General features: G+C 38.2%; 4 protein-coding genes across 4 annotated transcripts; all 4 read right to left on the bottom strand.

Annotated features, from left to right (window-relative positions):
• Nucleotides 1-33,718: 33,718 nt before the first annotated feature.
• On the bottom strand, nucleotides 33,719-38,947 carry LOC149241204 (18.1 kDa class I heat shock protein-like). The gene is made up of 2 exons (XM_089373913.1): nucleotides 38,669-38,947; nucleotides 33,719-34,583 (listed from the first exon to the last, which is right to left on the bottom strand). Exons 1-2 carry the CDS (start codon nucleotides 38,772-38,774, stop codon nucleotides 34,183-34,185), a joined length of 507 nt encoding a protein of 168 aa, XP_089230039.1. The 5' UTR covers nucleotides 38,775-38,947; the 3' UTR covers nucleotides 33,719-34,182.
• On the bottom strand, nucleotides 33,719-212,449 carry LOC149241203 (17.8 kDa class I heat shock protein-like). The gene is made up of 2 exons (XM_089373912.1): nucleotides 211,416-212,449; nucleotides 33,719-33,862 (listed from the first exon to the last, which is right to left on the bottom strand). The coding sequence occupies exon 1, from the start codon at nucleotides 212,211-212,213 to the stop codon at nucleotides 211,737-211,739; it is 477 nt and encodes a 158-aa protein (XP_089230038.1). The 5' UTR covers nucleotides 212,214-212,449; the 3' UTR covers nucleotides 33,719-33,862; nucleotides 211,416-211,736.
• Nucleotides 125,728-126,537, bottom strand: LOC149241205 (17.8 kDa class I heat shock protein-like). The gene has a single exon (XM_089373911.1). It carries the CDS (start codon nucleotides 126,427-126,429, stop codon nucleotides 125,953-125,955), a length of 477 nt encoding a protein of 158 aa, XP_089230037.1. The 5' UTR covers nucleotides 126,430-126,537; the 3' UTR covers nucleotides 125,728-125,952.
• Nucleotides 212,450-237,983: 25,534 nt separating the features above from the next.
• On the bottom strand, nucleotides 237,984-238,748 carry LOC149241206 (uncharacterized). The gene has a single exon (XM_089370468.1). The coding sequence runs from the start codon at nucleotides 238,746-238,748 to the stop codon at nucleotides 237,984-237,986; it is 765 nt and encodes a 254-aa protein (XP_089226594.1).
• Between the last annotated feature and the right edge of the window lie 49,610 nt (nucleotides 238,749-288,358).

Genomic DNA, 288,358 nt, shown 5'->3' on the forward strand with positions numbered 1-288,358 from the left:
CAAATGCAGCTTGGAATCCTTGATAGCCAACTTTGAGCGAAGGGTATGAAAAATATTTGTGAACTTCAACACATCTTGGTCCTTTCCCTACCGCAGCGTGGTCCACTTTACGTATTTGTCCTCATAGCTTTTGACCGGGTAGTACTGCTCATTAATGGCATCCCGGAACAAATTCCAAGTAGGTGTAGTTAAAAACAATGAGTTCGTACTTTCATCCTTCTGCTCGAAGTAGGTTTCCCACCAATCCTTGACGTGGGGGGCAACTTTGAGAAGAGCGAAAGTAATCTTTTCCTGGCTAGAAAAATTATGAACAGAAAAATACACTTCTAGCATATTTAACCATTTATCTATGGCATCTACGTCTATCTGACCCTCGAATATGGGGATTTCAAAGTTAACTTGTAACTTAAATGGTGCGGCGTTTCCAGCATAGCTGTTGGAAGCAGATGCGTCGCCCCTGGGTAGCCGCTAAAGAATCTGGGCAAAGTTTTCCATCATTGGGTTCTTTTGTCGCTCGAGGGATTTTTCGAGCAAGATTTTGATAGGATCTCCTGCCCCCTCGTCTTTCTTTTCATCCGCCATGGGAGGTCGTCGGGATTTGCAAGGCTAGTCTTGCAAAGGTTCAACCAGTTCAAGCCCTAACTCCTTATACCTCGATCTCGTTGGGGACATGCAAAGAAAAACAAAGAAAGAGCAGACCGCTCTAATACCATTGATCCAGATTTAAACAAGAATGCAACAAATTACAGAGATAACCATAAATACAGAGATGCAGTAGAAATAATACTTCATTCCATTAATGTAAAATACTGAAATATGCCTACAAACAGAAATGGAGATAAACCAGCTAGGGCGATGGTAGCTTATCTCTGAGAAGAGATGTGGCGGCTACATGCCTATGAACTGTCTTACAATGAGGCTCGAAGGTATATTTATTGTTGAGAAATAATGGAAAACTCTAAACATCCAAAAACCTAATCCTAAGAGATGAAGCACCAAACTATGGGCCCCGTTTGGGTAAATTGGTACATCAACTTCACGAGGTCATAACTTTGGCATACGATCTTCGTTTGATGTGCACAGTACCTCGTTAGAAAGATCAATCCGAGGAATACAACTTTAGGTTGAGAAACATAGCTGTATGAACCTAGGTTGCTCCCATTTTTCCAAAAAGACTTCGTTTAGGGCCTCAACATGGCTCTGGAAGTTCAGGACCCCAAAAACTACTAAAAATAGTAAATTGTGCTACAATTAAGGAAATTGAAAAACTGAAAGAGACAGTTGTGGGGGTCCAAGTGGGATAGGTGGGTGGCCACCAACATCCACCTGGATCATTCCTCCCCCCTTAGGAAGCAATGGTCCCCATCGCGTTGAGTTCCTCCATGAGATGAGGAAACTTCTGCTGAACTTGGTCCCCAGTGAGCTGTTCTGCAACCTTTGATGTGTCCAGTAATGGTGGTAAGCTTGGTCGAGGGCAGTCCACATTGAAATCTCGGTGCAAGTCAAGGGATGGGGGAATGCTGTGCTCCAAAGCATTGTTTCCCACAACCTTGGTAATGGTGTACGGACCATATCGGAGTGGTATGAGCTTCCGATGGGCTCTTGTAAGGCATTATTTCTACAGGTGCATCCAGACTCTGTCGCCCACCTGAAACTTGTGTGGCAGCCGATGTTGATCATGTCGGTGCTTGTAATTGAAATTTTCCACAATAGAGAGGTGATAGTTCGGCCCATTGGGTAGAGGTGCTCCAGAAGTCAGATCGGATGAATGCTTGACCTGACAATGCAATGGTACCCTTGTGGGTGAGGAGATGTCCATGTCTACTTTCATGATCATATCCACCTGCTTCAGCTGCATGGAGGAACTCTTCCCTAGGGCCATGGATGTGGCTATGATTTTCCCCTTACTTTGATGGTGAACCAAATAGAAAATGAATTTCCTAGTCTGAAAGATGATCTTACTGCCATTCTTAGCAGAGATCAAAGAAGTAGCTGTAGGTGGGGCTACCTTTGCTATCCTATATAATGTATTACATAAAGAATAATAACATCATGAGGCCTTGATTCATACACAGGATGTTGCTTCCACAAGTATGGTTGGCCTGATAATACATCACAAACATCAAGATGTGCAACATCACACAATACCTCATCTTTGTAGGGCTTGATGTTGTAGGGAAGGTGGCATCGCTGGCGGACTTGGAGATCACACCCTTGGTGAGGCCACCTGATGTTGTATGGCTGCAGGTGCGATGTGGTCGGTAGGCCCTACCGCTTCACAACCTCTGCTGAAATGAGGTTCTTTTGGCTCCCACTATCAACAATGAATTGCAGCGGTGAACCCTTCATTCCCCTTGTCGAGTTCTGACTCAGGGTCGGAACATGCATCTGATTCTAAAGCCTTCAACCTAGCCACTAGTGACTGCTTGGTCCAACACTCACTTGCGTTATGAGTGGGGCTCTTATGGAACTCACACCACTTTCCTGTGTCCTTTTATGACATCGTGGTGCTATTATTTTCTTGCGAATTCGACGAGTTGTCTGTGGTCACCCCGCCTTGGCTTTGTCCTTTTTTGTTCGGATTCGTAGATCCAAAGTCTCGCTTCTTTTGTTTAAACTTATACTCGATCTTGACAACATATCGGTATGTTGTACTGAGCAAGGAGCTGTTCAGGAACTCCATCTCGTTCTGGATGTACCTGAGTAGGCAAGCACGGTATTTGAGTACCAAATGCAACTCAGAATCTTTGATACCCAACTTTCTGTGAAGGGTATGAAAAATATTTGTGAACTTTTTGCACATCTTGGTCCCTTCCCTACCGCAGCATGGTCCACTTTATGTATTTGTCCTCATAGCTTTTGATAGCGTAGTATTTCTCCTTAATGGCATCCCCGAATGAATTCCAAGTGGGTGCAGCTGAAAATAGTAATTTCATACTTCCATCCTTCTGCTTGTAGTAGGTTTCCCACCAATCCTTGACGTGGGGGGAAACTTTGAGAAGAATGAAAGTAATATTTTCTTGGTTGGAAAAATCAAGAATAGAAAAATACCCTTCTAGCACATTTAACCATTTATCTACAACATCTGTGTCTATCTGACCCTCGAATATGGGGATTTCAAAGTTAACTTGTACCTTAAAGGGTGCGACATTTCCAATGTAGCTATTGGAAGCAGATGCATCGCCCCTGGGTAGTCGTTGAAGGATCTGGGCAAAGTTTTCCATCATCATGTTCCTTTTTCACTCGAGGGCTTCTTCAAGCAAGAGTTTGATAGGATCTCCTAACCCCTCATCTTTCTTTTTATCCTCCATGGGAGGCCATTGGGATTTGTGAGGCTGGTCTTGCAAAGGTTCGACCAGTGCAAGTCCTAACTCCTTATATCCCGACCTCGTTGGGGACATGCAAATAAAAACAAAGAAAGAGAAGACCGCTCTTATACCACTGATCTAGATTTAAATTGGAATGAAACACATTACACAGATAACAATAAATATAGAGATGCAACAGAAATAATACTTCATTTCATTAATGTAGAATGCTGAAATATGCTTACAAACAGAAATGTAAATAAACCAGCGAGGGCGATGGTAGCTTATCTTTGAGAAGAGATGTGGTGGCTACATGCCTCTGAATTGTCTTACAATGAGGCTCTAAGGCCTATTTATTGTTGAGAAACAATGGAAAATCCTAAGCATCCAAAAACATAACCCTAGGAGATGAAGCGCCAAACTATAAGCCCCGTTTTGGTAAATTGGTACATCAACTTCTTAGGGTCGTAACTTTGGCATACATCTCTGTTTGACACGCACAATACCTCATTAGAAATATCTATCCGAGGACTACAACTTTGTGATGAGAAATATCGATCCATGGATCCATGTTACTCCTAGCTCTCCCAAAAAATATCATTTAGAGCCTCAACACGGCTCCGAAAGTTCAGGACTCAGAAAAAATGCTAAAAATAGTAAACTGTGCTACAATTAAGGAAACTGAAAAACTGAAAGAGACAGTTGTGGGGGTCCAGGTGGGATAGGTGGGTGGCCACCAACATCCACCTGGACCATTCCTTCCCCCTTCTGAAGGAATGGTCCCCATTGCGTTGAGTTCCTCCATGAGATGAGGAAACTTCTGTTGAACTTGGTCCCTGGTGAGCTGTTCTGCAACCTCTGATGTGTTCAGTAATGGTGGGAAGCTTGGTCGAGGGTGGTCCACATTAAACACTCGTTTCAAGCCACGGGATGGGGGAATGTTTTGCTCTAAAGCATTGTCTCTCACAACCTTGGTAATGGTGTACGAGCCATATCGGAGTGGTATGAGCTTCCAATGGGCTCTTGTAAGGTGTTCTTTCTGTAGGTGCAACCAGACTCTGTCGTCCACCTAAAACTTGTGTGGCACCCGATGTTGATCATGTGGTTGCTTGTACTTGGAATTTTCCACATTGGAGTGGTGATAGATCGACTCGTTGGGTAGAGGTGCTCCAGAAGTCAGATCAGACGAATGCTTGACCTGACAGTGCAACGATACCCCTGTGGGTGAGGAGAAGATGTCCATGTCTTCTTTCATGACCGTATCCACCTGCTTCTGCTACGTGGAGGAACCCTTCCTGGGGGCCATGGATGTAGCTACGATCTTCCCCTTATTTTGAGGTCAAACCAGACAGAAAATAAATTTCCTAGTCTGGGAGATGATCTTAGTGCCTTTCTTAGTAGAGATCAAAGAAGTGGCGGTAGGTGGAGCTACCTCCGGTATCTTATATAATGTATTACACAAAGAAATAATAATAGAGTGAGGCCTTGATTCATACACAACATGTCACTTCCACAAGTATGGTTGGCCTAATAATACATCACAAACATCAAGAGGTGCAACATCACACAATACCTCATCTGTGAAGGGCTTGATGCTAGAGGGAAGGCAACACTAGTGGTGGACTCGGAGATCTCGCCCTTAGTGAAGCCACCCGATATTGTACAGCTACGGGTGTGCTGTGGTTGCTAGGCCCAACCGCTTCACAACCTCTACTAAAATGAGGTTCTTTTGGCTCCCACTGTCAACAATGAATTGCAGCAGCAAACCCTTCACACACATCTGTGAGTGGAAAATACGCTCCCCCTCCTCTGGATCTTCTAGCTCATTCTTCTGGACCTTGGCAGTGGAAATAGTGGCGTTGGGCTGTGCATCAATGATTTGATTCTCTTTTTCATTCCCCTTGTCGGGTTCTGACTCAAGGTCGGAACATGCATCTGATTCTGAAGCCTTCAACTCTGCCACCAATGACTGCTTGGTCTGACACTCACTTGTGCTCTGAGTAGGGCCCTTATGGAACTCACGCCACTTTCCTCTGTCCTTTAACTTCGTGGTGTTTTTCTTTTCTTGCGGCTTCGACGGGTTGTCTTGGGTCACCCTGCCTTGGCTTTGTTCTTTTTTCTTTGGATTCACAGATCCAAAGTCTCGCTTCATTTGTTTAAACTTCTACTCGATCTATACAACATATCGGTATGTCGTGCCGAGCGAGGAGATGTTCAGAAAATCCATTTCATCCTAGATGTACCTATGTAGGAAGCCACGGTATTTGAGTACCAAATGTAGCTCAAAATCCTTGATACCCAACTTTGTGCAAAGGTTATGAAAAATGTTTGTGAACTTTGGCACATCCTAGTCCCCTCCTTGCCACAGTGTGATCCACTTTATGTATTTGTCCTCATATCTTTTGACAGGGTAGTATTTCTCATTAATGGTATCCTGGAACGAATTCCAAGTGGGTGCAACTGAAAACAATGAGTTCGTACTTTCATCCTTCTGCTCGTAGTTGGTTTCCCACCAATCCTTAACGTGGGGGGCATCTTTGAGAAGAGCGAACGTAATCTTTTCTCTGTTGGAAAAACCATGAATAGAAAAATACCCTTCTAGCAGATTTAACCTGCATTTATCTGACCCTCGAATATGGGGATTTCAAAGTTAACTTGTACCTTAAAGGGTGCGGTGTTTCTATCGTAGCTGTTGGAAGCAGATGCGTCAACCCCAGGTAGCCGCTGAAGGATCTGGGCAAAATTTTCCATCATCGAGTTCCTTTGTCGCTCGAGGGCTTCTTCGAACAAGATTTTGATAAGATCTCCTGCCCCCTCATCTTTATTTTCATTTGCCATGCGAGGCCATTGGGATTTGCGAGGCTGGTCTTGTAAAGGTTCGACTAGTTCAAGCACTAACTCCTTATATCCTGACCTTGTTAGGGACATGCAAAGAAAAACAAAGAAAGAGTAGATTGCTCTGATACCACTGTTCCAAATTTAAACAGGAACACAACAAGTTACAAATATAACCATAAATATAGAGACGCAACATAAATAATACTTCATTTCATTAACATAAAATACTGAAAATATGCTTACAAACAGAAATGGAAATAAACCATCTAGGGTGATGGTAGCTTATCTCTGAGAAGAAATGTGGCGGCTACATGCCTCTGAACTGTCTTACAATGACGCTCGAAGACCTATTTATTATTGAGAAACAATGGAAAACCCTAAACATCCAAAAGCCTAAACCTAGGAGATGAAGTGCCAAACTATGGGCCCCGTTTGGGTAAATTGGTACATCAACTTCCCAGGGTCGTAACTTTGGCATACGATCTTCGTTTGATGCGCACAATACCTAGTTAAAAAGATATATCCAAGGACTACAACTTTGGGATGAGCAAGGTCCATGGATGGATGTTGCCCCCATTTTTCCCAAAAAACTTCGTTTAGGGCCTCAACACGGCTCTGGAAGTTCAAGACCCGAAAATCTGCTAAAAATAGTAAATTGTGCTACAATTAAAGAAACTGAAAAACTGAAAGAGAAAATTGTGGGAATCCAAGTGGGATAGTTGGGTGGCCACCAACATCTACCTAGATCATCTCCCTATTTTCATCACCTTCATGCTTAATCCTGTAAACCCATTTGTTTTGTAGAGCCTTTCTACTATTTGGTAGGTTTATAAATTCCCAAGTTTTATTTTCCAGTAAAGAGTTCATTTCTTCTTCAATTCCTTTCTTCCATTCTTTACTTTGTTCAACTTTACAAGCTTCTTGAAAACTATTAGGCTCACCTTCATCAGTTAACAAAACATAGTTTGAAGGAGGATTCCTTTGTGAAGGCTTATGAGGCGTAGAAGATCTGTGAACCAACTGTGGTGGTGCATTATCAGGTTGAATCTCCTGTAAAGGTTCCTGCAAGATTCCTTCTTCTTGGAGTTCATCATTTTCCACTTGTTGTTATTCGTGCTCCCGAATTCATTGTCAATTTTCTTGCATTGGTGGGATGTCTTCATGCTGCTCTTCGAACTTGTCAATAAATTTCTTGACCTCTAACCCACCTACAATCCTCTTAAACATTTCTAACTCATTAAATATAACATCCCTGCTTCTAATAATTTTATGTTTGATTGGATCCCATAGACGATAACCAAATTCTTCATCCACATATCCTAGAAAAATGCATTTCAAAGATTTATCATCTAGCTTAGTTCTATTTTCTTTGGGAATATGTACAAATGCTTCACATCCAAATATTTTCAAGTGATAATAATTCAACTTCTTACCAGTGAAAACTTCTTCAGGGATACCGCCATCCAAGGCTATAGTTGGGGATCTATTTATAAAGTAGCAAGCGGTTATGACTGTTTCAGCCCAAAAATTCTTCTCCAAACCAGAATTGGACAACATACTTCACACCTTTTCCATAATGGTGCAATTCATCCTTTCTGCTACACCATTCTGTTGAGGAGTACCAGGCAGGGTTTTCCATAATGAAAGCATATGATCTTTCCCCTCCTTGATTTTGACCGGCCTTTTGATCTTGATCACCCTTGTCAACGTCGATCAATTCTCCTATCATGATCAGCTAGAGCTAGAGCTTCTCCTTCTCCTCCCTGTTTTTCCACTATTGGCTTGTGTCGCAACTCCTCATTCATTAAACTACTGCTGACATCATCAAACTTCAAGGTCCCTACAGTTGCTGAAGTGCTCATAGCTACAATTAAATTTTCCCAGTTGTCTGCATAGAACACATTAACAAAATAACTCTAATCTCATAATCTAGAATGATTTTAAGAAAGGCAAGCTTATTATTAATAATATTAAATTCATTCAAGTGCTCAACAACCAAAGCACCCTCCTTCATCTTGAGATTATGAAGCTTCTTCATCAAGAACACTTTGTTCGATGTCATGTTCTTCTCATATAGATCATGGAGCTTCTTCCATAATCCCTCTGTCGTCTTTTCTCTTGACATATTGAAATACATATTCTTTACTAGATATTGGTGAATTATTATAATCATCTTTCTATCTAGCTTGTTCCACTCTTCATGTGTCATCAATGAGGGTTTCTTTGTGCCCTCAATCGATAAATACCGATCCTTTAAAATCAGTATATCCTCCATCTGTGATTTCCATAGATCAAAATTAGCCCCACTCAACAACTTCATATCTATAACTGTTGGCTCCATTCTCAATAAAATTCACGCCCACAAAAATCAAAACACTACTTTTTAATTATTACCACGATTTAAAATAAAAAATAAAAAATAATCTAATTTATATTGACTTTTTAGTTCTTCCCAAATAAAAATATCACCCATTTTTTTCTTCTTTAAAATTCCAGACATATAAGTTTCCACAAAACATATGTAGCTATATATACTTTTCACCATAATAAAACACTCCAAACATATATGTTTTAACATATGTTTCTATATAAATGTTTACCCATAATAAAACACTCAAAACATATTATGATGAAATAATCCATTCCTGACATTTACGTACTAGTGCAATGTGTCCTCCCCAAAGCATACATAGAGGCCAATGGTGGCACCATGGGGAAACCTTGTCGAGGCTTGCGTCCTCCCCAAAGCGCATAGAGGCCAATGGTGGCACGAGGTGGAAACCTTGTCGAGGCCAGAGAAGATAGCAAACAGGCCAGAGAAGGCAGCAAACAATGATGCTAGCAGTGGCGTTGAAATTATAAACTCCTCCTTCTGCTTGCTAGAGATCGATAACAAGCCACTTGCATTTGTTTTGAGGAGCCACCACTCTTCCCTTGCAAACAATTTTCCACTCACGGGAAGCAATGCACCAGTGAAAAAATGCTTTGTTCTTCAAAAAGATTATCTCTCCGAGCAACCGCTAATTTCAGCTCATTTGTGGCAGCGTATGGGAAGAGTGGACTTTGCTACCGAGGGTGATGGTGGATGATTGGAGTCTACATAGGCTCTGATACCAATTGTTAATACAAAGCACACGTCAGATTCATCTTCAGATGGCAACAACAGAGCATAATCACACATACAAGCAAATGGAGACACAAAAGAAGAACACAAATACATTACTAATGGAGAATGAAATCACTTCACAAACCTTGGCCCTTGGCTTTCATTGCTTAGGCTAAAAAACTACAAATTTATAGAAAAAAGAAAAAGCATCTAGAATTAATGGCAAGTCGAGGTGGGTGTGGTGGTGACAGCAGATTGTCTAGGAGTGGTTGCCGATATCTTTATTACAGCTTCACTTTTAACAATTTTTCTGATCCAACAAAGGACAAGGAGTATCTTAAACTTTTCATCTCTCATTGTCATGTTTTTTTGTAGGGCCGGTGACATATTTCTGAAATTTTTTTATCAGTGGTTGCATCTTCAACAAATCATTTATTCTTTCGATAACGCATCAGGTTTGATTATTATAAACAAACAAAAATCAAACATCTTTCACTCTGCGGTTTAGGATGCGTAGGTGGAGGAGATTGCACACATCTTCGGGGTTTCACATGCTCCCATGGATTCCCGCCTCACTTATTTGGGTTTTCGCATGAATCCAAATAAAAGTTTAAATTTTCACTAGAAATGGCTCATCAACATCTTCGGCAGGAAAATAAATAATTGGATTGACAAGTGGTTGTCCCTTGGAGGCAAGGTTGTTTTGGTAAAATATGTACTACGTAACATTCCTGTTAACTAGATGCATCTCTTCAAACTTCCAAAGAGATCATCTTTGACATTGATGTCATCATCGCAAAATTTATATGCTTAGGTGCTATGAAAGGTAAGAAAATATATTTTTGTTAAAATGGATACTTTATCCAAGAAGATAAAATTTGGAGGATGGGGTATCAAAAAGATTAAATTATTTGATTGGGCTCTACTGTCCATGAGCTTATGATGGGCTATCTCTGGATTTGGAATGACATCATTAGGGGTAAATACCTTGAAAACAAAGACCTTATGGATTCGATCAAACAAGGTGAAAAAAGCACAAAATTAGCATCATACATTTGGAGAAGTCTATTAATGACTAGGAAGTGGTCCATTGAGAACCTTTGTTGGTTCATTGGCTCAGGTAGGACGTCATTGATTGGAAGGGGTAGGGTTTATGGAATTGTTGGAGATAAACACCTCTGCAAAGGTAATACTGAACATTTAAACTCTATAAATATATATTGTTTCTTGCAGATCATGAAGGGTTGGGACCCCCTCGAACTTTTACCAATTTGGATTCTGGATCTCCGTGGTGGTTAGGCAGAAATATGGGATAGATACATGTTCCACTTATCCTAGGTTGGCATCACATTTAATGAAGAAGTAGATGGTTTTCTGGTATGACACCCCTACAAATGGTCATATTTCTGTTAAGGAAATTTTCAATAATATTTACACATCTTGTAGGACTATGAGGACAAATGTTGGGTTTCAAAAGAAATGAAATGACATTTACCACAAAAGATTTTTCTATTCATATGGTTTGTCCAGAGAAACAGAATTTTGACATGGGACAATCTATGTAAATGGGGATTGCAAGGTCTACTCGAAATGACATTTACCACAAAAGATTTTTCTATTTGGATGGTTTGTTCAGAGAAATAGAATTTTGACATGGGACAATCTCTGCAGATGGGGATTGTAGGGTCCGAGTAGATGCTCTTTATGCCATGAAATGGAAGAGAGTGCTCTACACCTTTTCATTGATTGTCTCGTTTCAAAAAGAACCTGGATATATGTTCTACAAATGCGGGAGATACATGAGAATCAAACATATAATTCAATTGAAACATGTTTCAGATTTTGGTTCAATGGGTATATAGAAAACAAAACTATCCCTTTTCATTTTTGTTGGGGATTGTGAAAGGGTCATAGTGAAATTTTTTTTAGGACAAACCATTCAGCCATGTTCAGATTGGTTCATACATTTGTGCCTACTTCTTAGAGTACAAGAAAATTCCACAGAAGCCAAAGAAACCTATTGTTAACATGGATAACACACACCACAAACTAGTTCTGGAAATTTCAAAAACATGGATAACACACTCCACAAACTAGTTCTAGAAATTTTGCTGGAATGTTGGTGTAGGTACAAATAACAAGGCAAAGATCATAAGCCTTTGGGGGCCTCTACTGCGCCAGATGGTTGAACCTGGAGAGAAATATATATATGTGTGAAATATATATATGTGTGTGTGGCAACTCACAAGTCACTATAAACTAGATCAACAAAGGAACAAAATTCACTCCTCCGCTTATGGGTCACTGGATGCAGTGGATACACAAGTTTAAATGTCTCTTTCGAGCAACGGATACACAAGTTAAAAGGCCTCTTTTGAGCGGTTTCCTTCTCACATATTCCTCAAGAACATAACCTTTCGGCTGATGGCTTGTCAAAAGAAGGCCTACACAAGGGTTCGAGGCACATATGGTTCTAGTCTTTCCGAGCAAGTCCTCATGACAGATTCCATGGGGGTGAGGTTGCTTCGCATTATATGGTTTGGTATGGTGTACAAATCCCTGTTTATGTCTACATGCTATATATTTTCTTTGATGTCTCGTGGAATGTTTCGACATGCCGGACTTTCAACACTTTTTTTGAATATGTTATTGAAAATCTCTTTTTATATTTGTTGTTGTATCTCTTTTAAGACTAGCCCTCCTCTCCAGATATATCCACTATTTTGTTGTTGTATCTCTTCTTTTAAGACTAGCACTGGTCCCCAGATATATGCTCTATTGATCCTTGTGGGATGATTTATTGCCAATCTAGCGATAGGTGATTTTTGACTTTTGATGAACTTAGCAGATTTCTCAGATGTAAACTTGATTTCCATATAAATCAATGTCCAATATTTTCTTGTGAAAAAACAAATAAACATTCCAAGAGGATATATCGACTAATAAAAACATTTCCAAAGGATATATCAGTGAAGCAATGGGAATTAAATAAAAATTTCAAAATAAAATAGATTTAGGTAAATATAAGAGATTTGTTGATTCCAGTTTAATTATTAATAATTAATTAATAATTAATAATTATAATTAATAATTTTTTTATTTCATTTTTATGTAATTTGATCTAGTCAAAATAAATTAATAATTATAATAAATTAATAATTATAACTATTAATTTTATATTTTAATTAATAAGTATAAATATTAATTTTGAAGAAAGCCTTTCGAATTAATCACATTGATAGGATTTGGTCGATGTTTCGAACCAATTAATGTGGTTCATCCTCAAGACTAGGTGAGAAATCCATCGATCATAAGGAATAAATAGTAAGGATGCAACATTGCCTAGAAATAGCCGTTAAAAACTAGATGTTGGTGAATTAGTTAAAATGTAAAGAAATTAATTATTAGGGAGTTAGTGGTAAAGACTTATTCCATTAGAATATTCTATTTTTAGTTAAAAATAGTTGTTAAGGAATAATTAAAAATAATCAAAAATAAAATATTGAATTTTAATAATGAAAAGAAGTTATTTATTAATAAATTATATCATTTTATTGTTAGAGGTTGACCAATTAGAAAACTAGTTGTTAGGAAATTAGAAACTTTATCCCAAAAAAAAAAAATTATTAAAATTAAGTTTATATTATTCAAATTAAAGGATAAAGAGAAAAATAATACAAAAAATGGTTATTAAAATTAAGTTTATATTATTCAAATTAAAGGATAAAGAGAAAAAAAATATTAGGAAAAAAAAATAGTGAAAAAAAGAAGAAGATTAGGGCATAAAACAAAAAAAAAAAGCCGAGGAGGAGAGGGGAAAGGAAGGGAATGATGACTTACGATGAGATAGCTGAAATCCAGCTCTTACTCAATTTCCAACCATCATACCTATTAAGATTTTTGGCATGTCTTTCTATCTCAATCGCCTCTCTAAGCTTCCTATGGTGGAAGTGGTCGACCTTAGCGATTACTTTGGATTATTCAATGCAAATATGGAGCTTGGATTTTTCTGCATGCTCGGCTAACACTGATGAGCGAGAGCGATTGTGCCTATGTCTACAGCATGCTCATTGATCCTCTGCTTAATAGATCTGCCTGTTTCTCCAATGTAGGGATCCCACAGGAGCAAGGAACAAGGTAGACCCCTTTTGAGTCATAAGGATCAATAGGGTCTTTAACAAATCTAAGAGAATTCTTAATTGTATTGAGAGGTTTGAATGAAGAAGCGACATTAATCTTCTTAAGGATATGGGCAATCCTATCTGTGGTTCCTTGGATATATGGGAGATGAACCTTAGAGATAGGATCATCACGAGCAAGTTTAACTTTAGGATCTTTGCAGGCTTTGTGAAAGGCCTTGAGGCTTTGAGATTTGCTATACCCATTATTTCTAAACACTTCAAGAAGATGGGATTTCTCCTTTTGAAGGTGGCTATCATCAGAGATTCTTAGAGCACGGGTAGCCAGAGTGCTAAGAACCCCGAATTTCTGAGCTGGGAAATGATGAGAACTGGCATGGAGATACTGTTCCGTGTGAGTCTTTTTCCAATAGAATTGGTGACAAATCGAACCGTCACTCGTCCTTGAAAGGAGAATGTCGAGAAAGGGAAGGCGACCATCCATCTCTACTTCCATCGCGAACTTGATGGAGTCAGATTGAGAGTTAAGGTGGTTAAGAAATAGGTCGAGTTTCTCCCTACCATGAGGCCAGATGACACAGGTATCATCAACAAATCTCTTCCATTTTTAGGGCGAAATTGAGCAGTGGCTAAGGCCTTGGTCTCAAATCTTCCATAAACAGGTTGGCGACAATAGGGGAAAGAGGGGAGAGAATCGCAACACCGCAATTTTGTTCATAGAACTCACCTTGGAAACTGAAGAAGGTTGAGGTGAGGCAGAGGCCAACTAACTTATCACTGTCTTTGTCAATGATGCGATTTATTATATCAATGGCTTCCTAGATGGGGATTTTGGTGTACAAGGAGACAACGTCAAAACTAACCAGCAAATCACCCAGTTCCAATTTGATATCTCTCCACTTTTGAATAAAGGATGCAGAGTCTTTAACGAAAGAATCAGTGCACCCAACAAGAGTCTTAAGCTTTTGAGCAAAGAATTAAGCAAGAAGATAGGTGGGACCACCTATTGTGTTAACAATAGGTCTTAGGGGGGCCCCGGATTTATGAATCTTCGAGAGGCCATAGATCCTAGGGGTGAGGGGATTGCTCTCAATGAGTTTACATGAAAGAGGATTAAGACACGGATCCGACTTAATAGCGTCTGTTATCTCCTTAGAGACAAACTTAAGGGGATTCTTCTTAAGTTTGATATAACTCCCACTGTTAGATAGATGGTCTAACATTTTGTGGACATAATCAGACCTATCAAAAATGACAACAGCTCCACCTTTGTCTGCTTTAAGGACCACAATATCATGGTCATCCCTTAGGGATTTAAGGGCAAGAAACTCAACCTTGTTGAGCTTTTTCTTAGAAGGTTTAGCCTTCCTAAGAACAACAACACAATATTGCCTGACAACTTCCTTAACATTATCCAGAAGGTCTTTAATACCATACTCAATGCTACAAATAATGTCATCAGTAGGAATTTTGTTCGGGGCAAGGGAAAAATTGAGACCTTTATAAAGAAGACTAAAGATAGAAGGATCAAAGATCTTGCTCGAAAGATTAATAACATTCTTAAAACCTAAAAAAGAATTATTATTAACTTGCTACTGTGTTTGCATTAAACCAGCATGTCACCCCTAGCTTCAGCTCATCTACCTTTCCCCTCGACCTCCGTGACTCTTCGCCCTCCTCTCAGCTCCCCTCCTCCCGCGTATCACATCTGTTCACTTCAGCTCCTTCCACATTGTTCCCTCTCCCTGTTTCAGGTATGGCACCCTCCCCTCTCTTACCCATTCAGAACCCGTCCTTCTCTTCCACTACCACACCCCCTCCCCATTCCAACTCCCCCCTCCCTTCGATATCCATTTCCCACTCACGCTCTGACTCCGTTGGCCTTCATAACCTGTTCTTCTCTTCCACTATCACACCTCCTCCCAATTCCATCTCCCTACCCCCTTCGAATTTCGTTTCCCAGTCACGCTATGACTCCATCAACGTTTTTGGTTTTAATAGCACTCCTAGTTTTAGGCCTAATAATATAGCTATTAACATCCATAATATTAAAAACGATGTCATTTTTAATAAATCCATTCATGAAATAAATAATGGACATTATAACAAAAATAAATTTAATAATAAAGTTAATGGATATTCTTTTGACTTGTTTAAATCTAAGAAGAAGAACTTCATTAATAATAGAAATAACATAGCTCCATTTTATAATAATAATAAAAGATCTATCTTGGAATTTAATAATAATAATAAAAACAACATTGATAATAATAATAATAAGAAGAAGAATTCTCTTTTAGGTTTTAAGAATGTTATTAATATTTTGAGCAAGATCTTTGATCCTTCTATCTTTTTTAATAAAGGTCTCAATTTTTCCCTTGCCCCGAATAAAATTCCTACTCATGACATTATTTGTAGCATTAAGTATGGTATTAAAGACCTTCCGGATAATGTTAAGGAAGCTGCCAGGCAAGATTGTGCTGTTGTTCTTAGGAAGGCTAAACCTCCTAAGAAAAACCTCAGCAAGGTTGAGTTTCTTGCCCTTAAATCCCTAAGGGATGACCCTGATATTGTGGTCCTTAAAGCAGACAAAGGCGGCGCTATTGTCATTCTTGATAGGTCTGATTATGTCCACAAAATGTTAGACCATATATCTAACAATGGAGTTACATTAAACTTAAGAAGAATCCCCTTAAGTCTGTCTCTAAGGAGATAGCAGCCGCTATTAAGTCGGATCTGTCTCTTAATCCTCTTTCTCATAAGCTCATTGAGAGAAATCCCCTCACCCCTAGGATCTATGGCCTCCCGAAGATTCATAAATCCAGGGCACCCCTAAGACCTATTGTTAACACAATAGGTGGTCCCACCTATCTTCTTGCTAAATTCTTAGCTCAGAAGCTTAAGCCTCTTGTTGGGTACACTGAATCTTTCATTAAAGACTCTGCATCCTTTATGAAAGAGTGGAGAGATATCAAATTGGAATCGGGTGATTTGCTGGTTAGTTTTGACGTTGTCTCCTTGTACACCAAAATCCCCATCCAGGAAGCCATTAATATCATAAATCGAATCATTGACAAAGACACTGCCAAGTTAGTTGGCCTCTGCCTCACCTCGACCTTCTTCAGTTTCCAAGGTGAGTTCTATGAACAAACCTGCGGTGTTGCGATGCTCTCCCTCTCTCCCCTATTGTCGCCAACCTGTTTATGGAAGATTTTGAGACCAAGTCCTTAACCACTACTCAATTTCGCCCTAAAAAATGGAAGAGGTTTGTTGATGATACCTGTGTCATCTGGCCTCATGGTAGCGAGAAACTCGACCTATTTCTTAACCACCTTAACTCTCAATCTAACTCCATTAAGTTCACGATGGAAGTAGAGATGGATGGTCGCCTTCTCTTTCTCGACATTCTCCTTTCAAGGACGAGTGATGGTTCGATTTGTCACCAAGTCTATCGGAAAAAGACTCACACGGAACAATATCTCCATGCTAGTTCTCATCATTTCCCGACTCAAAAATGCAGGGTTCTTAACACTCTGGCTACCCGTGCTCTAAGAATCTCTAATGATAACCACCTTGAAAAGGAGAAATCCCATATCCTTGAAGTGTTTAGAAATAATGGGTATAGCAGATCTCAAAGCCTCAAGGCCTTTCACAAAGCCTGCAAAGATCCTAAAGTTAAACCTGCTCGTGATGATCCTATCTCTAAGGTTCATCTCCCATATATCCAAGGAACCACAGATAGGATTGCCCATATCCTCAAGAAGATTAATGTCGCTTCTTCATTCAAACCTCTCAATACAATTAGGAATTCTCTTAGATCTGTTAAAGACCCTATTGATCCTTATGACTCAAAAGGGGTCTACCTTGTTCCCTACTCCTGTGGGATCCCCTACATTGGGGAAACAAGCAGATCTATTAAGTAGAGGATCAATGAGCATGCTGCATGCATTAGACACAATTTCTCCTGCTCATCAGTGTTATTTGAGCATGCAAAAAAATCCAAGCACCATGTTTGCATTGAAAAATCCAAAGTCATCGCTAAGGTCGACCACTTCCACCATAGGAAGCATAGAGAGGCGATTGAGATAAAAAGGCATGCCAAAAATCTTAATAGGGATGATGGTTGAAAAATGAGTAAGTGTTGGATTTCCAGCTCTCTCATCGTAAGTCATCATTCCCTTCCTTTCCCCTCTCCTCCTCGGCTTTTTCTCTTTTGTTTTATGCCCTGATCTTTTTTCTTTCTTTTTTTCCCTAGTATTATTTTTCTCTTTATCCTTTAATTTGAATAATATAAACTTAATTTTAATAATTTATTTATTTTTTAATTTTTTTTTGTATTATTTTTATCTTTATCCTTTAATTTTAATAATATAAACTTAATTTTAATAATTTATTTACTTATTTATTTTTTGGATAAAGTTTCTAGTTTCCTAACAACTAGTTTTCTAATTGGTCAACCTCTAACAATAAAATGATATAATTTATTAATAAATAACTTCTTTTCGTTATTAAAATTCAATATTTTATTTTTGATTATTTTTAATTATTCCTTAAGAGCTATTTTTTTTTTTAATAAATGAAACGGGTATGTTTTTTATTTATTTGAAGGTAGATGGTTGGGCCAAAGCCTAAACAACCAAGAGTACAGTTCTCCTTATCCTCTTTCTTATGCTAGGATGGATTACAATTCTGTCAAGAGAAGCAAGACTTGTATGATATCTCGTCATTAATGTTGAGTTGTCCCTTCTGAAAAGCGCACCCTTTATTTTCCATGAGGTCTGCTTCACTGTTTGAATTCCTTAGAATGTGGTAGAATTTGTAGGTGTCGAATTCAAGGAGGGTTCTCTTTAATCTGTTGAGAATTTTGTTGAGGCTTGCATTATTGAACAATTCCTCCGTGTTGAGTTTTTTGATTAGTATTTCTGAGTCTCCAAATGCTTGAAATTCTTTGATGCCTCTTTCCCTTGCAATTTGGCATGCTTTGAGGAGAGCTAGAATCTCTACTTGATTGTTGGTTTTTTGCCCAATACCCCAGCAAAAGCAATCCCTTCTTGAGTCATCCGGAGAGTACATAATACCCCCTGCTCCAGCAGTACCGAGGTTCCCTTTGAAAGCCCCATCAAAGAAAATTGAGGTTAGATGTTGTTGCCTCCACCAATCTTGGAAAGTGATGTCAGAATCTCTTTTTCGCCATTCAGGGTTTGCAATGGGGGGGACCAAGGGGAGCTTTCGAGGCAAAGGGGAAAGGGAATCCAACCATCTCTTTTCTTCAGGAAGGAGAGTGAGGTCTTCTTTAAAGTAAGATTGCTGGACTGCTTCTAAAAGGAGGGATTTTTCTTTGATTGCTACTTTCAAGGGAGTTTAAGAGATTTCTTTTAAAATATGTTCATTCCGGGTCAACCAAATTTTCCAACATACGTATTTGGGGATGGCGATCCAAATTATGTTCCATAGAGATTTAGTGGGAATATTGTGGGATATAGGTGGCTCCATGAGGCAAATAACTCTGCTATAGAATCATGGCCCGGGGGGGCAATCTGGAGTTCATGGAGAATGTAGCCCCATACTTCTTTAGCAAAATAGCAGTCAATAAAAAGGTGTTTAGTTGTTTCAGTATTGCTTCTGCAGAGGGCACATATATGCGGTCCTGTGTAGCTTCTCTTGGCCAGATTTTCTCCTGTTAGGACTCTCTTATGCACCAAAATCCAAAAGTTAAAAAAAAAAAAAAAATCACTTTGGGAAGACCTCAAGGATCCCATACTTTTTTCCATAAACTGGGCGAATGAGCGCTGATTTTTGTTGACTGAAGGGCGTTGTAACCAGCAATTGTGGTATACCTTCTTGAGTGTCCCCATCCCCATGCGTCCTTCATGCTTCGATGAACTGGTGCTGCCTCTTCAAGCAATTCAATGAGCCAATTTTGTTGCTGCAAGAGTCTAACAGGTATGCCGTGGAAGTCTTAGCAGCACCAATTGCCTTTGCTATCCCACCTAGAAAGATCGTAGATGCTATTGATGCCAGCGCGTTGGAGCCACTCCTTTATATCTGCGATGTCTTCAGACTCAGATAGTGGAGCACAATCCATAATGCGATCATCCCACAGAGAGGTTTTCTTTCTGTTTCCGGGCACGCGATACACCTTCTCTCTAAAGAAGTGTAGACTTTTTCGGCATAAATTCTAGGTTTGGGAGCAGTTAGCTGAGATGCAGGCTTGCAGATTCTATAGCACAGGACCATCTACGTACTTGTGCAAGAGTGATTGACTGACCGGGTGCTGTGGATCACAATGCAATTCCCATAGGATTTTGCCACCAAGCACAAGGTTAACCATCGCAGGATCGCAAATCTGTAAACCGCCCTCTGTGATGTCTCTTTTGACTATGTCCTAGCTGATTAGGTGATTTTTTTCCCAATTCCCTTTCCCCCCTTGGCATAGAAAATCCCTCAGGAGTTTAGATATTTGATCCATCACATTTTTAGGAGCAAGAAGAAAGTCAGCTTGGTAAATTGGCAACGCAAACAACAGAGTTTTAATAAGAATTACTTTTCCTCCTTTTGTTAACCAGTAGCCTCCCCAAGATGAGATCTTTGTTTTGATTTTGCTAATAATGTCGCTCCACAGATCCCTTTTGTTAATTCCATTTGTAATGGGCAAACCCAAGTATTTGATCTTGTCCTATTTTGCATAGGCTTTAAAGCCCAGGATCTGAGATATGCTCATGAGCTCTTGCTGTTCCATATTCCAGCCATAAATTTCAGTGTTTCTTTCACTCACTAAGGCTCCTGTTACCCTGCAATAGCATTTGAGGACTGAGTCAAATGCCATTGCAATTCTGAGAGAGGTTCCTCCGAGAAGAATAGAGTCATCCACAAACAGGGCATGGTTTAAGGGATCTATACCATGGGAAATTTTGAGGCCAGGTAGTGACCCAATGTCTCTCTCAGCAGTGAGATTTATGCTCAGAGATTTAGCCAGCATAATGTACAGAAAAGGAGAGAAGGGGCAGCCCTACCTAAGGCCTCTCTGGGCATGAAAGAAGCAAGTAGGGCGCCCATTAACCAGAGGGGGAAATCCAGGGATTGTCAATACATGCTTTTATAAGATTCACAAACCAGTTTGAGAACCCGAAGGAGTGTAAGACTTTGATGAGGAAGGTGTGATTAACCCTATGAAAAGCATTCGCCATGTCTAGTTTTATCAACATTCCTTTTTCTTTTCGCTATTTACTTGAGTGAATTGTCTCCTGCACTTGGATAATATTATCCAAGATGTGTTTACCTTCAACAAATCCTCCTTGGGAGGAGGAGATGAACCTTTTGAGTAATGGTTTAATTCTGTTTGCCAGCAGCTTGGCCAAAATTTTGTAGGAGGTGTTACATAGAGATATGGGTATAAATCTGGCAAAGGTTTCTGGGTTGGCCTCTTTTGGAATTAGTGCAAGGTAGGTGGAATTGGTTCCTCCTCCTATCTTAGCTTTCTTCTGGAACCCTCTTATCATTTTCTGGAGATAATATTTAATGGTATCCCAGCAGATCTTGTAGTAGTGAATGGTGAACCCTTCAGGCCTAGGAGCCTTATCAGGTTCCATAGACCAAATAACATTAATTATTTCTTCCTCCATGAAGGGTTTGATGAGAGCGTGATTGTCTTCTGAGCTGACAAGGAAAGGGATGTTTGAGAGGAGTTCCGTTGAGTCTTCCTCACTGCCTTGTGTCCTTGCAGTAAAAAACTTTTTGAAGTGACTTTCTGCTGCCTCTTTTATTTGTGCAAACCCTTGACAGATCTGCCCTTCTACAGTTGTGATTTCCTAAATATGATTACGTGAGAGTCTAGCTCTATATTGGCGATGAAAGAAAGAGGTGTTTCGATCCCCAGCCTTCAACCACAGGTTACGGGATTTGATTCTCCAGTACTCTTCTTCCATTCTAAAGGAGCGGAAGGAAGAGCGTTGGGCTTCTACCTCTTTGCCTATCATCTCTAAGGTGATATCCTTGTGTTCCATTTCAACTTGTATGTCCTCCAGAGTCTGCACTATTTCTTTCATTTGGCTGGTTGGATTTGAAGCCGGTTTTTTATCCATTCTTTCAAGGCTTGTTTTGCTGCCTTGAGCTTTTTCTCCCAAACATAACATGGTGATCCTGAGATTGATTTGGCCTAAGATTCTTTCACTGTTTCCATGAAACCATCCCTTTCAATCCAGAGGGGGCTGAAGCGAAAAGGAAGAGGAGCCAAGTCTTCTTCATCAGTGAACTGAGATGCAGGCTTGCAGATTCCGTAGTCCAAGACCATTCCGGGTCAACCAAATTTGCCAACATACGTATTTGGGGATGGCGATCCAAATTCTGTTCCATAGAGATTTAGTGGGAATATTGTGGGGATATAGGTGGCTCCATGAGGCAAATAACTCTGCTACAGAATCATGGCCCAGGGGGGTCAATCTGGATTTCATGGAGAATGTAGCCCCATACTTCGTTAGCAAAATAGCAGTCAATAAAGAGGTGTTTAGTTGTTTCAGTACTACTTCTATAGAGGGCACATCTATGCGGTCCTGTGTAGCTCCTCTTGGCCAGATTTTTTCATGTTAGGACTCTATTATGCACCAAAATCCAAAAGTTATAAAAAAAAAAAAAAAAAGACTTTGGGAAGACCTCAAGGATCCCATACTTTTTTCCATAAACCGGGCGGATGATTTCTGATTTTTGTTGGCTGAAGGGCGCTGTAACCAGCAGCTGTGGTATACGTTCCCGAGTGTCCCCATCCCCATGTGTCCTTCATGCTTCGATGAACTGGTGCTGCCTTTTCAAGCAATTCGATGAGCCGATTTTGTTGCTGCAAGAGTCTAACAGGGATGCCGTGGAAGTCTCAGCAGCACCAATTGCCTTTGTTGTCCCACCTAGAAAGATCGTAGATGCTATTGATGCCAGCGCGTTGGAGCCACTCCTTTATATCTGCGATGTCTTCAGACTCGGATAGCGGAGCACGATCCATAATGCGATCGTCCCACAGAGAGGTTTTCTTTCTGTTTCCGGGCATGCGATACACCTTCTCTATAAAGAAGTGTAGACTTTTTCGGCATAAATTCTAGGTTTGGGAGCAGTGAACTGAGATGCAGGCTTGCAGATTCCGTAGTGCAAGACCATCTGCGTACTTGTGCAAGAGTGGTTGACTGACCGGGTGCTGTGGATCACAATGCAATTTCCACAGGATTTTGCCACCAAGCACAAGGTTAACCATCGCAGGATCGTGAATCTGTAAACCGCCCTCTGTGATGTCTCTTTTGACTATGTCCCAGCTGATCAGGTGATTTTTTTCCTGATTCCCTTTCCCCCCTTGCCATAGAAAATCCCTCAGGAGTTTAGATATTTGATCCATCACATTTTTAGGAGCAAGAAGAAAATCAGCTTAGTAGATTGGCAACGCAAAAAACAGATTTTTAATAAGAATTACTTTTCCTCCTTTTGTTAACCAGTGGCCTCCCCAAGATGAGATCTTTGTTTTGATTTTGTTGATAATGTCGCTCCGCAGATCCCTTTTGTTAATTTCAGATTTACGGTTAATTTCAGATTTAAGGAGAATGTCGAGAAAGGGAAGGCGACCATCCATCTCTACTTCCATCGTGAACTTGATGGAGTCAGATTGAGAGTTAAGGTGGTTAAGAAATAGGCCGAGTTTCTCCCTACCATGAGGCCAGATGACATAGGTATCATCAACAAACGTCTTCCATTTTTAGGGCGAAATTGAGTAGTGGCTAAGGCCTTGGTCTCAAAATCTTCCATAAATAGGTTGGTGACAATAGGGGAAAGAGGGGAGAGCATCGCAACACCACAGGTTTGTTCATAAAACTCACCTTGGAAACTGAAGAAGGTTGAGGTGAGGCAGAGGCCAACTAACTTGGCACTGTCTTTGTCAATGATGTGATTTATGATATCAATGGCTTCCTGGATGGGGATTTTGGTGTACAAGGAGACAACGTCAAAACTAACCAGCAAATCACCCAGTTCCAATTTGATATCTCTCCCCTCTTGAATAAAGGATGCAGAGTCTTTAATGAAAGAATCAGTGCACCCAACAAGAGGCTTAAGCTTCTGAGCAAAGAATTAAGCAAGAAGATAGGTGGGACCACCTATTGTGTTAACAATAGGTCTTAGGGGGGCCCCGGATTTATGAATCTTTGGGAGGCCATAGATCCTATGGGTGAGGGGATTGTTCTCAATGAGTTTACATGAAAGGAGATTAAGAGACGGATCCGACTTAATAGCGACTGCTATCTCCTTAGAGACAGACTTAAGGGGATTCTTCTTAAGTTTGATATAACTCCCACTGTTAGATAGATGGTCTAACATTTTGTGGACATAATCAGACCTATCAAAAATGACAACAACTCCACCTTTGTCTGCTTTAAGGACCACAATATCAGGGTCATCCCTTAGGGATTTAAGGGCAAGAAACTCAACCTTGCTGAGGTTTTTATTAGAAGGTTTAGCCTTCCTAAGAACAACAACACAATCTTTCCTGACAACTTCCTTAACATTATCCAGAAGGTCTTTAATACCATACTCAATGCTACAAATAATGTCATCAGTAGGAATTTTGTTCGAGGCAAGGGAAAAATTGAGACCTTTATTAAGAAGACTAAAGATAGAAGGATCAAATATCTTGCTCGAAAGATTAATAACATTCTTAAAACCTAAAAAAGAATTATTATTATTATTATTATTAACTTGCTATTGTGTTCGCATTAAACCAGCATGTCACCCCTGGCTTCAGATCATCTACCTTTCCCCTCGACCTCCGTGACTCTTTGCCCTCCTCTCAGCTCCCCTCCTCCCACGTATCACATACGTTCACTTCAACTCCTTCCACGTTGTTCCCTCTCCCTGTTTCAGGTATGGCGCCCTCCCCTCTCTTACCCATTCGGAACCCATCCTTCTGTTCCACTACCGCACCCCCTCCCCATTCCAACTCCCCCCTCCCTTCGATATCCATTTCCCACTCACGCTCTGACTCCGTTGGCCTTCATAACCTGTTATCCTCTTCCACTATCGCACCTCCTCCCAATTCCATCTCCCTACCCCCTTCGAATTCCGTTTCCCAATCACGCTATGACTCCATCGGCCTTTTTGGTTTTAATAGCACTCCTAGTCTTAGGCCTAATAATATAGCTATTAACATCCATAATATTAAAAACGATGTCATTTTTAATAAATCCATTCATGAAATAAATAATGGACATTATAACAAAAATAAATTTAATAATAAAGTTAATGGATATTCTTTTGACTTGTTTAAATCTAAGAAGAAGAACTTTATTAAAAATAGAAATAACATAGCTCCATTTTATAATAATAATAAAAGATCTATCTTGGAATTTAATAATAATAATAAAAACAACATTGATAATAATAATAATAAGAATTCTCTTTTAAGTTTTAAGAATGTTATTAATCTTTCGAGCAAGATCTTTGATCCTTCTATCTTAATTAGTCTTTTTAATAAAGGTCTCAATTTTGCCCTTGCCCCGAATAAAATTCCTACTCATGACATTATTTGTAGCATTAAGTATGGTATTAAAGACCTTCCGGATAATGTTAAGGAAGCTGCCAGGCAAGATTGTGCTGTTGTTCTTAGGAAGGCTAAACCTCCTAAGAAAAACCTCAGCAAGGTTGAGTTTCTTGCCCTTAAATCCCTAAGGGATGACCCTGACATTGTGGTCCTTAAAGCAGACAAAGGCGACGCTGTTGTCATTCTTGATAGGTCTGATTATGTCCACAAAATGTTAGACCATCTATCTAACAGTGGGAGTTATATCAAACTTAAGAAGAATCCCCTTAAGTCTGTCTCTAAGGAGATAGCAGTCGCTATTAAGTCGGATCCGTCTCTTAATCCTCTTTCCCATAAGCTCATTGAGAGAAATCCCCTCACCCCTAGGATCTATGGCCTCCCAAAGATTCATAAATCTAGGGCACCCCTAAGACCTATTGTTAACACAATAGGTGGTCCCACCTATCTTCTTGCTAAATTCTTAGCTCAGAAGCTTAAGCCTCTTGTTGGGTGCATTGATTCTTTCGTTAAAGACTCTACATCCTTTATTCAAGAGTGGAGAGATATAAAATTGGAACCAGGTGATTTGCTGGTTAGTTTTGACGTTGTCTCCTTGTACACCAAAATCCCCATCCAGGAAGCCATTAATATTATAAATCGCATCATTGACAAAGACACTGCCAAGTTAGTTGGCCTCTGCCTCACCTCAACCTTCTTCAGTTTCTAAGGTGAGTTCTATGAACAAACCTACAGTGTTGCGATGCTCTCCCTCTTTCCCCTATTGTCGCCAACCTGTTTATGGAAGATTTTGAGACCAAGGCCTTAACCACTGCTCAATTTCGACCTAGAAAATGGAAGAGGTTTGTTGATGATACCTGTGTCATCTGGCCTCATGGTAGGGAGAAACTCGACCTATTTCTTAACCACCTTAACTCTCAATCTGACTCCATTAAGTTCACGATGGAAGTAGAGATGGATGGTTGCCTTCCCTTTCTCGACATTCTCCTTTCAAGGACGAGTGATGGTTCGATTTGTCACCAAGTCTATCGAAAAAAGACTCACATGGAACAGTATCTCCATGCTAGTTCTCATCATTTCCCGACTCAGAAATGTGGGGTTCTTAACACTCTGGCTACCCATGCTCTAAGAATCTCTGATGATAGCCACCTTGAAAAGGAGAAATCCCATATCCTTTAAGTGTTTAGAAATAATGGGTATAGCAGATCTCAAATCCTCAAGGCCTTTCACAAAGCCTGCAAAGATCCTAAAGTTAAACCTGCTCGTGATGATCCTATCTCTAAGGTTCATCTCCCGTATATCCAAGGAACCACAGATAGGATTGCCCATATCCTCAAGAAGATTAATGTCGCTTCTTCATTCAAACCTCTCAATACAATTAGGAATTCTCTTAGATCTGTTAAAGACCCTATTGATCCTTATGACTCAAAAGGGGTCTACCTTGTTCCCTATTCCTGTGGGATCCCCTACATTGGAGAAACAAGCAGATCTATTAAGTAGAGGATCAATGAACATGTTGCAGGCATTAGACACAATCGCTCATGCTCATCAGTGTTAGTTGAGCATGCAGAAAAATCCAAGCACCATGTCTGCATTGAAGAATCCAAAGTCATCGCTAAGGTCGACCACGTCCACCATAGGAAGCTTAGATATGCGATTGAGATAGAAAGGCATGCCAAAAATCTTAATAGGGATGATGGTTGAAAAATGAGTAAGCACTGGATTTCCAGCTCTCTCATCGTAAGTCGTCATTCTCTTCCTTTCCCCTCTCCTCCTCGGAGTTTTCTCTTTTTTTTTATGCCCTGATATTTTTTCTTTTTTTTCCCTAGTATTATTTTTCTCTTTATCCTTTAATTTGAATAATATAAACTTAATTTTAATAATTTATTTATTTGGATAAAGTTTCTAGTTTCCTAACAACTAATTTTCTAATTGGTCAACCTCTAACAATAAAATGATATAATTTATTAATATATAACTTCTTTTCGTTATTAAAATTAAATATTTTATTTTTAATTATTCCTTAAGAGCTCTTTTTTTTTAAATAAATGAAATGGGTATGTTTTTTATTTATTTGAAGGTAGATGGTTGGGCCAAAGCCTAAACAACCAAGAGTACAGTTCTCCTTATCCTCTTTCTTATGCTAGGATGGATTACAATTCTGTCAAGAGAAGCAAGACTTGTATGATATCTCGTCATTAATGTTGAGTTGTCCCTTCTGAAGAGCACACCCTTTATTTGCCATGAGGTCTGCTTCACTGTTCAAATTCCTTAGAATGTGGTAGAATTTGTAGGTGTCGAATTCAAGGAGGGTTCTCTTTAATCTGTTGAGAATTTTGTTGAGGCTTGCATTATTGAACAATTCCTCCATGTTGAGTTTTTTTATTAGTATTTCTGAGTCTCCAAATGCTTGAAAGTCTTTGATGCCTCTTTCCCTTGCAATTTGGCATGCTTTGAGGAGAGCTAGAATCTCTTCTTGATTGTTGGTTTTTTGCCCAATACCCCAGCAAAAGCAATCCCTTCTTGAGCCATCCGAAGAGTACATAATACCCCCTGCTCCAGCAGTACCGAGGTTCCCTTTGGAAGCCCCATCAAAGAAAATTGAGGTTAGATGTTGTTGCCTCCACCAATCTTGGAAAGTGATGTCAGAATCTCTTTTTCACCATTCAGGGTTTGCAATGGGGGGGAGCAAGGGGGAGCTTTCGAGGCAAAGGGGAAAGAGAATCCAACCATCTCTTTTCTTCAGGAAGGAGAGTGAGGTCTTCTTTAAAGTAAGATTGCTGGACTGCTTCTAAAAGGAGGGATTTTGCTTTGATTGCTACTTTCAAGGGAGTTTAAGAAATTTCTTTTAAAATATGTTCATTCCGGGTCAACCAAATTTGCCAACATACGTATTTGGGGATGGCGATCCAAATTCTGTTCCATAGATATTTAGTGGGAATATTGTGGGGATATAGGTGGCTCCATGAGGCAAATAACTCTGCTACAGAATCATGGCCCAGGGGGGTCAATCTGGATTCCATGGAGAATGTAGCCCCATACTTCGTTAGCAAAATAGCAGTCAATAAAGAGGTGTTTAGTTGTTTCAGTACTGCTTCTACAGAGGGCACATCTATGCGGTCCTGTGTAGCTTCTCTTGGCCAGATTTTCTCATGTTAGGACTCTATTATGCACCAAAATCCAAAAGTTTAAAAAAAAAAAAAAAAAAAAAAAGACTTTGGGAAGACCTCAAGGATCCCATACTTTTTTCCATAAACCGGGCGGAAGATTGCTGATTTTTGTTGGCTGAAGGGCGCTGTAACCAGCAGCTGTGGTATACGTTCCTGAGTGTCCCCATCCCCATGCGTCCTTCATGCTTCGATGAACTGGTGCTGCCTTTTCAAGCAATTCGATGAGCCGATTTTGTTGCTGCAAGAGTCTAACAGGGATGTCGTGGAAGTCTCAGCAGCACCAATTGCCTTTGTTGTCCCACCTAGAAAGATCGTAGATGCTATTGATGCCAGCGCGTTGGAGCCACTCCTTTATATCTGCGATGTCTTCAGACTCAGATAGCGGAGCACGATCCATAATGCGATTGTCCCACAGAGAGGTTTTCTTTATGTTTCCGGGCATGCGATACACCTTCTCTATAAAGAAGTGTAGACTTTTTCGGCATAAATTCTAGGTTTGGGAGCAGTTAACTGAGATGCAGGCTTGCAGATTCCGTAGCGCAGGACCATCTGCGTACTTGTGCAAGAGTGATTGACTGACCGGGTGCTGTGGATCACAATGCAATTTCCACAGGATTTTGCCACCAAGCACAAGGTTAACCATCGCAGGATCGTGAATCTGTAAACCGCCCTCTGTGATGTCTCTTTTGACTATGTCCCAGCTGATCAGGTGATTTTTTTCCTGATTCCCTTTCCCCCCTTGCCATAGAAAATCCCTCAGGAGTTTAGATATTTGATCCATCACATTTTTAGGAGCAAGAAGAAAATCAGCTTAGTAGATTGGCAACGCAAAAAACAGAGTTTTAATAAGAATTACTTTTCCTCCTTTTGTTAACCAGTGGCCTCCCCAAGATGAGATCTTTGTTTTGATTTTGTTGATAATTTCGCTCCGCAGATCCATTTTGTTAATTCCATTTGTAATGGGCAAACCCAAGTATTTGATCTTGTCCTATTTTGCATAGGCTTTAAAGCCCAAGCTCTGAGATATGCTCATGAGCTCTTGCTGTTCCATATTCCAGCCATAAATTTCACTCTTTCTTTCACTCACTAAGGCTCCTGTTACCCTACAATAGCATTTGAGGACTGAGTCAAACGCCATTGCAATTCTGAGAGAGGCTCCTCCGAGAAGAATAGAGTCATCCACAAACAGGGCATGGTTTAAGGGATCTATGCCATGGGAAATTCTGAGGCCAAGTAGTGACCCAACGTCTCTCTCAACAGTGAGATTTCTGCTCAGAGATTTAGCCAGCATAATGTACAGAAAAGGAGAGAAGGGGCAGCCCTGCCTAAGGCCTCTCTGGGATGAAAGAAGCCAGTAGGGCGCCCATTAACCAGGGGGGCAATCCAAGGATTGTCAATACAAGCTTTTATAAGATTCACAAACTAGTTCGAGAACCCGAAGGAGCGTAAGACTTTGACGAGGAAGGTGTGATTAACCCTATCAAAAGCATTTGCCATGTCTAGTTTTATCAACATTCCTTTTTCTTTTCGCTGTTTACTGGAGTGAATTGTCTCCTGCACTTGGATAACATTATCCAAGATGTGTTTACCTTGAGTAATGGTTTAATTCTGTTTGCCAGCAGCTTGGCCAAAATTTTGTAGGAGGCGTTACATAGAGATATGGCTCTGAATCTGGCAAAGGTTTTTGGGTTGGCCTCTTTTGGAATTAGTGCGAGGTAGGTGGAATTGGTTCCTCCTCCTATCTTAGCTTTCTTCTGGAACCCTCTTATCATTTTCTGGAGGTAATATTTAATGGTGTCCCAGTAGATCTTATAGAAGTGAATGGTGAACCCGTCAAGCCCAGGAGCCTTATCAGGTTCCATAGACCAAATAACATTAATTATTTCTTCCTCCATGAAGGGTTTGATGAGAGCGTTATTATCTTCTAAGCTGACAAGGAAAGGGATGTTTGAGAGGAGCTCCGCTGAGTCTTCCTCACTGCCTTGTGTCCTTGCAGTAAAAAACTTTTTGAAGTGACTTTTTGCTGCCTCTTTTATTTGTGCAAACCCTTTACAGATCTGCCCTTCTTCAGTTGTGATTTCCTAAATATGATTACGTGAGAGTCTAGCTCTATATTGGCGATGAAAGAAAGAGGTGTTTCGATCCCCAGCCTTCAACCACAGGTTACGGGATTTGATTCTCCAGTACTCTTCTTCCATTCTAAAGGAGCGGAAGGAAGAGCGTTGGGCTTCTACCTCTTTGCCTATCATCTCTAAGGTGATATCCTTGTGTTCCATTTCAACTTGTATGTCCTCCAGAGTCTGCACTATTTCTTTCATTTGGCTGGTTGGATTTGAAGCCGGTTTTTTATCCATTCTTTCAAGGCTTGTTTTGCTGCCTTGAGCTTTTGCTCCCAAACATAACATGGTGATCCTGAGATTGATTTGGCCTAAGATTCTTTCACTGTTTCCATGAAACCATCCCTTTCAATCCAGAGGGGGCTGAAGCGAAAAGGAAGAGGAGCCAAGTCTTCTTCATCCTCCAAGAGCCGCTGAATGGGCTTATGGTTTGAAGTTAGTTTGGGGAGGATTTTTGTATTGATTATCTTGTTGTTCATCATCAGCGAGCTTTGAACTAAGAATTTGTCCAGACGAGCAGATATGTGTTCCTCCCCTGTCCTGTTATTTGTCCATGTATAGAGACCTCTTATTGGGCTAAAATCAAGGAGGTCCCATTGCTGGATGAGATCTTCCACAAAAGGCAGCAAATGGTCTCTACTGCTGTTGCCCCCTCTCTTTTCTTTGGGCTTCAGAACTATGTTCAGATCTCCAGCAAGGATTTTATGTTATTGGGATTATGTTGCTCTAAGAATGCTAGTACGGAATTCCAACATTCTCTTTTTTGAGAGTTAAGAACTGAAACATAAAGATTGAAGAGTGAGATAGTCAACTTACTTGCATAATGCTTTAATTCTATGAAGATCCAGTGCTGAGTTTCGAAGGAGTTGTTCAAGTGGAAGAGATCTTTTGTCCATAGGGTAGCCAACCCCCCTGAAGAGCCCCTTAAGCTTACTGCTTTGCCTGCGTTTTTCTTCCACTTCACCTCACTGATGTTGAGGAGGGCTTTCCCTTCGATTTTTGTCTCTCGGAGCATGAGAATATCTGGTGGTTCAATTTTCAATAGATCCTTGACTGCTTCTATTTTCATGTGGGTCATCAGACCTTTATAGTTCCAAGAGACAAAACACATTATTTAGCAGATGGGGGGAGGGATCCTCCCTTAGGAGGCCTTGTTCTGGTATTTCTCCCAATAGACATCTCTATTGTGGGATGGTTGCCTTGAGTTTTAAGTCTTTCAGCCTCCACCTCCCTTGCTTCTTTATGGGATTTCCTTCCGGCTCTTTTTGATGGATGCTCGTAGATCTCGTCCTTCAATGATCTTGAGCTATCTGTTGGCTTTTTCCTTGTGACTTTTGCATACGAGGGATTGGAGGGGCTGCCTTTGGAAGCCTCTGGGTGGCCTGCTTCTTCGTCTTCTTTGTTGGAGTTGGATGTTCCTTCCTAGTCTACATTTTCTGGGATTATTTCTAAGGGTTGGGCCTAACTGCTTTCTTTTTCATTTGGGTTTGGACCCCTTTCTTCGGTGGGTTTGGAGCTGTTGGGGGCCTTCTTCTGAATGACTCCCCCTACCTTTCTTTTGCTCCGATGCTTTCTAGACTAGGGTCCATTACGCACCATTGTGCATCTCTGCTTGTTCCTCAGCCTTTTTCTTGCAATGTTTTGTGAAATGGCCGTGACCATGGCAGTGTCTACATTTAAAAGGGAGCTGTTCGTAATCCAATTCTTGAACATGCATCCATCCGACGACTATTAGCTTGATTTCTTTTGGCAGTCCCTCCTCCAGATCGACTTCGACACATATGCAGGCACACGAATACTGATCTTTTTTTACTGCTTGGTTTATGTATTTTCCTAAAGCATTGTTGATTAGCTGAAGAGACTTTTGGTTCCAATAGTGAAGGGGAAGATGGGGCAAACGCACCCAGATGGGAACAATTGATGGAACATCCTGAACAGGGTCAAAATCGAGCGACCATTTGTTCAAATATAATCCTTGTGGACCCATAAAATATGATCCATTCCTGAAGATTAAGCTTCTATTATTTGTACTTTCAAAGATGAAAACGAAGTAGCCCTTACCCACAAAGTAGCTTTTTATGGCCTCTTTGGTTAACGGGATCCAGTTTCTCTGAACCCACTCTTCAATAGATTTTGGTGAAGGCCAGAGGCCAGTGTATTGGCCTATGAGGCCTCTCTCTACAAGATTCAAAGCTAATTTGCACATTTCTTCTTCCAGGAGTGTAACAGAGGGTACGCTGTCCATTTTCTTCATGAATTTCTGTTGCATGGCGGAAGGGGTTCTCTTAATGCAAGCTATTATCATCGTTTTGAAAGCCAGAACCTCTGGGGGGTGAGGGGGGGAAGACGAACCCCTGCTGAAGTACATTGGAGAGCCGAGGGGCTCAAGAGCTGGTGTGCACAGCAGCCACAAGGGGCGCGCAGAGCAAAGGCAATAGATCTAGTTTGCAACAGTGAGACAACGCGCGCAACTGTCTTTGGAAATTAGGTTTTTAACTCCTTAAGAGCTATTTTTAACTAAACATAGAATATTTTAATGGAATAAGTCCTTACCACTAACTCCCTAATAATTAATTTCTTTACATTTTATCTAATTCACCAACCGCTAGTTTTTAACAACTATTTTTGGACAATGTCGCATCCTTACTATTTATTCCTTATGATCGATGGATTTCTCACCTAGTCCTGAGGATGAACCATATCAGCTAGCTCGAAACGTCCACCAAATCCTATCAATATGATTAATCCTAAAGACTTTCCTCAACATTATGGATCATAAAAATCTTGAATCTAACAATTATTAATTTTATTTTTTTATTTTATTTATTAATTTTATTTTTATTTTTTATTTTTTTTTATTTTTTAATTATTATATAATTTGATCAAATTAAAATATTTATAATTATAATCTTACATCTCTTCCAACCTACAACATCAACAAACAAAATACAACATCAACAAAAACAAACCACAAACACACAAACATATAAGAATTTTTATATGGGCTTCTTAAAGTGAGGATAAACTTTTTAAGTGAAATATTTTTTATGAAGATAAACTCCTTAAGTGAAATATGTTTTTATCATAAACTAATGAGAGCATATATATAAAACGCTCATATAGTTAAAACACAAACAGAAGATAAATATTGAAAAAAGAAAAGAACACACAAATATATAATATAGAAAAAAAACATATAAGAATTTCATATGTGCTTCTTAAACATACCAAACTTAAAATTGAGTATTAACTTTAAGTGAAATCTGTTTTTATTCTAAACTATAAGTGAAATATGTTTTTATTCTAAACTATAGAGGGTGTATATTTTAAATTATATATATTTGGAAAAACAAAATTTAGATTGATTTAAATATAAAGAGTATTTATAAAAATGTTACCAAATTCCTTATAGTCATGTAAGGAATACATTATGAAACATGAGTTCTTGTCATTAGCCATCACTCTAAATTGAGAAGCCCGTGGAAAAATGAAAATTTACAAACTCTATTAACATGTAATCAAACTGGGAGTGCTTTATGGTCCATATTGTTTGATATCACTGGAACATGTCAGTTTATAAACAAAAATGAAAAAACTTTTACAGAGCACATCAGAAGCCTGAACCTGCGTCTCCTTTTATTATATTATTGAAAAACATACAACACATACTACATACATACAAGCACAATGTAATCGATTGAATAACTGGGAAGTAACTGGATATGTTTATTCTATCAACTGGAGAACCGCTTCCTACACACATCTACACATTATGTAACCTTCCTCTACGGCCACAGCAGGTCTAATATGACATCCTCATACCGCGTGAGAGATCAGCCAGAGATCTCGATGGATTTGGGTTGCGGAGGTTGGGGTTCAGGCTGCTTCGGCACTGTCACGGTCAGCACCCCGTCTTCCATGACATCTTCATACCGCGTGAGAGGTCAACCAGAGATCTCGATGGATTTGGGTTGCGGAGGTTGGGGTTCAGGCTGCTTCGGCACTGTCACGGTCAGCACCCCGTTTTCCATGCTCGCCTTTATCTCTTCCACCTTCACATTCTCCGGCAGCCGGAAACGCCGAAGGAATTTTCCACGGGATCGCTCAATGCGGTGCCATTTGTCGTTCTTGTGCTCTTCTTCTTTGCTGCGCTCCCCGCTTATCTGCAGAACTCTTTGGCCCTCTTCCAACTCTATTTTCACCTCCTCTTTCTTCAAACCTGGAAGATCAGCTTTGAAAATGTGTGCCTCTGGCGTTTCCTTCCAGTCGATCTGGGTATTGGCTACCGCAGAAGCTTCCCTTACAAATTGCCCAGATGGTCCCCCGCTGGCCAGATCTGTGAATGCTTGGAAACAGGGTTGGAATTTGGATTTCTCTTTACCCATCATATAATTTTTTTTTGACGTTTTGGGTTCTTATGCTCCCCGTCAAGAAACGTTATGTTTAAAATTTTACCCTTCAAGAGTAATGTTCTTACAATAAATTAACCTTTCACCAATAAATGTTTGATTATAAAATTACTTTTCAATCACATAATTATGTTAAATTTTCACATATTTATCATAAGGAAAAAAACAAAATGACCATAACACACAAATGACTTATTAAATCTTGAATCTTGGTTTGAAATTGCATGGAAACTTCACAATAAAGTCTTTGGAACTTGAAATCAATTGTCCTTGCCCCAGACATGCCATAGAGTTTGCATATATGAGATATAACTAAGGATATATTATAGGACATATAAGATGACCAACATAGTAAAATTATTGAATGTTATCAATAACTCAAAAGTAGATTAATTAATATGGTTTATGTTATTATTTAGCATTTTTTTGGATAATGAGATATACACTAATGTTAACAACAATTAATGTATAGTATTTGAACCTTTTAAAAATTAGAAGAAAAAAATTATAATAAATGGACATTGTAGATCTCATAACATCATGTTATAGGATTATGTTATGATTTCCTCCACTATTACATTCTTAAAGAACAAACACTTATAATATTAAATGTGGTAAAAGCATGCTCTCATCAAATCCTTCCTTCTATTTATCATCAAATTGTAGTAAAATCAATATATATAAACAAAAAACCATTGTGTATTAAAGTAACATTAAATAAAATCATAAAAAACTCACTTTAACTAACTAGTTAGTTTACTTTTTAGACAAAATAATTTATTTGAAAATTTAAAATAATTTTCATCTTGGTGTATTATTTAGAGACTATACTCTTTAATATAACTTATAGACATATCAACTAAAAATTAAATATATTTAAATTATAATACTTTGACAACTACAATTATGGAGATTTCAACAAAAAAATATTGAACATTTGAAACATGTTCATTTTTCTTATTGAAAGTATATAATAAATCCTAGGTAGAGTACTTGATTGTTATCCATTGCATATATGTCAAGTGTCATTTAAAGACAACAATTTATATTATACCACCAAAAAGTTTTGATTCCCAATAAGACTAAGTTCCATGCAAATTAGGAGATACTTTTTTACATTATCTAATATAATATTTGATACAAAACATAAATATATGACATCCTAAAAGGGCACAAGAACATACCACCAACGTCCAGTTTTCATATCCATCTAATAAGAGAAATTCATTTTACAAAAAATTATTAGTTGTTTCAAAGTGATGTTACAACTTACAAGTTTCCAAATTTCATTTCTCCAATGATAATGTAAACAAAGAAATGTGTCAAGTTGCATGGAAGCTATTCATTAAATCCAAATATAGATGGAGATTGGATATATTTGCAAAAGAATCTCCTCATATTTAAATGCATCTTGAGAAACATAAAGGGAAAGATGCTATGCCATAGTAGAATAATGCTCCAATCTAAATGTCTCACATCTTTTACTGCATTTTTAAAAATGTTGGGAAGATGTGGGACACCTAGGTATATGAAATACAAATAGACAAAAAATATAATAAACATCTCATTCTCCAATATGTAGTGTAGTGGGGCCTTCAATATTATAGAACTTTATTCTTTTAAGATTAATTTGACATACAAATGCAATACTTTGACCTTAATTATACTGGATAGAAATATATCATGTTGGAGTTCAATTTTGTTTTTTCATAAACATGTTTATGCTTTGGATTCTTTATATTTTTAATTCTTATCTATGTTTAATAGGTTTGGGATTAAAATACATATTTACTTTAAAAATAAATATATCGAAATAATAAGTAATTATTGTTTTTATAATTGAATGATCTTCCTTTCAAATATTTTAGTAAGGGATTTTTAAGATTTGATCTTTCTAGGCACTTGGTAGATCCACATTTAAGATGGACCTAAGTTGGTTTAATTATTAATTATAATTATAATTATCATTACAATTATCATTATAATTATTAACTTTGTTTTTTGATTTTTGATTTTTAATTTAATGTATTTATTTTTCTAATTTTATTTTGACGGAGTCAAATGTTATAAAAGAAATTACAACATCTCTACCATATTGGAGAGCAGTTTGCTCACAAATATTTTAGAATAGAAAGAAATCCTCATTGTCTTAAAATATACATTGTAACAAAAAAATAGTATTTACATCAAAACAAATTTATTAAATGAAAAAATCATTACTCAAATACAATATTAGAAAAATATCCCATTTCATTGATGTATGTTTTTTATTGATTATTCAATTTAGGGAAATATATCTAAATATGTTAGGATGATTATGATTACTAATTGAATTATTTCTTATCCATGAAATGACTTTTTTTTAATGGTTTTTTGGGTTAATTTTAATCAAAATATGGCAGAGATTTTTAATTTTTAGAGTGTTAAATCTACTAATGAATTCAAAATTTATTTTAAATAACAAAAAATCATAATCTTGCTTGATATTGTATGACATGGTGAAAAACACTATTTTATATATAAATTAAAATGCTTTTTTTATCTTTAGTTTAAAAAAATTAATTTCTCTTATATTAAATTCAATTAAAATCATAATTTTTTAATATAAATATTAAAATTTTCAAATTAAAACAAATAAACCTTATAATATTAATTAAAAACACTAATTCTCATCATTATTTGTATAAATATTTTAGTTTAAATGTATTAAAAATTGACTTTATGCTCCAAATTTTCCCTAACAACACAAGCATGAAAATCTTGCTTCAATGCATCTCCATACAATCAATTATTCATTACTACTTGCAAATACCAATGTTCAAATAAATCGCATTCATCTTAAACCCAAGATACACCATTTAAAAAAAAACCAATTAATTTTTTCTTTCAATGAATTGCTCAGGTGAATTGTTTACATGGGCCAGTGTAAAGTTGTATTTATCTGGTGAATATATATACATATATATAAATAATATGTGTGAGTCTTCCGGTTTAGGCACGACATTTTTTTTAAGCCACTAAAACTTATTGTAATTAATCACAGGGATGTTAACTCAGACCATAACCTTTTTATCTAGTCAGAGTTACTCTTACATTTTTCCCTCGAGTTTTTGTCGTTGGCCTTCCAATGGATGTAACAGGTTCTATTCCCACGACTTGAAAAAGTCTGACCACTCTAGTAAAGGCCGACATGCCTGAGATGTAACGACTTTGGGATTACTCTCCTTCCTCCTCTGAACCTCAATGCATTTCGCAATGACATCTTGAAAATTATCCCCTGGTCTCCTGAAGCAGTGCTCGTGGGAAGCCCCCGTTCTTTACAACAGAGGAAAGATTTCTTCAAACCCGTCACTGGTGCTGTTGGTAGTGCATTGCCTCTTGGAATTCACTTCCCATAAAATTGAAGATGAATCCAAAGGGTGGTTACTTCCGGCTATCTCCACAAAACAGACCAATATAATCCCTTTAAATTTGCAATTGATCCACTAAATTAACCTACGACGGCAAATCATTTATTTGGTTCAACTCGGACTTTACACGCTCAAAAATGGCAGAGAATCTGCAACCAAACATCCACCAAAAGTCCGTTCTTCGATTTGGCTAACAAAATAATGCGCAGAATCAAAGATAAAAGCAAGGCTGGATTTACTTTAGGTTTTCCTCAATGCCTTTCCCAGGAGGTCAAAATTTCATTGTTGTGAACTTAATTTGAAGCATGGGGTGGATGTAAAATTATCCACACATAAGAATTATCACTTACAATAGTACTATGACAAAAACATACCAACGTTCCTAGAGACAGGATGGCTTGCTGGAGGCCGGACAAGTGGCCATATCGTGGAGAACAAGCGCCTGGCAACTTAGTCTACTACCTTCCTTTCTACTTTCTTGAACGGGTATTAATGACGTTTTCAGCAAAATATTAACCGTCAAAAATACGTTTTGAACAGTTCCAAACACGTCTTAAGAAACGGTCTTCAAAATTTTCTAACCATCAAATACGTTCGAAAGGCCTTATGACGGGCAAAATGCCCGTCAAATTCCATCCCTGCTTGGAAAGGATCCCATACTTCCAAGGAGAAGGGATCCACTGACCTCCTGCCGAAAAAGCTGGGAATTATCGACATTTTCAACTAGTAATGAATTACTGCAATATATGCGATTGGAATGAATAGAGAAAAACAACACTCTAATCTCTCAGTGTTTGGATTTCAAGATCGATCTCCCACTACATCAGGAGAGATGTTAGTTTCTATTTTTATAAGACGAGGAACCGTCTAGTCGACTCTATAACGCAAGAGGTTCGAGATGATTCTGAAATGCTGGCAAGAGGATACAGCTGTAAGCTCCAGACCATTCTTACAGCAACATGTGAATTTTCACTTTGCCGTATTATTGTTATTCGACCCTATCCATCCAGAAGCATCCAATGTAATTGTTTCTCCAGAACCATCTAGCCTCTCACACTGTTCAGGAAGTATGGCCTGCGGTCACATGGCGGTCATATGGTATATGCTACATAATCGAGAAGAAACGATGTGGATGTCCGAATTGATGTTAGATATGCAGAGGTGTAGCCTGCCACATAGGGACGCGGGATCTGACGCCTAATTCTTTCTCATTCAGTATTGTTTCTCTAGAACCATCTAGCGTCTCACATTGTTCAAGAAGTATGGCCTACGGTCATATGGTGGTCATATGGTATATGCTACATACTCGAGAAGAAACGACGTGGATGTCCGAATTGATGTTCAATGACGCTAAGGTGTAGCTCCTAGGCGATTCCTATTTCCGCCACAATTTTTTAATTAATGCCCCCTTACATGCAGGGGCATTAAGGAAATATAACGCGAGCTGTTTTTTTTTCACCTCCAGTTTTTTCAGCTCGCGTTATATTTCCCTAATGCCCCCGCATGTCAGGGGGCATTAATTAAAGAATTGTGGCGGAAATAGGAATCGCCGTAGCTCCTACCATGAAGGGACGCGTGACGCGACGGCATCTCATTTTTCATGGAGTGTTTTCGAGGAAAAAAAAAAACTCATTTTAACTAATAAATAAAAATGGTTTTTTTAAATAAAATTTATTTAAAAATAGGGTAGATGTGTACGCATAAAAAGGTTAAAAGCAGTAATGAGAAAATAATCAATTTGTTATATTGTTTTATAATTTAGTATAGCCTAGATGGGTAGGCTATGTCATTTAATATAAATATTTATAATTCTGTTTAATTAAAAATTTAATTTGTTATTTTGTAATTTTTTAGTAGGGAGTTTATTCTTCAATTTCAAATTAAAAATTAAGTCATATAAATAATTATGAGTTATATTGGTCAATGGTAAATAAATAATGGTTGATAGACAAATCAACATATAGTCTTGCTTTGGTAGTAACTAAGGAGATGTGATTTGAAGTCTATCATCCTATAGTCTTGCTTTGGTAGTAACTAATGAGATGTGATCTGAAGTGGATAAGTAAACTGCTTACTCAAACAGAGGAATTTGCATAAATTTTTGTGTGTAGTATCCACTAGTAAGTCTACACATTTACAATTTTTCTATTGCATAACGTAAATAATGGTGGGAAGTAACTTATGTACATATATTTTTTGCATCTTATTCCTATCTATTTTTATGCAAATACTTGTTTAAATTATGGTGGGAAGTAATTAATGGTAGATATGTTATTTAATTGAGTATAAGTTATTTTCAAGTGTTTTATTTTTGCATGTTTTCTAACTTAAGAATAAAAAATCACTACACAAATATCAAAAAACCATGCATGAATATTGCAACCATATACATAAATTATGGCATAAAATATGTAAGGCAGTGTACATGGCATTATATTGTGCAAAGGTTGCAACAACACGTTCAAGCTATGGGAGAGAGAGAGGGAGAGAGTAGAGCGGGAGGAAAGATGGATCCAGCCTAGATATCTTATGTGTGTATATATAAACTTGCAGAGATCCATCTTAATCCCAAATCTATCAAATGCCAAAAGGTCTCAAATCTTTTAAAGTGCAAATTTTTTCTCAAATTTTACACTCACCTCAAGAGATTTGATCCTTCTCAATACTTTATAAATTCAAAGTTAAAATAAATCTATATTAATTCAAGAATAATAAATGTAAAATTATTTAATTTAAATAATTTCAAATTTTCATTTATTTAGGTAAATTAAATAACAAAAAAAATTAAATGTGTACTCCAAAATTTATTATCAAAATTATATATATATTATTTAAATATAAGCCATGCTTTATTTACGTTTAAATCCACTTTATATTAAGCAACGCGATCAACCAGCGCTGGGTTTCGCATTTCTTTGAAAATTATACATGCCACGGTTATGGTTGTTTTATTTGTGGAGATTGATTCGTAGATACACATTAAATAAGAGAATTTTATATAACATGGTATAAATGTAAATATATATTTATATTCATTTTAAAAATTTTGAATATTATAATAAATTTGCGAATAAAAAATGATAATATATATATATATTTTTAAATAGGTTTGTATATATTTTAATTAATTAATTAATTTTTATTATTTTTTAGTAGAAGGTATATTTGGAATTATGTTTGAGATGGGGTGTTTTTTTTTTTTAAGTAATGGGATTGGAGGATGAATTCACTACTTTATAGTAGAGAGGATATTAAATATTGGGGATAATGTGACTATCTCTATGCACGCATAAGCATGTGATTAGTAATGAAGACATGCTATATGGGTTATGGTGAGAAGGTGACTTCAAGCTAGTTTGTCCATCTATCGTGTTGGACAGAAAGGAATAAGCCAAGTCCTTTGCTGTAGGAGTATTGGCTTGTGGAAAGTTGAGGAGTATTGGCTTGTGGAAAGTTGAAGTGTTGGGAGGACTATCAATATCATTTTATAGCTAATTCTAGGTATCCATGTCGTGTTTAATGGACTGAATTTGGAAGGAAAATTTATCATCCTGGCTCTGTATTCCATCCGTTGGGGGGTATGCATTATGCTGGAGAGGAGGGCTCCTAGTTATTGGACAATAGCAGAGAGAGGAGGCATTATCATAGTCGCAGGATGCAACTCCTCAGGCATCCCTCGTTCCTTCAGTGCTCCTCACTCTATATCCTTCCTCGAGTCCCTATGTTCAACATTTGTCGTGTTCTTCTGGGTAACTCTTTATTTTATACAAAACTTTATCAATTTCTATCTTGGGTTTCTATCTAAATTCTATTGCGGGCTTAGATGCGTTTATGTTTATTTTGGGTTGTAAATTTGTTCTTTCAATTGCACATGTGGTATGGCATCCCTCTACCACGATGATCCTATTACTTTGAAACCCTCAATCCGCTCCATTCATTGCCACCCTTCTTCCTGTAGTTTGTTTCTCCTAGCCCTATGGTTAACTATGAACCTTTTGTTTTCTTAGCTCCTTAACCTACATCTAGCTAGGACATTGCAATGTAGTCACTTTCAAGCCTCTGTCATGAACTATCCCTTGTAGACTACAAGTCCAAACTATCTTAGTTACATATGCAGTGACAAATAATACAGAGTAGTCGCAGCGAGGGAGGATGTGGACTCCAGGGACATAATTGGGTCCAACAACAAGCCTAAGAGGCTCCTACAAACTACCACTCAGGTGTACCCCCTTTAAACTTGAAATTAGATTCACCAACTGGAATCCATAACAACTAGAGAAATATAATCTTTCTTGGACTCTTAAATCATTAAAAATGTTTCCACCTGGGTTCTCGAACCTAGACACACCAAGGGAAGAACGAAACAATACTTTCATGCCTTATTAATGTATTGTCAAATGAAGACCTTGTTGGGAAGGGTATTGAAGGATAGACAAGAATAAAGATATAATATATTTTCCAGTCTAGAGGATGTCAAACAAGTTAAGAGAAATGAGAGGGTTTCTTTAGAAAGAATGGATGCGCAGCTGATCCATATCAAGTTCCACCTCCAATGTGATCCTATTCCTCGAGCTCCTCCAAGATACAATGCTAAAGACCCAACACCAGTCACCTCCTCTGAATCTTGATTTTCAACCTGTCAATTTACAACATTTTGTTTAATTGTTAAAATTGTGGGAATTTTGGACAAATTACTGAAATGATAGGTGGTCAAAAATATTTGGTTTCCCATTGGGTAGATTGAGACCACCTACACAGTGACATGGTTAGGTTGGTTTATGGACTGATGTATTTGATTTGCATACTTTTTTGAGGAAATACATTATTAACTTACATAAAAGGAGATATATTTATGTTGGTTTTTAATATGTCATGTGCCAATTCCATGTTGGGTATGAAAGAAATTACACTACATGTCGAATCCAAATTAAACATGCAATACATTTTAGTATCACCCTCATAGTAAGCAACAGATCATTGAAATATTTTAGCCATATGAAAGTTTTTACTTTCAATTGCTTTATCCCCCCACACACATATGTTATTGAAGTATTTCACTTAACTCACAAAAATATAGTTTATATTGTCAGATCTCTCAATGTATGTATTCATGCTATAATTAACATATAAAAGATCTATTCTAACTTTATATTATCATGGATTCAAATTTTGATCTAGTTCCACTCATGATAGATTTGGAGTTATGATGTATTTAATTTGGTTGTCAATATGAGACATCTCAACTCCATATTAAGAATTTAATCATTACAAACCTCCTTTGTACTACAAAGTACGAAAACACCTGTGGAGAAAGTAAGTTTTTCTTTACTTTTAGTTACATATTCTCCTTGTATATATTGAAAGTGATATAAAATTAACTCACTTGAGGTGGCCATGAAAATATTTCATTTATGGCTTAAAATTATTATTTTTTTATTAATATTTTTTATAAATGTCATAGAATTGATATACAATTATATTGCTAAAGGTGGATATTAAAATATTTTATTTATAGTTGATTAATATTTCTTTTGGATGTTACATGTTATCTTCACGTTGAGGGAAAAAAGGTTTGTTTATTTATTTATTTTAATATATATATATGTGTGTGTGTGTGTGTGTCAATTGAGTTTGGCTTAGGTGGTTGGGCAAGATACTTATTATCCTCCCCACTTAGGTTCAAGTCTCCTAAGCTGACATGTTGTTTCTTTGGAATAAAGTAAATTTGTTGCGCTATTAAATGAGTGTATACTAAGGGTTGGCATAGTACTAGCAACCTCTCTCTTTCCATCGGGCTTAGAGGGAAGCTAAATTTCTTCCTTGGGAAATACCTAATGCCCAAAATTTTCGTCAATTAGGGTTCTCTTGGGTGGTTGAGCAAAATGGTTGTTATCTTCCCCAAGCAGTTTGAAATCTCTACTTGTGACATGCTGAGCTATAATTTCTTATTGTTGTAAACTCATGAGTGATTATACTTGTGGGCTAGTTTAGTACCAACAACCTCACTCTAGCTCTCGAGCTTAGACTCGAGGAAGATTTCTCTCAAGCTTAGACTTGAGGAAGATCTCTTAACTTGACAACATATATATGAAAGTGTTTGTCACCTTTGTGACAATAAAAGGACTGAAGATGAAAAGAACTTTCTCTTGGATTACCTCACTCTTACTCACATTTGTCCTAATTTTCAAAATATTTTCCAGACTACCAACCTTATTGACTTGCTAAGTCAGCAAAACTACAATGACCTAGGAACACTCCTCTCCCTTCTTTTCGATCATAGAAATAAAATGTTAAATAATCTGAAATAATATTTTACTTTCTTAAGGTCCAATAGACCATATTGGTATTAGTAGACGTTCATCATCATCATCATCATTATCATTCATATATATATGGAAACAATATATATTTATATTAATTAGGAATGAATATACATGTTGTGGTCCAAAAAAGGACTAGGGAGGACTTTTCCTCTCCCACAAGTACTACTTCTCGACCATTCTTTCACATTTTCTTTAAAAATAAATTGCAGTGCCATATAATCCACAAAAATCTCCAAAAGTGCTTCAAATTTAAATAAAAATAGTTTTTGTATTCAAGCTTCTGTGATCCATAATGAATTAAACAAAGTCTTTCGGTAGAAATCACATGAGAGAATTTTTTGGCCAATGCATTTCAAACCAATAAAAATAGTTCTTCAGTCATAACTCACAAGTCACTATAGACTAGATCAACAAAGGAATAGAATTCACTCCTCCACTTATGTGCCACTAGATGCAACAGATACACAAGTTAAAGTCTCTTTCCATGATGTGACACCTCTTACACTTTTTCATACACATCACATGCAATATTTGATACCCAACATTTATCGTACATGTCTATGAGGTTAGTGCCCAAGCCTAAGGATTGGACCCATCTTTAATTTCAAATATTTGATGAAGAATAATTTTCCCTATTGAAAAATTGACAAAAAATAGTTGTATATATATATATATATGACAACTCACACTTATTTATATATATAGATATATATATATATATATATATATATATATATATATATATATATATATATATATATATATATATATATATATACATATATACACACGATAACTCACACTTTTTATATATATATATATATATGGAAACTCACAAGTCACTATAGACTAGATCAACAAAGGAACAAAATTCACTCCTCTGCTTATGGGCCACTGGATGTAGTAGATACACAAGTTAAAGTCTCCTTCGAGTAGCTGATACACAAGTTAAAAGGCCTCTTTAGAGCGGTTTCCTTCTCACATATTCCTCGAGAACATAACCTTTCGGTTGATGGGATGTCAAAAGAAGGGCTACATAAGGGTTCAGGGGCATATATGGTTCTAGTCTTTCTGAGCAAGTTTTCTCCAGTCCTCATGACAGATTCATGGGGGTAGGCTACTTCGCGGTACATGGTATGGTATGGTGGACAGGTATCTGTTTATGTCTACATGCTATATATTTTCTTTGATATCTGATGGAACGTTTCGGCACGCCGAACTTTCAACACTTTTTTTGAATCTGTTATTGAAAATCTCTTTTTATATCTTTGTTGATGTATGTCTTTCAAGTTTGGGATTAGTCTCTAGATATATCCTATATTGATCCTTGTGGGATAATTTATTTCCAATCTAGCGATAGGTGATGGTTATTGTTGACTTTTGATAAACTTAGCATATTTATCATATGTAAACTTTATTTCCATTTAAATCAATGTTTGATATTTTCTCGTGAAAAAAAGTAAACATTTCAAATGGAGGGTACATCGGCTAATAACCTTAGTAAAACAATTGAAACTAAATAAACATTTAAAAAAGAGGATAGATCTCTTTAGGTATAATATAAGAGATTTGTTGATCCTCATAATTCTAAAAAAAATATTAAATTTATCTTTAGATTATCTCCTCAATAACAATAGACCAACCTAGATCCATCTTAATTGCAATTTTATTTTTTTAATTTCTTTTATTTTATCAGGAGGAAAAAACAGAACACTTTCCATTAGAGAAAAATGTTTTACATGTCCTTAGTTCTTGTCCAAAGTATTCAACTATAATTCAAAAGGAATCCAAAATCCACCATTACTAAACTATTTAACCCCCTTGTTGCTACGCAGGGCAACAAACATAATGATTCCAAAATGATTAAGTCAATGTATCACCATTTGTTGTCAAGCACAGAGAGAATTAACTGCAAAATAAAAAAAAAATGATGTGTCCCTGTTATAAACATAAAACCTTTGGAACACAGGAAACAATATAGTAAAACTAACTAAACAAAAAAACTTCTTGATTGTGCACAACCGCCTCCACTATGAGCTCAAAGTGCATCTACCTTGGAGAGGGAGTCAGCTTCGATGCTTTTTTCTCTAAATACATTCTGGAATGAAATCACCGAGAAGAGGTCCTTAAGAACTCATATTCTTTAAATCCAATTGAAAAGTAAGGGAACCTGTAAGGAATTCTAATCTTGGATCTAACATATCATTGAGAGAGAATCCTCGACTACCAAGAGGTTATCAATGCTGAGCCATTGTGCTACTTGTAAGGCCCCCCATAATGCAAGCAATTATACCCTACATTTGTCCTTGAAGCCACCAAACCATCTGAAACGATAGGACATCCCATGCTTGATGTGGAGAGAGACACCACAACCACAACGTCCTCCAGCAGATGCCCATCGAAAAAATAGGTTGGAAAAGAGTTTGACAAGTCAACCAACCTAATTGACCTAGATGATTCCTTAGGACTCCAAGGGCCAGTTTCCTGAAAATGGGAAACAATGCGAAGAGATGATAACTTGACATCAGGAGAAATACCTTAAAAAATGCATTCATTCATGGAGCGCCAAATGCCCCAAAATATGAATAGGGGAAGAGCCCTCTATGATTTGGAATGGCGCTCCCAAGAACTAATCCTAGAAACAATTGAAGAATTGTCTCCACCAACTTCAATCCCCAATAGAGAACAAACCTCTTTCCAAATATCCCTTGCGAAGGGGCAATGAATAAATAAGTGTTGATGTCCTCCAAATTTGATTTACGTAGGGCACAACAACTAGGCCCCACCATGCCTTTCTTCATAAGGGTGTCTCAGGTTGATATTTGGTTGTAGAACATTAGCCAAGAGAAACATATAATTTTGTGAGGGGAATCCCAGGTCCACAAACGTGCAAAGAGAACAACATGGGGGAGAGATTGCACACGTGAAGTAATGTGTTCATAGAATTCTAAAGCTGCAATCTTGCCTTCAACAATATGATCCCCCTAAACCAATTTGTCCTGACCATGAGACATGGTTATGCTAGCCTGACAAAGATTAGCTCGACATTTTTCTCATTCTTCCCCCACATAGTCTGGGATCCAAATTTCCCATCCATGTGGCCAGAAAGTATTTGTCAATAATGCTTGGGGGCCTCTCCCAATGCTTTCCAAGTTGGAAAAACCCCTCTGATTTAGAGCATATATGATATGATATGAAAGAGAATGGAAACCAAACATGCCTTTGATAACATCCAATCCCACTAGTACCTTCTTCCTATCTCCAACAACCCAACTAAGGTTGCTGCTAAGCCAAGGAATAACGATCCTGAGACTTATCCACATTTTTTATTTATTGTATTTCGAAAAGGTTCCATCACTAATCCACTCCTCCAAACCTCTGTGATGGATATTTTGTCCATCATAATACTCCGCCAAAGTCCCTGTTCCCTGAATATATGCCATAACCTCATAGCTAGAAGATAAAGATTAAAGGTTCTAATATTCAGGATGCCCCAACCAACTTTTTTCACTGATCAAGAAATTAGGTGCAAGCCAGCAAGTTGAATCACCCTTTTGGATCCCAACCCGGACCATAGGAATTTTGTCACAATGGATTCAATTTTTTTATAACATCTTGGGGAATGTGGAAGAGATGCATTCAGTATACTAGGATACCCTAAAAGACCGCTCTAATCATGATGACCCTTCCTCCTAAAGTTAGACACCTATGGTCCCAATGAAATAATGTCTTCTCAAATTTAAGACCAAGCCACTCCCAATTAAAATTACTATATCCACAAGGATTTAAGTAACAACCTAAGTATTTGAATCCATCTGACAAAGGGCGGATCTTAACGTCAAACATTACTGCAATTTTCTTAATCTCCACCGAATCTGTGTCCTCAGAAATTATCTATGATTTGTCTTTGTTTATTTTGAGGCCAGAAGCATTGTTAAATTTCTAGAAGAAGTTGAAGAAAACTTCCCATTCTGAGGTACTAACAACCTTAGCACAAATAATGTCATCCAAAAACAGTGAATGTGTTAGATGAAAATTTATAGATATCTTACAACATTTGATTTCTCCAACAACCTTCCTGGCATTAATTCCCCTTCGAAATTCTTCCATTATTAGAATGAATAATAGTGGAGATAATGCACACCCTTGTATGAGTCCTCTATTGATTTTGAAAAAGATTGTGGGCTCCCCATTGATGAGAACCACCAATGATGTTGATTTGACACATCACATGATCCATTGGAATGCCTGTGGTTGAAACTGGCTATATATAGGACCATTGTTAGGAACTCCCAATCCACACAATTGTATGCTCGAATGAGATCAATTTTCATTAAACATGAGTTTTGTTTCCTAAATTTTACTAAGTGAATAACTTCTTGTGTTATGGCTATAGCATCGTGGATTCTCCTGTTTAAGAAAAATCCAAACTGCTCCAACAAAATATGTGGAGAGATGATGTTCTTGATACGGTTAGCGATAATCTTAGACATCATCTTATAGACAGAGTTGCATAATGAGATTGGCCTATAATCTTTAAAAGGCCGAGCATTCGATTTCTTAGGAATAAGAGTTCGAAAAGTGGAATTGGTTGCACTTGGGATTCATCCGGACATTCTGATTGCTTCCACCATATTGACCAAATTTGGGCCCATGAGTTCGAAGAAGTGAATAAAGAATTCACTAGACCATCCATCAGGCTCTAGACTCTTTTCCTTAGCAATCTCCTTTAGTGTTTGAAGCAGCTCCTCCACGGTGACTGACTCATCCATCACTGTAGTGTTCTCAACACTGACCCATGTAGGAAAGTAATCCTCTAAGTAATTAGGTATTGTTTCTCCAGAACCATCTAGCCTCTCACATTGTTCAAGAAGTATGGCCATATGGTATATGCTACATACCGAGAAAAAATGATGCGGATGTTGGAATTGATGTTCGATGATGTGGTGGTGTAGCTCCTGCCACAGAGGGACGAGACGAGACGGAATCTGACGCCAATGAGTATTTTCAAGTTTATTTAAAAAAAAAAAAAAAAAAAAAAAAAAAAAACCATTTTAACTAATAAATAAAATAGGTTTTTTATTTAAAAATATTTAAAATAATTTAATTTAGAAAATTTTAAAAATAATATGTTTAATATTATTTCCAAATAATTAAATTTAATGTTAACTTTTAATTTAATAGATATTGGTTTTTTTTACTTTTATAAAAATACTTGTCACTCTTTCCATTCACAAAACTTTTTGGTCACTCTTTTTATTCACAAAACTTTTTGTTTTGTAATGATAGATAAAACCATCTGAGAAATAAATCAAAAATCTATTACCCAATTTTTTTCCCAAAAACTTTTAATAATATTTTTTAAACTTAAATATTTTCAATGTTTATATATATAGATATAACTATATTTTAAATAAACAAAAAATCATAATCTCCTCCGAAATTTATTACTTCTGAGGAAACATTTTTTTAGTTCTATTATGAAATGGAAGCAATGCTTTATTTACGTTTAAATCCACTTTATATCAAGTAACGCTATGATCGAAAATTATACACGCCACGGTTACTATTGTTTTATTTGTGGTGATTGATTCCCTAGATACACATTAAATGTGGCAAAGATAGTGATTTATTTTAATAGAATTTTATATAACATGGTATAATATAAATATATATTTATATTCATTATAAATTTTTTTAATATTATTTTAAACTTGTAAATGTAAAAGTTGAATAAAATAAAAATTGAGAGTTTAAAAATAAAGTATGTATATATTTTGATTAATTAATAAAATTTGATTTTTTTCAGCATATGTTATGTTTGGAATTATGTTTGAAATAATATGTTTTTTTTCAGAGTAATGGGATTGGAAGATGAGTTTTTCATTCACAAAATATTAAATATTAGGTTTGGTTTGGTCGTTCTTATGTATATATAAGTATGTGATCAGTAATGAAGACAAGTTATATGAGTTATGGCAAGAAGGTGACTTCAAGTTAGTTTGTCTATCTAGCGTGCTGAGGAGAAAGGAATAACTCAATTCCTTCACTACATGAGGCTTGGCTTGAGGAAAATTGAAGTGTTGAAAGGATTATTAATATAATTTTACAACTAATTCTAAGTATCCATGTTGTGTTTAAGGAAATGAATTTGGATAGAAAATTTATCATCATGGCCCTGTATTCCATCTGTTGGGCGGTATACATTATGCTAAACAAGAGAGCTCCTTGTTACTAAACAATAATAGAGAGAGGTGGTGTTATCACAGTTGTAGGTTGCAGCTCAAGCATCCCTCATTCCTTCAATGCTCCTCACTCTTAAACCTTCCTCAAGTCCCCACATTCAAACATTTGTCGTGTTCTTCTTAGTAACTCTTTATTTTATACAAATCACTGTAAATTTCTATCTTGGATTTCTCTTTGAGTTCTAGTGCGGGATTAGAGGTGTTTGTGTTTGGTTTGGGTTGTATTATGTTCTTTCAATTGTACATGTGGTCTCGTGTCTCTCTACATAGCAAGCCTATTGCTCTGAAGCCCTTAATCCACTCCATTCGTTGTCACCCTTCTTCTTGTGGTTTGTTCCTCCTAGCCCTATTGTTAATTCTGACCCTCCTGTCTTCTAAGCTCCTTAACCTACATCTAGCTAGGACTTTGTAACGTAGTCACTTTCAAGTTTATGTCATGAACTATCCCTGTGTAGATCATAGGTCCAATCTATCTCAGTTAGATATGTAGTGACAAAGAATGCAGAGTAGTCATGGCGGAGGTGATTGTGGCCTTTAGGGACATAACCGACCCCAACAACAAGCCCAAGAGGTTGTTGCAAACTACCACTCAAGCATAACTCCTTGAAACTTGAAATGATATTGGCCACTTGGAATCCATAGCAACTAGAGAAAGATAAGCTTTATCCTTGAAGATTTTTCCACTTAGATTCTTGACGCTGGACACACTAAGGGAAGAACGAAACAATACTTCCATGCGCTATCAATGTATTGGAAAATGAGGACCATGTTGGGAAGGGTGCTAAAGGATAGACAAGAAGAAAGATATAATATATTTATCAGTATAGAGGATGTCAAACGATTTCATAGAAACTAGAGACTTGTTTAGAAAGAATGGATGCGCAACTAGCCCATATCAAGTTCCACCTCCAATGTGATCCTACTCCTCGAGCTCCTCCAAGCTACAATATTAAAGACCCAACACTAGTCACTTCTTCTAAATCTTGATTTTTAGCATGTCAATTTACAACATTTTCTTTTACAGTACTGTAGTTGATACTTTTTCATGTTAGAATAGTTAAAATTGTTAGAATTTTGGACAAATTACTAAAATATTCGGTTTCATGTTGGGTAGATTGGGACCACCTACTCAGTGACATGGTTAGGTTGATTGATGGATTAATGTATTTGATTTGCATGCTTTTTTGAGGAAATACATTATTAACTTACATAAAAAGAGATATTTGGAATGATGATATATTTATGTTGGTTTTTAATATGCCATGTGCCAATTCCATGTTGAGTATGAAAGAAATTACACATTTATGTCACACTTAGTAACATACTTTTCAAATTTGAAATTCACATGGATTTACATCAATTCTTAATATGCTATATGTCAAATCCACATTAAACATAAAAGAAATTTTAGTGTCTCCCTCATAATAAGCAACAAATCATTCAAATATTTTAACCCTATGGAATTTTTTACTTTTAATTGCTTTATCCACACACACACATATGTTATTGAAGTATTTCACTTAACTCACAAAAATATAGGTTTTTTTTCATATAACATATTTAATTGTCATATCTCTCAATGTATGCATATATTATAATTAATATATAAAAGATCTATTATAACTTTATATTTATCATTGGTTGATAGAGATCAAATTTTGATCTTGTTCCACTCATGATAGATTTGGAGTTATGATGTGCTTAAGTTGGTTCTCCATATGGGATGTCTCAACTCCATATTAAGAATCAAGTAGGGCACAAGGAGGGGTAAGAGGATTTTAAAAACTATATATTTCTACAAGGAACCTTTTTTATGCACATGAAAAGATGCACATCCAATTTCTTTTATGTTTTCTATTATTTTCATCAAATCTTGACAAAGTTTAAAATAAAGAACTATTTTTTACTTTTGAACCATATTTTGCAATCTATTTCAAGATTACATTTGTTGAGAAACAACTAGATGAATTTAATCGACATTAAGTTGTCGCAGTTTAAGAAGATTAATGTTGTAAACATTTCTAGCATATCATCAAAACATGCATGCTAATTTATTTCTTTTGCATTTAATATTTTTGAATTTAATATTGATTAATCACATGAGTCTTCCATGGAGTATTATAGTTATATGCAATAATACACTCCTTTTTGTGAATGCACGAATCTACACTACACTTTGTATGTCTTTAAAAAACTTGGTCTTTTAAAAAAATATCTCATAACCTTCTTGTGAGAATTGAAAGAAGAAACTTGTGAGGTTTTCAAAGGTAGGGATCATCATTAGGATTCAAAGAACCATTAAATGTTATATATAATAATGAATGCTATGAAATTTTGATGTTGTTAAATATATGTTTAACAAAGAATATCTTATTAGTTCATGCACATTGGAAGTAGGGATATTCATGTTCCTTGTAGATCTTGCCACATTTTCTCTCTTTTAACTCCTACTTTAGATATCAAACATTAATCAAACTAATGTTTATAGGTTTTGGAGCACCTATTTGACAATAATTTTTGCTAATCCCTCTTGTAAATAATTTGCCATGAATTGTAATTCATGTAAATAATATATGGAATATGTTCCAATGGTTTTCATTGGTTAAATCACATCCTTAGTTTTAGTGGGTTATCTTAAACCATTACAATTCAAAGTGATTCATAAAATGCATGAATTCAAATGGTTTCAAAAAATTCCAATAAACCATGGTTTGAAGTAGTGTTCAGTAATTTTCATGGTTTCAAGTGGTTTTCAATAATTTATATGGTTTCAAATGGTTTTCTTGAGTTGTTGTTACATCTCATTTTTTAACTACATGGTATTACTTTCAATGCTTATTTTATCTTAATTTTATTATTTCATTCTCCATTTGTTTCTGGTTTTTAATCATATTTCTTAATGTATACAATATGGAGCAAGTAATATGAGAAGTGAGACAATTTGAATTACATGTATTTGCATGGAATTCTTGTTCTCTTAATGTCTGAGGTATTTTTCTCATTCTTTTTCTAGCTTTCTCTCATACTTCCTCTGTGGATGGAAATTTCTTTCATTTTCTAGATCCAATTCTCTAATTTCCCATATTTGTTGTGAATCTTTGTGTAATTTCCACGCTCTGTTATTTATATATGAAAGAATGTTTGTTGTTTTTTTTGCACAATAAAATTGAGAAACTAAATTCTTTGTTGAAAGAATATGGTCGATTAAGCTATAGGCTCGATCGAGTCGTAAAGACATATGATGCACCATTAATGCCATTAATAAAAAGTTGGTAAGGCCATTGGCGGGTTAGCTTTTTAATGGCTCGATCGATCCACTGGTTAACCACATATGTCGCTCAATTGAGGTTTTCTTGAACTCTCAATCGAGCAATTTTAATTTTGAATTTAAGCGCTCGATCGAATTCTTGGAGTCCTAAAAATGGCAATTTTAGCACCTCTTCTCCAGATTTCTTTGCAACTAGATTTTGTACCCTATCGAATTTCGGGTAGAAATTGTCCTTAAGTGGTGGAGTTGATCACATTGGATTCGTGAAAGAATCCTCTATCCAATGGACTATGAATTTGACACTTTTGAGTTCATATGATATTTTTCATATAATTTCTTTTAAACATAACACTTGAAATTTTTTTGGACAATTTCAAAGGAGTTCAATAAAAAATCAATAACATAAAATATACACAACAAAAAAATTTCAAAAAATACCACTATATTCGTTTACAAGTCCTCTTCAAAAGGGTACTCTTGGATTTTCAATTTATTTAAAGAGTAAAAAAAAAACTTACGTGAAAACATGTGTCTCCTAAACGTAATTGAAATACTACTTCGTTAACTTCGAAAAATAAAAAATAAAAAATAATTTTGCACAAAAAAATAAATTGTTGATATGAAAAAATTAGTTCTCTCCATGTAGATCATGTTCATATATATATATATATTTAAAATTACACTTTTTCGACTAAGTTATGCTACGTGAACACACACATATCTATTAAGTTTTGTGAAAATTTTCAAGGACATATATTGCATTTAATGGAAAATTGAGAGATTATACGACACTAAATATTTTTGCAAAAAATATCATTAGGACAACAACATAATTCTCTACATGTTGTCTTTTTACTCCGAATCAAAATTCATAATTCTTATATGAATTTTGAGGGGTGCAATTTGATAAAAGAGGAAAAACTTGAAATTTCATCGCCACATTTGGCCCAAAAGCATAACCCATCTTCATGCTTTCACCCTACTAATTTTTTGTTTTAAGTTTTATTTCCTTTTTATTTAACTTTTTTATTTTTATTTTTTTTTCTTTTTCTTTTTCTATTGTTTCCATTTTCATGAATTATAGTTTTTTCTCCTTATTTTCAATTTAAGATGACTTATTATTGTATTAAAAACATATTTTAATAATTCTTATTTTTGTTTGTCAATTTCTCTGTGATCCTCTAGCATTGAATTTTGGCTTGAGGAGTCGCGACCCAGCGCATCTAAGTCGTCAAAGTCACCCGAGGATCGCACCCGACATGGGTCACACCAACCCTTAGCTCACTATATTTTTTAGTGATCCAGATTTAAACAGAAACACAACAAATTACAGAAATAACCATAAATACAGAGATGCAACAAAAATAATACTTCATTTCATTAATGTAAAATATTGAAATATGCTTACAAACAGAAATGGAAATAAACTAGCTCGGGCGATGGTAGCTTATCTCTGAGGAGAGATGTGGCGGCTACATGTCTCTGAATTGTCTTACAATGAGGCTTGAAGGCCTATTTATTGTTGAGAAACAATGGAAAACCATAAACATCCAAAAACCTAACCCTAGGAGATGAAGCATCAAACTATAGGCCCCGTTTTGGGTAAATTGGTACATCAACTTCCCGAGGTCGTAACTTTTGCATACGATCTCCGTTTGACACGCACAATACCTCGTTAGAAAGATATATCCGAGGACTACAACTTTGGGATGAGAAACATCGGTCCATGGACCCATGTTGCTCCCATTTTAACCAAGAAATGTCGTTTAGGGCCTCAAAACGGCTCCAGATGTTTAGGACCCGAAAAACTGCTAAAAATAGTAAATTGTGCTATAATTAAGGAAATTGAAAAACTGAAAGAAACAATGGTGGGTGTCCAAGTGGAATTGGCGGGTGGCCACCAATATCCACTTGGATCATTCCTCCCCCCTTAGGAAGCAATGGTCCCCATTGCGTTGAGTTCCTCCATGAGATGAGGAAACTTCTGTTGAACTTGGTCCCTGGTGAGCCACTTGTCCTGGTGAAAGAGTTGGCCTGCTTTGACAACTCGATACAGTTGGATCTTCTGCTGGCGAGTGTGCTTGATTTGCGTGTCCATGATCTAATCAGTTTCAGCTTGTTCCATGCAATATGGATTTAACTATGTTGGTGTGAGTTGTTCTGCAATGTCGGATGTGTTTAATAATAGTGGAAAGTATAGCCGCAGGCGGTCCACATTGAACATTGGGTGTAGGCCAAGGAATGGGGGAACGCTGAGCTCAAATGCATTGTCTCCTAAAACCTTGGTAATGGTGTAAGGACCATATCGGAGTGGTCTGAGTTTCTCATAGGCTCCAGTAAGGCATTCCTTTTGCAAATGCAACCACACTTTGTCGCCCACCTGAAACTTGTGTGGCACCCGATGTTGATCATGTCGTTGCTTGTACTTGGCATTTGATTTTTCCATAATATCGTGGACCTGCTAGCGGATATGTTGGATGTGCTCAATGAAGCTATTTTCCTTATCTGTTTCAGACTGGACATGAGCCAAATCTACCTGAGTAGCTGCAAATGGCATGGCCACATCAATGGGACATAGTGGTTGGAATCCCAAGCCCACCCGAAAAGAGATGTGGCCAGTCGAGCTGTGGAGAGCCCAATTATAATTGTGTTGAACATAGGGGAGGCTCTCATCTCATGTGCGTGGATGCTATGAGTTGTACATGTGCAGAATGTGTATGATCATCCTGTTGACAACCTCTGTTTGGCCATCAGTTTGAGGATGGAAGGTTGTGGACTTAATGAGTTTGGTGTCCAGCATTGACCAGAGACTAGACCAAAATGTACTGAGGAACCTGTTGTCCCGATCTAAGATGATAGACTGTGGGATCCCAAAGTGTACCCACACTCGTTCAAAGAAGAGTTTAGCAGTAGCTTCTGTTGTGATATTCTTCTTGCAGGCTGCCATAATGGACATCTTCGAGAACTTGTCGATGACAACAAAAACACAGTCACTTCCATGCTTACTAGAAGGAAGGCTCGACATGTAATCCATGGAGATGGATTCCCAAGGTCAACTAGGGGTAGGAAGCAGAGTATAGAGGCCTTGCTTCTTGATGGTTGGTTTGGCAATGGCGCAGGCAATACAGGATTTGATATACTTCTTGACATCATGTCAAAGATTCGGCCAATAGAAATACTTCTGCAGTACTGCCACTGTTTTCTCAACCCCAAAATGCCCAACAACCCAACTGTAGTGTGCTTCCAAAATCATCTTGGCACGCTCGCTTGAAGGAACACAAAGGTGACCCAGGTGGCATAACAAGTTATCCTGGAGGTGAAAATATGGAACATGTTGACCCTCCAAGAGTGTCTGGTATGTGTGGCCGAATTCTGGGTCGCTTTTGTAGAGAAGTGGCCAATCAGAAGTCTCGTGCCCACAAGAGTTGAGAACGGTGGTTAACGCCATGATCGGTGGTTGACTGAGGCAATATGCAACATTATTGGTGGTACCCTTCTTATACTTGATATTCAAATGGAATTGTTGCAGGTATGTGGACCACTTATGATGGCGATCATTTTGCAACTTCCCTCGGGTCTGTATGAACTGCAGGGGCTAGTGGTTTGTGTGGATGACCGTTTCCTTCCCCAAAATGTACTGCTTCCATTATCGGTAAGCCTGCACAATGGAATACATCTCTTTGTCACAAGTGGGATACTTCTGGATTATGTCTGAAAGTGTCTCACTATGATATGCCACTGGATGCCTGTGTTGAGTAAGGACTACCCCAATAGCATAGTTAGAGGCATCTGTCTCGATCTCAAATGGTTGTTGCAAGTCTGGTAATGCGAGCACTGGTGCTAAGCAGAGGCGATGTTTCAACTCTGTGAATGCCTTCTGTTGAGATTCAGACCAAAAGAATTTTGCTTTTGCTCCTCACTTGGTGACTTGATTCAAGGACCAAGTGATATGAGAAAATCCCAACATGAACTTGCAGTAGAAGTTGGCAAGACCCATAAAGCTGTGGAGCTCTGTCAGAGTGGTTGGAGATGGCCAATCCCGAATTATTTGGACCTTGGCTGGATCCACATGCACCCACCCTTCATCAACAATGTATACCATCTACAGAACTTGGGTCATACCAAAAGTGAATTTCTTTAAATTGGCACATAACTTGTGTTATCATAGTGTTTGGAGAACCCATCAGATGTGGTGGAGCTGCTCTTCCCAACTCTGGCTAAAGATCAGGATGTCATCCAAGTCTACCACTACAAATGAGTTGGTGAATAGCCCCAAGATTTCATCCATTATCCTCATTAAGGTTGTAGGAGCATTCGTCAACCTGAAAGGCATAACCAACCATTCAAAAAGGCCCTCCTTGGCTTTGAAGGCAATGTTCCACACATCGAAGGGTTCGATTGGTACCTGGTGATATCCTGACTTCAAATTGATCTTGCAGAAATATTTTGCCCCCTTCATTTGGTCAAGAAGGTCATCAATCCGTGGGATAGGGTACCTATTTCAGATAGTGATCTTGTTCAGTGCCCGATAGTCAATACAGAGTCTCCAAGTCCCATCCTTCTTTTGTACCAACACAATCGGGCTCCCACAAGGCGATGAAATCGGTCGGATGTGAACTTTCTGCATCAGCTCTTGAATCTGCCTCTTGATTTCATTGTTCTCCAGAGTGGAGAGCTAATAGATTGGTCCGTTGGGCAGCGGTGCACCTAGGGTCAGATCGATGGAGTGCTTGACCTGACAGTGCAGAGGAACCCCTACGGGGGAGGTGAAGATGTCCTCGTACTCCTCCACGACTTTTTCCATATGTAGTTGTCGTGCTGAGGGGCCCTGTCTGGAAGTCGTGGCCACCATCTTCTTCTTTCCTTCAGGGCGTATCATCAGGAAGACAAATTTCCCAGTTTTGGAAATGAGCTTACTGCATTTTTTTGCCGTAACCAAGGAGATAGCGGTAGGTGGTGCTACCTCCGGTATCCTGTAAAACTTATTTCCCAAAGTAACAATAACAACACGAGGCCTTGACTCATACACATCATGTCGCTTCCACAAGTATGGTTGGCCTAATAATACATCACAAACATCAAGGGGAGCAATGTCACACAATACCTCATCTATGAAGGGCTTGATGTTGTATGGAAGGCGACATTGATGGTTCATGCGAAGAACCCATCCTTGGTGAAGCCACCCGATGGTGTACGGTTGTGGATGTGTTGTGGTTGGTAAGCCCAGTCGCTTCACGACCTCTGCCGAAATGTGGTTCTTTTAGCTCCCGCTGTTGATAATGAACTGTAGTGGGGAGCCCTTTACCCACATCTGGGAGTGGAAGAGGCACTCCTCCTCCTCTGGATATTTTCCTCCTTCTAGATCTTCATGGTGGCAACGGTTGCGTTTGGCTCCGAATTTAAACAGGAACACAACAAATTATAGAAATAACCATAAATACAGAGATGCAGCAGAAATAATACTTCATTTCATTAATGTAAAATGCTGAAATATGCTTACAAATAAAAATGGAAATAAACTAGCTCGGGCGATGGTAGCTTATCTCTTAGGAGGGATGTGGCAGCTACATGCCTCTGAACTATCTTAAAATGAGGTTTGAAGGCCTATTTATTATTGAGAAACAATGGAAAACCCTAAACATCCAAAAACCTAACATTAGGAGATGAAGCGCCAAACTATGGGCCCCGTTTTGGGTAAATTGGTACATCAAATTCCCAAGGTCGTAACTTTGGCATGCGATCTCCGTTTGACACGCACAATACCTCGTTAGAAAGATCTATCCGATGACTACAACTTTTGGATGAGCAACATCAGTCCATGGGTTTAGGGCCTCAAAACGGCTCTGGAAGTTTAGGACCCGAAAAACTGCTAAAAAATAATAAATTGTGCTACAATTAAGGAAACTGAAAAATTGAAAGAAACAATGTTGGGGGTCCAAGTGGAATCGGCAGGTGGCCACCAATATCCACCTAGATCATTCCTCCCCCCCTTAGGAAGCAATGGTCCCCATTGCATTGAGTTCCTCCATGAGATGAGGAAACTTCTGCTGAACTTGGTCTCTGGTGAGCCACTTGCCTTGGTGAAGGAGTTGGTCTGCTTTGACAGCTCGATACAGTTGGATCTTCTGCTGGCGAGTGTGCTTGATTTGCGTGTCCATGATTCAATCAGTTTCATCTTGTTCCATGCAATCTGGATTTAACTCTGTTGGTGTGAGTTGTTCTGCAATGTCGGATGTGCTTAGTAATGATGGAAAGTATGGCCGAAGGCAGTCCACATTGAACACTCGGTGCAGGTCAAGGAATGGGGAAATGCTGAGCTCAAATGCATTGTCTCCCATAGCCTTGGTAATGGTGTAAGGACCATATTGGAGTGGTCTGAGTTTCCAATAGGCTCCGGTAAGGCGTTCCTTTTGCAAATGCAACCAGACTTTGTCGCCCGCTTGAAACTTGTGTGGCACCCGATGTTGATCATGTTGCTGCTTGTACTTGGCATTTGATTTTTCCATAATATCGTGGACCTGCTAGCGGATATGTTGGATGTGCTCAATGAAGCTATTTTCCTTATCTGTTTCAGACTGGACATGAGCCGAATCTACCTGAGTAGCTGTAAATGGCATGGCCACATCAATGGGACATAGTGGTTGGAATCCCAAGCCCACCTGAAAAGGGCTGTGGCCAGTCGAGCTGTGGAGAGCCCAGTTATAGCTATGCTGAACATAGGGGAGGCTCTCATCCCATGTGCATGGATGCTATGAGTTGTACATGTGCAGAATGTGTATGATCATCCTGTTGACAACCTTTATTTTGCCATTAGTTTGAGGATGGAAGGTTGTGGACTTAATGAGTTTGGTGTCCAACATCGACTAGAGGCTGGACCAAAATGTGCTGAGGAACATGTTGTCTCGATTTGAGATGATATATTGTGGGATTACAAAGTGTACCCACACTCGTTCAAAGAAGAGTTTAGTAGTGGCTTTTGTTATGATATTCTTCTTGCAGGCCGCCATAATGGCCATCTTCGAGAACCTGTCGACAACCACAAAAACATAGTCATTGCCATGCTTATTAGAAGGAAGGCTTGACATGTAATCCATGGAGATGGATTCCCAAGGTCGACTAGGGGTAGGCAACAGAGTATAGAGGCCTTGCTTCTTGATGGTCAGTTTGGCAATGACGTAGGTAATGCAAGATCTGATATACTTCCCGACATCCTGTCGAATATTCAACCAATAGAAATACTTCTGCAATACTGCCATCATTTTCTCGACCTCGAAATGCCTAGCAACCCAACTGTAGTGTGCTTCCCAAATCATCTTGGCACGATCGCTTGAAGGAACACAAAGGTGACCCAGGAGGCATAACATGGCATCCTGGAGGTGAAAATTTGGAACATGTTGACCCTCCAAGAGTGTCTGGTATGTGTGGCTGAATTCTGGGTCACTTTTGTAGAGAAGTGGCCAGTTAGAAGTCTCATGCCCAAAAGAGTTGATCACAGTGGTTAACGCCATGATCGATGGTCGACTGAGGCAATCTACAACATTATTGGTGCTCCCCTTCGTATACTTGATATTCAAATGGAATTGTTGCAGATATGTGGACCACTTCTGATGGTGATCACTCTGCAACTTCCCTTGGGTCTGTATGAACTGCAAGGGCCGGTGGTCTATGTGGATGACCGTTTCCTTCCCCAAAATGTAATGCTTCCTTTGTCAGCATGCCTACACAATGGAATACATCTCTTTGTCATAAGTGAGATACTTCAGGACTGTGTATGAAAGTGTCTCACTATGATATGCCGCTGGATGCCCGTGTTGAGTAAGGACTGCCCCAATAGCATCCTTAGAGGCATCTGTCTCAATCTCAAATGGTTGTTGCAAGTTTGGTAATGCGAGCATTAGTGTTGAGCAGAGGCAATGTTTCAATTCTGTGAATGCCTTCTATTGAGATTCAGACCAAAATAATTTTACTTTCGCTCCTCCCTTGGTGACTTGACTCAAGGGCCAAGTGATATGAGAAAATCCCAACACGAACCTCCAATAGAAGTTGGAAAGACCTAGAAAATTGCGGAGCTCTGTCAGAGTGGTTGGAGATGGCCAATCCCGAATGACTTGGACCTTGGATAGATCCACATGCAACCCCCATTCATTAATAATGTATCCCAGATATTGAACTTGGGTCATGCCAAAAGTGCATTTCTCCAAATTGACACATAACTTGTGTTGCCGCAGTGTTTGGAGAACCTATCGGATGTGGTGGAGGTGCTCTTCCCAACTCTTGCTAAAGATCAAGATGCTATCCAAGTATACCAGTAAAAATGAGTTGGTGAATGGCCGCAAGATGTCATCCATTAGCCTCATAAATGTTGCAGGAGCATTTGCCAACCCAAAAGGCATATCCAACCATTCAAAAAGGCCCTCCTTGGCTTCGAAGACAATCATCCACACGTCAGTGGGTTCGATTAGTACCTGGTGATATCCTGACTTCAAATCAATCTTGCTGAAATATTTTTCCCCTTCAGTTGGTCCAAAAGGTCATCAATCTGTGGGATCGGGTACCTATTTCAAACAGTGATCTTGTTCAACGCCCAATAGTCAATACAGAGTCTTCAAGTCCCATCCTTCTTCTGTACCAACATGTCCGGTCTCCCATAGTGCGATGAACTCGGTCGAATGTGACCTTTCTGTAACAGCGCCTGAATCTGCCTCTTGATTTCATCGTTCTCCAAAATGGAGCACTGATAGATTGGTCCATTAGGTAGCGGCACACCTGGGGTCAGATCGATGGAGTGCTTGACTTGACAGTGTAGAGGAACCCCTGCGGGGTAGGTGAAGATGTCATCGTACTCCTCCACGACCTTATCCATTTGTAGTTGTCATGCAGAGGGGCCCTGTCCGGAGGTCATGGCCACCGTATTCTTCTTTTTTTGAGGGCATATCACCAGAAAAACAAATTTTCCAGTTTTGGAAATGAGCTTGTTGCATTTTTTTGCAGTAATCAAAGAGATGGCGGTAGGCGGTGCTACCTCTGGTATCCTATACAACTTATTTGCCAAAGTAACAATAACAGCACAAGGCCTTGACTCATACACAACATGTCACTTCCACAAGTATGGTTGGCAAAAAATTACAGAGATAACCATAAATACAGAGATGCAACATAGATAATACTTCATTTCATTAATGTAAAATACTGAAATATGCTTACGAACATAAATGGAAATAAACTAGCTCAGGCGATGGTAGCTTATCTTTGAGGGGAGATATGGTGGCTACATGCTTATGAAATGTATTACAATGAGGCTCAAAGGCCTATTTATTGTTGAGAAACAATGGAAAACCCTAAACATCCAAAAACCTAACCCTAGGAGATGAAGCGCCAAACTATGGGGCTCGTTTTGGGTAAATTGGTACATCAACTTCTCGGGGTCGTAACTTTAGCATACGATCTCCGTTTGACACGCACGATACCTCGTTAGAAATATCTATCCGAGGACTACAACTTTTGGATGAATAAAATTGGTCTATGGACCCATGTTGCTCCCAATTTCCCCAAAAAACGTCATCTAGGGCCTTAAAACGACTCTGGAAGTTCACGACTTGAAAAACTGCTAACAATACTAAACTGTGCTACAATTAAGGAAACTAAAAAACTAAAATAAATAATGGTGGGGTTCAAAGTGGAATTAGTGGGTGGCCACCAATATCCACCTGGATCATATAGCATGTCTCCTTCCCCTAGCACAGGGCACAACCACCCACCGTGAGGTTTGATCCTGGGTCACCTTGCTGGAGAGGCTCATCGTCAACCGATTGTGCTAGTGGGACTTGACAGATTTTAATAAATTTAATTATAAAAAATTATATATATTAATAAAAAATAAAACACATAGACGTAATGGAATTTTTCACGACATTTTATTATTATTAATTTTAACTAAAATATGTAGAGGTTTTTAAAAACTTGAGTTTAAGTTGTTTAATCTATAGAATTCAAGTGTCCCAGGGGTTTTTCAAGGTGCTGAATTCATTTATGCATTCAAAAATGCATTTTAAACAACAAAAAATCACTTTCTTTCTTGAAATTGTTTTTTCCGGATTGGAGTAAAAAAGTTTATTTTGTTTATAAGTTAAACTATATATATATATATATATATATATATATATATATATATATATATATATATATATATATATATATATTAGTTAATAATATTTCTTAATTTTTGGTGATGACATTCAACAATACAATATTTTATTAGTTGTTTTATTTTTGTGATGAAATCTTTGTCTTTATTATTTTTAATCTTAATTAAGTAGTAGTTAAACTAAGCAGCAGGTACTAGCTACTATGTAGCCCTTGTTTATTAACCACAAAATTGTGTCAATACCTTAAAAAACAATACACAAAGTTGTGATTTTCAAGATATAATGCTTTTCAAAATATAACACTAATACATGAAAAATTTCTACGTTAAAAATCCGATAAAATAATGCATAAAGTTGTTATCTTTAATTATTAACTTTATTGATAGCCATTTTTAATTATTAATTATTGAGTGTATTGATGTTGTTATTTTATATTTTTATTTAGACTTTCTTTCCTTCCTTTTAAGTAAGGGGTAATACTCAAAATGTCCCCCTCTCAACTTATCTTAAGATAATTTTGACCTCCCTCCCTATTTCTCCTTTAGAGTACATATAGGTCTTCTCTATTTCCCTCATGACACCATTCACATTAAACCATAGGCGACCTTGGAGCCTTTCTATGCATAAACTCATACTTCAACCTACTTGCCAATTTTTTCTTATTTGGCCTTAATTGATATTACAATCTATTTTTGGATCAAACCTCTCCCTTCTGAGGAATGTGTGTGAGAGGACTTGGCATATTTTTCTATAGAAGCACACATAAACATATTTCGACATACCATTTTTCTTATTTGGCCTTACAACCAAATTCCAATATGATTTCAAATCTGACCTCTCCCTAATTGGAGGAATTTTGGTCACCAAAAACTTAATCAATTTTGAAGTAGGTGAAGAAACTTAACCTCTCCAATCCTAAACCACTTAGCCTTTGAATAAACTTGACCTTTAAAAACCAAGTTTCCACAAATCTTACTTATACTAGTATCCCACAGTTTTTCTTACAGAATGGTGTCTTCATCCAACCCAACATAAGCTTCAACACTATTTTTTCAAATGAATGCAACACTATCAATGCCTCTTCATCCTCATTAATCATAATTGGCTCACATATCTCTAAATTGTATGCATTAGTGATAGAATAAGTGCCCATGTATGGCAAAAAATACAAATGAAAAGCTCTCTCATTCACCTACAATGAAATTTTTAAAGGAGCACACCTAATGGGTTGAATTGCTATGGAAATTACATCAACAGCTGTAGTCCTCGGAGAAATATTTCCAGTGAGGTATCATACGTGTCAAACGAAGATAATATGACCAAGTTACAACCTTGGGAAGTTGGTTGCCCAACTAACCCCAACGGGGCCCAAAAATGTTTGATGTTACATCTCCTCGGGTTAGGGTTTTGTCTTATTGTTCAATAATAAAAAGGCCCTTGAGCCTCATTGTAACTCAGTTCAGAGGCGTGTAACCGCCACATCTCTTCTCAGAGATAAGATACCATCACTCGAGCTCTCTTATTTCCATTCTGTTTGTAAGCATAGTTCAATATTTTTCTATTAATGGAATAAAGTGGTATTTCTGCTGCATCTCTGTATTTATGGTTATATCTGTAATTTGTTGTGTTCCTGTTTAAATCTAGATCAATGGTATCAGAGCGGTCTACTCTTTCTCTGTCTTTCTTTGCATGTCCCCAACGAGGTCGAGATATAAGGAGTTAGGGCTTGAACTGGTCGAACCTTTGCAGGACCAGCCTCACAAATCCTGACGGCCTCCCATGGCGGATGAAAAGAAAGATGAGGGGGCAGGAGACCCTATCAAAATCTTGCTCGAAGAGGCCCTCGAGCAACAAAGGAACGCGATGATGGAAAAATTTTCCCAGATCCTTCAACGACTACCCAGGGGCGACACATCTACTTCCAGTAGCTACTCTGGAAGCGCCACACCCTTTAAGGTACAAGTTAACTTTGACATTCCCATATTTGAGGGTCAGATAGATGCGGATGTCGTAGATAAATGGTTAAATCTACTAGAAAGATATTTTTATGTTCATGATTTTTCACGCCAAGAAAATATCAGTTTTGCAGCTCAAAGTCATCCCCCACGTCAAGGACTAGTTAGAAACCTACTGCAAGCAAAAGGATGAAAGTACAACCCTACTGTATTCAACCTCACCCACTTGGAATTCATTTTAGGATGCCATTGATCAAGTGCTCAGAATTATGCTCAAAAATCAAAGTGTTAGAATTTTGTCAAACTCAGCTTCAGATTGAAGAGCTCATCATTTTGAATCCTACGGTGTGAAAGGCATTCAAATCTGAGTTAGTATGCAGAAGTTAGAGCAAGTCAAAGTTTCAGTTTAACTTACCTACATGGCAATATTGGGATGATGTGGCAAGTTTTCGGCAAATAAGGAGGTGCCAAGTGGCAGCCTGCCATTGGCCCTCGCAAATCGCATATCGTAGCGGTAGGTGGAAAAGGTGTCTCAAATCGGTCCTTGGTAGGTTGGGTTGCAATGCGATCAAATCGCAATCGCAATCGATGAAAGGGATCGACGAACAGGTATCATCCCCGACACCGATGTAGTTTGAGTTTCGGACGTAATACGTTATTGTGTTGTAGTTTTATTTTCCTTTGGGTCCATGATATTGCATCACAAATGTTTCGTTGTGTTAAAGATCTCATAGCCAATTACCGAATGCGACGAGCGATAAGACCCCAGACGCGACGGTTCTTTATGCCACAGTTTAATATTCCATCATGTCTACCTATATCGCATGGCAGTGTTCCACTGCTAAAATAAGACCTTCCGCCTGCCTGAACTCGCCGATTGCGATCTGTGATAAGGCCGACAGGATATGGCCCGCGGTGCGGTGAAATTATTGCCCGGTTAGCAGATTTTGGGGCTAATTTGTAGTTTTATGCCGGTATTGGAGCATTTTGTGGAACGAATAGTGGGGGAACTGGGAGAAGTCATAACTCCTTTATTTCTTATCCAAATTGGATGCAAAAATAGTCAATTCTATTAGTTTTGAGTATTCTAAATTCATTGAGATAGGTTTCAGAGGCATTTGAGCATTATAAACACACTTTTGATGTAATTTGAGCATAATAGAAAGACCTAAGTCATTGGAAGCTAGACCAAGGAAACGTAGCCTAGGAGGGGTGAACTCCTTTATCATGTTCTTGTTGTGTGTTGTATATTGATGTTCATTGTTATTATATTGATGTTGTTCAACATATTTTTTATGTTAAATTGTTTATAACATTTACATAAGAAACTCTCATGGGAATCTGTTAATTGCAAAAAAATTGAATCCTTAAGCACTTGAAAAGCAAATGATAAACATCTTGGGTTTATTTCTGAATGGGGAATTAGCACAACATTACTAATCTTCTCCAATTCATATCAAGTTGGTATCAGAGCACTGGTTTGCTTACTAGATTTTCTTTGTGAAAGAAGGATTTAATTGTTTGCAAGTTTATGTCATGCTCACAAGGTTAAAGCTCAAAAGAGGTGAAGGAAAGCTGGTTGAAAGCCCTAAAATTGGGTCAAAGGGAAGAAGAGAAAGGTTGCCAAAGTATTCTACACCAGTTCAGTCTCAAGTTACATAAGTTGCAGTTGGGATTCCAACACTAGTACAACCTCAAGTTGTAGTTGAGTCTTCAGATACCATGTCTCATGAATGAGAACCTATCATGACAGAAGATGAAAAGACCTTCAGAAAGGCTTTCTTTGATATGACATAGATGGTTAAGATTCTCTATGAAGAGAGGAATAGCAGACTACAAGGAGAAAGTTCTAAGCCTCCCAATGGAGAAGGCTCTTCAAGAGAAGGTAATGGAAAAGAAGATAAAGGAAATTAAAATAATGGGAATGGAGGCAAACCTCCACCATCTTCTTCATCTTCTTCTTCGAAAGCATATTCACAATCTCCCACAAATATCACTGTTACTCATACTAATCATCATTCTTCAAAAGGGGTTGGTAAATCACCTTTTCTGAAGCTTGATGTTAAATTCGAGTTGCCTATGTACAATGGAGAAGTTAATGTAGAGAAGCTGGGTAATTGGATTCGTCAGTTGGAGGTGTATTGTAGAATTCAAAACCTTCAAGATGATGATATCAAGATTCAGTTGGCTTCATTGAGAATGGAGGGTGAAACACTTGTATAGTGGGAAGAAATGACTCAATATGAGATCAAGAAACATGGTAAGATCTCTATTACTTGGTCTGACTTTATTGCTGTTATAAAAATACAATTCTACCCTATTCATATGCAAAAAGCCATTATCAATTGGCAAAATTTCAGACAGTTGAAAGGTTAAAATGTGCAAGAGTATACTCAAGAGTTTAGGAAAAGAGCTCTTATGCTAGGAGTAGACTTACAGTCACAAGATACCTTGCTGAAATACATAGGAGGGTTGCATAGCTATCTTCGACATACCATTCTTATGTTCAGTTCCATGAATCTCCATGAGGTTTGTGTTCAAGCCACACACCTCGAAGAAAGAGGGAAAAATATACTGGAAGAAGGTAAGAAGAAGCCATTTGAGAGTGTTGAAAAAGGGAATAATTTTAAAGGAAAGCAGAAGAAAAATGCTTCTGTTAAGAAAGAAGGGGAGAGATCCATGTGCAAGAATTGTACCAGGGAGGGACATAATGAAGCACATTGTTAGAAGCTTCATCCAGAATACGACCAAAGATATTCAACAATAAAGGAAAACAGAAGACCAATGATGCTGCACAACAAGACTTGGGTTCAGACTCGGGGGATGAAACAAAAATCACAGCCATAGTCACCAAAGGAAAAGTAGTGGCAAAAGCAAGCAAAGAGGTCAACAAAGAGGCAACCATAGCAAGTACCAGTGCAACAAATAACTCTCACAACATTTCAAATGAGGAAAACTGAATCAAGTTGTTCCATATCCGAGTTATTTCCAAGCATACAAAAATCGATACGTTGTTTAACAGTGGATCTTGGGCCAACTTAATTTCTGCGGATTTAGTTAAGAAATTGAATTTGGAAACCATGCCTCATCATAAACCATATTCGTTGGGTTGGATAACCAAGGATGCCAATTTGCAGGTCACATGAAAATGTGTTTTCAGATTTGCAATCACCACCAATTTCATTGATGAAGTTGAATTAGACGTTGTGCCATTGGATATCTTAGGAATTGTGTTGGGAAGTCTGTATTTGTATGACAGGAAGGTTGTTTTCCACAGATTTGAAAACAAATATCATTTGTTCAAAGAAGGAGTCGAGTACATTGTGAGAGCTCATCGTAGAAAGCTTAGTTTGTTTTTGGCAAGTTGTTGGCTTAGGGGGTCCTGACCCAGGTTTAGAGTTATATGTGCCAAAAAAATCCCTACACTACTGGCCCTTTCGGCATCAATCCACAGAGCGCGGACTGAAGTTTCACCCGAAGCAGTATGGGGGGATGTTGGAACCAAGTTTCTACACCCATAGATATGTTTGATGTCGTTTTGTGACCTAAATCTGCTTTTGCACAGATCAATAAGCCCTTATGGCTTATCGATGGAACTCCCTTTAATTAACCTCTAGACCTCTGCGAAGGTCTACAAATGGCTTTTATGGACCCTAAACAGATAAATTAACTACTTATGTGCATCCAAGATTATTCTTAACCCAATATTTACTTAGATTTGCTTAGGTGTTCAATAATTCTAAGATATAATGTTATAATCTTCGCGTAAACCCTTAACATCAATTGCATTCATATAACAATATAGATCAAGTAAAGTATACAACATTATTTCATAAACCCATCATTCATCACAACATAAAGTCCATTTGTTATGAAACCAATTCACAAAAAGATAGAAAAGATAGTTGAACGCCTTAGAATTCAGCTTCTTTGAGGGGGAAACCTCCTTTACATTACACCAATGAACAATTCTTGGATGATACAAATGACAAAACCTCCTTTCTATATATAGGAGTCTAAGGGGACACAATATAACCAAGCCGACCTAACAATAATAATATAAAGCCACAAAAATAACAATAGAGGGATTCTATGGGGCACAATAATAACAATATGGGGACAATAGGGGCACAACAATAATAATAAGGGATACAACGACAATAGTAATGGGGGAATCACTAGTATTATAGGGACCTAACATTCCCCTCTCCTTGAAAAAAGTGTTGTCCTCAACGCTTGAGTAGTTCTGGATGCTTTTGTATAAAATTCTCATCCTCCCATGTGGAATATTCAGCAGATAAGTTCTTCCACTTGATGAGATATTTCGAAATTGATCGATTTCGTAGATGTCGAGTTATTGTCTCTGTGACTGCTTCCAGTTCCAATATAATTTTTCCTTCCTCATTAAGTTCTGGCAATATTGTTTGAACTGGGAGCTTGTCGCCTATAACCTTCTTTAAACATAAAACATGGGAAACTGGGAGCACTCGAGAAGCTACAGGAAGCTCTAAGTTGTATGCCATAGTACCAATCTTTTGCAACACCTTGTACGGACCATAATACTTTGGTGATAATTTATTATCCTTCTCAGCTTGCTTGAGGGACATTTGTTTATATGGTTGTAGCCGTAGGAATACCCAGTCACCTACATCAAAAATTCTTTCACTGCGATGTTGATTTGCCTGTTGTTTCATTCTATTTTGCGCCAACACGAGGTTATCCTTTAAGAGTTGGAGAACTTGTTGTTGATGCTCAATGTGATGTTCCACTGCTTGAACCTTAGAATTTTCTCTTAAATATGATGTGATGGATGGTGGCTGATATCCATAAAGTGCCATAAATGCGGTCATTTTTTTGTAGTATGGAAGGAAGTGTTATACCACCATTCAGCCAGAGGAAACCATTTGACCCATTGTGTCTATTTATGAGATGCAAAGCAACGAAGATATCCTTCCAAACATTTTTTTACTATCTCAGTTTTCCCATCAGATTGAGGATGATAAGATGAGCTATGAGTTAACTGAGTACTAAGACAAGAAAATAATTCTGTCCAAAATTTTCCAGTGAAAATGGGATCTCTGTCACTTACAATAATCTTTGTGTTTCCATGTAGCTTTTGAATTGTTTCCATAAATGCAGTAGAAATTGTATTGGTTTTAAATGGATGTGATAATGCACAAAAGTGTGCATACTTGATAAGTTTGTCAACTACCACCATGATGACACTCTTTCCTTCAGACTTGGATAAACCTGTGATAAAATCCATTGAAACCTCCTCCCAATGTTGGCTTGGAATGGATAAAGGTTGTAATAGACCCGGGATCTTAATTGTTTCAACTTTATTTTGTTGGCAAACCAAACATTCGGCCACAAACTTTTGAATATCCAATTTAAGGCCATCCCAAAAAAATCCATCTTAACCCTGTGGTAAGTTTTTAAAAATCCTGAGTGCCCTCCTAAGGGAGAAGTGTGCAATTCCATAAGAATTGTTTGTTTGAGTTGGGAATTCTTATAAATATATAAGCGATCTTTGTACCATAACGAATCATTTTTCCAGCTAAATGTATCAGATGTACTGGAATGTTGTTGTAACTTTCGAATAAGTGCCCACACTTCTTCGTCATTCTTCCATTCCTCCCTTGCTTCGTTTATCTAATCTGGTTGGATAATAGAAATGACGCACAACAAGGCTTCCACATCCTCATCCTTTCTTGAGAGTGTATCTGCCACAACATTTTGCTTCCATTTTTGTAGATGATTTCAAAGTCATAACCCAACATCTTTGTGACCCATTTTTGTTGCTCTTCAGAGGATAATCTTTGTTCTAAAAAGTATTTAAGGCTATCATGATCCATTTTTACTTTGAAGTGTCTTCCCATTAGGTAGGGTCTCCATTTCTTAAGTGCATGTAGTATTGCCAATATTTCCTTCTCATAAATAGCTATGTGTAAATACTTTCCCTTGATTGGACGAATTTCGAAAGCAATGGGTCTTTCATCTTGCATTAAAACAACACCAATTCCATTTCCTGAAGCATCACATTCCGCAATAAAGGTTTTTGTGAAGTCTGGTGTAACTAAGACCGGTGCTTGGCACATTGCCTCTTTAAGATGTTCAAAGGCCTTTGTTGCTTTTGGAGTCCATGAAAATGCATATTTCTTCAATAATGTTGTTAGAGGTGCTGCTATTCTCATATAATCCTTAACAAACTTGCGATAATACCCTATCAACCCAAGAAATCCTCGCAGATGCTTTATGGATGTGGGGATTTTCCATTCCTTAATGGCTTTAATTTTGCTAGGGTCTACCTTAACACCTTCATGAGATACAATATGACCCAGATATTCCACCTCTTGTACTCCAAAGAAACATTTGGAGCTTTTTGCATATAATTGTTTCTCCTCCAATAGTTGTAGCACCCTGTCAACAGGTTCAACATGATCCTTCAAAGACTTGCTGTAGATTAGTAAATCATCAAAAAATACTAACACAAATTTTCTAAGGAAGGGTTTGAAAATGGAATTCATCAAACCTTGAAATGTAGAAGGTGCATTGGTAAGGCTAAAAGGCATGACCAAAAATTCATAATGACCCGCATGAGTTCTAAATGTTATTTTCAGAATGTCTTCAGTCTTCATTCTGATTTGATGATATCCTGAACGAAGATCCAACTTGGTGAAGTAAATTGATCCATGCAATTCATCCATAATTCATCAATGACAGGAATGGGAAATTTATCTTTAATAGTGAGCTTGTTGAGCTCCCTATAATCCGGACACATGCGCCATGATCCATCCTTCTTGTGTACCAATACTACTAGAGTAGAGAAATAACTTTGACTAGGTTGAATTATACCAACCTCTAGCATTTCTACAACCATACGTTCAATTTCACTCTTTTGGGCATAGGTATATCTGTACGTCCTAATGTTTGGAGGAACACTTCTTGGAATCAAACAAATAGCATGATCATGATCATGAATAGGTGGGAGACCTTTAAAAGTCTCAATTTTAAAATACCTTGGAATGATTGTCCAAGACTTTTTGGAGATTTGTAGAAATAGATGATTTCGATGTGGAAACATCTAGTGAACATAATTGTGCAATTACTCCTTGTTCCTTTTTTAGAAGCTTTGTCATATCGTTAGAGCTGATTATCTTTCTCGGTTTCCCTGCAATGCCCCTTAATTCAACTTCATTTCCTTCCACAGAAAATTTCATGAAAAGTTCTTGAAAGTTAAAAGCTATTGTACCCAAGGATTGTAGCCATTGGACTCCTAATACAACATCAACACCTCCCATTGGAATGGAAAGCATTGGCTATTCAATACATATTCTCTCATGGATGGCTTGATATTATGGCACTTTCCAGAGAAATTTATGGTTCCTCCACTTGTAACCATCAATTGACACTCTGGTGCTGGATATAGGAAACAATTCAATTCTTTTTCTATCTTACAATGAATAAAATTGTGGGTACTCCCTGAATCAATCAACACTATTACCTTTTTCTTCTTGATATGTCCTTCTATCTTAATAGTTTGAGGAGTGGTAATTCCAGCCAATGCATTAGAAGATATGGTTGGATTAATTTCTTATTTATCTAGGGCTTGTTCCTGGAGTATATCCTCTTCTTTTGACATTTCTTGTTCCTTTTCTTCCTCCTCTTCACAATCTATGTAGAATAATTTATTCTCAGCACACTTATGACATTTAGTGTATCTGCTATCACAATTGTAACAAAGCCCTTTTGCTCTTTATTCTTCCAATTTTTGTGGTGTCAACTTTATAGGTTGTGGAAGGGTAGGGGCAACAACACTTCCATCCTTATAGTTGTGAGTGGTAGGCTTCCTCGTTGCCATAATTTTGCTTTCCATTTTTCTTGCTAACTTGAATGCCTTCTCCAATGAATCAAGTTCCCAAAGGCGAACCTCATGTTGGATATTATCCTTTAAAGTCACTATGAACACATCAATCCTATGCTCCTCTGGAATATCTTTTACGCTTATGTTCAATTTTTGGAAGTCCTCAATGTGCATCATCATTGAACCCTTTTGTTTGAGACTTATCAATTGGCTAAAAAAGTGTTGCTTTTTGTATCCTCATAATGTGCTGTCATTTCTTTCGTGAAAATTGCCCAAGTGACAATTTGTTTATGAGAGCAAAGCCATCGATACCATACAAACTGATTTGGTTCCAAAGATAAAGTTGCAATACGTACCTTTTGCGTGTTTTGCACATTATAGAGATCGAAAAATTTCTCCATCTGTAGTGTCCATGTTGTGGGATCCTTGCCATCAAACTTCCTCATATCGATTTTTGAAATATGATGGGTCTTCAATCCAACATTAGAGTCTATGAAATCATGATTTTTTTTTTTTTTGTTCTCATCATGAGTTTCCTTTACTACCCTTTCACTATTAGTGACCATTTCTTGTAGAAACTTATTTAAAATTATCTTCAATTCTTCCGCCTTATCATCCATGACATTCATCTTAGCTTCCATGCCATCCATCTTAGCTTCCACACCATTCATCTTAACTTGCATGCCATTCATATTAGCTTCCACGCCATTCATCTTGGCTTCATTTACCTTTAGTGAGAGTGAAATTTGTTGTACTTGGTCTTGTAATTTTGATATATCATGTTGCATTTCTTCCTCTTCTTCACGAGTCATGCTAGAGCTTTCAGGTTGCTTACTAGGTGTTTCCATTTTCTTTCTTTGGGGCATTAATTAATGCTAATAATTCTTCACTATTCCCTTTGAATTCCTTCAAACTAATTTTTCAAACCAAGCTTATGCAAAAATTTAAAAAAATCTACACACCTTTTTTCACTTTGTAGGAGCTTGATATTGCATCTGATGTATCTCTGTAATTTTGGATCTTCTAGTTCTGAAATTGCGACCTACAGTAGCCCTCTGCGTCCTCTTTCCAATGCCACCAGTTTGATCGAATTTAGATTCTCCAAGAAAGAGTTATGCACAATCTCCCAAGATGACCTGATTATATACATTTTCAAAAGAAAAATTCTATGAAGTGCCATGTGTCACTATTTTGACCTTAGTATTTGAAAAATATACACATGCAACTACTGTCCGTCTTCTTTCTGCAACTTCTTACGAAATTTCAATCTGATGCTCAAAAACAAAGTTACGATGATTTTCCCCAGGTCACCTGTTTGGAATGTAATTCGGGAGGCTGCTAAAAAGCCAACTTCCTCAGATCATATCTCCGCAAATATAGTGCGAAAAGCTCTGAAATTAGAACCTGAGTTTCAGAATGATTTCAGCCCAAATGGGTTTGTTTTTTAGCGTCTAAAACGTTGCATAAAAAAATTTATAGCCTAAATTCCACAAGAATCTATTTAGAGCAGCGAAACTCTAGAATCCAAAGCTCTAATACCAAATGTTATGAAACCACCTCACAAAAAGATAGAAAAGATAATTGAATGCCTTATAATTCAGTGTCTTCGAGGGACCAACCTCCTTTACATTATACCAATTAAAAATTCTTGGATGATACAAATGAAAAAACCTCCTTTCTATATATAGGAGTCCAAGGGGACACAATATAACCAAGCCGACCTAAAAATAACAATATAAAGTCACAAAAATAAGAATAGAGGGATTTTATGGGGCACAATAATAACAATATGGAGACAATAGGGGCACAACAATAATAATAAGGGATACAATGACAATAGCAATGGAGGAATCACTAGTATTATAGGGATCTAACACCATTCATACATAACAGAAGTAAATACATGAAACACAATAATTTATGTAACAATCTTCTTTATTGATATTAGTGAATGTTTACAAACTTAAGACTTCCCTGCACACTCAGCTGCAGTGGTTTGCGCACTAAGCTGCAGGGGTCTGCACACTCAGTTGCAGAATCTACTCTAGGCCTCTACTAATCCGGATTTAAACAGAAACGCAACAAATTACAGAGATAACCATAAATATAGATATGCAGCAGAAATAATACTTCATTTCATTATTGTAAAAATACTGAAATATGCTTACAAACATAAATGGAAATAAACTAGTTAGCATGATGGTAGCTTATCTCTGAGAAGAGATGTGGCGGCTACATGCCTCTGAACTGTGTTACAATGAGGCTCAGAGGCCTATTTATTGTTGAGAAACAATGGAAAATCCTAAACATCCAAAAACCTAACCCTAGAAGATTAAACGCCAAACTGTGGGCCCCATTTGGGTAAATTGGTGCATTAACTTTCTGGGGTCATAACTTTGGCATACGATCTTTGTTTGACGCGTACAATATCTTGTTAGAAAGATCTATCCCAGAAATACAACTTTGGGAAGAGCAACATCGGTCCATTGAATGATGTTGCTCCCAGTTTTCCCAAAAAACATTGTTTGGGCCTCAAAACTACTTCGGAAGTTTAGAATCCGAAAAAACTGCTAAAAATAGTAAACTATGCTACAATTAAGGAAACTAAAAAGTTGAAAGAAACAATGGTGGGGGTCCAAGTGGACTTGGCGAGTGGCCGCCAATATCCACCTGGATCATTTCTCCCCCTTAAGAAGCAATGGTCCCCATTGCGTTTTCCTCCATGAGATGAGGAAATTTCTGCTGAACTTGGTCCCTGGTGAGCCACTTGCCCTAGTGAAGGAGTTGGCCTACTTTGACAATTTGATATAGTTGGATATTCTGCTGGCGAGTGTGCTTGATCTGTGTGTCCATTATCCAATTAGTTGTAGCTTGTTCCATGCAATCTGGATTTAACTCTATGGGTGTGAGTTGTTCTGCAATGTCGGATGTGTCTAGTAATAGTGGGAAGTATGGCCGAAGGCGATCCACATTGAACACTAGGTGCAGGCCAAGGAATGGGAAAATGTTGAGCTCAAATGCATTATCTCCCACAGTCTTAGTAATGGTGTAAGGACCATATCGGAGTGGTATGAGATTCCGATAGGCTCCGGTAAGGCATTCCTTTTGCAAATGCAACCAGACTTTGTCACCCACCTAAAACTTGTGTGGCACTTGATGTTGATCATGTCACTGCTTGTACTTGGCATTTTCTTTCTCTAGAATGTCGTGGACCTACTAGCGAATATGTTGGATGTTCTTAATGAAGCTATTTGCCTTATCTGTTTTAGACTAGACATGATCCAAATCTGCGTGAGTAGTTGCAAATGGCATGGCCACATTAATGGGACATAGTAGCTAGAATCCCAAGCCCACCTGAAAAGGGCTATGGCCAGTCGAGCTGTGGAGAACTTGATTATAGCTGTGCTGAACATAGGGGAGGCTCTCATCCCATGTGCGTGGATGCTTTGAGTGTACATGCGCATAATGTGTACGATCATCATGCTCACAACCTCTGTCTGGCCATTAGTTTGAGAATGTAAGGTTGTGGACTTAGTGAGTTTGGTGTCCAACATCGACCAAAGACTGGACCAAAATGTACTGAGGAACATAATGTCCCGATATGAGATGATAAACTGTGGGATCCCAAAGTGTACCCACACTCATTCAAAGAAGAATTTAGCTATGGCTTCTACTGTGATATTCTTCTTGCAAGCTGCCGTAATGGCCAACTTTGAGAACCTGTCGACGACCAAAAAAACACAGTCATTTCGATGCTTAGTAGAAGGAAGGCCCGACATGTAATCCATGGAGATGGATTCCCAAGGTCGACTAGGGGTAGGCAGTGGGGTATAGAGGCCTTGCTTCTTGATAGCTGGTTTGGAAACGATGCAGGCAATGCATGATATGATGTACTTCCCAACTTCCTGTTGAAGATTCGGACAATAGAAATACTTTTGCAGTACTGCCACTGTTTTCTCGACCCTGAAATTCCTAGCAACTCGACTGTAGTGTGCTTCCCAAATCATCCTGGCATGCTCGCTTGAAGGAACACAAAGGTGACCCAGGTGGCATAACAAGGCACCATGGAGGTGAAAATCTAGAACATGCTGACCCTCCAAGAGTGCTTGGTATGTGTGGCCGAATTTTGGGTCACTTTTGTAGAGAAGTGGCCAATCAGAAGTCTCGTGCCCACAAGATTTGAGCACGGTGGTTAATGCCATGATCGGTGGCCGACTGAGGCAATCTGCAACATTATTTGTGTTTCCCTTCTTATAATTGATATTCAAATGGAATTGTTGCAGGTATGTGGACCACTTCTGATGTCGATCATTCTGCAATTTCCCTTGGGTCTGTATGAACTGCAGGGGTCAGTGGTCTGTGTGGATGACCGTTTCCTTCCCCAAAATGTAATGCTTCCATTTTCAGCAGGCCTGCACAATGGAATACATCTCTTTGTCACAAGTGGGATACTTACGGGTTGTGTCTCAAAGTGTCTCACTATGATATGCCACTGGATGCCCGTGTCGAGTAAGGATTACCCCAATAGCATAGTAAGAGGCATCTGTCTTGACCTCAAATAGTTATTGCAATTTTGGTAATGCGAGCACTGGTGCCGAGCATAGGCGATCTTTCAACTCTGTGAATGCCTTCTGTTGAGATTCATAACAAAATAAATTTTCTTTCGCTCCTCCCTTGGTGACTTGATTCAAGGGCCAAGTGATATGAGAAAATCCTAACACGAACCCACGGTAGAAGTTGGAAAGACCTAGAATGCTGCGAAGCTCTGTTAGAGTGGTTGGAGATGGCCAATCCTGAATGACTTGGATCTTGGATGGATCCACATGCAGCCTCCGTTCATCAATAATGTATCCCAAATGCTGAACCTGGGTCATGCCAAAAGTGCATTTCTCCAAATTGGCACATAACTTGTGTTGCTACAGTGTTTGGAGAACCTATCGGATGTGGTGGAGGTGCTCTTCCCAACTCTGGTTGAAGATCAGGATGTCATCCAAGTATACCACTACAAATGAGTTAGTGAATGGCGCAAGATGTCATCCATTAGCCTCATGAGGGTTGCAGGAGCATTCGTTAATCCGAAAAGCATAACCAACCATTCGAACTGGCCCTCCTTGGATTTGAAGGCAGTGTTCCACACATCGGAGGGTTTGATATGTACTTGGTGATATCCTGACTGCAAATCGATCTTGCTGAAATATGTTTCCCCCTTTAGTTGGTCCATGAGGTCATCAATCCATGGGATCAAGTACCTATTATGGAAAGTGATCTTGTTTGACGCCCGATAGTCAATATAGAGTCTCCAAGTCCCATCCTTCTTCTGTACCAACACGATTGGGCTCCCACAAGGCGATGAACTCAGGCGGATGTGACCTTTCTGCAACAGCTCCTAAATCTGCCTCTTGATTTCATTGTTCTCCAGGACGGAGTGCTGATAAATTGTTCCATTGGGAAACGACACACCTGGGGTCAGATCGCTGGAGTACTTGACCTGACAGTGCAGAGGAACTCCTGTGGGGGAGGTGAAGATGTCATCGTACTCCTCCATGACCTTGTCCATTTGTAGTTGTCAAGCGGAGGGGCCCTATCTGGAGGTCATGGCCACCATCTTTTTATTTCCTTGAGGGCATATCATTAGGAAAACAGATTTTCTAGTTTTGGAAATGAGCTTACTACATTATTTCGCGGTAACCAAAGAGATGGCAGTAGGCGGTGCTACCTTCGGTATCCTGTACAACTTATTTCCCAAAGTAACAATAACTGCACAGGGCCTTGATTCATACATAGCATGTCGCTTCCACAAGTATGGTTGTCCTTATAATACATCACAAACATCAAGGGGAGCAACGTCACACAATACCTCATCCGTGAAGGGCTTGATGTTGTATGGAAGGTGAAATTGCTGGCTTACATGAAGATCCCATCCTTGGTGAAGCCACCCGATGGTGTACAGTTGTGGATGTGCTTTGGTTGGTAAGCCCAACTGCTTCACAACCTCTTCCGAAATGAGGTTATTTTGGCTCCCACTGCTGACAATGAACTGTAGCGGGGAGCCCTTTACCCACATCTAGGAGTGGAAGAGATGCTCCTCCTCCTCTATATCTTCGGGTTCCTCCTTCTGGATCTTCGTGGTGGCAACGGTGGCATTGGGCTCCGCATCGATAATCTGCTTCCCTTTGTCATTCCTCTTGTCGGGTTCTAACTCAGATTCGGAACATGCATATGATTTTGAAACCCTTAGCTCGACCACCAATGACTACTTGGCCCGACACTCACTTGTGTTGTGAGTGGAGCTCTTATGGAACTCACACCACTTTCCCGTGTCCTTTCTCAGCTTCATGGCGCTGTTCTTTACTTGTATCTTTGGCGGGTTGTCCTGGGTTGCCCCGCCTTGGCTTTGTCCTTTGTTCTGTAGTTTGGTGTCACCTTTCCTTTGCTTTGGATTCACAGATCCAAAGTCTCGCTTCTTCTATTTAAACTTTTGCTCGACCTTGACAACATATTGGTATGCCATGCCGAGCGAGGAGATGTTCAAGAATTCTATTTTTTCTTGGATGTAATTGTGTAGGCAGCCACGGTATTTGAGTACCAAATGCTACTTCGAATCCTTGATACCCAACTTTGTGTGAAGGGTATGGAAAATATTGATAAACTTCGGCACGTCTTGGTCCCTTCCCCACCATATCGTGGTCCACTTTATGTATTTCTCCTCATAGACTCCGACAGGGTAGTACTGCTCCTTGATGGCAGTCTGGAATGAATTCCAAGTGGGTGCGACTGAAAACAATGAGGCCATACTTTCATTCTTCTGCACACAGTAGGTTTCCCACCAATCCTTGACGTGGGGGCTAGCTTTGAGAAGAGAGAAAGTAATCTTTTCCTGGTTGGAAAAGTCATGAATAGAAAAATAACCTTCTAGCAAAATTAACCATTTATCTACGGCCTCTGTATCTATCTGACCCTCAAATATGGGAATGTCAAAGTTAACTTGTACCTTAAAGGGTGTGGCGCTTCCAGATCCTCTACTGGAAGTAGATGTGTCGCCCCTAGGTAGCCGCTGAAGGATCTGGGAAAAGTTGTCCATTACTGCGTTCCTTTGTCACTCAAGGGCCTCTTTGAACAAGATTTTGATAGGATCTCCTGCCCCCTCGACTTTCTTTTCATCTGCCATGGGAGGCCATCGGGATTTGCGAGGCTGGTCCTACAAATGTTCGACCGATTCAAGCCCTAACTCCTTATATCCCGACCTCATTGGGAAATGCAAAGAAAGACAGAGAAAGAGCAGACCGATCTAATACCATTAATCCAGATTTAAACTAGAATGCAACAAATTACAAAGATAACCATAAATATAGATATGCAGCGGAAATATTACTTCATTTCATTACTGTAAAATACTAAAATATGCTTACAAATAGAAATGGAAATAAACTAACTAGGGCAATGGTAGCTTATTTCTGAGAAGAGATGTGGTGGCTACATGCCTCTGAACTATGTCACAATGAGGCTCGAAGGCCTATTTATTGTTGAGAAACAATGGAAAACCCTAAACATCCAAAAACCTAACCCTAGAAGATGAAACGCCAAACTATGGGCCCCGTTTGGGTAAACTGGTACATCAACTTCCCGGGATTGTAACTTTTGCATACGATCTTTGTTTGACACGCACAATATCTCGTTAGAAAGATCTATCTAAGAAATACAACTTTGGGAAGAGCAAGATCAAGATCGGTCTATGGACCCATGTTGCTCCCAATTTTCCCAAAAATGTCGTTTAGGGCCTCAAAACGGCTCTGGAAGTTTAGGACCTAAAAAACTGCTAAAAATAGTAAATTGTGCTACAATTAAGGAAACTAAAAAGCTGAAAGAAACAATGGTGGGGGTCCAAGTGGACTTGGCGGGTGGACAGCAATATCCACCTGGATCATGTGCACACACAGATGTAGAGCCTTCCTTCTTACTCTCCGCGCTAATTCTCTAGACTCTTTCCATAGACCAAACTTGTTACTTGACTTAGACATCCCTAAGACACACCTATTTATACAATTCCATGGTCCGCGGACCATAGGTAGTTCTTCAAAAATTTGACTTAACTTACATAAAAGAGGGTAAAACCCTTTTTGACTCTTTAATTATCTACGCGCTCCGTGACCACAATTTGCAGAGAGTTTACATTTCTTTACATAAAACTTGGGCTTTTGCCCCAAAATTGACCCAGGGGACCCCATCCCAATAGGCCCCCAACACAAAGATCATGACTCTCCCTCAAGTCACTCGGCTGGCGCAAATATCTTGCTGCGAATATCCCCTAGCTCCACTTGTGCAACTGCTACTTTCGCCACGCTCTGCTTGGCTGCCTGCTTGATATATTCTACCAACTATTCTGTGTTTGGTCCTGCACTGTCTTGCTTGATCTTCTGTTGCGTACTCTGCAAGTTCACCAATTTTTCCTGAATATTGGCAGAGACTATGTAGGCCTCATCAAACCAAGGCCCCAATCTGGCCTTAAGGACTGCCTCTTTCTTCTGCACTGCTTGCACCTTTGTAAGCAGCTGCTTAGCCTCATGTAGCTTGGCGAGTCGCTGTGTTGTAGCAACGGTGCGCATCGTCGCCCTTACTTCGCCATATTGTTGTTGTAGCTCGTAGACCTCTGTATTTAATACCTGCAGGGTGGGATCTTCTTGTAGGGTAGTCACTACTTCCATGGCCTATTTGAACAATGTAGTGCAGTCCACCACCGCGACATCTACCACAGAAACTCCATCCTTGACAGTGGCTTCACACTATTCCCTTACCCCTGGCGAGGTTGAAGGCTGTGACTTCAACTCCAGTTCTGTTATCTTTATGTTTAGCTCGAACTGAACTCTGGCCACCTCTGCCTTGGCATCCCACACACCCACAACAAGCTTTTTGATATTTGCCTCTAGCAATTCCTCCTCAGGGATATGCAATTTTGGCACCCTCCTGCGTGCTTCTGCCACCACGACCACTATTTGGGCGCTTTGTGCCAGAATTGTCTTCTTTGCTTCCAGAGCCTCCGTCTTTTCAGCAAACAATTGCTCATTGTTCACCCGATACTTGCTTATGAGATTAAGTGCACGTTGCTCCCGTGCTCTTAGCCCTGTTGTCACACCTAACTGCAGAGTGTGAAGGTACTCATTGGGGAGTGCAGCCAGGTTGAGGCCGATGTTCTTCAGAGAACTTACGAAGACCTTGTCATCAGCTGCCTTCGCGCTCAAGGATCCTTCTGGTAAGCGATTTCCCAGAGATCCAATGATCAGACCATCTTTTTTCCTTGACTGATCCCCGGTGCCAAGCCTCTTGGTGCAACGCTTATCTGCTCTATGCCAACTTGGATCCTCCTAGTCTGGATCTGCAGCTCATGCAGATCCTTCTAAATGGTACTTAGCGCCTGTTGTTGCTACTGTTCAAACTGTTGTAGCAGTTCCACGGTGATATCGCACCTTATCTCCAATCTCATCAAGGTCACCTTCTGTTAGAGTGATTTGATCCAACAATGGCTTTGATGCTTTCGATTTCTTCCAGGCTCTTCTTTCCGTTGCTCCGTGTACCTTTTTATCCGGAAGGCAGTGCTCTGATCCTCCTGATCCCACCGCCCTGCTCTAACTGCTACTCTTCCTCTGTTTGGGGAGAAAGGGACTTACCACTCCGCTCAGAATCACACTCTTCTTGTTCAACCTACTTCTTCGTGATGTGCTCCTCTTCCACCCGGGCCTTCTCCTCGGCCTCTTTTCTGTGCTTCTTGACCAACTGCTGGACCTTCTGCTTTGTTGCTTCCTTATTTTTCTTCTCCACGGATTTGCTGGTGCTTGCGGCCAGATCAGATGGAGTATGCCAATCTGTTGTCAAGCACTTGATAGTTTCCTGGATAGCATCATCCGTGGCCAAGTAAGGCAGATCAAACCATTTTTGTTGCGGATCCTTCCGTGCCCTGATGTACACATGGTGGAAGTCTGCTTTAAACTCTGCGTATTCTGATAATTGTTCAAAGACAGTTGGTGACAACCATGGCTTCTGGTTGATGGCCATGCATAGGCTCACCTCCATCAGCACCCAAAAGACTTTGGTCTCTGTGATGCACGTGACATCCTTTGTTGCCTAGAGGGATGCAAATTGTGCAGCCTCCGACAATCCCTTATCCATGGGAGGAAACTGACTGTCCTCTGGCAGATCCCAAACAACGAGCACAATGGAGAGAAACAACCACACATAGTGGAATGTTTTTCTCTTGTTCTGAGCCTCGTGACAGTTTGCAAGGAACTCGCTACAGAGGTAGCGTGACCAATTGAACTGCACACCCTCTGCATACTATGAAGCCAATGAAATTACTGGCGCCGGAACCTCATCCGCGTGACATTTTCTCATGACTTTCCCAGCTAGGATTTGTGTAGTAATTTTCACTGCAGGGTTGGTGATAGATGTGATAGAGTACCCACACGACTTCTTCACTAGCTTTAATTTTTCCTTCATATTCTCTACGAGCTTGCGCTCACTCGTCTTTTTGCCAAACTCCTTGGCCAGATTCAATCCCAAGTGCGGTAAAAGCATGATGCAATGGATCAACATATCTGTAATGGGGATTGGTGCGCCTAGCCATAAGCATCCGTCATGCACCAGGGTCAGCAATTGTTTGATAATAGTGAGGTTGATGTTGGAGTGGGGGTAGTGGGGCACCCACAGCAGGTTCAGCAACCCCGACTGATTCACTCCATGAATCCACTCCACAAATTCCAACGCGGTGACACCAAATTCCTTATAGTATACCCTCTTCATATAATTCTTTGTTGTAAGGTGGGGGAACCTTTTGTGGTTTGCCAAATCCCAGTCTTCTAGCTTTAAATGGAGAATCTGCGCCAAGCGCAGACCTTCAAAGGTGATGTCTTCTGGCAGCAGTGGCGTATTTAGGAGGAATTTTCCTGCATCTAGGTCCTTAGGGACCTTCACCTTTTCCTTTCGCGGAGCAATATAATACGATAGTTTGGAGATAGGCTCCACACCCTCAGCATCTATATCCTCTGCGCCCTCTTCGGCCTCCAAATCTACCACTTTCCCCTTATCCTTCATTGGTTGTTTTTCCTTCTTTTGGGCTTGGGTAGCAGAATGCTTCCTCGATGACTTGTGCACTAGCATTGGCTTCTTCTACTTGTATTTCTTGGGTTTGGGGACTTCTCACACTGGTGTAGGTTTCAGCCTAGGCGACCTTGGCACCATAGGCACAACAACTGGAGCCTCCATGCTCACAACCTCTGGAGTAGCTCCCTTCGAGGCAATAGTTCCCCTAGTTCTTATTGTTTCACTTGGTCCCAACATTATGCTGAGAATGAACTGTTGGGTATCCTTAGGTAACCTGTCAAACACAGAGCTCGCGACTAAATCTGCGAAAACCTGAGGATTCATAAACAATGGATAGCACTATGCAAAAACTCTAAGGATGCGAAGTGTTCTCTGCTGGATGGCCATGCGTAATTTATAGGAAAATTCGAATTCAAATTCAACCGTTGCCCTCAAAATTCGTCCATAAATGTTGATTTGGCGGCAGAGCTCCAAAGATTTCAGCCTTAAATGTCGCCCCACCTCTCCTCTTAACCATCTTCTGGTAATCAAATCATGAACAATGACTGTAATGGTCATTTTCTGGCTGTGCTGCACGGTATCTCCCCTCAGAGCGTAGTTCCCTTAGTGCGCCTTCTGATGATGTGACATTACCCCTTTTCATGTAGCTCCTCTATTGCATAGTTCCACCAATCAGGAAATGTAGTTTATAGTCCCGCACTTCCTTGCAGCTACCTAGAGCAATAAGACTGTCCTGCCATCATATAGTCATTGGGCCAGATCCCCTGTGTATGGCTTCAATCGGCTTCCATTTACCCTTCCCGGAAATGGATCTCCATTCAACTTCACGAGCTGAACTGCTCCACCATCTGTAATTTCTTTGATGACATATGGTCCCAGCCAGTGCATCTGAAACTTCCCTAGAAACTTAACAAACTTACTATCATATAATAAAACAAAATCATTTACCTTGAAGGTGTGCAGTTTGATGTTTTGATCGTGCCAAGCTTTTTCACATTCCTTCTGAACCTGCTGATGGAATCCAGCCAGAAATCTATCTTCCTCGAGCTCCATTAGTTGCACGAGCCGTTCTTCTAAGGCTCCATGGTCCACCATTCCTGTGAAAGCTGCTATGTGTAGACTAGGCACAATGTACTCCATAGGCATCACAACTTCTACGCCATAGACCAACCTAAAAGGTGTTTGACCAATAAGATTTTTACAAGTAGTTCTGTAAGCCCATAATACTGTCGGTACACGCACGACCCAATCATTTCGTTGCGCATTGCAAACCTTTGTCAGCGCATTCTCCAATATCTTACTAAAAGCCTCAATAATTCCATTGGCCTAAGGATGATATGGTGTACTCTTCTGATGTTAAACCTGGAACTCTTCTGTCAGCACATTGATCGTTTCATTAAGAAAATGTGTACCGTGATCAGTCATCAAAACCTTCGAGCAACCGAACCTAGTCAACACGTATTTGCACAAAACCTTTGTTGTTATTGCCCCTGTACAGTCCTTCACAAGCTGTGCCTTCACCCATTTGGTCAAATATTCTGTCGCGGTGATGATATAACGCGCACCAGTTTTCTTGCCTGGGGGTTGAATTGGTCCTCCAAAGTCAATTGCCCATTTCTCAAATGGCTGCAATGACACTTGCGGATTCAGAGGCAGCTCATCCCTCTGTGATGGCCTGCATGTTCTCTGATATGCATCGCATGCCCTACAATATGTTTTAGAGTCTTTATGCAACGTCGACCACCACAACCCAATGCGTAAAATCTTCTACGTTGTTCTTTTCCTGCATAATTCCCTCCCACATCTCCTCCATGATCTTCAGCAAGGATACTGGTTCGTTCAAAATCAAGCACATATTGTCGAAGTATCTCGTTCGATACCATTTTATACAAATGGCCCGCAATGACCGAGAAGTCTGCCACGCGCACCATCAATTATTTCTTTTGTTGACTGGTATATCCCTTGGAGTTGTCCCTGTAGTCAAGAAGTGGATAATATCCATGAAGTGATTATCCGCTACGCGAACGATGAAGAACTGCATGTTAGGCATCCCTTCCTCCAAATTCGTAGGCTCCTCTCCTATTTCAATGTGTGACAGATGGTCTGGTCCCGCGTTTAATCTTCCTGGCTTCACAATTACTTCAAAATCATATTCTTGAAACAACAGTAGCCATTTGCATATTCTGCCCCCCAACACAGGCTTATTGACTAGATACTTCAATGCAGAATGGTCTGTGTACATCTTGAAATGTCCACCTAGCAGGTAATGTTTGAATTTCTGGAGCGCATACACCATAGCCAACCCTTCGCACTCAGTGGTCGAATAATTATTTTAAGATTTCGATAGCTTTCTGCTTGCAAACGCTATAGGATGATTCATCTCCCCTTCTCTAGTCGATGTTAGCACTACTCCTAGTGCAATACACGAGGAATCAACATTCACATGGAATTCCTTCCAATCCGGGAATACCAGGATCGGCGCAGTGACCAATTTTTTCCTTATACATCTAGACTGCACTGGCATTCTTCGTCCCAATAGAATATAGTGTCCTTCTTCAGTAACTTTTCCATAGGCGCGGTAATCTAGGCATAACTCTTGATGAATTTCCGATAGTATCTAATATGACCCAGTGTTGCGTGTAGCTATTTGACAGTTCTTGGCGCCTCCAAATTAGCTATGACCACGATCTTAGCAGGGTCCACCATTAGTCCTTGCTTTCACACCACATGACCCAGCAAAATTCTAAAAGGGATGCAAAACAAACATTTCTTTAGGTTTAGCGCAATCTGATAACTTCGGCATGTATCCAACATCAAGAGAAAACTAGTTTACATGGCGCTTGACTAGTCCAAACATTGTCCAGTCATCGAAATAGACCTCCAAGAATTTGTGAATGAACTCTTTGAACACTGTGATGACTACACGAAAGCATATTGTTGGTGCATTCTTGAGTCCAAACAGCGTTACTGTATACTGGAAACATCCCCACACTGTCACGAAGGTAGTCTTACTCCTATCTTTTGGCATGATCTTAATTTGATGGTATCCACAGAACCCATCAGTGAATGAGTACGCTTCTTGTCCTCCCACATTTTCAAATACTTCATCAGTAAATGGTGTCAGAAAGGGATCATGGACATAGGCATCGTTAAGCTTTCTAAGATCTACGCAAATCCTTATTTCTTCCTTCTGCTTCTTTTCTTGAACTACCATTGGACTCACCTAATCAGACTCCTCCATGGGTTCAATAATACCTACTTCAAGTATCTTGTCCAACTCCAAGTAGACCTTTTCATTGTATTTGGGATTAAGGTGATATGGCCTCTGATTAACAGGCTTCGTGTCTGTTATGCCCAAGTCTCCTATGATACCTTTCAGTTCTGAAAAATTTGTAGGGAACAAATCCTGATATTCGCGAAGCAACTCAACGACCTTATCTATTGTGGCATCATCCCAATAATCCCCAATCTTTGCAAACTTCGGCTCCGCTTCTGTGCCAATGTTTACTTGCCTAGTTTTCAGTGGCATGGTGATGTCTGGATTCTCTATCTGCGGTCCCTCAACTTCGCAGTGGCCTTCTGCCTCTAGAATGTTAATATTCCTTGTATCCTCATCGTCTCCTTCAGCAGTCACATTATAGCATTCCAGCGCATGACGTAGTTGGGTGCTCCAATCTTGTTGAATCAATTCTGAAGGATCCTGCGGTATTCGGAAGATTGCTACTTTAACCTCCTGCAATGCCTCATCAATGCTTTCGAACCCATCCTCAAAGCTGAATGTCATCAAAAATCCTTCCCTTAAGACATCCCACTTCGCAGTGCCGTGGCAGAGCTCTATTTCCAGGTACCAATTCATAGGAATGATGTCCAAAGTGTGACAGAATATATGCACCCACTCTGGCTGTGGCTTCGTTCCATAAACCTTAGTCCACTTTGCTAAATGATCACACAGATCATTTCTCCCATCATATTTCTCGGTTAGTCAAAATTTTGGGTGACCAAACTGCAATCTCATCATTCTTTGCCCATGCCATTCTTAAAAACTGTCTTTATGCGTAACCCACCACCATGCAGGTGTAGTGTGCAGTACCAAATCCAATGCTTGGAAGCGATGTTTCTCAGGTACTTCTCTTTCAAAGGCATCCAAGAACTTATCTACATCAGTTAAACCATCATAATAAGGTAGATTTCTTACCTCTGATGACACACAGCACAACGAATTAGTCATCATATTGCAGCGCAGTGTAGATGCTTTGTGCAACCTATTCTGCCAATGCTCCAACTCTTCATATGAATATGATGTACAGGAACTTTCACTGTCCCATGCAATTCATCCATCAACTGTCAGATTAACCCAGTCTTGATATCGCACTGTTATTTTATAGATCTGGTCCAAATTATCGTCGCTTTCCTCATAATTGCAGACCAGTTCAATATAGCGCGGTCCAATGGTGCTACAACGCGGAGCAATTTTCTTTCAAATGACATTGTTTTCTTTTTCAAATTGATTACCCCATTCACTTCGATAGCCCAATCAATTCCCAAGAGTGCGGGGTGTGGATTGCTGTCATCAACAATCTCTATCACTTCAAAATCGGCCAGCGCATTCGCTCCTTCTACATCTACGGTCACTCCATGCAATCACCCCATAGGGATAATCTTCTATTGATTTTCTATCCTTAATTGAATCGGAGACCACTACAGCACAGGTCTCCTCATTCTTTCCCATGTCTATTTAGGCAAAACGTGATCCATCTTATAGTCTCCTATTTTCGCGGTGAGCCTCATCTCACACCCTATTCTTGACTTATGTTTGCCTATCTTTTTGACTGCACGGTGCCCTTTAGGAGAAGTTTCCTTACCAGCACACTTATTTATTAGCTCTTGTAGCACTTTTATAGCCTTGCTATCGCACAACAGCTTCATACAGGTCTCCAAGAAGGTAGTAAGCATGGAGGGGTCAATGTCTTTAGAAAGCTTGTCCTGACTTCATGAGGCTTGCTTCCATGAATGTTTCCTTTGCGTGCTCTAGATCAAACCCAACCTCCTTTTCTGGAGCCTTGCGGATCCATCCAGTTTCGTCAGATTGTTTCCCTTTATCATCACCAGTCATCATTCCACTTTGCAACACAATATTCACATTGGGATCCTCCTCGCGGGGCTCGGCCCTCATCATCTTTAAATTTTGGGTAGTTTTTTGAGGCTACACCTTCTTCTCCTGCATCTTAGCTATCAATATAGGGCATTCTTCTATCACTTAGTCAAACTGAGTATAATAACGGCATGATGCACATGTCTGGCTCATACACTTCGGTGTGTAATGTCCTAACACTCCACAATTATAGAAAATAACTTGCCCTCGACTTCTACCAGGTCCTCCTCCTAATCGGCCTCGTCCGCGCTCTTGATATCCTCCGCGTGCTCCCCCAACATGTTGATTCAGAGGCTAAGTTTTTGCTTGCATTTGATACGTAAGCATCCTTTCCATCATCAATTCATAGCTACAGCAGTTACGCTCATCGTGGCCCACCGATTTACAAAAATTACAGAATAATTGTTGCAGCATCTATACAAACTTCTGTAGAAAATGACAATTATTTGTAACATGTTTTCTAGCCACTTGACAAATAACGCACCATAGCATGGGCCCTGTACTTGGTCCTACTGAAGCTTCCTACCTTAGAGGCATTGGCCCTCCTCCTGTAATATAATTCGTGGAGACAGGACAATGATCTTTATCATGCCCCTAGATTTTACATTTGAGGCACCAAAATTCTTTACACACCTCTGGCCGAGCCGCTTTTTCCTTTTTCAAGCTTTGTAATTCCAAGCAGAGATTCTGCAATTCTGCGTGAATTTGTTGAACTTCCAAAGAAGCATCCTAAATAGTCATTTCATGCAGTCGCATCACAATTTCAAGGGCTTCTGCCTAGGTCCCTATCTTTTGATGCGATAAATCAACCCTTAGGTGAGGTAGGAGCGAGGCTACAAACCATTTGCAGTGCTGACTATCCGTGAGATTCATATTAGCTTCGTGGATTTGGAACTTCAATATTTGATCTAATTCCTAGGGAATTTCGTCGGCCCTCATCATGATTTCCTTGAATCCAATCACTGATTGAGATTCAGACTTGGGATTATCAAATTCATTTTTCAGAGCAGTCTGAGTGTCTACTAATGATGCCAACGAGTTATCGGTGTAGTACTTAATGTACCATGTCATTGCGTGATCCTACAGAGCGGTAACCAACTGTGCCTTCTTTATATGATCATCTCTAATATTTTGTGCCATCCATACAACCTTCACAACAAACCAAAATTGATCCTAGTCCTCACTTCCCAAGCCCTTGAAAATGGGCAACTTCATGGTATTCGAAATGTTGAACAGTGGCAGAGGTGGTGGTGGTGTGGGTGAAGGTGTATGTTGTGGAGGTAAAGGTGGAGGTGGTGTGGGCGGATGAGGTATTTGCAGAAAACCATGCTTTATCAACTGTACAGTGCTTGGCAATGAAGCCTGTACTGCTCCCTCGTCGTCACTCAAAGGAGGTTCTATATGGGTTGTATTTAGGACCTGCTCTCTCTTAATTTCTAAATATACATCCACTTCGTGTAGATCCAAACATAAAGGCAGTGACATAACCTGCTTTTCACATGAGTATTGTAATTCAAGTATTCAAAGATCTCAAATACTTACCTCACAGTCCCTTTAAAAAGCATAACTCTGCTTCACTGTAGCTAACTAAGGTATTGATTGCAAATTCTGTCACAAATCCTCCTATAACTCGATCAAGACAGTGGTCAATAGCACGCGTGATCTTATCTTCAGAAGCTTCCAACCTCCGCACTAGCTTTGGGTTCCACACTATTAGACTGTCAAGCCTCCACCTTCCTTGGTCGTTTGCCAATTTACCGATCCACTCGTACAGTTCGACCAAGAAGGTGCAAAAGAAAATTTTGTGTATCTCTGTGTACAGATATCTGTCCAATGACTGTTCTTTTGTGAGGTGCGGATTTATGTTCTCTTGCACTGCGAATTCGTAGATATTTCTATCCAACCACTTCTCAATTTATTTCTTTGTCAGATTCTAGTGATGTGACATCACACATCTCTTTATGTATATCCTGGTTCTAGCAACAGAACCATTTGTTGGCTTAGGGCGTCCTGACCCAGGTTCAGAGTTAGTTGCGCCTAACAAATCCTTACACTACTCGCCCTTTCGGCATCAATCCGCGGAGCGTGGACTAAAGTCTCACCCGAAGAAGTATGGGGGGATGTTGGAACCAAGTTTTTTCACCCAGAGATCAACGTGATGTCGTTTTGTGACCTAAATATTCCTTTGCGCAGATTGAAAAGCCCTTATGGCTTATCGATGGAACTCCCTTTAATCAGCCTCTAGACCTTCGCGAAGGTCTACGACTGGCTTTTATAGACCCTGAATAAGTGAATTAACTACTTACGTGCATCCAAGATTATTTTTAACCCAGTATTTACTCAAATCTACTTAAGTGTTCAATAATTCTAACATATAATGATATAATATTCGTGTAAACTCTTAACATCAATTGCATTCATACAATAATATAGATCAAGTAAAGCCCCACATTAATACAACATTATTTCATAAACCCATCATTCATCATAGATAAAGCACATTCATACATAACAGAAGTAAATAGATGAAACATAGGAATTTCTATAACAATCTTCTTTATTGATATTAGTGAATGCTTACAGACTCAAGACTTCCCTACGCACTCAGCTGCATGAGTCCACACACTCAGCTGCACACTCTACTCTAGGCTTCTGCGCACACAACTTCAGAGCCTTCCTTCTTATTCTATGTGCTAATTCTCTAGACTCTTTCCATAGACCAAAATTGTTACTTGCCTTAGACATCCCTAAGACACACCTATTTATACAATTCCATGGTTGGTGGACCATGGATAGTTCTTAAAAATGCTGACTTAACTTACATAAAAGAGGGTAAAACCCTTTTTGACTTTTTAATTATTTATGCGCTCCGCGACCACAATTTGTGGAGACTTTACATTCTTTACATAAAACATGGGCTTTTGCCCCAAAATTGACCCAGGGGACCCCATCTCAACACAAACACAGGTGAAATGAAAAGACTGGTTAATTCCATCAAAAGTCTCGTGCTCTTCATTATCAAGCAGAAGAATGGTGTTGAGCTTTGAAATTACACCTCTCCTACATATTTTCCTAGACTTTTTCCCCTCACCAGTACTCCATAAGGTATCAGAATCATTGCATATTGATTCTAAAAGAGAATTTAAGTGGTTTTCTAACTATGTTTTTGTGTTTTCTGTTTGACTTAGATTTTACTCATTAGCTGCGGAATGTAGCCACTTTCGCAGTTGATTCAACTTTTCGCAGCTGTTTTTGTTAAACTCTAGGTTGCGGGTGTCATCAGGAAAAACAAGCCACATGGGCAAGTTAGAAATGACCTGGACATGGATCAGGTCCTATTGGTCCAGCCGGATTCATCAAGGAAAGCTGTGGTCAACGGTGGTCAAGTGGTGGTCAAACAGAGGAATCCTACAACAACAGGACTCTGTCTTCAAGCACGTGAAGGATTCATGGCCATTCCTAGATCCTTGGGGTCATGTCGACAGCTGTAGACTGCCCCACGATGCGAATCCAACAACCACAGTTGATAGATTTAATAGTCTCGGCAACCGTTATGCTAAATCCATGGACACTGTCTTTTACGTGTCCCCTATTGACGTAGTTTCACAAGAAAACAGTTATGAATTTTTTTTTTATAAATAACGCGTTTCTATACGCATAGTAGTTAGTTCTTGTTAATGTAATTTTGCTGTTAAAGTTACTATGACGTGACACTAGTTCCATTGTGTTAATGAGAGGATTATTCCTCTGTTTTGATATATAAATAAGACTATGTTTCTACATTATTGTGTGAACATAATTTTGGATTGATAACCTATTGACCGAGGCTGTGCAGAGGGCCCCTGTACGCTGAGGTTTTGTTTTCCTTGTTTCTGTATAGTTTTTATGTCTTGTTTCCTTATTTTCACTATACATGTTTCATAGTTATTCACCTGTGTATATATTTCTAACATTTCCTTCCTGTTTATGATTTTATAAGCTTTGTATATTACTGTTAACGCTGATCAGTGTGTATGTTTGAGGACAAAGTAGGCCCGGGCATTTTTCATGCAATTTTCGTAATAACTAGTGACATGGAATTAACCTCTCTACTGACTTTGCTTTTCTTAGTTTTTTTAATTCCAGTTATGCTTTGATTCCAGTTTTGTTCACTTGCTTTAGTAGTTAGTTTAGACATCAACTTGCTCATATCATTGACGATTATCTCCGAAAGCCATAGCTTAGACTAACTGGCGAGGAATCAGATTATGAATGAAGTGATTTGATTTTAGTTTTATTTTTTTGCAATTAGACATCAACTTGCTCATATCATTAACAATTATCTCCGAAAGCCATAGCTTAGATTAACTGGTGAAAAATCGGATTATGAATGATGTGATTTGATTTTAGTTTTACTTTTCTGCAATTAGATATCAAGTTGCTCATATCATTGACGATTATCTCCGAACGGCATAGCTTAGACTAACTGGCGAGGAATCAGATTATGAATGATGTGATTTGATTTTAGTTTTACTTTTCTACAATTAGACATGAACTTGCTCATATCATTGACATTATCTCCGAAAGCCATAGCTTAGACTACCTGGCGAGGTATTGGACTATGAATGATGTGAATTGATTTTACTTTTATTAGATTGCAATTTTTGATTTATTTGAGTGCTCATTTTTCTGTATTTAGACAACAACATAGATAATAGTTTCATGATCAATAGTTCATTATTTGCTTGATTTAAATAGCAGCACATTTTTAGTCTTGTTCAAATATTAATTTCATCACTAGTATGTTCTAAGACCTTTTGAAGTGTTAAGTGTTGGAAACCATTATAGAGGACACAATTGCCTTAAAATCTATATCCATACTTGCCTTCTAGAGTATTCTTAAAACTCAGGAATAGGATTTCCATTCATATTAGGAGATAAACGAAGATAAAAAACCCCCAAAACAAAATAAAAATTGAAAACGACAAAAAGATAAGAAAGAGGTTGTCTTGCACATATAGTGTGCCACACTTCCTCAGTTTACGACTCCCGGATTGATAATTAATGTAGCAATTTAGGACACACTAAATTGACAAAAAAATTTGGCGCCGTTGCCGGGGAAGTGTAACTAGGTAGCCAATCTCTTAAAAAAAAATGAAAGAAGGGAAAATTGATAACGTCTTGAAGTATGCTCTCCTCTTGCACCTAGTGTGACTTGGAGGATCAGAAAAGAGAGTTGTTAGTTCAATAATTTCTTGATTATGCTCTCTTCTTGCACCTAGTGTGATCTGGAAGATCAGAAAGAGAATTATTAGCCCGGCTTGAAAAAATAAAAAATAAAAAAATGACATGCATAGAGCAAGAGATTCTAGGGGAAGGTTTATAGCTAGGCCCAAAAGTTTGATTTTCACAACTCCAGCTACTTCAAGGCATAAACAAGATACACCTCCATCATCTCTGACTCACACTCCCAGCTTTAGGATTCCTAGAATTCAAGGGGTAACAGCCGAATTAGGAGACTCTCCCACACTATCCATGAAATCTGACCTAGGAGAAGAACCTTTCTTCACTTCTACAGGGGAACATATTGTATTCAAAAAAGTAGAATCACCTGAAGAAGACGAGGGAGAATTTCTTCCTCGTTCACCATTAATAGAAGAACCAGAGAACTCTGAGAACTCTAAGGAAACTATCATGACAGAGGAAGTAGTAAATGGATTTGGAGGAGGGGGTCGAGGTAGAGGAAGAGGAAACAATGGAGGAGGTAGACGTAATAATGGGGGAAATAGGGATGGAGATAACTCATTTGGATTCCCTATAGCCGATGAGGAAACCCATACAACAATGAAAAACATGTCACCATCTGTCCTCCCAAACTTTTATGGGTTGCGAAGTGAGGATCCTGAAACATTTCTATTTGAGTTTGAAGTCTTGTGCCGAACCTATGACTATATGGAAAACTCTCAAAAACTCAAACTGCTTCCTTCAACATTGAAAGGAGCTTCTTTGAAATGGTTCATGGGATTAGTCACTCAATCTATTAAGACTTGGAATGATATGAAACAAAAAAATTTGTATAGATACTTGGATTATTGCATGCCCACCAATCATAAAGATGAGGTATTCAAGATGATGCAAAAAGAAGATGAAAACTTGGAGGATTTACTTGAAAGATTTCAATACAACTTAAAGAGAGCAAAAATGAGTAATTTAGATGAGGAAACCTTGAAAGCCCTTCTATTGAAAGCCATTAGAGATGAATGGATAGATATTTTAAACATGATGGGGAAGGGAAATATTTCTCAACTTACACTCCATGACATAGCAGAACTATGTGTCCATCTCTCAAGGGGAAAATCTAAAACTGGAAAAGGTTCTAAAGATCCTTCTCTTATTAGAGCAAACAAATCTGCAACTGGATCAGTAAGTGGGGCAGAGATTAGCAATATGCTTGATGAGTTCAAAACTGATATTCTAGGGAGCCTTAGTGAACAACTAGACACCCTTAAAATACAAAACAAATAGAAAGTAGAAGTCCAAGCCTTAGCCATCTTTTGTCCAAAATGTAAAAAGAAACATGCTTTAAGGGAATTTCCCTTGGATGCAAAAGTTGTAGAAACACGTGTGATTTGCTCAGAAAGCCATGAGACCAAGGATTGTACTTCAATTCTTGGGCTCAAAGCTGTCTTTCAAGAAGATCCAAATTCAGTAGAGTCCCTTTGTTTTGTTTCAAGAAGACCATGGCAGGGGCCACAAAATCAAGGATTTAACAATCCTATGAATTTTTAGCTCCCACCAAATTGGAATTCTTGGCAACAACCTTGGCCCCAATCTCAAAATCCATACCAATCATGGACACAAGGGATGCAAAATCCTTATGGGAGATTTGCTCAATTTTATCAATATCCTCCATATTTTCAAAATCAACAAAATCCACAAATTTCAAATCAAAACCCACAACTTTCATTACCATTTCCGCAACAACAACCTTCTCAACAAAATCCAAATTCTCAACTCTTGCTTCCATTTCAACAAAATACGAATCAACTACTAGCCCAGCCATTGCCAAATCCCAATAACAAAAAATCCTCAGAATTCTTACATGGTAGAAGGACAACAATTTCCTACTTATATGATTGTTCCTCTGAATGATGTACAACGCAGGTCTAGTAAAGTTTTAGAAAAATCTTCTATAGATGTTCAAAAGTAAGATACCTCTAAGGAGGATTATCTTAAAGCCAATAAAAGTTCTAAGGAAACATCTCTTCAAAACCCAAACATTAAGAAAGAAAAAGAAAAAGAGTCAATCCCCACAACTCCTATAGTTGAGCAACCTACATCTTCATCCACACCTCCTTTCCCTGAAAGATTACAAATTGACAAAGGGGTGGAAAAACAAATCTTGTTGCCTGACTATGATTTTCTAGATGAATTAAAGAATGTCTATATCAAGATTCCCTTGCTACAAGCCATTAGAGAGATTCTTATTCTAGCAAAAACAATAAAAGAGTTGAGTCTCAAAAAACCAGGAAGGAAACCAAGAGATATAAGAAGAATCCACCTGGTAGGAAAAATTGCAGATATCATGATGGGAAAAATTACCATGCAGAAATATGTAGATCCAGGTAGTCCAATTGTCAAGACACATATAAATGGGATAAAAATTCCAAATACTTTGATTGACTTAGGGGCTGCTATCAACATTATGAGTAGACAGACTATGGAACAGCTTAAACTTCCTAATCTTCTTTTTACACCCACCTTACTGCAACTTGCAGATAGATCAATAATCAAAACATATGGTGTGTTAGAAGATATTTCAGCCTCCTTAGATTCTTGGGAATGTCCAGTAAATTTCATGATTTTGACTCTCAAGATTAATTTAGGAGGGCATCCACTCATCTTAGGAAGACCTTGGCTAGCCACAGCTGATGCTTTCATTAGTTGTAGATCTGGAGATATGTACATTTCTAATGGTAGTTCGACAAAGAAATTCAATTTGTATCCTCCAACAAAAACAGTTACAGAAGTAGGAGACAATGAATGGGTCGATGATGAGGACAGTATACAACCTATCTTTACCATTTTTGAAATTAGTGAAGATAGTCAAATTCTGAACACATTAGAAAATTTTGAAACACCTTCAGAATATGACCACACACAATTTCAGTTAGATTCTGATATTGAGTATTTATCATCAAGACAAATGTCTCTTTACTCTATGGAAGAGTTCGGTAGTTTTACCATTGAGATTTTTCCAGGTAAAACACTGAATATCAACAAAAATTTGGAAAAATCTCAACAGGAAGAGCTAACCAAAATCTTGCAAAAGCATTCTACTGCATTTGCATGGGAGTATAATGATATGAAAGGTATTGATCCTAATACTTGCATCCATCATATATATATTGAGGAAAATAGTAGACCAATCAGACAACCTCAGAGAAGGATGAATCCAAATCTTAGGGAGATAGTGAAAGAAGAACTCCTAAAACTACTCAATGTAAACTTCCTTTATCCAATTTCAGATAGCCGATGGGTTTCTCCTTTGGTTATAGTACCTAAAAAAAATGGTAAATGGAGGGTATGCATTGATTACAGTGAATTGAATAAAACAACTCTGAAGGATTACTTTCCTTTTCTCTTTATCGATCAAGTATTAGATACATTAGCAGGAAAAAAGTACTTTTCATTTCTGGATGGTTTTAGTGGTTATAATCAAATTCAGGTAGCGCCTGAAGATCAAGATAAGACCACATTTACCTATCCATGGGGAACTTTTTCTTATCGAGTGCTCCCTTTTAGATTATGTAATGCACCTGCAACATTCCAAAGAGCAGTACTAGGAATTGTTTCTGATCTAATCCATGATTGTGTAGAGGTTTTTATGGATGATTTTATAGTTTATGGTGATTCATTTGCAGAGGCATTAGAAAATTTGGAAAAAGTCCTTATAAGACGTAAAGAAACAAACATTTCATTAAGCCATGAAAAATTCTTTATGATGTTTACTGAAGGTATTGTTTTAGGACATCATATTTCAGGGGATGGGATTAAAGTTGATAGATCAAAAGTTGAAGTCATCTCCAAATTTCTTATTCCAAATTGTCAAAAAGATGTTAGGAGTTTTTTAGGATTTACTGGATATTATAGAAGATTTATAGAAAACTTCACTAAAATAGTATCTCCACTCTTCAAACTGCTTACAAGAGACTGTGAATTCAAATGGGATACTGATTGTCAATCAACGTTTGAAATTTTGAAAACAAGAATATCTGAAGCGCCTATATTGAGAGGACCAAATTGGAAACTTCCTTTCCATATTTATACAGATGCTTCAGATACAGCTTTAGGAGCTGTGTTGGATCAAAAAGATTTAGTTCCTTATGCCATTTACTATACCAGTAAAAATTTAACTCCCACTGAGTTGAACTATACTGTGACTGAAAAAGAGTTCTTAGCTGTTATTCATGCAATCAATAAATTCAGACATTATATAATAGACTATGAAACTTTTATTCATACTGATCATTCTACGCTTAGATATCTAATGAACAAATCTATTACTAATGGCAGAGTTACAAGGTGGCTCCTACTTTTACAGGAATTCAATATTACTATGTTGGATAGACCAGGGAAACAAAATATAGTAGCTCATTTCTTGTCTAGGATTCAGAATACTAAAGAAGATTCTCCTGTAGAGGATAAGTTTCCTGATGAATATTTATTTTTAGTAACTACTAAGACCCCTTGGTATGCAGATATAGTTAACTATTTGGTTACAGGGAAACTACCTCCACATTTATTTCCTCGTGAAAGAAGAAATATTATTCAAGAGAGTTCAAAGTATTCATGGATTTCTAATGAATTGTTTGAAATAGGGCCAGATCTTGTGATTAGAAGATGTGTTAGGGAAAATGAAATGCCTGATATCCTCAAAGCATGTCATGATGAACCATGCGGCAGACACTTTGCTGACAAAAGGACAACCTATAAAATCCTCTCTTTAGGATATTATTGGCCATCCCTCTTCAAAGATGCAAAACAATATGTCAAAAGGTGTGACCACTGCCAAAGAGTAGGGAAACCTCCAATTTCAAATGAAATGCCATTACAGCGACAGGTACTCATCGAACCCTTTGAAAAATGGGCTTTAGATTTCATTAGACCTATTAACTCACCATCTAAACAAAGAAGGTATATATTAGTATGTACTAATTATGTCACTAAATGGGCAGAAGCCAAAGTATTATTTTCTGCTATTGAGAATTTAGTTGTTAGTTTTATTTATGAGGATATTTTTACTCGCTTTGGTGTTCCAAGAGAAATTGTGACAGATCAGGGAAGTCAATTCACATCCAACCTGGTGGAGAAGCTGATGGAAGAATACAAAGTCAAGCACAGAAAATCTACTCCTTACCATCCGCAAGCAAATGGACGAGTGGAGTCTACAAACAAAGTTATTGAAGGCATCATCACCAAGACTATTCATCTACACAGAAGAGATTAGGAAAAAATGCTTCCTGAAGCCTTGTGGGCCTACAGAACTACATGGAGAAATACAAAAAGACATTCTCCCTATGAACTTGTTTATGGGAAATAAGTCCTGCTCCCCATTGAGTTCCAAGTCAAAACTTTCAAGATGGCAGTTCAGTTGGAAATGGATCTATCAGAAGCCCAAAAGCATAGAATGGAGCAGTTGAATGAGCTAGATGAGATCAGACAAGAGGCAATCCTAAAAACTGGTCTAGTTCAATATCAAAGAGCTAAGTGGCATGACAAATGCATCAAGGAGAAAAAGTTTCAAGAAGGAGATTGGGCATTGCTATTTGATTCCAGGTTTAAAGATTTTAAAGGAAAATTTCAGACTCATTGGCTTGGGCCATATGAGATTGACAAAATCTTTAGAAATGGAGCGGTAAGAATCAAAACCATTGATGAGCATTAAACTCCTCTTATTGTGAATGGCCACAGATTAAAGATCTATCATAAGCCACTCTCAAAAGAGGAATTTGTCAAAATCTTTCAAGATAGTTCTGCAATAAGGCTGGTGAAAAAGAATTCTTCTTCTCCACCAGCCTAGCCTTTGTTCTTTTCTGTTACAAAAAAAAATGTGTGTTTAAGCTTGAAAACCAATCACTGATTGGCAGTCTTATACAGAAAATACAAGGCAAAAATCAGGAACTCCTGATGCCCTATATTTTCAAAAAAAAAATTCTTCTCTCATTGTATTCATAGTTTCATGACATTTCACTTCACTTCACCTTATTTCACTTCATTTCGTTTCATTTCATTTCACCATCTCATTCCGCCAATAAAATTCCTTTTATGACCATTTTCATTCACTCAGTCATCATTTATCCATCTCCATTTAGTCATATGATCACTGTGTCAGTTTCCGCAGCTAGACGCTGATTCCGTAGCCATCACTTTGTTTTTCAACACTAATAGTCATATGTTAGTTAAATGATCATGAAAATCAAATGCAGGTATGGCAAAAAGAAGATATTCTGAAGATATAAAGAACTTAGAAGCATACAATAAGCAGCCAATCAAAGGTCAGTGGACGGAAGTGGTAAGTTCCAAGGTATGAGCAAAGTTTGTTTCAATTAGCATTTTAAAACACATTTTATATAGTTATGAAACCACTAGCTCCATTATATGCAATGATTGGCATTGATAGCGTCCATAACCATCCCACGACCTATGATTCTTCCACGAACCTTGTATTTATTTTTCAAACGGCCTCATGATCAAGCCTCCAGATTTAACTCGTGTTTGGCTATACTTTGACACTCCACCTGTAGTTATGGGGATGTGGTTGATTTGATCACGACTCTTCTCTGTCGCACAAATTCCATAGCCATTTTGTGAGCATGTTTACGTCTACTTCGTAGCCATCCGGTTTAAAAAAACTTTGTCGGGCTCACTTTACTCCCCTACTATTCTATTGAAGTCACGTTTGCATTCACATAAGCCTCTGCTCTGCTCCATGAACTCACTCCCGCTACTTGTTCTCTGTTTTCCATTTATAGTCACTGGTTTTTCTCCATAAATCTTGTCCATTCCTCGCTAACCCAGCTGTCTCACCTCCGTTCATCTAATACCCACGCAGACGTGTTTAAGACAGGAGGAAGGAATGGGTGTTTTGTTGAGGGCAGAGTCGGAAGGGCCCAAATTTATGGAAGGGTATCTGCAAGTGAAAAGCATGCTAAGGAAGGCCCGGTGGCTACAATTTATTTAGAAATTCAGAGGATACAACAAGGAAGTTACGAATACTTTTGCGAGGTCTTTTGATGGTGTGGAAGATGAGGTAGGAGACCTTAAATTCTCAGTCATAAAGGCGTCCATAGCAGCTGCAACCGAACTCCCACGGGAGGGAGAAAGTTGGTTCAAAAATAAAAGCTTTGACGAGAGAGCATGGAGTGTTATCCTATGAAATCCAAGTATGGATGTAACCATCTTTAAATGAGGAATCCCTGTCTCTGCTTTAGAAGAGAAATGGGCTAGTCTATTATTGATAATCCAGAAATTCATCACATGCGAGGGACAATTCGGATCAATGTACACGTACCACACCCGTCGTTGATGAATTTTCTAGAAAACCGAACTACTAATTTTCCCTACTTCTTGTTAAATAGCCTGAAGAAAATGTCCAGCACTGTCCAAGAAAATTTGGGGGACGTAGAACCCCATTTGTATCATCACAGCCTTGTGAAAATTTTGATAGAAAAACAATTGAAGGAAAAGGACACCTGGGAGCAGTTTTTAGTTAGAAATTTCTTTCAAGATCCACAAGAAACCCCTGATAGTAGCACATCAAGGAGAAGCAGAAAAAAGAAAACAAGTGATAGAATTCAGGATACTCCTACTAACATAGTTGAAGAAACTAGTAGGGAAGAAAAACTGTCTGAAAGTAGGAAGGAAAGAACTGAGAGTAAGAAACCAAGAAAATCAAAAGGGAAAATAAATATTGAGGTTGTCTATCAAACCCAGAACCTTCCTCAGAAGAGGACCGCCAAATACTTTCTGAAAGACTAATTTACCTTCAGGAACAGTCAGTTGCAGCAAAGAAGAAAGGGAAAGAAAAACAGAGTGGGGAAAAAGAGAACACTAGCCCACAAAATTTGAGGAGAAGTTCCAGACTTAAAGGGAAATTGAGGAAAATACAAATTAAAGAGCTCCATTTTATTGATTTAAGAGGGGAAACACCGAAACAACCTTCAACAATCCCTCCTGGCCGTGGCCCACACCATACTCCTATTCCTCAGCCAGATTTTGAAAATAGTCCTTCTCGGCCAGATTTTGAAAATAGTCCTTCTCGGCCAGATTTTGAAATCAGTCATTCTCAACAGGATTTTGGGGTCAGCCCAAGAAAGACTACACCTGAGATAGACCCGAACCAGCAAGACATGTATGATTATATAGAATCTTTGGAGAAAACGGCCACAGATCCAGGCACTTCATTTTCCCAGCCTAATACAGCTCAAGAAGCTCAAATCCAATCACTAAAACAGGAAGTTTTTGAGCTGGAGGTCTTAAATAGACACATCAAAAGAGAAAGTGAAACATTGAAGCAACATGGCAGGTTAGATAAGATTATTCACGACAACACCATGTTGCATCTTGGGTTGTGGTAGAAGAAAAATAGAAAATTAAAGAAAAAGAACAGGAGGTTGAGCAGAGCTCTCCTCAACTTCAAATTCAAGTGTCTAATGAGGAAGTCGAGGATGACAGTGGTCCCAAGAAAAAAGAAAAGAAGGCTGGATGTATTGGAAGAGGTCTCAGAACACATGAACTGAAAGGAGGGTGATCAAAGCTTTGGTTGCATGGGAACATGCAACACCTTCACAGTGGGGGTATGTTGAGTTTTGAAATTACACCTCTCCTACACATTTTCCCACACTTTTTCCCCTCACCAGTACTCCATAAGCTATCAGAAATCATTGCATATTGATTCTAAAAAAGCATTTAAGTGGTTTTCTAACTATGTTTTTGTGTTTGCTGTTTGACTTAGATTTTGATCATTAGCTGCGGAATGCAGCCACTTTTCGTAGCTGATTCAACTTTCCGCAACTGTTTTTGTTAAACTCTAGGTTGCAGGTGTCATCAGGGAAAATAAGCCACATGGGAAAGTTAGAAATGACCTGGAAATGGATCAGGTCCTATTGGTTCAGCCAGATTCATCAAGGAAAGTTGTGGTCAACGGTGGTCAAGCGGTGGTCAAACAGAGGAATCCTACTGCAACAGGACTCCGTCTTCAAGCATGTGAAGGATTAGTGGCCGTTCCTAGATCCTTGGGGTCATGTCGACAGTTGTAGACTGCCCCACGATGTGAATCCAACAACCACAATTGATAGATTTAATAGTCTCGACAACCATTATGCTAAATCCATGGACACTGTCTTTTACGTGTCGCCCGTTGATGTAGTTTCACAACAAAACAGTTATGAAATTTTTGTTATAAATAACGCGTTTCTATATGCATAGTAGTTAGTTCTTGTTAATGTAATTTTGTTGTTAAACTTACTGTGTCGTGACACTAGTACCATTGCGTTAACGAGAGGATTATTCCTCTGTTTTGATATATAAAGAAGACTTTGTTTCTACATGATTGCGTGAACATAATTTTGGATTAATAGCCTGTTGACTGAGGCTGTGCAGAGGGCACCTGTATGCTGAGGTTTCCTTTTCCTTGTTGCTGCAGTTTTTATGTCTTGTTTCCTTATTTTCACTATACATGTTTCATAGTTATTCACCTGTGTATATATTTCTAACATTTCCTTCTTGTTTATGATTTTACAAGTTTTGTATATTGTTGTTAATGCTGATGATTCAATGTGTGTATGTTTCAGGACAGAGTAGGCCTGGGAATTTTTCATGCAATTTTCGTAATAACTAGTGACAAGGAATTAACCTCTCTGCTGACTTTGCTTTCTTAGTTTTTTTTTTTAATTCCAGTTATGCTTTGATTCCAGTTTTGTTCACTTGCTTTAGTAGTTAGTTTAGACATCAACTTGCTCATATCATTGACGATTATCTCCGAAAGCCATAGCTTAGACTAACCGGCGAGGAATCGGAATATGAATGATGTGATTTTATTTTAGTTTTATTTTTCTGCAATTAGACATCAACTTGCTCATATCATTGACGATTATCTCCGAAATCCATAGCTTAGACTAACTGGTGAGGAATCGGATTATGATTGATGTGATTTGATTTTAGTTTTACTTTTCTGCAATTAGATATCAACTTGCTCATATAATTGACGATTATCTCCGAAAGCCATAGCTTAGACTAACTGGCGAGGAATCGGATTATGAATAATGTGATTTGATTTTAGTTTTACTTTTCTGCAATTAGACATCAACTTGCTCATATCATTGACATTATCTCCGAAAGCCATAGCTTAGACTACCTGGCGAGGTATTGGACTGTGAATGATGTGAATTGATTTTACTTTTACTAGATTGCAATTTTTGATTTATTTGAATGCTCATATTTCTGTATTTAGACAGCAACAGAGATAATAGTTTCATGATCAACAGTTCATTATTTGCTTGATTTAAATAGCAACACATTTTTATTCTTATTCAAGTACTAATTTCATCACTAGTGTGTTCTAAGACCTTCTGAAGTGTTAAGTGCTGGAAACCATTATAGAGGACACAGTTGCTTTAAAATCTATATCCATACTTACCTTCTAGAGTATTCTTAAAACTTAGGAATAGGATTTCCATTCATATTAGGAGATAAACGAAGATAAAAAAACCCCAAAACAAAATAAAAATTGAAAACGAAAAAAAGATAAGAAAGAGGTTGTCTTGCACATATAGTGTGCCACACTTCATCAATTTACGACTCCCGGATTGATAACTAATGTAGCAATTTAGGACACACTAAATTGACCAAACAAATGGCACGGACCAAGAATCCTTTGCAGGTTGTGATGTGAAGCTAAGTTGAATTGGTTGATGTGGTCAATCAATATGAAGACATGTTTCAAGAACCAAAGGGACTGCCACCAAAAAGTGGAATTCGACATGAAATTCAACTACAATAGGGTTGTCCACTCCCAAACATCAGTATGTATCGAATGTCAATTCAGAAAAAGTTTAGAAATAAAAAAACAAGTCCATGAATTGTTAGATAAAGGAGTAATTCTTCCTTCTACTCTGCCATGTGGTTGACCAATTGTATTGGTACCCAAGAAATATGGAACCTAGCACATGTGTGTAGATTATCGAGCTATAAATAAGAACACAATAAAGAATCAATACCCATTGCCCATAATAGATGATTTGCTAGATCAATTGAAAAATGCAAAGTATTTTACCAAATTAAACTTGAGAAGTAGATATCATCAAGTTAAAATAGTTGAAGAGGACATATAGAAGACTCCTTTTAAAAACAAACAACGATTGTTTGAGTGGCTGGTTATGTCTTTCGATCTTTGTAATGCTCCATCTACATTGATGAAAGTTATGAATGATGTTTTAAGATCATTTCTTGATGAATTTGTAATTGTCTATTTAGATGATATTTTGATATTCAACAAATCACAAGAAGAGCATGTTAAGCATGTTAAGAAAGTTTTGGATATCATGAGAAAATAAGAGTTTTTCTAAAGATGTCTAAATGTGAATTTGCGAAAACTTTCTTAGTGTATTTTGGCCACATAGTTGGAAGAGGTGAGCTAAAGATTGATCCCTCTAAAGTTTCGATCATTATGAATTGTCCAATACCAAATTAGTTACAAAAGTAAGGAGTTTTCTAGGAGTAGCACAATATTGGAGGAAGTTCATTTCAAATTTCTCCTCCATAGCAGCTCCCCTACATGTGTTGACCAACGTGAAGGTTGTCTTCCAATGGGACGACAAACAACAAAAAATCATGTGATGATTTGAAACAAAAGATCAGTTCAGCCCCAGTTTTGGCATCGCCGGATTTGAAACAACCCTTTGAAATACAGACAAATGCAAGTTACTACGCCATGGGTGCAGTTCTTTTACAGCATGGTCATCCCATTTCATTTCATTCTAAGATTTTTAATGGTGTTTTTATAAACTATCGTATATATGATAAAGAGCTTTACTCATTGGTACAAAGTATGAAGAAATGGAAGCATTATTTGATGGGAAAAGAAACCATTATTCACTCTGATCATCAGCCTTTACAATATTTGCAATCTCAAAACAAATTGTAATAGTCAAGGCACTTTCGTTGGATGGAATTTTTACAGCAATTCCACTTGGTAATGAGGTACAAGAAAGGTATATATAACAGGGTTGCTGATATGCTTTCTAGACCGATTGTAAATGTAGCCATTTTACTCAAAAATAATTATGTTTTGCCTAAAAGTTATGTTGAACAATACGCAAAATATGCTGACTTTCAAGAGGTATATTTAAACTTGATTGAAGGCCACCAAGTTGAGGAATTAGACTACCATGTACATGATAATCTATTATATCATTTGGAAAAAATTTGTGTTCCATAAGGAGAGAGAGTAAATGTCACAAGGGAAGCGCACACTTCTCTTATCGCTGGACATTTCAGTGTAAGTTAAACAATGACAAATATTTAGAAGTATTTTTATTGGCCTTGTATGCTTGAAAGTGTGTCACATTTTATAAGAGGTGTTCATTGTGTGCAGCCAGTAAGCCTAGTAATAGGAAACTAGGATTGTGCACACCACTTCGAGTGCCTTCAAGACCATGGGAAAGTGTTTCTATGGATTTCGTAGGAGGTCTTCTTTTGTCAAGGAAAGGTCATGATTATTTGTATGTAGTTGTGGATAGGTTTAGCAAGATGTGCAAACTAATGGCTTGTAAAAAACAAATTGCAACTAAACAAACAACTCAACTTTTCTTTCAAAATGTACGGGTTCATTTTCGATTGCCTACTTCTATTGTATGTGATCGTGATTCTTGATTTGTTGGGAATTTTTGGTCAAGTTTATGGAACTTGATGGACACCAAGTTGAAGAAACATACAACCTTCCATATGTAAACAAATGGTCATCTCTCAAACTGAAGTGGTAAGCATGGCAATAATTCATTTACTAAGAGGATATTGTAGCAAACATCATAAGTTATGGGATGAAGCGTTACATTATATTCAATATCATTACAACCGAGCAAAACACTCTTATAGTCTAACTTCGCCTTTTGAGGCATGTATTGGGTATTTTCCTAAATCGCCTTTGGATTTCATATTTGAGAAAGATGCAGCTGTAGATGGAAATAATGACATATACAGGGCAAAGAAATTCATTGAGAAAATTCAGTTGTTTCACCAAACAGTTCAAGAACAACTAGAAAAGAGTCAAGGAAAGTATAAGGCAAGGCATGATAAGCATCGCGTGGATCATCAGTTTCAATTAGGAGATGAAGTTTGGCTATACATTAGCAAGGAAAGGCTTCAAGGTGAAGGTAAAAAGCTTAAACCAATTTGTTATGGTCCATTTAAAATTCTGGAAAAGATTGGTAATAGTGCTTTCATGCTTGATTTTCCTTCATATATGCAAATCTATTCCACTGTTAATGTTGAAAATTTGAGATTGTATGAACCTCCTTTGATTGAAGATCAATGAGAAAATGTTCAAATTCCATCTATTGAAGACTTTTCTCCAGAATACCTTTATATGTTTCAACAAGACACTATACTTGATAGAAGGACAAGGACAACTAAAAGAGGAAATACTGATTATCTTCGAGTGGGTCTCAAAGGTACACATCCATCAAAGGCCAAATGGATTGGAGTGGGGATGGTAAGGGAACGGTACCCTCATCTATTCAAATAAATAAAAGTGATCATTTTGGGTCCAAAAGGCTTCTAGTGGGGAGGAGTGATCAGGTGCTCAGAATTATGTTAAAAAATCAAAGTGTTACAATGTTATCAAAATTAGTTTTAGATTGAAGAGCTAGTCATTTTGAATCCTATGGTGCAAATGACACTCGAATCTGATTTCGTATGTATAAGTTAGAGCAAGTCAAAGTTCTAGTTTGACTTGCCTACATGGCAAAATTGGGATGATGTGGCAAGTCTTCAGCGAATAAGGAGGCGTGAAGTGGAAACTCACCATTGGCCCTCACAAATCTCATATCGCAGTGCTAGGTGGAAAAGGTGTCTCAAATCAACCCCCGGTAGGTTCGGTGAAAGGGATCGACGAACAGGTATCGACACAGTTTGAGTTCCGGACGCGATATGTTATTATGTTTCAGTTTTATGTTCTGGCGGGTCCGTGATATCACATCACAAATGTTTAACTGTGTTAAAAATCCCATAGCCAATTACCAAATGCAATGAGTGGTAAGACCCCGGACACGATGGTTCTTTATGAAACAGTGTAATATTTCGTCAAGTCTGCCTATATCGCATTGCAGTGTTCCGTCGCTAAAACAAGACCTTCTGCTCGCTTGAACTCGTCAATTGTGATATGCGATAAGACCGACATGATATGGCCCATGGTGCGACGAAATTATTGCCCGGTTAGCGAATTTTGGGGCTAATTTGTAGTTTTCTGCAAATATTGGAGCATTTTTTGGAACAAATAGTGGGAGAACTAGGAGAAGTCATAACTCCTTCAATTTTTATCCAAATTGAATGCAAAAATAGTCCATTCTAGTAGTTTTAGGCATTCTGAACTCATTGAGACAGGTTTCAGAGGCATCTGAGCATTGTAAATACTCTTTTGATTTATTTTGAGCATTTTAGAGAGGCCCAAGCCATTGGAAGATGGACCAAAGAGACGTAGCCCAGGAGGAGTGAACTCCTTTATCATGTTCTTTTTGTGTGTTGTATATTGATTTGATATATTTGTTGTTCAACATATGTTTTTATGTTAAATTGTTTATAACATTTACATAAGAAATTCTCATGGGAATCTATTAATTGCAAAAGTTTTTGAATTCTTAAGCACTTGAAAAGAAAATGATAAGCATCGTTGGTTTATTTCTGAATGGGGAATTAGCATAGCATTACTAATCTACTCCAATTTAGATAAATCATCAAGGAGAAGTACTGCCTTGTCGGAAGCTATGAGGATAAATACATAAAGTGGACCACGTTGCGGTAAGGAAGGGACCAAGACGTGCTAAAGTTTACCAATATTTTTCATACCGTTTGGAAAAAGTTGGGTATCAAGGATTCTGATAGGCATTTGATACTCAAATAATGTGGTTACCTACATAGGTACATCCAGGACAAGATGGAGTTCCTGGACATATCCTCACTTGGCATGATGTACCGCTACGCTATCAAGATCGAGCATAAGTTTAAACAAAAGAAGCGAGACATTGGATCTGCGAATCTGAATAACAAAGGACAAAGTCAAGGTAGGATGAACCAAGAAAACCCGTAGAAGTTGTAAGAAATAAAACCACCACGAAGTCAAAGAAGGTCACAAGAAAGTGGTGTGAGTTCTATAAGAGCCCCACTCACAACACAAGTGAGTGTTGGGCCAAGCAGTCGTTGGTGGCCGAGTTGAAGGCTTCAGAATCAGATGCATGTTTCAACCCTAAGTCACAACTCAACAAGAGGAATGACAAAGGGAAGCAGATTATTGATGCAGAGCCCAGGGCTACTGTTGCAACCACCAAGATCTAGAAGAATGAGCTCAAAGATCCAAAGGAGAGAGAGCGTCTTTTCCACTCACAAATGTGGGTGAAGGGTTCACCATTGCAATTCATTGTCGACAGTGGTAGCCACAAGAACCTTATTTCAACAGAGGTCATGAAGCGGCTGGGCCTACTGACCATACTAAACATGCAACCGTACAACATCAGGTGGCTTCACCAAGGACGATATCTCCGAGTCATCCAGTAGTGTTACCTTCCTTACAACATCAAGCCCTTCACAGATGAGGTATTGTGCGATGTTTCTCCTCTCGAAGTTTGTGATGTATTATTAGGACAACCATACTTATGGAAGCGACATGATATATATGGGTTTAGACCTCACTTTGTGATTATTTATTTGGATAATATGTTATACAAGATACCAAAGGTAGCCCCAACTACCGCCACCTCTTTGATCTATGCTAAGAAATGGAGTAAGATCATCTCCCAAACTAGAAAATTTATTTTATTTCTAGTTCGCTCTCAAAGTAAGGGGAAGATTGTAGCCACATTCATGGTCCCCGAGAAGGGTTCTTCCATGCAGCAGAAGCAAGTGGATACAGTCATGAAAGAATACAAGGACATATTCTCCTCACCCATAGGGATACCGTTGCATTATCAGGTCAAGCATTCGTTCGATCTGACTCCCGGAGCACCTCTACCCAAAGGGCCGATATATCGCCGCTCCATTGTAGAAAATGCCAAGTACAAACAACGACATGATCAACATCAAGTACCACACAAGTTTCAGGTGAGCAGCAAATTCTGGTTACATTTGCAAAAAGAACGCCTTATAAGAGCCCATCGAAAACTCAGACCACTTCGATATGGTCCTTACACCATTACCAAGGCTATGGGAAACAATGCTTTGGAGCACAACATTCCCCCATTCCTTGGCTTGCACAGAGTGTTCAATGTGGACCACCATTGACCATGCTTCCCACCGTTACTGAACACATCAGAGATTGCAGAACATCTCACCAGGGACTAGGTTCAACAGAAATTTCTTCACCTCATGGAGGCTCTACACATAATGGGGACCATTGCTTCTTAAAGGGGGATGAATAATCCAGGTGGATATTGGTGGCCACCCGCCTATTCTACCTAGACCGCCCAGTCAGTTTCATTTGTTTCCTTAATTGTAGCATAATTTATTATTTTTGGCACTTTTTTAGGTCGTGAACTTTTGGAGCCATTTTGAGGACCTAAACGACATTTTTTTGGAAAAATGGCTTCCACTTACTTAACCACTTAAAAAAACGTCTTAAAAGACCCCTTCGTGTAGTAGCGATGTTGGAGATGCCTGAGGTTACTACATTTGGTATGAAAATACATATCTCTTTCGGATGTTTAGGAGAAGATGATGTAATCTAACATATTCACTTGTGTTTTGCAACATTATTGTTAAATTTTATTGCCCTATCCAGAAAGATAGAGTTTGGACCTAAAATTTAGTGCCCTACAAGTAGTTAACCCATCTCGTAAACAAGTCATTGAGGATACATAAAACTGGGAAAAGACAATGAACCCATCCTCTGAAAAGCCTTTTGAAGATGCATGACACTCGAGGAAGGCAAAGAGCACATATTGGGACATTTTTCTTTATATTCCAAGTAGAATTTGGCTTATGATAAATTTCAATTTTACCAATCATATGCTTATTTTTGGATAAAAGTTTTGTATTAAAAGCATTACGAGTATGGATGTCTTTGACTCTTTTAGTGTTGTGTAATTGCTTTGTTGAAATTATTTCTATTTTGTAGTTTTATATGCTATGTGTTGTTCAAACAAGGTTTTGTTTTTCTCTGTGGCTATTATTTTTGTTTTCGAAAATTTAAAGATGGTGTTATTAGAGGTGGAATTGATCGTGAAGAGTTTTGATTTATATTTTCTTCAAAAATTCATTGACAAGTGACTAAAGAATGAAATTTCTTTCATAATTTTTAAGGGAAAAATAGAGCCATGATAGGCAAGGTTAATTTTGGCTGAATATCTAGAGTGATGGGACATTGAGATGCACAAGAAGTAATTTAATGGAGGTAATGGACTCAAAGACTTTACAATATTGAATATTGTTACGCTAAATTCTTATTTTTTTAGAGCGATTTGCTAATAGTTTAGCAAGGGATGGTGAAACAAGATGGTTACTTGGAAAAATATGAGCCACAATGAGCCAGAAGAGCCAGCTAGAGTAGTAGAGGGAAAACCATCACTACATCTAATGACAAGTTTATATGAGAAAAATGATGAGTTGAGATAGTAGCTAGAGGCGAAGACTACTTTTGCTTCTTTTGAGGTTTGACCTGCTAGAGAATGCCTCCTCTCTTCCACCCCCTTTAAAATACGGGTTTCTCCTAGTTGGGTATTTAGGTGCATCAAAAGAACAAAACCAAAAGGAATAGTTGGTTTTAAAGGCTATTTTGATTGATTCAATTTACAAACTATTATGAACAACCAATTGTCAATGATTAACCTTGAAAGGGAGCATGCTAATTATGGAGATGTTAATGTAATATTTTATGACATATTACACACAATGCAACCTTCAAGGAGAGAAGAAATATGTACCTATAATGGTCATTTTCCATAGCAATATTCATTGTTAACAAAGTGTTTTACATAACCCTAAAAATTATTAAAAAAAGAGAGTCTTAAAATGTGCTTATCAATTTTTATACCTATTGTGATAGTTAGAAAATTGAAATGATAAGTAAGTTTCTATGTGAAATTGAACTAACCCATAATCTTAAATACCAAACTCTTATATTATATACCATGTTTTTTCATCTTTAAATCAAAAGAACATAAAATAAAATTGAACTTCTAAAAAGACTCTAAACCAAAAATTAGAAAATTTGGAAGTAATAATCTTACAATGAGGAGAACCTCCTGAAAAACAAATATATGTTAAATTTAAAAGATTTACTAATTCAAACTACTCAATTCAACTTTAAATTACTATTCTTCTTAAACAAGGAAAACTACATTAAAAAAGAAATATAACTATGCTACATTGCATTAATTTCAAACTATTTAATTTAATGCTAAATTACTATTATGTAATTATTGACAAATTTTGAAGAATTTAGGCTTCTGTGATCCATATCAATTAATAAAAGAATCTTCGGCGAAAATCACATAGAGATAATTTTGTCGAGGCGTTTCAAACCAACCAGTGTGGTTCATCGTCAGGACAAGTTGAATGAGCAGATCTTGCTATGCATTATAAATAGATCGGGCAGAATATCCAGGTAACAGCTAGAATAATGACAGCTTGATTTGACCGGGAACGACTAGTTAGACCAAAATATTTATTTATTTATTTTTTATTTTTTTCCGAACGGGAACGGCTAGTTAAACCAAAATATTTATTTTTTTATTTTTTTCCAAATCAGTTAATTATTAATTTTCTTATTAAAATAAACATAAATTGACAATTTTATAAATATATATTAAAATAAGTGAGCTAATATACTATAATCATAAAATAATATTCTATAAATAGTTAATTCTATTTTAAAATATAAATAAATAAGTTTCATATTCATAGTCAAAGAGTATCCTGTTAAAATATTTACTTAATAGTTTATTAAGAGTAAAAATTAGTATATTAGTTTAAAAAAAAATATTTAAAAAAATAAAAATAAAAAAATAAAATAAAATATTAATTTTAATTTAAGAATCAAAGAGCTTGAAATAAATAAATGAATAAAAATATTAATTATAATTTAAGAATTAAAGAGCTTGAAAAAAATAAAATTAAAAATTAAAAATAAAATAAAAAATAAAAAATAAAATTAAATAAAAATTTAAAATTAAATAAATAAATAAAAATATTAATTTTAATTTAAGAATCCAAAAGGTTGAGAAAAATAATAATAAATAAATGAATAAATAAATAAATAAATAAAAATATTAATTTAAAAATAAAAATAATAATAATAATAATAATAATTTAATTTTAATTTAAGAATCAAAGAGCTTGGCAAAAGAATAAAAATAATAATAATTTTAATTTAAGAATCAAAGAGCTTGGAAAAAAAACACTCAAGGGAGAAAACGATTAGGAGGAGAGAGCTGGACCCAGCGACTACTGATCTTCCAGCCATCCTCTCTATTGAGATTGTTCAGCCTTTTTTCAATCTCAAGGGCTTCCCTAAATTTTCGGTGATGGAATTGCAACACTCTAGCGATCACACTAGCTTCTTCGATGCAGACATGATGATTGGTTTTCTCCACATGCTCTGCTAAAGCGGAAGACTTGTTTCTCATATGCTTGAGGTCCGCTGCGTGCTCACTAATCCTTTGGTTAATGGAGCGAACAATCTCATTGATATAGGGGTCCCACATGAACAAGGAATAATATAAACACCTTTCATGTCCTTGGGGAGCTTGAAAAAAATAAAATAAAAAATAAACAATAAAAAATAAAAATAAAAATAAAAAATAAAATAAAATAAAAATTTAAAATAAAATAAATAAATAAATAAAAATATTAATTTTAATTTAAGAATCCAAAAGGTTGAGGAAAAAAATAATAAATAAATGAATAAATAAATAAAAATATTAATTTAAAAATAAAAATAAAAATAAAAATAAAAATAAAAATTTAATTTTAATTTAAGAATCAAAGAGCTTGGCAAAAAAATAAAAATAAAAATAATTTTAATTTAAGAATCAAAAAGCTTGGAAAAAAACACTCAAGGGAGAAAACGATTAAGAAGAGAGAGCTGGGACCCAGCGACTACTGATCTTCCAGCCATCCTCTCTATTGAGATTGTTCAGCCTTTTTTCAATCTCAAGGGCTTCCTTAAATTTCCGGTGATGGAATTGCAACACTCTAGCAATCACACTAGCTTCTTCGACGCAGACATGGTGATTGGTTTTCTCCACATGCTCTGCTAAAGCGAAAGACTTGTTTCTCATATGCTTGAGGTCCGCTGCGTGCTCACTAATCCTTTGGTTAATGGAGCGACCAATCTCACTGATATAGGGGTCCCACATGAACAATGAATAATATAAACACCTTTCATGTCCTTGGGGTCGATAGAATCCTTCACAGATCTGAGGGACTTACGAATGGCGTTAAGAGGTCTAAAGGTTGTGGGGACATTGTGCTTCTTAAGAATCCTCGCAATCCTATCCATGGTCCCTTGAACATACGGAAGATGGACCCTGGGAATCCGATCCTTAGGTTCTCTTCTGGATAACGAATTCTTAGTTGCTTTGAGGAAAGCATTTTGTCCCAAATGCCTGCTATAACCGTTTTCAACAAAGACATTAAGGAGATGAGACTTCTCCTCCTCAAAGCTCCTTTCGTCAGAGATCCTCAAGGCACGAGTCGCCAGAGCATTGAGAACCCCCAACTTCTGGGCAGGGAAATGGTGGGAACTAGCATGAAGATATTGCTTTGTATGAATTTTTTTGCGAAACATTTGGTGGGAGAGGGAACCATCCTTATTCTTAGAGATAAGAATATCAAGGAACGGGAGACAACCATCGACTTCTGGTTCCTTAGTGAACTTGATGGCCGATGATTGATTATTGAGATGATCGAAGAAGAGATCTAGCTCATCATGGCCATGAGACCAGATGACATTAGTGTCATCCACATATCTCTTCCAAAACTTGGGTAGGAGACAGGCTGAGTTCAGAGACTTAGATTCAAAATCCTCCATATAAAGATTTGCAACAACAGGGGATAGGGGTGAGCCCATGGCAACTCCACAGGTTTGCTCAAAGAACTCTCCTTCAAAATTGAAAAAGGTCGAAGTGAGGCAGATCTCAACTAACCGAGCAGTATCAGGATCAGTTAGACGATTGATCACTTCCATGGCCTCATTTATAGGGATGCAAGTGTAGAGTGAGACAACATCAAAAATGACAAGAATGTCTCTAGAGTCCAACTTGATGTCTTTGAGCTCCTCAATAAAAGAAGCCGAGTCTTTAACGAAGGACCCTGTATGACCAACTAAGGGTTTAAGCTTCAAGGCAAGGAACTTAGCAAGAAGATAGGTCAGACCTCCAATAGTGTTGACAATGGGCCTAAAGGGAGCTCATTCTTTATGAATTTTAGGGATCCCATAGATTCTAGGGGTGATCGGATTGCTCTCAATGAGTTTATGGTGCAAGGGACTCACTGAGTAACTTGATTTAATGGCAAGGGCCACAATCCTGGAAATCTTCTTCAACGGGTTTTTGGGAAGCTTCTTATAACTTCCACTGTTATGAAGATGATCTAACATTTTATTGCAGTAGTCTTCCCTATTAAGAATAACAATAGCCCCACCTTTGTTAGCTATCAGAACAACAATGTCTTTGTTCTGATTTAAGGATTTTAGTGCTTCAAATTCATCTCTGCTAAGGTTGCTCTTGAGAGGCCTAGCCTTCCTAAGAATGACAACACAATCCTGCCGAATAGTGTTCTTAATCCTATCCGGTAAACCACGAATCCCAAATTCTATGTCACAAATAATGTCATCCACATGGATTTTCTTAGGGGCCAAGGCAAAGTTAAGACCTTTGCTTAAAACTTTAAAAACAAGAGGGGAAAAAGAGCAACCAAATAAATCAATAACTTTATTATTAATATGAGAGGAAGGGGGAGGATTAATATCATTTATATGACTCTTCCTGGATTTAGAGTAATTGTTCAAATGTAAGTCAGGTATTGTTAACTTCTTATTATGGTTAATTTTTCTCCTATTCCTAGAACAATAATTATTAACTCCCTCCTTATTATTTTCAATATTATCAATAATCTTATTTTTAATAGCGTTATTATTATTGTTACTAACCAAGGAATAAATCCTATTATTTTTATTATTATAACTATTAATAACATCATTATTATTATTATAATTTATAATGTTATTATTATTATTAATATTACAAATATTATTATTATAATCAAAGTTATTAAAACCATTGCAAATATTGTTACCATTATAATTTGTAATATTATTATCATGATCGTTATTACGAATAGTATTAAAATTAACTTTATTTTTATTAAAATTCCAACTGTGATCCGCCTCATCTAATAATAAATCATTACGCATATTAACCAAATCACCGAACATACCTGAAGGGTCGATGGAAGAGCCGACCTTACCTGCGCAGGAGCCGTTAGCATGATAGAGCTCGCAGGAAACCGGTTCCGGCTTATGAACGACCACCCGAGTGTCAGTATCGGCGGAGGGGACCTGGGGATCAACAACCAGAGAAACCTGTGCGCTGGTCAACGGATCCAGGCTTCCGGAAACTGAAGAGGGATGACAGGACTGCGTTAACGGATCAGTGTTATCACCCACGCAGCTACACGGGCTCGCTGAGGTGGAAGAATCAAAAGCAGAGTCGACTGCTATAGGAAATGGATGCGCGCAGGCTGCCGCAATTGAAATACAATAAATGGAAAACTACAACAAATCATAATAGAAAAATACCAAAAATCACCGGCAAAGCAAGGAAAGGAGCTACCCGCAACATATGCTTCTTTAAATATTGACAAGTAAATTTATGCTTTCCCACCCTCTCTTTTACCTTCTTTGACGAGAAACCATCATAGCAAAGTCATTTTTCACTTTTATCTTAATAGGAAGGGATAAGGAAACCCTAGACTGCAATGCTTATAATGTTTTATGTGCAGAAAAAATGATGAGGCAAGGATGTGAGGAGCATGGAGTTGTATAAAATATGGTGATTTTGAGGTGGTGGTTAACGCATATGCCTATTTAAATAATAAGAAGTAAATTTATGCTTTCCCAATTCCCACCCTCTCTTTTACCTTCTTTGACGAGAAACCTTGTTGAAACTAAATAAACATGTAAAAACTAGAGTACGATGAACCAATAACATCATTGAAGTATTAATAGGCTCAAGCATTTTATTGGTTGACTGGGCTATTTTTATATTGGATATTCCACTCCTCGGAGTTGGGGTTTTCCTTACAGATAGGATCAAATGGTTTGCCTCTTGTACCCCCATCCTGATCTACTCTACATACGCTTTGGCGGTTATTGGTGCATTTCTTCTCTGCGTATTTTGCCGGGCGTTTGGTTCCAGCAGAGCAGTACAATATTTTGTCGATCCAACAAAGGGCAAGGAATATCTTAAGCTCTGCATCTCTCGCTATAATGCTTTTTGTAGGGTCTGTGACATATTTCTGAATTTTTTTGATCAGTGACTGCATCTTCAACAGATCATCTACTCTTTCGATAACGCAGGAGGTTTAATTATAAAGAAACACAAATCAAACATCTTTCACTCTGCGGTCGAGGATGCGTAGGTGGAGGAGATTGCACACATCTTCCAGGTTTCACATGCTCTCGTGGGTTCCTGCGTCACTTATTTGGGTTTTCGCATGAATCCAAATAAATGTTTAAATTCAGACTGGCAATGGCTCATGGACATCTTCGGCAGGAAAATAAATAATTGGACTCACAAGTGGTTGTCCCATGGAGGCAGGCTTGTTTTTGTAAAATCTTTACTGCAGAACATTCATGTATACTGGATGCATCTCTTCAGATTTCCCAGAGAGATCATCTCCCGCATTGATGCTATCATCACAAAATTTATATGGTTATGTGTTACGGAAGGTAAGAAGATACATTTAGTTAACATAGATAAACTTTATCCAGGAGGATAGAATTTGGAGGATGGGATATCAAAAACACTGAAGTTCGATTGGGCTCTACTGTCCATGAGCTTATGGTGGGTTATCTCTGGATGTGGCATTTGGAATGGACATCTTTATGGGAAAGTACCTTGAATACAGAGACCCTATGGACTGGAGCAAACAGGGTAAAAGGCACAAAATTAGCGCCATACATTTGGAGAAGTCTATTACTGACTAGGAAATGGTCAATTGAGAACCGTTGCTGGTCCATTGTGTTGGAATATTAATTCCAACTGCAGGCAGAGTTTGCGGATGCGGACTGGGACAACGACGACAACAGGAAAACCACTTCAGCAAAACCACCTGACACTCATCGGACCGCCTTTTGCTGTGACGCTGTTTCCGTACACACAAGCCCGATGCAATAAGATTTCTCCACGCGTCCTCTGTACGTTTGCAAAACCACTGCTCCATCGGAACGTAAAGCTTGGTCAAGTAAGGGCTTCCGATATCCTTCACAACCGCCCGATTGAGTTCATCATTATCCACCGTCGATTGCAACCAAGCTGCCAGCAAATGAACTTGACGTGCTGTAAAAGCTTTGTGTTTGACCGCAGTATTGTCAGCGAGGCAATTTAATGATTTTACAGCGGTTCGTAAATTTGTTGGTGAGGATTTTAATTTTATTATTTTTCTATCAGCGAGAGGTATGGCCATAGAAAAGTCGTATTCACATGTTATATTTTTTTTATGCATTGTATATGCATTGCAATAAAAAAAAAGGAAGAAGACCCGCACAGCTGTGCGAAGGCAGAATATATAGAACAGGTGAGCGTGAAAGAGGTAGAATGCACAATAGTGCAAAACGAAAAAAAAACAGCGTGAATACAATATAGCTTTCGGAATACACAGCAGCGTAAAGGAAGTTTTTAGTTGTTCATTCTGAAATGCATATGGACTGCGCAACAGCGCGATGGTAATGTATTGCCCTGTCTTTATTTGTAGATCATGAAATGAAATACACGCAGCAGTGTGATAAAAAGGTTTTATGTTGTTCATTGCATAAACAATGTAATGTATTTCCAAGGAATACGCGATAGCGCGTGAAGGGGAGAAAAGAATTGCACAAGTAGTGTGTTGATTTTCCCTAGCAGAGACAGAGTTCTCTTGGTAATGCACCGCAACGCAGAGAAATTGTGGTGGTTCGTTGAGAAAGCGAGGTAAGGGAAGCACGCAGCAGTGCATGAGAAAATTTACACAGCAGTGTAAATGGTGTGAGTAAAGAAATGGTTTTTCACCTCACAGTGAATGTAATGTAAGAAATTTTACAGCGTATGTAAGAATTGTTTTTACAGTAGTATATGTAAAAGGTTTTCACAGCAGTAAATGTAAATGAGATTTTTACACACTGCAGTGTAAAATCTCAGGAGGAGACAGAGTTTTTTTTGTTGATGGTTGAAATGTATTTTTGGTAAATCCCTCTGAGTGAAAGAGGATGAAGTTTGTATCAGGCATTATATTTTTAATGAATACAAATATTTGTGTGGATGTGTAATACTCTGTTCTCAGAAAAAAAAAATTGGCTTCCTTGTGCAAAAGATCCTGTGGCAGAGAAACAAAGCATTGTTTCTGTGTGTGTGCAGTTTGTTTGTTTTTGGGATTTTACCAGAAAAATCCCCAACAGTGGTATCAGAGCTGGTCCAGGCTCTTTGATGATGACAGAGCTAGTCCAGGCTCTTTGAAGACGTCAAAGAAGCTGAAGGAAGGTTCCTTTTGTTGCAGCAGTAAGTCTTCTCCAGCAGTGTGAAGACTCAGTCAAAAGAATCCAGGTATTTCTCAAAGTTTTTTTTTGTATAGCTGCTGAGGACAATCAGTTGTTTTTTAAATACAGTCAAGTATTTGAAGCATAGTTTAAAGTGCAAGAAATGGCCAGCGTCAGCACTAGCGTGGGTATGTTTAATACTCAACTCCCACTATTAAACGTTTAATACTCAACTCCCACTATTAAATGAAAAGAACTATGACTATTGGGCAATAGTTATGAGAGCTTTTCTTTTCTCAGAAGATTTATGGGAACTTGTTGAGGATGGTTTTGAAAAACCAGCAAATGATGATGAGTTTAATAGCTTAACTCAGGCAGAGAAAGAGCTGTTGAAGAACTATAAGAAGGAGGATGCTAAGGGCCTCTACTTCTTGTATCGAGCAGTGGATGAGAGTGTGTTTCCAAGGATAGCAGCAGCTAATACATCCAGAGAAGCATGGGAAACTCTCAAGATAGCCTATCAAGGCATGGAGAAAGTGAAGACAGCAAAACCTCAGTTCATTGAGGAGAAAGCTTGTGATGGAAGCATAGAGAAAACAGTGAATGTTAAAAACTGTTTGTCTCATGATGAAGATGATGAGGAGATAGCTGAAATACATCCCCAAACAGCAGCGCCAACACAAGGGCAGCAAGAGACACCCTTGAGGAGAAATGAACAAGAGGCAATGAATGAAGGTATGAATTCTTTGTTTGCTTTATCCAGTCATGTTGATGACCCTGTTCATTTAGAAGATGGAGTTAAAAATAAGAAATGGACAGAACCCATGAATGGGAGAAAGGAATTAAAGTTCCTTGAAGATCTGTTTAAAGAATATAGAGTTCGATATGTAACTCTTGCCAAGATCGCTGAGATGGGCTTCACTGCCAACACCCTTGTCAATATGACAGAGGAAGAGATTGAAGATTTGATGAAGACCCTGGTAGAACTCTATCATATGGATCATCTTATAGGGGAGAGATATGAAATTAAAACTCCCATGAGAGCAGAGAAGGAGCAGGTAGCAGATACACTGACCAAACCATTGGATCAGAAAAGTTTTGAATTTTTGATGAAATGTCTGGGTATGTCTAAACACCCAGTAGTTGAAATTAAAGGGGAGTGTTGGAATATTAATTCCAACTGCAGGCAGAGTTTGCGGACGCGGACTGGGACAGCGACGGCAACAGGAAAACCACTTCAGCAAAACCACCTGACACTCATCGGACCGCCTTTTGCTGTGAAGCTGTTTCCGTACACACAAGCCCGATGCAATAAGATTTCTCCACGCGTCCTCTGTACGTTTGCAAAACCACTGCTCCATCGGAACGTAAAGCTTGGTCAAGTAAGGGCTTCCGATATCCTTCACAACCGCCCGATTGAGTTCATCATTATCCACCGTCGATTGCAACCAAGCTGCCAGCAAATGAACTTGACGTGCCGTAAAAGCTTTGTGTTTGACCGCAGTATTGTCAGCGAGGCAATTTAATGATTTTACAGCGGTTCATAAATTTGTTGGTGAGGATTTTAATTTTATTATTTTTCTATCAGAAAGAGGTATGGCCATAGAAAAGCCGTATTCACATGTTATATTTTTTTAATGCATTGCATATGCATTGCAATAAAAAAAAAGGAAGAAGACCCGCACAGCTGTGCGAAGGCAGAATATATAGAACAGGTGCAGCGTGAAAGAGGTAGAATGCACAGCAGTGCAAAACGAAAAAAAAACAGCATGAATACAATATAGCTTTTGGAATACACAGCACCGTAAAGGAAGTTTTTAGTTGTTCATTCTGAAATGCATATGGACTGCGCAGTAGCGCGATGGTAATGTATTGCCCTGTCTTGATTTGTAGATCATGAAATAAAATACACGCAACAGTGTGATAAAAAGGTTTTATGTTGTTCATTGCATAAACAATGTAATGTATTTCCAAGGAATATGTGTGAAGGGGAGAAAAGAATTGCACAAGCAGTGCGAATGTAAGGAAAGTTCGTTGAGAGATAGCAAGAGGGAGCACACAACAGTGTGTTGATTTTCCCTAGCAGAGACAGAGTTCTCTTGGTAATGCACAACAGTGCAAAGAAATTGTGGTCGTAGGTTGAGAAAGCAAGGTAAGTGAAGCATGCATGAGAAAATTTACACAGCAGTGTAAATGGTGTGAGTAAAGAAATGGTTTTTCACCTCACAGTGAAAGTAATGTAAGAAATTTTACAGCGTATGTAAAAATTTACACAGCAGTGTAAATGGTGTGAGTAAAGAAATGATTTTTCACCTCACAGTGAAAGTAATGTAAGAAATTTTACAGCGTATGTAAAAATTGTTTTTACAGTAGTATATGTAAAAGGTTTTCACAACAGTAATTTAAATGAGATTTTTACACAATGGTTGAAATGTATTTTTGGTAAATCCCTCTGAGTGAAAGAGGATGAAGTTTGTATCAGGCATTACAAATATTTGTGTGGATGTGTAATACTCTGTTCTCAAAAAAAAAAATTGGCTTCCTTGTGCAAAAGATCCTATGGCAAAGAAACAAAACATTGTCTCTGTGTGTGTGCAATTTGTTTGTTTTTAGGATTTTACCAGAAAAATCCCCAACACATTGACCCAGGGAGGAAGACCCTGCTTGGAAGGGATAGGGTTTGTGGAATTGCTAGAGATCAAAACCTCCCTAGAGGTGTTACTGAACACTTAAACTCCAATATATCTCATATTTCTTGCAGATCATGAAGGGTTGGGATCCCCTGGAACTTTTCCCCATTTGAATTACAGCAGACAATTTGGATCTCCATGGTGGTCAGGCAGAAATCTGGGACAGATACATCTTCCACTTATTCTTGGTTGGCATCACATTTAATGAAGAAGCAGACACGGTTTTCTGTCGTGCCAACCCTACAAATGGTCATATTTCTGTTAAGGAAATTTTCAATCATATTTTCACATCTTGTGGGGGCTACGAGGACAAATGCTGGCTTTCAAAAGCATGGAAATGACATTTACCACAAGATTTTGCTATTCGGATTGTTTGTCCAGAGAATTAGAATTTTGACATGGGTCAATCTCTGCAAATGGGGATTCCAGGGTCCGGGTAGATGCTTTTTATGTCAAGAAATGGAAGAAAGTGCTCTACAGCTTTTCATTGATTGTCCTGTTTCAAAAAGAACCTGGATATATGATGTCCTACAGATGCTGGAGATACATGAGAATCTGAAACATATAATTCAATTGAAACATGTTTCAGATTTTGGTTCAATGGGCATATAGAAAACAGAACTATCCCTTTTCATTTTTGTTGGGGATTGGGGAAGGGTCATAGTGCAATTTTTTTTGAGGACAGACAATTCAGCCATGTTCGGGTTGCTTCATAGAATTGTGCCTCCTTATTGGAGTGGAGGAAAATTTTAACACCAAAGTCAAATAGGCCTATTGCTTACATGGATAACACACTCTCTTATCCTTCTGGTCATTTGCGGCATTATGATTACCATCAGCGGAAACTACTACTGGAAATCATAAGCCTTTGGGAGCCTTTTACTGCGCAAGATGGCTGAACCTCGAGAAAAGCTTATATATATGGCAACTCATAAGTCACTAACTGGTTCAACAAAGGAACAGAATTCGCTCTTCCACTTATAGCCCCTGGATGGAGCGGATACACAAGTTTAAAGGTCTATTTCGAGCAGCAGACACACAAGTTTAAAGGTCTCTTTCGAGCAGCAGATACACAAGTTAAAAGGCCTCTTTCGAGCGGTTTCCTTCTCACATATTGAGAACATAACCTGTCTCCACAAAGTTATTAATATTTTTGTAGGTATAATTTCAGTGGTATATGTTATTATTAGATGTAACTAATAATATAATTTCTGTTATTACTGTAGCTATAATTTCTGTTTCTGTTTTCTTCAAAATTTATATATAAATATAAATTTGGAAGAAAACAGAAAATAAAACTATAACTCAAAATATATATTTATAAATATAAATTTTGAAGAAAACAGAAACTGAAATATCCTGTGCCATTCATTAATAAAACTATTACTCAAAATATAAATGTCAAAGAACTATAACTCAAAATATAAATACCAAAGAAAACGGAAACAGAAACAAAACATATAGATATGTTTACGTAGACAGAAACAAAACATATAGGAATGCTTATGTAGGCTTTCTTAAATATACCAAGCTAAAAAGTGAACAAAACCCTTGAGTGAAATATGTTTTTATGCTAAGCTAAAGAGTGCATAAATTTTATATCATATATATTTGGAAAAACACATTTTAGAATGATTTAAATATAAAATTTGAGTATTTATAAAAATGTTACCAAATTCCTTTATTCTATTCTATGTAGAAATAGAATATGAAACATAGAGTTCTTCTAATTAGATATTCACTCGAAATTGGGAATCATCCAAATTCGATAAACATGCAACCAAACTGGGGGTGTTTTATGGTCCATATTGTTTGATAGCAGAGGAACATACGAGTTTAAAAAAAAATGAAACCTTTTACACAGAAAACATGCGAGCATTTTATGGTCCATATTGTTTGATAGCAGTGGAACATGTCAGTTTGTAAACAAAAATGAAAATCCTTTACAGAGCACATCAGAGGCCTGAACCTGCGTCTCCTTTTATTATATTACTCCAAAACATACAACACATACTATATACATACAAGCACATTGCAATCGATGGAATAACTCGGGATGGGAATGGATATGTTTATTCTATCAATTAGAGAACCGCTTCCTACACACATATATATACATTATGTAACCGCTTCTTCTACAGCCACAGCAGGTCCACTATGACATCTTCATACCGCGTGAGAGGTCAACCAGAGATCTCGATGGATTTGGGTTGCGGAGGTTGGGGTTCAGGCTGCTTCGGCACTGTCACTGTCAGCACCCCGTTTTCCATGCTCGCCTTTATCTCTTCCACCTTCACATTCTCCGGCAGCCGGAAACGCCGAAGGAATTTTCCACGGGATCGCTCAATGCGGTGCCATTTGTCGTTCTTGTGCTCTTCTTCTTTGCTGCGCTCCCCGCTTATCTGCAGAACTCTGTGCCCCTCTTCCAACTCTATTTTCACCTCCTCTTTCTTCAAACCTGGAAGATCAGCTTTGAAAATGTGCGCCTCTGCCGTTTCCTTCCAGTCGATCTGAGTATTGGCTATGGCAGAAGTTTCCTTTACAAATTGGCCCGATGGTCCCCCGCTGGCCAGATCTGTGAATGCTTGGAAAGGATCCCATACTTCCAAAGAGAAGGGATCGAATGATCTCCTGCCGAAAAAGCTGGGAATTATCGACATTTTCAACTAGTAATGAATTACTGCAATATATGCGACTGGAATGAATACAGAAAAACAACACTCTGATTTCTCAGTGTTTAGATTGTATCAGATGAGATGTTACTTTCTATTTTTTAAGACGAGGAGGAACTGTCTAGTCGACTCTGTAACACAGGTTCGAGATGATTCTCAAATGCTCGCAAGAGGATACAGGTGTAAGCATTCTTACGTCAACATGTCAATTTTCACTTTGCCGTATTATTGTTATTCGACCTTATCCATCCAATGTAATTGTTTCTCCAGAACCATCTAGCCTCTCACATTGTTCAGGAGGTATGGCCTACGGTCATATGGCGGTCATATGGTATATGCTACATAATCTAGAAGAAACGATGTGGATGTCCGAATTGATGTTAGATATGCAGAGGTGTGGTGTAGCCCTGCCACATAGGGACGCGGGATCTGACGCCTAATTCTTTCTCATTGAGTATTAAAAAAACAAAACAATAAATAAAAATGGGTTTTTTAAGTCAAATTTATTGAAGAAAACAAACTGTGCATAGGAGTAGGTGTAAATATTTAATCTACTCAGGGTTAATTCAATTAAATATAATAAAAGATTAAAAATAATATAGAACCGAGTATGGTGGAAATGTTTTAGTGTAATTTCAATTTATAAATACAATTTTATTCTTACATAAGCGCTGAAGAAAACATAATTAATGGTGAGAAGTAACTCATGTAAGAATATATTTTACATCTTATTTTTATCCATTTTTTATGTAAAGATTTGCTTAAATCATGCTGGGAAGTAATTAATAGTAGATATGTTATTTAATTGAGCATAAATTATTTTCAAGTATTTTATTTCTGGATGTTTTCTCGCTTAAAAATAAAACATCACTACACAAATATCTAAAATTCATACATGAGTATTGCAACTATATGCATAAATCGTGGCATCTACATGAGCATTATATTGTGCAAACACCTTCAAGCTATGGTCCAGTCAAATGTTGGTAATCTTTTTTTAATAATATTGAAAAATAAATATTTATTTTTCAAAGTTAAACATTATAATTTGTAAACAATTTGCATTGGTCAATGTTAAACTAATAGGAATCAACAGACATATTGATCTTGGCAGGGACTAATAAGAACTAGTAATGATTCCAAAACGATATTTAAATTTAATTAATAAACACATAAAAACTTAATGCAACGATAAACTTACAATATAACAAGTTTCTTAACCATGGATATTATTAACTTGTAAATAGGTCTTGTTACAATACCATGGGCCAATAGCATGGCTTATCAATACCACAAGTCGAAAAATCATTACTCGTTTCACAATAAAAAATTACATATGGCATTGATTACATAAAGTGAAAATTCTCCATCATATGGATGGGTGGTGTGTGAGGCTGAAGGAGAGAGAGAGGGAGGTGTAAGAGAGAGGGAGAGAGAGGAAGGAAGGGAGAGAGAGATAGAGTTGGAAGGGGATAGTGGGAGGAGAGAACAAAGACATAGAGAGATAGAGGTAGGAGTGACAAGGGAGAGAGAGGAGAAAGAATGAGAGGAGAGAGAGAGGAGGAGAGGAGAGAGAGAAAGGGATGAGAGAGAGAGAGAGACAAAGATATGGGGGGAGGAGGGCGGCAGAGAGAGAAGGGGAGAGGGAGGGAGATAATGACAAAGTTGGAGGGTAGAGAGAGAGAGAGATGGAGGGGAGAGAATAAGGGAGTTGGGAGAGAAATGGAGAGAGAAGAAGGAAGAAAGAGGACTTGAGAGGGATGAGGAGAGAGGGAGGGAGAGAGTAAAACAAGAGGGAAGAGAGAGAGAGAAGAAAGATATATCCTGCCTAGATATTTTATGTGTGTATATAAAAGCCAACATAGATCCATCTTAACCCTGAGAGGTCTCAAATCTTTCAAGCTACAAACATTTTCTCAACTTGTTTTACACTAAAAATAAATTTGCACCTCAAGAGATTTGATCCCTCTAAATACTTGATAGATATAAAATTAAAATAGATTTATATTGATTTAGGAGTAGAGAAATTACAATATCTTCCAAAATTTATTATCAAAATTCAAAATATATATAGATATATATAATTAATAAATTGTGGTTATATTATTAAATATAATCCCTACTTTATTAACGTTTAAATCCACTTTATATTAAATCCACTTTATATTAAGTAATGCGATCAACCCGTGCTGGATTTTGTATTCTTTGAAAATTATACATGCCAGCGTTACTATTGTTTTATGTTTTATTTGTGGAGATTTATTCCGTAGATACACATTAGATAGAGATTTATTTTAAGAGAATTTTATATAACATGGTATAATTATGTTATTTTAAATTTTTTTAATATTATAATAAATTTGTAAATGTAAAAGTCAAATCAAATAAAAATAATAGTTTTTTCTATATAGGTTGTATTAGCACATGTTATATTTGGATTATGTTTGAGGTGGGGTGTTTTTTTTGGTTAGAGTAATAGAATTGGTGGAGGAGTTCACTATTCCACAGTGGAGAGGATCTTAAATATTGGGATGGTGTGGTTGTGTTTATGTACACACAAGTATGTGATCAATAATGAAGATAGGCTATATGGGTTATGGTGAGAAGGTAATTTCAAGCTTGTTTGTCCATCTATCGTGCTAGGGAGAAATGAATAAGCCAAGTCTTTCGCTGCAAGAGGATTGGCCTGGTGTTGGCTTTGGGAAAGTTGAAGTGATGAGAGGACCGTCGATATCATTTTATAGCTAATTCTAGGTATCCATGTATTTGGAAGTAAAATTTTTCATCTTGGCTATGTATTCCATCTGTTGGGGGTATGCATTGTGCTGGAGAGGAGGTGTAAGGCCTTCACAAACTTGGGCGGTTGGGCGTTGGGTGCGATGGGCGCACGGGCACGGCGGGCGCGCGTTGGTGCGACGGGCGTGCGAACTTGCGACGAGCGGGCGCTCCACATGCGACAAAAATGCGACGTTCATATGAGTTCCTTGCGACGAGAGCAGAAATGATATGCGACACTTGGGAAATGCGTGGGACAAGTGAAGCGTTTTATATGGCGGTTGAAAGAGAACCTAAGCCGACTTGTTAATAGAGCTTTGTGGGCATATTATGAGAGATGGTGGGGTCGGCCAAGGAGCTGACACCCCCATGAAAAGCCCAAGTAATATCCATATATATGTGTTATGCGTTGAAGCATTTTGGAACATGACTTTCGCTCACACACCTTCGCATAGGACAAGAGAAGGTGCGCAGTTTGGAAGGACATGCGCATATCTCATGCACATGATACTTAGAGACTTCGCAGGTTTTGTCTTAAGTTGATGATTGGCAAAGAGTGCCATGTGTTGAGTGGAGTTTTAGTGTACGGTTTTATGCAGGACTTGGCTAAGGGATCTTGGGTGGCTCGGGTGAGCACCTCCCTTCGTGCAAGGGTGCAGAACATGTTGTAAAAGGCAGGTGGCCTATCTATTGTAAAATTGGTTAAGTGTGAGACTTGGTTCGGCCAAGACACACTGTTGTAATGTAATCTGATATTCTTAATAAAATTGTCGGGCAGACTCACATTACGGGGAGTTGCCCCTCCCCTTTATACTTGTTTGCAATTGTTGATGTTCTCGGTTAATTGCATATGGATAATGAATGAGTATGGGCTTCATTAAAGTATAAAGGATAATGCTTTTACTTGGTTGCGAAACACAAACTAAGTATGTTAATGTTGGAGTAGGCGTAGTCCACGAATGTTAGTATTGTTAAAAAGAAAGCGTTCGGTGGTGCCGCACCTCGCTACAAGCGGTTGGAAGACTACCGCAGGTGTAGGGGCGTGACAGTTGGTATCAGAGCTCGGTTGGAGCTGGTGTTAGAGCAGGGTTGCTCGTGACGAGGTGCAAGTGTGGGTACACTTGGAAACTTGACAGTTGATGACAGTGGAAGCAGGTTTAGCAGGGGTAAAGCTCGGTGCTTGGACCAAGCTGAACGACAAGGCATGGCAAGTTTGGGAGAAGGTGGAAGGAAGCTCTTGCTTACCTTGGACAGGTTGAAGAGGTTGAAGGAAGAGAGGCCCCGAATCCGTGAAGAACTTGAAGCCTTGGAAAAGAATGTTGAGGAAGAGCTTCTTCAACTTGGTTGGACAATGGAGCAAGATGAAGTTGCAGATTGTGCTAACAAGGAAGAGGAAGCCGTGGTAGATGAAGATGTTGCAGACATGATTACGATGGAGGATGAACTTGAGGCTGATCAAGTTGAACCAGGATCGTGCAGTTTGTGGACATGGATGGATGAGGATACTCACATGGAGGAGCCTCATGATGATGAAGTAAGTATTGATACTTGTGTTTCATTTGGGCATTTGGTAGATGGACCGTATGCAGGGAGAGGCAAAGCCAGTTTGCCTATGCTATGGAGGATCTTACCATGGATGGCTAGGATGGAACCTTGTATGGAGAAGCAAGGATTGTCGATTGTTGCAGGACTTGTTGGGGCTGCTTGTGACCTTATGGTAGAAGGTACAAAGGCCCTTGACAAGGGTGGAACTTGATGATCGTTGTGAAGGATTGGGTCATGCTTTAGCCACATGGCTAAGTGCCCGACATGACTCATGGACAGATTGGAGGGCACACACTTGTGATGCTTGGGTGGACTTCTCATGGCCGAGACCAAGAGATAGTCTTGGTGGACACTTTGGTGGAGGAGCTATGATGGAAGGGACTCGTGATGATGATGATATGGTTGGGTGACCGAGTTCACTAAACCGAAGATTGTAGCAGCTTGGATGAGGATGGCTGATGGTTGTGATGAGTCTACTTGGTTGGACTACATGGACAACATAGTCATGGACATCAGGTTGGAGGCATGGAGCATGGCAGTCTTATGCAGGGACATTATGTGGGAGCACTTGTAGAGGTGTCATGGACATCCAATGAGGAGTGCCAAGACAAGGATGTTGTGCAGATGGATTTGCTAGTGTGACATGGAGACTTGTTACTTATGAGTTGATGGAGAGGTTGTACACTCTTGTGCAACAAGACCATGGACTTGGATGGATTTGTGAGCTGATTATGGAGCATTCCTACTACATGGAGATGTTGGTTGGAGATGACTCATGGAGCTCATGATGACATGAGATTGTTGTGACTTTTAGGGACTTCATACATGGTGGACTTAGAGGATTTGATGCATTGAGGAACTGAGGTCAGGTGACTTTGATGCAGTATGGGATGCATACTTCCAAAGTACATGTATGGGCATGGCTTGGAAGAGTGACTTGATGTGGAGGATCGATGAGGCACTTTGGAGTGATGGAGTTACAACGATGATGATGATGATGCTTTGGTGATACACTTGAGCATGGGTTGAGCTGAGACTCAACTAATTTCTATACATGAGAGCTGATCTGATCGAGGATCATGGGCAGCACATGGATAGGTGAGACAAGTGCATACTTGTTTCTATGGAGACTTGAGGGATGGCACATTGCAGATGATGAAGAGGCTTCATGGACCTGAATGGGGCACATCGAGAGTTGGTTTGAGGAGATGGTCTCTTCACATGGAGGAGACACACATATGGACAACATGTTGCAGATGAGATGGATGGAGTTTCCATGGACCTGAGCATGGATTATGGAGATAGATTCTTGATGAGTCAAGGATGTGACAGGATGTTTTGAGAAACAACTGATGTGGGCATCGTGTTGGAGTATCATGGCAGCAGTTCACATGAGGACACATGGTGAGGACAAGAGGTCGGTAATCATGGATCGAGATGACATCTGATGGAGATACATACTTTGGTATGGTGAGCTTGGTGGCAGTGGTCACTAGGCCGAGACATAGTGGAGAAAGAGTCTCTACATATGTTGCAAGGATGTTTGCCTTGTGTAGAAAGGTCGACATCCTGGATGATGATGATCTTGGTGGAGAGCTACCGGGATGGTATGTTGTCGAGGACAACAACGTTTTCAGGTGGAGGAGGATGTAAGGCCTTCGCAAACTTGGGCGGTTGGGCGTCGGGTGCGATGGGCGCACGGGCACGGCGGGCGCGCGTTGGTGCAACGGGCGTGCGAACTTACGACGAGCGGGCGCTCCACATGCGACGAAAATGCGACGTTCATATGAGTTCCTTGTGACGAGAGCAGAAATGATATGCGACACTTGGGAAATGCATGGGACAAGTGAAGCATTTTATATGGCGGTTGAAAGAGAACTTAAGCCGACTTGTTAATAGAGCTTTGTGGGCATATTATGAGAGATGGTGGGGTCGGCCAAGGAGATGACACCCCCATGAAAAGCCCACATAATATCCATATATATGTGTTATGCGTTGAAGCATTTTGGAACATGACTTTTGCTCATACACCTTCGCATAGGACAAGAGAAGGTGCGTAGTTTGGAAGGACATGCGCATATCTCATGCGCATGAGACTTAGAGACTTCGCAGGTTTTGTCTTAAGTTGATGATTGGCAAAGAGTGCCATGTGTTGAGTGGAGTTTTAGTGTACGGTTTTATGCAGGACTTGGCTAAGGGATCTTGGGTGGTTCGGGTGAGCACCTCCCTTCGTGCAAGGGTGCAGAACATGTTGTAAAAGGCAGGTGGCCTGTCTATTGTAAAATTGGTTAAGTGTGAGACTTGGTTCGGCCAAGACACACTGTTGTATTGTAATCTGATATTCTTAATAAAATTGTCAGGTAGACTCACATTACGGGGAGTTGCCCCTCCCCTTTATACTTGTTTGCAATTGTTGATGTTCTCGGTTAATTGCATATGGATAATGAATGAGTATGGGCTTCATTAAAGTATAAAGGATAATGCTTTTACTTGGTTGCGAAACACAAACTAAGTATGTTAATGTTGGAGTAGCCGTAGTCCACGAATGTTCGTATTGTTAAAAAGAAAGCGTTCAGTGGTGCCGCACCTCGCTACAAGCGGTTGGAAGACTACCACAGGTGTAGGGGCGTGACAGTTGGTATCAGAGCTCGGTTGGAGCTGGTGTTAGAGCAGGGTTGCTCATGACGAGGTGCAAGTGTGGGTACACTTGGAAACTTGACAGTTGATGACAGTGGAAGCAGGTTTAGCAGGGGTAAAGCTCGGTGCTTGGACCAAGCTGAAGGACAAGGCATGGCAAGTTTGGGAGAAGGTGAAGGGAAGCTCTTGCTTACCTTGGACAAGTTGAAGAGGTTGAAGGAAGAGAGGCCCCGAATCCGTGAAGAACTTGAAGCCTTGGAAAAGAATGTTGAGGAAGAGCTTCTTCAACTTGGTTGGACAATGGAGCAAGGTGAAGTTGCAGATTGTGCTAAAAAGGAAGAGGAAGCCGTGGTAGATGAAGATGTTGCAGACATGATTACGATGGAGGATGAACTTGAGGCTGATCAAGTTGAACCGGGATCGTGCAGTTTGTGGACATGGATGGATGAGGATACTCACATGGAGGAGCCTCATGATGATGAAGTAAGTATTGATACTTGTGTTTCATTTGGGCATTTGGTAGATGGACCGTATGCAGGGAGAGGCAAAGCCAGTTTGCCTATGCTATGGAGGATCTTACCATGGATGGCTAGGATGGAACCTTGTATGGAGAAGCAAGGATTGTCGATTGTTGCAGGACTTGTTGGGGCTGCTTGTGACCTTATGGTAGAAGGTACAAAGGCCCTTGACAAGGGTGGAACTTGATGATTGTTGTAAAGGATTGGGTCATGCTTTAGCCACATGGCTAAGTGCCCGACATGACTCATGGACAGATTGGAGGGCACACACTTGTGATGCTTGGGTGGACTTCTCAGGGCCGATACTAAGAGATAGTCTTGGTGGACACTTTGGTGGAGGAGCTATGATGGAAGGGACTCGTGATGATGATGATATGGTTGGGTGACCGAGTTCACTAAACCGAAGATTGTAGCAGCTTGGATGAGGATGGCTGATGGTTGTGATGAGTCTACTTGGTTGGACTACATGGACAACATAGTCATGGACATCAGGTTGGAGGCATGGAGCATGGCAATCTTATGCAGGGACATTATGTGGGAGCACTTGTAGAGGTGTCATGGACATCCAATGAGGAGTGCCAAGACAAGGATGTTGTGTAGATGGATTTGCTAGTGTGACATGGAGACTTGTTACTTATGAGTTGATGGAGAGGTTGTACACTCTTGTGCAACAAGACCATGGACTTGGATGGATTTGTGAGCTGATTATGGAGCATTCCTACTACATGGAGATGTTGGTTGGAGATGACTCATGGAGCTCATGATGACATGAGATTGTTGTGACTTTTAGGGACTTCATACATGGTGGACTTAGAGGATTTGATGCATTGAGGAACTGAGGTCAGGTGACTTTGATGCAGTATGGGATGCATACTTCCAAAGTACATGTATGGGCATGGCTTGGAAGAGTGACTTGATGTGGAGGATCGATGAGGCACTTTGGAGTGATGGAGTTACAACGATGATGATGATGATGCTTTGGTGATACACTTGAGCATGGGTTGAGCCGAGACTCAACTACTTTCTATACATGAGAGCTGATCTGATCGAGGATCATGGGCAGCACATGGATAGGTGAGACAAGTGCATACTTGTTTCTATGGAGACTTGAGGGATGGCACATTGCAGATGATGAAGAGGCTTCATGGACCTGAATGGGGCACATCGAGAGTTGGTTTGAGGAGATGGTCTCTTCACATGGAGGAGACACACATATGGACAACATGTTGCAGATGAGATGGATGGAGTTTCCATGGACCTGAGCATGGATTATGGAGATAGATTCTTGATGAGTCAAGGATGTGACAGGATGTTTTAAGAAACAACTTATGTGGGCATCGTGTTGGAGTATCATGGCAGCAGTTCACATGAGGACACATGGTGAGGACAATAGGTCGGTAATCATGGATCGAGATGACATCTGATGGAGATACATACTTTGGTATGGTGAGCTTGGTGGCAGTGGTCACTAGGCCGAGACATAGTGGAGAAAGAGTCTCTACATATGTTGCAAGGATGTTTGCCTTGTGTAGAAAGGTCGACATCCTGGATGATGATGATCTTGGTGGAGAGCTACCGGGATGATATGTTGTCGAGGACAACAACGATTTCAGGTGGAGGAGGATGTAAGGCCTTCGCAAACTTGGGCGGTTGGGCGTCGGGTGCGATGGGTGCACGGGCACGGCGGGCGCGCGTTGGTGCGACGGGCGTGCGAACTTACGACGAGTGGGCGCTCCACATGCGACGAAAATGCGACGTTCATATGAGTTCCTTGCGACGAGAGCAGAAATGATATGCGACACTTGGGAAATGCGTGGGACAAGTGAAGCATTCTATATGGTGGTTGAAAGAGAACTTAAGCCGACTTGTTAATAGAGCTTTGTGGGCATATTATGAGAGATGGTGGGGTCGGCCAAGGAGCTGACACCCCCATGAAAAGCCCACGTAATATCCATATATATGTGTTATGCGTTGAAGCATTTTGGAACATGACTTTCGCTCATACACCTTCGCATAGGAAAAGAGAAGGTGCGTAGTTTGGAAGGACATGCGCATATCTCATGCGCATGAGACTTAGAGACTTCGCAGGTTTTGTCTTAAGTTGATGATTGGCAAAGAGTGCCATGTGTTGAGTGGAGTTTTAATGTACGGTTTTATGCAGGACTTGGCTAAGGGATCTTGGGTGGCTCGGGTGAGCACCTCCCTTCGTGCAAGGGTGCAGAACATGTTGTAAAAGGCAGGTGGCCTGTCTATTGTAAAATTGGTTAAGTGTGAGACTTGGTTCGGCCAAGACACACTGTTGTATTGTAATATGATATTCTTAATAAAATTGTCGGGCAGACTCACATTACGGGGAGTTGCCCCTCCCATACTTGTTTGCAATTGTTGATGTTCTCGGTTAATTTCATATGGATAATGAATGAGTATGGGCTTCATTAAAGTATAAAGGATAATGCTTTTCCTTGGTTGCGAAACACAAACTAAGTATGTTAATGTTGGAGTAGGCGTAGTCCACGAATGTTAGTATTGTTAAAAAGAAAGGGTTCGGTGGTGCCGCACCTCGCTACAAGCGGTTGGAAGACTACCGCAGGTGTAGGGGCTTGACAGGAGGCCTCCTAGTTACTAGACAATAACAAAGAGAGGAGGTGTAATCATAGTTGTAAGATGAAGCTCCTTAGGCATCCCTTGTTCCTTCCTCGAGTCCCTGTGTTCAACGTTTGTCGTGTTCTTCTGGGTAAATCTTTATTTAAATATACAATTCTCTGTCAAATTCTATCTTGGATTTCTGTCTAAATTCTAGAGCGGGCTTAGAGGTGTTTATGTTTGGTTTGGGTTGTATTAAAGTTCTTTAAATTTCACATGTGGTCTGGCATCCCTCTACTTTGGCAAGCCTATTGTTATGAAGCCCTTATTTCGCTCCATTCGTTGTCACCCTTCTTCATGTGGTTTTTTCTTCCTATCCCTATGGTTAACTCTACCCCTCCTATTTTCTATCTCCTTAACTTGCATCTAGTCAAGACTTTGCAACATAGTCACTTTCAGGTCTTTGTCATGAACTATCCCTGTGTAGACTGCAAGTCCAATCTATCTTAGTTAGACATGCAGGGACAAAGAATGCAGAGTAGCCATGGAGGGGGTGGTTATGGACCCCAGGGACATAACTGGTCCCAACAACAAGCCTGAGAGGCTGTTGCAATCTACCACTCAATGTACCCCCTTGAAACTCGAAATGAGGTTCACTAATTGGAATCCATAGAAACTATAGAAAGATAAGCTTTCTTGGACTCTTAAATCCTTAAAGATGTTTCCAATTGGATTCTCGAGTCTGGACACAGTAAGGGAAGAATGAAAAAATACTTACATGCCCTATCAATGCATTGGCAAATGAAGACCTTGTTGCGAAGGGTACTAGAGGACAAAAAAGAAGAACGATCTAATATATTTTCCAGTCTCAAGGATGTCAAACAAGTTCAAAGAAATCAAAAGGTTTGTTTAGAAAGAATGGATGCACAACTGACTCATATCAAGTTCCACCTCCAATGTGATCCTAATCCTCAAGCTCCTCCAAGATAAAGTACTAAATACTTGGCATCGGTCACCTATGAATCTTGATTTTCAATGTGTTAATTTACAATATTTAGTTTTATGCTACTGTAGTTGTAATCATGCTATAACTGTTAAAACTCTTAGAATTTTAGACAAATTACTCAAATTGTAGGTGGAAAAAATTATTTGGTTTCCCATTAGGCAGATTGAGACCACCTACACAGTGACATGGTTAGGTTAGTTTATGGAATGATGTATTTGATTTGCATGTTTTTTCCATGAAATACATTATTAACTTACATAAAAGGAGATATATTTGGAATTATGATATATTTATGTTGGTTTTTAATATGTTATGTGCCAATTCCATGTTGAGTATGAAAGAAATTACACATCTCTGTCACACTCACTAACATGCTTTTCAAATTTGAAATTAAGATCGATTTACATCAATTCTTAATATGCTACATGCCAAATCCGCATTAAACATGAGATAAATTTTAGTATGTCCCTCATAATAAGCAACAAATAATTCAAATATTTTAATCATATGAAATTTTTTACTTTCAATTGATTTATCCCCACACACACATATGTTATTGAAGTATTTCACTTTATTCACAAAAATATAGTTTTTTTTCATGTAACATATTTAAATGTCATATCTCTCGATGTATGTATATACTATAATTAATATATAAAAGATCTATTTTAACTTTATATTTATCATGGGTTGATAGAGATAAAATTTTGATCTAGTTCCACTCATGATAATTTGGACTTATGATGTACTTAAGTTGGTTCTCAATATGGGACATCTCAACTCCATATTAAGAATTCAATGCATTACAAACCTCCTTCATACTACAAAGTAAAAAGCACCTATGGAAAAAGTAAGCTTTTCTTTTACTTTTAGTTGCTTATTCTCCTTGTATATATTGAAAGTTGATATAAAATTAATTCACTTGAGGTGGCCATGAAAATATTTTATTTGTGGCTTAACATTATCTTTGTTTTGTTATTAATATTTTTTCTAAATGTCATAGAGTCCATATACAATTATATTACTAAAGGTGGATATTTAAATATTTTATTTATAGCTGACTAATATTTCTTTTGGATGTTACATGTTATCTTCATGTTGAGGGAAAAAAGGTTTTTATTTTTATTTTTATTTTTCATATATATATATATATATATATATATATATATGTCAATTGAGTTTAGCTTGGGTGGTTGGGCAGGATACTTGTTATCCTCCCCACCTAGGTTCAAGTCAGGTAAGTTGACATGTTGTTGCTCCGGAATAAAGTAACTTTGTTGCACTCTTAAATGAGTCTATACTGAGGGTTGACCTAATACCAGAAACCTCTCTCTTGCCTTCAGACTGAGAGGGAAGTTGACTTTCTTTCTTGGAAAGTACCAAATGCAAAAAATTTTCCTCAATTTTGGTTCTCTTGGGTGGTTGAGCATAATGGTTGTTATCTGGCCCACCCAAGTTGAAATCCCTTCTTATGACATGTTGAGTTATAATTCCTTGATGAATATTATTGTAAACTCATAAGTGAGTATACCTATGTGATAGATTGGTGCCGACATCATCACTTTAGTTCTTGGGCTTGGAGAGAGGAAGATTTCATTCCTTGGTAGCATATATATAAGGAGTTGATCAAAAACAATCTTAAAAACTAGAATTATCTCTCTATCTTGACTAGTGCTAAGAAGAAAATTAACATTTCCCATATATGAACTAATTCTCATGAGCTTCATAGTGAAACAAGGCACCGGTCTATTCCCAAAACACATTGAGACAAAAGAGTTTGTCACATTTGCGACACTGAGAGGGTTGAAGATGAAAATAACTTTCTCTTAGATTACCCAACTCTTACTCACATTCGTCCTAATTTTCAAAATATTTTGTGGACTACCAACCTTATTGACTTGCTAAGTCAACAAAACTACAATGACCTAGGAACACTCCTCTCCCTTCTTTTCGATCATAGAAATAACATGTTAAATAATCTCAATTAATCTCTTGCTTTCTTAAGGTCCAATAGACCATATTGGTCTTAGTGGACGTTAATCATCATCATCATCATCATCATATATATATATGGAAAAAAAATATTTATAATAGTTAGGAATGAATATACATATTGTGGTCCAAAAATGGACTAGGGAAGACTTTTCCTCTCCCATAAGTACTACTTCTCCACGATTCTTTCACACTTTCTTAAATTTCTTCAAAATGAAATTGTAGTGTCATATAATCCACAAAAATCTACACATGTGCTTGAAATTTAAATAAAAATAGTTATTCAGTTCTTCATCTGACCTCTTTCAACAATCCTAAAAGAAAAATTAGAATTGGAACTCCATTGAGTAAAATTACACCCCATCATGAAACTCATGAACACTTAAAGCACAGAGGGGGAGTGACAAATCATCAACTTTACAATCAAGCTAATTGAAAATGTGATAGAATGAAATGCATTTGAAGAATAGATTAGTTCTTGCAAATTTATAACAAAGGGCCTAGACAAATGTGTTAGTGTCAGTCTTTGAAGCCTTCCACTAGTGATCAAACATGCTCTTACAAAGTGGTATTAGGGTGTCAAAGTCAAATTTTGTCATTTTAGTGAGTCTTCAAGTAAAATTTGGTCACTAGGTATTAGGTCTAGGATTTTTTTTCACTCCTTTCAAAGTTTTCCAAGTATTGGTCCATGTCACCATTCGAAAGAGTGTACCACCATTAACAGAGTTGTCATCATTATTTCATGTTCCAATGTGTCATTTTACACCTTGTTTGTGCTTCAGTTGTGCTTAGATAAGGCTCATTTCCCTCTCCTAGTGTTTTTGTTTCTGAGCAAGACAAAATGAATTTGGAAAAAGTGAGAGAGGTTTTTGTCCGTAATAAGCCAAGGAAGAAAAAAATCCGTCAATTTTTACACAGGTGTCATGGTTTTAAAGAAATGTCAAAAATACAGTCGCTACAAGAGAGTTGTTGCACCTCTGGAGTGACCTTGGTAAAATCAATTTTTCTCTTGTATGAAATGACAAAATGACTTTCTTTATGAGTCAATTGATAAGTAGACACAAATAGCTTTCCAATGAGCTATCATGAGCTCAATTTTGAGTTCAGGAACACCTTCACAAGTTGACTGCAACAACACTCTACATTTGGGCAGCCTCATTCTGCACATTTTGACTAGTCTTGGGAGATTTGACTTTTGACAGGGTACATGAACTCCAAATTGAAAAATTCAAGATGTTCTGCAAATTGGACTCGACAGGATTTCCAACGAGCTATCACATGCCCAATTTTGACATCGGTAAGGCTGTCAAAAGTGAGTTTGAAGTTGGCGCTACGCACCAGAGGCCGGCGCTACGCTTTTCACTGGAAGACTTTTTGGAGAAATGGTTTGTACATTTCGATTCAGCATGCATCAAACCCAAAAATATATCAGCAATTTGGGAGCAAAACTTAGTCACCAAAAGGTCAAGAAACTATCAAAAAGTGACCTCTCTGCCTCTTTTTGGACACACAGAAGTAGCCTTGGGAGATTTCACTTTTGAGGGGGCAAATGACCTCCAAATGCACAAATTCAAGATGTTCCAGAAACTAGATAGGAAGATCTTTCCAATGAGATATCGTGGGCTCAATTTGGCTAAGGGGAAGGCCTCCAAAAGTAGCTGTGAAGTGGCGTTACGCACCTAGCCAGTGGCATTACGCACCTAGCCAGTGGCGCTATGCATAGAGCTAGTTTGCTCAAAAATCCAAATTTCGCCTAGTTTTTCTACAAATTGACTTTTTCTCTCATCTTGGATGAATTTATGATTGTAAATGATGCTATGCTATGTACATGTAATTGTAAAATGACCTTAGAGGGTAGATTCATCATTTTGAGGTGGTTTGGGGGTAAATGAATCAGTTTCCATACTTCTAGAGGCAAGCTATTCCATTGCCTATATTCTTGCTCTTAGTTGGGAAATGGTTGAAACTGCCCCTCTTTTCATGGATTCGACCCCTGAAGGTCAGGATGAATTGTTTGATGCCTATATTATGTATTATATTCCTTATTTGTAAAGGTTGGATTCTCTTGAATGCTCTGAGCTACATTGTAGATCTTTACAACAGTTTGGCAAGGAAATAAACCAGGATTTGCAGCTATTTTTGTGGGATACTTGTGGTAAAGTGTTTTTGCATAGTTTCTTCTTCTTTTATTAGTTTTTCTCATGTGTTATTTGTGCCACAATCTTATTCATTCTTCTAACTAAATGAAATCAAGATAAATAGGTAGAATACATTGCTTACAGTGCGATGAAATCGGTCGGATTACTTATAAGGACAGTTTTTAAGAATGGGTCATTTTACACCTTGTTTGTGCTTCAGTTGTGCTCAGATAAGGCTCATTTCCCTCTCCTAGTGTTTTTGTTTCTGAGCAAGACAAAATGAATTTGGAAAAAGTGAGAGAGGTTTTTTTCCGTAATAAGCCAAGGAAGAAAAAAATCCATCAATTTTTACACAGGTGTCATGGTTTTAAAGAAATGTCAAAAATACAGTCGCTACAAGAGAGTTGCTGCACCTCTGGAGTGACCTTGGTAAAATCAATTTTTCTCTTGTATGAAATGACAAAATGACTTTCTTGATGAGTCAATTGATAAGTAGAGACAAATAACTTTCCAATGAGCTATCATGAGCTCAATTTTGAGTTCAGGAACACCTTCACAAGTTTACTGCAACAACACTCTACATTTGGGCAGCCTCATTCTGCACATTTTGACTAGTCTTGGGAGATTTGACTTTTGACAGGGTACATGAACTCCAAATTGAAAAATTCAAGATGTTCTGCAAATTGGACTCGCCAGGATTTCCAACGAGCTATCACATGCCCAATTTTGACATCGGTAAGGCTGTCAAAAGTGAGTTTGAAGTTGGCGCTACGCACCAGAGGCCGGTGCTACGCTTTTCACTAGAAGACTTTTTGGAGAAATGGTTTGTACATTTCGATTCAGCATGCATCAAACCCAAAAAAATATCAGCAATTTTGGAGCAAAACTTGGTCACCAAAAGGTCAAGAAACTATCAAAAAGTGACCTCTCTACCTCTTTTTGGACACACAGAAGTAGCCTTGGGAGATTTCACTTTTGAGGGGGCAAATGACCTCCAAATGCACAAATTCAAGATGTTCCAGAAACTAGATAGGAAGATCTTTCCAATGAGATATCGTGGGCTCAATTTGGCTAAGGGGAAGGCCTCCAAAAGTAGCTGTGAAGTGGCATTACGCACCTAGCCAGTGGCATTACGCACCTAGCCAGTGGCACTACGCATAGAGCTAGTTTGCTCAAAAATCCAAATTTCGCCTAGTTTTTCTACAAATTGACTTTTTCTCTCATCTTGGATGAATTTATGATTGTAAATGATGCTATGCTATGTACATGTAATTGTAAAATGACCTTAGATGGTAGATTCATCATTTTGAGGTGGTTTGGGGGTAAATGAATCAGTTTCCATACTTCTAGAGGCAAGTTGTTCCATTGCCTATATTCTTGCTCTTAGTTGGGAAATGGTTGAAACTGCCCCTCTTTTCATGGATTCAACCCCTGAAGGTCAGGATGAGTTGTTTGATGCCTATATTATGTATTTTATTCCTTATTTGTAAAGGTTGGATTCTCTTGAATGCTCTGAGCTACATTGTAGATCTTTACAACAGTTTGGCAAGGAAATAAACCTGGAACTCTTCTGTCAGCGCACTGATCATTTCATTAAGAAAATGTGTACCACGATCACTCATCAAAACCTTCGGGCAATCGAACCTGGTCAACACGTATTCACACAAAAACTTTGTTGTTGTTTCCCCTGTACAGTCCTTCACAAGTTGTGCCTTTGCCCATCTGGTCAAATATTTTGTCACGGTGATGATATAACGTGCACCAGTTTTCTTGCCTGGGGGCTGAATTGGTCCTACAAATTCAATTGCCCATTTCTCAAATGGCTGCAATGACACCTGCGGATTCAGAGGCATCTCATCCCTTTGCGATGGCTTGCATGTTCTCTGATATGCATCGCATGCCCTACAATATGTTTTAGAGTCTTAATGCTGCGTCGACCACCACAACCCAATGCGTAAAATCTTTTACGTTGTTGCTTTTCCTGCATAATTCCCTCTCGCATCTCCTCCATGAGCTTCAGCGAGGATACTGGTTCGTTCAAAATCAGGCACATATCGTCGAAGTATCTCGTCCAATCCCATTTTATACAAATGACCCGCAATGGACGCACGCACCTCTAATTCTTTCTTATGTTGACTGGTATATCCCTTTAGAGCCGTCCCTGTAGTCAGGAAGTGGATAATATCCACGAAGTGATTATCTGCTATGCAAACCATGACAACTGCATGTCAGGCATCCCTTCCTCCAATTTGGTAGGCTCCTCTCCTGTTTCAATGCGCAACAGATGGTCTGGTGCTGCGTTTAATCTCCCTGGCTTCACAATTACTTCAAAATCATATTCTTGAAACAACAGTAGCCATTTTCATATTCCGCCCCCCAATACAGGCTTATTGACTAGATACTTCAATGCAGAATGGTCTGTGTACATCTTGAAATGTCCGCCTAGTAGGGAATGCTTGAATTTCTAGAGCGCATACACCATAGCCAACCCTTCGCAGTCAGTTGTCGAATAATTATTTTAAGATTTCGACAGCTTTCTGCTTGCAAACGCTATAGGATGATTCATCTCCCCTTCTTCGGTCAGCGTTAGCACTGCTCCTAGCGCAATACATGAGGCATCAACATGCACGTGGAATTCCTTCTTCCAATCCGTGAATACTAGGATCAGCGCGATGAGCATTTTTTCCTTATACATCTAGACTGCGCTGGCATTCTTCATCCCAACAAAATGTAGCGTCCCTCTTCAATAACTTTTCCATAGGCGCGGTAATCTAGGCATAACTCTTGATGAATTTCCGATAGTATCCAATATGACCTAGTGTTGCGCGCAGCTATTTGACACTTCTTGGCGCCTCCAAATTAGCTATGACCATGATCTTAGCAGGGTCCACCATTAGTCCTTGCTTTCACACCACATGACCTAGCAACATTTTGAAAGGGACGCAGAACAAACATTCCTTTAGGTTTAGCGCAATTTGATACCTTCGGCCTGTATCCAACATCAAGAGAAAACTAGTTTACGTGGCGCTTGACCAGTCCAAACATTTTCCAGTCATCGAAATAGACCTCCAAGAATTTGTGAATTAACTCTTTGAACACTATGATGACTACGCGAGAGAATATTGCTGGTGCATTCTTGAGTCCAAATGGAATTACTGTATACTGGAAACATCCCCACTCTGTCACGAAGGTGGTCTTACTCCTGTCCTCTACCGCGATCTTAATCTGATGGTATCCACAAAACCCATCATTGAATGAGCACACTTCCTGTCCTCCCACATTGTCCAATACTTCATCAGTAAATGGTGTTAGAAAGGGATCATGGACATAGGCATCATCAAGCTTTCTAAGATCTATGCAAATCCTTATTTCTTCCTTTTGCTTCTTTTCCTGAACTACCATTAGACTCACCCAATCAGACTCCTCCATGGGTTCAATAATACCTGCTTCAAGTATCTTGTCCAACTCCAAGCAGTCCTTTTTCTTGTATTTGAGATTAAGGCGATATGGCCTTTGCTTAACAGGCTTCATGTCTAGTTTCAAGGTAATCTTCATTACGCCCAAGTCTCCTATGATACCTTTCAGGTCTGAAAATTTTGTAGGGAACAAATCCTGACATTCACGGAGTAGCTCAGCGACCTTATCTATTGTGGCATCATCCCAATAATCTCCAATCTTCGCAAACTTCGGCTCCGCTTCTGTGCCAATGTTTACTTGTCTATTTTTCAGTGGCACGGTGATGTATGGATTCTCTATTTGCGGTCCCTAAACTTCGCAGTGGCCTTTCGCCTCTAGAATTTTAATATTCCATGGATCCTCATCGCCTCCTTCAGCAGTCACATTATAGCATTCTAGCGCATGACGCAGCTGGGTGCTCCAATCTGGTTGAATCAATTCTGAAGGATCCTGTGGTATTCTGAAGATTGCTACCTTAACCTCCTGCAACACCTCATCAATGCTTTCGAACCCATCCTCAAAGCTGAATGTCATCAAAAGTCCTTCCCTTAGGACATCCCACTCCGCGATGCCATGGCAGAGCTCTGTTTCTAGGTACCAATTCATAGGAATGATGTCCAAAGTGTGACAGAATATATGAACCCACTCCACTTTTCTAAATGATCGCGCAGATCATTACTCCCATCATATTTCTCAGTTAGTCGAACTTTTGGGTGACCAAACTACAATCTCATCACTCTTCGGTACTCACGCCATTCTTAAAAACTGTCCTTATAAGTAACCCACCACCATGCGGGTGTAGTGTGCAGTACCAAATCCAGTGCTTGGAAGCGATGTTTCTCAGGTACTTCTCTTTCAAAGGAATCCAAAAACTTATCTACATCAGTTAAACCATCATAATAAGGTAGATTTCTTACCTTTGATGACACACAACACAATAACTTACTCATCATATTGCAGCACAGTGTAGATGCTTTGTGCAACCTATTTTGCCAATGCTCCAACTCTTCATATGAATATGATGTACAAGAACTTTCACTGTCCCATGCAATTCGTCCATCAGCTATCAGATTAACCCAGTCTTGATATCGCACTGTTATTTTATAGATCTGGTCCAAATCATCATCGCTTTCCTCATAATTGCAGACCGGTTCAGTATAGCGTTGTCCAATGGTGCTACAATGCATAGCGATTTTCTTTCAAATGACATTGTCTGCTTTTTCAAATTGATTACCCATTCACTTCGATAACCCAATCAATTCCCAGGAGTGCGGGGTGTGGATTGCTGTCATCAACAATCTCTATCACTTCAAAATCGGCCAATGCATTCGCTCCTTCTATATCTATGGTCACTCCATGCAATTGCCCCATAGGGATAATTTTCTGTTGATTTTTCATTCTTAATTGAATCAGAGACCACTGCAGCACAGGTCTCCCCATTCTTTCCCATGTCTATTTAGGCAAAACGTTCACATTTGACCATAGATCCAAAATAACTTGATGCATCTTATAGTCTCCTATTTGTGCGGTGAGCCTCATCTCACACCCTATTCTTGTCTTATGTTTGCCTATCTTTCTGACTGCATGGTGCCCTTCAGGATAAGTTTCCTTACCAGCGCACTTATTTATTATCTCTTGTAGCCCTTTTATAGCCTTGCTATCGCACAACAGCTTCATACAGGTCTCCAAGAAGATAGTAAGCATTGAGGGGTCAATGTCTTCAGAAAGCTTGTCCTGACTTCATTAGGTAGAGGCCTAAGTGAAACTTTTCTTTGCTTCCATGAATGTTTCCTTTGCGCACTCCAGATCAAACCCAACCTCCTTTTCTGGAGCCTTACGGATCCATCCACTTTCTTCAGGTTGTTTCCCTTTATCATCACCAGTCATCATTCCACTTCGCAGCACAATATTCACATTGGGATCCTTCTCGCGGGGCTCGGTCCTCATCATCTTTAAATTTTTGGTAGTTTTTTGAGGCTACACCTTCTTCTCCTGCATCTTAGCTATCAATACAGGGCATTCTTCTATCGCGCGGTCAAACTAAGTATAATACCGGCATGACGCGCGTGTCTGGCTCGTACACTTCAGCGCATAATGTCTTGACACTCCATAATTATAGAAAATAACTTGCCCTTGACCTCTACCAGGTCCTCCTCCTAATCAGCCTTGTCCGCGCCCTTGATATCCTCCACGCACTCCCCCAACACCCTGATTCAGAGGCTAAGTTTTTACTTGCATTCAATATGTAAGCGTCCTTTCCATCATCAATTCATAGCTACGGCAGTTACGCTCATCGTGGCCCACCGATTTACAGAAATTACAGAATAATTGTTGCAGCATCCATACAAACTTCTGTAGAAAATGACAATTATTTGTAACATGTTTTCTAGCTACTTGACAAATAACACACTATAGCGTGGGCCCTGTACTTGGTCGTGCTGAAGCTTCCTACCTTAGAGGCATTGGTGCTCCTCCTGTAATATAATTTGCGAAGACAGGGTAGTGATCTTTATCATGCCCCTGGATTTTACATTTGAGGCACAAAAATTCTTCACACACCTCTGGGCGAGCCGCTTTTTCCTTTTTCAAGCTTTGTAATTCTAAGCAGAGATTATGCAATTCCATGTGGATCTGTTGAACTCCCAAAGAAGCATCCTGAATAGTCGTTCATGCAGTCGCATCGCAATTTTGAGGGCTTATGCCTAGGTACCGATCTTTTGATGCGATAAAGCAACCCTTAGGTAAGGCAAGAGTGAGGCTACAAACCATTCACGGTGCTGACTATCCATGAAATTCATATTAGCTTCGTGGATTTTGAACTTCAATCTTTGATCTAATTCCCAGGGCATTTCGTCAGGCCTCATCATGATTTCCTTGAATCCAATCACTGATTGTGATTCAGACTTGGGCTTATCGAATTCTTTTTTCAGAGCAGTCTGAGTGTCTACTAATGATGCCAATGGGTTATCGGTGTAGTACTTAATGTACCATGTCAATGCGTGATCCTACAGAGCGGTAACCAACTGTGCCTTCTTTATATGATCATCTGTAATATTTTTTGCCATCCATACAGCCTTCACAACAAACCAAATTGATCCCAGTCCTCACTTCCCAAGCCCTTGAAAATGGGCAACTTCATGGTATTTGAAATGTTGAACAGTGGCAGAGGTGGTGGTCGTATGGGTGAAGGTGTATGTTGTGGAGGTGAAGGTTGAGGTGGTGTGGGCAGATGAGGTATTCGCAGAAAACCCTGCTTTATCAACTATACAGCGCTTGGTAGTGAGGCCTGTACCGCTCCCTCGTCGTCACTCGAAGGAGGTTCTATCAATGGGTTGTATTTATGACCTGCTCTCTCTTAATTTCTAAAGATTCGTTCACTTTGTATAGATCCAAACATAAAGGCAGTGGCATAAACTGCTTTTCACACAAGAGTATTGTAATCCAAGTATTCAAAGATCTCAAATACTTACCTCACGGTCCCTTAAAAAAGCGTCGCTCTGCTTCATTGTAGCTAACTGAGGTATCGACTACGAATTCTGTCACAAATCCTCCTTTAACTCGATCAAGACAGTGGTCAATAGCGCGCGTGATCTTATCTTCAGAAGCTTCCAACCTCCGCACTAGCTTCGGGTTCCACACTATTGGATTGTCAAGCCTCCACCTTCCTTGGTCGTTTGCCAATTTACCGATCCACTCGTACAGTTCAACCGAGAAGGTGCAAAAGAAAATTTCGTGTATCTATGTGTACAGATATCTGTCCAATGACTGTTCTTTTGTGAGGCACGGATTTATGTTCTCTTGCACTGCAAATTCGTGGATATTTCTATCCAACCACTTCTCAATTTCTTTCGTTGTCAGATTCTAGTGATGTGATATCACACATCTCTTTATGTAGATCCTGCTCCTGGAAACGGAACCATTTGTTGGCTTAGGGGGTCTTGACCCAGGTTCAGAGTTAGTTGCGCCTAAAAAATCCCTACACTACTAGCCCTTTTGACATCAATCCGTAAAGCGCGGACTGAAGTTTCACCCGAAGCAGTATGGGGGGATGTTGGAACCAAGTTTTTGCACCCAGAGATCAACGTGATGTCATTTTGTGACCTAAATCTTCTTTTGCGTAGATTGATAAGCCCTTATGGCTTATCAATGGTACTCCCTTTAATCAGCCTGTAGACCTCTGCGAAGGTCTACGACTAGCTTTTACGGACCCTGAATAGGTGAATTAACTACTTATGTGCATCCAAGATTATTTTTAACCCAGTGTTTACTCAGATCTACTTAAGTGTTCGATAATTCTAACATACAATGATATAATATTCGTGTAAACCCTTAACATCAATTGCGTTCATATAACAATATAGATCAAGTAAAGTTGCACATTAATACAACGTTATTTCATAAACCCATCATTCATCACAGATAAAGCACATTTATACATAACATAAGTAAATAAATGAAACATAGGAATTTCTATAACAATATTCTTTATTGATATTAGTGAATGCTTACAGACTCAAGACTTCCCTACGTACTCAACTGCATGGGTCCACACACTCAGCTGCAGACTCTACTCTAGGGCTCTGCGCACACAGCTACAGAGCCTTCCTTCTTACTCTGTGCGCTAATTCTCTAGACTCTTTCCATAGACCAAAATTGTTACTTGCCTTAGACATCCCTAAGACACACCTATTTATACAATTCCATGGTTCGCGAACCGTGGGTAGTTCTTCAAAATGCCGACTTAACTTACATAAAAGAGGGTAAAACCCTTTTTGACTTTTTAATTATCTATGCGCTCTGCGACCACAATTTGTGGAGACTTTACATTCTTTACATAAACTTGGGCTTTTGCCCCAAAATTGACCCAGGGGACCCCATCCCAACACAAACGTAGGTGAAATGAAACGACTGGTTAATTCCATCAAAAGTCTCGTGCTCCTCATGATCAAGAAAAAGAATGGCACGAATCAAGAATCTGTTGCAGGTTGTGATGTGAAGCTAAAAGTTGAATTGGTTGATGTGGTCAATCAATATGGAGACATGTTTCAAGAACCAAAGGGACTGCCACCAAAAAGTGGAATTCAGCACGAAATTCAGCTATAACAGGGTTGTCCACTCCCAAACATTGGTATGTATCGAATGTCAATTCAAGAAAGTTTAGAAATTAAAAAACAAGTCCATGAAATGTTAGATAAAGGAGTAATTCTTCCTTCTACTTTACCATGTGGTTCACCAATTGTATTAGTACCCAAGAAATATGGAACCTAGCACGTGTGTAGATTATCAAGCTTTAAATAAGATCACAATAAAGAATCGATACCCATTGCCGAGAATAGATGATTTGCTAGATCAGTTGAAAAATGCAAAGTATTTTACTAAATTAAACTTGAGAAGTGGATATCATTAAGTTAGAATAGTTGAGGAGGACATATGGAAGACTCCTTTTAAAACCAAACAACGATTGTTTGAGTGGCTGGTTATGCCTTTTGATCTTTGTAATGCTCCATCTACATTCACGAGAGTTATGAATGATGTTTTAAGATCATTTCTTGATGAATTTGTAATTGTCTATTTAGATGATATTTTGATATTCAACAAATCACGAGAAGAGCATGTCAAGCATGTTAGGAAAGTTTTGGATATCATGATAAAAGAATAGTTTTTCTAAAGATGTCTAAATGTGAATTTGGGAAAACTTAGTGTATTTGGGCCACATAATTGGAGGAGGTGAGCTAAAGATTGATCCCTCTAAAGTTTCGATCATTGTAAATTGTCCAATACCCAAATTAGTTACAAAAGTAAGGAGTTTTCTAGGAGTAGCGCAATATTGGAGGAAGTTCATTTCAAATTTCTCCTCCATAGCAGCTCCCCTACATGTGTTGACTAGCGTGAAGGTTTTCTTCTAGTGGGATGACAAACAACAAAAAGCATTTGATGATTTGAAACAAAAGATCAGTTCAGCCCCAGTTTTGGCATTGCCGAATTTGAAACAACCCTTTGAAATACAGACATATGCAAGTGATTATGCCATGGGTGCAGTTCTTTTACAGCATGGTAATCTCATTTCATTTCATTCTAAGATTTTTAATGGTGTTGTTATAAACTATCATACGTATGATAAAGAGCTTTACTCATTGGTACAAAGTATGAAGAAATGGAAGCATTATTTGATGGGAAAAGAAACCATTATCCACACCGATCATCAGCCTTTGCAACATTTGCAATCTCAAACCAAATTACAACAGTTAAGGCACTTTTGTTGGATGGGATTTTTATAGCAATTCCACTTGGTAATGAGGTACAAGAAAGGTATATATAATAAGGTTGTTGATATGCTTTCTAGACCGATTGTAAATGTAGCCATTTTACTCAAAAATAATTATGTTTTGCCTGAAAGTTATGTTGAACAATACACACAAGATGTTGACTTTCAAGAAGTGTATTTAAACTTGATTCAAGGCCACCAAGTTGAGGAATTAGAATACCATGTACATGATAATTTGTTATATCATTTGGAAAAACTTTGTGTTCCACAAGAAGAGAGAGTAAATGTCACAAGGGAAGTGCACATTTCTCTTATTGTTGGACATTTCAGTGTAAGTTAAACAATGACAAATATTCAGAAGTATTTTTATTGGCCTCATATGCTTGAAAGCGTGTCACATTTTATAAGAGGTTGTTCATTGTGTGTAGCCAGTGAGCCTAGTAATAGGAAACTAGGATTGTACACACCACTTCGAGTGCCTTCAAGACCATGGGAAAGTGTTTCCATGGATTTCGTAGGAGGTCTTCCTTTGTCAAGGAAAGGTCATGATTATTTGTATGTAGTTGTGGATAGGTTTAGCAAGATGTGCATATTAATGGCTTGTAAAAAGCAAATTACAACTAAACAAACAACTCAACTTTTCTTTCAAATTGTATAGGTTCATTTTGAATTGCCTACTTCTATTGTAAGTGATCATGATTCTTGATTTGTTGGGAATTTTTGGTCAAGTTTATGGAACTTGATGGACACCAAGTCGAAGAAACATACAACCTTCCATTTGCAAACAGATGATCATCTCTCAAACTAAAGTGGTAAGCATGACAATAATTCTTTTACTAAGAGGATATTGTAGCAAACATCATAAGTTGTGGGATGAAGCGTTGCATTATATTCAATATCATTACAACCAAGCAAAACACTCTTATACTCTAACTTCGCCTTTTGAGGCATGTCTTGGGTATTTTCCTAAATTGCCTTTGGATTTCATATTTGAGAAAGATGCAGCTGTAGATGGACATAATGACATATACAGGGGAAAGAAATTCATTGAAAAAATTCAGTTGTTTCACCAAACAGTTCAAGAACAACTAGAAAAGAGTCAAGGAGAGTATAAGGCAAGGCATGATAAGCATCGTGTGGATCATCAGTTTCAATTAGGTGATGAAGTTTGGCTATACATTAGCAAGGAAAGGCTTCAAGGTGAAGGTAAAAAGCTTAAACCAATTTGTTATGGTCCATTTAAAATTCCGGAAAAGATTGGTAATAGTGCTTTCATGCTTGATTTTCCTTCATATATGCAAATCTATTCCGTTGTTAATGTTGAAAATTTGAGATTGTATGAACCTCCTTTGATTGAAGATCAAGGAGAGAATGTTCAAATTCCATCTATTGAAGACTTTTTTCCAGAATACCTTTATATGCTTCAACAAGACACTATATTTGATAGAAGGACAAGGACAACTAAAAGAGGAAATACTGATTATCTTCGAGTGGGTATCAAAGGTACACATCCATCAAAGGCCAAATGGATTGAAGTGGGGAAGGTGAAGGAATGGTACCCTCATCTGTTCAAATAATTGAAAGTGATCCTTTTGGGGTCCAAAAGGCTTTCAGTGGGGAGGAGTGATTAGGTGTTCAGAATTATGCTAAAAAATCAAAGTGTTACAATCTTGTCAAACTTAGTTTTAGATTGAAGAGATATTCATTCTGAACCCTATGGTGCAAATGAAACTCGAATCTCATTTCGTATGCATAAGTTAGAGCAGGTCAAAGTTCTGGTTTGACTTGCCTACATGGCAAGATTGGGATGATGTGGCAAGTCTTTAGCGAATAAGGAGGCACAAAGTGGCAACACACCATTGGCCCTCACAAATCTCATATCGCAGTGCTAGTGGAAAAGGTGTCTCAAATTAACCCTCGGTAGGTTGGGATTAGTGAAAGGGATCGACGAACAGGTATTAGCACAGTTTGAGTTTCGGACGCGATATGTTATTGTGTTTCAGTTTTATGTTATGGTGGGTCCGTGATATTGCATCACAAATGTTTCACTGTGTTAAAAATCCCATAGCCAATTACCAAATGCGACAAGTGATAAGACCCCGGACGTGGTGGTTCGTTATGAAATAGTGTAATGTTTCTCCAGAACCATCTAGCCTCTCACATTGTTCAGGAAGTATGGCCTACGGTCATATGACGGTCATATGGTATATGCTACACAATCTAGAAGAAACGATGTGGATGTCCGAATTGATGTCATAGGGACGCGGGATCTGACGCCTAATTCTTTCTCATTGAGTATTAAAAAAAAAAAAACAATAAATAAAAATGGGTTTTTAAAGTCAAATTTATTGAAAAAAACAATTTGTGTATAGGAGTAGGTGTAAATATTTAACCTATTGAGAGTTAATTCAATTAAAAATAATAAAAGATCAAAAGTAACATAGAACCGAGTATGGTGGAAATGTTTTAGTGTAATTTCAATTTATAATTATAATTTTATTCTTATATAAGCGCTGAAGAAAACATAATTAATGGTGGGAAGTAACTCATGTAAGTATATTTTTTATATCTTATTTTTATCTATTTTTTATGCAAAGATTTGCTTAAATCACGCTTGGAAATAATTAATAGTAGAAATGCTATTTAATTGAGTATAAGTTATTTTCAAGTATTTTATTTATGGATGTTTTCTCCCTTAAAAATAAAATATCACTACACAAATATCTAAAAATCATACATGAGTATTGCAACTATATGAATAAATTGTGGCATCTACATGGCATTATATTGTGCAAACACCTTCACCCTATAGTCCAATCAAATGTTGGTAATTTTTTCTTTAATAATATTGAAAAATAAATATTTATTTTTCAAAGTTAAATAAGGATTGGCTTGGTGTTGGCTTTGGAAAAGTTGAAGTGATGAGAGGATCGTCGATATCATTTTATAGCTAATTCTAGGTATCCATGTATTTGGAAAGAAATTTTTTCATCTTGGCTATGTATTCCATCTGTTGGGGGTATGCATTGTGCTGGAGAGGAGGGCTCCTGGTTACTAGACAATAACAAAGAGAGGAGGTGTAATCATAGTTGTAAGATGAAGCTCCTTAGGCGTCCCTTGTTCCTTCCTTGAGTCCCTGTGTTCAACATTTGTCGTGTTCTTCTGGGTAACTCTTTATTTGAATATACAATTCTCTGTCAACTTCTATCTTGGATTTCTGTCTGAATTCTAGTGCGAGCTTAGATGTGTTTATCTTTGGTTTGGGTTGTATTAAAGTTCTTTAATTTCACATGTGGTCTGGCATCCCACTACTTTGGCAAGCCTATTGTTATGAAGCCCTCATTCTGCTTCATTCGTTGTCACCCTTCTTCATGTGGTTTGTTCTTCCTAACCCTACAGTTAACTCTAACCCTCCTATTTTCTTATCTCCTTAACTTGCATCTGGTTAGGACTTTGCAACATAGTCACTTTCAGGTCTTTGTCATGAACTATCCCTATGTAGACTGCAAGTCCAATCTATCTCAGTTAGACATGCAGCGACAAAGAACACAAAGTAGCCATGGAGGGGGTGGTTATAGACCCCAGGGACATAACTGGTCCCAACAACAAGCCTGAGAGGTTGTTGCAAACTACCACTCAGCATGCCCCCTTGAAACTCGAAATGAGGTTCGCTAATTGGAATCCATAGTAACTAGAGAAAGATAAGCTTTCTTGGATTCCTAAATCCATGTTTCCACTTGGATTCTCGAATCTAGACACAATAAGGGAAGAAAGAAAAAATACACATGCCTTATCAATGCATTGGCAAAATGAAGACCTTGTTGGGAAGGGTACTAAAGGACAAAAAAGAAGAACGATTTAATATCTTTTCCATTCTCAAGGATGTCAAACAAGTTCAGAGAAATCAAAAGGTTTATTTAGAAAGAATGGATGCACAACTGACCCATATCAAGTTCCACCTCCAATGTGATCCTAATCCTCAAGCTCCTCCAAGATAAAGTACTAAAGACCTGACATCGGTCACCTATGAATCTTGATTTTCAACATGTTAATTTACAATATTTAGTTTTACGCTACTGTAGTTGTAATCATGTTATAATTGTTAAAACTCCTAGAATTTTGGACAAATTACTCAAATGGTAGGTGGAAAAATTATTTGGTTTCCCATTAGGCAGATTGAGACCACCTACACAGTGACCTAGTTAGGTTAGTTTATGGAATGATGTATTTGATTTGCATGTTTTTTTTAGGAAATACATTATTAACTTACATAAAAGGAGATATATTTGGAATTATGATATATTTATGTTGGTTTTTAATATGTCATGTGCCAATTCCATGTTGAGTATGAAAGAAATTACACATCTCTGTCACACTCAGTAACATGCTTTTCAAATTTGAAATTAAGATTGATTTACATCAATTCTTACATGCCAAATCCACATTAAACATGAAATAAATTTTAGTATGTCCCTCATAATAAGCAACAAATCATTCAAATATTTTAACCATATGAAATTTTTTACTTTCAATTGTTTTATCCCCACACGCACATATGTTACTGAAGTATTTCACTTAATTAACAAAAATATAGGTTTTTTTTTCATGTAACATATTTAAATGTCATATCTCTCGATGTATGTATATACTATAATTAATATATAAAAGACCTATTTTAACTTTATATTTATCATGGGTTGATAGAGATAAAATTTTGATCTAGTTCCACTCATGATAGATTTGGACTTATGATGTACTTAAGTTGGTTCTCAATAGGGGACATCTCAACTCCATATTAAGAATTTAATGCATTACAAACCTCCTTCACACTACAAAGTAAAAAGTACCTATGGACAAAGTAAGTTTTTCTTTTACTTTTAGTTGCTTATTCTCCTTGTGTATATTGAAAGTTGATATAAAATTAATTCACTTGAGGTGGCCATGGAAATATTTTTTTTGTGGCTTAACATTTTCTTTGTTTTGTTATTAATATTTTTTCTAAATGTCATAGAGTCCATATACAATTATATTACTAATGGTGGATATTTAAATATTTTATTTATAGCTAACTAATATTTCTTTTGGATGTTACATGTTATCTTCATGTTGAGGGAAAAAAGTTTTTATTTTTATTTTTATTTTTATTTTTATTTTTCATATATATATATATATACATGACAATTGAGTTTAGCTTGGGTTGTTGGGCAGGATACTTGTTATCCTCCCCACCTAGCTTCAAGTCTGGTGTGTTGACATGTTGTTGCTCCGGAATAAAGTAACTTTGTTGCACTCTTAAATGAGTCTATACTGAGGGTTGACCTAGTACCAGAAACCTCTCTCTTGCCTTCAGACTGAGAGGGAAGTTGACTTTCTTCCTTGGGAAGTACCGAATGCCCAAAATTTTCATTAATTTTGGTTCTCTTGGGTGGTTCAGCATAATGGTTGTTATCTGCCCCACCTAAGTTGAAATCCCTTCTTATGACATGTTGAGTTATAATTCCTTGATGAATATTATTGTAAACTCATAAGTGAGTATACCTATGTGATAGCTTGGTACTGACAACATCACTTTAGTTCTCGGGCTTGGAGGGAGGAAGATTTCTTTCCTTGGTAACATATATATAAGGAGGTGATAAAAAACAATCTTAAAAACTAGAATTATCTTTCTATCTTGACCAGTGCTAAGAAGAAAATTAACATTTCCCATATATGAACTAATTTTCATGAGCTTCATAGTGAAATAAGGCATTGGTCTATTCCCAAAACACATTGAGACGAAAGAGTTTGTCACCTTTGCGACACTGAGAAGGTTGATGATGAAAATAAATTTCTCTTAGATTACCCAACTCTGACTCACATTCGTCCTAATTTTCAAAATATTTTGTGGGCTACCAACCTTATTGACTTTCTAAGTCAACAAAACTACAATGACCTAGGAGCACTCCTCTCCCTTCTTTTCGATCATAGAAATAACATGTTAAATAATCGCAATTAATCTCTTGCTTTCTTAAGGTCCAATAGACCATATTGGTCTTAGTGGACATTAATCATCATCAGCATCATCATATATATATATATATATATATATATATATATATATATATATATGAAAAAGAAATATTTATAAAAATTAGGAATGAATATACATATTGTGGTCCAAAAAAGGACTAGGGAATACTTTTCCTCTCCCATAAGTACTACTTCTCCAGGATTCTTTCACACTTTCTTAAATTTCTTCAAAAGAAATTGTATTGTCATATAATCCACAAAAATCTACACATGTGCTTCAAATTTTAATAAAAATAGTTACTCAGTTCTTCATCTGACCTCTTTCAACAATCCTAAAAGAAAAATTAGAATTGGAACTCCATTGAGTAAAATTGCACCCCACCATGAAACTCATGAATACTTAAAGCACAGAGGGGGAGTGACAAAGCATCAAATTTCCAATCAAGCTCATTGAAAATGTGATAGAATGAAATTCATTTGAAGAATAGATCAATTCTTGCAAATTTATAGCAAAGGGCCTAGACGAATGTTCACCACAAAGATTTTTTTAGAGGCATGATCAATGACAAGCTTCGAATCTCCCGTTACCTTTAACTTTTTGACACTCGTCTCTTTTGTGACCATTAAAATAGTCCTTAAAGTTATGAACTCAACTTTGTTGTGTGAGCTTCTACCAAGAGAGTTCCTAATAAGTAGGTAATGACTAATATCTACATAATGAACAATACCTACCATGTAGATAAGGAGATGAGCCTAGCTAGATCCATTAAAAAAAAAAAACTAGGGAATGACATTATCGAAAACATTAGAATTATTTATTTAGGAACAATCCTAAATTCCTTAGAGAGTTTGGTTATCCATGGGTTCTTCACATTTTTGACCAATATATTACCATGTTCATTCATAAAAGGGATTTTTAAATTGTGAAAAATAGAGTCAATAAGTGTAGGTATTGGAGTGGGGGTGAGTTACATGTATTAGGGGTATAAAAGCGGGTATTTTCTAATGTTCCTTTCCGAGAATAGAAGACTAGATAACTAATTTAATTATTTAATGTCACATATAAGGTGATATTGAGTATTTAAATTAACAAAAGTGATTATTAAGTGTCTTAAAATGTAATTAAAGAATAAACCTTATAAAAAGCCACTTTATTAAAAGAAGGAAAATGAGCCATTGTTTTTAGAAGACCCATGGTATTGACTTGTGGTACTCTAATAGTCATCACAATAAAAGGAAACAAGGATCATTTGAAGACATGATGATTTATATTGTTGTGAGTCGGATTTGGGAGCTCTAGTAGATTATCATGTGAGGGGAAATTGTTTTATGGTTCCGAGTTTCTATGTTGAACTATACATCATAGCTAGTGGTGATTAGTCTTAGTGGTGAAATATTCTACCATAGCTATTGAATAGGGGGAACCACTTCATGTTCTTCAACAATGCTCATCTTGAGAAAAGAGAAGGTCATGTTCTACCATAACACATCACTCGAGGAGGCTGAATTTATGAAGGTTGAATTCGATTGAGGTAGTTGCTGGGGTTTGAAGTTTGCATGGAATCCAAAAAAAAGCAATAGAGTTTTTGGTACTAGGTTATCTTAAGAATTATTGATGTAATCCCCTCTCAAGATTATTTATTAAATAAATTGGGTTTTTGCCTGATTTTCTCTCAAATTTTCTGAATTGATAATTTAAAGGCTGATAATTTTATTTGTTTCTAGAACTTTTTTATGGTGTATGTTCATTGAAGAAATTTCTTAGAATTTATCATAATTTAAAAATGGATATTCCAACAAATTATTTGTTTAATTTTCAATTTAATTTGCTGACGTTTTAGAAGAACAGTTCTTGAAGGAATTTGTTAGTATTGAATGTTTAAAGCGAGATATTGTAGTGGTAACAAAGTTTATTTTCTTGCCAACCTGAAGGTTTTTAATTAAGAAGTGTTGTAATAGGATTGTGCCGAAATTTTTGGTGAAACCCATATCTTCAGAGGATTTAAATTGTGGAATTGGAACCAGACCCGAGTTTAGCATTGCTAGAGATCAAGAAGCCCTCAACTCAAGAATCACATGAGGTCAAATAAAAAAATTATGAAGGGTCGAGCCCCATCACTTGGTCTAACATATTTTATGTGTTATGGAGATGGTTCAAGGAAAATTCAACCAAGTAAGATAGGGCATCCTCGACCTGATCTATTTTCATGACCTAGTACCAGAGCGTGAAGGTGTATATGCTAATGATTCATTGAAGTCTTAACCATGCCATATTATGTCTGTATTTGAAGAAGGAAGATGAGGCTTGATTACAATTAAGGGTGTTGAGTGTAATGTTTAAGGAGGGGATTATTTGAACCTTTGGAGGACCAAGCCCAATTTAATTAACCCTTGGCCAATCATTTTTTCAATAAAGGGAATTGAGTGAATTCACCAATAAGGGAGCAAGATGTCACTATTGTCTAGTAAGATCACTTGGTGCTAAATCAAATTGCATTGAGTAATTGGGTAAGGGTTTGCATAGTTTAACCTATGGAGCCTGAGAGTTTCTAGCCACATTCTTTAAGTTGGTGGGTCGAGTTCTGTAATATGGATCACTGGAAACACAGGTGTAAAAGAATAAGGGGACATTAGGAATGTATTAATAGTAAAATTGTTATAGCAAGCCAAGTTTATTGTATAAGTCGTAAAATTTAGGAAGAATTGATCAGTTAATATAAGGGATGAGTTGTTGGGAAAATATCACCATATTATCGTTCTTCACATTTAGTGAGAACAACATATCAAATGATGCCTTGAGTTTCTAGTGCTTCCTTTAAAGACTGAGATAAAAAATAAAGGGAATCATCACCTGGTTGTAGCAGACCTTTTCAAAGGAACACTAGGTTCCCTTGATTTTATGTACAACCCTAATATCCATTAAATAAATTTGTTTGAGTCTACAATGTTTAAGTTCCTTGCACCAATATTATATTGACATGCATATAATTGAAAGGTCATCCTTGTTACAATCATCATTAACTGGCTTGATTAGTTTTGCAAATTGTTTAGGTTTTCCACGTGTCCCTTTGACATTCTTTGAGTATGAAAAATTCTTATAACATGGGATGAATACTACATTTTTAGGGGTTACATATGCAAATTGGAAAAATATATGTGTTTTTTTTATTATCTTAATGGGATTTAGTAGTAGAAGGTAGAGTCCATATTGCTTTGAGAAAAAATTCAATGACTTGTTGGTCGATTGTTGGGAAGATGGAGTATTTGTAGTATCTTTTTATTATAGAAGACAAGATGGGTTAGGGGTCTCCATAGAAAGACACCCTCCTTATCTCATTGGAGAAGGTCACAAAATGTTTACAAAAGGTGAATCAAACACCTTCCCAGTTAATGCAAGTAGGTATGGTTTCAACTGTAACTCACTTGGGTGAACACAAGTTGTTGAAACATGAAGATAAGGAGGTAATACTTGCCGTTGCACATTATTTAAGTGAGATTCTAAGGGTGACAACACCAAAAAATCCATTTAAGGATGATAAGATGTGAGAGGTCTTTCATGTGATCATCCAAAGCTTTTGTGAGATAAGTGACATTAGATGTCCTTTTGTTAGTTAAAGGACTAAGGCTCTAGAGTTTATTGCAAAGGTAAAATCATGTGTCATCATGCTTGATTTCAATTGTGGTGATCTCATTTTGTAGATATTTCATCACTTCCTTGATACTATCAGTAAAGACCCAGACCTAGCCATCAAGGATTACATAAAAGTGATCATTATTACCATTATTGCTGAAAGTGACAATATTTCCCAACCCATAATGTTCTTTTTAGTGGTTTTACTAAAACAATAATAGGCTATTTCTATAGCTACTTACAACTTATTACACAATATTGACAGAAAATGTGAAAGGAATTTGAAACTTCACTTGTCTAACAAGGAGATGGTGCAAGTAGAGGAAAGGGATGAAGAGGTTACCGCCATAGTTGAGGATGATAGTACAACTTCACATATCTTTTCTATAGGGCTTCCAAGTAAGTTACATCCTTGACAAGAAATAAAGGGGGGATTTCCAGCAATAAAGGAGAGAACCAAGGAACTAAAGGACACAACATTACAATTAGACAGGGAACTTGAGGCATTAAAGGTTAGGAGAGATAGGAAAATTGATAGTCTTATTTGTATTGGGGGGAGTTAGAGTTGTTATGTTGGAAATAATACTGAGAGGGGGGGTGAATCAGTATTATCTGATTAATCAAACTTTTTAAATGCTCAGAAACATATACGCTACTTCAGTTAAGTGAACCAGCGTGTACACGCTACTGTGACGAAGTAAAACAGCGTATAGGAAGAAAACTCACAATTTAGTTAGCTTATTCTTCAATTAAGTGCATCAGGACATTATTCATCACATTAACAGTAAACATGTGCAGTAAAACAGAACAGATAAAAAGCCACACACATGAACACCAAGATATAAGGTGGAAACCCAATGTGGGTGAAAACCACCTGCTGCAAGTTGTCTCTATCTTTCTTTAATATGAAACTTCAGTTTACAATCTTTTGTACTGGTGCAGCCTTATACCAGTACGCAGGCTACAACCTGCAGAAGGCTTCAACCTTCTCTCGTTCTCCAAACTTCCTTGGAAGGGAGCTCCAACCCCCTTTGCTCTTGTACTAGCCAAGATACTAGTACGTAGGTGCTGACCTACAATCTTCCTTCTTTCAGATATCACTTTTCATACATTTTCAGACTTGGATATTCCTGAAGCACAACATTACAATCTGAAGACCACAAATCATTCAATTTCCACAACAGATCATTGAAGCATAAAACAACCAAACTTTGAATCACTGAACCACTGAACCCTGTCAATCACCAGTTACCAGAACACAGAGCAGACTACAGAACTCTGCAATAACAGTCAGACCCCACTGTAAACCCAAAATCAAGCTTCAAAAGATATACGCTACTTCAATGAGCAAAACCCGCGTATACACGCTCTTTTACCGAAGCCAACCTGCGTACAGATCTAAAAATAAACTTTCTCAATTTGCAGCTGTACCAGACATTAGTTAGATCCAAAACGTAACATTGCGACAATATGCAGATCTAGAAATACGCATAATCAACCATATCATGATAGTGCATTTCAAACCATTAGATCCCGATCTATCCTTAGATCTAGTCTTCCATCAACCGATGTGATCTCTCCTTGGCTTAGATCAAGCAACCCAGAACCTGCATATCAGATCTCTTTCTCTCTTAGATATTCAAGCCTTGTCGAAAGATGATCTTGCCTAATGATCTTCTTCTCCTTATATAGTCTTAGGCCTAACTCAATACCAAGAGCCAAAACCATAGTAACACAATACCATCAACTTCAAAACTAGGGATCGACACGCCCGTCGAGACACAATGGTCCGAAATCATAGGCACAACTTCCAAGGACTAACCACCATGGACCAAAGGAACCTTTCCACATACACGCGCTTTTTATGAATCGAACTTGCGTGTACACGCGACTTGGGCTTAACGAAACGGCATGTATGAGCTTCCTTGGTATGCTGTACTGAGATCTGTCTTCTGATTAAGTTGCCATCACATGTACCAACCTCTGAGCACCTGTACCATCCTCTGAGTGAGTTGCCATCAAGGACAACACTTGAATCATAATGCCAACAATCTCCCCCTTTGGACTTGATGGCAACCATCACACCAAGTCACTCTCCCCCTTTGACATCAAGGGCAAAGGGCTGTGCTCCCCCTGAGGACATGCTGATATCTCTGTTTGGCTGTGCTGACTTGTGCTCCCCCTGACCGAAGGCCAGATCTGCAAAAGATGTTCTTCAACAAGAACCAAGACTTATACACCATAAGGGACCTTCCTATCACCAAAAGACTCAATACATACATCCATACTCCCTACCAAGAGGGGACATAACAGAAACAACCAATTATATTACAGCATTCATCCCAGGCATAGTGGGGAAACCAACAAAGGTCGTTACATGACCTTGATACCATAAAAGAGATATGACAAGAGAGATACATGACATAGAGACAACAGATCTAGACCAAGACTTAGGAAAGACACCAGCAGCATCTGATAAACATCTTGTTAGATCAGCAACCAGAATTTATTTCTGAGCTCCTTCTCCTGAAACCAACAACCAAAACATCTGAATGCCAACAATGCTTTATGAGACTTTTGAGCTGCTCCCCCTGAACCTGTGCCTGTTGCACTCCCTGAAACTGTGCCTGAAGAATTCTGACATTCCTATTGTTGTTCAGAACTTCAGAGTTTTCCCTTGCTGTTCAGAACTTCATATACGCGTTTTATCCTGTACAAAACAGCGTATGTACGCGGATATTCTTTCTGCAACATGTGTCCAGAATACACGCGACTTACCCAGCATGAATCCGCGTGTATACGCTCATATCCCTTCCGTAACCTGCGTATACCAACTTTTCTGTAGAACAAACAAACTTCAACAACAGGATGAAGCATCAACTACTCCCAGCTTTTGTCTGAGATATTCAAAAGTTTCCCTGGGCAGTGGTTTTGTGAGAATATCAGCAACTTGCTCTTTAGAAGGAACATACTCCAACTTGACCTTCTGCTCAAGCACTTGTTCCCGAAGAAAATGTTACTTGATTGGTATGTGCTTGGTCTTTGAGTGCATGACAGGATTCTTTGAAATGCTGATTGCACTTGTATTATCACATAAGATAGAGACAGGTGGAGTGCAAGTGATTTGAAAGTCCTGCAAGGTCTGCATCATCCAAAGAAGTTGTGTGCAACAAGATGCTGCAGCCACATATTCTGCTTCAGCTGTAGATAAGGCAATCGAACTTTGTTTCTTGCTGAACCAAGATACTAATCTGGAACCCATGAAGAAAGCACCTCCACTTGTGCTTTTCCTATCATCCACACTTCCAGCCCAATCTGCATCTGTGTAAGCATGAAGAGTGAGATCAGTATTTCTAGGATACCATAAGCCATAGTTTTGGGTCCCTTGAAGATATTTGAAGATTCTTTTGACTGCCTGAAGATGAGTTTCCTTTGGGTTGGCTTGAAATCTTCCAACCATTCCTACTGCATGTGTAATATCTGGTCGAGTACCTGTCAAATAAAGCAAACTCCCAATCATGGATCTATAAGTGGGTTGGTGGACTGCTGCTGATTCATCATTTGCACTGAGGCTGCATCCTGTAACCATGGGTGTACATACTGGCTTTGACTCTTCCATGCCATACTTCTTCAAGATCTGCTTGAGGTATTTGGTTTGAGACAAGAAGATACCTCCTTCACTTTGTTGGATTTGCAATCCAAGAAAATATGTCAATTCTCCAAGAAGTGACATTTCGAATTCTTTCTGCATAACCAAGGCAAAGTTTTGACTCATGGTCTCTTCATTGCTGCCAAAAATAATATCATCTACATAAACAACAAGAATTAGCAATTTGTTATTTTCAACTTTTATATAGAGATTGCTATCTGCTGATCCTTTTGAAAAGCCTTGTTGGTGAAGATATTTGTCCAACCGATAGTACCAAGCCCTTGGAGCTTGTTTGAGCCCATAGAGTGCCTTTTTCAATCTGCATACAAGGTTTGGATCATTTCCAAGAATGAACCCATCTGGCTGCTCAATATATACTTCTTCTTCTAAGTCTCCATTCAGGAAGGCTGATTTCACGTCCATTTGAAATACCTTGAAGTTTTGAAAGCTTGAGAGAGCAAGGAACATTCGGATGGCCTCTAGTCTTGCCACAGGAGCAAAGGTCTCTTCAAAATCTATTCCTTCTTGCTGTGCATACCCTTTACAAACAAGTCTGGCCTTGTTTCTAATTACTTCTCCATTTTCATTTAACTTATTCTTGAAGACCCATTTTGTTCCTATTACATTCTTATCTTTTGGTCTAGGAACTAATTCCCAAGTGTTGTTCCTTTCGATTTGCTCAAGTTCTTCATCCATTGCTTTGACCCAACATTCATCTTTGCATGCTTCTTTCACATTTTGTGGTTCAATGGAGGAGAGTAGAGCCAAGTAGCTTGAAGCTTCTGCAAGTGTCCTTCTTGTTTGTACTCCTGCTTCTTTCTGCCCCACAATCTGAGTTTCTGGATGATTCTTTTGGACATATCTGGATGGAGTCTTCTCTTCTATTCTTGTCTGCTCCACTGGTTCTTCTTGAGATTCTTCTTCTTCTTGAGGTTCTTCTTCTTCATCATTTCGCCTTTGAGAGTAACCTTCATCTTCTTCAATGTCTTCATGATGAACTTGCCTAGGAATATATCCCTTCTCATCAACCACTATATCAATACTGTCAACAATTCTGCCAAGTCTTTTATTGTAGCACTTGTATGCTTTGCTATGTGGAGAATAACCAAGAAGAATGCCCTCATCTGCTCTAGGTTCAAGTTTGCCAAGTTGCTCATCAGTGTTCTTAATATAACATTTGCTCCCAAAGATTTTGAAATGCTTCACGGAAGGAGTTTTACCACTCCAAAGCTCATGAGGTGTTTGAGTGCTGTTTACTCGGACATTTGTTTTGTTAAGAATGATAACAGCAGCATGTGCAGCTTCACCCCAGAAGGTTGCAGGAGTACCTGATTCATCGAGCATAGCACGAGCCATTTGTTGGATAGTTCTGTTCATTCTTTCCACAACCCCATTTTGCTGAGGAGTTCTAGCTGTAGAGAATTCTCTTCTTATCCCATGTTCATCGCAGAAATCGAAAAATTCATTTGATGTGAACTCCCCACCTCTGTCAGATCTGAGGCACTTAATTTTGTGTCCTGATTCATTTTCAGCCAATGCTTTGAAGGATTTGAATTTTTCGAATGCTTCATCTTTGTGCTTCATAAGCCCTAACCAAACAAACCTTGAGAAATCATCAATGAATAATATCAGATATTCTTCTCCTCGAGGTGTCCTTTTCCTAAATGGACCACATACATCTGTATGGACTAGCTCAAGAGGCAAGCTAGCTGATCCTTCCTTCTCTGGAAAGTTAGTTCTGGTTTGCTTTCCAAACTGACAAGATTTGCATATGGTGTTGTCTGGAATTTTGATATCTGGAAGATCGCGAACTGCCTGATATTTGCATGCTTTCCTTATTTGTGAGAAGCTTAGATGTCCCAACCTTCGATGCCATAACCAGTGCTCTTCATCCTTGCTAAGATAGCATTGTTGTTGTCCTTCTTCAAATATGTACAGATTATTTGGAGTTCTTTTGCCTTTGAGAACTGTTTTACCTGTATCAAGATCACGAACAAGACATCCATTCGATCTGAAAATAACCTCGGTTTTTTGATCACACATCTGGCTGACACTTAGAAGATTATGCTTCAATCCATCAACATACAAAACATTTCCAGCCTTAACCTTTTCTTTCAAAGGAGCAATACCTTTTCCTTTTATAGTTGCAGGAGTATCATTTCCAAAAGAAACTTTCTTTCCCTTTTCTAAAGTAGAATAAGATTCAAGTTTTTCTTTATCACCTGTCATATGTTTCGAACATCCACTGTCAATGTACCATAGATTTTCCTGTCCTTCTGCATAAAACGCTATCCCACATCTTTCTGTCTGAGGTTCTTTTATTCTCCATTTTTTGGTGCTCGTGGCTTGTTCCTTTTTCTCCTGAAACCTGCTCCTGCATTCAGACTCTTTATGACCAAAATTATTGCAAATAGAACATTCAACTTCATTTTCAAGAACTGAAAAGTTGTTATAGGTCCTCTTTGTAATCCCTGTCATACTTCTTTGTTTTTGAGCTTCCCTAGTCATGATTGTTTTATATGCAACACATTGAGCTGCTTTGTGACCAAAGTTATGGCAAGAAAAGCATTGTCCATTGAAGAAGCTTCTGCGGTTATTGAATCTACCAGCCAACTGATTGTAATTTCTATTTTCATCTATTCTTGTGCCAAACTGAGAAGATTTTACCTGTGGTTGGTTGTAGATTTTGTTCACCCTTAAGAAGGATTGTCCCTGATAGTTTCTGTTTGTAATTCGTCCCTGCTTTACCTGATTATCTTCATTGTTCTTCTGCTCATTTCTTCTTGCTGCATCAAGATAACTTTTTGAGGTGGATGCTTGAGAGGTTTCTCCATTATAGCCCAAACCTGTCTTGTTTAGAGGAGACCGCTGCACATTGATAATCTCATCCAAAGTTTCAGATCCTTTGACAAACTTAAGATTAATAGTTTTTGTTTTCTCAATTTCTTTTCTGAGACCAACAATTTCACCTTCTAGTTTTTCAAGATGTTTTTCCTTTTCATCAATTTGAAATTGCAAAGTATCAATGATCACACTCTTTTCTTCTATGCATCTCTTGAGTCTAGTAATTTCATTATAGAGATTATCCACATCTACAGCATCCTCATAATCATCATCTTCAAATGCCATTAATAGCTTATATTTATTACCTTGTTCATCTTCATCACTGTTTGATAAGCCATCACTATCTTCATGGGTGTAGTAGCTTTTCTTATTTGCACTTTGTTTCTTATTCCATCTAGCAGGTTCTTTTCCTTTATCCTTATTAGGACATTTTGCAGCATAATGACCTACTCTTCCACAAGCAAAGCATTTGAAAGGTAGCTTACCTCTGAACCTTCCAGCACCCCTTTGAAGATTTCTGACAAAGTTTGATTCTTCTTCCTCTTCTTCTGGAACATGGCCTGCTTCATAGTAATCTTCTTTTCTTGATGCCTTAAAAGCAGCTTCCCTTCTGTCTGATGGACCTCCCTTTCTCATTTCATAAGCAGTTAGAATTCCATGTAGCTGAGACATAGTGAGAACTTTGAGATTTTCCTTTTCTTCTATTGCAGATACTTTAGATTCAAACTTGGGGGATAATGATCTTAGAATCTTTTGAACTACTATAGTCTCTTTTATTTCTTCACCCAGATTTTTCATACAATTAACAATCTCATCTACCCGAAGAAAATAATTAGCCACACTTTCATCATTATACATCTTGAGGGTCTCATATTGAATCCTGAGAGTTTGAAGTTTAGCTTGCTTTACCTGTTCATCTCCTTCATAGCTAGTGATCATTTTGTCCCATATCTCTTTTGCTGATTTGAAGTGCATGACCTTCATGAATTCTGTTTGAGATATACTTCCTAATAGAGTACTGACTGCTTTTGCATTTGTTTCATATGCCTTTTTCTCAGCTGGATCTGTAGGAGTAGCTGAAGGAAAAGCATAGCCTGTTTCTACAATGTCCCAAACTTCTGTACCAAGAGATTGAAGATATGCAGTAACTCTTACCTTCCAATAATTGAAATTTGTTCCATCAAAAACCGGTGGCCTGATTGATGCTTCTTTCTCGTAGTTGCTCATGATGAATGATCTTCCTTCAAGCGATCAAGCTTCTCTGAAGGACCTGCTCTGATACCAATTGTTGGAAATAATACTGAGAGGGGGGGTGAATCAGTATTATTTGATTAATCAAACTTTTTAAATGCTCAAAAACATATACGCTACTTCAGTTAAGTGAACCAGCGTGTACACGCTACTATGATGAAGTAAAACAGCGTATAGGAAGAAAACTCACAATTTAGTTAGCTTATTCTTCAATTAAGTGCATCAGGACATTATTCATCACATTAACAGTAAACATGTGCAGTAAAACAGAACAGATAAAAAGCCACACACATGAACACCAAGATATAAGGTGGAAACCCAATGTGGGTGAAAACCACCTGCTGCAAGTTGTCTCTATCTTTCTTTAATATGAAACTTCAGTTTACAATCTTTTGTACTGGTGCAGCCTTATACCAGTACGCAGGCTACAACCTGCAGAAGGCTTCAACCTTCTCTCGTTCTCCAAACTTCCTTGGAAGGGAGCTCCAACCCCCTTTGCTCTTGTACTAGCCAAGATACTAGTACGTAGGTGCTGACCTACAATCTTCCTTCTTTCAGATATCACTTTTCATACATTTTCAGACTTGGATATTCCTGAAGCACAACATTACAATCTGAAGACCACAAATCATTCAATTTCCACAACAGATCATTGAAGCATAAAACAACCAAACTTTGAATCACTGAACCACTGAACCCTGTCAATCACCAGTTACCAGAACACAGAGCAGACTACAGAACTCTGCAATAACAGTCAGACCCCACTGTAAACCCAAAATCAAGCTTCAAAAGATATACGCTACTTCAATGAGCAAAACCCGCGTATACACGCTCTTTTACCGAAGCCAACCTGCGTACAGATCTAAAAATAAACTTTCTCAATTTGCAGCTGTACCAGACATTAGTTAGATCCAAAACGTAACATTGCGACAATATGCAGATCTAGAAATACGCATAATCAACCATATCATGATAGTGCATTTCAAACCATTAGATCCCGATCTATCCTTAGATCTAGTCTTCCATCAACCGATGTGATCTCTCCTTGGCTTAGATCAAGCAACCCAGAACTTGCATATCAGATCTCTTTCTCTCTTAGATATTCAAGCCTTGTCGAAAGATGATCTTGCCTAATGATCTTCTTCTCCTTATATAGTCTTAGGCCTAACTCAATACCAAGAGCCAAAACCATAGTAACACAATACCATCAACTTCAAAACTAGGGATCGACACGCCCGTCGAGACACAATGGTCCGAAATCATAGGCACAACTTCCAAGGACTAACCACCATGGACCAAAGGAACCTTTCCACATACACGCGCTTTTTATGAATCGAACTTGCATGTACACGCGACTTGGGCTTAACGAAACGGCGTGTATGAGCTTCCTTGGTATGCTGTACTGAGATCTGTCTTCTGATTAAGTTGCCATCACCTGTACCAACCTCTGAGCACCTGTACCATCCTCTGAGTGAGTTGCCATCAAGGACAACACTTGAATCATAATGCCAACATGTTAGTGGGGCCACAACAAAATTCCACTCTTGAATTGTGGATTAGCTCTCTTAGGTCATACACAGACTAGACATGTAGCAATAAAGGTGCACCTGAGTATATTTTTAAGTCGCACATAGATGATTTAAGGAGTGGCATTGATAGAAGGTATCAAACTTGCAACTTTCTTTTACATGAAGACAAGCATATTGGGATGCAAACAGGGTTTTAGCATTTGGGAATCCTAGTTATAATTAGAGTAGCAAAACATCAACATGGTGGCATTTTTTAGGGATTGTTGATGCTTAGTGGAAAATATATTCTCTAGGAGATCATGGACTCTAGAGATGTTATGGGTATGATTGACATACCTTATTATAGAAGTCCATGTTAGTTGGATTGGAGAGAGGTTATGAGTTGGTATCCCACTGAGTGGATGACACTTCCAATGAGGGGTATAACACAGTAATAACCCTTGGATGTTGGAAATGATATACTCCTTATTTGGTAGTGGGATCCAAGTGGATCATCCCATCATATGGAAGAGTTTGACTACCCTATTTGGTAGTGGGATCCAGGTGGATCATTCCATCATATAGAAAGGTTGGACCAAGAAAGAGAATCTAACTAGGAGGAATACGAGGATCACAAGGTGTTCTACACTTCAAACTTGTGAGGAATTTTTGGGTAGCATGGCCTATATCTTTGCAGTATGATAGATGGTGACTAGGATGTGGCGTTTAGCAACACTAAGATGATATAACAGATATGTATTGAAGCCTTTCACATACTTTTTTGGGATCTAGGAATTTTTAGGTTGGATGTATTGCTTCACCTGGGATAAGAAATGCCAATAGTTATAGGGTTCCATCATGTAACAAGAGTTGAGTAGTTAATTCATTAGAGTTAGTTGGGATCTAGGAATTGGTCTTAACATTCAAATTCTAGACTCCATGTAGCTCATAAGGAATCTAAAGCTCCATATTATAATTGCTTGGGGATAAGAAATCTCAGGAAGGGAGGAATGTAATGTTCCTTTATGAGAATAGAAGACTAGCTAACTAATTTAATTATTTAATGTCATCTCTAAGGTGATATTGAGTAATTAAATTAATCAGCTTTGAAAATGTGCGCCTCTGCCGTTTCCTTCCAGTCGATCTGAGTATTGGCTATGGCAGAAGTTTCCTTTACAAATTGGCCCGATGGTCCCCCGCTGGCCAGATCTGTGAATGCTTGGAAAGGATCCCATACTTCCAAAGAGAAGGGATCGAATGATCTCCTGCCGAAAAAGCTGGGAATTATCGACATTTTCAACTAGTAATGAATTACTGCAATATATGCGATTGGAATGAATACAGAAAAACAACACTCTGATTTCTCAGTGTTTCGATTTCAAGATCGATCTTGGATTGTATCAGATGAGATGTTACTTTCTATTTTTTAAGACGAGGAGGAACTGTCTAGTCGACTCTGTAACACAGGTTCGAGATGATTCTCAAATGCTCGCAAGAGGATACAGGTGTAAGCATTCTTACGGCAACATGTCAATTTTCACTTTGCCGTAATTGTAATTGTTTCTCCAGAGTCATCCAATGTAATTGTTTCTCCAGAACCATCTAGCCTCTCACATTGTTCAGGAAGTATGGCCTACGGTCATATGGTATATGCTACACAATCTAGAAGAAACGATATGGATGTCCGAATTGATGTCATAGGGACGCGGGATCTGACGCCTAATTCTTTCTCATTGAGTATTAAAAAAAAAACAATAAATAAAAATGGGTTTTTAAAGTCAAATTTATTGAAAAAAACAATTTGTGTATAGGAGTAGGTGTAAATATTTAACATATTGAGAGTTAATTCCATTAAAAATAATAAAAGATTAAAAGTAATATAAAATCCAGTAGGTGGAAATGTTTTAGTGTAATTTCAATTTATAATTACAATTTTATTCTTATATAAGCATTGAAGAAAACATAATTAATGGTGGGAAGTAACTCATGTAAGTATATATTTTATATCTTATTTTTATCCATTTTTTATGTAAAGATTTGCTTAAATCACGCTGGGAAGTAATTAATAGTAGATATGTTATTTAATTGAGTATAAATTATTTTCAAGTCTTTTATTTCTGGATGTTTTCTCGCTTAAAAATAAAACATCACTACACAAATATCTAAAATTCTTACATGAATATGCAACTATATGCATAAATTGTGGCATCTACATGGGCATTATATTGTGCAAACACCTTCAAGCTATGGTCCAATAAAATGTTGGTAATTTTTTTAATCAATGTTAAACTAATAGGAATCAACAGACATATTGATCTTTGCAGGGACTAATAAGAACTAGTAATGATTCCAAAACAATATTTAAATTTAATTAATAAACACATAAAAACTTAATGCAACAATAAACTATAACAAGTTTCTTAACCATGGATGTTATTAACTTGTAAATAGGTTTTGTTACAATACCATAGGCCAATAGCATGGCTTATCAATACCACAAGTCTCGTTTCACAATAAAAAATTACATATTACATTGATTACATAAAGTGAAAATTCTCCATCATATGGATAGGGGGTGTGTGATGGTGAAGGAGAGAGAGGGGGGCGTACGAGAGAGGGAGAGAGAGGAAGGAAGAGAGAGAAGGGGGGAGGGGGGGGAAGCACAAAGACATAGAGAGATAGAGGTAGAGAGTTGAGAGGGAGTGACAAGGGAGAGAGAGGGAGAGAGACTGAGAGGAGAGAGAGAGAAGGAGAGGAGAGAGAGAAAGGGATGAGAGAGAGAGAGACAAAGATATGGTTTATTTTAAGAGAATTTTATATAACATGGTATAACTATATTAGTTTAATTTTTTTTAATACTATAATAAATTTGTAAATGTAAAAGTCAAATCAAATAAAAATAATAGATTTTTTTTATATAGGTTATATTAGCACATGTTATATTTGGAATTATGTTTGAGGTGAGGTGGTTTTTTTCTTTAGAGTAATGGGATTGGTGGAGGAGTTCACTATTCTACAGTGGAGAGGATCTTAAATATTGTGATAGTGTAGTTGTGTTTATGTACGCACAAGTATGTGATCAATAATGAAGATAGGCTATATGGGTTATGGTGAGAAGGTGATTTCAAGCTTGGTTGTCCATCTATCGTGCTAGGGAGAAAGGAATAAGCCAAGTCTTTCGCTGCAAAAGGATTGGCTTGGTGTTGGCTTTAGGAAAGTTGAAGTGATGAGAGGACCGTCGATATTAATTTATAGCTAATTCTAGGTATCCATGTATTTGGAATGAAAATTTTTCATCTTGGCTATGTATTCCATCTGTTGGGGGTATGCATTGTGCTGGAGAGGAGGGCTCTTAGTTACTAGACAATAACAAAGAGAGGAGGTGTAATCATAGTTGTAAGATGAAGCTCCTTAGGCATCCCTTGTTCCTTCCTCGAGTCCTTGTGTTCAACGTTTGTCGTGTTCTTCTAGGTAACTCTTTATTTAAATATACAATTCTCTGTCAACTTCTATCTTGGATTTCTGTCTGAATTCTAGAGCGGGCTTAGAGGTGTTTATGTTTGGTTTGGGTTGTGTTAAAGTTCTTTAAATTTCACATGTGGTCTGGCATCCCTCTACTTTGGCAAGCCTATTGTTATGAAGCCCTCATTCCGCTCCATTCGTTGTCACCCTTCTTCATGTGGTTTTTTCTTCCTATCCCTACGGTTAACTCTAACCCTCCTATTTTCTTATCTCCTTAACTTGCATCTGGTTAGGACTTTGCAACATAGTCACTTTCAGGTCTCTGTCATGAACTATCCCTGTGTAGATTGCAAGTCCAATCTATCTTAGTTAGACATGTAGCGACAAAGAATGCAGAGTAGCCATGGAGGGGGTGGTTATGGACCCCAGGGACATAACTGGTCCCAACAACAAGCTTGAGAGGCTGTTGCAATCTACCACTCAACGTACCCCCTTGAAACTTGAAATGAGGTTCACTAATTGGAATCCATAGAAACTATAGAAAGATAAGCTTTCTTGGACTCTTAAATCCTTAAAGATGTTTCCAATTGGATTCTCAAATCTGGACACACTAAGGGAAGAACGAAAAAAATACTTACATGCCTTATCAATGCATTGGAAAATGAAGACCTTGTTGGGAAGGGTACTAAAGGACAGAAAAGGAACGATCTAATATATTTTCCAGTCTCAAGGATGTCAAACAAGTTCAAAGAAATCAAAAGGTTTGTTTAGAAAGAATGGATGCACAACTGATCCATATCAAGTTCCACCTCCAATGTGATCCTAATCCTCAAGCTCCTCCAAGATAAAGTACTAAAGACTTGACATCGGTCACCTATGAATCTTGATTTTCAACGTGTTAATTTACAATATTTCAAGATCTCTTAGTGTTTCGATTTCAAGATCGATCTTGGATTGTATCAGATGAGATGTTACTTTCTATTTTTTAAGACGAGGAGGAACTGTCTAGTCGACTCTGTAACACAGGTTCGAGATGATTCTCAAATGCTCGCAAGAGGATACAGGTGTAAGCATTCTTACGGCAACATGTCAATTTTCACTTTGCTGTATTATTGTTATTCGACCTTATCCATCCAATGTAATTGTTTCTCCAGAACCATCTAGCCTCTCACATTGTTCAGGAGGTATGGCCTACGGTCATATGGCGGTCATATGGTATATGCTACATAATCTAGAAGAAACGATGTGGATGTCCGAATTGATGTTAGATATGCAGAGCTGTAGCCCTGCCACATAGGGACGCGGGATCTGACGCCTAATTCTTTCTCATTGAGTATTACAAAAAAAACAATAAATAAAAATGGGTTTTTTAAGTCAAATTTATTGAAGAAAACAAATTGTGCATAGGAGTAGGTGTAAATATTTAATCTACTCAGGGTTAATTCAATTAAAAATAATAAAAGATTAAAAGTAATATAGAACCGAGTATGGTGGAAATGTTTTAGTGTAATTTCAATTTATAAATACAATTTTATTCTTACATAAGCGCTGAAGAAAACATAATTAATGGTGGGAAGTAACTCATGTAAGTATATTTTTTACATCTTATTTTTATCCATTTTTTATGCAAAGATTTGCTTAAATCATGTTGGGAAGTAATTAATAGTAGATATGTTATTTAATTGAGCATAAATTATTTTCAAGTATTTTATTTCTGGATATTTTCTCGCTTAAAAATAAAACATCACTACACAAATATCTAAAATTCATACATGAGTATTGCAACTATATGCATAAATCGTGGCATCTACATGAGCATTATATTGTGCAAACACCTTCAAGCTATGGTCCAATCAAATGTTGGTAATCTTTTTTTAATAATATTGAAAAATAAATATTTATTTTTCAAAGTTAAACATTATAATTTGTAAACAATTTGCATTGGTCAATGTTAAACTAATAGGAATCGACAGACATATTGATCTTGGCAGGGACTAATAAGAACTAGTAATGATTCCAAAACGATATTTAAATTTAATTAATAAACACATAAAAACTTAATGCAACGATAAACTTACAATATAACAAGTTTCTTAACCATGGATATTATTAACTTGTAAATAGGTCTTGTTACAATACCATGGGCCAATAGCATGGCTTATCAATACCACAAGTCGAAAAATCATTACTCGTTTCACAATAAAAAATTACATATGGCATTGATTACATAAAGTGAAAATTCTCCATCATATGGATGGGGGGTGTGTGAGGGTGAAGGAGAGAGAGAGAGAGAGAGATGGGGAGGAGAGAGAGAGGGAGGTGTAAGAGAGAGGGAGAGAGAGGAAGGAAGGGAGAGAGAGATAGAGTTGGAAGGGGAGAGGGGGAGGAAAGAACAAAGACATAGAGAGATAGAGGTAGAGAGTTGAGAGGGAGTGACAAGGGAGAGAGAGGGAGAAAGAATGAGAGGAGAGAGAGAGAAGGAGAGGAGAGAGAGAAAGGGATGAAAGAGAGAGAGAGACAAAGATATGGGGGGAGTTGGGCGGCAGAGAGAGAAGGAGAGAGGGAGGGAGATAGTGCCAAAGTTGGAGGGTAGAGAGAGAGAGAGAGAGAGAGATGAAGGGGAGAGAATAAGGGAGTTGGGAGAGAAATGGAGAGAGAAGAAGGAAGAAAGAGGACTTGAGAGGGATGAGGAGAGAGGGAGGGAGAGAGTAAAACAAGAGGGAAGAGAGAGAGAGAAGGAAGATAGATCCTGCCTAGATATTTTATGTGTGTATATAAAAGCCAACATAGATCCATCTTAACCCTGAGAGGTCTCAAATCTTTCAAGTTGCAAACCTTTTCTCAACTTGTTTTACACTAAAAATAAATTTACACCTCAAAAGATTTGATCCCTCTAAACACTTGGTAGATATGAAATTAAAATAGATTTATATTGATTTAGGAATAAAGAAATTACAATATCTTCCGAAATTTATTATCAAAATTCAAAATATATATAGATATATATAATTAATAAATTGTGGTTATATTATTAAATATAATCCCTACTTTATTAACGTTTAAATCCACTTTATATTAAGTAATGCGATCAACCCGTGCTGGATTTTGTATTCTTTGAAAATTATACATGCCAGCGTTACTATTGTTTTATGTTTTATTTGTGGAGATTTATTCCGTAGATACACATTAGATAGAGATTTATTTTAAGAGAATTTTATATAACATGGTATAACTATGTTATTTTAAATTTTTTAATATTATAATAAATTTGTAAATGTAAAAGTCAAATCAAATAAAAATAATAGTTTTTTTATATAGGTTGTATTAGCACATGTTATATTTGGATTATGTTTGAGGTGGGGTGTTTTTTTTGCTAGAGTAATAGAATTGGTGGAGGAGTTCACTATTCCACAATGGAGAGGATCTTAAATATTGGGATGGTGTGGTTGTGTTTATGTACACACAAGTATGTGATCAATAATGAAGATAGGCTATATGGGTTATGGTGAGAAGGTAATTTCAAGCTTGTTTGTCCATCTATCGTACTAGGGAGAAATGAATAAGCCAAGTCTTTCACTGCAAGAGGATTGGCCTGGTGTTGGCTTTGGGAAAGTTGAAGTGATGAGAGGACCGTCGATATCATTTTATAGCTAATTCTAGGTATCCATGTATTTGGAAGGAAAATTTTTCATCTTGGCTATGTATTCCATCTGTTGGGGGTATGCATTGTGCTGGAGAGGAGGCCTCCTAGTTACTAGACAATAACAAAGAGAGGAGGTGTAATCATAGTTGTAAGATGAAGCTCCTTAGGCATCCCTTGTTCCTTCCTCGAGTCCATGTGTTCAACGTTTGTTGTGTTCTTCTGGGTAAATCTCAAATTCTATCTTGGATTTCTGTCTGAATTCTAGAGCGGGCTTAGAGGTGTTTATGTTTGGTTTGGGTTGTATTAAAGTTCTTTAAATTTCACATGTGGTCTGGCATCCCTCTACCTTGGCAAGCCTATTGTTATGAAGCCCTCATTTCGCTCCATTCGTTGTCACCCTTCTTCATGTGGTTTGTTCTTCCTATCCTTATGGTTAACTCTAACCCTCCTATTTTCTATCTCCTTAACTTGCATCTGGTCAAGACTTTGCAACATAGTCACTTTCAGGTCTCTGTCATGAACTATCCCTGTGTAGACTGCAAGTCCAATCTATATTAGTTAGACATGCAGGGACAAAGAATGCAGAGTAGCCATGGAGGGGGTGGTTATGGACCCCAGGGACATAACTGGTCCCAACAACAAGCCTGAGAGGCTGTTGCAATCTACCACTCAATGTACCCCCTTGAAACTCGAAATGAGGTTCACTAATTGGAATCCATAGAAACTATAGAAAGATAAGCTTTCTTGGACTCTTAATCCTTAAAGATGTTTCCAATTGGATTCTCGAGTCTGGACACAGTAAGGGAAGAATGAAAAAATACTTACATGCCCTATCAATGCATTGGCAAATGAAGACCTTGTTGCGAAGGGTACTCGAGGACAAAAAAGAAGAACGATCTAATATATTTTCCAGTCTCAAGGATGTCAAACAAGTTCAAAGAAATCAAAAGGTTTGTTTAGAAAGAATGGATGCACAACTGACTCATATCAAGTTCCAACACAATGTGATCCTAATCCTCAAGCTCCTCCAAGATAAAGTACTAAAGACTTGGCATCGGTCACCTATGAATCTTGATTTTCAATGTGTTAATTTAAAATATTTAGTTTTATGCTATTGTAGTTGTAATCATGTTATAACTGTTAAAACTCTTAGAATTTTGGACAAATTACTCAAATTGTAGGTGGAAAAAATTATTTGGTTTCCCATTAGGCAGATTGAGACCACCTACACAGTGACATGGTTAGGTTAGTTTATGGAATGATGTATCTGATTTGCATGTTTTTTCCATGAAATACATTATTTTTTTTTTTTTTTTTCCAAAGAAAAAACGAACTTTTTTTATAAGGAGTAAAAAAAGTTACATGCAGATGAGTTAACATTCTGAAATGTCTGCCTAATAAAAGGCCAGCCTCCTCTAGAGAGGATCCTCAGCACACCTACCTCGTGCTGCCCAGAAGTAAAAACACAAGCCCTCGACCTAGACAGCCGAAACCAAGAGATGAAAACATAGTCCAGATGACCCAGATCCAGCTGGGCCTCCTTTCAAAAGGAAAACAACCCAGCTGATCCATACCCAAGTATCATAAAACCAACAGCTCAACAAAACCGGAGCATCAATGTAACTGAAAGTAGTAAAATAAACAGGAGTTTTTTAGACTAGTGCTACTAGATTTCCATGGAAAAACAACAGAAAGAACTCTAGAGCAACTAGGAAAAGGAAAAACTATGCATATGGAGGGAGATCCGACACACGGATCTGTTCCTGGATCTGCTCAGTTATTCTCCACGAGCCCAGATCTTGTTGTAGACCTGCCTTAGAAAGCCCATCTGCGACCTCATTGAATTCCCTGTATATATGTTCAATGGAGAAGACATTAAACTGCTGTTTTAAAGATTGTATTTCTTCTAAAAGGGGCAACAACATATAATTCTGACATCTGAATTTCCCAATGACCCAGTTTATAACATTCAAAGAGTCTCCATAAATCTGAATGGTGAGGATGTTTTTTTGGATGAGCCAACAGAGCAGAAGTTTTAAGGCAGAGAGTTCGGCAAAGTTATTTGATCCCGTTCCAGTTCCAACCGCAGCCTTGAGAGTGTGAGCGTTATTAATGTGAATGCATATCCCAGCACCCGTAATGTTATTTTGAGCAGCACCGTCGAAAAAAGCCCACGGGATCCCTTCCCGAATATTTGGTGCTGTTCTCTGATTTCGATTGTTATGCTCCTCATTCAAGGGAATGCTATCAAAAATGGCGATGCTTTGAATGGCCACTGCAGCCACGGGAGATAACTTTTCTCTAAAAATGCTACGATTTCTTGCAAGCCAAACACCCCAGCAGATGATGGGGGGCAAATTCCTCAAGTTCCTCTCCTGAAAATGATTCCACCAGTATTCCCAGGTTGCATTTAAATCGACCCCTTCCCATCTTAGTTTTACATTCAGGAGCCTTTCTGCCTCTATCCAAATCTGTTTTGTGAACGGACAAAGCAAGAAAAGATGGTCAATGGTTTCTTCATCCGCGAAACACAGAGGGCACCTGCCTGGTCCCTGTTTAAACCGAGCTTGCAGAACATCCCAGGAAGGGATTTTATGGTTTAAAGCACACCAGAAAAAAATCCTAGATTTTTTTGGGGAAATACATTATTAACTTACATAAAAGGAGATATATTTGGAATTATGATATATTTATGTTGGTTTTTAATATGTTATGTGCCAATTCCATGTTGAGTATGAAAGAAATTACACATCTCTGTCACACTCACTAGCATGCTTTTCAAATTTGAAATTAAGATCGATTTACATCAATTCTTAATATGCTACATGCCAAATCCGCATTAAACATGAAATAAATTTTAGTATGTCCCTCATAATAAGGAACAAATAATTCAAATATTTTAATCATATGAAATTTTTTACTTTCAATTGCTTTATCCCCACACACACATATGTTATTGAAGTATTTCGCTTTATTCACAAAAATATAGTTTTTTTTCATGTAACATATTTAAATGTCATATCTCTCGATGTATGTATATACTATAATTAATATATAAAAGATCTATTTTAACTTTATATTTATCATGGGTTGATAGAGATAAAATTTTGATCTAGTTCCACTCATGATAGATTTGGACTTATGATGTACTTAAGTTGGTTCTCAATATGGGACATCTCAACTCCATATTAAGAATTTAATGCATTACAAACCTCCTTCGTACTACAAAGTAAAAAGCACCTATGGACAAAGTAAGCTTTTCTTTTACTTTTAGTTTCTTATTCTCCTTGTATATATTGAAAGTTGATATAAAATTAATTCACTTGAGGTGGCCATGAAAATATTTTATTTGTGGCTTAACATTATCTTTGTTTTGTTATTAATATTTTTTCTAAATGTCATAGAGTCCATATACAATTATATTACTAAAGGTGGATATTTAAATATTTTATTTATAGCTGACTAATATTTCTTTTGGATGTTACATGTTATCTTCATGTTGAGGGAAAAAAGGTTTTTATTTTTATTTTTATTTTTCATATATATATATATATATATATATATATATATATATATATATATATATATATATATATATATATATATATGTCAATTGAGTTTAGCTTGGGTGGTTGGGCAGGATACTTGTTATCCTCGCCACCTAGGTTCAAGTCAAGTAAGTTGACATGTTATTGCTTCGGAATAAAGTAACTTTGTTGCACTCTTAAATGAGTCTATACTGAGGGTTGACCTAATACCAGAAACCTCTCTCTTGCCTTCAGACTGAGAGGGAAGTTGACTTTCTTTCTTGGAAAGTACCTAATGCCCAAAATTTTCCTCAATTTTGGTTCTCTTGGGTGGTTGAGCATAATGGTTGTTATCTGGCCCACCCAAGTTGAAATCCCTTCTTATGACATGTTGAGTTATAATTCCTTGATGAATATTATTGTAAACTCATAAGTGAGTATACCTATGTGATAGCTTGGTATCGACATCATCACTTTAGTTCTCGGGCTTGGAGAGAGGAAGATTTCATTCCTTGGTAACATATATATAAGGAGTTGATAAAAAACAGTCTTAAAAACTAGAATTATCTCTCTATCTTGACTAGTGCTAAGAAGAAAATTAACATTTCCCATATATGAACTAATTCTCATGAGATTCATAGTGAAACAAGGCACCGGTCTATTCCCAAAACACATTGAGACAAAAGAGTTTGTCACATTTGCGACACTGAGAGGGTTGAAGATGAAAATAACTTTCTCTTAGATTACCCAACTCTTACTCACATTCGTCCTAATTTTCAAAATATTTTGTGGACTACCAACCTTATTGACTTGCTAAGTCAACAAAACTACAATGACCTAGGAACACTCCTCTCCCTTCTTTTCGATCATAGAAACAACATGTTAAATAATCTCAATTAATCTCTTGCTTTCTTAAGGTCCAATAGACCATATTGGTCTTAGTGGACGTTAATCATCATCATCATCATCATATATATATATATATATGGAAAAAAAATATTTATAATAGTTAGCAATGAATATACATATTGTGGTCCAAAAATGGACTAGGGAAGACTTTTCCTCTCCCATAAGTACTACTTCTCCACGATTCTTTCACACTTTCTTAAATTTCTTCAAAATGAAATTGTAGTGTCATATAATCCACAAAAATCTACACATGTGCTTCAAATTTAAATAAAAATAGTTATTCAGTTCTTCATCTGACCTCTTTCAACAATCCTAAAAGAAAAATTAGAATTGGAACTCCATTGAGTAAAATTACACCCCATCATGAAACTCATGAACACTTAAAGCACAGAGGGGGAGTGACAAATCATCAACTTTACAATCAAGCTAATTGAAAATGTGATAGAATGAAATTCATTTGAAGAATAGATCAGTTCTTGCAAATTTATAACAAAGGGGCTAGACAAATGTGTTAGTGTCAGTCTTTGAAGCCTTCCACTAGTGATCAAACATGCTCTTACAAAGTGGTATTAGGTTGTCAAAGTCAAATTTTGTCATTTTAGTGAGTCTTCAAGTAAAATTTGGTCACTAGGTATTAGGTCTAGGATTTTTTTTCACTCCTTTCAAAGTTTTCCAAGTATTGGTCCATGTCACCATTCGAAAGAGTGTACCACCATTAACAGAGTTGTCATCATTATTTCATGTTCCAATGGGTCATTTTACACCTTGTTTGTGCTTCAGTTGTGCTCAGATAAGGCTCATTTCCCTCTCCTAGTGTTTTTGTTTCTGAGCAAGACAAAATGAATTTGGAAAAAGTGAGAGAGGTTTTTGTCCGTAATAAGCCAAGGAAGAAAAATCTCCGTCAATTTTTACACAGGTGTCATGGTTTTAAAGAAATGTCAAAAATACAATCGCTACAAGAGAGTTGTTGCACCTCTGGAGTGACCTTGGTAAAATCAATTTTTCTCTTGTATGAAATGACAAAATGACTTGCTTGATGAGTCAATTGATAAGTAGACACAAATAGCTTTCCAATGAGCTATCATGAGCTCAATTTTGAGTTCAGGAACACCTTCACAAGTTGACTGCAACAACACTCTACATTTGGGCAGCCTCATTCTGCACATTTTAACTAGTCTTAGGAGATTTGACTTTTGACAGGGTACATGAACTCCAAATTGAAAAATTCAAGATGTTCTGCAAATTGGACTCGACAGGATTTCCAACGAGCTATCACATGCCCAATTTTGACATCGGTAAGGCTGTCAAAAGTGAGTTTGAAGTTGGCGCTACGCACCAGAGGCCGGCACTACGCTTTTCACTGGAAGACTTTTTGGAGAAATGGTTTGTACATTTCGATTCAGCATGCATCAAACCCAAAAAAATATCAGCAATTTTGGAGCAAAACTTGGTCACCAAAAGGTCAAGAAACTATCAAAAAGTGACCTCTCTACCTCTTTTTGGATACACAGAAGTAGCCTTGGGAGATTTCACTTTTGAGGGGGCAAATGACCTCCAAATGCACAAATTCAAGATGTTCCAGAAACTAGATAGGAAGATCTTTCCAATGAGATATCGTGGGCTCAATTTCGCTAAGGGGAAGGCCTCCAAAAGTAGCTTTGAAGTGGCGTTATGCACCTAGCTAGTGGCATTACGCACCTAGCCAGTGGCGTTACGCATAGAGCTAGTTTGCTCAAAAATCCAAATTTCGCCTAGTTTTTCTACAAATTTACTTTTTCTCTCGTCTTGGATGAATTTATGATTGTAAATGATGCTATGCTATGTACATGTAATTGTAAAATGACCTTAGAGGGTAGATTCATCATTTTGAGGTGGTTTGGGGGTAAATGAATCAGTTTCCATACTTCTAGAGGCAAGCTGTTCCATTGCCTATATTCTTGCTCTTAGTTGGGAAATGGTTGAAACTGCCCCTCTTTTCATGGATTCGACCCCTGAAGGTCAGGATGAGTTGTTTGATGCCTATATTATGTATTTTATTCCTTATTTGTAAAGGTTGGATTCTCTTGAATGCTCTGAGCTACATTGTAGATCTTTACAACAGTTTGGCAAGGAAATAAACCAGGATTTGCAGCTATTTTTGTGGGATACTTGTGGTAAAGTGTTTTTGCATAGTTTCTTCTTCTTTTATTAGTTTTTCTCATGTGTTATTTGTGCCACAATCTTATTCATTCTTCTAACTAAATGAAATCAAGATAAATAGGTAGAATACATTGCTTACAGTGCAATGAAATCGGTCGGATGTGACCTTTCTGCATTAGCTCCAGAATCTGCCTCTTGATTTCATCATTCTCTAGAATGGAGAGCTGATAGATTGGTCCGTTGGGCAGCGGTGCACCTGGGGTCATATCGATGGAGTGCTTGACCTGACAGTGGAGAGGAACCCCTACAGGGGAGGTGAAGATGTCCTCATACTCCTCCACGAATTTTTCCATATGTAGTTGTCGTGTGGAGGGGCCATGTCTGGAAGTCGTGGTCACCATCTTCTTCTTTCCTCGAGGGCGTATCATCAGGAAAACAAATTTCCCGATTTTGGAAATGAGCTTACTGCATTGTTTTGCAGTAACCAAGGAGATAGCGGTAGGTGGTGCTACCTCCGGTATCCTGTACAACTTATTTCCCAAAGTAACAATAACAACATGAGGCCTTGAATCATACACATCATTTTGTTTCCACAAGTATGGTTGGCCTAATAATACATCACGAACATCAAGGGGAGCAATGTCACACAATACCTCATCCGTGAAGGGCTTGATGTTGTATGGAAGGTGACACTGCTGGCTCACGCGAAGAAGCCATCCTTGATGAAGCCACCTGATGGTGTACGGTTGTGGATGTGCCGTGGTTGGTAAGCCCAGTGGCTTCATGACCTCTGCGAAATGTGGTTCTTTTAGCTCCCACTGTCGATAATGAACTGTAGTGGGGAGCCCTTTACCTACATCTGGGAGTGGAAGAGGCACTCCTCCTCCTCTGGATATTTGGTTCCTCCTTCTGGATCTTCGTGGTGGCAATGGTTGCATTGGGCTCCGAACTTAAACAGGAACACAACAAATTACAGAAATAACCATAAATACAGAGATGCAGCAGAAATAATACTTCATTTCATTAATGTAAAATACTAAAATATGCTTACAAACAGAAATGGAAATAAGCTAGCTCATGCGATGGTAGCTTATCTATGAGGAGGGATGTGGTGGCTACATGCCTTTGAACTATCTTACAATGAGGCTCGAAGGCCTATTTATTATTGAGAAACAATGGAAAACCCTAAACATCCAAAAACCTAACCCTAGGAGATGAAGTGCCAAATTATGGGCCTTGTTTTGGGTAAATTGGTACATTAAATTCCCAAGGTCATAACTTTGGCATACGATCTCCATTTGACACGCACAATACCTTGTTAGAAATATCTATCCGAGGAATACAACTTTAGGATGAGAAACATCAGCCCATGGGTTTAGGGCCTCAAAACGGCTCTGGAAGTTCAGGACCTGAAAAACTGCTAAAAAATAATAAACTATGCTACAATTAAGGAAACTGAAAAACTAAAAAAAACAATGTTGGGGGTCCAAGTGGAATTGGCGGGTGACCACCAATATCCACCTAGATCATTCCTCCCCCCTTAGGAAGCAATGGCCCCCATTGCATTGAGTTCTTCCATGAGATGAGGAAACTTCTGGTGAGCCACTTGCCCTGGTGAAGGAGTTGGCCTGCTTTGACAACTCGATACAATTGGATCTTCTGCTGACGAGTGTGCTTGATCTGTGTGTCCATGATTCTATTGATTGCATATTGTTCCATGCAATCTGGATTTAACTCTGTTGGTGTGAGCTGTTCTGCAATGTCGGATGTGTCTAGTAATGGTGGAAAGTATGGCCAAAGGCAGTCCACATTGAACACTCGGTGCAGGCCAAGGAATGGGAAAATGCTGAGCTCAAATGCATTGTTTCCCATAGCCTTGGTAATGGTGTAAGGACCATATCGGAGTGGTCTGAGTTTCCGATAGGATTTGGTAAGGCGTTCCTTTTGCAAATGCAACCAGACTTTTTCGCCCACCTGAAACTTGTGTGGCACCCGATGTTGATCATGTCGCTGCATGTACTTGGTATTTGATTTCTCCAGAATGTCATGGACCTGTTGGTGGATATGTTGCATGTGCTCAATGAAGCTGTTTGCCTTATCTGTTTCAGACTGGACATGAGCCGAATATTCCTGAGTAGCTGCAAATGGCATGGCCACATTAATGGGACATAGTGGCTAGAATCCCAAGCCCACCTAAAAAGGGTTGTGGCCGGTCGAGCTGTGGAGAGCCCGGTTATAGCTGTGTTGAACATAGGGGAGGCACTCATCCCATGTGCATGGATGCTTTGAGTTGTACATGCGCATAATTTGTACGATCATCCTATTGAAAACCTCTGTTTGGCCATCAGTTTGGGGATGGAAGATTGTGGACTTAGTGAGCTTGGTGTCTAGCATCGACTAGAGACTGGACCAAAATGTGTTGAGGAACATGTTGTCCTGATCTGAGATGATATACAGTGGGATCACAAAGTGTACCCACACTCGTTCAAAGAAGAGTTTAGCAGTGGCTTCTGTTGTGATATTCTTCTTGTAGGCCGCCATAATAGCCATTTTCGAGAACCTGTCAACGACCACAAAAACACAGTCGTTTCCATGCTTAGTAGAAGGAAGGCCTGACATGTAATCCATGGAGATGGATTTCCAAGGTCGACTAGGGGTAAGCAGAGGAGTATAGAGGCCTTGCTTCTTGATGGTCGGTTTGGCAATGATGCAGGTAGTGCAGGATCTGATATACTTCCCGACATCCTGTCAAAGATTCAACCAACAGAAATACTTTTGTAGTACTACCACCATTTTCTCAACCCCGAAATGCCTAACAACCCAACTGTAGTGTGCTTCCAAAATCATCTTGGCACGTTCGCTTGAAGGAACACAAAGGTGACCCAGGTGGCATAACAAGGCATCCTGGAGGTGAAAATTTGGAACATGCTGACCCTCCAAGAGTGTCTGGTATGTGTGGCTGAATTCTGAGTCACTTTTGTAGAGAAGTGGCCAATAAAAAGTATCATGCCCACAAGAGTTTATCACGGTGGTTAACGTCATGATCGATAGTCGATTGAGGCAATCTGCAACATTATTGGTGCTCCCCTTCTTATACTTGATATTCAAATGAAATTGTTGCAGGTATGAGGACCACTTCTGATGGTGATCACTCTGCAACTTTCCTTGGGACTGTATGAACTACAAGGGCCGGTGGTCTAGGTGGATGACCATTTCCTTCCCCAAAATGTAATGCTTCCATTGTTAGCATGCCTACACAATGGAATACATCTCTTTGTCATAAGTGGGATACTTCGGGACTATGTCTAAAAGTGTCTCACTGTGATATGCCACTGGATGCCTATGTTGAGCAAGGACTGCCCCAATAGCATCGTTAGAGGCATCTGTCTTGATCTCAAATGGTTGTTGCAAGTTTGGTAATGCGAGCACTAGTGCCGAGCAGAGGCAATTTTTCAATTCTGTGAATGCCTTCTATTGAGATTCACACCAAAATAATTTTACTTTCGCTCCTCTCTTGGTGACTTGACTCAAGGGCCAAGTGATATGAGAAAATCCCAAAACGAACCTCCGGTAGAAGTTGGCAAGACCTAGAAAGTTGCGGAGCTCTGTCAGAGTGGTTGGAGATGGCCAATCCCGAATGACTTGGACCTTGGCTGGATCCACATGCAACCCCCATTCATCAATAATGTATCCTAGATATTGAACTTGGGTCATGCTAAAAGTGCATTTCTCCAAATTGGCACATAACTTGTGTTGTCACAGTGTTTGGAGAAACTATCGGATGTGGTGGAAGTGCTTTTTCCAACTCTGGCTGAAGATCAAGATGTCATCCAAGTATAGCAATACACATGAGTTGGTGAATGGCCGCAAGATGTCATCCATTAGCCTCATAAATGTTGTAGGAGCATTTGTCAACCCAAAAGGCATAACCAACCATTCAAAAAGACCCTCCTTGGCTTTGAAGACAATCATCCACACATCAGTGGATTCGATTGGTACTTGGTGATATCCTGAATTCAAATCGATTTTGCTGAAATATTTTTCCCCTTCAGTTGGTCTAGAAGGTCATCAATCCATGGGATCGGGTACCTATTTCAAACAATGATCTTGTTCAGCGCCCTATAGTCAATACAGAGTCTCCAAGTCCCATCCTTCTCCTGTACCAACATGATTGGTCTCCCATAGGGCGATGAACTCGGTCGGATGTGACCTTTCTGCAGCAGCTCCTGAATCTGCCTCTTCATTTCATCGTTCTCCAGAACGGAGTGCCAATAGATTGGTTCATTAGGTAGCGACGCACCTGGGTTCAGATCAATGGAGTGCTTGACCTGACAGTGTAGAGGAACCCCTGCGGTGTAGGTGAAGATGTCCTCGTACTCCTCCACGACCTTGTCCATCTGTAGTTGTCATGCAGAGGGGCCCTGTCTGGAGGTCATGGCCACCGTATTCTTCTTTTCTTGAGGGCATATCATCAGGAAAACAAATTTCCTAGTTTTGGAAATGAGCTTACTACATTGTTTTGCAGTAACCAAAGAGATGGTAGTAGGCGGTGCTACCTCCAGTATCCTGTACAACTTATTTCACAAAGTAACAATAACAGCACGAGTCCTTGACTCATACACAACATATCGCTTCCACAAGTATGGTTGGCAACAAATTACAGAGAACCATAAATACAGAGATGCAACATAAATAATACTTCATTTCATTAATGTAAAAAACTGAAATATGCTTACGAACAGAAATGAAAATAAACTAGCTCAGGCGATGGTAGCTTATCTTTGAGGAGAGATGTGGTGGCTACATGCCTCTGAATTGTCTTACAATGAGGCTCGAAGGCCTATTTATTGTTGAGAAACAATGGAAAACCCTAAACATCCAAAAACTTAACCCTAGAAACCTAACCCTAGGAGATGAAGCGCCAAACTATGGGCCCCGTTTTGGGTAAATTGGTACATCAACTTCTTGGGGTCGTAACTTTGGCATACGATCTCCATTTAATGCGCACAATACCTCGTTAGAAAGATATATCCGATGACTACAACTTTTGGATGAATAACATTGGTCTATGGACCCATGTTGCTCCCAGTTTCCCCAAAAAACGTTGTTTAAGGCCTTAAAACGGCTCCAGAAATTCACAACATGAAAAACTGCTAACAATACTAAACTGTGCTACAATTAAGGAAACTAAAAAACTGAAAGAAATAATGGTGGGGGTCAAAGCGGAATTGGTGGGTGGCCACCAATATCCACCTGGATCATTTAGCATGTCTTCTTCCCCTAGCACAGGGCACAACCACCCACCGTGAGGTTTGATCCTGGGTTGCCTTGCTGGAGAGGCTCATTGTTAACCGGTTGTGCTAGTGGGACTTGATAGATTTTAAAAAATTTAATTATAAAAAATTATATATATTAATAAAAAATAAAACACATAGATGTAATGGCCTTTTTCACGACATTTTATTATTATTAATCTTAACTAAAATCCATAGAGGTTTTTAAAAACTTGAGTTTAAATTGTTTAATCTATAGAATTCAAGTGTCCTAGGGGTTTTTTCAAGGTGCTGAATCCATTTATGCATTCAAAAATACATTTTAAACAACAAAAAATCACATTATTTCTTGAAATTGTTCTTTCCGGATTGGAGTAAAAAAGTTTATTTCGTCTATAAGTTAAACTATATATATATATATATAGATATATTAGTTAATAATAATTTTTGGTGATGACATTCAACAATACAATATTTTATTAGATGTTTTATTTTTGTGATGAAATCTTTGTCTTTACTATTTTTAAGCTTAATTAAGTAGTAGTTAAACTAAGCAGTAGGTACTAGCTACTATGTAGCCCTTGTTTATTAAACAAAAAATTGTGTTAATACCTTAGAAAACAGTACACAAACTTGTGATTTTCAAGATATAATGCTTTTCAAAATATAACACTAATACATGAAAAATTTCTACATTAAAAATCCAATAAAATAATGCATAAAGTTGTTATCTTTAATTATTAACTTTTTTGATAGCCATATTTAATTATTAATTATTGAGTGTATTGATGTTGCTATTTTATATTTTTATTTAGACTTTCTTTCCTTCCTTTTAAGTAAGGGGTAATACTCAAAATGTCCCCCTCTCGACTTATCTTAAGATAATTTTGACCTCCCTCCCTATTTCTCCTTTAGAGTACATATAGGTCTTCTCTATTTCCCTCATGACACCATTCACATTGAACCATAGGCGACCTTGGAGCCTTTCTATACATAAACTCATACTTCAACCTACTTGCCAATTTTTGCTTATCTGGCCTTAATTGATATTACAATCTATTTTTGGATCAAAACTCTCCCTTCTGAGGAATGTGTGTGAGAGGACTTGGCATATTTTTCTATAGAAGCACTAAGACTGTCCTGTCATCATGTAGTCATTGGGCCAGATCCCTTGTGTACAACTTCAATCGGCTTCCATTTACCCTTCCCGGAAATGGATCTCCATTCAACTTCACAAGCTGAACTGCTCCACCATCTGCAATTTCTTTGATGACATATGGTCCCAGCTAGTGCATCTGAAACTTCACTGGAAACTTAACAAACTTACAGTCATATAATAAAAACAAATTATTTACCTTGAAGGTGTGCAGTGTGATGTGTCGATCGTGCCAAGTGTTTTCACGTTCCTTCTGAACATGCTGATGGAATCCAGCCAGAAATCTATCTACCTCGAGCTCCATTAGTTGCGAGAGCCATTCTTCTAAGGTTCCATGGTTCGCCATTCCTGTGAGAGCTGTTATGTGTAGTCTAGGCACAATGTACTCCATAGGCATCACAAATTCTACGCCATAGACCAACCTAAAAGGTGTCTGACCAATAAGATTTTTACAGGTAGTTCTGTAAGCCCATAACACTGCCAGTAAATGCACGTCCCAATCATTCCGCAGCGCGTTGCAAACCTTTCTCAACACATTCTCCAATATCTTACTAAAATCCTCAATCATTCCATTGGCCTAAGGATGATATGGTGTACTCTTTTGATGTTAAACCTGGAACTCTTCTATCAGCGCACTGATCATTTCATTAAGAAAATGTGTACCACGATCACTCATCAAAACCTTCGGGAAATCGAACCTGGTCAACACGTATTCACACAAAAACTTTGTTGTTGTTTCCCCTGTACAGTCCTTCACAAGTTGTGCCTTTGCCCATCTGGTCAAATATTTTGTCACGGTGATGATATAACGTGCACCAGTTTTCTTGCCTGGGGGCTGAATTGGTCCTACAAATTCAATTGCCCATTTCTCAAATGGCTGCAATGACACCTGCGGATTCAGAGGCATCTCATCCCTTTGCGATGGCTTGCATGTTCTTTGATATGCATCGCATGCCCTACAATATGTTTTAGAGTCTTTATGCAGCGTCGACCACCACAACCCAACGCGTAAAATCTTTTACGTTGTTGCTTTTCCTGCATAATTCCCTCTCGCATCTCCTCCATGAGCTTCAGCGAGGATACTGGTTCGTTCAAAATCAGGCACATATCGTCGAAGTATCTCGTCCAATCCCATTTTATACAAATGACCCGCAATGGCCGCGCGCACCACTAATTCTTTCTTATGTTGACTGGTATATCCCTTTAGAGCCGTCCCTGTAGTCAAGAAGTGGATAATATCCATGAAGTGATTATCTGCTATGCAAACCATGACAATTGCATGTCAGGCATCCCTTCCTCCAATTTGGTAGGCTCCTCTCCTGTTTCAATGCGCGACAGATGGTCTAGTGCTGCGTTTAATCTCCCTGGCTTCACAATTAATTCAAAATCATATTCTTGAAACAACAGTAGCCATTTGCATATTCTGCCCCCCAATACAGGCTTATTGACTAGATACTTCAATGCAGAATGGTCTGTGTACATCTTGAAATGTCCGCCTAGCAGGGAATGCTTGAATTTCTAGAGCGCGTACACCATAGCCAACCCTTCGCACTCAGTTGTCGAATAATTATTTTAAGATTTCGACAGCTTTCTGCTTGCAAACGCTATATGATGATTCATCTCCCCTTTTTCGGTCAGCGTTAGCACTGCTCCTAGCGCAATACATGAGGCATCAACATGCACGTGGAATTCCTTCTTCCATTCCGTGAATACTAGGATCAACGCGATGAGCATTTTTTCCTTATACATCTAGACTGCGCTGGCATTCTTCATCCCAACAGAACGTAGCGTCCTTCTTCAATAACTTTTCCATAGGCGCGGTAATCTAGGCATAACTCTTGATGAATTTCCGATAGTATCCAATATGACCTAGTGTTGCGCGCAGCTATTTGACACTTCTTGGCGCCTCCAAATTAGCTATGACCATGATCTTAGCAGGGTCCACCATTAGTCCTTGCTTTCACACCACATGACCTAGCAACATTTTGAAAGGGACGCAGAATAAACATTCCTTTAGGTTTAGCGCAATTTGATACCTTCGGCATGTATCCAACATCAAGAGCAAACTAGTTTACATGGCACTTGACTAGTCCAAACATTTTCCATTCATCGAAATAGACCTCCAAGAATTTGTGAATGAACTCTTTGAACACTGTGATGACTACGCGAGAGAATATTGCTGGTGCATTCTTGAGTCCAAATGGAATTACTGTATACTGGAAACATCCCCACTCTGTCACGAAGGTGGTCTTAGTCCTGTCCTCTACCGCGATCTTAATCTGATGGTATCCACAAAACCCATCAGTGAATGAGCACACTTCCTGTCCTCCCACATTGTCCAATACTTCATCAGTAAATGGTGTTAGAAAAGGATCATGGACATAGGCATCATTAAGCTTTCTAAGATCTATGCAAATCCTTATTTCTTCCTTTTGCTTCTTTTCCTGAACTACCATTAGACTCACCCAATCAGACTCCTCCATGGGTTCAATAATACCTACTTCAAGTATCTTGTCCAACTCCAAGCAGTCCTTTTCCTTGTATTTGAGATTAAGGCGATATGGCCTCTGCTTAACAGGCTTCATGTCTAGTTTCAAGGTAATCTTCATTACGCCCAAGTCTCCTATGATACCTTTCAGGTTTGAAAATTTTGTAGGGAACAAATCCTGAGATTCACGGAGTAGCTCAGCGACCTTATCTATTATGGCATCATCCCAATAATCTCCAATCTTCGCAAACTTCGGCTCCGCTTCTGTGCCAATGTTTACTTGTCTATTTTTCAGTGGCACGGTGATGTATGGATTCTCTATTTGCGGTCCCTAAACTTCGCAGTGGCCTTGCGCCTCTAGAATGTTAATATTCCATGGATCCTCATCGCCTCCTTCAGCAGTCACATTATAGCATTCTAGCGCATGACGCAGCTGGGTGCTCCAATCTGGTTGAATAAATTCGGAAGGATCCTGTGGTATTCTGAAGATTGCTACCTTAACCTCCTGCAGCACCTCATCAATGCTTTCGAACCTATTATCACTTAGAACTAAAATTGATATATGTAACTTTTCATCCTAGCCCGATGACAAAGGTCAGTGCTAGTTTATTTTTGTTTTAATTTTCTTCCCTTAGAATCTGAAGTTTTGAAGAGTTTTTGAGTCAAGTTATTCTCAGCTCCCATTGGTTCCCCTCCATCTACCATTGTTTTATAGCCACCTGTTATCTTATGTCAGTCACCGTGCCTTTTTGTAATTTCGCAGCGCAATCATGATTAGGCAGTTTCGCAGCGCATCATTCAAATTTAAAACTGACAGCGCTGCGAAATCATGGATTCGTACATTTCGCAGCGAATCTTTCCCGAAATGTCAAATCCGTTAGGTGAGTCATAGGCCGTGTCTTCTCATGTCAGCTCATGTACCCCTCTTATCACATTTCACCACTCATTGCCACTATCACCACCACTAGATATGTTGATACGCATGAATCATCATTTCCAAGAAAGACCACCGTGCATAAAACTTAATGATGGTCGTAAGTCTTGCATGAAATGACAAATCTGCAAGATTACAACTTGAAAGATTTTAAACGGCAAAATTTAAAATTCAACTGCAAAGATAATCAAGCGAGGCTGAATTCAAATAGAAGCTGAATCACAATTCCAACCGGAGCTGGTAGTCATTGTTTGCGAAGATTTGGAAGAATCAATGGAGAAAAAGGAGCACAAATCCGGCAAATGTCTAAGGACTGAGCCTGAAGGCTTAGATATAACGCTGAGAAATAAAGAGGTGGAGAAAGCATTTAAAAAGGCCGGGTGCTGGAATTTTTGCAAAAAGTTACAAGGAGGGCACGCACAGGTAACTAAAGAATTTGCACTTAACTTCACAGGCTTGAATTCAAAAGTAGCCATGATAGAATTGCAGGTTTCGCCAGAAGTGATATCTACTGTGACAGAGATCCCACGAGGACAAGAGCAATGGTTTAAAAATTTCAAGTTTGACATGAATCCTTGCAAGGAGTTTTTGAAGGATGAATTTGTAAATGAAGATTTAAGTAAGGCAGTGCCCAGGAGTTATGTCAAAGAATATTATGCTCATTTACTCACCTGCATACAGAAATATCTGACTTGTGGGAAGGTATAACAAGGTTTACTCTTACCATTTTAAACTCCTTTTGCATTTCACCGGGAAGGTCTCCATAGACTTACCTTTTTATCTTTTCCGTAGTTTGAGTAAGATGTGTGATAAGGTACAGCTGAGGAAAGAGGATTGTGAAACCTCTTTGTTTCATCATGGTTTGATCAAACTACTGATTTTAGATGGGCTCCAAAAGGTAGACAGAGATTGGAATTCATTCATTTTTATGGCTGGCTTCAAAAGCCAGACTAGCCTCACTCCTCTACCTGCTAGAGATTTTACAATAGTTGAGCTCCAAACAGAAGCAAGAGCTAAAAGAGTTCCAAATTCACAAGTAAGAAAACAAGTGAAGCCACTCATCATCCAAGATCAACCTCAGCAATCAACTAAGGAAAAAGCTCATGGTAAAAAGGCTGTACCTGAAACAAGCACATCTGAAGTAGTCTCAAGGATAAGAACAAGAAGCCAGATGAATAAGGAAAAAGGTAAAGCTGTAGCAGTTGAAGAAAATCCAGTGTCCAAGGGAAGTTTAAATACCTTATTACAGGCTATTGACTTTGAGCAGTCTCTACCAGTTCAAATTGAGTTGATACAGTCAGAACAAGAAAGCACCAAGAAAGCCAAGGCCTCAAAAAGGCTTAAATTTGATGAGCCAGCTGAAGAGTTTGTTTTTAAACCTAGAAGACCTATGACAAGGAGATTCCAGCAAGTACAGGAAGCACTGTCAAGAACAGAGGAAACAGGGGAAGGGACACAACGTTGGCAAAAGAAAAACACAGGCAAAACAGTCATCACATCTAAAGAAGATAATATAGCAGACCTGAAGAGCCAATTAGAATCAGCTAAGCATGAGATTGCCAAATTGAAGAAAGCTGCTAGAAGACACGCAGTCACACAAGCAAACTATTATAAAACTCTATGGAAAGGGAATGCAACTGTAAAAGCCCAGGTGAATTCAGTGGTTGATGGCCATTCACAATTTCACACCTGGACAGTACCAGCAATCAAAGAAGCCAAGTACATCCGAAGGATCAATATGCAACTGAGAGCTGGGAATAAGGTTATGAAGAAACAAATTGAAGATCTGAAGGCACAGCTAAGCCAGCTTAAAGGACCTGCTAAATGAGTTTTCATTTCAAGTAAGATTCTATTTCAAAATTTTGATAAGTTTGCTTGATCTTATCTTTCTGAAGAAATATAAATCCCTATTCGGCCTTTGGAAAGTCTAAAGAAGTTTTTGGCAATCAAGCACTCGGTTAATAAAGGTCTCAGGTTAAAAACAAGTTCTGAAAGTGATGATTTCAACATAAATCAAGCAGTTTTGAAGTTGAAGCGGGAAAATTTTGAAGGACAGTTGTATACAACGAGAACACCTGAAGTTACAACAGCCAATCAGACTAGCACAAGTGGAAATAAATAGTTTGAATCAAAAAGTGGCATTTTGTCATATCATAAGGAAATTGAAGCATGTATCAGACAGCTTGAATACGTTTTCCTTTTTGTTTTCGAAACAGTGGATGACACATCATCAAATCAGGTTTCATAACAGCGGACAACACATCAAAACGTGGCCACCGTCATATTTTGAGGGACAACAATTAAAAAACCGACTTATAAAGATTCGAAGATCATACAGCCGAGAAGCAAGGATAGTCTCCTAATTTTTCTGGATAGTGAAGAAGATACAGCATCCAAGGTTAACATGGAGCATTAAACACCCATCTCAGCCAAACTGAAAGAGAACCAGATGTCATAGAAAGGAATCATCTTAATTAAAGCCATCATGCATGTAATATGGAGTTAGAATCATAGTTGATTTAGATCTCTAAAAAACTCCAGTCAACACTTTGTTGTATTTATTAAGTAGTTAGAGTTTAAGAGTTGTCAGTAATAGAAGTAGTTTTCGAATTCCCCTCATGCTTGAGGAGGAATCTCGATCAGTTAGAATAAGAGCTCTATATATAGCTGAAACAGCAATGTAATCGGGGTTGGAAATTTTTATGGAAAAGCTTGTATTTGGCCTATGTAAGACTCATTTTCAGTAATACATGCTTGACTTTACTTCTCAGGATTCATGAAGGAATTTTTATGTTCAGAATATGTGATGTTGTCCTTTTCTTAATTCTTACAGTGGTATGGATGTATAATCACTCAAAATTCACTGAATGTGCTTTGACTTCTTGTATACATTTATAAACTGTGTGGTCCCATATGAGTTTATGTTCTGAATGTTTAAATGTTGAATGCCCTGACTTCCATGTAGGGTTGAGTTCATTGTTATATTGAGGTGTTGTTGACTCCATAATCCCAATGGATAGTTTTGTTTAATGTGTTTCCACCATTCTATATTTTTCACAGTTGTTCTATAAGAGTTAGCCATCTTATCTTTAATCAAAATCATTAATCCATCAAGAGAGAGCCCTCTCAGGTTGAGGAGGCTAAGCCTCAGCCTAAAGTAGGTTGAAATAGTTACTTAGAGTCAACCTGACCAGCAGCCTATCAGGATCTGATTTTGAGATAACAGAACCCATCCTCAAAGTTGAATGTCATCAAAAGTCCTTCCCTTAGGACATCTCACTCCGCGATGCCATGGCAGAGCTCTGTTTCTAGGTACCAATTCATAGGAATGATGTCCAAAGTGTGACAGAATATATGAACCCACTCCACTTTGCTAAATGATCGCGCAGATCATTTCTCCCATCATATTTCTCAGTTAGTCGAACTTTTGGGTGACCAAACTACAATCTCATCACTCTTCGGTACTCACGCCATTCTTAAAAACTGTCCTTATAAGTAACCCACCACCATGCGGGTGTAGTGTGCAGTACCAAATCCAGTGCTTGGAAGCGATGTTTCTCAGGTACTTCTCTTTCAAAGGCATCCAAAAACTTATCTACATCAGTTAAACCATCATAATAAGGTAGATTTCTTACCTTTGATGACACACAACACAATAACTTACTCATCATATTGCAGCGCAGTGTAGATGCTTTGTGCAACCTATTTTGCCAATACTCCAACTCTTCATATGAATATGATGTACAAGAACTTTCACTGTCCCATGCAATTCGTCCATCAGCTATCAGATTAACCCAGTCTTGATATCACACTGTTATTTTATAGATCTGGTCCAAATCATCGTCGCTTTCCTCATAATTGCAGACCGGTTTAGTATAGCGTTGTCCAATGGTGCTACAACGCATAGCGATTTTCTTTCAAATGACATTGTCTGCTTTTTCAAATTGATTACCCATTCACTTCGATAACCCAATCAATTCCCAGGAGTGCGGGGTGTGGATTGTTGTCATCAACAATCTCTATCACTTCAAAATCGGCCAATGCATTCGCTCCTTCTATATCTATGGTCACTCCATGCAATTGCCCCATAGGGATAATTTTCTGTTGATTTTTCATTCTTAATTGAATCAGAGACCACTGCAGCACGGGTCTCCCCATTCTTTCCCATGTCTATTTAGGCAAAACGTTCGCATTTGACCCTAGATCCAAAATAACTTGATGCATCTTATAGTCTCCTATTTGTGCGGTGAGCCTCATCTCACACCCTATTCTTGTCTTATGTTTGCCTATCTTTCTGACTGCACGGTGCCCTTCAGGATAAGTTTCCTTACCAGCACACTTATTTATTAGCTCTTGTAGCCCTTTTATAGCTTTGCTATCGCGCAACAGCTTCATACGGGTCTCCAAGAAGGTTGTAAGCATGGAGGGGTCAATGTCTTCAGAAAGCTTGTCCTGACTTCATGAGGTAGAGGCCTCAGTGAAGCTTTTCTTTGCTTCCATGAATGTTTCCTTTGCGCACTCCAGATCAAACCCAACCTCCTTTTCTGGAGCCTTACGGATCCATCCACTTTCTTCAGGCTGTTTCCCTTTATCATCACGAGTCATCATTCCACTTCGCAGCACAATATTCACATTGGGATCCTTCTCGCGGGGCTCGGTCCTCATCATCTTTAAATTTTTGGTAGTTTTTTGAGGCTACACCTTCTTCTCCTGCATCTTAGCTATCAATACAGGGCATTCTTCTATCGCGCAGTCAAACTCAGTATAATACCGGCATGACGCGCGTGTCTGGCTCATACACTTCAGCGCATAATGTCTTGACACTCCATAATTATAGAAAATAACTTGCCCTTGACCTCTACCAGGTCCTCCTCCTAATCAGCCTTTTCCGCGCCCTTGATATCCTCCACGCACTCCCCCAACACCCTGATTCAGAGGCTAAGTTTTTACTTGCATTCAATATGTAAGTGTCCTTTCCATCATCAATTCATAGCTACGGCAGTTACGCTCATCGTGGCCCACCGATTTACAGAAATTACAGAATAATTGTTGCAGCATCCATACAAACTTCTGTAGAAAATGACAATTATTTGTAACATGTTTTCTAGCTACTTGAAAAATAACACACTATAGCGTGGGCCCTGTACTTGGTCCTGCTGAAGCTTCCTACCTTAGAGGCATTGTTGCTCCTCCTGTAATATAATTTGCGAAGACAGGGTAGTGATCTTTATCATGCCCCTGGATTTTACATTTGAGGCACCAAAATTCTTCACACACCTCTGGCCGAGCCGCTTTTTCCTTTTTCAAGCTTTGTAATTCTAAGCAGAGATTATGCAATTCCATGTGGATCTGTTGAACTCCCAAAGAAGCATCCTGAATAGTCGTTCATGCAGTCGCATCGCAATTTTGAGGGCTTATGCCTAGGTACCTATCTTTTGATGCAATAAAGCAACCCTTAGGTAAGGCAGGAGTGAGGCTACAAACCATTCACGGTGCTGACTATCCATGAAATTCATATTAGCTTCGCGGATTTGGAACTTCAATCTTTGATCTAATTCCCAGGGCATTTCGTCGGGCCTCATCATGATTTCCTTGAATCTAATCACTGATTGTGATTCAGACTTGGGTTTATCGAATTCTTTTTTCAGAGTAGTCTGAGTGTCTACTAATGATGCCAACGGGTTATCGGTGTAGTACTTAATGTACCATGTCAATGCGTGATCCTACAGAGCGGTAACCAACTGTGCCTTCTTTATATGATCATCTGTAATATTTTTTGCCATCCATACAGCCTTCACAACAAACCAAATTGATCCCAGTCCTCACTTCCCAAGCCCTTGAAAATGGGCAACTTCATGGTATTCGAAATGTTGAACAGTGGCAGAGGTGGTGGTCGTATGGGTGAAGGTGTATGTTGTGGAGGTGAAGGTGGAGGTGGTGTGGGCAGATGAGGTATTCGTAGAAAACCTTGCTTTATCAACTGTACAGCGCTTGGTAGTGAGGCTTGTACTGCTCCCACGTCGTCACTCGAAGGAGGTTCTATCAATGGGTTGTATTTAGGACCTACTCTCTCTTAATTTCTAAAGATTCGTCCACTTTGTATAGATCCAAACATAAAGGCAGTGGCATAAACTGCTTTTCACACAAGAGTATTGTAATCCAAGTATTCAAAGATCTCAAATACTTACCTCACGGTCCCTTAAAAAAGTGTCGCTCTACTTCATTGTAGCTAACTGAGGTATCGACTACGAATTCTGTCACAAATCCTCCTTTAACTCGATCAAGACAGTTGTCAATAGCGCGCGTGATCTTATCTTCAGAAGCTTCCAACCTCCGCACTAGCTTCGAGTTCCACACTATTGGATTGTCAAGCCTCCACCTTCCTTGGTCGTTTGCCAATTTACCGATCCACTCGTACAGTTCAACCGAGAAGGTGCAAAAGAAAATTTCGTGTATATCTGTGTACAGATATCTGTCCAACGACTGTTCTTTTGTGAGGCGCAGATTTATGTTCTCTTGCACTGCGAATTCGTGGATATTTCTATCCAACCACTCCTCAATTTCTTTCTTTGTCAGATTCTAGTGATGTGACATCACACATCTCTTTATGTAGATCCTGCTCCTGGCAACGGAACCATTTGTTGGCTTAGGGGGTCTTGACCCAAGTTCAGAGTTAGTTGCGCCTAACAAATCCCTACACTACTAGCCCTTTCGACATCAATCCGCAGAGCGCAGACTGAAGTTTCACCCGAAGCAGTATGGGGGGATGTTGGAACCAAGTTTTTGCACCCAGAGATCAACGTGATGTCATTTTGTGACCTAAATCTTCTTTTGCGTAGATTGAAAACCCTTATGGCTTATCAATGGTACTCCCTTTAATCAGCCTCTAGACCTCTGCGAAGGTCTACGACTAGCTTTTACGGACCCTGAATAGGTGAATTAACTACTTATGTGCATCCAAGATTATTTTTAACCCAGTGTTTACTCAGATCTACTTAAGTGTTCGATAATTCTAGCATACAATGATATAATATTCGTGTAAACCCTTAACATCAATTGCGTTCATATAACAATATAGATCAAGTAAAGTTTCACATTAATACAACATTATTTCATAAACCCATCATTCATCACAGATAAAGCACATTTATACATAACAGAAGTAAATAAATGAAACATAGGAATTTCTATAACAATCTTCTTTATTGATATTAGTGAATGCTTACAGACTCAAGACTTCCCTACGTACTCAACTGCATGGGTCCACACACTCAGTTGCAGACTCTACTCTAGGGCTCTGCGCACACAGCTACAGAGCCTTCCTTCATACTCTGTGCGCTAATACTCTAGACTCTTTCCATAGACCAAAATTTTTACTTGCCTTAGACATCTCTAAGACACACCTATTTATACAATTCCATGGTTCGCGGACCGTGGGTAGTTCTTCAAAATGCCGACTTAACTTACATAAAAGAGGGTAAAACCCTTTTTGACTTTTTAATTATCTATGCGCTCCGTGACCACAATTTGTGGAGACTTTACATTCTTTACATAAACTTGGGCTTTTGCCCCAAAATTGACCCAGGGGATCCCATCCCAACACAAGCGCAGGTGAAATGAAACGACTGGTTAATTCCATCAAAAGTCTCGTGCTCCTCATGATCAAGAAAAAGAATGGCACGAATCAAGAATCTGTTGCAGGCTGTGATGTGAAGCTAAAAGTTGAATTGGTTGATGTGGTCAATCAATATGGAGACATGTTTCAAGAACCAAAGGGACTGCCACCAAAAAGTGGAATTCAGCATGAAATTCAGCTATAACAGGGTTGTCCACTCCCAAACATTGGTATGTATCGAATGTCAATTCATGAAAGTTTAGAAATTAAAAAACAAGTCCATGAAATGTTAGATAAAGGAGTAATTCTTCCTTCTACTTTACCATGTGGTTCACCAATTGTATTAGTAACCAAGAAATATGGAACCTAGCACGTGTGTAGATTATCAAGCTTTAAATAAGATCACAATAAAGAATCGATACCCATTGCCGAGAATAAATGATTTGCTAGATCAGTTGAAAAATGCAAAGTATTTTACTAAATTAAACTTGAGAAGTGGATATCATTAAGTTAGAATAGTTGAGGAGGACATATGGAAGACTCCTTTTAAAACCAAACAATGATTGTTTGAGTGGCTGGTTATGCCTTTTGATCTTTGTAATGCTCCATCTACATTCACGAGAGTTATGAATGATGTTTTAATATCATTTCTTGATGAATTTGTAATTGTCTATTTAGATGATATTTTGATATTCAACAAATCACGAGAAGAGCATGTCAAGCATGTTAGGAAAGTTTTGGATATCATGAGAAAAGAACAGTTTTTCTAAAGATGTCTAAATGTGAATTTGGGAAAACTTAGTGTATTTGGGCCACATAATCGGAGGAGGTGAGCTAAAGATTGATCCCTCTAAAGTTTCGATCATTGTAAATTGTCCAATACCCAAATTAGTTACAAAAGTAAGGAGTTTTCTAGGAGTAGCGCAATATTGGAGGAAGTTCATTTCAAATTTCTCCTCCATAGCAGCTCCCCTACATGTGTTGACTAGCGTGAAGGTTTTCTTCTAGTGGGATGACAGACAACAAAAAGCATTTGATGATTTGAAACAAAAGATCAGTTCAGCCCCAGTTTTCGCATTGCCGAATTTGAAACAAACCTTTGAAACACAGACATATGCAAGTGACTATGCCATGGGTGCAGTTCTTTTACAGCATGGTAATCTCATTTCATTTCATTCTAAGATTTTTAATGGTGTTGTTATAAACTATCATACGTATGATAAAGAGCTTTACTCATTGGTACAAAGTATGAAGAAATGGAAGCATTATTTGATGGGAAAAGAAACCATTATCCACACCGATCATCAGCCTTTGCAACATTTGCAATCTCAAACCAAATTGCAACAGTTAAGGCACTTTTGTTGGATGGGATTTTTACAGCAATTCCACTTGGTAATGAGGTACAAGAAAGGTATATATAATAAGGTTGCTGATATGCTTTCTAGACCGATTGTAAATGTAGCCATTTTACTAAAAAATAATTATGTTTTGCCTGAAAGTTATGTTGAACAATACACACAAGATGTTGACTTTCAAGAAGTGTATTTAAACTTGATTCAAGGCCACCAAGTTGAGGAATTAGAATACCATGTACATGATAATTTGTTATATCATTTGGAAAAACTTTGTGTTCCACAAGAAGAGAGAGTAAATGTCACAAGGGAAGTGCACATTTCTCTTATTGTTGGACATTTCAGTGTAAGTTAAACAATGACAAATATTCAGAAGTATTTTTATTGGCCTCATATGCTTGAATGTTATATACCTAGGGGGGATAATATGGGGTACCAAGGGAGGTACCCAAGGTAATAATGTAATAATGGGATGGGCCATAGTAATAAATAAGGTGGTTAATCCATGTCATGTAAGGGACCACAAGTAGTTAATAATAATGTAATGGGCCCATGGTATTAGTTGATGGTATGAGGGAACCATGGTAATGATGCATGGTATTGTATGTATGAGGCCTATATAGAGGCTAGAGACTCCACATGGAGAGATATGAAGAGAAGTATTATTGTGTGAACGAGCATATGGCTTGTGGAGTGTTCTCCTTCCTTAAGGAGTGAATGTATGGTGTTGCCCTACCTTAAGGGTTTGAGATTAATAAAGAAGCATTTATCTATATTTGATCTTGTTATTTCTTGGGTTTAATCTATTATCATAATATTTTGGGGTTAGATCTACAACATTGAAAGCGTGTCACATTTTATAAGAGGTTGTTCATTGTGTGTAGCCAGTAAGCCTAGTAATAGGAAACTAGGATTGTACACACCACTTCGAGTGCCTTCAAGACCATGGGAAAGTGTTTCCATGGATTTCGTAGGAGGTCTTCCTTTGTCAAGGAAAGGTCATGATTATTTGTATGTAGTTGTGGATAGGTTTAGCAAGATGTGCATATTAATGGCTTGTAAAAAGCAAATTACAACTAAACAAACAACTCAACTTTTCTTTCAAATTGTATAGGTTCATTTTGAATTGCCTACTTCTATTGTAAGTGATCATGATTCTTGATTTGTTGGGAATTTTTGGTCAAGTTTATGGAACTTGATGGACACCAAGTTGAAGAAACATACAACCTTCCATCTGCAAACAGATGATCATCTCTCAAACTAAAGTGGTAAGCATGACAATAATTCATTTACTAAGAGGATATTGTAGCAAACATCATAAGTTGTGGGATGAAGCGTTGCATTATATTCAATATCATTACAACCAAGCAAAACACTCTTATACTCTAACTTCGCCTTTTGAGGCATGTCTTGGGTATTTTCCTAAATCGCCTTCGGATTTCATATTTGAGAAAGATGGAGCTGTAGATGGACATAATGACATATACAGGGGAAAGAAATTCATTGAAAAAATTCAGTTGTTTCACCAAACAGTTCAAGAACAACTAGAAAAGAGTCAAGGAGAGTATAAGGCAAGGCATGATAAGCATCGTGTGGATCATCAGTTTCAATTAGGTGATGAAGTTTGGCTATACATTAGCAAGGAAAGGCTTCAAGGTGAAGGTAAAAAGCTTAAACCAATTTGTTATGGTCCATTTAAAATTCTGGAAAAGATTGGTAATAGTGCTTTCATGCTTGATTTTCCTTCATATATGCAAATCTATTCCATTGTTAATGTTGAAAATTTGAGATTTTATGAACCTCCTTTGATTGAAGATCAAGGAGAGAATGTTCAAATTCCATCTATTGAAGACTTTTTTCCAGAATACCTTTATATGCTTCAACAAGACACTATATTTGATAGAAGGACAAGGAAAACTAAAAGAGGAAATATTGATTATCTTCGAGTGGGTCTCAAAGGTACACATCCATCAAAGGCCAAATGGATTGAAGTGGGGAAGGTGAAGGAATGGTACCCTCATCTGTTCAAATAATTGAAAGTGATCCTTTTGGGGTCCAAAAGGCTTTTAGTGGGGAGGAGTGATTAGGTGTTCAGAATTATGCTAAAAAATCAAAGTGTTACAATTTTGTCAAACTTAGTTTTAGATTGAAGAGCTATTCATTCTGAACCCTATGGTGCAAATGAAACTCGAATCTAATTTCGTATGCATAAGTTGGAGCAAGTCAAAGTTCTGGTTTGACTTGCCTACATGGCAAGATTGGGATGATGTGGCAAGTCTTTAGCGAATAAGGAGGCACAAAGTGGCAACACACCATTGGCCCTCACAAATCTCATATCGCAGTGCTAGGTGGAAAAGGTGTCTCAAATTAACCCTCGGTAGGTTGGGATTAGTGAAAGGGATCGACGAACAGGTATTAGCACAGTTTGAGTTTCGGACGCGATATGTAATTGTGTTTCAGTTTTATGTTATGGTGGGTCCGTGATATTGCATCACAAATGTTTCACTGTGTTAAAAATCCCATAGCCAATTACCAAATGTGACAAGTGATAAGACCCCAGACGTGGTGGTTCTTTATGAAATAGTGTAATATTTCGTTAAGTCTGCCTATATCACATTGCAGTGTTCTGTCGCTAAAACAAGACCTTCCGCCCGCTTGAACTCATCGATTATGATATGCAATAAGACCGATATGATATGGCCCATGGTGCGACGAAATTATTGCTCGTTAGCGAATTTTGGGGCTAATTTGTAGTTTTTCGCCAGTATTAGAGCATCTTTTGGAACAAATAGTGGGAGAATTGGGAGAAGTCATAATTCCTTCAGTTCTTATCCAAATTGAATGCAAAAATAGTCAATTCTAGTAGTTTTGGGCATTCTGAACTCATTGAGACAAGTTTCAGAGGCATCTGAGTATTGTAAATACTCTTTTGATCTAGTTTGAGCATAATAGAGAGGCCCAAGCCATTGGAAGATGGACCAAGAAGACGTAGCCCAGGAGGGGTGAACTCCTTTATCATGTTCTTTTTGTGTGTTGTATATTGATTTTATATATTTGTTGTTCAACATATGTTTTTATGTTAAATTGTTTATAACATTTACATAAGAAACTCTCATGGGAATCTGTTAATTGCAAAAGTTTTTGAATTCTTCAGCACTTGAAAAGAAAATGATAAGCATCTTGGGTTTATTTCTGAATGGGGAATTAGCACAATAATACTAATCTGCTCCAATTTAGATAAACCATCAAGGAGAAGTACTGCCTTGTCGGAAGCTATGAGGATAAATACATAAAGTGAACCATGTTGCGGTAGGGAAGGGACCAAGACGTGCTAGAGTTTACCAATATTTTTCATACCGTTCGCAAAAAGTTGGGTATCAAGGATTCTGACAGGCATTTGGTACTCAAATAACATGGTTACCTACATAGGTACATCCAGGAAAAGATGGAGTTCCTGGACATATCTTCACTTGGCATGATGTACCGCTACGCTATCAAGATCGAGCATAAGTTTAAACAAAAGAAGCGAGACTTTGGATCTGTGAATCCGAATAACAAAGGACAAAGCCGAGGCGGAATGACCCAAGACAACCCTTCGAAGTTGTAAGAAAATAAAACTATGAAGAAGTCAAAGAAGGTCACAAGAAAGTGGTGTGAGTTCTATAAGAGCCCCACTCACAACACAAGTGAGTGTTGGGCCAAGCAGTCGTTGGTGGCCAAGTTGAAGGCTTCAGAATCAGATGTATGTTTCGAACCCGAGTCACATCCCAACAAGAGGAATGACAAAGGGAAGCAGATTATTGATGGAGAGCCCAGGGCCACTGTTGCAACCACCAAGATCCAAAAGAATGAGTTCGAAGATCCAGAGGAGAGGGAGCGTCTTTTCCACTCACAAATGTGGGTGAAGGGTTCGCCATTGCAATTCATTGTTGACAGTGGTAGCCAAAAGAACCTTATTTCAGCAAAAGTCGTGAAGCGGCTGGGCCTGCTGACCATACTAAACACGTAGATGTACAATATTAGGTGGCTTCACCAAGGACGTTATCTCCGAGTCAGCCAGTAGTATCGCCTTCCTTACAATATCAATCCCTTCACAGATGAGGTATTGTGCGATGTTTCTCCTCTCGAAGTTTGTGATGTATTATTAGGACAACCATACTTATGAAAGCAACATGATGTATATGAGTCTAGACCTCACTTTGTGATTATTTATTTGAGTAATACGTTATACAAGATACCGAAGGTAGCCCCAACTATTGCCACCTCTTTGATCCATGCTAAGAAATGGAGTAAGATCATCTCCCAAACTACATCTAATGACGCAACATTATTGTTAAATTTTATTGCCTTGTCCAGAAAGATAGAGTCTGAACCCAAAATTTGGTGCCCTACAAGTAGTTAACCCGTCTCGTAAACAAGTCATTAAGGATACATAAAATTGGGAAAAGACAATGAACCCATCCTCTAAAAAGCCTTTTGAAGATGCATGACACTCGAGGAAGGCAAAGAGCACATATTGGGACATTTTGCTTTATATTCCAAGTGGAATTTGGCTTATGATAAATTTCAATCTTACCAATCATATGCTTATTTTTGGATAAAAGTTTTCTATTAAAAGCATTACGAGTATGGATGTCTTTGACTCTTTTAGTTTTGTGTAATTGTTTTGTTGAAATTATTTCTATTTGGTAGTTTTATATGCTATGTGTTGTTCAAACAAGGTTTTGTTTTTCTCTGTGGCTATTATTTTTGTTTTTGAAAATTTAAAGACGGTGTTATTAGAGGTGGAATTGATCGTGAGGAGTTTGGATTTAAATTTTCTTCAAAAATTCATTGACAAGTGACTAAAGAATGAACCTTCTTTCATAATTTTAAGGGAAAAGTAGAGCCATGATAGGCAAGGTTAATTTTCGCTGAATATCTAGAGTGATGGGACATTGAGATGCACAAGAAGTAATTTAATGGAGGTAATGGACTCAAAGACTTTACAACGTTGAATATTGTTACGCTAAATTCTTATTTTTTTAGAGCGATTTTCTAATAGTTTAGCAAGGGATGGTGACACAAGATGGTAGGGAGAAATATGAGCCACAATGAGCCAGAAGAGCCAACTAGAGTAGTAGAGGGAAAACCATCACTACATCTAATGACAAGTTTATATGAGAAAAATGATGAGTTGAGATAGTAGCTAGAGACGAAGACTACTTTTGCTTCTTTTGAGGTTCGACATGCTGGAGGATGCCTCCTCTCTTCCACCCCCTTTAAAATACGAGTTTCTCCTAGTTGGGTATTTAGGTGCATCAAAAGAACAAAACCAAAAGGAATAGTTAGTTTTAAAGGCTATTTTGGTTTATTCAATTTACAAACTATTATGAACAACCAATTGTCAATGATTAACCTTGAAAGGGAGCATGCTAATTATGGAGATGTTAATGTAATATTTTATGACATATTACACACAATGCAACCTTCAAGGAGAGAAGAAATAAGTACCTATAATGGTCATTTTCCATAGCAATATTCATTGTTAACAAAGTCTTTACATAACCCTAAAAATTATTAAAAAAAGATAGTCCTAAAATGTGCTTATCAATTTTTATACCTATTGTGATAGTTAGAAGAAAATTGAAATGATAAGTAAGTTTCTATGTGAAAATGAACTAACCCATAATCTTAAATACCAAACTCTTATATTATATACCATGTTTTTTCATCTTTAAAATCAAAAGAACATAAAATAAAATTGAACTTTTAAAAATACTCTAAACAAAAAATTAGAAAAATTGGAAGCAATAATCTTACAAATGAGGAGAACCTCCTTAAAAAAAACAAATATATGTTAAACTTAAAAGACTTACATATTCAAATTACTCAATTCAACTTTAAATTACTATTCTTCTTAAACAAGGAAAACTACATTAAAAAACAAATAAAACTATATTACAGTGCATTAATTTCAAACTATTTAATTTGATGCTAAATTACTATTATGTAATTATTGACAAATTTTGAAGAAATACAATGAATGGAAAACTACAACAAATCATAATAGAAAAATACCAAAAATCCTCTGCAAAGCAAGGAAAGAAGAGCCACCCGCAACATATGCCTCTTTAAATAATAACAAGTAAGTCTATACTTTCCCACCCTCTTTTTTACCTTCTTTGACGAGAAACCATCATAGCAAAGTCATTTTTCACTTTTATCTTAAGGTCATTTTTCACTTTTATCTTAATAGAAAGGGATAAGAAAACCCTCAACTTCAATGGTTATAATGTTTTATGTGCAGAAAAATTGACGAGGCAAGGATGTGAGGAGCATGAAGTTGTATAAAATATGGTGATTTTGAAGTGGTGTTTAACGCATATGCCTCTTTAAATAAAAACAAGTAAATTTATGCTTTCCCAACCCCTCTTTTACCTTCTTTGACGAGAAACCTTGTTGAAACTAAATAAACATTTAAAAACTAGAGTACGATGAACCAATAACATCTTTGAAGTATGAATAGGTTCAAGCATTTTATTGGTTGACTGCCCTGTTTGTATATTGGATATTCCACTCCTCGGAGTTGGGGTTTTCCTTACAGATGGCATCAAATGGTTTGTCTCCTGTACCCCCATCCTGATCTACTCTACATACGCTTATACGCTTTGGCGGTTATTGGTGCATTTCTTCTCTGCGTATTTTGCCGGATGTTTGGTTCCAGGAGAGCAGTACAATATTTTGCCGAACCAACAAAGGACAAGGAATATCTTAAACTCTGCATCTCTCGCTGTAATGCTTTTTGTAGGGTCGGTGACATATTTCTGAATTTTTTTGATCAGTGACTGCATCTTCAACAGATCATCTACTCTTTCGATAACGCACGAGGTTTGATTATAAAGAAACACAAATTAAACATCTTTCACTCTGCGGTGGAGGATGCGTAGGTGGAGGAGATTGCACACATCTTCGGGATTTCACATGCTCCCGTGGATTCCTGCCTCACTTATTTGGGTTTTCGCATGAATCCAAATAAATGTTTAAATTCAGACTGACAATGGCTCATGGACATCTTCGGCAGGAAAATAAATTATTGGACTCACAAGTGGTTGTCCCATGGAGGCAGGCTTGTTTTTGTAAAATCTTTACTGCAGAACATTCCTGTATACTGGATGCATCTCTTCAGATTTCCCAGAGAGATCATCTCCCGCATTGATGCTATCATCACAAAATTTATATGGTTATGTGTTACGGAAGGTAAGAAGATACATTTAGTTAACATAGATAAACTTTATCCAGGAGGATAGAATTTGGAGGATGGGATATCAAAAAGACTGAATTGTTCGATTGGGCTCTACTGTCCATGAGCTTATGGTGGGTTATCTCTGGATGTGGCATTTGGAATGGACATCTTTATGGGAAAATACGTTAAATACGGAGACCCTATGGACTGGAGCAAACAGGGTAAAAGGCACAAAATTAGCATCATACATTTGGAGAAGTCTATTACTGACTAGGGAATGGTCAATTGAGAACCTTTGCTGGTCCATTGGCCCAGGGAGGAAGACCCTGCTTGGAAGGGATAGGGTTTATGGAATTGCTGGAGATCAAAACTTCCCCAGAGGTGTTACTGAACACTTAAACTCCAATATATCTCATGTTTCTTGCAGATCATGAAGGGTTGGGATCCCCTGGAACTTTTCCCCATCTGGATTACAGCAGACAATCTGGATCTCCATGGTGGTCAGGCAGAAATCTGGGACAGATACATCTTCCACTTATTCTTGGTTGGCATCACATTTAATGAAGAAGCAGACACGGTTTTCTGGCGTGCCAACCCTACAAATGGTCATATTTCTGTTAAGGAAATTTTCAATCATATTTTCACATCTTGTGGGGGCTATGAGGACAAATGATGGCTTTCAAAAGCATGGAAATGACATTTACCACAAGATTTTGCTATTCGTATTGTTTGTCGAGAGAATTAGAATTTTGACATGGGTCAATCTCTGCAAATGGGGATTCCAGGGTCCGGGTAGATGCATTTTATGTCAAGAAATGGAAGAGAGTGCTCTACAGCTTTTCATTGATTGTCCCGTTTCAAAAAGAACCTGGATATATGTCCTACAGATGCTGGAGATACATGAGCATTGAGAATCTCAAACATATAATTCAATTGAAACATGTTTCAGATATGGTTAAGTAGACAGAAACAAAACATATAGGAATGCTTATGTAGGCTTTCTTAAAGATACCAAGCTAAAAAGTGAAAAAACCCTTGAGTGAAATATGTTTTTATGTTAAGCTAAAGAGTGCATAAATTTTATATCATATATATTTGGAAAAACACATTTTAGAATGATTTAAATATAAAATTTGAGTATTTATAAAAATGTTACCAAATTCCTTTATTCTATTCTATGTAGAAATAGAATAAGTTATTCTAATTAGCTATTCACTCGAAATTGGGAATCATCCAAACTCGATAAACAATGCAACCAAACTGGGGGTGTTTTATGGTCCATATTGTTTGATAGCAGAGGAACATACGAGTTTAAAAAAAAATGAAACCTTTTACACAGAAAACATGCGAGCATTTTATGGTCCATATTGTTTGATAGCAGTGGAACATGTCAGTTTGTAAACAAAAATGAAAATCTTTTACAGAGCACATCAGAAGCCTGAACCTGCGTCTCCTTTTATTACTATTATTGAAAAACATACAACACATACTACATACATACAAGCACAATGTAATCGATGGAATAACTGGGAAGTAACTGGATATGTTTATTCTATCAACTGGAGAACCGCTTCCTACACACATCTACACATTATGTAACCTTCCTGTACGGCCACAGCAGGTCTAATATGACATCCTCATACCGCGTGAGAGATCAGCCAGAGATCTCGATGGATTTGGGTTGCGGAGGTTGGGGTTCAGGCTGCTTCGGCACTGTCACGGTCAGCACCCCGTCTTCCATGACATCTTCATACCGCGTGAGAGGTCAACCAGAGATCTCGATGGATTTGGGTTGCGGAGGTTGGGGTTCAGGCTGCTTCGGCACTGTCACTGTCAGCACCCCGTTTTCCATGCTCGCCTTTATCTCTTCCACCTTCACATTCTCCGGCAGCCGGAAACGCCGAAGGAATTTTCCACGGGATCGCTCAATGCGGTGCCATTTGTCGTTCTTGTGCTCTTCTTCTTTGCTGCGCTCCCCGCTTATCTGCAGAACTCTTTGCCCCTCTTCCAACTCTATTTTCACCTCCTCTTTCTTCAAACCTGGAAGATCAGCTTTGAAAATGTGCGCCTCTGCCGTTTCCTTCCAGTCGATCTGAGTATTGGCTATGGCAGAAGTTTCCTTTACGAATTGGCCCGATGGTCCCCCGCTGGCCAGATCTGTGAATGCTTGGAAAGGATCCCATACTTCCAAAGAGAAGGGATCGAATGATCTCCTGCCGAAAAAGCTGGGAATTATCGACATTTTCAACTAGTAATGAATTACTGCAATATATGCGACTGGAATGAATACAGAAAAACAACACTCTAATTTCTCAGTGTTTCGATTTCAAGATCGATCTTGGATTGTATCAGATGAGATGTTACTTTCTATTTTTTAAGACGAGGAGGAACTGTCTAGTCGACTCTGTAACACAGGTTCGAGATGATTCTCAAATGCTCGCAAGAGGATACAGGTGTAAGCATTCTTACGGCAACCATCCAATGTAATTGTTTCTCCAGAGTCATCCAATGTAATTGTAATTGTTTCTCCAGAGTCATCCAATGTAATTGTTTCTCCAGAACCATCTAGCCTCTCACATTGTTCAGGAAGTATGGCCTACGGTCATATGGTATATGCTACACAATCTAGAAGAAACGATATGGATGTCCGAATTGATGTCATAGGGACGCGGGATCTGACGCCTAATTCTTTCTCATTGAGTATTAAAAAAAAAACAATAAATAAAAATGGGTTTTTAAAGTCAAATCTATTGAAAAAAACAATTTGTGTATAGGAGTAGGTGTAAATATTTAACATATTGAGAGTTAATTCCATTAAAAATAATAAAAGATTAAAAGTAATATAAAATCCAGTAGGTGGAAATGTTTTAGTGTAATTTCAATTTATAATTACAATTTTATTCTTATATAAGCATTGAAGAAAACATAATTAATGGTGGGAAGTAACTCATGTAAGTATATATTTTATATCTTATTTTTATCCATTTTTTATGTAAAGATTTGCTTAAATCACGCTGGGAAGTAATTAATAGTAGATATGTTATTTAATTGAGTATAAATTATTTTCAAGTCTTTTATTTCTGGATGTTTTCTCGCTTAAAAATAAAACATCACTACACAAATATCTAAAATTCTTACATGAATATGCAACTATATGCATAAATTGTGGCATCTACATGGGCATTATATTGTGCAAACACCTTCAAGCTATGGTCCAATAAAATGTTGGTAATTTTTTTAATCAATGTTAAACTAATAGGAATCAACAGACATATTGATCTTTGCAGGGACTAATAAGAACTAGTAATGATTCCAAAACAATATTTAAATTTAATTAATAAACACATAAAAACTTAATAATGCAACAATAAACTATAACAAGTTTCTTAACCATGGATATTATTAACTTGTAAATAGGTTTTGTTACAATACCATGGGCCAATAGCATGGCTTATCAATACCACAAAAGTCTCGTTTCACAATAAAAAATTACATATGACATTGATTACATAAAGTGAAAATTCTCCATCATATGGATAGGGGGTGTGTGATGGTGAAGGAGAGAGAGGGGGGCGTACGAGAGAGGGAGAGAGAGGAAGGAAGAGAGAGAAGGGGAGAGGGGGGGGAAGAACAAAGACATAGAGAGATAGAGGTAGAGAGTTGAGAGGGAGTGACAAGGGAGAGAGAGGGAGAGAGACTGCGAGGAGAGAGAGAGAAGGAGAGGAGAGAGAGAAAGGGATGAGAGAGAGAGAGACAAAGATATGGTTTATTTTAAGAGAATTTTATATAACATGGTATAACTATATTAGTTTAATTTTTTTTAATACTATAATAAATTTGTAAATGTAAAAGTCAAATCAAATAAAAATAATAGATTTTTTTTATATAGGTTATATTAGCACATGTTATATTTGGAATTATGTTTGAGGTGAGGTGGTTTTTTTCTTTAGAGTAATGGGATTGGTGGAGGAGTTCACTATTCTACAGTGGAGAGGATCTTAAATATTGTGATAGTGTAGTTGTGTTTATGTACACACAAGTATGTGATCAATAATGAAGATAGGCTATATGGGTTATGGTGAGAAGGTGATTTCAAGCTTGGTTGTCCATCTATCGTGCTAGGGAGAAAGGAATAAGCCAAGTCTTTCGCTGCAAAAGGATTGGCTTGGTGTTGGCTTTAGGAAAGTTGAAGTGATGAGAGGACCGTCGATATTAATTTATAGCTAATTCTAGGTATCCATGTATTTGGAATGAAAATTTTTCATCTTGGCTATGTATTCCATCTGTTGGGGGTATGCATTGTGCTGGAGAGGAGGGCTCTTAGTTACTAGACAATAACAAAGAGAGGAGGTGTAATCATAGTTGTAAGATGAAGCTCCTTAGGCATCCCTTGTTCCTTCCTCGAGTCCTTGTGTTCAACGTTTGTCGTGTTCTTCTAGGTAACTCTTTATTTAAATATACAATTCTCTGTCAACTTCTATCTTGGATTTCTGTCTGAATTCTAGAGCGGGCTTAGAGGTGTTTATGTTTGGTTTGGGTTGTGTTAAAGTTCTTTAAATTTCACATGTGGTCTGGCATCCCTCTACTTTGGCAAGCCTATTGTTATGAAGCCCTCATTCCGCTCCATTCGTTGTCACCCTTCTTCATGTGGTTTTTTCTTCCTATCCCTACGGTTAACTCTAACCCTCCTATTTTCTTATCTCCTTAACTTGCATCTGGTTAGGACTTTGCAACATAGTCACTTTCAGGTCTCTGTCATGAACTATCCCTGTGTATATTGCAAGTCCAATCTATCTTAGTTAGACATGTAGCGACAAAGAATGCAGAGTAGCCATGGAGGGGGTGGTTATGGACCCCAGGGACATAACTGGTCCCAACAACAAGCTTGAGAGGCTATTGCAATCTACCACTCAACGTACCCCCTTGAAACTTGAAATGAGGTTCACTAATTGGAATCCATAGAAACTATAGAAAGATAAGCTTTCTTGGACTCTTAAATCCTTAAAGATGTTTCCAATTGGATTCTCAAATCTGGACACACTAAGGGAAGAACGAAAAAAATACTTACATGCCTTATCAATGCATTGGAAAATGAAGACCTTGTTGGGAAGGGTACTAAAGGACAGAAAAGGAACGATCTAATATATTTTCCAGTCTCAAGGATGTCAAACAAGTTCAAAGAAATCAAAAGGTTTGTTTAGAAAGAATGGATGCACAACTGATCCATATCAAGTTCCACCTCCAATGTGATCCTAATCCTCAAGCTCCTCCAAGATAAAGTACTAAAGACTTGACATCGGTCACCTATGAATCTTGATTTTCAACGTGTTAATTTACAATATTTAGTTTAATGCTACTGTAGTTGTAATCATGTTATAAATGTTAAAACTCTTAGAATTTTGGACAAATTACTCAAATGGTAGGTGGAAAAAATTATTTGGTTTCCCATTAGACAGATTGAGACCACCTACATAGTGACATGGTTAGGTTAGTTTATGGAATGATGTATTTGATTTGCATGTTTTTTCTAGGAAATACATTATTAACTTACATAAAAGGAGATATATTTGGAATTATGATATATTTATGTTGGTTTTTAATATGTTATGTGCCAATTCCATGTTGAGTATGAAAGAAATTACACATCTCTGTCACACTCAGTAACATGCTTTTCAAATTTGAAATTAAGATTGATTTACATCAATTCTTAATATGCTACATGCCAAATCCGCATTAAACACGAAATAAATTTTAGTATGTCCCTCATAATAAGCAATAAATCATTCAAATATTTTAACCATATGAATTTTTTTACTTTCAATTGCTTTATCCCCACACACAAATATGTTATTGAAGTATTTCACTTTATTCACAAAAATATAGTTTTTTATTTTTCATGTAACATATTTAAATGTCATATCTGTCAATGTATGTATATACTATAATTAATATATAAAAGATCTATTTTAACTTTATATTTATCATGGGTTGATAGAGATAAAATTTTGATCTAGTTCCACTCATGATAGATTTGGACTTATGATGTACTTAAGTTGGTTCTCAATATGGGACATCTCAACTCCATATTAAGAATTTAATGCATTACAAACCTCCTTGGTACTACAAAGTAAAAATCACCTATGGACAAAGTAAGTTTTTCTTTTACTTTTAGTTGCTTATTCTCCTTGTATATATTGAAAGTTGATATAAAATTAATTCACTTGAGGTGGCCATGAAAATATTTTATTTGTGGCTTAACATTATCTTTGTTTTGTTATTAATATTTTTTCTAAATGCCATAGAGTCCATATACAATTATATTACTAAAGGTGGATATTTAAATATTTTATTTATAGCTGACTAATATTTCTTTTGGATGTTACATGTTATCTTCATGTTGAAGGAAAAAATGTTTTTATTTTTATTTTTATTTTTCATATATATATATGTCAATTGAGTTTAGCTTGGGTGGTTGGGCAGGATACTTGTTATCCTCCCCACCTAGGTTCAAGTCTGGTAAGTTGACATGTTGTTGCTCCGGAATAAAGTAACTTTGTCACTCTTAAATGAGTCTATATTGAGGGTTGACCTAATACCAGAAACCTCTCTCTTGCCTTCAAACTGAGAGGGAAGTTGATTTTCTTTCTTGGAAAGTACCTAATGCCCAAAAATTTCATCAATTTTGGTTCTCTTGGGTGGTTGAGCATAATGGTTGTTATCTGGCTCACCCAAGTTGAAATCCCTTCTTATGACATGTTGAGTTATAATTCCTTGATGAATATTATTGTAAACCCATAAGTGAGTATACCTATGTGATAGCTTGGTACCGACATCATCACTTTAGTTCTTGGGCTTGGAGGGAGGAATATTTATTTCCTTGTTAATATATATATATATAAGGAGGTGATAAAAAACAACCTTAAAAACTAGAATTATCTTTCTATCTTGACCAGTGCTAAGAAGAAAATTAACATTTCCCATATATGAACTAATTCTCATGAGCTTCATAGTGAAACAAGGCACCGGTCTATTCCTAAAACACATTGAGACAAAAGAGTTTGTCACCTTTGCGACACTGAGAGGGTTGAAGATGAAAATAACTTTCTCTTAGATTACCCAACTCTTACTCACATTCGTCCTAATTTTCGAAATATTTTTTGGACTACCAACCTTATTGACTTGCTAAGTCAACAAAACTACAATGACCTAGGAACACTCCTCTCCCTTCTTTTCGATCATAGAAATAACATGTTAAATAATCTCAATTAATCTCTTGCTTTCTTAAGGTCCAATAGACCATATTGGTCTTAGTGGACGTTAATCATCATCCTCATCATCATCATCATATATATATATAGATATGGAAAAAAAATATTTATAACAATTAGGAATGAATATACATATTGTGGTCCAAAAAAGGACTTGGGAAGACTTTTCCTCTCCCATAAGTACTACTTCTCCACGATTCTTTCACACTTTCTTAGATTTCTTCAAAATGAAATTGTAGTGTCATACAATCCACAAAAATCTACACATGTACTTCAAATTTAAATAAAAATAGTTATTCAGTTCTTCATTTGACCTCTTTCAACAATCCTAAAAGAAAAATTAGAATTGGAACTCCATTGAGTAAAATTACACCCCATCATGAAACTCATGAATACTTAAAGCACGGAGGGGGAGTGACAAAGCATCAACTTTCCAATCAAGCTAATTGAAAATGTGATAGAATGAAATTCATTTGAAGAATAGATCAATTCTTGTAGATTTATAGCAAAGGGCCTAGATGAATGTGTTAGTGTCAGTCTTTGAAGCCTTCCACCAGTGATCAAACATTCTCTTACAAAGTGGTCTTAGGGTGTCAAAGTCAAATTTTGTCATTTCAGTGAGTCTTCAAGTAAAATTTGGTCACTAGGTATTAGGTCTAGGATTTGTTTTCACTCCTTTCAAAGTTTTCCAAATATTGGTCCATGTCACCATCCGAAAGAGTGTACCATCATTAACAAAGTTGTCATCATTATTTCATGTTCCAATGGGTCATTTTACACCTTGTTTATGCTTCAGTTGTGCTCAGATAAGGCTCATTTCCCTCTCTTAGGGTTTTCGTTTCTGAGCAAGACAAAATGAATTTGGAAAAAGAGAGACGTTTTTGTCCGCAATAGGCCAATGAAGAAAAAACTTCTTCACTTTTTACACAAGTGTCATGGTTTTAGAGAAATGTCAAAAATACAGTTGCTACAAGAGAGTTGCTGCACCTCTAGAGTGACCTTGGTAAATAAATTTTTCTCTCATATGGAATGAAAAAATGACTTTCTTGATGAGTAAACGAATAAGTAGACACAAATAGCTTTCCAATGAGCTATCATGAGCTCAATTTGGAGTTCAGGAACACCTTCAAAAGTTGACTGCAACAACACTCTACATTTGGGCAGCCTCATTCTGCACATTTTGACCAGTCTTGGGAGATTTGACTTTTGACAGAGTACATGAACTCCAAATTGAAAAATTCAAGATGTTCTGGAAAGTAGACTCGACAGGATTTCCAACGAGCTATCACATGCCCAGTTTTGACATCGGTAAGGCTGTCAAAAGTGAGTTTGAAGTTGGCACTATGTACCAGAGGTCGGTGCTACGCTTTTCACTGGAAGACTTTTTGGAGAAATGGCTTGTACATTTCGATTCAGCATGATCTCAGTAATTTTGGAGCAAAACTTGGTCACCAAAAGGTCAAAAAACCATCAAAAAGTGACCTCTCTGCCTCTTTTTGGACACATAGAAGAAGCCTTGGGAGATTTCACTTTTGAGGGGGCAAATGACCTCCAAATGCAAAAATTCAAGATGTTCCAGAAACTAGACAGGAAGAACTTTCTAATGAGCTATCTTGGGCTCAATTTGGCTAAGGGTAAGGCCTCCAAAAGTAGCTGTGAAGTGGCGTTATGCACCTGGCCAGTGGCGCTACGCACCTGGCCAGTGGCGCTACGCATAGAGCCAGTTTGCTAAAAAATCCAAATTTCGCCTAGTTTTTTTACAAATTGACTTTTTCTCTCATCTTGGATGAATTTATGATTGTAAATGATTCTATGCTGTGTAAATGTAATTGTAAAATGACCTTATAGGGTAGATTCATCATTTTGAGGTAGTTTGGGGGTAAATGAATTAGTTTCCATACTTATAGAGGGAAGTTGTTCCATTGCCTATATTCTTGTTCTTAGTTGGGAAATGGTTGAAACTGCCCCTCTTCTCATGGATTCGACCCCTGAAGGTCAGGATGAGTTGTTTGATGCCTATATTATGTATTTTCTTCCTCATTTGTAACATTATACATCTTTACAACAGTTTGGCAAGGAAATAAACCAAGATTTGTAGCTATTTTTGTGGGATACTTGTGGTAAAGTGTTTTTGCATAGTTTCTTCTTATGTTATTAGTTTTTCTCATGTGTTATGTGTGCCACAATCTTATTCATTCTTCTAACTAAATGAAATCAAGATAGATAGGTAGAATACATTGGTTACAGTGCTCTGCCTTGGGAATCCATTTAGTTTTTGATGTTTTCTACTGTTTGAAGAGGAATCATGATATTTGCATGCCCTCCTCAGCTCCTCACCAGTCTTAGACCTACCATCTCACTCAATTTCAAGTGCTTAAACACCTACCTACCTCGCCCCATAGAACACCCTGCATTCCTGACTTGATTTCCCAGACCCAAAGCTGCCTGCTCCATTTGATCCAGCAACAAAACCATCAAAATCAACCAAAACACCCTAGAGCTACTATACCTAGCCTAAAATCTATATTTGATTCAGTCATCTCAACTGAGATTGACAAGGAGAAAACCCTCTCTCAACCTAGTAGGGCTAGCTACTAGGTTAAGGTTGGCTTTTTGTTATCCTAGGATTACCTCCCTTCAGCCTGAGGTCAATCTAGGCTCTAACATAGTGGTGAGCATACTGGGGATTGTAGTTTTATGTTCCTCAGTAAAATGTATCAAGTTTAGATTTGATTGTTGATGGTGGACAACGATCAGACACCGAAAGGCTGAAATCATTCACCTAGCGACTCTAGTGTCGAAAAATCCCAAGCTTCAGAATTTTTATGGCAACTCTACTCTTCAAGAACCAGTAGCCTAAATAATTTATTGGTGAATTCATTGCTATCAAAATGGATTCTCTGGCTCGAAGGTATGCTCTCATGAGCCGAGATCACATTCCAGGTTTCCCAAATAAAATTCCTAAGGTAGATTGGCAAAGGAATTTGCCTATGTTTAAAGATGATGATAGGAATGATGCTGTTTTACCTCTAGTTAGATTTCACATGCATATTTGCAAGTTGAAGGTTGATTTTCCTGAAAACTGCTTGATGAAGATATTCATGGCCACTCTAGAAGGTGAAGCCCGATCTTGATATGAAAGTTTGCCGCCTGCTTGTATTTACTGTTTAAAAGATTTTCATACCCTGTTCTTTGAAAGGTATAAAGAATCTTATCCATCCTTAATATTAGTTCAGAACTGTTGCAAACATGTTTATAGTTTTATTGAAAATCTTGAGAGAATTTATGAAGATGATGACTTCATGGACGATGAGATCATGGAAGCCCTGTATGAAAATCCATTTCAACAACGTAAAGAGAGCTTAGAGGATACTTATTAAGATGGTTAAGAAAATTTGCAGCAGGTTCAAGATCTTAGTACAACTGAAAAAGATGGAAGACAAGGTCTTATTTCAGATCTGATAATAGCAGAATATAGTATGCAGGAAAATCAAGTTCCAATTTCAGATTGTGATAAAGTCAGGTTGGCTATTCCATATCTAGATTCAAGTCGTGATGATGAAGAAGATTCAGATCGTGATGATGAAGAAATCATTGAAGCCTTCTTTGATTCTTTCCTTCAAAAACAGTCTCAAAAAGCCAGTCACTTCATTACACAAGATCATAATCAACATACAATAGCTTCATCTTTGCTTGAAGATGAAGAAATTTTGCATCTTGATAGTCAACAGGAATCATATGAAATGAATCAGCAGTCTGAGGAAAATTTATATACCTTCTTTGCTTGAAATTAAATAAGACAATTACTGTAGAAAACAAAAAGTACTTTTTCCTCTGTTTGACGATGAGATAGATCAACTCCTGAAAGGTCAGGTTACAGCCCAAGCTAATGCAGGTTTGCAGTGTTCACATCGTCAAGAAGGTGTAAGTGAAGCTTCTTCCACTTTTGAAAATGAGGACAGTCTTGAAATTAGATTTATAGATCAACGAAAAAATATTGTTTTCCTTCATGAAAATGATAAGGTTGTCATGTTTGATAATCTTGAAGATTGTTTTCTGTTTAAGAAAGGCTTAGACTATGAAATTGAGGAGTATGAGCCTGAGAGAGACAATATGCCAAAATTCAAGTCAGAATTTCTCATGGTCGAGGAATTTACAGCCAACACTCAGATAGCAGAAGCTTATACTGCTCTATGCCTTCCTATCAATCAACGACCAACTATTCTTTCAGATCAGAATGAAGGGAGTACTTGTATTTTTGTTGTTGGATCTCAAGACAAGCTGGTGCTTCAGGATTTTCAAGATCCATTCAAAATTCTTTTGCAAGCATTAGAAAAGATGAATGTTGCCTGGTTTGTTAGCATAAGCCTTAATTTCAGTTGTTATTGTGAGTTTCCTACATGTACATCGTTCTACCTGCTCAGAGAAAGTGAGAGCAAAATTTCAGTAAGTAGCCATTTGCTGGATTGGTTACATTGGAAGGCCCACTTCACATGATTGTACATATTTCATCAGTAGGCAAGTGGTTTTCATCATGATTTGAAGCCCTCAAATCTCGATGGTCTGCTTCCATTAAAAAGCTTTGTAAGTACTTGTTTTAGTTAAGTAAGTCTTGAGTCATTTTTTCAGTCATTTTCAAGACAGTTTTAGAGTCAGTTTGTGTCGTCAAGTCGTCAGTTTGAGTGTTTTTTTGACTCCATGCCCAATGGATAAGGCTACTTGGTCTACGGTGTTCTTGGCACCTCCAAGGAGCTACCATCCCCAATGGAGCCAATGTTAGTGTCAGTCTTTGAAGCCTTCCACTAGCAATCAAACATTCTCTTACAAAGTGGTCTTAGGGTGTCAAAGTCAAATTTTGTCATTTCAGTGAGTCTTTAAGTAAAATTTGGTCACTAGGTATTAGGTCTAGGATTTGTTTTCACTCCTTTCAAAGTTTTCCAAGTATTGGTCCATGTCACCATTCGAAAGAGTGTACCATCATTAACAGAGTTGTCATCATTATTTCATGATCCAATGGGTCATTTTACACCTTGTTTGTGCTTCAGTTGTGCTCAGGTAAGGCTCATTTCCCTCTCCTAGGGTTTTTGTTTCTGAGCAAGAAAAAATGAATTTGGAAACAGTGAGAGAGGTTTTTGTCCAAAATAGGCCAAGGAATAAAAATATCCTTCAATTTTTACATAGGTGTCACGGTTTTAGAGAAATGTAAAAAATACAGTCGCTACAAGAGAGTTGTTGCACCTCTAGAGTGACCTTGGTAAAATCATTTTTTCTCCTAGATGGAATGACCAAATGAATTGATTGATGAGTCAACTAATAACTAGACACAAATATCTTTCCAATGAGCTATCATGAGCTCAATTTGGAGTTGAGGAACACCTTCAAAAGTTGAATGCAATAGCACTCTGCATTTGGGCAACCTCATTCTGCACATTTTGAATAGTCTTGGGAGATTTGAATTTTGATAGGGTACATGAACTCAAAATTGAAAAATTCAAGATTTTCTGGAAATTAGACTCGACAGGCTTTCAAACGAGCTATCACATGCCCAATTTTGACATCGGGAAGGCTGTCAAAAGTGAGTTTGAAGTTGGCGCTATGCACCAGAGGCTGGCACTACGCTTTTCACTGGAAGACTTTTTGGAGAAATGGCTTGTACATTTGGATTCTGCATGATGATAGCATCAAACCCATAAAATATCAGCAATTTTGGAGCAAAACTTGGTCACCAAAAGGTCAAAAACCCATCAAAAAGTGACCTCTCTACTTCTTTTTGGACACATAGAAGCAGCCTTGGGAGATTTCACTTTTGAGGGGGCAAATGACCTCCAAATGAAAACATTTAAGATGTTCCAGAAACTAGACAGGAATACCTTTCCAATGAGCTATCTTGGGCTCAATTTGGCTAAGGGGAAGGCCTCCAAAAGTAGCTTTGAAGTGGCGCTATGCACCTGGCCAGTGGCGCTATGCACATGGCCAGTGGCGCTACGCATAGAGCCAGTTTGCTCAAAAATCCAAATTTCACCTAGTTTTTCTACAAATTGACTTTTTCTCTTATCTAGGATGAATTTATGATTGTAAATGATGCTATGCTATGTAAATGTAATTGTAAAATGACCTTAGAGGGTAGATTCATCATTTTGAGGTGGTTTGAGGGTAAATGAATCAGTTTCCATACTTATAGAGGTAAGTTGTTCCACTGCCTATATTCTTGTTCTTAGTTGGGAAATGGTTGAAACTACCCCTCTTCTCATGGATTCGACCCCTGAAGGTCAGGATGAGTTTTTTGATGCCTATATTATGTATTTTCTTCCTCATTTGTAAAGGTTGGACTCTCTTGGATGCTCTGAGCTACATTGTACATCTTTACAGTAGTTTGGCAAGGAAATAAACTAAGATTTGCAGCGATTTTTGTGGGATACTTGTGGTAAAGTGTTTTTGCATAGTTTCTTCTTCTGTTAGTAGTTTTTCTTATGTGTTATGTGTGCCACAATCTTATTCATTCTTCTAACTAAATGAAATCAAGATAGATAGGTATAATACATTGGTTACAGTGCTCTGCCTTGGGAATCCATTTAGTTTTTGATGTTTTCTATTGTTTGAAAAGGACTCGTGATCTTTGCATGCCCTCCTCAGCTCCTCACCAGTCTTAGACCTACCATCTCACTCAATTTCAGGTGCTTAAACACCTACCTACCTCGCCCCACAAAACACCCTGCATTCTTGACTTGATTTCCCGAACCCAAAGCTGCCTGCTCCATTTGATCCAGCATCAAAACCATCAAAATCTACCAAAACACCCTAGAGATACTATACCTAGCCTAAAGTCTATATTTGATTCAGTCATCTCAATTGAGATTAACAAGGAGAGAGCCCTCTCCCGACCTGGTAGGGCTAGTTACCAAGTTACACTTGGTTTGTGGTTATCCTAGGATTACCTCCCTTCAGCCTGAGGTCAATCTAGGCTCTAACAGAATGTTCACCACAAATATTTTTTTAGAGGCTCATTGATTTTTTTAGAGGTTCGATCAATGACAAGCTTCGAATCTCCCGTTACCTTTAACGTTTTTCCACTCGTCTCTATTATGACCATTAAAAGAGTCCTTAAATATATGAACTCAACTCTGTTGCATGAGATTCTACCAAGGGAGTACCTAATAAGTAGGTAATGACTAATATTTACATAATGAACAAAACCTACCATGTAGATAAGGAGATGAGCCTAGCTAGATCCATTAAAAAAAAACTAGGGAATGACATTATCGGAAAAATTAGAATTATTTATTTAGGAACAATCCTAAATTCCTTAGAGAGCTTGGTTATCCACGGATTCTTCACATTTTTGACCAATATATTACCATGTTCATTCATAAAGGGGATTTTTAAATTGTGAAAAATAGAGTCAATAAGTGTAGGTATTGGGGTGGGGGTGAGTTACATGTATTAGGGGTATAAAATGGGGTATTTTCTAATGCTCCTTTCCAAGAATAGAAGACTAGATAACTAATTTAATTATTTAATGTCACATATAAGGTGATATTGAGTATTTAAATTAACAAAAGTGATTATTAAGTGTCTTAAAACGTAATTAAAGAATAAACCTTATAAAAATTCACTTTATTAAAAGAAGGAAAATGAGCCATTATTTTTAGAAGACCCATGGTATTGACTTGTGGTACTCTAATAGTCATCACAATAAAAGGAAACAAGGATCATTTGAAGACATGATGATTTGGATTGTTGTGAGTCGAATTTGGGAGCTCTAGTAGATTATCATGTGAGGGGAAATCATTTTATGGTTCCGAGTTTCTATGTTGAACTATACATCATAGCTAGTGGTGATTAGTCTTAGTGGTGAAATATTCTACCATAACTATTGAAGAGGGAGAACCACTTCATGTTCTTCAACAATGCTCATCATGAGAAAAGAGAAGGTCATGTTCTACCATAGCACATCGCTCGAGGAGGCTGAATTTATGAAGGTTGAATTCGATTGAGGTAGTTGCTGGGGTCTGAAGGTTGCATGGAATCCAAAAAAAAGCAATAGAGTTTTTGGTACTAGGTTATGCTAATAATTATTGATGTAATCCCCTCTCAAGAATATTTATTAAATAAAATGGGTTTTTGCCTTATTTTCCCTCGAATTTTCGGAATTGATAATTTAAAGGCTGATAATTTAATTTGTTTCTAGAAATTTTTTATGGTGTATGTTCATTGAAGAAATTGCTCAGAATTTATCATAATTTAAAATGGATATTTCAACAAATTATTTGTTTAATTTTCAATTTAATTTGTTGAGGTTTTACGAGAAAAGTTCTTGAAGGAATTTGTCAATATTGAATGTTTAAAGAGAGATATTTTAGTGGTATCAAAGTTTATTTTCTTGCCAACCTGAAGGTTTTTAATTAAGAAGTGTTGTAATAGGATTGTGCCGAAATTTTTGGTGAAACCCATATCTACACAGGATTTAAATTGTGGAATTGGAACCATACCTGAGTTTAGCAATGCTAAAGATCAAGAAGCCCTTAGCTCAAGAATCACATGAGGCCAAATAAAAAAATTATGAAGGGTCGAGCCCCATCACTTGGTCTAACATATTTTATGTGTTATGGAGAGGGTTCAAGGAAAATTCAACCAAGTAAGACAGGGCATCCTCGTCCTGATATATTTTCATGACCTAGTACCAGAGCATGAAGGTGTATACGATAATGATTCATTGAAGTCTTAACAATGCCATATTGTGTCCGTCATTGAAGAAGGAAGACCAGGCTTGATTACAATTAAGGGTGTTGAGAGTAATGTTTAAGGAGGGGCTTATTTGAACCTTTGGAGGACCAAGCCCAATTTAATTAACCCTTGGCCAATCATTTTTTCAATAAAGGGAGTTAAGTGAATTCACCAATCAGGGATCGAGATGTAACTACTGTCTAGTAAGATCACTCGGTGCTAAATCAAATTGCATTGAGTAATTGTGTAAGGGTTTGCATAGTTCAACTTATGGAGGCTGAGAGTTTCTAGCCACATTCTTTAAGTTGGTGGGTCGAGCTCTATAATATGGATCACTAGAAACATAGGTGTAAAAGAATAAGGGGAATTTAGGAATGTATTAATAGTAAAAATATTACAGTAGGCCAAGTTTATTGTATAAGTCGTAAACTTTCGGAAGAATTGATCAGTTAAAATAGGGGATGAGTTGTTGGGAAAAGATCACCATATTATAGTTCTTCAAATTTAGTGGGAACAACATACCAAACGATGCCTTGGGTTTCTAGTGCTTCCTTTAAAGACTGAGATAAAAAAGAAAGGGAATCATCACCAGGTTGTAGCAGACCTTTTCAAAGGAACACTAGGTTCTCTTGATTTTATGTACAACCCTAATATCCATTAAATAAATTTGTTTGAGTCTATAATGTTTAAGTTCCTTGCACCAATATTATATTGACATGCATATAATTGAAAGGTCATCCTTGTTACAATCATAATTAACTGGGTTGATTAGTTTTGCAAATTGTTTAGGCTTTTCACGTGTCCCTTTGACATTCTTTAAGTATGAAAAATGCTTACAACATGTGATGAATACTACATTTTTAGGGGTTACATACACAAATTGGAAAAATATATGTGTTTTTTCTATCTTAATGGGATTTAGTAGTAGAAGGTAGAGTCCATATTGCTTTGAGAACAAATTCAATGACTTGTTGGTCGATTGTTGGGAAGATGGAGTATTTGTAGCATCTTTTTATTACAGAAGAGAAGCTGGGTTAGGGGTCTCCATTGAAAGACACCCTCCTTATCTCATTGGAGAAGGTCACAAAATGTTTACAAAAGGTGAATCAAACACCTTCCCAATTAATGAAAGTAGGTATGGTTTCAACTGTAACTCACTTGGGTGAACACAAGTTGTTGAAACATGAAGATAAGGAGGTAATACTTGCTGTTGCACATTATTTAAGTGAGATTCTAAGGGTGACAACACCAAAAAATCCATATAAGGATGATAAAATGTGAGAGGTCTTGCATGAGATCATCCAAAGTTTTTTTGAGCTAAGTGAAATTCGATGTCCTTTTGTTAGTGAAAGGACTAAGGCTCTAGAGTTTATTGCAAAGGTAAAATCATGCGTCATCATGCTTGATTTCAACTGTGGTAATCTCATTTTGTATATATTTCATCACTTCCTTGATACTATCAGTAAAAACCCAGACCTAGCCATCCAGCATCACATAAAAGTGATCATGATTATCATTATTGATGAAAGTGACAAGATTTCCCAACCCATCATGTCCTTGTTAGTGGTTGTACTAAAACAACAGTAGGCTATTTCTATAGCTACTTACAACTTATTACACAATATTGCTAGACAATGTGAAAGGAATTTGAAACTTCACTTGTCTGACAAGGAGCTGGTGCAAGCAGAGGAAAGGGATGAAGGGGTTACTGCCATAGTTGAGGATGATAGTACAACTTCACATATCCTTTCTATAGGGATTCCAAGTAAGATACATACTTGAAAATAAATAAAGAGGGGCTTTCCAACACTAAAGGAGAGAACCAAGGAACTAAAGGACACAACAATACAATTAGACAGGGGACTTGAGGCGTTGAAGGTTAGGAGAGATAGGAAAATTGCTAATCTTATTTGTATTGGGAGGAGTTAGAGTCGTTAGTGGGGTAGCAACAAAATTCCACTCTTAAATTGTGGATTAGCTCTCTTAGGTCATACACAGACTAGACATGTAGCAATAAAGGTGCACCTGAGTATATTTTTAAGTCGCACATAGATGATTTAAGGAGTGGCATTGATAGAAGGTATCAAACTTGCAAATTTCTTTGACAGGAAGACAAGCATATTGGGATGCAAGCAGGGTTTTAGCATTTGGGAATCCTAGTTATAATTAGAGTAGCAAAACATCAACATGGTGAAATTTTTCAGGGATTGTTGATGCTTAGTGGAAATCATATTCTCTAGGAGATCATGGACTCTAGAGATGTTATGGTTATGATTGACATACCATATTACAAAAGTCCATGTCAGTTGGATTGGAGAGAGGTTATGAGTTGGTATCCCACTGAGTGGATGACACTTCCAATGAGGGGTATAGCATAGTAATAACCCTTGGATGTTGGAAATGATATACTCCTTATTTTGTAGTGGGATCCAGGTGGATCATCCCATCATATGGAAGAGTTTGAATACACTATTTGGTAGTGGGATCCAGGTGGACCATTCCATAATAGAGAAAGGTTGGACCAAGAAAGAGAACATAACTAGGAGGAATACAAGGATCACGAGGTGTTCTACAGTTCAAACTTGTGAGGAATTTTTGGGTAGAATGGCCTATATCTTTGCAGTATGATAGATGGTGACTAGGATGTGGAGTTTAGCAACACTAAGATGATATAAAAGATATGCGCTGAAGCCTTCCACATACTTTTCTGGGATCTAGGAATTTTTAGGTTGGATGTATTGCTTCACCTGGGATAAGAAGTAGCAATAGTTACATGGTTCCATCATGCAACAAGAGTTGAGTAGTTAATTCATTAGAGTTAGTTGGGATCTAGGAATTGGTCTTAACATTCAAATTCTAGACTCCATGTAGCTCATAAGGAATCTAAAGTTCCATATTATAATTGCTTGGGGATAAGAAATCTCAGGAAGGGAGGATTGTAATGTTCCTTTATGAGAATAGAAGACTCACTAACTAATTTAATTATTTAATGTCATCTCTAAGGTGATATTGAGTAATTAAATTAATCAAAGTGATTATGAAGTGACTTAAAAATTAATTAAAGAAGAAAACTTATAAAAAATTCACTTTATTAAAATAAGGAAAAGGACCCATGGTATATTGATAGCCATCACAATATAAGGAAGGTAGGGGATCATTTGAATATATGATGATTTAGATTATTGTGAGTTGGATTTGGGAGCTCTAGTAGCTTACTGTGTGAGGGGAAACCCTTGTATAGTTGCGAGTTTTGGTGTCAAACTATACACCCTAGCTGGTGGTGATTAGTTTCAGTGGTGAAAGATTCCACTGTAGCCATTCAAGAGGGAGAACCACTCCAGGTTCTTCAATAATGCTTACCAGGAGAAAAGAGGAGGTCGTGTTTTATCATAGAACATCACTAGAGGGGTTGTGTTCTGTCATAGAAAATCACTGGAGGCAACTGAATTTATGAAGGATAAATTATATTGAGGCAATTACTAGGGTTTGAAGATCTCTTGTAATCCAAAAGAAACCAACAAATTTTTTTGTACCATCCTGAAAATTGTTGATGTAGTCCCCTCTCAAGATTATTTAATAAATAAATTGGGTATTTTTCCTTAATTTCTCTCCAATTTTCTGAATTGGTAATTTAAAGGTCAGGCATTTTATTTGTTTCTAGCAATTTATTTATGGTGTATTTCATTGAATAAATTGTCCATAAATTATCATAATTAAAAAAAGGATATTTCCAGCAAATTGTTTATTTAATTTGCTTTTGTTAGAAATAGTGTGGAATATTTAAAGGGGATATTACATATTTAGTAAAAATAGGGGATATCTATTAAAAATATGGGTTATTTATAATAAAAATATGTATGAAAAGGGGGTTCAGAAAAATGATTGGGTGGGTGGGGGAAAGAGTTTATCAATAACTAGTGAGATTAGGAGTATTGTTTAATATACCATGAATGTAAGTGCTATGACACAAGTTAACTAAGTTGATACCTTGTGTGATAATCATACATACTGTAAATTCAAGAGGAAGCTCCTTATCTCTAAAAATAATGGAATTTCACACACACCATAAACCATAAACAAACAAAATAATGAAGGATTCCAATAATTTATCATACATTTCTACTAGCCAATCTCGATGAAATCCTCGAATCTCTGGTTTGACCAAGATTCCTTCTAGTTGAATTCAACAAATAAGGAACTTAGCGTGTGCTTTGCCTATGGAAAAGTAATGAAAATATTTATTTTGTACAACGAACACCTATTGGGGCTAATTCGTCCCCTCTTTTATCCAATTTCCCAACTTAGGAGCATGTTGTACGAGGCCAAACACATATTTATTTTGCACTTCAAAGGAGCATTCAACTGCCATCATATGGTCCACCAACATTTTGCATATTTACATATTGTGTAAAAAACACACACAGAGGGAGCTGAGATGGGGAAGTAATATTTAACATTGAATTGAGCCCTAGGAAAAGAGGGGAACCCATTGAGTAATTCTGTAAAAGAGGCTTGCTCAGTGATATCGTATGGAGAGTGTGGCTTTTGAAATATAAAAGGAAATAATTATGGTGAATACATATAGTACAATTTCTATGAATAGAATTGTGCATGCATAGGCTGAATTATTATTATGAACCTAATTTTATATATGTTGGTGTTATATTCATTATATTTATTATGACATGGTTAATTATATATATAACACCCATCTATCTATTTAACTTTAAGAGCCTGCATGAGACTGTATATGTATACAACTTACAAAGTTATAAAATTATATTTTATTTTATGTAGATTATAGTACATTTATATATATATATATATATATATATATATATATATATATATATCATATATATATATATATATATCTATATATATCTATATATATATATATATATATATATATATATATATATATATATATATAGATATATATATATATATCTAGAGAGAGAGAGAGAGAGAGAGAGAGAGAGAGAGGAAATCCTAGTTTATTTAGAAGAAGAAGAATCTAGATAATTAGTAGCTAGAAAGTACAAAACATATTTTCCAAATGTTGAAGCTACTCTACTTTGGGATTTTTCTTAAACTTATATAGTTGAATCCATTGCGATTACCATGGACCACTTCACACTATCTTCATAATGACATTCACAGAAAAATAGTTACAACTTTTTACAGTCCTCGCACTTTAAAGTTTGTATTTGTATTTCTTGTACATAATATTTTAATGAAATTATTTATTATTATACTTACTTCTCTCCTCCGACTCATGTGTCTCTTACACACACACACACACACACACATATAAACTTAAATACATTGTACAAATTTATTGGAACTCATTTATACATATATAATACCCTTGTGTGACTAGTTTTGTCTTTTTCGACATTTTTGGCTTTTATAACATTATATATATATAAATATTTGGTAAGGATGCATTTTAATTTCGACAGTGATTCCCTTTGGAACCATGTATACCTATAAGAAAGGTTTTTTCTAATGGGTCTCATAAATTTATAGTCATTGTTTTAACACTTCGAAGCTTATATTGTTTATAATTCAATGCACATGTTTACTACCATGCTTGTTGCCAACTAGGTAGTTTCACATGAAGTTGACATGGGCTTTGGTCCTCACAATGCTCATGGTATTATCTCCAATTGTAAAGTTCTACGATTGAGATTACACCTTATTAATGGATGGAAGGGATTGCTTGAGCATGGGTTAGGGTAACTACCCTACCCAATACCACTCTTGTAGTCTCATTGTGCTACAGTGGTTGAGAAAAATAAAGATCTGAATTTTATTTTATTTTTCTCGTGTTTAAGCCCTAACACTATTCAACAATATTCATGAGGGATTTCCTACAAGTTTAATGGTTGAATTTTGACGCCAGCCTAAGTTGACTTTGCCGACAGTATGCATATAAAATGCATAATCTATTTTGTCCCAGGAATTTTAATTTCCTTGCCTAGTCAAACCTTCACAAATTAAGGCTTTAGGCTTCTTAATTAAATCTCATGTGGAAACATTCTATTTGACTATCCATAGTCTAACCCTCAATTAACCTTTGAGCGAAACTTTACTCAATCTTCATAAACTTTGGTTAGTTATTTAATCTTATTACTTAACCCTCTGGTTGATTTCCACCTACCCGCTCGCTCTTAATCATACCATGGTCTTAGACTTTGGTTACACCTGACTTAAATCTTTTAATTCACTTTATTTCTATTATAACCTCATATAATAGAAATATACCAATAACCCACTTAACTTTACCTTTCCGCCTTCCCACGGCCTTTGCACATTTTCCGATGCTCACCTTTATCGCGTTCACCCTCCACCGTTGATTTCACTCCACCAGATCAATGGTTGTCGCACGATCTCCATTCATCCTCTAGAACTCAAACAAACTTAACTTGTGTTGATAACCACATCGGGTCCGCTTAAAATGATAACCTGCATGCACTTTTCTGCGCGATTACTGTCTAATCCATCAAACCATGGACGGTCCTCATCACCGGATCTCAACAAGATTTAACCCCGCTTCATAAATTCTCATCGGGTTCGATTTTCAAAGATTCCTCCACACTTTCTTAGCACGCGATATCCGTCCAATCACCGATTCAACGGACGGCTCGATCACCTCCGGACTTCAACTCAATTAGTTCTCGGTTCATATCTTCATCGGGTCCGTTTTCTGGAAACCACTTACAGTTTTGAGGCTACGCAAAAACCACTTCTGCCTAAGGAAACCGCTCCTCTATTCCGCTAGCACTTGGGTTTAATCTCCACCGTTCATCTCTTTTACTTTATGTTGCACGACTTAATCTTGGTCACCCATCGCCTTCAACCTCATTCGTTGATCTTATAGATCCAACGACTCCTGTGCATCATCGCTTCATTTCTTTGTCCTTCCCTTTACTTCGTTTTTATGCTATTTCTCAATGTTCTTCTGTGGTTTCGGTTTTCTCTAGGGTTTCGAGTCTTTAGTTGTTTTGCAACACAACTCCCTCTCGGACTTACTCCGCGTACTCTTAAACACAGTCACTCCTGAACCTCAACTGTGATCCTTCAAATGGATTCAAGCGATCCAACACGATCCTTCATCCTCCACACTACTCTGTGTTCTGCTTGAACTCCACCTGCATACATATACTATGCAGAAACTCTAATCCACACACAATTCATAACTCCATTAATCAATACACACCACACAATTTAGAATCCAATTCTCTGTATTGATAAATAAATATTTACATAAGAGTCTCTCTCTCTGTGGCCTGATTTTCTAATTAGTAGCCTCTGTTTTCCTACCTGCCCGTGGGCTTACAGTCAATTCTATCTAACTCTCGAACTAATTCCTAATTAGCTAACCTCTAATTATCTAACCCCTAACTAGCTAATCCCTTTCTATGCCTTTTAAGCTTACATTTATACAAAAGGATTCTATAACCAATTCCTGGTTTAGATCCATAAATTTCTCAACAAAAATCCTAAAATCTCTTCTTTATCCCTAAGGCTCCTCCTTAGTTCCTCAAATCATGAAACCAACTCCTAATCTAAGATTTACAACTGATTCCCAAATCTTTCAACTATCCTAAATCTCTCATGTTCTCCAACATTTGAGAACATTTACAAATATGCCTCACAATACTTAATTAATTCCTATTCTCATTAAAATCATAAAAATCCTAAATAATTACATTAAGTTAACACTTAGGAAACCAACTTCCTTAAAACACAAGACCCCCTATGTCTACTAAAATACAATGATTTTTCTGAGCTGAATGCTCCTGCATCAAATTTCACTAGATATTGCTTAGTTTTCCATCGCAGGGAGGGTGGTATGACTCCAAATCTACTCCCTCATAAAATTTTTGAAAGAAAATCTTAATTTTTACCTCAATTATTCTTTGTTTTGATCCATTAGGAATTCATATGTAGATTTCTAGTACCCTCCTTACTTTTCATTATTGGTTTGATTGACAAAGTTACCATTTTCTTATTTTTGAAGAGGGTTCTCTAATATCATGGTCAAAAAGGTTCGTTTTGATCCCTTCATAAAGACTATTATGGTGGGCCAAATCAAGGTAAAATTTCTCTTAAGAAACTATATCTCTACTTCAACATGCCTTAGACCTTTTCCTTCCACTTTCTCACCAATATCAATAATTAATTAAATTTATTTTTTATTTACTATGGTTTAATGGCAGGAATGCAAAATTTCACTTTCATTACTCACAAGTAATTTCTAAACCCGAGTATGATCGCTATTCTCCTTCTCTTTTCTAAAAAAAATATGGGTATTAGTTCTATTACTAACCTCATTTAGATTTTGTCACAAGTACGCTTAGCGAGCATCGAGTTCTATCATGACTCACTGGAGGTTTATTTCTTGTGAGGGTTTAAAACTTCATTTTATCTTAGGTTCTCATAAATATTTAAACTTCTTTGTAATGCCATGGTTTGTATGACTACCTATGTTTCCCTATGGTGTCTCAAGAATCTTTCTTAAACTCTATGTTTTATGTTTAAAAAAAAATGGTAGCGAGGCTTGGCTCTCGCCATAGTTTCTAGGAGATTGTGTGTAGAGATATTAAGGCTATTGTATTTTTTTCCTCCATACATTCATGTGTAAAAATTGTAATAAACTTCATGGATATAAACATGAGGGTATTCTTCCTCGATTAAACTATAATTCAGGTGTAAATTTTAATGTCTTCAAGCCTCGATCGGGCCAAGGGTTTTACTAAAAACTTCTCTTCCTTATGTGGATAATATAATATTTGATTGATTTTTAGTATAGTAATTACATCACCTTTTTATGAGCTTTTGGTTCAAACCGTGACATTATTTTATATGAAAGAAAGGCTTTCCTTATGATAGGGAAAAACAACAATATATAGCTTTTTGGGTTATCAACTAGGAGTGTATTTGCTCTCCTTTTCTACAATGTTAAAAGACAATATTAACTGCTCATATTTTTTGGTTAAACTCAATGTTGTTTTATTTAAAAACAATGATGCCACCTTCTTGTTTATTGATATTTATATGTGTGCATGTTATTGGAAGTAATGCTTCCATGACTTCCAAGTTGTTGTGAGTTGTAATTGTGTGAGTTTCTAAGTTAATAGTTGTACTAGCTATTTTCAGTAATCTAGATCCTCCATTCTCAGATCTAGAAGTATCATGTATTCCTATATATGTAATGTATGTGAGATCAATACAAATATAGTGTGTTTGGTGTTGTGTGTTTAATCACTCTATTTTCTCTCTCTCAATTTTTCTATCACATGTTCTCTTTCTACTATGGAAATGCCTTATTTCCATCAAGGTCTGATATCCCCTAGTTAACATTTTCTCTCTTGTAAATAAATGTAAATATTTTAAAATGGATGAGAAAGGGACACATATTCCTTTGCTTAAGGTAGGAGGTTGCTTGAGGAAATGGCTATTATTAATTATCAGTATTGGTTGATTGAAAAATGTAAATGAGTTTATTATGTATTGAATTCACTTGAAAGGGGAAAGACAGATCCATGTGTCCTTTAGCTCAAAACACAAGCAAAGAAAAGGACAAATTAATAGTAGCATGGTTTGCGTTGTCAAGCACACCTAGTAGCCTTGCCAGCAGCAGCACAACCAGCAGTTCTAGCATTTGCATCATCAATTGAAGGAGCCTTATTCCTCGTTGACCATTATGAAAACCTTGGAAGCAAAGGTAGTTACTCTATTTTTTGGAAGAAAAGTAATTAACCAATTTTAATACATGCCTTCTCACTCTCTCACAAAGAGATACTAGGAAGAATGAATTGTAAAGAATGCAACATCTAGTATATTGTGTAAAAAAACACACGCACGGAGCTGAGATGGGGAAGTAATATTTAACATTGAATTGAGCCCTAGGAAAAGAGGGGAACCCATTGAGTAATTTTGTAAAAGAGGCTTGCTCAGTGATATTGTATGGAGAGTGTGGCTTAGCTATAAGGCTGGAGAACCCATTGGAAGCTTGTGGTTTGATGAACCTATTGGACTTAAGGTTGATGAACCACCAATAGTTGCCTTGGGAATAAATATTTGGTGCATGACTCACTAAGGAATCATGTGGAGTAGTGATTTATTTACCCATACACAACTTAACCACAAAATAACATTCCTCATAGTGGACTCTCTTCTCTTGAAAGTGAGGTAGAGTTATTTGTATTTTGAAATGTTGAGAATGTGCGTGGGCACTCTGTGTTCTAATGGGTGTAACTAGGGGATCAAGGCAGCGTGGCCTTGTAGCATCATGTTTTAGCTAATCCTTTAGTTTAAATCCTCAACAACACCACACCTCAAGCTTGGAAATCACACTTAGGGGTGACAAATGCATGTGAGAACTGACTGCAATTTGTCTATGGTTGGGTGGAGAGTTGTTGTCTTGAAATAAATCTCCCATTTTAGTATAAACTAAATATAAGTGATTTTAAATGCATTCCTTCTTATTTAATTCTGGCTAAGCTATTAAATTAGTTTTATATTTATTGTGTAAATGGTTCATCAATTTACTGTGATTATAATGGTAAAACTACAATGAATGTGTACCTTCTTGTTGTGGTATTACACTAACATTCTTTATGAAAAACGATATATATATATATATCCATATACATATATACATATATACATATATGTATATATATACATATCTCTACATATATGTATATGTATATGGATATATATATATATATCGTTTTTCATAAAGAATGTTAGTGTAATACCACAACAAGATGATTTTATGCATATACTTTGATTGGGAAGGAACCTTCCTACTATTGGTGGAGTGTTGATCTCCTTACAACCCATTTATATGTCGAGAGGTTGAATGTATAAGTCCCTCATATCAATGGACAAGTTCCTATTCAACACATCCTAATGTGGCCATCAGAAACACAAGAAAGGGAATCTTGTTGTAAGCTCATGAAGGAAAGCACTAGAATATGCTTCATAAAACTATAACGATGATGCCAAAATTTTATTGCAAGTCCAAGAATTTTCAGAACCACCATATCTGAGCAAGGTCCAAAACCTTTCACAAATGGCTCATAATGTAGAGTTCACGAAAAACCTTACCTCATAAACCATGCCTCATGACCTTATCGTGTGATTGTGGCAGGATTCTCTTAGGCCGCAAGAAGGTTGAATTGATATCCAGGTCAATAGCCATATGACTGTAATGCAAGATCAAGAGCTAAAGCTAGCATGATCAACCACTAAGGGTAAGTGAGAGAAATAAATAGCTAAGAGGAGGAATGGGATGTTGTTTCCTAAAGGTTCTATCTGTGGAAGACAAAAATAAGTCACACAAGAGAAATATTGCAGGGCTGGTAGCATGGAGTAGGCCAGGATGATTCATAGGTCATCCATTAACTGACAGAAGAGTTGATTCCCGACAAAAAGCTTATAGCGATGTGAGGAAGTTAAGGAGGGACGCATTAGATAGGAAATATTGCAACACTTAATTGGGACATTTATGTCCTATATTCTATCTCGTGAAGGTAGAAAGGTGCATTGTTCATGGGAGAGCCCGGATGACTCAACACCAAGCTACTATGGTTGGAGCAAGGCCACAAAAATGTGAAATATGAGCAAGAGCTTATGGAGTAATCGAAACCATCTACTGCACAGAGGTATGGACCTCTGAGGACTTCTACACCGCTAAATGTCTCAACAAATGCTTTACAAGGAGATCAACACATCTAACGTCATCGATGTGTATTCTGGCCACTCCCAGAAGTGGATTTCTTTACCAGAGTAGGTCCGATATTTTGTTCTTTGTCACCCAATTCTTTCAATGCTTCGTCCTTAGCATCCAATACACCTATAATCCACTTATATATTAACTCAGTAATTCACAGTCCTTATAATTGGTGGTCGTCCTCAAGTACAACCGTCTCGTTCACTGTCATCATCTTTCTCAACTTCACACCGCTAAACGTCTATGCTGTACAAGGAGATCAACACGTCTAGCGTCGTCGATGTGTATTCTGGCCCCTCCCAGAAGTGGATTGCTTTACCAGAGTAGGTCCGATATTCTGTTCGAGCAAGCTGGGTTCTTTGCCACCCAATTCTTTCAATGCTTCCTCCTTAGCATCCAGTGCCACGTTATCTTCTATCTCATCTCCCCACAAAGTACACGTAATGTTGCATATTTTGCAGGGTTTCCCTGGTTTTCGCATTTCAGAATGTTGGCAAAAGTGTTCATATTCGGACGTAATGGTCTGTCGGCAAAGGTAACACATTAGGGTTCTACACCTAGCACACTTTAGACTATTGCATCCATCCGTCTTTACCATCTCAGCCTTGCAAGTTTTACATTCTCTTACAATGGCCTTTGTCATCCTCTCTTCCACTTTTCTACGATGAGCAGTCTCAGATATATTTTCATTCTCTTCGCACAGTAATGGCAGGTGACTCGGCTCCTTGCACTGGATGCATGAAGACTTCAAACAATTTGGGTTTGGACATTCCATAACTTGTACACACTTGTCCACTTCACATGGAATGCCGCAAAATGGACAATAAACCAGGTTTTCCAGTTTGGCATGAATTATAGCATCTTGCGCTTGGCCCACTTCATATCTTTCAATGAGATCATTCGGAACAACCCTCCGAATCTCACAGAAAGGAATTGGCTTTTTGCCTTGCCAAACATGATCTATACATTTAGTGGATAATTGCCCTGCTTCTATATACATGGGATTTGGGGTAATTAGAAAAGCGCACTGCATTTTTATAATCCATGAAAATCAAATTAATTTGATGGATATCAAATTAATCCATCAAATTAATCTCTCCTATTTTTTTCAGGAATAGATTGGAAAAAAAGAAGGTTTTATTAAGTTTTACATTATTATTATGGAAATTTAATGTTATAGATTATTAAATAAATATTATGTTTAAGTGGTTACAATTTTATTAAGGATTTAGGCCAATAATACAACAATATATAGAAGTGTTCACACAAATCAAAATGCAATTAGCTATTCTAATGACAAATGAAGTATTTTCTCTCAAATTTAATTTTGGATAACTAGTTATTTTCAACTTTGCTTTTTTTTTTTTTTGTATTTGCTCTCAAATTTAGTTTTGGATAATTAGTTATGTTCAACTTTCATATTTTTTTTTTTTTGAAACTCTCTTACAAATCTTTTATCTGTGTTTTCAAGATTGCAAAAAAAGTTCAAAGACTCCCTAGTTTCTAGTACTCTCAAGCTCCTAGCCCTATTTCCATGTATAATCTTAATCCTTGTAACCCTCTCTCAACCAAAGACTTCTCCCAATTGACTTCAAAACATTAAATTCACTAGCCCTTCACCCTATAGCCCAAACCAATGGCTTCACTACAATTAAATTCACAAACAAATTATGATACAATCTCATGTATTAAAACCTCAAGTTACATCCAAAGAATTGTATAAGTCAATCTACTTATGAATCTAAAGATCTCCTTGTAGAGCACTCCCCTCCATCATACCCAAATATCATTACCTTAAGAAAGTGTGGTATATGTGACCATCTCTCTTTCTATGCACTCAAAAAATCTCCTAGCTTCCTTTTGACTAACAACTCCTAGAGTACACACTAGCCTACAAAAGGTATATGCATGGATGGAAACTAAGAGAACCTCAAGGTGAAAGGAAGTGGAGTGGATTATCTCACATTGTAATGTAAATAATAGAACAATGGTTAATGATAAAGGAAGATGTATTGGTTCCTATCAAGATGCAAAGATAGATAAGTATTACAAACTACAACAACCAAAATAGCATATGATTATGGGATTCATAGGGATGATGATATCAATCATTGGCTGGTGAGTAAAGGACAAAATATTCTCTGGTAAAAAAATATGGAGGTTATGCTATGAGCAATTTGAGGGATGACTACATATACAAGATGTCTATGATAAGTTGAATACATGGAGAGAAAAGTTACATCTTTATCATGAACGATTAGATGCACTTAAGAAAACTATCATCACCATTATAGGTTTGTTCCATTGGGTTATTAAATAAAGCACAAAATTATAGAGCCAAAGTTGGGGTTGTTCCCACATTTTATATGACTTCATATTTAGTGGATGACATATATGCCACTATTATCTTTCCTAGAATTAGCTAGAGTTGGCACATGTGAGGTTCCCTGTCTCTGTATTTTCAAATGACATGGGAAAAAACCACAAGGAAATTTATATTTAATTGTATGAGTTCTTCATGAGATTAATATTTTGTAATAAATATCGCATGTTGAGCAATGTTACAATCAAATTGATTAAAATATTGGCAAATCCTATCTACAAGAGGATTATACCTATTTAATAATTTATGGGTTAACTACTTCACCCCATCCCCTACCCAAATAAGCCAATAATGGGTGAGATTACTTTTATTAGGATTTAATGCATGGCTAGACTCACCTTTAAAGAATACAACTTATACCTTGGACATTGTGGATTCTTCAATTCTTAAGTAGGTAAGTAGGAAACCAACACTATTGATGAGTAATGGATTTAATTATTTGGACATATTCATATGAGAAATGGTATGACAAAATTCTTTATGATAATGTTGTAGTTGGGATGATGTAAAGAAAAGGCTAAAATCTAAATATTTTTCTTCTCTCCATAGTATGTCACCTAATGATCAAATGAAATAATAAAGTGATAATTAGAGGAAGATGAAATAATGATCAAATAGGAGGATAAAGAGAAGAAAAAATATGATGAAGACAAGTTTAGGAGAAAAGAGGAACTTAGTCAAAAATCCAAAAAAAAAGAGAAAATAAGGAAAGAAGAAGAAGAAGAACTCATAACAATGACGAAGAAGAGGATGTCTATAAATCTAAGAAAGAATTAGAACATAAAAAAACAAGTTAAACAAGAAAAGATGAAAAGGGAAGAGGAACAAAAATAAAGGAAGAAACCAAGAAAGAGGAGAATGTGGATAATGAAGCAAATAATTATAATCTAAGAATAAGTTACTAAATGGAATGTTGATTGAATTAAGGATTTTGTGATCCATATCAAGTTCTCAACATGCTAGCTACTCGTGCACTGAGAATATCTAATGAAAGGAACCTGGATAAAGAGAAAGCCCATCTCCTTAATGTTTTTGTTAATAATGGGTATAACAGGCACTAAGGTATGAAATCTTTCCTTAAAGCTAGCAAAGGTGCCAAGGTTAAGAAAGACCCAAAATATCAAATATCCGGGTTGCATCTCCTTTTCATCTAGGGGACCACTGACAAGATTCTGAGAATCCTTAGGAAGCATAATGTTCCCTCAACCTTTAGACCCTTTAACACCATTCGTAGCTTCCTAGGATCAGTAAAAGACCCGTTTGACCCTAGGGACATGAAAGGTGTTTATGTTATCCCATGTTCGTGCGGGACCCCCTATGTTGGTGAAACTAGGTGCTCTATTAATTAGAGGATTCATGAGCATGTAGCCGACATCAAACATGGGAGGTCTCAGTCTTCATCCCTGGTGGAGCACGCGGAGAAGACGAAACATCATATATGTATTGAGGAGGCCCAGGTTATAGCTAAGATTGCTCATTTTCATCATCGTAAGTTTAGGGAGGCCATAGAAATTGAAAAAAGGCTGAGAAATCTCAACAAGGATGATGATTGGAAGATTAGCACCTCTTGGATCCCTGCCCTTTCCTCTTAGCCCCCTCCTCCCCGTTCTTTCCTTCTTCATTATTTTGGTGTTTTTTATGGTTTTAAACCCTCGTCTTCCATCTTGTTTATAATACCTCTTTGTTCCCTGTGCTTCTGATTTTTGTTTTCCTTTATTGTTTGTCGCTCACTTCCTTTTTTTTTTCATTTTTCTCTAATATTATTAAGGCTTTTTTTTTGCTTATATTTTATTTAGCTTTAAATCATAAATAAATAGATGATAGCACTTTCCTTATTATTTTTATTAGGTTAAATTTCTTCGTTTAACAGATATATATAAATATAAACAAATTTTTATTAGAAATTATCTTTAAATAAATTAAGCTTATATTTAAACATGACTGTTGAGTCAAATTATAGGCTTATAATTTGATTAACATAAATCATCAACCTAGGGCAGGTAAACTTGTGAGATGCTGCGCAAAATATATGCAAGCTTAACACTATGAGTGTTGATTAATCTAACTAGTCAACCATCCAAAACTAATGACTCTTTCCTGCATCAATCATTTAGCAGCAAAGGCTATAGAGTGGATCAAACATCCCTCTACAACCCTTTAGTATTGCCGATGATGATTAGGAAAAGATACAAAAATCACACTGTTATGAAACCAGCTCACAAAAAGATAGAAAAGAGAGATCCACGCCTTAGAATTCAGCCTCTTCGAGGGGGCAACCTCCTTTACATTACATAAATGAACAATTCTTGGATGATACAAATGACAAAACCTCCTTTCTATATATAGGAGTCTAAGGAGTCACAATATAATCCAGCCGACCTAACAATAATAATATAAATCCACAAAAATAAAAATAGAGGGATTCTATGGGGCACAGAAATAACAATATGGGGGTAATAGGGGCACAACAATATAAATAGGGGGTATAACTACAATATTAATGGGGTAATCACTAGTATTATAGGGACCCAACACACACTTACAACAAACTCAGAAATTCACTCAACATTATAAATCAAATCTTAATTAAATGAATTCACACATTAACATGAAACTAGTTCATTCAATCATTTGCTGCTAATATATCATAAAGAGTACATTAGCTGTAAGAACAAATTATTATTACATAACATAAATAAAATGCATAAACACTAAACTACGGGAGTTGTGAGAAAAGGGGGCCCTCCCTTACTCACAACCCTTTCAAATTAGGAGAGTTTGCTCAATGAAATAGACAAAACATATAATATTGTATTAATCTGAAATGATACAGTCGAGTACATTTTGAAATATAGTATCAGCTGAAACGAACCCAATAACCCCCTATCATATAAACTAGAACAAAATTTATACAATTACAAAAGCCCATATATGGCTTGAAGTAAGGAAGGCTACTAATCTAAGGCATCGGTTAACAGTCCTGTTACAAAATATCAAATTTAGCCATACTGGGTCTAATCCATGACTGAAAGCATGGATTAAAAGAAATTCGTTACATGTTTGTAGCTTTCCCCCAAATGGACAACAAGAGAAGGTTTATGAATCTGGGTGGTATCGTTGACAAATCTAAAATAACCAATAGGACATCATCCATATGTGATAGATTCCCCACAAAACCCATGTCCTGGATCGTTTGTAGGAAATAGGATCACACAAGCTGTTTGCGGGAAATGCGGGTTTGTTTTCGAATCAAAACAAATATGCACAATAACTCTATATTAGTTGGCATGATAATTAAATAAAGAACAACTAGTTATAAGGAATTCTTAAGGTTAAGGTAAAAGACGCTTTTTCATGTTAATTTGCATACCTTCAACATATGACACCCTTTTGGCAAAAACCTAAGGATTATAACCAAAATAGGCATAATAGGGGTTAAAGATAGTTCAAAATGGGAGAGGTAAAGTCTGGAAAAGGGTGTCAAAATTGGGCAAAACCAAGCCCCAACATCTCCCCCACACCTAGCTTCTTGCATGCCCCTTATGCAAGCAAAAATGTTGCATCTTCCCCAAAAAAGAAAAATAAAAAGGAAATCATTCCTTATCCTAAGCTGCAACTACTACAACCAACTGATCTGCTACCTCTGCCAACTAGTCCAACTGGTTACCACTGGATTCTATAGGAATTTGACCCTTGTATAATTCATTCTTCTTTTTCAGATGATCGATCCTAGCCTTCTTCTTTTTCATAATTCGGGCCACTTTTTGAACCCACTCCTCATGTTATTTTTGTATACGCAGGCTGTTCTCCTTCAGGGTCTCGTTTCCTTTCTCAATGCTCTTTCTGAAATGGTGAGATTGGTGATTATTTCTTCCAATTCCTGTAGAGACCGTCTCTTTTGGGGAGTTACTTCCCCTTCCTGATGTCCTTGGAGGGACTGAAGGGAACCAAGGTCCTCCTCTGCTTGTTGTTCTCTTGTTATGTTGTTGCGATGGGGAGTCTTAGAAGGACATTGCTTCTTTACTTATGAACTCAGCTGATTCTATCTTTTCTTTACCTTTGGGTGGGCCATGATGTTTCTCCTTCTTCTTGTATGGTGTCTCGGGAAACACTTCTTCATCTGCAGTATCCTTTATAGCCAGCTGAACATCCTAGCTTCTGGTAAATCTTTTTGCAGAGGTGGAAGTGCCATTCTTCGACTTAGGTTGTTTGCCCATAGTCTCCCTTATCACCACCACTTCTTTGTCCCTTTCTTCCTCCTTCGTTTGTAGCCCAAGAGTCCGAGGCTTCTTCTTCTTTGGTTTTTCTACAGGCTTCTTCTTGGTGGGCTTCGAAGAATCAAGGTCATCCCTTCCTTCCTTCCTTCTTTACCAGTGACCCATGAGTCCGTGGCTTCTTCCGGTTTCTCCTTTATAGACTTTGAAGGGTCAGAGTTTTTCTCTTCCACTTTTTCCTTTATCTGTAGCCCATGTGTCCACGAATTTTTCTTCGGTTTTTCTGTTGGTGATTCCTCCATGGAATTTGAGGAATCATAATCCTCATTTTCTGCAAAGTAATTTTCGGCTAGGAACTCCTCCCATGTCTACATCTTGTCTTTCAAAACCTATGCAAGGATGATTTTCACTAGCTCATGGTGATAGATATTTTCCTCTAAATTGGCCTCCCTATCCTTGGCGGCCGTCAACATCTTCATCAAAGACATTCTCAAGTAATATGAGAAATTTAACAGCTTGTCATGAAAATGGGTGAGGAGCTGAATATGAAACAAGAATGCAAGCCCAAAGTGACCTTTACACGTTATATATTTCTGCAGGAAAAACAATAAGTTCCGGTACTTACTTTTCAAGAAATCTTGTGAAATTACCTTACTCTAGTCGAGGTGCAAATGCCCTTTACAGAGGAAAGATGCGCACAATCCCTTGTTGAAATGCTGGTTTTTAAGCTAGTGTTCTCCCAGCTATGGTATTCCGCATGCCCGTGCTACCAAAGCCTCGGTCAACCTAAGTTGGACATCCGCAACTTGAGCCTTATCGCCATTCAGATTCAGGGCGAAATAATTTGTTACTTCCTGCTAAATCATTGGAAAAATGGTAGCCACCCTACTTTTTCCAATCTCGCCTTACTACGAGGGTTGGTGTGGTGAAGTACAATTATAAGTGCGGACACAAAAAAATTCCTCTAGCCCGATAATGGGTCTAGCCACAATAGATACATTCTATGGAAGATTTCTTTAGGTTAGAACCAATCAAGAGGGCCTACCTCTTGGTACGCTTATCTCATTTGATGATGTCCTTGCTTGCTCGCTCCAACTATCTCTTGCTTCCATCTTCAAGCACCTGAAACAAGTAAACAACAGCAGACAAACAACGTGATGATAGACAAATTGTAATTCAACCTACTTAAAAAGTCAAGAAACATTAAGCCATGAATACGTAAGATGACAAATCATGTAGGAAATCAATTGATAGTTGCATATATTAATATCAACGAGAGATTACAACCATTTGTCTTGACGTTGCAGTCCTCCTCCAACAAGACCAGGTTCCCACACACTTTTCTAGCATTCCATGATGGCCTCAATCCAAAATAGTTTTGAGGATCTTCCCATTAGGCTTCACTCCAAACCAAATCACACTTATCCCTCACACAACTAGATAGCTACAACTTAGAATAGCTTGCTGTTTACTCCAAACCAAAATAACACTAGCACACCAACATCAACACTCCAACGCTAACACTAGCTTGTGCTTGGGAAGAAGGGAGGTTTATATATGATGAATGGATGGGAGATGGATCCTCTTCTCATGGGAGAATGGCTTATCCATTGAGGTAGTTCCATAATTATAGGGGAAAGGAGCCCAAACTGACATCCTCGACCCCATTCAGCCAAACCATTTAGCAGACTTTCGTTACGAAGCTTCTAGAGATGGAAGCTTCGGCTCCTAATTTAAAAAACTTTCCATAACAGTGCTAATCTCTGCAAATCGACGTAGGGGAAACAAAGGTCATTAGCGTCGGTCTTGTAAACTAGGCAAAATAGAAGTTTCAGGGGAAATGGTGCAAAAGGGAATTGATCTGCTCATGAACAGGGACACAATGGGAGTTTCCTCATGAAGACAAAGCATGTGGGGTTCATTGTAGAGGTCCTCTAGGATCAAGGAACAGGGAGTATAGGGACAATGACAAAATGCTGTGTAAAAGATGCCCCCTAAAGTGTGAAGGCTGAGCTAGAGTGAGGGATGAAATGCTTTATGAATCAGTGTGTGGAACCGTAGTTTGTTGTTGGAAAAGCTACAAGCAAGTACATATACATATACATAACTGAGAACTTTGTCAAATGATACATCAATCATGCATGGATGCAACCATCTAGAGAATGATCATGTAGATGGATCTAGGTATGGGCGCAACCATCCGTCAAAGAGGATCATAATGAAACCAAGGTATGGTTGCAACCATCCAATAATGAGAAGGATCACATATGATAACTCATGGTCTGGTCGCAGCCAGCCTTCTAAAAAAGACATGCATATCAACATAACCATGTCACATCACTTCACAACTTGGACTTTTGTGATCTGAGTCCAGGGTCTTGCGCTCCAACACGACCCGATCAAAGTACAAATTCTAACATGTGAATAGATGTGTTGACATCGAACATGCTAGAAAGTCGCTTGATTACCAGCCAATGATGTAAAATGTTAACAAGCGTGAGAGAAACCACCAATAATGACAATGGTCCTCAAGGTACTATCAACACAATCCACAGAATGTGAATAAAGGAACTGAAGTCGAACACCCGTGAAATCAATCAATCGATAGCCAATGATGTGAACTTGTCATTGAGTGCGAAGAACTTGCCATTAGGGCACGCAAGCTATAAGGTACTGGAAAGGAGTCTCTCGGTCAACTTCTCATAGAATGAGCTGAAGTCAATGGAAAGCGACCGTGTCGAAGGAGGGCCATAATGTTTCCCACATCATCAACACGAGATGAAAGGATGCAAAATGATTTTGGATGATACAGAGAAATAGAGGTAAGTGTAACTACAGAAGGACAACTCTTAAACATATCAGTGACACAAGTAGAATTTTGGTAGCTTTTTGATCCATAGGATCGGTGGTCATGGGGACATGGTAGAGATAAAATGGAGTGCAAAAATGAATGGCCAAATCCCAGGAAGTTCAACGATACAAAGGAGGATATCCCAACCTAACACGAAACAAAGAGTGTCATGTTCAAGAGTGAGCTGCCGACACAACTGATAGATTTCCAAATTTTCCCCCACCATTTCTAATAGGTACCCCAATTATTTTTTAATCACAAACTTGAAGGGGATAGCATATTCTTGCACTGTAAGTTAATCCTTCGGATGAACCCGACCTAGTAAGTTTAACGAGCCCTAGGAAGGAGGAACTCATGTTCGTCATGGTGACAAATCCGATGTCATTTAATAGTTTAATGAGTCTAACAAAGGTGTAACTCGATATCTTTTTCATGTTTAGAGAGTTTGAAAAAGACATGTAAAAGAAAACTCCACGTGGTCCCTTTTCGTACATTTGTGTCTCTCGAGCCCGAAAATGTAGAAAACAATACTTGAGAGAATTGGTTGACCATTTCAGTCAAGGAGTACCTTTTCTGTAAATAGTAGCTCCCAACCCAAAAAGGGGGTAAACTTATACTGGGCACACGAATTTTTGCATCTGTTAACGAGTTTGAAACAACAAGGGCTCGACCATACTTTCATTTTTAAAGGGTCGGAAAAGAGCTTGAAAACTGACCCCCCATTTTATTTTCTTTTACGAGCCAAAAGGGAAAAACACTCAGAAATATTTTCGTATGAGTTTAACGAGTCGAGAAAAGAGCTGAAACGTGACTTGTCATCATCGTCGAACATCCATCATCTGTCGTTGCACAAATAAGGTAAAGTGTATTATCGAGTTCTTGAGGCAAAATAGGTCAAAATATTTACAAAAACCTGATATTTTCATGAAAAAATGAATAAAAAGGGGAAAAGTAAATATATTTTTACCATTTACCATTTTACCTTTGTTGTGAAAACTTTTTACTCACTTTTGCCCTAATTGTTTCGGAGAAGATTGCGGGAGATCCAGGAGGTCAATCGATGAGCCGCCAGTTCCAGGTAACAGCTAAAGCCCTAAGCTCCATTTTCATGTCCTTTATTTATGTTTTTAACCATTTTTTTTAGTTTTTTGAGGGGGTTTAAAAAAAAAATTCGCCCTCAGTCGACGCGATTTCTGGGCACGAAATCGTGCCGTTTGGGGGTGATTAACAAAGCCAGTCGCACCAATCCACATAATTATTTTTAAAACAGGTGCGCCAGCGCCGTGAATAGGGAAAAACCCTATTTTCTCAAAAATTCATCGTTTAAACTTAAATTTTATGGGCCAAGGATGATTGTTGGCTCAAATTAATGGCTTTTGCAGGAAAGAATCATTGAAAATGGTGGACTGGAAAGAACGGGAACATGAGGATGTTGACACCCAGGCAATGAATGACCTAAATTGCTTGGAAGCTTTGAGGGCTTGTGGGCTCCTCAAATTCTTTCTCACGCCAAGGATGCAAGCCTAACCCAAGTTACTTTGGTACCTGATTCGTCTTTGGGACATTAATTAGGAGATTTTTGTCATTGGCGACCAGGAGCTGGAGTTGGAAACTTCAGATATATATTTCATCACTGGACTATCCCGTAGAGGGGAACTAGTGAAATTGTACGGGTCACTACCGATTGGAGCAAGCATATCTTCCTTGCTTGCCGAACACTGCCATGAGCCCATAAAATCCAAAAGTGGGAAGATAGGATTTGACATTGAGAGTGGTTTTGTTGACTATCAACATAATGGCGGGGTCCTAGGTGGAACATGAGACTAACAAGTTGAAGTTCCTTTATGCTATTGACTGCACAACTCTTATGATCTTCAACTGAGTAGAGGTCATGAAGATGAACATCAAGTGTGTTAGGGTCCCACCCTAACCCCCTTATTTATGTAGTAGGATCGAGTCATAGTTATAGTTAAGTAAAGAGTCAATAAAGCCCATATTAATAATTGTAAGTGATTAACCTGCATTTAATAACGGGACCACAGTTAGTTGCAAATGGGCCATGGTATTAGATAGATGGTATTAATAAGAACCATGGTATTGCTCCATGGTATTGCATGTATGAGTCATATATAAAGGATAGAGACTCCCTGCGAGGAGCATTGTGTCTTATTTTGTAATCGAGCTCTGCTCTATTGGAGGTTGCCCCCTCGAAGAGGCAAGTGAACATTGCTTTCTGAATAATAAAATACTTGTTTTTGTTTCCACTATTCTATGTTTTGGGTATATTTCTTCGCATATTCTGTATTCTGGTATCGTCTTGCAGGTTAAGAGAATAACAAGTGGTATCAGAGCACTTTCCAAGGCCGGTGGGATCTCCATTTCTTAGTAAAAAAATTTTTGTCTAGAGACGTGTTCTGGCGTCTTTAAACCACGGGATCTGTCATTGAGCGCATAAACCTGTGGATTTGGGGAGGCATGCACGTAGGAAATACAAGAGGTGGTCACGCTTGTTGGACTCCCTTGTAACCCCTGTGGGTACCCCTTTGAGTAGTAGCGCATTAGACAGAACCACGCACGGAGTGTCTTCCAAGGACCCTCTGGGTATATCGGAAGCCTCCTAGCTCCTTTGAAACCTCGCCATAGATAAACCGTCGGTCGTTTTGCTGCTACAGTACACCGAGAATAGCGCTTAGAGAGATTACTCGCCCGTACGATAGGGCAGTCGGGTTGTACGTCTAAGGGTACGATTGATCCTCCTTAGTTAGAGCCCTGAAACATTGGGCCAAGTACTACTATCAGACCCTTATTTATATTGCGATTTGTAGCACCTGACACTCCTTGAGACCATAGTTCCCTTTTCTATCTCTGGATCACGCATAATCTCTGCCAGATCAGATCTAGCAAGTGGGGTTTGCAGCAGTAGCAGACATCAGTCCCGCAGTTCCGAGTTAACAGAACAGCCATTCAGATCTATTAGATCCATCAGATCCGCAGCAACAATCTGTTCTGCCGCTCAGAGCTATCCGATCAGCCATTCAGATCTCTTAGATCCACCAGATCTGAGTAGTGGTGTGGGGTTCCTATACCGGGGCGTGATTTTCACAGGACTTTTGGCAGCATTAACATTTCGGGGATTCGGCTGCTGCAGTATTCCTAAGCAAGGAGTAAAACTTCATTAGGAGTTTTTGAGAAAAAAAAAAAAACACCGTGAGGGAGAGTCTAGCCACTCCACCTCTGGGGCACCCACCAACAATCCCGTCTGTGACCTCCCAAGCTGGATATGTATAAATTGATGGTTCTCACCCGACAGCATGGGTAGCACAATTGGAGCAATATTTCAATCTGAATTACATCTTAGATAATGAGACTTAGCTTATGGTGGGGAGCATGTACTTGGACAATGAAAGATGGCAATGGTGGCAATGGCATCAATGTTGCAATGGAAGTTTTTTGACTTGGGACACCTTCAAAAAAGCTCTTATAGAGCGCTTTGACCATGACTCTTCTTTTTTGGGTCGTCTCACTAAGATCAGACAGACTGGCACAGTGGATGAATATATTACAGCCTTTGAAGCCTTAGCTTTCCGCACTAGGGGTCTCCAAGATGCGTTCTACATGGAATGTTTTATCAGCGGTCTTAAAGAGGCCATACAAGCCCATGTCCGACTGCACCACCCTCCCACATGGTCGGAGGCTTGCAGGGTAGCTCGTAACGTAGAACGTGCGTTAGCAGCCCAGTCCACTCGCCCAAATTTCATCGCTAAGGGTCGCCCCCCACAGACTCACAGCATGACTCAAACACTTAAGGTTCAAAAGGTGTCACCTACAAAAATGGCAGAAAGAAGAAAGTAGGGATTATGTTACTACTGTGATGAAAAATACTCCCCAGGTCATAAATGCAAGGAGCCCAAATTCTTTCAAATTGATGCCACTGATTACAACTCATCGGAGGAAGCCCCAAACTCTCAAGATCAGAGGTTTTATTAAGCATCGCCCAGTAGTAATCTTGATTGATAGTGGAAGTACACATAATTTTATCCATCAAAGAGTCGCAGAAGTAGTGCATTGTTTTGTACGAGCAGTTTCTAACTTCCAAGTCCAAATTGCGAATGGGGGAATAATGAAATGTGAAGGCCGCTGTGAAAATGTCAAACTTCAAATGGGGGATTATCAGTTGAAGACCCACATGTTTTCCATACACATGGGAGGGTGCGACATTATCCTCGGTGCTGAATGGCTTCGCACACTTGGGCCAATCACAATGGATTTCTAGGAGTTATATATGAGCTTTAAGCAGAACAACTCCACACATACCCTCCGCAGACTCCAGACGGGAGCTCCCTCGATCATCAGCTCACATAGGATGGAAAAATTGTTAAAAAAGGGCCATCATGGAGTTATAGCTCAATTTAATGCCATCCAGGCCGTCGAACCCAACTCTCTGTCGATTCATCTGAGATGCAACAGATTTTAAATAATCATCTTCTAGTCTTTGACAAGCCTCATGAGCTTCCACCCTTAAGAGAGGAACATGATCATAGCATCACCTTGGTCCCAGGGGCCCAACCACCAAATGTGCGCCCATACAAATATCCGTTCAACCAAAAGAATGAAATAGAAAAAATAATCAAGGAACTTTTGAAAGCAGGCGTCATTCGTCCCAGCATTAGTCCTTATTCATCACTGGTGGTCATGGTGCTCAAGAAAGATGGGGAATGGCGTATGTGTCCAGACTTCAGGGCCCTCAATAAGTTGATAGTCAAAGATAAATTTCCCATCCCAGTTGTTGATGATTTGTTGGATGAACTCAATGGGGCTCAATTCTTCACTAAGCTGGATCTTTGCTCAAGCTACCACCAAATTCGCATGAAGGAAGTCAACATTCCAAAGATTGCTTTTAGAACTCATGAAGGCCATTATGAGTTCTTAGTCATGCCATTCGGTCTTTGTAATGCCCCATCTACTTTTCAGAGCCTTATACCACCTTCTCAAACCATATCTCAGGAAATTTTTCTTTGTTTTCTTCGATGACATCCTCATCTACAGTTGCACTTGGGCTACACATCTTCAACATGTAGATTTTCTCTTGCAACTACTTCGCAAGCATAAATTATTTGTTAAGATTTCCAAGTGTTCTTTTGGCATGGAAGAAGTTGAGTATTTGGGCCACATTGTGGGGCATGAAGGTGTCAAGGTGGATCCCAAAAAGATCTAGGCAATGCAGGATTGGCCTCAACCTAATACCTTGAAGAGCCTGAGAGGACTTTTGGGTCTCACAGGCTACTATCGCAAATTTGTCCACAATTATGGTCACATTGTGAAGCCCCTCACTTAACTCCTCAAGAAAAATTCATTCTTCTGGAATGATGAAGCACAACATGCATTTACAGCTCTCAAAAATGCCATGTGTTCCACTCCAGTGTTAGCACTACCCAACTTCACCAAATATTTTGTCATTGAATGTGATTCTTTGGGTACGGGTATTGGGGCGGTCTTAATGCAGGAAGGTCGACCCTTGGCATTCACAAGCCAACAACTAAGTGGGAAGAATCTGGGACAATCTACCTATGAGAAGGAAATGATGGCCATCTTACATGCAGTAGATACCTAGCGACCTTACTTATTGGGGCAACGTTTCCAAATCCGCACAGACCATCACAATCTTAAATATTTTTTGGAGCAATGCCTATCCTCCCCACAACAAAATAAATGGCTCGCCAAAATGCTGGGATATGATTATGAGATCATTTACAAGAAAGGGTGCGAAAATATTGTAGCAGATGCATTATCTCGCCAATTTGAGGAGGAAAGTACCCTGCTTGCAATTTCCCTTCCCATTCCAGAATGGATTGAAGAGGCTCGCAGGGAATGGTTTTCACATCCCTGGCTCTCCCAACTCATTACTCAATTGCAGGAGGATCCAAATTCCACCAAGGGCTACTCGTGGTAGGATGAGATTCTTCGCTACAAGGACAGAGTTGTAATATCACCAACATCCACCCTCAAAAGCCGCATTTTGGAGGATTTGCACTCATCCCCCACTGCAGGACATTCAGGCTTTCAGAAGACGTATGCTCACACTAGAAGATCATTTTTCTGGACAGGCATGAAAAAGGACATCCTTACTTTTGTAGCGGAATGTGATGTCTGTTAGCACCACAAAGGGGAGACAGTCAAAGCACCAGGCACATTACAACCATTGCCCATCCCAGCATCAATATGGACGGAGGTTTCTATGGATTTCATTACAGGTCTTCCAAAGTCAAGAAACAAGTTAGTCAACATGGTGGTTGTGGACCGACTTTCTAAGTATTCTCATTTTTGTGCCCTACCCCACCCTTTTACACCGACTTTGGTCGCTCAATCTTTCATGGATCAGATCTTCAAATTGCATGGTATGCCCACTTCTATTGTGTCTGATCGTGACCCGATCTTCACCAATAATTTTTGGCAGGAACTCTTTAGGCTACAAGGTACCCAACTAAAACTCAGTACTTCCTATCATCCACAAACAGATGGTCAAACTGAAGCAGTCAACAAATGTCTGGAAACCTACCTTAGGTGTTTCACTTCAGAAAAGCAACATCTTTGGGTACAATGGTTACCTCTAGCTGAATGGTGGTATAACACCAACTATCATGCCACCACCAAAGTGACTCCCTATGAAGCAGTTTATGGTCAACTCCCTCCTTCCCCTACTTCTTATATCAAGGTGTGCTCAAAGGTACAAGTAGTGGATCAACTCCTACAAAGCCGCACAACCATGCTTGCCCATATTAGAGAGAATCTTCATCAAGCTCAAAACTGCATGAAGCAACAGGTAGATCAGCATAGCTTAGAGTGCCAATTTCAAGAAGGGGATCAGGTATTTTTGAGGCTACAAGCATATAAGCAAACATCACTCAAAGACAATGGTTGTCAGAAACTATCTCCAAAATTCTATGGACCGTATCAAGTACTTCAGTGCATTGGAGAAGTGGCCTACAAGCTAGCTTTGCCACCCACTGCAAAAATCCATCCAGTTTTCCATGTCTCATGCCTCAAGAAAGTGATTGGGAACAATTGCAGAATTCAAACCAGTCTACCTGAAGTGGATGAAGAAGGGTCAATCTGGCTCCAACCTGAGCAGGTCCTAGACACACGAGAATGGCACCTGCGTGGGCGCATGATCAAGGAAGTCCTTGTCAAGTGGAAAGACACCTCTCCGGAAGATGCAACCTAGGAACCAACCACTATTCTTTAGCAGTTTCCGCAGCTTCAGCCTTGAGGACAAGGATATTCTTAAGGGGGAGGGCATGTTAGGGTCCCACCCTAACCCCCTTATTTATGTAGTAGGGTCGAGTCATAGTTATAGTTAAGTAAAGAGTCAATAAAGCCCATATTAATAATTATAAGTGGTTAACCCGCATTTAATGACGGGACCACCGTTAGTTGCAAATGGGCCATGGTATTAGATAGATGGTATTAATAAGAACCATGGTATTGCTCCATGGTATTGCATGTATGAGTCATATATAAAGGATAGAGACTCCGTGCGAGGAGCATTGTGTCTTATTTTGTAATCGAGCTCTACTCTATTGGAGGTTTCCCCCTCAAAGAGGCAAGTGAACATTGCTTTCTGAATAATAAAATACTTGCTGTTGTTTCCACTATTCTATGTTCTGGGTATATTTCTTCACATATTCTGTATTCTGGTATCGTCTTGCAAGTTAAGAGCATAACAAAGTGCTAGCTGTCCAAAGACAAGGCGAGGAATCTGAAGCAATTTTGCTTCGAATCTGTACTTGTGACCTTCTTATTGGAACGAGTAACACTATTCTAGTATCAGCTGATTGAGGTAGATCCTCCTATGCCACACAATCCGCAGATGGCTTGCTGGAGTCGTTTAATGCCCAGGATCACTGGGGGTCAACACATGTCATACCAACCTGCATTCTTTTCATGGCTACGACGACAAAAAATCGTCATGGAGGACTAGCCATACAGTGGCACTGACTTCCGTGGAGATCCAGATATGCCCTTACTAGATGGAGAGGATTTCGATGATGAAGGTAAAAAATCAACTTTTTAATTTTGAGATTTTTAATTGTTTTTGGTATATATGTGCTTATAACATTTCTCTTGTTAATGCAGATGTTGGACCAGAGCGGCCTGCTGGGATGTCCCCAATAGCTAGGCGCATCCCTCGCCCTATTGATGCTGTCGCTCCTTATTAGGAAGGGAGTGACAACGAGGAGGAGATCGCGAGGAACCTTGAGGGGTTGACTCGTGGCATCCCAGAGTATGCTCAGGTAGGAGACATTCCTTGTCAGTACCAGAGACACACGGTGGGAGTCTCAGATCGGATTTGCTGATTGCTGACTCGTGTTGCATGAGCTATATCATGCTACCATGATCACCATGTTGATTAGTTCCTAGGTCTAGCATTTACATTTTTTGAGGCCTGCATGCCACAGATATATGAGGCCTGCGAGCTGCTGATGTTATTTTGGACACACATTATTTTTTTGGTTCTCATGTATCAAACATTATCACCATATATATATATATATATATATATATATATATATATATATATATATATGTTGTATTTTCCTATCTACTATGGTACAAATGGTTTGTTTTATCTTTTACATGTTTCCTAAATGTCTATCCAACACATGATTAGCTAATGCATATGTCAATGTATTCATGCTTCTAGGAATATGATGATATGTAATGTAATCAAAATTCCTTTCCAATAGATGGATACGCAGATACATTCTCAATATTTTAGGGTTTCTGATGGAATATTGCCCGTTGAGTTGAAGGATGACAAGCTGTGAATCCAGATTGACAACCAGTTCTCTGATTCCTAGAGTGATGGCTTCTGACAACAGTTCGATGACCACACTATATTAAACAATGTTGTTGTTTGTGAAACCTAGATAGATACCTTGAAAGTCAATCAACTCACCGTTATAGTCATAAATAGCCCATGCCGTGGATGATAAGTTCTGGGTACTACGGCAAGCACCATCAGTGAAACCAATGTGGGGAGTCGCAGACATCTGCAAAGCAAGAAAAGCATAGTAAACAGGAAAGATGTACGAAAACTATCACACAAAACCACACTACACAAAAATGAATCACACACTAATGTACACAAGTAACCATACAAGATGACCTAAGCATAGTACTTCTTGAGCGAGTCCATGCTGGGACTCGAGTAATCAATCAACACAGATGAACACTGGAGTTTTACCATTGTCATGATGAGTAAACATCGACTCGGCTAAATAATAGAGTAAAACTAATATAAGGCTTTGCCCTTATGCCCCTTGGGCGAAGGAGGGTTACGAGTCAGGGGACAACCCATTGCAATAATGGGCAATCGGTAAAAACTTGGGGAGGGAGAAAAATCTTGAATCCATGAAGGGATAAAGGTTCCCTTAGTTGAAAGATCTTGACCATGTCAGGATAAACTGACACATCAATAGACAGCTGAGAAGAAAAATTCACGAGACACATGGACATGACCGTCACGCAAGGCAGGAATGAGGAAAGATGATGAAAATCAGTCCAAGGTGGTTCCTCGAGAGGCATGAAGTCCATGATACCTTCATCAGCAAGGAAGGTCTCGGCTAAGGGATCAGGTGATTCCAAAGTGCCAAGCCACGGGGATTGAGAGTACGTATCGAGAGAGGTCTTCGACATAAAATAATTAGAGGATGCAAAACTTGAAGCCGAAAAAATTTCCACGTAATTGACTTCGGCGGGACTAAGCGGCATAACCTTGCCCCAGGTTTCAACAAGATATAGTGAAGGTATGACCCAGGGATTAGATTTGACCAAGATCATGTTGACAGAGGCAACATGAGGAGGTGGGAGTGGAAAAATTCCCATTAAGGCAGAATCTTTGAAAAGACTTGCCCCCACACTCTCATAGGGAGCACCAGTGTGCTTGACGTATGGAACATTGCCATTTGAGGAGGAAGAGGCAAAGAAAGACATCCAATCAACAGTGACGATCTTCCCTTGATGGGGAAAACGAATCACTCGAAATAAAGAGGAAGCCACGACATGCATGGCATGGGTCCAACTTCGGCCGAGTAGAAGATTATAATTGAGATTGGTGTCAACAATTTCTACTTCGACTTGCACTGTCTTTCCTTCCAGTGTGATGACAAGGTTAGGTAAGACACCGAAGGGTCACGAATTGTGCCCATCGAAAGCTTCCAAAGTGTTCGAAGATTGGTTCAGTGCAGGAGAACCAATAGCCTTCCAACATGCAGTCGACATGATGCAGGTGGAAGCACCTTCATCGATGACAATCTGTTGGATGTTTTTCTCATTGATGATTACCTGAATAAGAAAGGAAATCTAATGAGGAAGCCGCAGAACATGGTTCTCTAGATCAAAACATATCAAATTGAAATCGGTGGGATCGATGCCCCCGATAGCTGACAACAAAGATTTTTACTGCGATGGGTAGATTTGGAGTACCTCGAGAGCTGACATGGTTGACGGCGCCTGAGCCAAATCCTCAACAATATTGTAGTGTTGAGCAACTCGGGCGTTGGGATTATACGAGGATTTCCACAACACACCTCGAGAGGGTGGCCGCATAACGGAATCAGGGTTAGGGCGCTCAATATGAAGAGGGCCAAAATTAGGGGTATAAGAAGAAGATGTGGCTTCTTTCTCTTTCCCGGCCAGTGAAGTAGGAGTTTGATAGTATTTCTACCTAGTAGCCACATTAATAGGCGTACTCATCATGAACACTTGAGATCTGGAGGAAGCAGATTGGGGTTGTTCTACCATTTGGGTCTACTGAGATGGAAATGGCTCTTTGAGGACAGTGTGGGTCCCTTTGAGAAAGCGACTAACTTCGGATCACCAGGGACAATCCTTAGTGTAGTGATATTCCTCACTAATGAGGCAAGGATACTTAGGTTTCCATTTCGAAGAGTCACTAGCAGACGATTTGGGAGGACCCTGTTTCGAGGCATCGACTTTAGCTTTGCCTTTTACTTTCTTCTTCCCTTTTAAGGATTTGTTCGCTGCGGTAGACTTGATAGCGTGGATGTTGGAGGTTTTTCTAGGGCCAGGTGGATTCTGGGATGAACTATTAGGAACAACATTTGAGACTAACTTCTATGTGGAAGAAGATTTAGCAGGGGTCTGGGATACTGAACCAATAACTCCATCAACGGGAGGTAGAACTGGTGACTTTGATAATGCGGGATTAGATGATAGTCACGGAACATTGGGTAATAACTCGTACAAAGTGCCAGACTGAGAGTAGACTAGATCCAAGTACTAGGCATGAGCGATGTCCTGTTCTTCAGTGATATGTCCACCCATAGCTATATCGCAAGCAATCGGGGCCACGAATGATTTGGTGAACCATTCAGTGAGCAACTGATCAGTAATCTCGAATTTGATTAGGCGACCTCTACATCTGCATTCATGGATGTGATTAGAGATGTGTGTCGTATTATCTTGCTTAAGCGATGTGAGAAAATAGGTGCCAATTTCATAGTGAACCGGCAACTGAAAATGCGTGATGAAAGCCATGGATAAAGAGTTAAAGTCATGGTAAGTACTTTGAGGTAGCTCAATGTACCACTTCGCTACAGCACCCGTGAGGGTTCGTTGGAAAAGACGGAGATGAATGGAATCGTCCACGTATGAGTTCGACAAGCACCAGAGGTGATATGTCATCACATGGGCCTGATGATCTTCTTTAGCTTTCCCATCGAACTTTGGACAATCGCTTGGTATCTTGGATGGCACTGGAGGCCAGTATGGAGAATGAAGGATCAGATCATTCATAAGGCGAGATACATCTGGCAACTCGAGTGTAGCCAAGAATGGAAATTGGGTGTTAAAAGGCATGGGAGGTCGATAAGCGGGTCCATATAGAGGAGCCCATCCCTACTGGTAAGGATTTTGGCCCCACAGTGGGGGATTTTGGCCATATGGCATCTGAGGCTGCCCCCATTGTGGATTACCTTGACCATAGGGAGGATTTTGATCGTGAATACCTTGGAAATGTCTGGCCATAGGTTGTTGATAAGGAACGTAGGGGTTGAAAGGCTGTTGAGCCTGTTGACCTTGGACATATGGATATGGGACCTATTTTCCTTGAACATATGGGTTTTGGACTTGTTGTCCTTGAACAAGAGGGTTTTGGACCTGTTGTCCTTAGGCGTAATGTTGATACACTTGTTGCCCTTGGACATAGGGATTCTATATGTGCTGCCCTTAACCAAAAGGATTTTGAACCTGGTGACCTAAGGGATTAGGGTTTTGTACCTGATGCCCTTGGCCGATAGGATTCTGGACCTTTTGACCTAGGACATGAAGATTTTGAGGCTCCTGCTGCAGGACTTGACCTTGATCCTACCCCTGCAAGGGTTGACCTTGTTGATATGTATACAAGGGTTGCTGCTGCCCTAGTTGGTTTTGTTGTTGCAAGGGTTGACCTTGCAGTTGAAACATTTTATCCTTGGGGTTGCAAAAGGTTGGCCCTGCGAGGACATGGGTTGAGAGGTGTGCAGAGCATATTGCATCTGCTGGTGCACGGTTTGCTGCAATGGTTGAAAGGGTTGACCTTGCGGTTGTTGTAGTTGACCTTGCTACAAGATCATTTGCCCTTGCAGTTGCCAGAGAGCCCTTGCTGCAATAAAGGTTTCCCATGTTGTTGTAGAGGCTGTCCTTGTTGTTGCAAGGGTACTTGAACAGTGCCCAGGAAATTTCCGAACTGAATCTGGCCATAGCTAGGCTGGATGTACTGCCCAGATTGGAGGGTGTAAGGTTGATTAACCATTCCTTGAGAACCATATGGAATGTAAGGATTTTGGTATTGGACTTGAGCCCCATAGGGCTGCTGATACTGAACATTACTCAATCTAGATGGACCAATGGGATTTTGTACCTATTGGTACTAGACATTGCTTGATCCAGTAGGATAAGCAGGTTTATGAATAATACGAGAAGAAGGCTGGTTCATACCAAGCATGTGAGCTTGTGAACTGCTCACATTAATGGCACCTAACACCATAGAAACATTCAGGTTTTTCCCCCCAGGCAGTGGCACAACCTGGCCACTAACTATAGGGACAGAGGAACTGACAGAGACATTATTTGAAATTGCCGGTTGTGCCTGATGGGTAACTGGGATTAACGATACAAGAGTATTCAGAATGGTGGGTTGCACCGAGACTGAGGTAATAACCTGTTGGGAAGTCATGTTCGTAATGAACGGACCTGAAGTAGGCATGGCGCCTGATGTCCAAACAGGGTTATGGTAAAGTGATGAGGCACTAGGTGTACCTGAAACCAACTATGCCAAAGACACATAGTTGGGTGGAAAACTGGCGGGAATACCCTCCAAAAAGGGGAAACCTCGGGAGGAAAAGGCAACTCTTCCCCCTCAACAGTGTGTGGAGTAGAAACTTTGGACTGATTCGGAGATGTGACTGGAGCATCACCTTCGGGTTCCACATCTGAAAACAAACGACGACGAATGGTCGAATGAGTACGAGGGGATAATTCCAAAGGATTACCAGGTTGGTCGTACGGACTGTAAGGCCGCTGCGATGATATCAAAACAGGGTCAAACAGAGGCTTCAAAGGGTAGATAACCAGTCCAAGATGACCATCGATGGTTGGCGAGTTCTCTGGAGTTTGAACGGGATTGTCCGGAGATTCTGGGCCAAAATCAATAGATGATCCAATATCGCAGTAGGCGGAGGACGAGATGACAAAGGTTGAATGCTTAGAACAATTCCAAGTTCAACACCTTGGTCCTCAGGTGACTCGAGTAACTTAGGAAACGATTCCTCAGACAATCTTTGAGATGGAGGAGAGGAAGAGGAACTGGGTGAACCAGATGGTTCAGCCACGATGACCTTGTCTTGGCCGACAGAACAATTAACTTCAAGGCTTTAAAATGTTCTTTTAAGGAAACTCATGATTTGGTCTCATAAGAAACTAACAGGGTGTTTTTGGATCGTGGGCAATCAATTATTAAGATGCATAAAAGACTGGTGCTCTTTCATTTTTTAAGAGTCGAGAAAGAAACAAAGATGACTTTATTGCTTTCGATTAGAAACGAGCTCGAAAGGACAAGTTCTCAGATGATCATTTAAGTTTAATGAGTAAAAAAGATCAAATGACTACTATGGATGATCTAGGTAAACATGATTACCAGGGAAATGTGAACTGCAGAATACCTCCTGGTGAACCAAGAAGTACGAGCAGGCAAACTCCCCGAATGTTGTGTTTGGTGTATCACGTTTGCAAGGTAGCCGACTTGGCTTCCTAAGGATAAAAGGATTGCAGCCTAGAGGGGTCTCCCATTATATACTCGATGGTACGGGGAGCATAAATCAGTACTAGCGCTGTCTAATGCTGACCTAATGACAACTGCTAGGTTTAAAGATGCCGGAGCACATCTCTAGCCTAGACTTTCTAGATATGATCGTTAATGTCAAATGTGCCTTAGGTTGATTGAATTAATTTTAAAGTTGATCTTGAGTTATGTTTCAGTTTTCAGGTCTTAGCGATGCGACTCGAAAAACCTTAAATGCAACTAAATGAGGCAAGACCATTTCAATTCGATGAAATGCCTACACTAGATAGGGTAGAAACTACTCAATCAAATGAAAACAATCAAGCAATTGAAAATGAAATGATCTTTCACTACCTTACTTTTAAAAAAAATAAACTAATGAAAAATGCATTCCAATTCCTAATTTCCTGACAACCACTTATCTATTAGTCCTTTCAAAAGCAAAAGAGTTCTATTCCTTTTCAAATGTTGATGCAATTCTAGTCTTTTAATGATGCAAGTTATTGTAGAACAATGATGCAACAAGCTAGCATTTCATACTTTTTCATGAAACAACGAAACAAACTTTTTGCATATAATCTTTCAGTGAAAAATTTCTCGAGACAATAAGCTCTTCAAGCAGATGAACACATGACAAGCAACGTAATCCATGCTGGAAAAAGAATTGTTTAGGCAAGCAAACGAAAACTTTTCGAACTTGTGTAAAAGAGGTCAAAGTCATAAAAGGACCAAAAAAGAAATGCAAGGAGTAAGTACACCTACAACTCGACTCATTAAGCTTACAAACTACTAAATGGATGACAAACTAGATGCCCTAGTGTGGCTGACCACTCAATGACTCAATCGATCAAGCAGAAAGATGATAAGTCAACAAGCAAACAAAACCAAAAGAAAAGTAGCTTTCTAATCAGGGAGAAAAAGGTCCAAAAGGCTTATGGGGCCAAAACCACAAGAGAAGAACACACTGGCCAAGATTGGGGTAATTCACTTATAGGCATCAAAGCGACTGCCTAACTGATAACAAGCGCCAGAGGTTGGTCGACGCAATTGTTTCTCAACGACTCGGGCTGATCAGCGCAACTGTCACTGAATTAAGCGTGCTGATCGAGGGAGCTAAGGAAAAAATAAAAAATTTAGAAACAGGGACCAGATCTGCTACTATGAATTTTAGACTCAGGTTAGTAAGCAGGAGAAAAGAAACAGAGCCAAAGGGAAAAAGTGGAACTATAAAAGTTCTCACGAAGTCATGAAATCCAAGACAAACAAAAGGATTGGAATACTAACCGAAGTCGCCAATTTGTGGTGAAGTAAAATTATAAGTGCAGGCACAAACAAATTCCTCTAGCCCAATAATGGGTCTAGCCACAACAGATACATTCTATGGAGGATTTCCTTAGGTTAGAACCAATCAAGAGGGCCTACCTCTTGGTACGCTTATCTCATTTGATGATGTCCATGCTAGATCGCTCTAGCTATCTCTCGCTTCCTTCTTCAAGCACCTGAAACAGGTAAACAACAATAGAAAACAAACGTGATAATAGACAAATTGTAATTCAACCTACTTAACAAGTCAAGAAACATTAAGCCATGAATCCGTAAGATGAAAAATCATGTAGGAAATCAATTGATAGTTGCATATATTAATATCAAAGAGAGATTACAACCATTTGTCTTGACGTTACAGTCCTCCTCTGACAAGACCAGGTTCCCACACACTTCTACTAGCATTCCATGATGGCCTTAATCCACAATAGTTTTAAGGCTATTCCATTTAGGCTTCACTCCAAACCAAATCACACTTCTCCCTCACACAACTAGATAGCTACAACTTAGAATAGCTTGTTGTTTACTCCAAACCAAAATAGCACTAGCACACCAACATTAACACTCCAACACTAACACTAGCTTGTGCTTGGGAAGAAGGGAGGTTTATAAAGGATGAATGGATGGGAGATGGATCCTTTACTCATGGGAGAAGGGCTTATCCCTTGAGGTAGTTCCATCATTATAGGGGAAAGGAGCCCAAACTGAAATCCTCAACCCCATTTGGCCAAACCATTTAGTAGACTTCCGTTACGAAGCTTCTAGAGCTGGAAGCTTCGGCTCCTAATATAAAAAACTTTCCATAATAGGACCGACGCGATTGGAACACAACTCAGTCACTCTGGTCGGCGCTAGGGATAGTGCTAATCTCTGCACATTGGTGTGGGGGAGACAAAGGTCATTAGCGTCGATCTTGTAAACTGGGCAAAACAAAAGTTTCAGGGGAAATGGTGCAAAAGGGAATTGATATGCTCATGAAGAGGGACATAATGGGAGTTTCTTCATGAAGGCAAAGCATGTGGGGTTCACTGTAGAGGTTCTCCAGGATCGAGGAACGGGGAGTACAAGGATAGTGACAAATTGCTGTGTAAAAGTTGGGTTCCAGCAACTCAATCCCTTGCGGCTTGAGGCAAAGGGGGGCATGCAATTTCGACATGGTGAAAAACTTGAAGACAAGACGCATGCACTTGTTTGAAAATATTGGGTTAATATTTTGCAATGGATTCGCATGACAAGGGAGGGATTATTATATAAAGTTATCAAAAAGCATGGGATTTTCGAGCATGTTAGAATCATGGCGATCAGGCGTGGAGCTAGAGTTATAATGCACCGGGTTATGACCACATTTTTCCGCAAGGGTGACCATAGCCAAAAAATCATACAAATGTTAAAAATTAAAGTGTTAATTACCCTTTACCTCAAGTGTTGTGTCGCCGACTGTACTTTACCAACGGTCTAGTCCTTTGGATGATGCGTGCTTGTCCTTGAGATGATAACCCACTTAATAGTTAAATCAGATATATGACCTCATAATTGATGACCTCGACTACTAATTAAAATATGTCAGTACTTTAAATAATTTAAGTTAATGCTTTGTCTATGGTTTTTATTTTTCAGAAAATCAGGTTGTCACTGAAGGAAGTGGAACCGTGACTGTTGAGCCTTCTGTAGGAAATGGAACTGTGACTACTGAGCCTTCTATAGGAAATCGAACCATGATTCGTGGAACTTATGTAGGAAATCAGACCATGAATTGTAGAGCTTCTGCAGGAAATCAGACCATGACTTGCGGAGCTTCTGCAGGAAATCGAACCATCAATCAACACTTCTCCCTCGTTTGTGTACAGTTCACTGCACATGAATAAAGGTGCTGATGTCAAATGTGAAATGAGCTCATTGGATTACCAGCCATTTAGGTCAGTTGTTAACTAATGTGAGGCCCATCACCTTTAATGAGAGCAAGGACCAAGGTACCCTGATGCATCCTATCAGGTGTGAATTAATGAGTTCTTATTGAACCCCCCTGTAGGATCCAATAGTCAAGGAGCCATAGTGATTACCCGTTGTTGGTGGTGAGATAGGCTATCATTAGGGAATATAAGCTTCAACACATAATAAGACTCTGATCTTGCACCAGATAACTTGCTCATGTCAATGGGCCAAGATTGTTGGAAGGAGGGTCTTAAGAAATCCTACACTAGTCCAACACAAGAAATTAAGGATTAACTGAAAACAAAATTTATTGAGAGGATCCTAAAGGTCCTACTGACCTGTAATTTTAACGAGCCCAAGGTAGGCCATGCTCACCAGATTTCAATTTTAGAGAGTCTGAAACACTTGGAAAAGAAGACTCTGAGGGGGCTCCTTTTCTGTAACTAGTCCATTGGGCCCCAGAAAAAGGAATAAACATATACCCAATAGAGATTCCTCTCATGTTTTACCAAGAATGAGGAGGAAAAAAGTGAGCTCATTGTGTCAAAATGAAATCAGGAAGAGATAGTGGAAGGAATGACTCCTTCTCTCAAGGTCTCCAGCTCTCTTTTCTTCACAATCTCTTCCATAAATTCCTCCTTGGATTTGGGTTTTTGATATAACTTGCGTCTGTGCCCATTCACCAAGAAGGTAACATTCCCATCATCAATGGTTTTAACCCGAACAGATCCATTATGAAAACAATTCTCAATTTCATAGGGGCCCAACCAATGTATGTTAAATTTTCCTTTAAAGTTATTAAATTTTGAATCATACGGCAATGCCCAGTCTCCCTCTTTGAATTGCTTCTTTTTAATGTATCTGTCGTGCCATTTAGCCCTTTGCTGTTGGATCAGGTCAGTTTGTTGAAAATGATCTTGCCTAATCTCCTACTCATTGAGATGCAGGATTCTTTGTTGCTGAGCTTCGTCAAGGTCCATACCCAAATATGCTGCCATCTTAAAAGTCCTAACCTGAAATTCAATGGGCAATAAAACTCGCTTTCCATACACGAATTCATATGGAGAAAATCCAGTGGTATTTCTCCATGTTATCATGTAGGCCCACAATGCTTGAGGAAGTTAGTCAGACCAATCCTTCTGATCCAGATATAAACAGGAACAAAACAAATTATAGATATAACAATAAATACAGAGATGCAGCAGAAATAATACTTCATTTCATTAATGTAAAATACTGAAATATGCTTACGAACAGAAATGGAAAGAAACTAGCTAGGGCGATGGTAGCTTATCTCTGATAAGATATGTGGCGGCTACATGCCTCTAAAATGTTTTACAATGAGGCTCGAAGGCCTAATTATTGTTTAGAAACAATGGAAAACCCTAAACATCCAAAAACCTAACCCTAGGAGATGAAACACCAAACTGTAGGCCCCGTTTGGGTAAATTAGTACATCAATTTCCCGGGGTTGTAACTTTGGAAAACGATCTCCGTTTGATGCACACCATAGCTCATTAGAAATATCTATCCGAGGACTACAACTTTAGGAAGAGAAACATAGTTCCATGGACCCATGTTGCTCCCATGTTTCCCAAAAAATATCGTTTAGGGCCTCAAAACGACTCTGGAAGTTCAGGACCCAAAAAATTGCTAAAAATAGTAAATTGTGCTACAATTAAGGAAACTGAAAAACTGAAAGAGACAGTTGTGGGGGTCCAAGTGGGATAGGTGGGTGGCCACCAAGATCCACCTGGATCATTCCTCCCTTGTGAGGAAGCAATGGTCCCCATTGTGTTGAGTTCCTCCATCCGCTAATCTTGGTCCCTGGTGAACTATTCTGCAATCTCTAATGTGTCCAACAATGGTGGGAAGCATGGTAGAGGGAAGTCCACATTGAACATTCGGTGTAAGTGAAGGAATGGGGAATTTTGTGCTCCAAAGCATTGTTCCCCACAACCTTGGTACTGGTGTAAGGACCATATCGCTTCTTGTACTTGTCATTTTCAAAATGGAGCGGTGATATTTTGACCTGTTGGGTAGAGGTGCTCTAAGAGTTAGATTGAATGAATGCTTGACCTAATAGTGCAACGGTGTCCCTATGGGTGAGGAGAAGATGTTCCTGTCTACTTTCATGACCATATCCATCTGCTACTGCTGCTGCGTGGAGGAACCCTTCGCAGGGGTCATGGATGGGGCGACGATCTTCCCCTTACTTTGGGAGTGAACCAGATAGAAAATGAATTTCCTAGTCTGGGAGATGATCCTACTGCATTTCGTAGCGATGATCAAAGAGGTGGCGGTAGGTGGGGGTACCTCCGGTATCCTGTATAATGAATTACCCAAAGAAATAATAACAGCGTGAGGCCTTGACTCATACACAACATGTCGCCTCCACAAGTATGGCTCGCCTAATAGTACATCACAAACATCCAGAGGTGCAACATCACACAATACCTCATCTGTGAAGGGCTTGATGCCGTAGGGAAGGTGGCACTGTTGGTAGACTCGGAGATCTCGTCTTTGGTGAAGCCACCCACTACTGTACAGTTGCGGGTGTGGTGTAGTCGGTAGGCACAACTACTTCACGATCTCCGCTAAAATGAGGTTCTTTCGGCTACCACTGTCAACAATGAACTGCAGTGGCGAACCCTTCACCCACATCTGTGAGTGGAAAAGGTGCTCTCCCTCCTCTTGATCTTCGGGCTCATTCTTCTAGACCTTCGTGGTGGCAACGGTGGCGTTGGGCTCTGCATCAATGATCTGCTTCCCTTTGCCATTCCCCTTGTCGGGTTCTGACTCAGGGTCGAAACATGGATATAATTCTGAAGCCTTCAACTTGGCCACCAACGACTGCTTGGTTTGACACTCGTGTTGTGAGTGGGGCTCTTATGGAACTCACACCACTTTCCAGTGTCCTTCTGTGACTTTGTGGTGTTGTTATTTTCTTGTGGCTTTGACGGGTTGTCTTGGGTTGCCTCATCTTGGCTTTGCCTTTGGTTCTGCAGTTTAGCCTTTCCCTTGCTTCAGATTTATAGATCCAAAGTCTCTATTCTTCTGTTTAAACTTTTGCTCGATCTTGACAGTGTATCGGTACGCCGTGCCGAGCGAGGAGATGTTCAGGAACTCCATATCATCCTGGATGTATCTATATAGGCAGTTGCAGTATTTGAGTACCAAATGCAGCTCAGAATCCTTGATACCCAACTGTGTGTGAAAGGTATGAAAAATTTTTGTGAACTCCAACACATCTTGGTCCCTTCCCTGCCGTAGCGTGGTCCACTTTATCTATTTGTCCTCATAGCTTTTGACAGGGTAGTACTGCTCCTTGATGGCGTCCTGGAAATAATTCCAAGTGGGTGCAGCTGAAAACAGTGAGGCCGTATTTTCATCCTTCTGTTCGCAGTAGGTTTCCCACCAGTCCTTGACGTGGGGGGCTACTTTGAGAAGATCGAAAATAATCTTTTCCTGACTAGAAAAATCATGAACAAAAAAATACCCTTGTAGCAGATTTAACAATTTATCTACAGCATATGCATCTATCTGATCCTCGAATATGGGGATTTCAAAATTGACTTGTACCTTAAAGGGTGTGGCATTTCCAAAGTAGTTGTTGGAAGCCAATGCATCACCTCTGGGTAGCCGTTGAAGGATCTGGGAAAAGTTGTCCATAATAGCGTTCCTTTGTCTCTCGAGGGCTTCTTCGAGCAAGATTTTGATAGGATCTCCTGCCCCCTCATCTTTTTTTTCATCCACCATGGGAGGCTGTCAGGGTTTGTGAGGTTGGTATTGCAAAGGTTCGACCAGTTCAAGCCCTAACTCTTGATATCCCGACCTTGTTGGGAACATGAAAAGAAAGACAGGGAAAGAGCAAACCACTCTAATGCCACTGATCTGGATTTAAAAAAGAACACAATAAATTATAGATATAACCATAAATACAGAGATGCAGTAGAAATAATACTTCATTTCATTAATCTAAAATACTGAAATATACTTACAAACAGAAGTGGAAATAAACTAGCTAGGGCGATGGTAGCTTATCTCTGAGAAGAGATGTGGTGGCTACATGCCTCTAAACTGTGTTACAATGAGGCTCGAAGGCCTATTTATTGTTGAGAAATAATGGAAAACCCTAAACATCCAAAAACTTAACCCTAGGAGATGAAACACCAAACTATGGGCCCCGTTTGGGTAAATTGGGACATCAATTTCCTAAGGTTGTAACTTTGGCATACAATCTCCATTTGACGCACACCATAGCTTGTTAGAAATATCTATTTGAGAACTACAACTTTGGGAGGAGCAAGATCTACCCAAGTTTTCCAAAAAATGTCATTTAGGGCCTCAAAACAGCTCCGGAAGTTCAGGACCCGAAAAACTGCTAAAAATAGTAAATTGTCCTACAATTAAGGAAGCTGAAAAACTGAAAGAGACAATTGTGGGGGTCCAAGTGGGATAGGTGGGTGGCCACCAACATTCACCTGGATCACCTTTTTATGTAATTGCACTGTCTTGGTAAGGATTGTCTCCAACACCTTATTTGTTGATTCCACTTGCCCATTGGCTTGTGGATGATAAGGGGTGGAATTCCGATGAGTAATCTGATATTTCTGCACAGTTCCCTGCATAATATTTGACACAAACTAAGTACCTTCATCAGTGACTATTTCCCTAGGTACCCCAAATCTTACAAAAATATTGTTAAGAAATTGACTGCATAACATAAATTGATTACAGAGATATACTGAGAGTAACAAGACACAAAATAACCAACAACAATCATAAACACATAAATGCACAAGTTTATCCGGGAAAACCCCAAATCCGGGGAAAAACCCAACCCAATGAGATCTCATTAGCATTGGCCAAAACCCTGGCCAATCAGGCCAAGTGAGCCTTCACTTCTCACCTCCAGGCCTACATTACAATGAAGTCCTTCCAGCCTTTTATAGGCTCCATTACATATAATACCACGGGCATAAACCATGGGTGCACAATACCATGTGCCCCAAAAACCATCATGGTTTATCTGGTCAACTTGGACTCTATCCTAAGTCAAGTTTACCTAACAATTCCCCATTTAAACTTGACTTGGGGTTCCTTGACTAACTCTAGCAAAACCTGCTAAGTGAGACAATCCCGCTCACTCTAGCCCTTACCCCACCAAACATCCCCCCTATCACCTAAGTCTAACCTAGACTTTACTAGTGATTACCGAGGGGTATGCATGCCATACCAGGTCTTATAGCAATATGCCCATTTACATGTAATGAAAATTGACTCCATAATATTTTGTTTTCCCTTGTTGCTGTATTTGTACATATGACATCAATGTCCATATAAAAAGAACCCATTTACTAGATTACATGGATCACCAGCCACTATAACCACTAGTTATCTAGGCATTCTTTTCAGGTACATGGTTGATCAATTAATTAATCCACGTGCACATATCCTCTCATCTCTTATGAACCACATTCAATCATCTCCATTACGGACCTTGGCATTTTCTCCCTCATATATGACTTCAAAACAACGTAAGACCAGGACATCATCATCATTGCCATTGACATTGATGTCTATCATTTTATCGACTTTCTTTGTATAACTATTCTCTCATTTATTATGGATCTCTCATGACCCATTTTCCATGCTACTCACCGCTTACATTCATTCCATTCATCCTGATCCCCGGTTCACAATCTCCATGTAATGAAGGAGTGAATGTTCCCTTTGCAGCTTCATGTCATTGTTCACCTTGGCAATGAATGCCTCCAGTCATCTATTCAGCTCATCTTGGATCAAAGAAGACTCTTTCTTCAACCGTGAGGGAAATTCAGGTCCTCAGAGGAGGTTATTAGTTCGATTCCTGGTGGAGCTAAATGTATTTGATTTTTCAAGCACCAAAGAAGAGAGTCACACGATGCACACTCTGGAGCATTGCCACGACAGACCATTTCCCAGGTCTCAGATTTATGAAGGTGTTGCGTATGAGGAGCACGTTGCACTTCCGTGATGGCCTTCCACGTCACCTCCAGAGACATTGCTTCCTCCTTCAATTGTAAAATATCCAACGATGTGGCATTTAGACTCACTCCTTGCTCATCTCGATGCAAAGAATCTAGCAATGTGGCCGCCAGAGATAATGCTTCTTCCTTAAGCTGCGAATTGATTTTGCACTTTCATATCTCCTATGAATCTTGTTAAAGAGAAAGATCGCTGAAGGCCTTTCTACCTTACGAATGTCTTGGGTTTGAATCCTCTTAGATCTTCTGGCAGAGCTGACCTCCTCCTCTTCCAATTCTATTGTGACAAATCTTTCCATCGACTCTTTCTCATAAATCAGCTCCTTTCACAACGTCAACATGATCATCAATCCTACCACCGAGAGCCCATACCTATCGTCGATCGTCTTGCACATTGTTTCAGGTAGCACTAGAGTGTTCATACACGCATGACGAGGTGCTTACTGGATGAGTAATGATAGGAGCCTTCACCACTCCATGAACTCACAATTGTAACCATGCTCAACCCAGATCTTCCATGGGCACCAGAGATTCAACGACATTCTTTGGAGTTTGGACCATCGCTCCACCAAAATAAGCCCTCCACGTTCATGTCCTTGAAACCATTTTTGGGATCTCAGATTTGTGCAGCTTAGGCTTGCCACATGATGGATCTGGTCACAAGCTACTTGCACCCAGATTTGATCTTCAAAATCAATCTCTCTAATACATCTGTGAGCACTTTGTCACAACTCGACCACTAATAACACAGCAGTCTCACAACCATGCTATCTCAAATATATAGAAACAAATTTTATAGCCATCACTTCATTCGCCAGGTGAAATAACCCTTTGCAACATAGGCATCCTTCTGAATCCAAAATCCAACCTAGCTCTGATACGAAAACAGATGTAAAATTGCCTTGTAAAAGTATAGTAATTTATAGTCAATCTGGGCCGTTCATTAGGTGGATGATCTGACGGTAGAACTTATGTTTAGTTTAGGGTTTTTTACCCTAGAAGGCAACCCCCTCTCTTTGTATGAGGGAATTGTATTGAGGCTGTGAAATAGATGTGTATTCTCTGAGCGAGAAATAGAGAGGTGAGACTGTGAGAGAAAACAGAGGATATTACAGCGGATCTGTTGTAGGTTGTGTCTCTTCATTTTGCTGGATAATAGAAAGGAAGGACTGGCTGTTCGGGGTGGACGTAGCCCAAACTGGGTGAACCACGTATATCTATCTCTCTGGTTTATGTGTTTTCTGTGTTTATATTTATGCAATATTCTATGTGTTCCATTTCTTTGTAATATATAATTTTCTAACAAATATCAGAAAAAAGAAAATCTACCACTACTTTCTTTGTTGCTCTAGGTAGTGCTCTTGCCTCCACCCACTTCTAACATAATCAATACAAACTAAAATATACTTCTTACCTTTGGACATAGGGTTGATGGGACCTACAAAATCAAGAACCCACCTCTCAAAATGTTCTATAAGAACCTATGGCTACAAAGGCATCTCGTCTAATTGTATAGGCTGCCCCATTCTCTGGCATCTGTCACACTTCCGGACATATTCTCTTGCATCTTTGAAAAGACTTGGCCAATAGTAACCTGAGCAAAGGATCTTGTAAGCCACCCGCTTGTTTGTAAATTTCCCTCCACACGGTTCATCGTGACAGGCTCTCAAAATTTCATAGATCTCATCTTCCCTGACACACCTATGGATAATCAAATCAGGTCCAGTGAAAAAAAGATCTCCCCTAATCCAAGAGTAATCAACACTTTTCCTAATAATTCTCTTTTTCTGATTAGATGAAAAGTAAGGAGGCAACTTTCTTGTAGCAAGGTAATTGGCCATGTCTACAAACCAAGGTGTTTTAAAAAAAATAGAAAACAAATTTTCATCAGGAAAGCTATCATTAACAGGAACATCCTCACTTGCATGGTTGATTCTAGATAAGAAATCAATGACCTGATTTTCTTTCCTAGGCCTATCCAATATTGTGATGTCAAATTCCAGCAGCAACAAAAGCCACCTAGTAATCTTGCCATTACTAATTGGTTTATTCATGAGATATCGAATGGTAGAGTGATCGGTGTGTACAAAAAATTCATAGCCCGTGATGTAACGTTTAAATTTATTAATAGCATAAATCACAACAATAAATTCTTTTTCAATTACTGTGTAATTCAGTTCTGCAAGAGTTAAATTTTTACTAACATAATAAATAACATGGGTTACATGATCCTCCTTTTGTCCCAGTACTTCTCCTATGGCTGAATTAGAGGTATTAGTGGAGATATGAAAAGGAAATTTCAAATCTGGGCCTCTCAAGACTGGTGCTGAACAATTTTTTTCCTTGAGTGTATCAAATGCAGCTTGACACTCATCATCCCAATGAAATTCAACTTCTTTAGTCAATAATTTAAATAATGGAGAGGCTACCTTTGTAAAATTTTCAACAAACCTTCTATAGTAGCCTGCATGTCCAAGGAAACTTTGGACTCCCTTCTGATTGGTTGGTGGGGGCATCTTTGCAATGACTTCAATCTTTGTCGGATCAACTTTAATTCCTGCAGCAGAAACATGATGACCCAAAACAATACCTTCATTCATAATCATAAAACATTTTTCATTACTTAATGAGAGATTAGTTTCTCTACATCTCTGCAAAAATTTCTCAAGATTATGTAAATCTTCTTCAAAAGTATCACCCATGACTGTAAAGTCATCCATATAAACCTCTACGCAATCATGCAAAAGATCAGAGAAAATACCAAGGATCGCCCACTGGAATGTGGCTAGTGCGTTGCATAGACCAAATGGTAATACCCTATATGCATAAGTGCCCCAGGGACATGTGAATGTAGTATTTTCCTGATCTTCTGGAGCTATCCTATATGAATGTACCCGATGTACCCATCTAGGAAGGAAAAATATGTTTTTCCTGCCAAAGTGTCCAACACTTGGTCTATAAAAGGCAAGGGAAAGTGATATTTCAAGGTAGCTTTGTTTAGTTCCCTGTAATCCACACACACTTTCCATTTACCATTATTCTTGGGGACAATAACCAACAGAGATACCCACTGGCTATCCGAGATAGGATAGATGAACCCTCCAGTTAACAATTTCTGCAAGTCATCTTTCACAATTTCCCTTAAAGTAGGGTTCATCCTCCTTTGTGGCTGTCTCACAGGCCTGGCTTTTTCTTCTATATAAATATGATGAATGCATGTGTCTGGGTGAATGCCTCTCATATATGTGTATTCCCAAGAAAAAGTGTCTGAATTTTTTTTCAATTCTTGAATTAACTGTTTTTCCTGTTCAGGGTTTAAGGCAAAATTAATATTCAAAGGTTTTTCAGGAAAAAATTTGACTACCTTACTCCCCCATTCAGTCATGAAATATCCAGAAATGTAGATAATAAGGTTGAATGTAGTTCAGCTGTTGTACTATGCTCATGAAAAACCTGCAGATTAGTAATGAAATCTAAATTATGAATAGACTGCCCTTCTTCTTGCTGCAAAAAATCAAGATTAGAAATACAACAATTTATCAAATTTTCTTCTGAATTTTCTTTAAGGCTCATGGATTGGGCGATTGTCAAAACTGGCCGGGTACATTCTAAATCATGCTCTTCTTCTTCAACCCGATGTGTATTTTTTAATCTTAAGAGAGGTTGAGCAGGGGGATACAAATTAATGTTCTTTGTATCAACCCCATGAGTGATGGTCATGTTTCTAGACCTACACCCTATATAAGCATCTGTCGTGGCTAACCACGGTCTCCCCAAGATCAAAGGATTCCCTCCTAAGTTGGTTTTGGGTTGAAGAACATAAAAATATGCAGGGTACTTCCAAGAATCCAATGAGATGACAATGTCTTATAATACCCCCTCTGGCTTTACCTTAGACCTGTCGACTAGCTCTAACATGGTAGGAGTAGGCAATAAGTCAAAGGTTCTTATTCTAGATAAGGTCTCCATAGTCATCACATTAATGGCTACACCCAAATCAATTAAAGTGTTTTTTATAGGTTGTCCATTGATAAAGGTGGTAACCACAGGGATTCCAGGGTCTACATATTTTTCAGTAACAAATCTGGTAGACATTAAACTTGCAAGCTTTCCACCTACTTGAATTGTAGAGAGTTCTCTCTTTTGTCTTCCTGGTCTCTTGGTACATAGCTCCCTTATTGTTTTGGCATAGATCGGGATATCTTTAATTTCTTGCAGCAACGGGATCTTAATGCATACATTTCTCAGTTCAGACACAAGATCAAACTCGGGTTGTTTTAGTTTCATTTCCAACCTCTCTAGAAAAGGAGGCTGGATCCTATGGGATGAGGAAGTTTCTTGTGGCCTTGAAGTAGGTTGTTCTCATGGTTCAGGTGTGGTTTCAACTTCAGGTATTTCTATACTATCTTCCTCTATAATCTCTTCAATTCTTTTGGGCTAAGTCACCACTTTTATGGAACTAAGCTGGATTTCCTGCAGTGACACACGAAATTCTTGTAACATAGGAACATAAATTTCCTGCAGCAACTGTGGTGCAATACAATAGGTAGGAAAGTGGGATAAGCGATCAATCCAATGTTGTGAGTGGATAGGATGGTTTTATTATTGGGGTTAGACACTGGTTGGGCAAGAAGTTGTGTAGGATGAGGTTGATTTGGTGGGGTAGGCAACTGAAGTTGTTTCTGTTGAGATTGAATCATTTCCTGTTGTGTGGGATGCAGTGGATAAAAGTTTTGAGAAGGAAAATTATGAGTGGTAGGGTAAGAAAAGTTCCTCTTCTAAGGCTGTTGTGGAGGTGAACGCTGTCAGGGCATTGGAATATTCCACATCCGATTTTGAGTATAACGAACTTGATAATGAGACTGAGCCATACCTGCAGCACGTAGTTGCCATGGTCTTTGAGGTGCCATTGCATAGAGTGCATTGACAACTCCTTGATCTGCTAGATATGCTGCTTTAATTTCAAGAAGTGAAGGACATTGATCAGTGGAATGCTCTGCTTCACAGATTCAACATACCTCTATACTATCTGCAGGACATTCCCTCAAGGCATGTTTCTTCCTGCATTTCAAACAGAAAAATGCTAGGGATTTCTCCATTTCCTCCTATTTTTCTTGTTTCTTCTTAGCTTGCAAAACATCCAATTGAGAATATAGTGTGCTAAGAATATCAATTTTCAATTTTTCAAATAAATTACTCATTTCAGCTCTGGTTACTCCAGCTCCAGCAATTGAGTTGACAAACCTGGAACAAATATCTCTTGTTCCTCCTCCAACTTTAGAATTTCCTCTTGAATATCACCGACATATCTCACATACTTCATCGTAGCCCAACTTTGATATGTCACCTCCTCCCATTAAGTTCAAAATCTCCAGAGATTCTAGTCTAATTTCTCTGAGCAAAATTGTTCTTTTAGTATCCTTGCTCAGTTGATTCATTTTGGATCTCTGTAGATTATACTGATATCTCTCCACCAAGTCCTCAAGACTCTCCCCCTCCTTCTGAGTCATGCCAAAATTTTCTTCTCTAAGGTCCCTAGTCTTGCAATATCCTGATATTTCTTTAAGAATACATTTTTAATTTCCTCCCAAGTTGTAATGGAGTTTGAAGCCAACCCCATAAACCACCGAAGAGTTGCATCTTTCAATGTTGCAGGAAACAACTTTAGCTTCTGAGCATTGGAAGAATAGTCATATCTACTACATAACACATCGAACTTGAACAAAAAGGCATCAATATCTTCACTGGGAACACCACGAAAGCTAGGTGAGGCTGAAGGAGGAATATTCTTCATCTGAGTAGCTCCACCAGCCTCCTTGATAGGGATTTCGAATGTGACCAGTTCTTCTTCCTTCTCATCGTATCCATCTGTGTGACCAGTCCCCTCTTCATGAGCCATTCTGAACCAAAATGAAGTGGGACCTTTGTAAACTACAGATTTTGCATAATCAATGGTTTGAAATTCTGGTTATTGAATAGGATTTCCAAGGAATTTCTTTTCATGCTGGCCATTAAGCAAAGACGTTGTTTTCCTTGTGAGAGGAGATTCAAAATGGGCATCAACATAATACTTTCCTGTAGAAGCTGCTACTGTAGAAGCAAGAATATGTTTTGGCTCTTTTTAGGACCACAGACCTCCTGCCCAGACTCTTCTTCCCTTGCTGCCTTATATCTTATAGACTTCCTTTTCCTTGCCAGTGTTTTAGTAAAGGAAGTGGTGCTCACACCACCACAAAACAAATTATTAGATGTTGGAACCTATCATCTACTCTGCGAAAATAAAAAATAAAAATTACTTACCAAACAATCATGACACGACTTTGGCGAATTTCTAACCTCCTCAGGTGCATAGGCTTTGCCCTTCATCTTACCACTTCGACTCCCCCAATCTTGAAAATTCCAATCAATGAATGTAATACAAAAACACTTTAGTATTATCCCTTAGCACCTCCCTAGCAACGACACCAAAATTTTTAGTCAAATTATAGCCTTATAATTTGATTAACATAAATCATCAACCTAGGGTAGGTAAGCTTATGAGATGTTGCGCAAAATATATGCAGGCTTAACACTATGAGTGTTGATTAATCTAACTAGTCAATCATCCAAAACTAATGACTGTTTCTTGCATCAATAATTTAGCAGCAAAGGCTATAGAGTGGATCAAACATCCCTCTATAACTCTTTAGTATTGCTGATGATGATTAGGAAAAGATACAAAAATCACACTTACAACAAACTCAGAAATTCACTCAACATTATAAATCAAATCTTAACTAAATGAATTCCACACATTAACATGAAACTAGTTCATTCAGTCATTTGCTGCTGATATATTAGAAAGAGTACATTAGCTGTAAGAACAGATTATTATTACATAACAGAAATAAAATGCATAAACACTAAACTATGAGAGTTGTGAGCAAAGGGGGCCCTTCCTTACTCACAACCCATTCAAATTAGAAAAGATTGCTCAATGAAATAGATAGAGCATATAATATTGTATTAATCTAAAAAGATATAGTCGAGTAAAATCTGATATACAGTATCAGTTGAAACCAACCCAAAAACCCCCTATCATATAAACTAGAACATAATTTATACAATTACAAAAGCCCATATATGGCTCGAAGTCAGGAAGACTACTAATCTAAGCCATCGACTAATAGTCCTGTTACAAAATATCAAATTTAGCCATACTGGGTCTAATCCATGACTAAAAGTATGGATTAGACAAAATTCATTACATGGTTGTAGCTTTCCTCCAAATGGCCAACGAGAGAAGGTTTATGAATCTGGGCGGTATCATTGGCAGATCTGAAATGACCAATAGGACAAAATCCATATGTGCTAGATTCCCCATGAAACCCATGTTCTGTTTGACTTAGAAATTCATGGAACATAGCTAACCGCCGATTTTGTTGCAGGAAATCTAGGCGGTTACAGGAAATTTGCGGCTGCAGGAATTCTAGAGCATTTGCAGGAAATAGGATTGCACAAGCTGTCTATGGGAAATGAGGGACTGTTTTTGAATCAAAACAAATCTGCACACGAACTCTAGATTTGTTGGCATGATAATTAAATAAAGAATAGCTAGCTATAAGGAATGCTTAAGGCTAAGTTAAAAGATGCCTTTTCATGTTAATTTGCATACCTTCAACATACGACACCCTTTTGGCAAAAACCTAAGGATTATAACCGAAATAGGCATAATAGGGGTTAAAGTTAGTTCAAAATGGGAGAGGTAAAGTCTGGAAAAGGGTGTCAAAATTGGGAAAAACCAAGCCCCAACAATAACCAGTATATCATATAAAACTTAGTAACTGATTAATCGATTAGTTGATAATCATTTAGGTTTAATCCCTATTTATCCTGTAATTTATTTAGAATGTTATTCATCTAAACATAAATAAATTTAATAACTAATTAATTAATATGCACTTATATCCCAGTTTATCCCATAAGACTTTATTTAATAGTATTAATATAAATTATAAATTTATATAGTTCTAAATTAGAAAGAAGAGGTTACATATTTTTAGATAAACAAACCGGGTTTACAAATTAACTAATTTTACCAACTAATTAATTAACCACTACTTTTAAACTTAATAATAATTTGTTTTCCTTTAATAATGTAAGTATTTATATAATGTTTTCAATTTTGAAGTAAAATAGAGGATAATAAGGTATTTAGTTCTGGGAAATATAAGCAGAGAATTTTAGTTACTTCTAAATAAACAGATTTAAAAAACTAACTATTTAAATAAATTATTTAACTAATTAACTAATTTTTCCTATCTCTTGGCCCAGTCAAATGTAGTTGTTGCCAGTCAATTGTAGTCGTTCCCTTTGTCAAAAGTAGTTGTCTCTTTTTAGCCGTTGAAGGGTTGGTCTCTCTATTAAACTTGTTGCCATGATCTAGTTCTTCATGTTGCCCTGACGATAAACCACACTTAATGGTTCGAAACACATCAACAAATGAATTTTGATGTGATTATCACCAAAAAATCATCTCAAAAAATGGAATGTTGTCATGCATGAATCATTCAAGAGATGATATTTAACAAAGCATTGATTTAATGAAAAAGTGTGAAGGAACCAAGTCTCAATCATTTAGTTGTCTCATAAAACCTTGAAATATGTCTAATAGAGAATCATTTACTCGTCAAAACCATTAGTATAGGAAACTACCACCAATTTAGATTGTTTTTGTTAAAACCATCTCTATGATAGTATTTCCATCATATTGAAAGAGAAATATGTAAAGAACAATTCTCATTAATCAACCATAACAAGTCAAATGAATTATGATGTAATTCACTCTCAGTAATTGCTTAAGATTACAATTAACAAGCCCGCAATTAAAGATTTTATGTCAAACTACAGTGAAGCATGTAGACATAGCTAGCCATAAAAAATCTAATAATGGAATTTTAATATATTTACAAAGAAATTAGCAAAGATAATATTCCATATCCATATATATATATATATATATATATATATATATATAAGAAATTAGCAAAGATAATATGCCATATATATATAATGTTTTTAAAAGTACATAGAACATCTCCATTATATAATAATGGACTATAGTGAGTTAAAGATAACCATGGAAATTAAGCAGATACTAGCTCAATGGGAAAGGAATGTTGGAAAAAACAAACTCTAACACACCCTAACTTAAACAATAATATGAGCCTATAAATTTGAGAGAGTCACTTAAGTCATTTTAGAGAGGAAAATATGGCAGTTAGATTTAGGAAGGATAATTAGATCCTACACAAGGAGACACTACAAGAAAAAAGGTCATTAGTGAGGGTCATGCCTGTGACTGACCTTTAAGGTCCATCACCAATTTCGCATATGGTGACGGTCTTTAAAAAAGCGTTGTTGTAAGTGTATATAGTGATGGTCCTTTAAGGTTTGTCACCAAAGCCATTTTCAATCACACTTTTGGTGAGGGTCGTTAAAGGCTCGTCACTAATTATCTCTTTGGTGACACTTTTGGTGGGGGTCATTAAAGGATCATCACTAATTCTCTCTTTAGTGACACTTCTAGTGACGATATTTTATTGACCGTCACCAATTATCTTTTTGGTTACTTTTGGTGACGGTCAATAAATTTTCGTCATCATTAATCATTCCAATGAGTTTTTGATGACACTTCATGCTTGTGACGAACCTTTAAGGTCCATCATAATGTCGTATATGGTGACGGTCTTTAAAAAATCATTGTTGTAAGTGTATATAGTGATGGTCCTTTAAGGCATGTCACCAAAGCCATTTTCAATGACACTTTTGGTGAGGGTTGTTAATGACCCGTCACTAATTCTCTCTTTGTTGACACTTTTGGTGAGGGTCGATAAAGGCCCATCACTAATTTTTTCTTTGGTGACACTTCTAGTGACGATTTTTTATTGACCCTCACCAATGTTCTTTTTGGTTACTTTTGGTGACAGTAAAAAAATGTTCTTCATCATTGATCATTCCAATGAGTTTTTGATGACGCTATGTACCTGTTACTATATTTTTTGTCAAAATATAATGATTTAAGACCATTATTGTGGAATCTTTTTCATTATGTGTCCAAGGTCATAGTGGTTATAATAGTCAATCAATTTGTTAAGAAGTAATTAGTGTGCATAATTTCCCTCAAGTCATAAGAATATAGTCTTCCTATGAGTCAACACATGATTCATCTCTATTAGGTTTATTATCTAGCAAATTTTCTTTGAATAAAGTTCCACTAATGTGTGTAGGAACTATATTATTTAATACATAATCAAGCTCTGTCAATTCTATTAATGAGAGAGACCTAGCACTCCTCAACACTCATGGCACACCTTAACATGCTTTAGAATAGTACACTAACATTCCTTGGCACCTCACATGTCTTGGAACATCTTTGTAAGTAGAACATCTTACCATGAGTAGGATGCCCAAGCACATGTTGGCATGCCATGGCATATCATAGCACTCCCCTATCATGTGTTGGCATTCCTTGTAGTCCCTAGCATGCCCTGGAACTCCTTGGTATAATATTGCAATGACAAACATTAGCACTTGGCATGTATCAGAACATATTATTAGTGTGCCTAGCATGCTCCTTTTGAAAAAGATAAAATCCCGACTTATTAACCCTCTTATGTGTTCATTTTCTTGCATTTTAGCTTGGTTATTCCTTTTGTTGCCTTGAAACTCCTTGACGCATATTGGCATACTCTGGCATCGTGCACATCCTAGTATGTCTTAGCACCTGGCATGCCTTGGCACTATTTGGCACATGTTAGCACACCCCAAAACTACCTAGCACACTCTAGAACTTCTTGACAGTCCCTGATATTCCCTGGCATGCCTTACCCATGCATAGCATACCTTGTCACTCCCTCCTTGGCATGACAACTAGCACTGATTGACACTCCCCAACACACCCTCATATTCATTCACTTCCATGCATTTTTACCTAGTGCTCTCTTGTGTTGTCCTAGTACTCCCTAACACTCCTCAACAAGCATTGGCACTCTCTAGCACACCTTAACACTCAAAAGTGAAGAATGAAACTTGTAACCATTGTTACCAGTCTTGGAATAGACAATAAATTAGCGAGGCAAAAGAGGTAAGAGTTTTAATCGGATTGGGGAAAAATTGGCAAAAAATTGGCAAAAAATTAGTGAATTCATTAAATAAAAACATACACATATATTGAATTAAAAAAAAACATTTTTAATTGATATTCAGTAAAGCCATGTCCAAACAATTAATAATATCAATAGATTTCCAAAATATCATGAATTAATAAGCATCTCATATATGTTATGAGTCCAAACATGATCCAAAGTACTGAGTCATGACTCCTAACTAGTGACTACATAGAACTAGAAGCAACTGCTTCTAAAAGTTTACAAACAACTACATACTAATTAGAAAAAAATCAGTAACTAAGAGTCTAAGACTCTTAAGAGTGAGAACTAGAAGTGATTCCTCCCACTCCTTCGCTTGCTTGACTCTCAAAGTTCTTCAAGTCATGTAGGCTTAAAAGAGGAGCCTCCTCTAATTGGACCCAATCTGCTGCATTTGTAGTTTGAAAATCTATCTCTTCAAGGTCTATTGGTGAATGATCGAAACCTATCATTATCACGAGACATTGAAATGTGAATTTAAGTTTGACATTGAAATTTAAAGTTTAAACTTTAAATTGCAAATCAGATTATGAAACCTTCAAATTCAAGCTCTCACCTAGTATTTTCTTGTTGCGAAGTCAAAGATTATAATGGAAAAATACAAGGTCATTTAAGCACTTTTGTGTCAATTGGTTGCGCTTCTTAGAATGTATTCTCTCAAACATGCTCCAGTTTCACTCACAACCTGAAGCACTGCATGCTTGGTTTAAGATTTGAATGGCGAATCTCTTCAAATATAGTGTATCACTACAAAAAAATTTCCACCAAAGACCTAGCAAGTGGCAAGGGTTCGTGAATAGTTGTACTAAATACTAAATAGTAAAAGCTTAAAAATACAACAAAATTTAATAAAAAATTTAACATACAAAATAAAATTTAAACAAATTTAATGAATTGATGAAGCCTTCAAGCCTCAAAGAGTACCTCGCAACATCTTAGACCTTCCTCGTATAACACTGGTATAGGCAAATAATTTAGCTGGTGCTCTATAATCCTATAGTTGGGAAAAAACACGACTTTGAAATTATGGATCAGGGAAGCACCTTTCCATGCATGTCATAATTCCTTTGCAAACTTCCACATCCTCATTAAATTTTCTCTTATGATAAAAATACTATGGGTTTAAGAAGTACCTAACAACATGTAAGGGGGAATGCAATTTCATATCCCAACGTGCATCAATAATGTCCCAAAGAGGCATATACTTTGCCTCCTCATTCCCATATCTTCTTTTGATGGCCTCCTTTATGAGATTCATCACCTCATAAATGTAACCCATAGCGGGTTTGTCACCATCAACTATCCTAAAAGTTCAAGCTTTCAAATTTAAATAAATATGAAACATTGAAAATAAAAAGAAGCTTGAAATGAAATTTAAAACATGAAAAAGTTAAAAGACTTGAAGTACCTGAGAACTCTATCAAGGGACTCCATCACAGTAATAATCTCTTCAACATGTTTCTAGAAACCGTCATTAAACACAAGTGCAACAACTTCAATGCCTTCAAGGGTCTTGGAATGTTTAGATGCAATCCACTCAGGTCCCAAGAACATACTCTTCAGATTTATCTTTTTCTCAACCAAAAATTACAAAGATATGAAATTTGTTGCAAATCTAGTCATTGCAGGTCAAACAATTTCTGTACCTTTTGTGTATTTTATCATGGTGTTTAAGACAATAGTGTGGTTGTATAGTTGTTTGGTTATGGAATTTTCCTTCTCCACAACCTCATGTATCCAATGAAGCTTACCAATGTCCTCAAGCATTAAATCTATGCAATGGGAAACACAATAGGTCCAAAACATAGTGGGGTGCCTAATCTCAAAAAGTCTACCAGCAACCACATAATTAGCTGCATTGTCGGTGACAATTTGTATGACATGTTCTTCTCCCACTTCTTGAATGACTTCCTCCATCATTTCAAAAATAAGTTGTGTAGTCTTAATATTGTCTGAGGCATCCACTGATTTGAGAAACATTGTACCTACTAGACAAGATACAAGGAGATTTATTAAAGTTCTATTCCTCTGATCTGTCCATCCATCATTGATGATGGTGCACCCTGTTTCTACCCATGATGAATGAAACTCAGATAGCACAAGCATGACATCTTCAACACTTTCTAATACAAAATTTGTCCTAATGCTCTTTGATGAAGGGGCTTTGAACCTTGGACCTACAACAACAACTGCATCAATCATAGCTTGCCAATAAGGACTTATGGCACAATGGAAAGGTATGTCAGAATAGTACCAAAAGTTAGCAATGGCCTTCCTAATTGCCTGACTATGGATATTTTTTTCCAATCAGTGGTATTTAAGGTAGGTTGGGAACTGGGTTTTGTGCGGGGAGAAAAGAAGGTGTTTATGTTTCCACCTCCAATGTTGAATGTAGGAGGATTAATTTGGCCTTGAGTTTGATTTGGACTTGGAGCCATGTGTGGGAAACTTGGGAACTGAATTGAGGATTCAATAGAGGGAGATGACAATGGGGTAGTGGAAGAAAAATTGTCAACTCCAGGAGTTCCTATTTCTCTTTTTTCCTTTTCTTTCTTTGTATTATGCTAACTCAACATATCAATGGCCAAGGTTGCTTGGTGTTTGACATTTTCGTCAATGTTTTTGCAGAGACCTATATCATGGCCAGGTATTTGTGTAAGGTGGTATTTGAATCTATAAATGCTTCCACTACATTTCGCTTTGCAAAATTGACAAAGGAGCTTGGGGTCTCCAAGAATCTTGTCACAATAAGCCTAAGCAAAGTCCTTCTCCCTCAACATTGTTGTTGTTTTGGACTTGTGTTTAAATTGCAGCTTTTGTTTAGATTTGGAGTTGTTCTTTCTATTTAATTTGGCTCTTGTAAAAGACAATAAAAAATTAAAATTAAACATGCCATATATAACTTCGCAAAAAACAAGGTTGGTTTTACAGGATATGAGGTTTTGTTAAGGATCAAAGAGGAGTATGTCCAGCAACACAAGCACATTTCAACCTAATATATCATTATGACCTTGAAACACAATTAGGTATATATGAGGAAATGCTACCTAAAGGAAATATTATCAACTTATATTGCATTGTAATCTTGAATTTGTAAGTTCATTTAGCATAAGGCAACTGAACCAATACATCAATAACAGATTCTATGTTAGGCCCCTATACTACTAGTGTAACCACTTATTGTTATTAGTACAACCCCCTTATTATATTGATGTACCCATAGAAGCCCACTATAGTTATTATTGTGCCCTTACATTATTATTGTTATGTCGGCTCTAATTATATTATGACCCCTTAGACTCCTATATATAGAAAGGAGGTCTTTTTATTTGTATCATCCAAGAATTGTTCATTTGTGTAATGTAAAGGAGGTTGCACCCTTGAAGAGGCTGAATTCTAAGGTGTTGATATATCTTTTCTATCTTTTTGTGAGCTGGTTTCATAACATTTGGTATCCGAGCTTTGGATTCTAGGGTTTAGCTACTCCAAATAGGTCAGCGTGGAATTTTCTCTATAACTTTTTTCTGCGACATTTCAGAAGTGAAAAAAAAAACCCATTTGAGACGAAATCGCACTGAACCTCGGTCTGAATTTTAGAGCTTTTCGCGCTATATTTGTGGATATATGATCTGAGGAAGTTGGTCTTTTTGCAGACTCCTGAATTACATTCCAAACAAGTGACCTGGGGAAAATCATCACAACTTTCTCTTTGAGTATTGGATTGAAGTTTTGTAAGAAGGTAAAGAAAGAGGACAGACTATAGTTTCCTATATATATTTTTTAGATCCTAAGGTCGAAACAGTGACATGTGGAACTTCCTACAAGTTCGCTCTTCTGAAAAGGTATATAATCAGGTCATCTTGGGAGATTGTGCATAACTCTTTCTTGGAGAATCTAAATTCGATCAGACTGGTAGCATTGGAAAGAGGACATAGAGGGCTACTGCAGATCACAATTTCAGAATTGGAAGAGCCGAAATTACAGAGTTATAGTCATTTCAATATCGAGCTCCTAAAATCAAGAAAAGGCGATATGAGGATGTTTGATGGCAAGGATCCGGTAAATTGGATACTTCAGATGGAGCAATATTTTGATCTACATGGTGTACCACTATTACAAAAGGTATGTATTGCATCTTCATATTTAGAACCAGATCAATTTTTATGGTATAAAGGGCTTTGTTCTTGTAAACAACTTATTACGTGGTCAATTTTCACGAAGGAAATGATAGCACATTATGAGGATACAAAGAGAAACACCTTCTTCAGAGCAACACCACAATAATTGGAAAGAGTAAAAGGGCTTTGTTACATAGTGGAAAGTAAAATTATGGCAACAAGGAAGTCTACCCCTCACAACTATAAATATGGAAGTGTTGTTTCTCCTAGCCTTCCACAACCTACAAGAGTTACACCAAAACAATTGGAAGAAAAAAGAGAAAAAGAGATTTTTTACAATTGTGATAGCAAATGCACTAAAGGTCATAAGTGTGCTGAGAAGAAATTATTTTACATAGAGTATGAAGAGGAGGAAGAAAAGGATCAAGAAACATCAATAGAAGATGATATACACCAGGACCCAACCGAAAAGAAAGAAGAAATGAATCAAACCATATCTTGTAAAGCATTGGCAAGAATTACCACTCCTCAAACTCTCAAGATAGAAGGACATATCAAGAAGAAAAAGGTGCAAGAAGTGAAAGATCACATCGAGAAAGAAAAAATGAATCCAACCATATCTTGTAATTCATTGGTCGGAATTACCACTCCTCAAACTACCAAGATAGAAGGACATATCAAGAAGAAAAATGTTCAAGAAGTGAAAGATCACATCGAGCATCAAGAAATGAATCCGACCATATCTTGTAAAGGATTGGAAGAAATTACCACTCCTCAAACTCTAAAGATAGAAGGACATATCAAGAAGAAAAAGGTTCAAGCAGTGAAATATCACATCGAGCATCAAAAACAAATTCTCCAACTTTTAAAGGATAATGCCACTTTGGTGCAAAATCGAATGGAACAATATGTAGTAGTGAAAAATGTTTTGATGTAGGTGATTGGGTATTTTTACTGCTACATCTCAAGCAAGCTATTTATGAGAAGGAAATGTTGGCAATACTACATGCACTTAGGAAATGGCGACCTTACCGAATGGGAAGTCAATTCAAGGTAAAAATGGATCATGATAGTCTTAAATACTTTTTAGAACAACTATTATCTTTAGAAGAACAGAAAAAATGTGTCACAACTATGTTGGATTATGACTTTGACATCATCTATAGAAAATGGAACCAAAATTTTGTTGCATATGCACTCTCAAGAAAGGATGAGGATGTGGAAGCATTGTTTTGTGCTATTTCTATTATCCAACTAGATTGGATAAATGAAGCAAGGGATGAATGGAAGAAGGACGAAGAAGTATGGCCACTTATTCAAAGTTGCAAAAGATCCCAATTCAAACAATATTGCTAGAAATTGAAGAGGAAGGAAAAATCATATTGGAACCTGGAGCAGTCACAGAAACAAGAACCCGACAGCTACGCAATCGATCAATTTCAGAGTATCTCATCAAGTGGAAGAACTTAATCACTGAAGATTCGACATGAAAGGACAAGAATTTTATATAGAAGGATCAAGAACTACTCAAGCGTTGAGGACAACACGTTTTGAAGGAGAAGGGCATGTTAGGCCCCTCTACTACTAGTGTAACCCCTTATTGTTATTAGTACAACCCCCTTATTATAGAGATGTACCCATAGAAGCCCACTATTGTTATTATTGTGCCCTTACATTATTATTTTTATGTCGACTTTGATTATATCATGACCCCTTAGACTCCTATATATAGAAAGGAGGTCTTTTCATTTGTATCATCCAAGAATTGCTCATTTTTGTAATGTAAAGGAGGTTGCCCCCTCGAAGAGGCTGAATTCTAAGGCGTTGATCTATCTTTTCTATCTTTTTGTGAGCTGGTTACATAACATTCTGGAAGAAAAAAAATACCCAAAATTGTGAATGCGTGGTTAAAGCCTTTGGAGTCGGCAAGACATTGACCAAGGAAGGAATGATTGATGACTTGGCCGGTGGTTGGTATGAAACCATTTCTTAGTGCATTTTAAAAATCTATTGAAGCCCCATTTATAGGGTTGAAAAGTCATAACCAAAGGAATACACCGAACATTCGATTGCTAAACAGTGAAACTTGAAACTTGCCATTGAAAACGACATTGAAACTTCAATATAGTAATATACCTATTATTTAAGCCAAGTTCCAACGTACCTCGATTGTTGAATAGTGAAGCGGCTAAGCTTGAAGGTAACACATGTTGAAGGTGACGCGTGACTGCCTGAGGGTCGATATGGAGTATGGATAGAGCAC

Source organism: Pinus tabuliformis, chromosome 8 (genome assembly GCF_031772625.1).
Source record: "Pinus tabuliformis cultivar Carrire ecotype Pingquan chromosome 8, CPIR1, whole genome shotgun sequence".
NCBI lineage: Eukaryota > Viridiplantae > Streptophyta > Pinopsida > Pinales > Pinaceae > Pinus > Pinus tabuliformis.

Bases quoted from the DNA above. Each gene is read 5' to 3' on its own strand.
- LOC149241205 (XM_089373911.1), bottom strand. From the start codon at position 126,429: ATGTCGATAATTCCCAGCTTTTTCGGCAGGAGATCATTCGATCCCTTC.
- LOC149241203 (XM_089373912.1), bottom strand. From the start codon at position 212,213: ATGTCGATAATTCCCAGCTTTTTCGGCAGGAGATCATTCGATCCCTTC.
- LOC149241206 (XM_089370468.1), bottom strand. From the start codon at position 238,748: ATGCAGTGCGCTTTTCTAATTACCCCAAATCCCATGTATATAGAAGCA.
- LOC149241204 (XM_089373913.1), bottom strand. From the start codon at position 38,774: ATGTCGATAATTCCCAGCTTTTTCGGCAGGAGGTCAGTGGATCCCTTC. The intron at 34,584-38,668 runs GTCATAAGGCCT...CCTGTTTCCAAG, and splicing joins ATTTGACGGGCATTTTGCCC to CATTCACAGATCTGGCCAGC.